This window comes from Thermobia domestica, chromosome 14 (genome assembly GCF_964235325.1).
Source record: "Thermobia domestica chromosome 14, izTheDome1.hap1.1, whole genome shotgun sequence".
NCBI lineage: Eukaryota > Metazoa > Arthropoda > Insecta > Zygentoma > Lepismatidae > Thermobia > Thermobia domestica.
Genome location: NC_137467.1, coordinates 146,605,197 through 146,893,554, shown reverse-complemented (window position 1 = coordinate 146,893,554; position 288,358 = coordinate 146,605,197). Strand labels below are relative to the sequence as shown.

General features: G+C 36.6%; 1 protein-coding gene across 2 annotated transcripts; it reads right to left on the bottom strand.

Moving 5' to 3' along the window:
- Window positions 1-48,161: 48,161 nt before the first annotated feature.
- On the bottom strand, window positions 48,162-278,291 carry LOC145670390 (protein O-mannosyl-transferase Tmtc3-like). 2 transcript variants are annotated; one of them, XM_081739012.1, is made up of 16 exons: window positions 278,111-278,291; window positions 141,420-141,609; window positions 136,044-136,180; window positions 130,995-131,076; window positions 125,274-125,373; window positions 118,189-118,304; window positions 115,879-116,051; window positions 107,277-107,532; window positions 104,525-104,673; window positions 100,494-100,712; window positions 97,664-97,757; window positions 94,436-94,653; window positions 87,927-87,999; window positions 79,061-79,528; window positions 70,174-70,732; window positions 48,162-62,822 (listed from the first exon to the last, which is right to left on the bottom strand). In XM_081739012.1, the coding sequence occupies exons 2-15, from the start codon at window positions 141,603-141,605 to the stop codon at window positions 70,250-70,252; spliced, it is 2,754 nt and encodes a 917-aa protein (XP_081595138.1). In that variant the 5' UTR covers window positions 141,606-141,609; window positions 278,111-278,291; the 3' UTR covers window positions 48,162-62,822; window positions 70,174-70,249. The 2 variants fall into 2 exon arrangements, with proteins under 2 accessions (XP_081595138.1, XP_081595137.1); XM_081739011.1 differs by lacking the exon at window positions 278,111-278,291 and adding an exon at window positions 277,386-278,081.
- Window positions 278,292-288,358: the final 10,067 nt, after the last annotated feature.

The window sequence follows — 288,358 nt, the reverse complement described above, 5'->3', positions numbered from 1 at the left end:
GCTTTAGTCTTGTAAGGGTGTTCAGCTTTTGTACAAATTCATAAGATAGATTTTGTGAATAATAATGACTTCAACTACTAGGACCTACATAAAAGGTTGTTTATCTTGATGTTCGTTAAAAAGGTTCAACCTATGGTAAATATATTTATTGGTATTTCACGTTATTAGAACAAGTTGTTACATAGTCGGATATTTGGTAGAATGTCTCCTGATGTTACTGATATAACAAAGGAATTTACAATAAAATAAAAATTATGCCAGTATTAGTGACACCCTATTCAATAAATGGCGTTGGACATTGTTTTTGTTTGTACTTATCAGTACATAAATAATAATAATAATAATAATAATAATAATAATAATAATAATAATAATAATAATAATAATAATAATAATAATAATAATAATGATAATAGTAAAAAACAATTTAATTGATACTCTCTTTTAAGTACTAAGTGTACATTATTAAGTATTTAAGTTATTTTTTCTTTTTGAAAAATAGGTTTAAAATACTATAATCACTGTAATAAAACGTATAATATATACTATGAATTGGGCAGAACCAAAAAGTTACATTAAATCTGGTAAAAATTTGGCATTGCCCCCACTGGTAGAGTTCTTGTGTTTAATTTTACTGTAACTATTACTTCTGAGTATTCTCAAATGCACTCTTACAAAATTTGGTTTCGTTCCCTCAACTGGTTACCTTTCTACAGTTTTCTAAACAGCAATAAAGTAATTATGATATTCCAGAGTGAATTGCATATGTAGAGACTACAGTGTTATATAATCGATATAATCTTTTATTATTATTATTATTCTCTTTGCGCTACAGTCAGACACATACTTTCGTACATGAGTGTGAACTTAGCAGTACCACTTTAAAAAAAAATATATATATATAAATATTTGCATATCGTTCGTCTGTAGGGCCTACTAACTTTGTACCAGATTGCACCGTAAAAATTTTCCTTTGTAGTTTACTCAGATTCGAAAAAATCGAAAATTAAAGTGGTACTTCTAGGTTCACGTGAATTTAGAAGGAACAGAGTACAAATTTCTACTAATTGGAAGATTTTCCTGTACGAATCGTTTGCACTGCGCACGCACCGGATTGTACCGTAAAAAGTTTCGTCTGTACCGCACTCAGATTCGAAAAGATCGACAAATAAAATGGTCCTGCTAACTCCGCGTGAATTTAGCAGGACGCGAATACAAATGTTAAAAAAAAAGAATATTTTTCTGAACGAATCGCTTATACTGCGTTTGTTCCTGATTGTACCGAAAAAAGTTTTGCTTGTACCGGTCTCAAATTCGAAAAGATGGAAAACTAAGTTTACGTAAACATAGCAGGTCCAGTGATGAATTTCTACAAACACGAAGATTTTGTGTAAACGAAAATTGTTACATTACAATCCGGTGCAAATTCAGTACAAAAGATTCGTACAGGAAAATGTTTAGGTTTGTAAAAATGTGTGTTCTGGTCCTGCTAATTTCTCGTGAACTTAGCAGGATCATTTTATTTTTCGATTTCTTCGAATTTGAGACCGCTACGAACGAAAATTTTTACGTTACTATCCGTAAGAATGCAGCACAGATGATTCGTACAGGAAAATCTTAAAATTCGTAGAAATCTATCAGTGGTAATGCTATGTTCACGTAAACTTAACAGAACAACTATATTTTTCAATTGTTTCGAATTTATGGCAGGTAAAAACGAAAACTTTTACAATACAGTCCGGTAATAACGTACTACAAAAGATTCGTACAGAAAAATCTTCAGATTTGAAGAAATTTTTATTCTGGTCCGGCTAAAATCACTGAACTTAGCAGGATCACTAAATTTTTCATTTTATTTTAATTTGAAACTGGAACAAACAATACTTTTTACGATAAAATCTCTTACAAACGCAGTAAAAACGATTCCTACAGAAAAATCTTAAAACGTGTAGAAATTTGTAAATGGTGCTGCTATGTTCTTTTGAACTTAGCAGGACTACATTATTATTGGATTTTTTGAATTTCAGACAAGTACAAGCGAATTTTTTTTACGGTACAATCCGGTACAGACGCAGTACAAACTATTCGTACAAAAAGATCTTAAAATATGTAGGAATTTATCTGTGGTCCTGCTTTGATCACGTGAACTTAGAAGGACCACTTAGTTTTTGATTTTTAAGAATTTGTGACCGGTACAAAGCAAAAATCTTACGGTAGAATGCAGTAAAAACGCAACACAGACGACTCGTGTAGAAAAATCTTCAAATTTGTAGAAATATAAAAGTGGTTCTGCTATTTTCACATGAACTTAAAAGGACTTCATTATTTTCGACTATTTCCAATTTGTGGCTAGTACAATCGAAGCTTTTTATGGTAAAATCTGGTACGAACACAGTAGAAACTATTTGTACAAAAAATCTCAAAATTTGTAAAAATATAAAAATGTTTCTACTATGTTCACATGAACTTAGAAGGACCACTTTATTTTTCGATTGTATCGAATTCGTTGCTGGTACAAACGATTTTTCTTTTATTGTGCATACCGGTACAAAAGGAGTACAAACGTATGGTACGCAAATATTTATAATTTTCAAAAGTGGTCCTACTAAATTAAGATTCGTCTTCAAAACGTAGTCTACACATTCTTAACAATGTCCGTCCTTCTAGGAAAGATATAAAAGTTAATATATTTAGCTTATTACAGCTGAATTCCAGTTTATAGTTACAGCAGTTGCTCCTAGGTGGCAGCGTAGTTTCTGTGATTGCAATACCAAATGTTTAGAAACATAGCTAAAGAACAACATCTTAAAAACTATATTCTTAGCTCTTTATTTTCCATAAATTAACTGCTCTCTTGTTATCTTTCAGTAACACAGTTTTCGATAAATATTGTTATTAATACTTTTCTTCTCACAAAACTTTCTTGTGCATTCTGGCATTAAAAAGGAATAACGCATTCTGTGGTATTAGGCATTGTAAGCCTTTGCCCATAAGGTAAAACGGATAGTATAGCAGAAGTGATCAGTATTTGTGATGGGCAAAATGATTCATTTCGGAGAATCGATTCATTTACTCTGATTCACTAAAATGATTCGATCATTTAATTCGTTCATATGAATTGGTTGTCAGCGCATACCCTTCGTGCAAGTGAATTAGTTGGGAATGATTCGCTCATTGAATCAGTTAGGTTTCCGCGCATGCATTTTGCGCAGGAGAATTATTCGATCATACGAATCGTTTGTCTGCTGCAACTCAAATGAATTGCTTGTGACGAAATACAATCTCTCTTTCTCTTGTCAACCACCTTTGCCATGTGACACGGGCAGCTTGCATTGGGTGGGGCCACAACAGCTCTGAAACGTGTTTCAAGCTTCATTGTCACTACGAAGTTAGCATATGCCCTTCCTCCCTCGCATTCTTAATTGTTTCAGAAACTAGTATTTGCGTCGGAGCGGTCAAAACTTGAAAGTGTTGCAATCTTCATTTTTTATTACCAAGTTTAATTTCCGAGAAAACATGCTTTGTTCAAAGTGATCCATCAGAAGCCCGTATACCGTAAATCATATTTAGCCCTTTAAACCAGAACGTTATACAGAAAAGTTAAATTGATGCAAAAACTAGAATTTTATTAGGTAGCGCATTTTATTCGTTTCTGCGTAAATGATCTGTTTCTTGCTGCAAGCACCAAACATCTCCCATTACCATTTTACTGATCGAAAAACTTCAAACTCAAGTGCCCTAGTATTGCACCATGACAAGCATGAAGTATACGTGGACCAGATATACTTCCATCGAGGTACGCATCGTTAACAGCGAACGTTAAAAAAAAAAAAAAAAAATGTAGAGTAGGCCAGGCCCGTATTCACGGGGGGCAATGGGCCGCCCCCCTAAATTTTTACTGCTCCTCCTAGGTTTTCACGGTAGGCTTGCAAATGAATTATAGTGATGAACTATCATATGATTTGATCGCCGCCCTAACTTCTAGCGGCCCCCCCCAAAAATTTTGAGCTAGCTACGAGCCTGGAGCAGGCACGTAATTAGGGAGGGCCACCAGCCAGGAGTCTTAATATTCCCTGTGGGCAACTGAAGCCCCCGCGATTACCTTGAACTTCACCTGAAACTTTTAGTTGTTTCTTTAAATAAATATGTCTTAAAAATAACCAGTCAAGAATAAAAGCGAAAAGGGTCAAGTGAATCGGGCTAGGTACAGGCCTAATTTATGGACTTTCTCCGATATAATTTTAGAACAACTGTCTTTCTATCTCTATCTTTTTTATATTGTATCATTATGGATAGAGATATAGAACCCTAAGGTGGATGTGTAACTTTCATGTTTTTACTTGTAAATACTAATAGCACTATACGATAGTGTGCTCATTTCTGGTATGTAGCTTCTCACATTTTCTTATCTCGAGTCTTACGATCTCTGTAAAGGATAAACCATGTTCATGAACACTAGCGCAAATCCTGGGGGGATGAGGGGGACATGTTCCCTCCAATCTTGGAACTGCAAGAGACTGTCCCCCAATAATCCGATTTGAAATGTAATTTTTAGGGAAATATGTGATGATTTGTGTCCGATTGCCACAAAGGAAAGTGAGATGAAATTGATGTCCCCCCAGAATAAGCCTCAAATTTGCACGCCTCCCAATGTTGAAGACAACTCTTCTCCTGATCCTCAGCAGGATTGTTTTTTAACTTCATAAATATTTTGAGCATCGCTTAACAACAACAACAAAAAAAAGTCTTACTTGTCCCCCCAATGTTCAAGTCAGATTTGCGCCACTGTTCATGAATATATATTTTCAGGAGGGATGGAGCCGTAATAATCGGCGATGTAAGTCGGGGATCCGGTCCCCGCTATTTGAAGTTCTTATTATTTATTAGGCCTACTGATTTGTTAAATTACCGTTATTAATTTTTCGCATGTGAGATTTGTACATATAAAATTTCAGATTAGAAGGAAATTTCTTTTCATGTTCTCCCATTTATAAAGTGCAAGTGATTTTCAAGAAGAAAAATTCATTTAATTAAAACGACTAAAATAGTTCGCAGTGTAAAATACACAATATCTTGCACATGGTCAGATTAGGCTGGGCGCTTGAATGAAGAATAGCAAATACAACGTAAGCCACTGAAGTGACCACGAAATCGATCAATATATAATTATGATAATTACTAAAATTTAAGGTCTAATACGTCTTTGTTGAAATCGAAATATCTAGAAGATGGTGTTACTCACGAGACTAGAAATTTTTCATCTCGTCTCAATTTTTGTCTACAAAACGAGAGGAGAAGTACTGTATATTTTCAAATTCAAGACGAGACGAGAAACATGACATCTCGATAAACAAAAACGAGACGAGAGGAGACATTTCTCAAGTATCGTCGACAATACTGTTTCACCCAAGTATAAGACCTCAAACACTGTTTTAATGTTACAGGATTCGTAATATAAAAACTATAAATTGATAAAGTGATTGCACGAATACAATGAAGAGTATTTATCAAAGAGGTAGATTTGGATTTGGAATGTAGATTCAGAAATTGCCTACACTGAAGAGATTTGGAAATGTAGATTCAGAAATTGCCTACACTGAAAGTGCACTTTTGGACACTCGATTTAAAAAGAACAGGCATTTAAATCTAAGCTTACTTTCCAGAGTACGTACAGAAGTGTATCAGAAAGAGCAAGCAAGGTGAAAATTTCGAACCAAGAAGATGAGCCCATTCGGAAAAGACCCGTACCACCTTCATTTTCAATATGGGCGGACTTCGATGAAGAAGTTTGACAGCTTTTGAACTCTGAAAATCCAACTGCAGCTGGAATTATTGAGCTCGACAAGTACCTAGATGAGCCATTAATTACAGATGATCCACTTGTGTGGTGGAAGAGAAAACAATTTGCATATCCTCGTCTTTTTCAAGTAATGAAGAGAAGATTAGCTATTCCGACAAGTTCTGTTCCATGTGAACGAGTATTTTCGAAAACTGGACAAATACTTAGACTACTGAAAGACGAAATAGGTTGTCTTCTCGGAAAGTATCCATGCTCGTGTTTCTTCACGTAAATATGTAAAATATGTGATGTACAGTGTAAATAGTGTTTTGTGTAAATATTTTAGTGCTGCTTAAATATACTGCTTAAATGCTGAATCTGTTTTAAGTTCAGCGTGGTGTTTCCAGTTATCATAGATATAAATGATAAGACCACTTCGTGTAGCAAGTGCACTTAAAAGTGATGAGAAATAAGCCTATTTTATATAGCGCACATTATCTTAATAATCGCTCAAGAGCATATTAAAACCAACAGTAAAATTACATTACACATGAGCGACCAACACTGTCACTACTTGCGGATCCTGAGATAGCGAACAGTACAGAGATCGTGGCAAGCAGCAGGTAAGTTTATTTTAAAATTACTTTGTTTCCAGTAACGCGACTTCCATCCTTTCAGTTTCCACGTCGTCTGCTTATGTACACCGCATAGGGGGAGGATGGATGTCTAGCCTGAGAATACCTTGTCCAATGACTATATTTGTTTATTTTGTGTGTGTATATGACTCTTCATTGTATTGTGCGAAGCGGACCCCTGTTAAGATAGTGCGGTAGCACACCTTTCCTTCGTTTCTCTCTCTCTTCTCCCACAACCCTTGTTTTGATGGCATCTGCAAAAGCAACACTACCAATTGGCTCACTGCAATTTGATTCATAATTCTTACATTTCGATCTCAGCGAACAATTCAGTGAAAAGTAGAAATGATTCCCTTGAAGAATCGATTCATTTCTGGAAAGAATCATAATTCATTTGATTCACAGCATGATTCGTTCATAATGATCGACTCGTTCATGATCGACACAACACTAATCAGTATCATTATATGTGTAAGATGCGTGTGTTACGGGACAACTTACGTTTTCCGTGTGCATAAACAATAGTGTGGTTATTATGACATATTAGCGCAGTGGAACGAACTTTAGTGGCTAGGAAAGTGCTAAAGTGTGAATGCTGTAGCTTGAAGTAGAAGTAGGAGTAGTTTAGCTGTAGCTATTACAAGGCACGCCACCCAACTTAGCCGTGCTAAACAGTTATTGTTCAGTTACTTGTACGTAGCGGAACTGAGCGATCCCAAATTACGAATCTGATTGGTCGGAGAGACGTAATTTCGCCGGCAACTCACAGGGCAGCATTGCCCAAGTGAAGCAATAGTTCCCCTGTGATCACCATGTCAGTTCAGGCAAACCAATTTCGTAAACGGGCCCCAAACCCAGTCAACGAGGTCACGAAAAAGTACAAGGAGAGCTTCACCCCTCTGGGACAAGCCCCTCGACGGAGACAAAGCCAGCAGATGACAGGAGCAAAGGCCCAGCTAATCAGCCAGGCTATCCAAGACGCAGTTACAGACACCCAAGAGAGCAACCCCTTCGCCCCCTTCCCAGTGCAGGCCTTCCCCGTCCTGGATCCACCAGTGAACTCACAGTGTCTGTCAGAAGAATCAAACTCTAACAAAATGGACATCGCAATAGCAGATACAAACAACACCACTGAGGACGATGTCCCGCCAGGGTTCGAATGCCCCAAGAAGACGGTGAAACCTCCCACCACAGGCTTGGTCCAAACATTAATAAAATACAGGAACCAGTTCGCCCCCATGGCTACACGGAAAAAACATCCCTCTCCTGAAGACGGAATGGAGCAAACAGCCTGCTACCAGATTCAGCAGCCGAAACTGACGACGACGAAGATGAAAACGAGATACCAAACCTCCCATCTCGAAAAGTTCCCCCAATTTACATCTATGACGTGGAAAAACCGTACACGTTAATTAAAACGTTGGCAGCGACATGCAAAGTCCCTCCCACTGCCCACCCGCGGCGAGAATTCCTGAAAATTCAATGCAAAAACATGGAGGACTTTGCAAAAATAGACGTGTATTGCAATCGATCATACTCCACAGAACTCCCACGCACCATGCGGCCGCTAAAAGTAGTAATTAGGAAATTGCCCATCGACACGGATATCAAAGACATAGAAACAGCCCTGAAGTCGGAGGGATTCATACCAGCAGCCATCTCCCAGATGAGAGGAAGAGCTGATGCGCAGGGAAATCGTCCCAACTTTCCCCTGTTCCTCACCAGTCTTCCGAAATGCACCACAAATACAAAGATCTATGAACTTCGCTACCTCGTGTGCGGTTGGATAGACGTCGAACCCTACTGACGGACAGAACTGTTCCAGTGTTACCGTTGCCAACGAACGGGACACTCCCAAACAACGTGCAACGCCACAGCCAGGTGTGTTAAGTGTAGTGGCCCGCACCACACTAAGGAATGTCCTAAGAAGACCAGGGATACGCCGGCAACATGTGCCAATTGTGGAGGAAAACATCCCGCCAATTACCTCGGATGTGAGTACTTAAAAGCCGCTAAAGCCCGAAAGAACACCCAGATGTCCCAACCAGCACGAGTTCCTAAGCAGACCCAATCAACAACAAGGACACAAGGAGCCAGCCACTCATTAGGAGCAGCTGCCCCACCGTCAAAGGAAACCAACGCAGGGAACCCACCATTAGCAGGAAATCCCACCAAGAACCAGAGTCCAGCCGCCACAGATGACCAGCTCCCGAAAACCAACTCCACAGAGCGCCAAGATGACACCAGACCACTACAACCAGCTAAAGCAGAAGAACAAACAACTAGTGAACCTTCCCTTGCCACAACCATCAAAGAGATCACGCAGCTGTTCCAGGGGCTTAACCTCAAGAACATTCTGACAAAACTAAGGACAGGACTTCGCAAAATCTCCACGGAGACTGACCCCATCGTCAAGATGACCTCCCTGCTAGAAATCTTTGCAGACTTCGTCGATGATGGCACGGCCTAATCATCAGATCTCCAGACATCTACGTGTGGCGTGCTGGAACGCCGAAGGAATCAAGGACAGCCAAATGGAGCTCACAGACTTCCTCACACGGGAGGCAGTTGATGTGATGTTACTCAGTGAAACCCACCTCCACCCACCCATACCCTTCAAGATCAGGAACTATGCAGTTTACAGAACAGACAGACAAGGCCGTAAGGGAGCACAGCCGTCCTAGTGAAACAACAACTACCCCATGACGAACTTCAGCTACCACCCCTGCAGTGTATTGAAGCTACCGGAGTAACTCTACACTCCCCGGACGGACCACTACATGTAGTTTCCGTCTACAAGAAACCAAACGCACCACTCCACGTACCTGATCTTCACCAGCTCCGCCAACTGGGACACCGAGTGCTACTGGGAGGAGATTTCAATTGCAAGCACCCTGCTTGGAACTCTAGAGTCTCCAACCAGAACGGCAGAGTGATGTACAGAGCCCTTCGACACTTGGACTTCCTAGCAACTGCACCACCAGACCCCACCCACTTCCCGAGGAATGGTGGAAACCTGGACGTTCTAGACATGGTTCTGTTCGTCAACACAGCAATAACAGATGGACCACACGCCTTGGTAGCGCTAGAATCGGATCACATCCCTGTGCTACTAACAATAGCAATACGGACACAAGTGACAGGAAGGCAACTCCCCACGCTCCACACCACCAACTGGGATGCATATACAACGAGCCTAGCAGCAATGGTAGATCCAAGGCTGCCGGTAGACACTCCCGAAGAACTAGACGAAATTGTGGCTTCACTTACTGCCTCGATTCAATCAGCATACCGCATGGCCACCATAACACAACAGAGACCCCCAGCACAGCGGACGCCAGAAGACCTTCGGACCACAGCTCTTATACATCTAAAGCGATGGACCAGGAAAAAGTGGCAGTCCACCCGCCATCCACAATATAAAACACTCTGGAATGCATTAACGGCTCGACTGAAGAAACGACTAACCAGGATCCGCCTTCAAAAATGGAACCAAAGACTCCAGGAACTCGACGCTCCATCCAAGGACTTCTGGCGACTTCTCCGCTCCTTAAAGCAAACCGCAGCACAACCGAAGACACAGCCACTACGAGGCCCACAAGGCCTAGTGTACACCCCGGATCAGCACGCCAGTCTTTTCGCCGATCACTTGGAAGAAGTTTTCACTGAAAAAAACACACCGGTTGCAGCAGGAATCCTAGCAGAGGTGCAAGGAAGCATTCACCACATCAATCAACCAGCAAATCCATCAGCTGAAGACCTGACCACTCCCAGAGCCATCAAAAAGATCATCCAGAAGCTCAACCCACACAAAGCAGCAGGGCCTGACAGGATGCCCTCATTGGCACTAAAACATGCCCCTCGAAAAGTTCTGGTACTCCTCTGCAGGATCACCAATGCAATATTTCGCCTAGGATACTTTCCTCCAGCGTGGAAAGAAGCCCGAGTGATCTTGATTCCGAAACCAAGCGCAGCACGGTCGGAACCCAAGAACTATCGACCTATCAGCTTGCTATCACACATCAGTAAAGTGGTAGAACGGGTCCTCCAATCCAAGCTGATGAAGAAGATCGAAGATGGCAACATTTTACCAGAACACCAATACGGATTCCGACCAGGTCACGGAACAACAATACAGCTAGTCAGAGTGACTGAACACATAACATATCAGTTTACTGAGCGCGGCCACACCTTGGGACTTTTCCTAGACATAGGAAAAGCCTTTGATAAGGTGTGGCATGATGGGTTGCTGCATAAACTACACAAAGCGCAGTTGCCACAGTATCAAGTCAAAACCCTGCAGAGCTACCTAACAAACCGAACATTTCGTGTCTACCATGCCAACCATCTCACGGAACCAAGAAGAATTAGAGCTGGAGTGCCACAGGGATAATGTATGTCTCCAATACTCTACAATATTTACACAGCAGACCTCCCAACAACGAGGACCACCATCACTGCTACATTCGCAGATGACACGGCAATCTTCGCCAGTCACCGAAACTTTCGATACGCTGAGCTGTACTTGAGAAGACACATTGAGCTCCTGGAAACATGGGCTAACAATTGGAAAACCAAGGTAAATGCCGACAAGACCGCCCTCGTGGACTTTATACATAACATCTCCGAGAGGGACTACAACTTCTCGCTCAATGGAGTCCATATTCCTCCACAACCAAAAGCCAAATACCTTGGAGTAACCTTGGACAGACGTCTCTCATTTGCGGACCATCTGAAGACTACAGCCCAGAGAGCTACAGTACGGTTCAAAGCCCTTTTACCCATCCTTCTAAGTCCTCAACTAACCTTAGAAACAAAACGGCATGTATATCAGATGTGCATCTTTCCCATCCTGATGTATGACCATCCCGCATGGCAACATACATTCCCAACACACCTTCGCCACCTTCAGGTGGTCCAAAACAAAGCAGCACGTGCCATCACTGGACATTCAAGGGATACACGTATCCTGCAAATCCATGAAGACCTCGAACTACCGCTACTCCAAGAACTACGAACTCGACATTCAGTCAAACTCTGGAGGAATGTCCGCCAATCAACCAATTCAACAATCAACACAATAGGAACAAGAAATCCACCGCGACAGATGTACCGAATGCCTAAGGACCCACAGTAGTGAAGCACCTCCCAAGACGATAACTCCAGGGATCGGCAACAGTCGCGATCCCAAATCTTACATACGCAAAAACAACAACAGCGAAGAAAAAAACCACAGATAGAAGGCATGGGCACTAGCCCGAAACTTCTCAAATCAAACACCCGTCAAGAAAATGCCTGCCTGCCTGTGGTATTAAAAAAGTGTAAAGCCTTAGTTTTGCACGGTTCACTTTTTGTTTCCACGGTTCTTCGTCGATACCAGCTCACGGAAACTGAATTTTGTAATGAACAAACTCAGTGTGCGGGGGTTTTCTAGGTTTACTTCCGTTTTCTGCTAGTGGTGGGAAAGATATTTTTCTGGGATTCGGTTCTTTTCATTCCATTCATCTGAAAGATTATTTAAAAGGAACGAATCTTTTATATGATTTCATTCCTGATCGACTTCTGTACTTTGCTTCCTTCGTTCACCCATCTCAATCTCATACACATTGCAATTCCATTCCGCGCATCGGTTTGTCTCGGAAATACTCGTGCTGTTCAACCATAAAACACACACACATAGTTTTCAATAAATTTTGTCTGTGAAAGGAAGAGACATTTGTATTTCTTGTCCGCAAACTCTAACATCCCCCTCCCCCTATTCTTTCTTAATTTTGGCTTCCCGCGAAACTAAGAAACGATGAGAAATAAAAATGTTCTACCTGTGTGAAGTTGGCCCCCCAAAAGTTTGGGCTACGCGAGATCTTTATTGGACCAGAAAGTACTTCATTTGGGCTGTTTGGGCTAGCAACTTTTAGCGTTTGGGCTACTCTGGAAACAAAGCTACAGCCCCACAAAGTTTGAGGGGCCAGCTTCACGTTAGCCCCCAAGTGTTTGGGCCAGACGAGATTTTTATTGGGCTGGGTAGTACTTCGTTTGGGCTGATTGGGTCAGCAACTTCTAGCGTTTGGGCTATTATAGTTTCCGAAATATGGGCTATTAAACTTTTTGAAAAATGATTTTCCTGCTTCTTTTGTCGGGGCCAACTTCACTAATATGATATTTCTGACAAACATGTTTATTGGAATTGACAGTACTTTGCGTCGACTAACAGTTTAGGAAGTTTCAAGATTTGGGCTGTATTGGAAACAGAATTAGAGCTTCACAAAGTTTAGGGGGCCAACTTCACATTAGCCCCCAAGTGATTGGGCCAGACGAGATTTTTATTGGGCTGGGTAGTACTTCGCTTGTGCTGATTGGGTCAGCAACTTTTAGCGTTTGGGCTATTACAGTTTCCGAAATATGGGCTATTATACTTTTTGAAAAGTGATTTTTCTGCTTCTTTTGTCGGGGCCAACTTCACTAATATGACATTTCTGACAAATACGTTTACTAGAATTGGCAACACTTTGTGTCGACCAGCAGTGTAGCAAAGTTCAAGATTTGGGCTGTAGTTGAAATAGTTGGACCTTCACGAAGTTTGGGGGGGCAAGCTCAAGCCCTTCCAAGTGACTGGACATGACGGATATTTTATTGGGCTGGATAGTATTTCGTTTGGGGTGATTGGGTCAGCAAGTTTTAGTGTTTTGGGCTATTAAGATTTGGCCTGTATTTGAAAGAGGGTTAGACCTTCAGATATTTTTCTGCCGGAAATAATAGGTTTTTATCTAATAGGTAGGGATTTTTCTTATCTTATAAACTGTTTGGACTATACATCGGTGAAACGCCAAATGGTGAAGAAAGATGTAATGTTCCAGACATCATGCAAGAGGTTTAGACACACAATTTCGTCATTATTAATTTCTACGATAGTACTAAATTTATATTTGGCAGAGGTTGGAAATGGTCACCCAAAACCATTAAAACGATTCCGTGCAATTTCGCACTGTGCAGTTTCACATAGTGCTCATTATCGAGCAATTTCGCACCGTCTTTCTTATCGGATTAGTCATTCTGCAGGCGTGGTTTATTCTCACACGGTCCAACTGTCAATCGTGTGATTCATCCTGAAACCGCTTTCACTAGAAAAAAAATATAGGGTGAGGGAGGAGAGAATAAATGTCAACTAAGTAAGAACAGAAACTGAGCAAAGATAAGTTAAAATAAATACGAACAATTGAATTAATTCTACCTCAATTGAGCCGATGGCTTGAGCAGGCTGGGTTGAAATGAGTCCATCGGCTGGATTTGACTGGGCTCAACTGAGCCCAGGCCCGTGCTGGCCCACCGGCACACCGGGACATGTCCCGGTGCGCCCTCCGAAAATATACACATTATATATAAAGGTACATTTTTAATAATAAATTCTTTGTATTATTGGTATTATTGGTAAAGAACCCATGATAAGTACAGTGCGATCTTTACATAAGACGCCCTTGCAAAAACACATCAAAGATAAACGGTTTCATTTATTCTTCTGTATGGCACAGTTCTGTACCATGAATACATACTGTTACTGTTGGTAAATAACTCATGAAGAGTACAATGCGCCCTTTGCAAAGGCGCCCTTGCGAAACCACATCAAAGAAAAAACGGTTTTATTTTTCTGTATGGCACAGTTCTGTACAATGAATACATACTGTTGGTGAAGAACCCGTGAAGTGTACAGTGCGCCCTTTATGTAAGGCGCCCTTGTCATGTGATTATTCCTGTGTGTTTTAGAGCAGTATTGGAATAATCAGTGCCTATTGTATTTCTAAAATATAGCTATACTGAATACTTAGTATATATTTAGCTTTATTTTGTGTGACAAAAAAAATCTTACAAGAACTAAAAAATGTTTCTCTAGTAAAGAAGTTTTCACAGTTTAGCTATTTACATTAATAAACAAACTTTGGGTTTTAATACATTAAATGGCGCCCGTATATATACAGAGTGTAACTTAATTAACATAAACTTCGGGAGGTGACTCCTGACATGGATATAAAACGAAAAGTATACACCAACCTGGGTGTAAAAATGCCTCCTTTTGGCGCCTTGATCACACGAAAATTTGTCGGGAAAATGTAAGAACAGCCATAACTCAAGAATAAAACATCGGATCGAAGTCGGGTAAAAGAGAATGTCCATTATTTTTAGTCGTAGATCCCATTAGTGTACAGTGGCGACGCAAGGGTGGCTCCCAAAGAAACTGGAGTATTCCGTCGACTATTTTATCAAACGTTGAATGAGGGCAATGAACAAGAATCAAGTACAAGATTACAGCAATCAAAAGTAATAGTACATCGTTCAAATTAGAACACTTAGAATTCGAAAGAAAGAGATATACACATGTGTGATTGATCTATTTCGTCTCAGCACAGAATAAACTCTCGGGAGAATAATATAAACGAAAAGAATTCTTTAACGTATGATGGTTATATCATCTAGGCTATTGATAATGGATGATAAATAAACGGCTTTCTGTCCAAGTTACGAGTGTGTGAAAATGGAAAAAATAACTTTGATCCAGATTAGGTTTAAAAAGATCGTGCATAGGACAGTCAGGCGGTATGTAAAGAAACATAACATGTAGTATTCAAAAATGCAAAGATCATATGTGATCAACGAGTGTACAAGGGATTTTCCAGGTACATATTGGGCGAAAGTAAGCTGCATTAAAGGATTGCCTCCTCGTACTATGTAATTCTGTGGAATATGATACTTCTGTGCACAAAAGCAACAAAAATGGACGAAACACGAGATGTTGTATAGGCCTATGTTGCATAATGATACAAAGAAATGCCGTGGAACAGTATACTTAATTTATCCGTTAGGTAAATCTTCTTCCAGGGATACTTTCGAGGGCTTTTCCCCTCTCTTGGAGTTGGAAAAACGCCCCTTAATCCTGACCTACGAAAAACTATATTCCTATTGTGAATATACCAAAATAGTGTCGTAGTGTAGCCCACTTATATTTTGATTTTGTCACTGGTGGAACAATGTTTTAGAAGAAAATTGTTTCTAGAAGAAAACACATGCAACAAATGGTGAAAAATATTTTTTCGACGTTCTCTATGTACTTTGGAGGTGGATGAAATACCAACACGGAGGAAAGAGAATGTGGCATTTTTGCTTAGACGTAGCTGCACTTACGGAATTATCTTTACTTGTATGCCACTTGCAAGTGGCTCGCGGAAGGCTGTATTGCAGTTTTGATGTGGATGGGATAAATTAGCGTGGCTGTGTTATAGTAGGCATCTGACGCAATTGTGAGTGATATAGAGAGTCCGATGCTCTGATGTTACGTGTGGAATTGCTGTATAACAGGATAGGAAGTGTTGCGTACGACGGTAGAGTGTAGTGTCCAGGTATTCACGTCGTGTAAAACTGTAGACGTTGGTGTTTAAGTAAAATTAATTTTGTTAATCTGTATGTGCCTGCGCAATGGCAGATTACCCTGTCCACGAGCTGGCAGATATGCACCCCATTTATGGAAAGATAAGGGAAAATATCCCAGAGGCAAGGCGTTTATATCGTAACCCTCGCCCTCATAGGAGAGTAACTTTTTTTTGTATTTTTTCCACGCCTCGATATTCGCCTTCGGGAGATAGGGTCTCTTCAAATTCTCCTACATGAAATCGGAGGAAATTGCACCGTGTGGACAGTTGAATTTGAACACAGCATACTGGGAATGATCAAAGACCGTCCTGAAACTAGCAGTAGCAATGTGTAGGACCTAAAAATCCACATGCAACTCTAGTGAACGATCAGGAGAGATTTAATGTGAGCGCGTGGTGCAGTATGGTGGATCATTTTGTGGTAGAACCTTATTTCTTACCGGCCTGCCTGTGTGGGAGTACGTATAATTTATTTTTACGTAATGTTCTCCCAAAATTGTTTAAACATGTGCCCTTGAACAAGACAGCAGATGCGATTACAGCATGACAGTGCACCTGCACATTTTGACAGATATATGCAGACCTACTTAATTGAAACATTCCCAGATAGTTGGATTGGGAGAGATTGACCGGTGTTATGACCACCTCTTTCACCCTAACTCACGCCCCTTGATTTCTTATTTGGGGCGTTATGAAACGCGTTTTGAATGCAACACTAGCCACGACAGCCGAAGAACTTGTTGCTCGAGTTAACATAGCTGCGGCAATCACTTCCGAAATTTCAGGTGTGTTTGACCGCACGCGGAAAAATTTGCTTCGGCAATGTCATCTTTGCAATGCGGTCAACGGTTGACAATAGACTGTGAACTGTTATTCTTCACAGCTGTTTCGTGTACACATACGTTTGATAAAATACTGCAAGGAATATTACTCCAGTTTCTTTGGGAATCACCCTTGCACCGCCACTGCACTACATCCGATTGTGCACTAATGGAATCTACGACTAAAAATAATGGACATTCCCTTTTACACGATTTCAATCCGACATTTTGTTCTCGAGTATGGCTGCTGTTGCATTTTCTCGAAAATTTTCGGTTGGTTATAGCTCAGAGGCATTCCTACACCCAGGTTGGTCTATACTTTTCGTTTTATCTCCGGTGTCAGGAATCACCTCCCGACGTTTAGTATATTACGTTACACTATATATATATATATATATATATATATATATATATATATATATATATATATATATATATATATATATATATATTCACGTTTGTATAGGCGCCCTTTTAGTAGACTTGTCCACCGCCCTCGTTAGTGACCCAGCACGGCCCTGACTGAGCCCATGGCTCGAGCAGGCTCGGTTGGATGGGTTGTAAGCTCGGCCAACTTCTCGGTTCGGCTCAATAGTGTGTCACCGACCTAAAGCTCATTTTCTGGATTTAAAAAGGACATTGAGAAAAATAGACTTAATTTTAAACTTTATTAACCAATCCTCGTATATTTCCAAACATTCTAGAAACTTTTCCCTCATCGCTTTGATATGCCTCTTCGTCTGTGTTGGTGAACCTCTGTCAGATTTTATGGCTAAATATGGACGTACGATGTGGAGACAATGACTCCCTTTGTGATCGCTCTCTTGAGCCCAGAAAACGGGACACTTGCAATCCCACCTACATGTTGTTATAGTTCTTCGATGGTTGGTTAATTCAAAGCATCCGCACCTCTTCAGCGAAAGAGCTTCGACTTAACATCATACGTCATAAGCGGGAGACTCCAGCCCCAGCTACTCATACGCAATAGCCAACTGAAAAGTGCTTCAGTGCTTCGGCACCCTCGTGAGGATCGCCTCCTTGTTGCTGTTTGCTCCTGTGATCATCGTACTTTCTCGAAAGCAGCGTTTATGCTGCCTACAATCATAGTGTTATTAAACATATTATTTAATACGTTAAATGTGGAAATAGAATTGATGAGGTCCTTGTATGTGTTGAAAAGGATAGTTCGTATATTATCACAGTAAACATTACGATTAGTGGAACTATGCCTCATGGACTAGGGATTATATTTGTGGCGCCAGCGTGGAATATTAATCACGGAAGCAGCATCTGGAACCCGACATCAGGACAATGATAGGATAACATTACTGGCTAGCCGAAGATTTACGTGAGTTCTTTAGTTCATATATCAAGCCACCTACTTCGTTAATATATTAAACAAAGGGTTGTTAACTCATTCATTTTCTTAGTTAATGTGCGTGTAATACGTGTGTTTATTGAATGATATTATACATTCATTATCTCAATCTTAGTTTTATCATTTGTTGCAAATCTAATGCATGATTTAATTACAAATAGTTCAGTATAATCTCTTTTACGTTGTCTGCATCCAAGCCTACTGCGCTCCCAGCCCCAGCATGACGAAGATGCAGACATGGGTATGGACCATGTTCGCCATGGAATAGCTTGGAAAAAGAAAGGAGAAAAGTAGAACACGAGGCTGAAAGTTATTCCGAACCACGACGTGCACGATGGTACCAAGTGAATGAGCTGTGACCCGAGCAGCTCAAGCCGTTGACAGCCCTAAATCCGGGCCGAGCAGTTTTGAACATGTTTGACCGATGCCCTATAACTTTTAACAATTTTTGGCTTGATCCCGCATACTTGGTTCTCCGGAACTCAAACTGAGAAGCTCGTAAATGGTGACATTGCCTCCTAGACTTGCCTTGGATTTCCTCTTTATATGCTGTGTTGTTGTTGTTGTTAATAATAATAATAATAATAATAATAATAATAATAATAATAATAATAATAATAATAATAATAATAATAATAATAATAATAATAAGTTCTAGCAGTAGTAATATCACTGATAATAATTATATTGTCTATGTAGGATACTCGAAGAAAGTACTTGAAATTACACACAGGATTTGGCTCGACTCGAAACAACCTGAATTCGGGTCGAGTTGGAGGAAATTATCCGAGCCGAGTTCTTGACTCAAACTTAAAGATGTCTGTTTCGAGTCGAATCGAGTTTCAAAAGAACTCGCTCGAACTTGCTTCTACCAATCTCCAAAAGCTAGAATAATGAACTATGAATTGTACAAAACGTATTGACGTTGTACAGAAGTATTAATGTTCCACTTCAGCGATGTGCTGTTCGCTCGGAAAATTTCAAGACGACAAGGTTCGTCTTCAAACTGCCTTAGAGTATGGAGCTAATGTTTTGTGTTTCACAAATAACATTTTTCTATGCTTTGGGGCGGGCACATTTTTTTCAACTTTTGAACTTCCTGACTGAATTCTCTGATGTGCTGCTTATTTTATTATTTATTTATTTTAATTTGTGATTGTTCTATTTCCTATTTCTAATGATTACAATTTTATGTTCCTTTTCTGTTCTTATTACTTATTTTCTTTTGCTATTCTTTTTTGTTTTAATCTTTTCAATTTGCGATAATTTTTGTTATTATTTTTCCTATTTATTTCAATTTCATATTGTTTGTTATTATTTTCTTTCCTTTCTTACTATAACTTTGGTTTGCTTATCTTTTCTTCTGTCTTGTTCTTAAGTCATTTTAATTTCCGGTTATTTTGATTATTCTTTTTGTGAAAGTGAAACATTTCCTAAGCTCTCCTCCTGTAGTATTAATTGTTCATATTTAACTTGTGTTTACTCTTTTTCTGTTCTTAGTTAGTTGACAGTTGTTCTATGTCCTCCCTCCTCCTATAGTGAAAGCGTTTTCAAGAGAATCATATGATTGACAGGTGGACCGTGTGAAAGTGCACGACACCTGCAGAATGATTAATCCGATAAACAGGACCGTGTGAAATTGCACCGTAAGAAACTGCAGGTCACCATTAAAATGTAGGTCATGTAATTACGACTACCATTTATTTACGACTGTACCTGCGGGCATCGTGATCGCCTTTGGACGGGGGCATCGTCCCGGTTGCCCCAGCCTTGTTACGCTCCTGGACCGAGGATGCATATGCAAGACCAAAACCAAGACTAAATGTGTAAGAATACCAAACAGTGCCAAGAATCCAGCAAAAACTTGACCCACCTGCGTTGATACTTTTATAAATAGGCAAAAAATATAGAAAAGCTTTATACTTCAAATTCATAATTTTGTATTTCATTTTTCAGTAAGGAGGAGCAGAAGGATTGAAGTACTTCCCTAGAAAAATGAAGTGCTCATCGTAATCTTTTAAAATAAACGAACTGAGAAAAAAAGATTGCTTTCTTATTGCTTTCCCTATATACAATATAATGTGGATGAATATTCGGCTTAAAAATTACAAAGAATTGATAATAATAATAATAATAATAATAATAATAATAATAATAATAATAATAATAATAATAATGAGACTAGTTATAATACTGTATGCTCCTTGAGACTTCATTGGGAATCAAACCTGGAGCTTTCTGCATCAAACACAGGTGTATATATTATCCACGTATTCACAAAAGGCTTACTTAAAAATTAAAGAAAGAATGGATATAAAAATTATTTGGACATAATTCTTCAAGGTTTGATGCAATTCAATTAGGTATGTAGTATATATAATTTTCACCAGTGTCTTATTCATAGGTTAGTTTGCCGTATATAACCATTCCAATTGTACAGTTATTACTTTTACAATTTATTAAGACAGTAATTGTTTTCCAGTAAAATAAATTTAGGGGATTAAAGCCGATAACTACTTACACAAAATTAGCGCTGTCAAAAATTGAGATTCACAAAATACGGATTTAGAATTTCAACTGGAACCAAAAGCCGGATTTCCGAATTAATGAAATGTCAGAAACCGAAATTAGAATTTCGGATAATGAAATGTCAAGAACCGAAACCGGACTTCGGATAATAAAATGACGAAAGCCGAAGAAATACTAAAATCTGGATATCTGCACAATGAGCAGCATTGTAAAAAAAAATGTTAAATGTTGCTGACCCAATCAGCCCAAACGGAAGTACTACCCAGCCCAATAAAAATCTCGTCTGGCAAAATCACTTGTTGGCTAATGTGAAGTTGGCCTCCCAAACTTTGTGAAGGTCTAATTCTGTTTCAAATACAGCCCAAATCTTGAAATTTCCTAAACTGCTAGTCGACACAAAGTACTGTTAATTCCAATAAACATGTTTGTCAGAAGTATCATATTAGTGAAGTAGGCCCCGACTAACGAAGCAGGAAAATCACTTTTCGAAAAATTTAATAGCCCATATTTCGGAAACTATAATAGCCCAAACGCTAAAAGTGGCTGACCCAATCAGCCCAAACGAAGTACTATCCAGCCCAATAAAAATTTCGTCTGGCCCAATCACTTCAGGGCTAATGTGAAGTTGGCCCCCCAAACTTTGTGAAGCTCTGTTTCAAATACAGCCCAAATCTTGAAACTTCGTAAACTGCTAGTCGACACAAAGTACTGTCAATTCCAATAAACATGTTTTTCAGAAGTATCATATTAGTGAAGTTGGCCCCGACAAAAGAAGCAGGAAAATCACTTTTCAAAAAGTTTAATAACCCATATTTCGGAAAATCTAATAGCCCAAACGCTAAAAGTTGCTGACCCAATCAGCCCAAACGAAGTACTACCCAGCCCAATAAAAATCTCGTCTGGCCCAATCACTTGGGGGCTAATATGAAGTTGCCCCCCCCCCCAAAATTTGTGAAGCTCTAATTATGTTTCAAATACAGCCCAAATCTTCAAACTTCCTAAACTGTTAGTCGACACAAAATACTGTCAATTCCAATAAACATGCTTGTCAGAAATATCATATTAGTGAAGTTGGCCCCGACAAAAGAAGCAGGAAAATCATTTTTCAAAAAGTTTAATAGCCCATATTTCGGAAACTATAATAGCTCAAACGCTAGAAGTTGCTGACCCAATCAGCCCAAACGAAGTACTACCCAGCCCAATAAAAATCTCGTCTGGCCCAATCAGTTGGGGGCTAATGTGAAGTTGCCCCCCCCCCAAATTTTGTGAAGCTCTAATTATGTTTCAAATACAGCCTAAATCTTGAAACTTCCTAAACTGCTAGTCGACACAAAGTACTGTCAATTCCAATAAACATATTTGTCAGAAATATCATATTAGTGAAGTTGGCCCCGACAAAAGAAGCAGGAAAATCATTTTTCAAAAAGTTTAATAGCCCATATTTCGGAAACTATAATAGCCCAAACGCTAGAAGTTGCTGACCCAATCAGCCCAAACGAAGTACTATCCAGCCCAATAAAAATTTCGTCTGGCCCAATCACTTCAGGGCTAATGTGAAGTTGGCCCCCCAAACTTTGTGAAGCTCTAATTCTGTTTCAAATACAGCCCAAATCTTGAAACTTCGTAAACTGCTAGTCGACACAAAGTACTGTCAATTCCAATAAACATGTTTTTCAGAAGTATCATATTAGTGAAGTTGGCCCCGACAAAAGAAGCAGGAAAATCACTTTTCAAAAAGTTTAATACCCCATATTTCGGAAAATCTAATAGCCCAAACGCTAAAAGTTGCTGACCCAATCAACGCAAATGAAGTACTACCCAGCCCAATAAAAATGTCGTCTGGCCCAAACACTTAGGGGGCTAACGTGAAGTTGGCCCCTCAAACTTTGTGGGGATGTAGCTTTGTTTCCAGGGTAGCCCAAACGCTAAAAGTTGCTAGCCCAAACAGCCCAAATGAAGTACTTTCTGGCCCAATAAAGGTCTCGTGTAGCGCAGACTTTTGGGGGGCCAACTTCACACAGGCAAATGTTCTTGATGTTTAAGAGATGAGAAGGAGACAATTTCGGGCTGAGCGGGGGGCACACAGTATAGGGCTACTCTACTCATGTTTCAGGTTCTTTCAGTAGGAAAACACGCACAAAGTTCTTTTTGTCATTCACCATTTTCCACTATCTGGATGCCCTTATGAGAATCGGTTCGCGTATCGCCTTCCACACAACCAATCTCGATCCAGCCAAATCAATCCAGTTCTTTTCTGAGGTCATTATCGAAGGAAACTGCTGTGCTATTTTTTTTCCTTAGGAATAAATGTAGCGGGATTTAGCCCTGAACTTCTCTTTTAAAACAAAAAAAGAAAAAAAAGAAAAATCTACTTTTTAACTTATCACAAATTTTACTAGTTGCACAGTGATAATGGCACAAATTTTGTCTTTATCAGGATTTTATTTATTTATTTATTTTTACTTGTTTATTACTAAACAACCAGATATAGCCTCAGGTCATTTTGCACTGGAGCGATCAGCAGGGATAACAATATTAAGATAGTAAGCAGAAAGATGACGAGCACCGGTATGTTAAGGTACCATACCCGGCATTTGCTTGGTGAAACTGACGAAAACCCTGGAAAATCTCAGTCAAGATGGCCGGCCTCCGGATTCGAACCCACGACCTCCTTATTACAAAGCAAGAACGCTAACTACTAGCCTAATTGGGAAAGAGTGTATTCACAACAATAGAAGAGAAGGTACACGTATTAATCCTAGCTGATATTTGTTTCTTTCTTACCATAATTACATCATACTGTAAATGCAACAGGAGAGTAGTAGAAAGTGGATCGATCTGGAACAGCGTTGGCCAACTCAGGAGCCCCTGGGAAATTGAGCACCTTACACTGTGAAGCCACGGCCTTTTATGACCTCCATTTTAGGGGTGAATTTATTCCCTTTTATGAGCATTTTTAGGGGGTGTACTCGTTCCCTTTTATGAGCACATTTTTAGGGGTGAACCCGTTCCCTTCTATGAGCATATTTTTCAACCCCTATTTGAACATAGCAGATAACACATAAGATTACGAACACAGAAGATAATACTTAAGACTACGTAACATAGCAAGGGTATACTCGTTCCCTTTTATGAGCATATTTTTCAACCCCTATTTTAACATAGCAGGTAATACATGGAGATTACGAACACATAGCAGAGCAGAGAATACATAAGATTACGAAACATAGCAAGGGTGAACTCGTTCCCTTTTATGATCACTTTTTCAACCCTTATTTTAGCATAGCAGAAATTACACTGAGACTATGAACACACAGCAGAGCATAAGACTATGTAACATAGCAGTTGGCTTATTTTCCAACCCCTATTTTAACATAGCAGAAATTACACTGAGACTACGAACACATAGCAGAGGGGTGAACTCGTTCTCTTTTATGAGCATATTTTCCAACCATTATTTTAACATAGCAGAAATTACGAACACACAGCAGATACATAAGACTCGTTCCACCCCTATTTGAACATAGCACAGCTAATAAAAGAGTATGGCTCATTTTCCAACCCTTATTTTTACATGAAACATAGCGAAGATTAAACATAGTCCATTTTAGGGGGTGAACTCGTTAAATTTTATGAGCATATTTTCCACCCTTAATTGAACATAGCATAGATTACATAAGACTACGTTTCAACCCCTATTTTAACATAGCAGAAATTACATAAAGAAGGGCTGTACTCATTCCAACCCCTATTTTAACATAACAGAAATAGCAGACAATGAGCAAAGATTACAATCGAACACCCACGGTAGGGTGTATTCATTCTCTTTGATGACCATTTTTTCCACCTCTAATTGAAATTACATAGCAGAGCAGATAATACATAAGATTCGTTTCCTTTTATGAGCATATTTTTAACCTCTATTTGAACATTTTAACATAGCAGAAATTTATGAACACATTCTCCACCCCTATTTTAACGTAGCGCTGATTTCGTTCCCAACCCCTAATTTAACATAGCAGAAATGACACAAGCATGTCCTCAAACTACTGACCATCGTGAACAAAGGTCAAACTCAAAAACGAAACAACATATCGAGGTGCTGTTTCCACATTTAGCAATTGGTCATCAACTAGTACATGTTAAAAAAGTACTGACCATCGAGGTCAAAGGTCAAATATTTAAACCCGATTAACTCTTAAACGGAGCAACGTATTGAGAGGCAGTTTCCATGTTTAGTAATAAATCATCAACCACTACATGTCTCAAAAGTAATGATCACCAAGGTCAAAGGTCAAATATTTAAATGCGAATAACTCGTAAACAGAGCTAAATATTGAGGTGCTGTTTCCACAGTAAATAATAGGTCATCAACTACTACAAGTTTCAAAAATAATGATCATCGACGTGAAAGGTCAAAGTACTTAAAACCTAATAACTCGAAAACGGATCGACATATTGAGGTTGTGTTTCCACATTTAGTAATTGGTCATCAACTGCTACAAGCTCCAAAAATAATTACCATCGAGGTCAAAGGTCAAAATACTTGAAACCTAATAACTCGAAAACGGAGCCAAATATTGAAGTGGTGTTTCCAAATCTAGTAATTGGTTATCAACTACTACAAGTTTCAAAATAATGATCATCGAGGTCAAAAGTCAAAATACTCCACATTTAGCAATTGGTCATCAGGTACCAGATGTCCCAAAACAATGACCATCGGGGTCAAAGGTCAAAATACTTTAAACCTAATAACTCAAAAACGGAGCCAAATATTGAAGTGGTGTTTCCACATTTAGTATTTGGTCATCAACTACTACAAGTTCCAAAAATAATGACTATCGAAGTCAAAGGTCAAAATACTTAAACCCGAATAACTCGAAAGCGGAGCCACATATTGAGTTGGTGTTTCCACATTTAGTAATAGGTCATCAACTACTATAAGTTTCAAAAATAAAGACCATCGAGGTCAAAGGTCAATCTCGTAAACGAAGTCACATATTGAGATGACGTTTCCTCATTTAGTAAATTTGTGTGATGTATTCAATTGTGTACCAAGCAGAAAAAAGTGAAGAAGGAACAAATTTGAGTGGCTTATTTACTTTTGTATTAATGAGAAAGGAATCAAAGAAACACAATTTTAACTAGCGCAAAATTTCTGTACCTTTTTGAGCTATTCAAATAAACGCAAAAATTATTTTGGATGGACTAACAAGAAAGAAAGCAAAGATATACCATATTAACTAGCTGAGAATTTTATATCATCTTGTATTATTTAAACGAAACGAAGGGCTAAATTGGAGAAAGCGAACATGGACCATTTTACTCAAATTTGGATGGAGTATTTAGCTTTGTATGAACCAGAAAAAAAGTGAAGAAGGTCCATTTTAACTAGTTCAATATTTCTGTACAATTTTTGGAACTTGTAGCAGTTGATGACCAATTACTAAATGTGGAAACACCACCTCAATATGTCGATTCGTTTTCGAGTTATTAGGTTTTAAGTACTTTCACCTTTGACCTCGATGGTCATTATTTTTGAAACTTGTAGTAGTTGATGACCTATTATTTAATGTGGAAACAGCACCTCAATATTTAGCTCTGTTTACGAGCACCTTAGTGATCATTACTTTTGAGACATGTAGTGGTTGATGATCTATTGCTAAACATGGAAACTGCCTCTCAATACGTTGCTCCGTTTAAGAGTTATTCGGGTTTAAATATTTGACCTTTGACCTCGATGGTCAGTACTTTTTAACATGTACTAGTTGATGACCAATTGCTAAATGTGGAAACAGCACCTCGATATGTTGTTTCGTTTTTGAGTTTGACCTTTGTTCACGATGGTCAGTAGTTTGAGGACATGCTTGTGTCATTTCTGCTATGTTAAATTAGGGGTTGGGAACGAAATCAGTGCTACGTTAAAATAGGGTTGGAGAATGTGTTCATAAATTTCTGCTATGTTAAAATGTTCAAATAGAGGTTGAAAAATATGCTCATAAAAGGAAACGAATCTTATGTATTATCTGCTCTGCTATGTAATTTCAATTAGGGGTGGAAAAAATGGTCATCAAAGAGAATGAATACACCCTACCGTGTGTGTTTGATTGTAATCTTTGCTCGTTGTCTGCAATTTCTGTTATGTTAAAATAGGGGTTGAAATTAGTACACCAGTAGTAGAAAATGGATCGATCTGGGCCACCTTTGCACAACATCGCTCAACTCACGAGCCCCTGGGAAATTGAGCACCGTACACCGTGAACCCACGGTCTTTTACGACCTCCATTTTAGGGGTGAATTCATTCCCTTCGATGAGCACTTTTTAGGGGGTGTATTCGTTTTCTTTCATGACCACATTTTAAGGGGTGAACTCATTCCCTTTTATGAGCATACGTTCCACCCCTACGAACACATAACTAGGGTATATCCGTTCTCCTTTATGAGCATATTTTTAAGGGTGAACTCGTTCCCTTTTACGAACACTTAAGACTATGAAACATGGCAAGGGTGAACTCGTTTTCAACCCCTTAGCATCAGACTACATAACACAACAGATCCAACATAGCGCATCAGATAGAGACTACGAAACATAGCAAGGGTGAACTGGTTTTCCATCTCCTATTTGAACATAGTAGAAATTACATAAGACTATGGGGGTGTATTCCACCCCTATTTGAACATAGCGCATCAGACAGAGACTACGAAACATAGTGAAGATTAAAGGGTGAGCTCGTTCCCTTTTATGAGCATATTTCCAACCCTTATTTTAATTACGAACATACAGCAGAGCAGGGCTCATTTTTCAACCCTTATTTTACCATAGCAGGGATCCACCCCTATTTGAACATAGCAGAGATTATTTTCTTTTACGGGGGTGGCAACACCCCCAACCCTCCTCCTTTCTCATCCACGGCTTGGGACCGGTAATGGCGAAGTTTAAAAAAATAACATCATTATACTCTCATAAATGAATAAAGCATAATATCATTAGCATCGATAGTAGTGAATGAGAATTTGTTTAAAACTGTCGACAACTGGTCCCCATTGCTCAAAATTCCGAATTTTTAGCAATTTCCAGGGTTAAAATTAGATTTTCCGGAAAACGGCATATCAATTATTGCTCTACTCGTTAATACGAATCGAATGATACCCATCTCGTCCCTGTCGACAACTGGTCCCCATTGCCGAAAATCCAGATTTTTTATTAATTTCCCGGGTTAAAATTAGATTTTCGGGAAAATGGCATATCAATTATTGAGCTACTCGATAATACGAATCGAATGATACCCATCTCGTCTCTGTCGACAACTGGACTCCATTGCCCAAAAACACGAATTTTTATTAATTTCCCGGGTTAAAATTAAATTTTTGGGAAAACGGCATATCACTTATTGATCTACTCGTTAATACGAATCGAATGATACCCATCTCGTCTCTGTCGACAACTGGTCTCCATTGCCCAAAATCACGACTTTTTATTAATTTCCCGAGTTAAAATTGGATTTTCGGGAAAATGGCATATCAATTATTGATCTACTCGTTAATACGAATCGAATGATACCCATCTTGTCCCTGTCGACAACAGGTCCCCATTTCCCAAAATCACGAATTTTTATTAATTTCCCGAGTTAAAATTGGATTTTCGGGGAAATGGCATATCAATTATTGATCTACTCGCTTATACGAATCGAATGATACCCATTTCGTTCCTGTCGACAACAGGTCCCCATTGCTCAAAATCCCGAATTTTTATTAATTTCCCGGGTAAAAATTGAATTTTCGGGAAAATGGCATATCATTTATTGATCTACTCGATAATACGAATCGAATGATATCCATCTAGTCCCCGTCGACAACTGGTCCCCATTGCTCAAAATCCCGAATTTTTATTAATTTCCCGGGTAAAAATTATATTTTCGAGAAAATGGCATATCAATTATTGATCTACTCGCTAATACGAATCGAATGATACCCATCTGGTCCCTGTCGACAACTGGTCCCCATTGCTCAAAATTCAGAATTTTTAGCAATTTCCCGGGTTAAAATTGGATTTTCCGAAAAAGGGCATATCACTTATTGATCTACTCGTTAATACGAATCGAATGATACCCATCTCGTCTCTGTCGACAACTGGTCCCCATTGCCCAAAATCACGAATTTTTATTAATTTCCCGAGTTAAAATTGAATTTTCGGGAAAATGGCATATCAATTATTGATCTACTCGTTAATACGAATCGAATGATACCCATCTTGTCCCTGTCGACAACAGGTCCCCATTGCCCAAAATCACGAATTTTTAATAATTTCCCGGGTTAAAAATATATTTTTTAGAAAATGGCATATCACTTATTGATCTTCTCGTTAATAGGAATCGAATGATACCCATCTCGTCCCTGTCGACAACAGGTCCCCATTGCCCAAAATCCAGAATTTTTATTAATTTCCCGGGTTAAAATTGGATCTTCGGGAAAATGGCATATCATTTATTGATCTACTCGTTAATACGAATCGAATGATACCCATCTTGTCCCCGATCACAACAGGTCCCCATTGCTCAAAATCCCGAATCTTTTTATTTTCTCGTGTTAAAATTGAATTTTCGGGAAAATGGCATATCAGTTATTGATCTACTCGTTAATACGAATCGAATGATACCCATCTCGTCTCTGTCGACAACAGGTCCCCATTGCCCAAAATCCAGAATTTTTATTAATTTCCCGGGTAAAATTGGATTTTCGGGAAAATGGCATATCAATTATTGATCTACTCGCTAATACGAATCGAATGATACCCATCTCGTCCCTGTCCACAACTGGTCCCCATTGCTCAAAATTCCGAATTTTTAGCAATTTCCCGGGTTAAAATTGGATTTTCGGGAAAATGGCATATCAATTATTGCTCTACTCGTTAATACGAATCGAATGATACCCATCTCGTCCCTGTCGACAACTGGTCCCCATTGCCCAAAATCCAGATTTTTTATTAATTTCCCGGGTTAAAATTAGATTTTCGGGAAAATGGCATATCAATTATTGAGCTACTCGATAATACGAATCGAATGATACCCATCTCGTCTCTGTCGACAACTGGTCCCCATTGCCCAAAATCACGATTTTTTATTAATTTCCCGGGTTAAAATTAGATTTTTGGGAAAATGGCATATCACTTATTGATCTACTCGTTAATACAAATCGAATGATACCCATCTCGTCCCTGTCGACAGCAGGTCCCCATTGCCCAAAATCACGAATTTTTATTAATTTCCCGAGTTAAAATTGGATTTCCGGGAAAATGGCATATCAATTATTGATCTACTCGCTAATACGAATCGAATGATACCCATCTCGTCCCTGTCGACAACTCGTCCCCATTGCTCAAAATTCCGAATTTTTAGCAATTTCCCGGGTTAAAATTGGATTTTTCGGAAAATGGCATATCAATTATTGATCTACTCGCTAATACGAATCGAATGATACCCATCTCGTCCCTGTCGACAACTGGTCCCCATTGCTCAAAATTCCGAATTTTTAGCAATTTCCCGGGTTAAAATTGCATTTTCGGGAAAATGGCATATCAATTATTGATCTACTCGTTAATACGAATCCAATGATACTCATCTCGTCCCTGTCGACAACAGGTCCCCATTGCCCAAAATCCAGAATTTTTATTAATTTCCCGGGTTAAAATTGGATCTTCGGGAAAATGGCATATCATTTATTGATCTACTCGATAATACGAATCGAATGATACCCATCCCGTCCCTGTCGACAACAGGTCCCCATTGCCCAAAATCACGAATTTTTATTAATTTCCCGAGTTAAATTTGGATTTTCGGGGAAATGGCATATCATTTATTGATCTACTCGATAATACGAATCGAATGATATCCATCTCGTCCCCGTCGACAACTGGTCCCCATTGCTCAAAATCCCGAATTTTTATTAATTACCCGGGTAAAAATTATATTTTCGGGAAAATGGCATATCAATTATTGATCTACTCGCTAATACGAATCGAATGATACCCATCTGGTCCCTTTCGACAACTGGTCCCCATTGCTCAAAATTCCGAATTTTTAGCAATTTCCCGGGTTAAAATTGGATTTTCCGAAAAATGGCATATCACTTATTGATCTACTCGTTAATACGAATCGAATGATACCCATCTCGTCTCTGTTGACAACTGGTCCCCATTGCCCAAAATCACGAATTTTTATTAATTTCCCGAGTTAAAATTGGATTTTCGGAAAAATGGCATATCAATTATTGATCTACTCGTTAATACAAATCGAATGATACCCATCTTGTCCCTGTCGACAACAGGTCCCCATTGCCCAAAATCACGAATTTTTAATAATTTCCCGGGTTAAAATTATATTTTTTAGAAAATGGCATATCACTTATTGATCTTCTCGTTAATAGGAATCGAATGATACCCATCTCGTCCCTGTCGACAACAGGTCCCCATTGCCCAAAATCACGAATTTTTATTAATATCCCGACTTAAAGTTGGATTTTCGGGAAAATGGCACATCAATTATTGATCTACTCGTTAATACGAATCGAATGATACCCATCTTGTCCCCGATCACAACAGGTCCCCATTGCTCAAAATCCCGAATCTTTTTATTTTCTCGTGTTAAAATTGAATTTTCGGGAAAATGGCATATCAGTTATTGATCTACTCGTTAATACGAATCGAATGATACCCATCTCGTCCCTGTCGACAACTGGTCCCCATTGCCCAAAATCCAGATTTTTTATTAATTTCCCGGGTTAAAATTAGATTTTCGGGAAAATGGCATATCAATTATTGCTCTACTCGTTAATACGAATCGAATGATACCCATCTCGTCCCTGTCGACAACTGGTCCCCATTGCCCAAAATCCAGATTTTTTATTAATTTCCCGGGTTAAAATTAGATTTTCGGGAAAATGGCATATCAATTATTGAGCTACTCGATAATACGAATCGAATGATACCCATCTCGTCTCTGTCGACAACTGGTCCCCATTGCCCAAAATCACGATTTTTTATTAATTTCCCGGGTTAAAATTAGATTTTTGGGAAAATCGCATATCACTTATTGATCTACTCGTTAATACAAATCGAATGATACCCATCTCGTCCCTGTCGACAGCAGGTCCCCATTGCCCAAAATCACGAATTTTTATTAATTTCCCGAGTTAAAATTGGATTTCCGGGAAAATGGCATATCAATTATTGATCTACTCGCTAATACGAATCGAATGATACCCATCTCGTCCCTGTCGACAACTCGTCCCCATTGCTCAAAATTCCGAATTTTTAGCAATTTCCCGGGTTAAAATTGGATTTTCCGGAAAATGGCATATCAATTATTGATCTACTCGCTAATACGAATCGAATGATACCCATCTCGTCCCTGTCGACAACTGGTCCCCATTGCTCAAAATTCCGAATTTTTAGCAATTTCCCGGGTTAAAATTGCATTTTCGGGAAAATGGCATATCAATTATTGATCTACTCGTTAATACGAATCCAATGATACCCATCTCGTCCCTGTCGACAACAGGTCCCCATTGCCCAAAATCCAGAATTTTTATTAATTTCCCGGGTTAAAATTGGATCTTCGGGAAAATGGCATATCATTTATTGATCTACTCGATAATACGAATCGAATGATACCCATCCCGTCCCTGTCGACAACTGGTCCCCATTGCTCAAAATTCCGAATTTTTAGCAATTTCCCGGGTTAAAATTGGATTTTCCGGAAAATGGCATATCAATTATTGCTCTACTCGTTAATACGAATCGAATGATATCCATCTTGTCCCTGTCGACAACAGGTCCCATTGCCCAAAATCACGAATTTTTATTAATTTCCCGAGTTAAAATTGGATTTTCGGGAAAATGGCACATCAATTATTGATCTACTCGTTAATAGGAATCGAATGATACCCATCTCGTCCCTGTCGACAACTGGTCCCCATTGCCCAAAATCCAGATTTTTTATTAATTTCCCGAGTTAAAATTAGATTTTCGGGAAAATGGCATATCAATTATTGAGCTACTCGATAATACGAATCGAATGATACCCATCTCGTCTCTGTCGACAACTGGTCCCCATTGCCCAAAATCACGAATTTTTATTAATTTCCCGGGTTAAAATCATATTTTTTAAAAAATGGTATATCACTTATTGATCTACTCGTTAATACGAATCCAATGATACCCATCTCGTCCCTGTCGACAACTGGTCCCCATTGCTCAAAATCCCGATTTTTTTTATTTTCTCGTGTTAAAATTGAATTTTCTGGAAAATGGCATATCAGTTATTGATCTACTCGCTAATACGAATCGAATGATACCCATCTCGTCCCTGTCGACAACTGGTCCCCATTGCTCAAAATTCCGAATTTTTAGCAATTTCCCGGGTTAAAATTGGATTTTCCGGAAAATGGCATATCAATTATTGCTCTACTCGTTAATACGAATCGAATGATATCCATCTCGTCCCTGTCGACAACTGGTCCCATTGCCCAAAATCCAGATTTTTTATTAATTTCCCGGGTTAAAATTGGATTTTCGGGAAAATGGCATATCAATTATTGAGCTACTCGATAATACGAATCGAATGATACCCATATCGTCTCTGTCGACAACTGGTCCCCATTGCCCAAAATCACGAATTTTTATTTATTTCAGGGTTAAAATTGGAAAAATGGCATATCACTTATTGATCTACTCGTTAATACAAATTGAATGATACCCATCTCGTCCCTTCGACAACAGGTTCCCATTGCCCAAAATCACGAATTTTTATTAATTTCCCGAGTTAAAATTGGATTTTCGGGAAAATGGCACATCAATTATTGATCTACTCGTTAATACGAATCGAATGATACCCATCTTGTCCCTGTCGACAACAGGTCCCCATTGCCCAAAATCACGAATTTTTATTAATTTCCCGAGTTAAAATTGGATTTTCGGGAAAATGACACATCAATTATTGATCTACTCGTTAATACGAATCGAATGATACCCATCTTGTCCCTGTCGACAACAGGTCCCCATTGCCCAAAATCACGAATTTTTATTAATTTCCCGAGTTAAAATTGGATTTTCGGGAAAATGGCACATCAATTATTGATCTACTCGTTAATAGGAATCGAATGATACCCATCTTGTCCCTGTCGACAACAGGTCCCTATTGCCCAAAATCCAGACTTTTTTTAATTTCCCGGGTTAAAAATGGATTTTCGGGAAAATGGCATATCAATTATTGAGCTACTCGATAATACGAATCGAATGATACCCATCTCGTCTCTGTCGACAACTGGTCCCCATTGCCCAAAATCACGAATTTTTATTAATTTCCCGGGTTAAAATTAAATTTTTTAAAAAATGGTATATCACTTATTGATCTACTCGTTAATACGAATCGAATGATACCCATCTCGTCCCTGTCGACAACTGGTCCCCATTGCTCAAACTCCCGAATTTATTTTATTTTCTCGTGTTAAAATTGAATTTTCGGGAAAATGGCACATCAGTTATTGATCTACTCGTTAATACGAATCGAATGATACCCATCTCGTCTCTGTCGACAACTGGTTCCCATTGCCCAAAATCCAGAATTTTTTTAATTTCCCGGGTTAAAATTGGATTTTCGGAAAAATGGCATATCAATTATTGATCTACTCGCTAATACGAATCGAATGATACCCATCTCGTCCCTGTCGACAACTGGTCCCCATTGCTCAAAAATTCCGAATTTTTAGCAATTTCCTGGGTTAAAATGGGATTTTCGGGAAAATGGCATTTCAATTATTGCTCTACTCGTTAATACGAATCGAATGATACCCATGTCGTCCCTGTCGACAACTGGTCCCCATTGCCCAAAATCCAGATTTTTTATTAATTTCCCGGGTTAAAATTGGATCTTCGGGAAAATGGCATATCAATTATTGAGCTACTCGATAATACGAATCGAATGATACCCATCTCGTCTCTGTCGACAACTGGTCCCCATTGCCCAAAATCACGAATTTTTATTAATTTCAGGGTTAAAATTAGATTTTTGGGAAAATGGCATATCACTTATTGATCTACTCGTTAATACAAATCGAATGATACCCATCTCGTCCCTGTCGACAACAGGTCCCCATTGCCCAAAATCACGAATTTTTATTATATTCCGGAGTTAAAATTGGATTTTCGGGAAAATGGCACATCAATTATTGATCTACTCGTTAATACGAATCGAATGATACCCATCTTGTCCCTGTCGACAACAGGTCCCCATTGCCCAAAATCCAGAATTTTTATTAATTTCCCGGGTTAAAATTGGATTTTAGGGAAAATGGCATATCAATTATTGCTCTACTCGCTAATACGAATCGAATGATACCCATCTCGTCTCTGTCGACAACTGGTCCCTATTGCCCAAAATCACGAATTTTTATTAATTTCCCGGGTTAAAATTGGATTTTCGGGAAAATGGCATATCAATTATTAATCTACTCGCTAATACGAATCGAATGACACCCATCTCGTTCCTGTCGACAACAGGTCCCCATTGCTCAAAATCCCGAATTTTTATTAATTTCCCGGGTAAAAATTGGATTTTCGGGAAAATGGCATATCATTTATTGATCTACTCGATAATACGAATCGAATGATACCCATCCCGTCCCTGTCGACAACTGGTCCCCATTGCTCAAAATTCCGAATTTTTAGCAATTTCCCGGGTTAAAATTGGATTTTCTGGAAAATGGCATATCAATTATTGCTCTACTCGTTAATACGAATCGAATGATACCCATCTCGTCCCTGTCGACAACTGGTCCCCATTGCCCAAAATCCAGATTTTTCATTAATTTCCCGGGTTAAAATTAGATTTTCGGGAAAATGGCATATCAATTATTGAGCTACTCGATAATACGAATCGAATGATACCCATCTCGTCTCTGTCGACAACTGGTCCCCATTGCCCAAAATCACGAATTTTTATTAATTTTTCGGGTTAAAATCATATTTTTTAAAAAATGGTATATCACTTATTGATCTACTCGTTAATACGAATCCAATGATACCCATCTCGTCCCTGTCGACAACTGGTCCCCATTGCCCAAAATCCAGATTTTTTTTTATTTTCTCGTGTTAAAATTGAATTTTCTGGAAAATGGCATATCAGTTATTGATCTACTCGCTAATACGAATCGAATGATACCCATCTCGTCCCTGTCGACAACTGGTCCCCATTGCTCAAAATTCCGAATTTTTAGCAATTTCCCGGGTTAAAATTGGATTTTCCGGAAAATGGCATATCAATTATTGCTCTACTCGTTAATACGAATCGAATGATATCCATCTCGTCCCTGTCGACAACTGGTCCCATTGCCCAAAATCCAGATTTTTTATTAATTTCCCGGGTTAAAATTGGATTTTCGGGAAAATGGCATATCAATTATTGAGCTACTCGATAATACGAATCGAATGATACCCATATCGTCTCTGTCGACAACTGGTCCCCATTGGCCAAAATCACGAATTTTTTTAATTTCAGGGTTAAAATTAGATTTTTGGAAAAATGGCATATCACTTATTGATCTACTCGTTAATACAAATTGAATGATACCCATCTCGTCCCTTCGACAACAGGTCCCCATTGCCCAAAATCACGAATTTTTATTAATTTCCCGAGTTAAAATTGGATTTTCGGGAAAATGGCACATCAATTATTGATCTACTCGTTAATACGAATCGAATGATACCCATCTTGTCCCTGTCGACAACAGGTCCCCATTGCCCAAAATCACGAATTTTTATTAATTTCCCGAGTTAAAATTGGATTTTCGGGAAAATGGCACATCAATTATTGATCTACTCGTTAATACGAATCCAATGATACCCATCTCGTCCCTGTGAACAACTGGTCCCTATTGCCCAAAATCCAGACTTTTTTTAATTTCCCGGGTTAAAAATGGATTTTCGGGAAAATGGCATATCAATTATTGAGCTACTCGATAATACGAATCGAATGATACCCATCTCGTCTCTGTCGACAACTGGTCCCCATTGCCCAAAATCACGAATTTTTATTAATTTCACGGGTTAAAATTAAATTTTTTAAAAAATGGTATATCACTTATTGATCTACTCGTAAATACGAATCGAATGATACCCATCTCGTCCCTGTCGACAACTGGTCCCCACTGCTCAAAATCCCGAATTTATTTTATTTTCTCGTGTTAAAATTTAATTTTCGGCAAAATGGCATATCAGTTATTGATCTACTCGTTAATACGAATCGAATGATACCCATCTCGTCTCTGTCGACAACTGGTTCCCATTGCCCAAAATCCAGAATTGTTTTTAATTTCCCGGGTTAAAATTGGATTTTCGGAAAAATGGCATATCAATTATTGATCTACTCGCTAATACGAATCGAATGATACCCATCTCGTCCCTGTCGACAACTGGTCTCCATTGCTCAAAAATTCCGAATTTTTAGCAATTTCCTGGGTTAAAATGGGATTTTCGGGAAAATGGCATTTCAATTATTGCTCTACTCGTTAATACGAATCGAATGATACCCATGTCGTCCCTGTCGACAACTGGTCCCCATTGCCCAAAATCCAGATTTTTTATTAATTTCCCGGGTTAAAATTGGATTTTCGGGAAAATGGCATATCAATTATTGAGCTACTCGATAATACGAATCGAATGATACCCATCTCGTCTCTGTCGACAACTGGTCCCCATTGCCCAAAATCACGAATTTTTATTAATTTCAGGGTTAAAATTAGATTTTTGGGAAAATGGCATATCACTTATTGATCTACTCGTTAATACAAATCGAATGATACCCATCTCGTCCCTGTCGACAACAGGTCCCCATTGCCCAAAATCACGAATTTTTATTATATTCCGGAGTTAAAATTGGATTTTCGGGAAAATGGCACATCAATTATTGATCTACTCGTTAATACGAATCGAATGATACCCATCTTGTCCCTGTCGACAACAGGTCCCCATTGCCCAAAATCACGAATTTTTATTAATTTCCCGAGTTAAAATTGGATTTTCGGGAAAACGGCATATCAATTATTGATCTACTCGCTAATACGAATCGAATGATACCCATGTCGTCCCTGTCCACAACTGGTCCCCATTGCTCAAAATCCCGAATTTTTTTATTTTCTCGTGTTAAAATTGAATTTTCGGGAAAATGGCATATCAGTTATTGATCTACTCGTTAACACGAATCGAATGATACCCATCTCGTCTCTGTCGACAACTGGTCCCCATTGCCCAAAATCCAGAATTTTAATTAATTTCCCGGGTTAAAATTGGATTTTCGGGAAAATGGCATATCAATTATTGATCTACTCGTTAATACGAATCGAATGATACCCATCTCGTCCCTGTCGACAACTGGTCCCTATTGCCCAAAATCCAGATTTTTTATTAATTTCCCGGGTTAAAATTGGATTTTCCGGAAAATGGCATATCACTTATTGATCTACTCGTTAATACGAATCGAATGATACCCATCTCGTCTCTGTCGACAACTGGTCTCCATTGCCCAAAATCACGAATTTTTATTAATTTCCCGAGTTAAAATTGGATTTTCGGGAAAATGGCATATCAATTATTGATCTACTCGTTAATACGAATCGAATGATACCCATCTTGTCCCTGTCGACAACAGGTCCCCATTTCCCAAAATCACGAATTTTTATTAATTTCCCGAGTTAAAATTGGATTTTCGGGAAAATGGCATATCACTTATTGATCTACTCGTTAATACGAATCGAATGATACCCATCTCGTCTCTGTCGACAACTGGTCCCCATTGCCCAAAATCACGAATTTTTATTAATTTCCCGAGTTAAAATTGGATTTTCGGGAAAATGGCATATCAATTATTGATCTACTCGTTAATACGAATCGAATGATACCCATCTTGTCCCTGTCGACAACAGGTCCCCATTGCCCAAAATCACGAATTTTTAATAATTTCCCGGGTTAAAATTATATTTTTTAGAAAATGGCATATCACTTATTGATCTTCTCGTTAATAGGAATCGAATGATACCCATCTCGTCCCTGTCGACAACAGGTCCCCATTGCCCAAAATCACGAATTTTTATTAATATCCCGACTTAAAGTTGGATTTTCGGGAAAATGGCACATCAATTATTGATCTTCTCGTTAATACGAATCGAATGATACCCATCTTGTCCCTGATCACAACAGGTCCCCATTGCTCAAAATCCCGAATCTTTTTATTTTCTCGTGTTAAAATTGAATTTTCGGGAAAATGGCATATCAGTTATTGATCTACTCGTTAATACGAATCGAATGATACCCATCTCGTCTCTGTCGACAACAGGTCCCCATTGCCCAAAATCCAGAATTTTTATTAATTTCCCGGGTAAAATTGGATTTTCGGGAAAATGGCATATCAATTATTGATCTACTCGCTAATACGAATCGAATGATACCCATCTCGTCCCTGTCCACAACTGGTCCCCATTGCTCAAAATTCCGAATTTTTAGCAATTTCCCGGGTTAAAATTGGATTTTCGGGAAAATGGCATATCAATTATTGCTCTACTCGTTAATACGAATCGAATGATACCCATCTCGTCCCTGTCGACAACTGGTCCCCATTGCCCAAAATCAAGATTTTTTATTAATTTCCCGGGTTAAAATTAGATTTTCGGGAAAATGGCATATCAATTATTGAGCTACTCGATAATACGAATCGAATGATACCCATCTCGTCTCTGTCGACAACTGGTCCCCATTGCTCAAAATCACGATTTTTTATTAATTTCCCGGGTTAAAATTAGATTTTTGGGAAAATGGCATATCACTTATTGATCTACTCGTTAATACAAATCGAATGATACCCATCTCGTCCCTGTCGACAGCAGGTCCCCATTGCCCAAAATCCAGATTTTTTATTAATTTCCAGGATTAAAATTGGATTTTCGGGAAAATGGCATATGAATTATTGAGCTACTCGATAATACGAATCGAATGATACCCATCTCGTCTCTGTCGACAACTGGTCCCCATTGCCCAAAATCACGAATTTTTATTAATTTCCCGGGTTAAAATTATATTTTTTAGAAAATGGAATATCACTTATTGATCTACTCGTTAATACGAATCGAATGATACCCATCTCGTCCCTGTCGACAACAGGTCCCCATTGCCCAAAATCACGAATTTTTATTAATATCCCGAGTTAAAATTGGATTTTCGGGAAAATGGCTCATCAATTATTGATCTACTCGTTAATACGAATCGAATGATACCCATCTTGTCCCTGTCGACAACTGGTCCGCATTGCTCAAAATCCAGATTTTTTTTATTTTCTCGTGTTAAAATTGAATTTTCGGGAAAATGGCATATCAGTTATTGATCTACTCGTTAATGCGAATCGAATGATACCCATCTCGTCTCTGTCGACAACTGGTCCCCATTGCCCAAAATCCAGAATTTTTATTAATTTCCCGGGTTAAAATTGGATTTTCGGGAAAATGGCATATCAATTATTGATCTACTCGTTAATACGAATCGAATGATACCCATCTCGTCCCTGTCGACAACTGGTCCCCATTGCTCAAAATTCCGAATTTTTAGCAATTTCCTGGGTTAAAATTGGATCTTCGGGAAAATTGCATATCAATTATTGAGCTACTCGATAATACGAATCGAATGATACCCATCTCGTCTCTGTCGACAACTGGTCCCCATTGCCCAAAATCACGAATTTTTAATTTCCCGGGTTAAAATTAGATTTTTGGGAAAATGGCATATCACTTATTGATCTACTCGTTAATACAAATCGAATGATACCCATCTCGTCCCTGTCGACAACAGGTCCCCATTGCCCAAAATCACGAATTTTTATTAATTTCCCGGGTTAAAATTGGATTTTCGGGAAAATGGCATATCAATTATTGAGCTACTCGATAATACGAATCGAATGATACCCATCTCGTCTCTGTCGACAACTGGTCCCCATTGCCCAAAATCACGAATTTTTATTAATTTCCCGGGTTAAAATTAGATTTTTGGGAAAATGGCATATCACTTATTGATCTACTCGTTAATACGAATCGAATGATACCCATCTCGTTCCCGTCGACGACTGGTCCCCATTGCTCAAAATCCCGAATTTTTATTAATTTCCCGGGTAAAAATTGAATTTTCGGGAAAATGGATATCATTTATTGATCTACTCGATAATACGAATCGAATGATGTCCATGTCGTCCTCGTCGACAACTGGTCCCCATTGCTCAAAATCCCGAATTTTTATTAATTTCCCGCGTAAAAATTGAATTTTCGGGAAAATGGCATATCAATTATTGCTCTACTCGTTAATACCAATCGAATGATATCCATCTCGTCTCTGTCGACAACTTGTCCCCATTGCCCAAAATCACGAATTTTTATTAATTTCCCGGGTTAAAATTAGATTTTTGGGAAAATGGCGTATCAATTATTGATCTACTCATTAATACGAATCGAATGATACCCATCTCGTCCCCGTCGACGAGTGGTCCCCATTGCTCAAAATCCCGAATTTTTATTAATTTCCCGGGTAAAAATTGAATTTTCTGGAAAATGGCATATCATTTATTGATCTACTCGTTAGTACGAATCGAATGATACCCATCTCGTCCCCGTCGACAACTGGTCCCCATTGCTCAAAATCCCGAATTTTTATTAATTTCTCTGGTAAAAATTGAATTTTCGGGAAAATGGCATATCAATTATTGATCTACTCGTTAATACGAATGGAATGATACCCATCTCGTCCCTGTCGACAACTGGTCCCCATTGCTCAAAATCCCGAATTTTTATTAATTTCCCGGTTAAAAATTTAATTTTCGGGAAAATGGCATATCAATTATTGATCTACTCGTTAGTGCGAATTGAATGATACCCATCTTGTCCCTGTCGACAACTGGTCCCCATTGCTCAAAATCCCGAATTTTTATTAATTTCCCGGGTAAAAATTGAATTTTTTGGGAAAATGGCATATCAGTTTTATATCTACTCGCTAATACGAATCGAATGATACCCATCTCGTCCCTGTCGACAACTGGTCCCCATTGCTCAAAATCCCGAATTTTTATTAATTTCCCGGTTAAAAATTGAATTTTCGGGAAAACGGCATATCAATTTTTGATCTACTCGTTAATACGAATCGAATGATACCCATCTTGTCCCTGTCGAGAACTGGTCCCCATTCCCCAAGTCGTCCCGCCACGAACCCTTAATTTGCCCACCGGAGCATTTCCGGTGATAACGTAAGGTAGTGCAAGAGTAAGAAGTATCCTCGTGCACGGGAGATGAGAAGTAGCTGTTTTTAACCATTACCCTCACTTGGCAGAGATAAAATTCAAAGGGATGACCAGGAGTAATTACAGTTCTTTTTCGATTTGCTTACAAACACGGCTTTCGAATGTATGGCATAAGAAGTGCAGAACAAAAAACACATACCAACCTATGTTAGGTGGCTACTAAAAAGCACAAGTAACCGAGTCAGAACAGGAAGTAGCTTCTGGGTTCAAGGGGAGCAGGCGCGTCAGCGATGGCGGGTATACGCGTAAGCGGTATAATGAAAAGAAGTGACTTTTGGCAAAGATAAGTTTCATTAGTACTTGTCATTTTTTAACACTAGTAACGCTCCACTTGTAAACATAAATTAATGCTTCTGTACACTGTACAGAAATACATCGCTTGTGGAAAATAAGATCTAATAGAGTCATCTTTCATATGCACTCACTTATTTTATCCATCGTAAATCACTTGTAATGATTTTACACACACACACAAACTCTACACGCTGTATTACTTTGTATGAAATTCTGTTACCTGGAGAAATGCGTTCCTTATAAATGTCTTTTCACACAAAGTATTCAATTTTACCTGTAAATCTTACAAAATCTGGTGCACCGAAACTACACCAGCACCCTAGGTTCACGAATTGGGAAATGTCATCTTGCACAGAAACGAACCAGCCAGTGTATGATACGACCCGTTCGAGAGAGTAATGGTCCCGGAAGTACGTTCTTTTCGCGCGCTACTGTAGCCAGCTGTTTTGTCACGAAATTTATATCATGGGGTCAAGGTGGAACAAAACGAGCCCTGAGGGGCTTCTAACCCATTCCTACTAGTACTACTACTTACTGCGCAAAAGTAAGTACACTTTTTTGAGTATTATTTTCATTTTATTATAATTTAAAGTGTTATGAAAATGCAAAAAAAATATTAAAAACTTTCCTTGGGTCGGGTTTGAACCCACGCCAAAAGGGATATTCGTTACTAGCACATAGCGCTAGTACCGGTACCCTTGCCCACGAGGGGCGACAGCAGCAAGCGTTTAATTTCTTCTATTGGAATGCAACGTGGCAAGAAATGGATAACACCAACCAATCAGAACTGTTTATTTCGTTCCTACTTCCGGGAACTTTACTTTCCCGAGCTAGTCCTGTGTATGATAGATTAAGTGAAATTGTGTACTTTTTGATCACTGAGTGTGTTGACTGATCTTTATGATAATGGTACGGTTACTTTAAATGACAGGCCTACCGTTTACCTTACAAAATTTACAACAAAACCTTACACTAGACATTTTTAAGCAGTCACCATAATTCTACAAAACTGTTAACTGAGTATTCACCAAGTAATAAATTGTCATATTAGTAATGTTTATTTTGTTGCTAAAACGCATTTGGAGTCTCAAAATTCAATGATTATTTTCTATGTAAATAGGGGATCATGAAAGTCTCAAAACCATTTCCTTCCAAGTACTTCGTAAAGATATTTCATTACACAAGGATTAATGGTCAAGTAGATTATCAACATCTCTATAAGATATTTAAAAATAATAAAAATATAAAAGCAAACGGAAAGGTTTTTTTTTTTTTTTTTAAACCAAGATCAGGGATTGGGTTATAAAAGACACTGTTAGAGGGTAGCAAGTCAATGAACAAAAAGCAACTACATTGAACTGCTGAATTTGATTGTAAGATATGATTAGAAAGTTGCAAACCATTTGTTGAACGCAAGCTACGTTTGCTATGACCTTCAATAGAATCCAAATTGACCTAATTAGCTCTGTAACACAGGAAATATTTAACAAGATAAGACATGCAATTTTCAGTTCTCCCTCTGTCACTGTATAACTTTTGGACATCGTTAGAGGTAGAAAAATAATTGCTGTGATTCTTAGATGTTACTGGAAATCGATCAGCCGCAGTGACTTATTGTCGAGCATGTGTAAGAGTAAAAAGGAAGTTTTTATCGTCCCACGAATGTCATTCAAGCTAAACAAGACAATGGTTATGAAGTAATTCATGGAATGATAATGTGGAAGAAAAGGGGAGAGCTCCGACAAAACCCATGAACATAATGCGCCTTATGCAGAATCGTTTTGACATATGATTAGCGTCACACTAAAGGCCTGACTAGTGCAGGAAACATGTTAGTCTAACTCTCTGGTATGGCACTAATCACGTGTCAGAACGACTCTGCATATGGCCCAATGTTTCCTATGTTAAACGCTTGCTAATATTACCTTGTGTTTGATAATGCCAAAAGATGTTACTATTCATGACCTGTTCCCCGATCGGAAACAGCACACACGCCACTGATTTTAGCACTACAAGCTAACAAACTTAACTAATACCTTAATATACAAGAGCTTCCGTTGGAAGTACAATCAATAATAATGGCGACTCTAAGCGATATAGTATAGCGCCGAAAATTAGATACAATGGATACACTACATGAAGAAATTGAAATGACGTGCAGAATAACCTTTATGGAACTGGTCACCTTTTTTTAATTAATTAATTTATTTATTGTTTTAGTTCGCTTAATTCAGAAGAGTCTAAATGTTAATGATGAGCTCTTTGACCACCTGAAGTAAGTATATTCATATACATGTCTCACAGTTATATAATGAGTGAAAAATGCACGACTGAAGGAATAACTGCATCCAGATCTTCATATAGCCGTGCCTATGCGTGGTAGTAATACCATTGAGTGAATATATTTACTCGACGGTACTACCAAAGCATTTAATCAGTCCTTGGTCCGGTGATAGTAATAGTGCCACAAGATGCGGAGTGAAATTCAAGATTATTCTCTGAAGGAACCATCTTCATTATCGACATGAATATCTGACCATTCAATAGCTCAAACCTAGCAACACAGATCTCTCTTCATCAATATCATAAGGAAATCATTGTAACAAAATGTACTGATTATATATGCTGCTATCGTCAAAAAATAAATAAATAAAAATAAATTTTATTGCTGGATTGCTCATTCCCGACGAGAAATCTGCACAAAGGAGGAACGCAATAAAGGATCTAAAGAATGTCAATCCATTTTCAAAATTTGGTAATGGAAAATGGCTTGACTTTTCCGTGTGAAAGCGATGAGAAATCTTATTTGAAAACAGCATGTCCGTCAGGGATATTTGTTGCCCAAATGAAAATGCCTGCCCCATAATCAGCGAAATAGACAGTGTGCATGCATATGATACATCAGATTGCAGATTTCCTCATGGCGTAGGGCAATAAATAGTACTATATTTGTAAAATAGTATACAGAAATTAAATTTACTAGTATACAAAAAATACTAAATAAAAAAATCCTTCCAGTTATACGTATTAGGTAATTTCAAACTTTTCTAGAATATTACACAAATGTGGATATTATTCCGCAGAATATCCATAAATCTGCATGGTATCATCATCATCATACGTATTCTGCCATTTTTGGCAGGTCACTTGTTGTAACTTAGAAGCTTTCGTGCTCCATGATCTGCTAACCTCTTCGTCCTAACGTGCGATTTGTTTTGATATCGTCCATTAATAGTAGTCTCCTTCGCCCCTTCCCTTTTCGTTCCTGCTCCTATACCCTCTAGCACGTCCCTCATGATACAGTTCCTTGTTAGTCAATGTCCCAACCAGTTTCTCTTCCTCTTCTTAATAATATTTAAAATTGTTCTTTTTTCATCCACCATTTCCAACACCTTCTCATTCGTTTTCCGCTCGACCCAGCTAATTCTTTCCATTCTTCTCCACACACACACACAGTCGAAAGCTTCCAGTCGTTTTTCATCATTTTTGCGCAGTCTCTATGTTTTTAACCCATACAACACAATATTCCACACGAAGCATTTTATAAGGCTCTTTCCTAAACTCTTTATTCAAGGTCCAACAAATACTTTTTTTTTTCTCTCCTAAAAGCTTTCACCATTTACATCCTTGCCTTTATTTCACGTTCTTACTTCATATCATTACTAATAATACTACCCAGGTATCGAAAACTAATCACCTGTTCTATTTTCTCCCCTCCTACTTCTATATTTGACACCGATCCTTTCGTCCCAATCACTATGGCTTTTTTCTTTCCAACATTTATTTTCATCTCACATTCTTCACAGCCCTTCCTCACGTTTTCTTACATCTTATTGATTTTCTCTTCTGCAACACATCATCTGTAAACGGTATGCACCTAATCATTCTACCTCCTACTGAAATGTCGTCTTCATTTTCTAGGCTCTTTTCCACTATCTCTTCTTGATATATATTAAATAATATAAACGAGAGACAGCATCCCTATCGAACACCACTTCCAACTGCACACTTCTCTGTCATTTCCTCCCCTATTCTAATACTTACTTGTTGGTTCGTAAATAAGTTTCTTATTAGTCTTCGATCTTTCCATTCCAAACCATCCTTCTTTAGAACTTGAAACAACAATTTCCAAGTCACGCGGTCAAAAGCCATTTCTAGATCAATAAATATCACATACACCTCTCCGTTTTTCTATTAACCTATCACCGATCACGCTTAATAATCCAATTACATCTCTTGTACCCTTGCCTCTCCTGAACCCGAACTGTTCCTCCTCAACTTTTTCATTCGTTCTTACATACAACCTTCTGTTCAAAATCCGAAACAAAATTTTTACTACATGAGATATGAGCCTAATTGTTCTATAATCCTCACATCTCTTTGGGTTCGATTTCTTAGCCTTCAGCATCATGATAGTCTTCAGGAATCTTTTGGGGTAAATTTTCTGCTTGAGTACGAAGGAAGCCTGTTGGAGACGGCTTGAACGTTGGAAGTATAAGACATGCAATCTGAACACTTGAAAATTACATTTGAGATGTTGGAAGAGTCATATCAAAGTGCTCTGTAGCAGCCAGTTCTGTCCTATATGTATAGTTTACGGAAATCGTTCCCATTTCCCTTAAAGTTTCAAAATAAATGGATGATTTGTTTGATTGTTCTGAGTGCATTTTAAGGAAACAAGCCGTGTTGAATTCGCCTTTACCATCCGAAACGCCTCATATGATATAATAAATCGAGGAAATAAAACGATTTCGTACATCAATGCCTCTCCTTTACTACCGGCCCTCATATCATAACAATAAATAGAGGAAATAAACGATTTCGTACATCAATGCCTCGCCTTTACTACCAGGAACGTCTCATATGATAATAAATCGAGGAAATAAACGATTACGTACAATCCCAATTCTTTTATAAGTGGGAATTTAATGATATACCTGAATAATTGGATACCCGATTTCAAGAATGATTGAATGTATGATTGTTCAGAGGACTGGCTGCGAAGTATAGTTAATCCATTGGCAAGGTAAGCCGAAGACACGAGTTCAATTCTTGGTCTAATCATGCATTGATTTATAACCTGTATATAGAGGAATTGAATTTGTGTGTTACAAGTCGATTACTTCATTTATCATGTATAGAGGAATTGCTGAAAAAATGAAAACATTCAACGGTTATGTCCTTTATTCTAAAGAGAGAGATGATTATTTGTGCTCTCCCACCACCGGAAATCAAACCCGGGACAAAGTGTACCAACGGAATATACGCTAGCCAATAGACCAGAGGAAAGAGCTATACTGAAATTGGTGTGGTACAAAACAGGTTATTTCCTCCCATTATCATGTATAGAGAAATTGGTGTGGTACAAAACAGGTTATTTCCTCCCATTATCATGTATAGAGGAATGGGTGTGGTACAAAACAGGTTATATCCTCCCATTATTACGTATAGAGGAATGGGTGTGGTACAAAACAGGTTATTTCCTTCCATTATCACGTATAGAGGAATTGGTGTGATACAAAACAAGTTCTTTCCTCCCATTATCATGTATATTGGAATTTGTGTGGTACAAAACAAGTTTTTTCCTCCCATTATCACGTATAGAGAAATTGGTGTACAAAACAGGTTATTTCCTCCCATTATCATGTATAAGAAATTGGTGTGGTACAAAGCAGGTTATTTCCTCCCATTATCATGTATATAGGAAGTGGTGTGGTACGAAACAGGTTATTTCCTCCCATTATCATGTATATAGGAAGTGGTGTGATACAAATTCGGTTATTTTCTCTACTTACCACGTATGTATAATATGACTTGTGAAGTTCTCTTGCAGAATATTTTTATGTTGAATTCTGAATATACTTTCGTGACTCTGCATATTAAAGAAAGGTGTGCATGATAATGGATGGTATCTTAAAGCAAACTAATAAACTTTTTGTTATTTGTTTAGAATTTTTAATATACCTTTCTATATGTATAATTTTATTTTATTTATTTTTATATTTTTTTACAAATACACAGCTTTATACCACCTCACTTTATTCATGCTTCCAAGGGCATGGGGTATTAACAACAAGATTTTTTTAAAAAAAGCTGCCAAAATTTGGTAGTTGTAAGTAAATTTCACTTAAGTTAATCTTGAAAAGCTATTAGTTGGTTACAAGAGATTGTCAGAGCTTTTCAGTACAATTTCAAATAGTTTCTGTTCCAAGCATCACTTAAAATAATAATAATAAAAAAATACTTATAATAATATAATATAAATGAAAACTAAAATTAATAATACTGACACGTTATTTTTCGATTGCTGTATTGTTTGGATAAGAATGTATTCATATAATTTATCTATTTTATAGGAAAATTACAAGACTTGTAAATTATCATATTAGAAAGCAAGCTTAGTATACTTTTCTGTCTGTAATGCACTTTTGTTGAAAATGTTTTACGGAAGAAGTCTGTGTTGAAATTTACAACGATTTTTTATTTCTTATAAAATACTAAAAACAAAATGTAACGTTTCTACGTATTGAAATAAGTTTTTTGTTGTTGCCATTGTAAAAGGTAAGTTTAGCCACCTAAAATAGGTACTTTCCGACCTTAATTTGGGCATTAAAAAGGAAAATATAAATAAATAAACTCCTAAAGTACCATAGAAGCACGTTCTTTTTCTCTCTTGCTTACAAATACGTCTTTCATAACGGTGTTCTATACTTTCAGCATTTTTGTTGTCTAACCCAAAAATGAACACATGATTGAATGACCATTACCATGTGTTCATTTTCGCTTAACATATTTTAAATCTTTGTAACCATTTTTTACCTATCCACATTTCCACCTCCCACGTTTTAATTCGTCTTCAAATTGTTTCTAGGATGAAGATGGAAACAGGGTTTTCCAAAAGCGCTAGTGACAAGAATGCTTTGTTTCCTTGCAGTGAGTACTAGCCTTTGATTTAGATTTCTTTCTAAACATTATCACCGCTCGCAATACTGTAACAGATAAACAGAGGAGGATTTTAACTTAAGTCTAAAGTATGCTTATTTCTTCAAAACCGAATTTCGGATTGTCTTGTTCGTACATTGTGCTTGACCATAAAAAAAAAATATATATATAAAAAAATCAGTTAACACTTTTTAAGGTCCTGTAACAATAAACAGGAAAAAAGGGACAATGGGAGTTTAGGAAGAGAACTTTTCGTTACAAAAGGAACTTGGTTCTATTCGAGGCCATTGTTAATATGAACACTTTCAAAGTGTAGAACAATTGCAGACAGTCCACTTTGCTACATTGTTTCAGTGTAAAATGGACATAGATCTATATCTGACATTTATAAATCAATAAATTACTTCAATATTATATGATAGTGTAAGTCAGTTCGACGCAGTCAACTCCCTTTCATTGAACTTTAAGTAGACGATAAATGATAACATCCTTTATTAGTTCCTTCCTTTATACGCACTTTTTACTTATAATATTTTTCTACTATTTCTGTCCTCCTTATAGTTAAATACTTTTCTTAGACACAATTTATTATTTATATTGTTTTATGATTACGTAATTCTGTTAACTTACAATAATACAGCTCGCTTATCCGCAGAACTTCAGTAGCAAGGGCACCACGGATAGCGAAAATCACGGATAATCCAGAAAAAAAACTAAAAATGAGGTGCAAACACGTACAGTATTTCAGCATAAAAACTATATTATATTGTTTTTATTGCTCGGGTCGTCGAAGTCAGTGATCAGAGAATATGAAATCCATGACCAAAACAAAAGAAAGAGCAAGAGCATGCCAGTCGTCCACAAATTCCAAGAAGGCCTATAGGACTACGATCCACAATAAACTTGTCGTAATTCACACTGCAGCGCCTATTGTATTTTCGTGCTTGAATTAAAATTGGGTTTTTTGAGGTTCCTAATTAACCCTCCGCGTTCGTCCGCGGAATCTCACTCCGCAGTGAATAATGATTCTAATTTACTACCACGCAAATCATTATTTCCATTTCCAGTTTTTTCATATCTTACTACAACAATCAGCATCTGCTTATCAGAGTAGAGTTGCACTTCGAAACGTGCATTATTGTTGGAAATTTTGATTTTTACAATTCAGTTTATTTTTGTTTTAGAACATGCAGTACTTATTTGCATGCGGAATGTCACAGTCCGCAACGACTTATGAAATATAATTGAGCGCGATGCAGCAGGGTTAAAAAAAAAAAAAAGATTTTTGCAGCACTCGTGGATGATAATCGAATCTTTATTGTATTTGAATGCTATTTATTTACACGCTTCAGATTATTCTGACTTTTCTATTTTTCTAGAATTTTCGCTTGTCTGTTTAACAGATCCCCCCTTAATAATATTGAAAAAAAAAGTAAAATATAAGGTTATTTCTTATTCTGCCTATCTGACAACAGTATAAATAGTTTACACTAAAAATGCAAGTCGCTGAGCAAGGCAACGTTTATTTTAAAAAATAATAAATATGTAACATTTTCGCCAACTAACTGAACATATTGGCACAGTGTGTGATGAAGCCAATAAGTTCAGTTTGTTGGCGAAACTGTTACACATTTATTACTTTTTAAAATGAATGTTGTTTTGCTCAGCGATTGGCGAAACTGTTACATATTTATTAGTTTTAAATAAACGTTGCTTTGCTCAGCGACTTGTATTTTTAGTGTAAGTTATTTAAGATTACAAAGCTAGTATGAACTGGTTAGTATAAATACATATTTAAGCTTTATATTATTATTATTTTCGAACTGGAAAATAAATAATAAAATTTAAGGGTAAAGAAAAAAGAATTTGTCTTTGACGTGAACTCAAAATTAATTATTATTCAAGACGTATCAATATTTTCAAATGTATATTAGTCCCTTCAGCCATTCTCGCTACGAACTGAGGAAAATAAACAGGAGAAAAGTGTATATTTAAGCTTGCTTTCTCTTCTCTTTTTAAATTGCATATGATAACTAACAAATTTTCTCTTAAATATAGCTATAATATGGAACTTTTAACAATCTTTAAATTTTACGTTTATATATTAAAAAAGAAAATGAAACTCTTTCAAACAATGTAAATAATAATACTATTCCGCTTCAATACTTTTAGAACTTACAGTATTAATACTCTTTCATTTATAATATATCTTGTAATAAATAAATATACTAAAAGAAAATTAAACTGAACAGTATAAACCTCGAAATACATGAACATAGTAATGTTGTTAAAATTATTTGAATATTCGAATACTTGCTTTTTCTAATCTCTGAATATGTAAACAATGAAAATTACTCAGAATTTTCAACAATACTAGTATGTACTATTTTATTTAACATAAACTCAGTTATTTGAATATCATCTTCAATATCAGTATTAAAGCCAGCATAAATTTTAGTTTCTACTGTCAAGAGTTAAATAACGTAATAATAATAAGGTAAAAATAGGCAATTATGTATAATATATATACTGGATGTATAAAATGCCCGGGGCCATAAGCCAACTTCATTATGAGTGAAAATACAAAAAAAAAAAAAAAGTTATTGGAATACAGTATACTCCCGAATATCTGGCCTAATATGGCGGAAGCACAGCTGGATAGGCCGAAGTTCTATATATACGTACGTTATGTAAGTTAAAGAATACGTACAGTATATGTAAATTGTTAATATTTTAACAGATTCTGTAATGCCTAACTTAAATGCAAGAAAAAAAAAACATTAACGTAAATCGTAGGCTTAACTTAAGAAAACTGACTCAAAGTGGTTTTACAGTACACAGATATGAAAAGGTGGCCCGGAAACTAGACCGGATACTCCGGAGTCTACTTTAGTTTTTAATCTAAAATGGTGGAATTTTTACAACCATACTATCAGTTTGGGCTCCACACTGGTAAGGCTAGTTTAGTAGGCTTTCCCCTCGGTTCTCCATCACACCAACAATACACCATTATTGGGAAACTGATAAGAAGTGTTTCAGGTTCTCTCACACAACAATGTGCATCCACCCTGTGCCATTTTTGGTTACCCTTACGTTTTGTTCGAGCAATCTGCTGTACTGGAAACGCTGTTTTTTTTTTTTTTTTTTTTAACATAGGGGACATTACCAGTGTGAACCCTAAACGGGCAGCGTGGTTAGAAAACTTCCACAATTTTAGATTAAAAATCAGCTATTTCCAACAAGTTTCCTCTCTTTCCACTTTCTTCATATCATTACTCAACGGAGTTAGCCTATGGCTTCCGATTTTTGATACATCCTGTACATATTTACTTTTAATTATATACATATAGATTCATCCCTATGTATGAACAGTGAAACTATAATGTATAAAACAAAGCTTACTGTTATTTCGGTCACTGTGGTCATCTTCAGGCAAAAAGACGAAATTAAAAATACACACAAAGAATATTTAAAGAAAAGGAACCGTATTTGGCGCATAAAACATATTTCTTTCTTTTGATAAGTCCAAAAATGGAATGCACCTTGTACACCCATATGGAGATATTGATTATTTCAATTTCATTAAGTAATTCCGATTCCGTTTTTGATGTCTTTCTTGATTCCTTACAGTATGCAACAGCACTCTAGCTATTGTTTGATGTCTCTTGTTTCCTTACACTGTGCAACAGCATTCTAGCTATTGTTTGATGTTCTTGTTTCCTTACAATGTACAGCAACATTCTAATTATTGCTAGATGTTTTTCTTGTTTCCTTACAGTGTGCAGCAGCATTCTAGCTATTGTTTGATGTCTCTTGTTTCCTTACACTGTGCAACAGCATTCTAGCTATTGTTTGATGTTCTTGTTTCCTTACAATGTACAGCAACATTCTAACTATTGCTTGATGTTTTTCTTGTTTCCTTACAGTATGCAACAGCATTCTAGCTATTGTTTGATGTCTCTTGTTTCCTTACACTGTGCAACAGCATTCTAGCTATTGTTTGATGTTGTTCTTGTTTCCTTACAATGTACAGCAACATTCTAACTATTGCTTGATGTTTTTAGTTTCTTTACAGTGTGCAACAGCGTTCTAGCTATTGTTTGATGTCTTTCTTGTTTCCTTACAGTGTGCAACAGCATTCTAGCTATTGTTTGATGTTTTTCTTGTTTTCTTACAGTGTGCAATAGCATTCTAACTATTGTTTGATGGTTTTCTTCTTTCCTTACAGTGTGCAACAGCGTTCTAGTTATTGTTTGATGTTTTTCTTGTTTCCTCACAGTGTGCAACAGCATTGTAGTTACGTACAGTTCAGTCACTCAGTACATGAAGTTTAGATACAATCGTTTTATTTCATAGTATGTATACTTTTCTCTGGACGCATAAAAGCTATCGACATTCCCACATGCGCATATGATTCTACATTTAATTAAACATTGTTAACTTGGTATATATATTTCTTCATAAATTTTAATTTTGTATTAAATAAATATCCATAGCCTGCAGTAAATTTCCCTTCCCTCCCTCAAAACTGAATGCAGAAAACGGAAGGGTCTTATTTGTCAGAAAATATGTAAGTTTAAAATTCAAATGTCGATTAATATTTGTCTCAATGCCTGACGATGACTCCTACGACCGAAAAATGTTCATTTAAAAGAACAAAGTTTCTACTAAAAAACATGAATTTCTGTGAAATTTTAAGTCTTATATTATACTTTCCATATTGGTATTTCTTTGAGTGAATGTATTTTTTAAATATATTTCGCTGAACGTGAGGGTTTATTAAGAGTGCAGACCATCGAACATTTGTGATGCATTTATGGACCAAATGATCAGTCAACACCTCCACCGACACCAACAATGTTCAGTATTTACATAGAGGCGCTATTTCATAGACACTTATAGTCTTAAATTATCATGATATATATATATATATATATTATTGTTATTAACAAAAAATCAAGTAAATGTGTCGCAATATCGTGGTAGTTCAGTAAAATGTGTCATTAGTTGAAAGAAAGAATTCGGAACTACTAGGTAAAAGTGTCATTGTTTCAATTGCAATAAATTCTTGTCAGATTGAAGAGTCACTAGCAAAACTAGTTATCTTTCTGCTAAATTTCTCTCATCAACAAATTGGAAATTAATTAGAAGAATTTAAGCATTGTTTTGTTTACAAGTACAGAAAAAAATAAAACAGTTTTCTTTCCACGCAATTCTGTTTAAACAACGAAAAACAATTTTCTTTTCACGTAATTCTGTTTATTTCACCAAAGAAAATTTACACGTAATTCTGTTTAACTCACCGAAAAAAAAAAAAAACTTCTAAAATAACTTAAAACCACTCACATATTTCAGTATGGTAGCAATGGTCCATACTAATCACTTACAAACGGTGTGCTCCAGCACACTGGTGTCCCGCTACGGAACAATTGATGTGCCGCGAAAATGTTAACGTTCTATAGAATGGTTTATTAATTATATCTTTAAAACGGTAACAATACCTATCCTTTCATTACTTGATAGTAAAGCAGCTTAAGTTCTCTACGTAATGTTTCTTTATGATCACAAGTATAAACTAACTAACTGTTAAATTTTTATAGTTATACCGCACAATTTTAAATTACACACTTAGTGTCCTAAAAACTTTAAAAATTTAGGAAACGCTAGTCTACATTCTTAACTGCACCCTCAAGGTTCAACGATTAAAATACTCTCCAAGTCTTTTTTCTTTTAAAAAAAAGTTACCGTAATATTTTTCATATTCATTTCGCTTTTGTTTCATTTCTTACTAAATAATAAAGGTATCTATAAGTATTAATATATTTAGATATATGTATATATGCTTTATCACATACAGTCTTCCACCATACATATACACATAGTATATAACCACTTCTCATGTGTTACTATACATACATAAGCTGCAGCTCAATCTTTCGAAGATAAAAAGAACAGTACATACACTTACTTACGTTAACAATCATTCTCCACATTTTTACATACAACACACTTCATATATAACAGATATCTTATTTTACTTCATTTTTAACAGAGATCAATACAAAAAAAGGAAATAGAAACGTTTCTTATTAGGGATTAGTTTGGTATGTGGTAATTCATTTTCGAAAGGTTTTATTATTACAGTAATATACTTCATATGCGATTGTTTCTCCATTTCAAGAAAATACATGTTCGACAAATTTAAATTGCTCCTAGCATTAGAATGAAGTACTGCCTACGTGTGTTAACCTTCAGTCTATGACAGAAAGTTCTGTATAAGAGCCGTTTAGCAGACTCTCTTAAACATTTGACTCTTCTTTTCCTTCGCGTAGTAAAGCTTTAGTGTCGAACGATGTATATTTACATCGCTAGTTTAAAAATTCTAAATAAAATTTCATGTTGTCAGTATCATGATTTTGCTACTTACTTTCAAACTTTGCCTTTTAAATAAAACGCATCTTAAAATGAAATGAAATCTTTGAGTTTTACCTCACACGTTTATGCTGTGTGGGCTAAAGAAGACTGTGTTGATGAGAAATGACTAAATTGGTGGAAAGAAGAAAGTGGGAGGAAATGGGAGAATCCCGAGAAGACCTACGCACGTAGTGGTTGTTCACCACAAAGTCCACTTGGAGCGAACTGGGATCGAACCAGGAACTTCACGCACCAGAAGTGAACGCTCTACCACTGAGCCATCCCGGCCCCAAAACGCATTTCAAGTACACGAAGAATATATAGCTCAAATTTATTTTTTTAATGATTGCGTAGATGTCTATTGTCCGGGGTTCTGTCTTTTAGGTTTTTCTTGTTAGAACATCCATGTGCAACAGCTAGTCCTCGAGCCGCCTCTGGTGCAATGAGCTTTTTAATCCGGGCTCGTTATTCGTTATTCAAAATTAATTTCTTACGTAAACTTTTAATTTGAGCTGAAAGTTTTTCTTGCGTATCTGATGTTCGCTTTGAAACTACCCTCCGCGTTGAAACATCCAATGTAGAGTGTACCACCAAATATTGGCGGACTGGCCAAGTGCTCAACTAAAATGGTAAATAAATAGATTTTTGCTTTAATAAGTAATATAATGCTTTGCTTTAATAAGTAAATATCTTGTTTACTGTTATAACAGTTTTTATTTTCCTGTGACATCATTGTACGATGAACGATTTTATAAATTGAATATGGCTCTTCAATTCTTTTGAAAATGTACATTGTCTTGTACGGGCTTCGACGCCAGTAACTCCTCCATGGTTGGTCCACTTTCTGTTCCAACTTGCACATGCCTGTTTTAGAATTTTCTCTTATTTTTAATGAACGCCCTCGATAACGAATTAAATTTTAAAAAGATTAAAAAATAATGACAAGATTATTTCACCTATTTCATAATAATGTACATAGACATATTTCTATTTTTGGATGAAAGTAATAAAATTTACGGCTAACAACAAAAAAAAATCTTTTTCATTATTTTTGTATTCTAAGATATACTCAATTATTTGAAAATAAAAAAAATACAATTCAACACACAATTCTACACTTTTTTTTTATTGATCGCTAAAGTGAGGTGTAATAAACGCTAAAGTTTTATTACGAAACATTAATACATCAAACCTAAGTAAATGTTTAAAATATAATTAAATATGGCCAGGACCTCAGGAACTTGATGCAAGTATGGCCAGGATTCAAAGTGTTAAGGATGGGATGATAAGACAAGTAATTACTGTATTAATAATACTTTAAAAAAAAAAAAAAAAAAAAAAGCGCTGGAACACCTGTTTCCCTTGAATATATTTTTCAAACTATTATTCAAAAACCATAAACTCACGTATCTAGCATTCTATACCAATCTTTAGTTGCTTATAAGTTCGGCGACATTTTCTGATCTGTATCAGATCAATTGAGAAAGAATGGATTGGAAATTGTATTCAATTTTTATCAGTATTGTTAGAAATCTACTATAATAAACTGAAATTGTACATAATTTTCTTATTATTTGTTAGTGTGTCACAGGAATCCTGGTTCGATCGCAACTCATGTTAAATAGACTTTGTGGTGGACAAACACTATGTGTGTAAGTTCTTTAGTTTTCTTCCACTTTATGTAACCATTTTTCATTCATTATCATCACCGTTTCCTCGGTACATAATCGTGGGGCGTTAAACTAAAATTTTCATTTCATTTATTGTATGGGACGTAAACTAAAAAAAAAAAAATCATTTTATTTATTGTATAAGATGTTAACCAAAAAAAAATCATTTCATTACGTTTCTTTTCTAGTATGGAACGTTAAACTAAAAAATACATTTCATTTCGTTTATTTTGTGGGACGTTTCACCAAAACTTTCATTTCATTTATTGTATTCGAGGTTAAACTAAAAAAATAGTTTCATTTCGTTTATTGTATGGGATGTTACACTACAAATTTCATTTCTTTTATTGTATAGGACGTTAAATTAAAAATTTCATTTATTGTATGTGACGTTAAACTAAAAAATTTAATTTCATTTGTTGTATGGAAAGTTAAACTAAAAATTTCATTTCATTTCGTTTCATTTATTGTATGTGACGTTAAACTAAAAATTTAATTTCATTTGTTGTATGGGAAGTTAAACTACAAATTTCATTTCATTTCGTTTCATTTATTGTATGGGACGTTAAACTAAAAAATTTCATTTCATTTATTGTATGGGACATTAGATTAAAAATTTCATTCTATTTCACTTAATGTATGGGATGTTAAACTACAAATTTCATTTCATTTCGTTTCATTTATTGCATGTTAATAAAACTGTTTCGGTATCCTAATTTTTATTCAAACTTTCTTTGTCTGTATTAAAAAAGGAATTATCTTCAATATGAGACAAGGATTATAGCTTTGTCAATAAGCAATAAAAATTATAATATGTCTGCTTTTATCACCATAGTTGATTACTTAGAATCAAAGCAGTGAGTGGAAAAGATAAACATTTCAGAACACATTATTTTTGGAAAACGAAAGGAAAAAAGAAAACTACGTACTGGAAATACCGCTGTTTCACACACAAAGAAAATATTGGATATTTATAGCATGTGTTAAGACCTTTCATTTCCCAAAATAAAATAAATAAATAAATAAATAAATAAAATAAAATAAAATATAAAACAAAAGTAATGAGATCGGATATCTACTTACAGAGAATATGCTATCTTGGAATATTCTCCTTTTTCCACTCCCTAATTCAAGTTTAAAGTTTACCAATTGTAACAGTTTGTATTCTGACACGAATAAAAAAAATAAATACAGGAAAGCGACAAGAGAATTATGCTGTAATAATACAAGTAATCACTGAACATAGAGTTGCAACAAAGAATGTACCTTTACAAGGTAGGAGATTTCGTTACCTATAAAAAGTCCATCCGGTTTGCCGTAAGGACCAGACTGTCACGTGATCAGGTCAAAAGTCACATTGTGTGTTAAATCGAGTTCTCAGATTTGAAATCCAGACGTGAGATATTTCAAGCACGTAACCTGCTTTATACACACCCTGGCTAAAATTCACAGAAGATCCATATTGATATTGGTTTTACTCAAACAACTTGACTTTTGACGATGTTCTATCCATATTTACCTTACGTGCTATACATCGTTTTTAAGCTCTTCATTATGTCTTCGCAATAAGTTTTCAATTGGCAATCTCCTCATTATGGGTTTTGAGATACGTGAGGACTTCATTTTTTCACTGATTTTTCATTGGCTTTACTATGTCCCATCCATTTTAATACGATTGCTTTAAAAATGTAAGATCTACATAGTCTTTTCTGTAATTAAACTGAATTTCAGCCACCTCCTTTTGGTTTTTGAGATTAGTGGAAGAATTAATTTGTTTTCCATTGATATTCCATTGACATTAATATTAATGTTTCGAGCTTTTTGACTATGTTCCATCCATTTTAGGACTATTTTCTTTTGGATTATAAAATCCACATAACCTCTTCTATATTTAAGCTGAATTTCAGTCACCTCCGTTTGGTTTTTGAGATAAGTGGAGGAATTATTTGTGTTTACATTGATTTTGCATTGATTTTTTTAAAACTATGTTCCATCCATATTAGGACAATTTTTTTTTTTTTTTTTTGGAATATACAATCTACATAGTCTCTTCTACATTTGAGCTGAATTTCAGCCATCTTCCCCAAAGTCTGTTCGCATCATTGCAACCGGATAGACCTTATGTAACTTCTAAAAATTTAATAGTACATCTTTCCTAATTTTTCTCATGGGAAGTTGACAGCTTAGAAATAGTTACCCATATATACGCAACAGAATACTCAATAGGTGAATTTATAATGCTTTATACATGTATTACTTATGTGCAACACCGTGATATTCAAATATTTTGTTCGATATTCGAATTTAAGCTCATACTTATTTCGTATTAAATTACTTGAAAATACTCGTTTTGTTTCGTATAATGAATTTCATTTTGGTTCAGTTCTTGATTTGAATATTATAAACATATCATCCCTGATATTTTCAATAAGCCCACAAGGGACCATTCCGATTTGATGAATTCAATTGCTGAATATGATTGCTAGCACTGGATTCAGCACCAAAAGAAACAGAGAAAAAGAGGGTCTGGCAGACCTCATACAGGGTGGTAGATAAGTGAGGGCAAAGTGCGAAGATAGAGTGTAGAAAATGTCTAGAAATATCATGTTAATTTTGAAACGAGTAGAGGGATAGAGATCAAATGTTGAATACGCGGAATGCGTATAAAGCTCCACTGAATAGGCATAATGTGAATAGTGTTTTAACTGTCAATTGTATGTAAATGGTTTTCAGAAGAGTCACCAGTGTTACAACCTGCACGTTTTGTTGGAGGGATCATTAATATATGAGAACTGAATTTGGCAGGTATCCTTGTGCAAAGTAGCACGCCAGCATTCATCCAGTAGAACTACTTCTCATTCTGTTACACGTTGCCAACATTCTTCTTGATGTTCCAAGATTTGATTCTATCTCTTTCTACCCCTTGTGCATACTACTTACTCATGGACCGTACTACAGGGTATCTAGTTCCTCATTCATATCACCTTTACGACAATATTGATACATTGCCATAGCATGGAACGCCTTTTGTTACAGAGGTCTCTAACCTTATTGACCACTATTGATTTCAATAGACGGTGTGCATCAAGAGCTATAAGTCACATAACCCCTTTCCCGTATATTCTTCTTGCGCTAAGTCCAACATGGCGGCTTTTCAGATGTCCCCTATTATTCACATTACGCCTATTCAGTGGAGCTCTACATACATTCCGTATGTCCAACATTTGACCTCAATCCCTCTACTCGTTTCAAAATTAACATGGCATTTCTGGAGATTTTCTCCGCACTTTCCCCTCATTTGTCTCCCACCCTGTACACGGTCTGTCAATAAAAACCCTCTTTTCCTCTGTTTCTTTTAGTGCTGAATCCAGTGATAGCAATTATTTTCAGTAACTCAATTCACCAAATTGGAATGGTCCCTTGTCAGACTGTCAAATTTCAAAAATGAATCAACACATACCAACTTTAACTTCCCTTTCTTTTTTTTTTAAAAAAAAAGAGTTCATTTTCTCAACAAAAAAATGTTATAATAAAAATAAACATTTGCCCTAGGAACAGAACACAACTCTGGCATGTTACAATATATTTCTTTCTTTTATATATATTTTATATATTTATTTATTTATTTATATATATCTTAATAATAATAATAATAATAATCATAATAATACAACTACAGAAAGCTCTCACTAATAAACACATCACTAGCCTCGCTCATATATACGGCACATTCTTTTCTTGATGTGCTCATAGCTCTATATATATATATATGTCTACAAATAAAAAACAAAGAGGCTACCATGCGGATACAAAACACATCAAATAACTACGATATACATATACGCCTTTATAGATATATAATTTCTTTTTGTTAATTTTTTTCTTTTCCTGAATAATTGTATAATGTTAGTCTATGAACATACTTGCTTTTCTTTTGTATAATATTACACACTTGTTTACTTTCTTTAATTATTTTATTTTATGATTACACAACATTTACTCTTTAACATATAAAAATATTTATATTTTACAAAACTCATTTTGCCTTATAAATTATTTTTTTATATATTTGTACAAGGCACCAATATACAAAAATTCAGAGAAGTGTGCTCTTTCAAGAATCACATTATGTAACGACTATAGTACTTTTTTTTTTTGTTTTAAATATTTTTTTTTAATTCATTACTTTCTTTCTTCAATAATTACGAGAGGGAGTCCGAAAATAAGATTCCTCAGGAAAGCGAACAGCAATGGGGAGAAAACAAGACTGCGAAAAAAAAATTAAAAAATTAAATCTTTGAGTTTTACGTCCCACGGTTATGCCGGTTAGGCTAAAGGAGACGGTGATGGTGAGAAATGCATGAAATGGTGGAATGAAGAAAGTGGGAGGAAACGGGAGAACCTCGAGAAAAACCACGCACACGGTGTTTGTCCATCACAAAGTTCACTTGGCGGGAGAAGGGTTTGACCCGGGACTCCAAGCACCAGAGGTGAACGCTCTACCACTGAGCCACCGCGGCCCTTAATAAGACTGCGGTTGCACGCGCAACACACCCAGACATAAGTGGGCATCGTTCGTCCGCGATACTGCAGATGGTGCCGTCGAAGCGCCTGCGCAAAGCGGAGAAGAGTCTCTGAATCTCAGCCTGGTAGCTATGGAGAGAAGGAACCGTCACTGCTGCGTGGTACTGTCACATCCTGTCGAAATTGAAGGAGGCGATTCGGAACAAGCCGCCCGGCTTTTTCACATGTGGTGTTCTATTGTTGGATAACAACGCGAGACCACATTCAGCGACAGCAACGCAAAACCGTATTGTAACTTCTGCCCATCCGCCATACAGTCCTGATCTCGCACCCAGTGACATTCAACTGTTTCCGGCTTTGAAGAAGACTCGGCGACAGGCGCTTTGGAAGCAATGCTGAAGTCACAGTTGTTCGAAGCTTCTTCCGTATGCAGAGCCCTCAACTTTTCCTGGAAGGGTTTTTGAAGCTTATAGACCGATATGACAAATGTCTCAATGTACGTGGTACTTAGGTGAAGAAACAAAGTCTGGTCTTTAATGTCACATGCATTCCCACCTCTGTCCATAGTCGCCTGGGAAAACTTATTTTCGGATTCTCCCTCGTATAATTAAAAAAAAAAAAAAAAAAATACAAAACATATTGTGCTACCATACAAACCTGTCAGATCTTTAATTTTTTTCTCTACTTTTCCCATCACATACATATTTTTTCTTAACCTGACACGTACCAACATGGAAGTATTTTTTTTGTATATTTTTTCTATCTTTTTTTTATAATTTTTAATATTTGTTTTTGCAATGGATACATCAGCTGCCACATAAGGTTTAAGAGCTAAAGATTGGGAAGCCTCAGATACAACATTAAAAACATTATTATTTACTTATTATTTTTTAGTTGTTGTTTTTTGGTAATAATAATTAGTACTACTTGATTATCAGCTAAACAATAACACAAATGCAGCACATTATCTTACCATCATTGTTTTTTTCTGTAAAAATTCTTCGCTAAGAAAGACCACACTACCAGTCTTTGGAAGGCATATCCTGTAAATGACAAAATACATATCGATTAATGTAGGAATTTGAATTGTATCAACATAGCGGTACGTTAAAATGGGTGCCAAGTGTTAGGTGCACGTTTCTTTCACTCTGCAAATGAGCCTGACTTACTCACTCCTCGTATTGGTATGAAGGCATCCTTCCTTCATCCATACACACCACCAAAAAAATTTGTAGCCTGATAATTATTATTTTAAAAAATATCTATACGAAAAGTTGTTTATTGTACAAGAAATTGCCACTACGATTTGAGAGAATCACCAATAATTGACACATCGTTACCCAGTAATTGACATCTCTTAATATCTTACTTCGAATGAACCATATAATTTTCTACCAACTTCCAATTTGATTTATAACAGTTTTTACAGTATTATTTTTGCATACAACGGATGTTAATACTAAAATACTACAAATATTCATAGCACAGTCCTGTTTCCAGTTGACATATGACAAGATAATTAAGTACTAATAATTATATAATTGAAAAGTAAATATTTCGTAACACTACTAGTGAAATATTATCTTATTTGAAATGTACTCGGTCCTAATGTAACAGCATCGCATAACACTATAATGAAAATGGCCTAATGATGCCGGAAAATATTTATGATAATTTCATTTGTCGGTATGAGGTTTTGATCTTGCGCATAACGACATTATACACAATGAAGGGACCATTGCCAATTAGAGTAATCGGTCCGTAAAATATGAATTTTATGTCCACCTTTTCATTATCTGTGACTTTTAGCCACACAAATTTGTTTTCCGTAAGCCCTGTTAACTCTGATATGAACTCTGTCCGTATCAATAGCAGTAATGCAACCGATATAAAATGTACATCATATTAAACAGCGTTGATTTGTGATGTAATGTGGTTGGAATGTTACTGTCCATTGCCAGACACTCGTCAGTAGAATCTTGGAACTTAATGTCTGAGTCTTCAGACGACGCACTCTGTTTACTTAGAGATTTACTACCTGTTCTCTTTCTCTTTTGAAATTTTTGTCGTTTCGTACTTTGATCCTCTTCAATTTTCTGTTTTCTCTTCTGCTCCTGGATCAATTTCCTTTCTTCTATACCTTTTGGCTTTGCAAGTTCTTGTTTCTGTTTCTTTTGGTAATATCTTTTCCAAATGTTTGATGTCACAACTGATTGTGCCTTTTCTGTTTTCTAATGCTTTCGCACTACAGGTGATCTTTCCGGCCAGAACAAAACCTTCTTAAAAAGTGATTCCACAGAAGAGTTGGTATTTTTACCACCTGACGCAATCTCAAGGGACGAATTTGATGGCACGGATGGTACTTCTAACACTTGTACCACTTCAGTTTTCTCGCGTTCCTCTGAGCTATCACCAATACGTAAGGAAGAATGTGCTCTCTCGCTTGTAGGTGATTGGTGGCTTTGCAGCTGCGTTCCATTCATATGATCACTAGCTGAAGATGCACTCTAAGTTGACATTAGAACTATTAGATGTGATTTAAGTTTGCTCCATATATGTGGTTTCACTTATAAAGAAGCAAAGTAGAAACTTTCCTTAGTTTCATCAGTTTAAAGCATTCACAATGTCCATAAATGCATGCCATTGCTTCTTCTTCTTCTTCTTTTTTTAACTAATCGGCTACTGTAGGCTACTCTACCCGTGGCTACGTGCCAAGTAAGAGTACTGCAGATTAAGGGAAGACACTTGCTAACAGTCACATAGAACGCTTAAAAAGACAAAGAAAAATAAGGAATAAGGAAAAAGGCCTAGGTTTACTTAACCCCGTGCCAAAGGGGGTTACCATTCCAAGAAAAAAATACTTAAAAAGGAAGGTCGGTTCTCTGTTAATCACAAAGGTGTCAACCCAGGACCTTTCGAGTGATAACAAATCACAGTAATAACGAAGGTGTGACTTGGTAAACTGTTTGTATAATTCTTCTACAGTAGCCTAATAATTGACACTCCTTGATCTAATAATTGACCCCGTGTCAACTACTGGGATTTTACAAGAATTAACGTTTTCAACTTTACCAGTCTAACTCCACTGAAATAAACGGTATGCAAATTTCTACTGATATTTATTGAACTTAGGCAAATCACCAGTAACTGACATGGGTGTCAATTACTGGTCATTGCAGGAAACCTGTGACCAATAATTGTAAACCCCCTGTTAACTTGGTTTAACTTTCAGGAGATTAAAATTTTTGTTTTAGTCTGATAAATTAGTCCTTCAATTACATCGAAAGCTCTTTAACTCGTCTGTTTTTGTTAGGATTTATGTTATATGCTCCGGAAACAAAAACAACTTATCTTAAGAGTAACCGTTACTAGAAGGTTGAAGAAACAGTAGACTTCTCACTGTCCATCGATCTTCTGCGTCCTTTGGAGTACTACCACCTAGTGACAAATATTAGCAGTGGTGTAGGATTGACAACACCACAAAGTAATAAAAGATAGCAACATTTGATGGTACTTAGTTCCGCAGTCTTGTTGTGGCGAAAAAAAGACGACAGTGTCAATTACTGGCACACTGTCAATTATTGGGACAGTTACTCTACATACTTATTTATTAAAATAAAAATAAAGCGTAACAATTTCAATAACTTAACGTTATTTAAATTATATGGCCGCATGAGAGGACGATTCAAATTAACGAAAAATTGGCTACTTACCAATGATAAATTTCGGTTTCTTCTTCAGTGGCAAGGTAGCAAGGACAAAAACGGATAAGAAATAAAAGGTGTAAAAACAAGGAATACATACCACTAAACAAATGTACGTAAAGAATGGATCCTGAAATGTTACGAGCAGAGTGAAGCGCAAAAAGAGTGAATTATATCGACGGAAGCGCGGTGTTTATGTCACTATTGCCAGATTCAAAATATGCGTCAAAGGTGGGTAACCAAATTCTATCAATGTGTCCAGACTTAAAGTAGGTTTATATTTATGAATAAAGAATGAGCTTCGCTCAGCTCGTGACATTTCTGGATCCATTCTTTTCGTTACATTTATTTAATGGTATGTATTCCTTGTTTTACACCTTTTATCTCCTATCCGTTTTTATCCTTGTTACCTTGTTAGTGAAGAACGAACGTGGCGTTCCAAAACGTATGAAAAATATTTAGGCTTCCCAAGGGAGGAGCCAATTTTTGGTTAATCTAACATTATCTTCATCAAACGTTACGTAACATTAAACTATTGATGTTATATAATTTTAATTGTTACATTTTATAATTTTAAATTTTAATATGAAACAATCAGGTATTGTTATAATCTACTGCGGCAGGGATTTATTGTCATAGAAAAAGTGATGTGGATTATGGTACAAGAAGAAACTTCATAACGAATATTGAGAGAAGAATAGAATAAATATATAGTAAAGAAGAAAGAAAAAAAGAAGGAAGAGAAGTTTCAAAGTCTACTACAGAACAATGGGTACAACAAAAAGGAGATAAAGAAAAGCAGAACAGAAGAGGAAAGAAGGTAAGAAGGAGAAAAGAGGAAAAGGAAGAGGAAGAGAAAATACGGAATAAAATGGCACGGAATAATGAGCATTAAAGAAAAGACAGAGATACTGAAGAACTTAAAGGCAGTGTGAAGCCATACGGAAAAGGAGAGTTCCGGAAGTGGTTAAGAAAATGAGACATAGGAGGAAAGACATGAATGGAGAAGGAGTAGTGTATAGAGTGAAGTGTAAGAATTGTAATATGATGTAGGTTGGAGAAACAGGGAAAAAAGCTTAAGGAAAGAGTAAAACAACATAGGGACGATGTGAGGCTTAAAAGAGAGAATAGCGCAATATACAAACATGTTAAAGAAACGGGGCATGATATAGATATGGAAGGGATCCAAGATTTGGAAAAAGAGAATAAAGCAATAATAAGAAAATGGAAAAAAATCTTGAAGGATTAAGAGAGAAACAAATGAAAGATTAATGAATTGGATAAATGGACTTCAAGCACATGAGTTATGCGATTAAAACGAAATGAAGGGTAAAAGTCAAGGATATGAGAAATTATTAAGAGAAGCAATAGAAATAAAGTTGTGATATAATATTGAATAGAGAGGACACTTTAAAATTAAATGATATTTGAAATAACTTACTAAAATAATAATAATAAAAGAATAAAGTGAAAATTATGAGTAAGAAAACAGTTATACTATAAACTAGCCTTCGGCTAGCTGGGCTCCATCCCCAGATCCCCCTGTTTGCTCGGCCTACGGCCTCGTACTTCTAAAATGCACAATTCTATGGAATTTCAAGTTATTTTTCCTGTTTCAATTATCTAAAAGATGAATTTTTCCCAAGAAAACGTCCATTTGAATAACTGGATTTCTTCACTACCCCCTTTAGACCCCTTAAAAACTATTCACTTTTGGCAATTTTGCTGTGAGTTGTCCTGAAAAGCTAGAATCATGGCAAATTTCATCATTCTAACCCTGCCGGAAGTGCCTCAACATTTTGGGGTGTAGAAGATGTCTCATATAAATAATATAGGAAAGATTTTGTAGTTCCCCATAAAACCACTCTAAGTTGTAAATTTTTATTTGTGGCGATTTACCTGGGTAACGCTAACGAAAACGTACAAGCATACAGAATTTCAAGTTTTTATTCCAATTCCAAGTATCTAAAATATGGAATTATAGGTCAAACAAAATCTATTTAAATAACGTGGAGAATTTGTTCATCCCGCTTTATACCCCCTAAAAATTAAAAAAATATTCACTTATGGCAATTTTTCTGTGGATTAGTTCCGAAAAGCTATAATCATGCCAAACTTAATCATTGTAGCCCTAGAGGAAGTGACCAATTGTTTTGGGGTGTTGATGTCCCATATAAATAACATGGGAAAGATTTTTTGGCTCCCCGTAAAACCACTCCAAAGTTGAAAATTTTTATTTTTGGTGATTTACTTGGGTAACGCTAACAAAAACATACAAGCATACCGAATTTCAAGTTGTTATTCCACTTTCAAGTACCTAAAATATAAGATTATAGGTTTAAAAAAAAAAAGCCCATTTAATTACATGGGGAATTTCTTCATCCCTCTTTAGTCCCCCTAAAACTTAAAAATATTAATTTTTGGCAATTTTTCTGTTGGTTAATCCCAAAAGGCTACAATCATGCCAAATTTCAATTTTCCACGTCAATTGGAAGTACCCCTTTATTTTGTGTCACTTCATGTAGTGTTATATATAGTTAGGATTAGGATTTAAAATGAAACAGTAAATTATAAAAGAATATCTGATTGTTTCGTATTAAAATTTAAAAATTATAAAATGCAACAATTAGAATTATATAACAATAATAATTTAATGTTATGAAGATATCTTCTCCAGGTAACGTCTGACGAAGATAACTTTCAGTTATTGAAAATGTTACGCCTTATTTTTATTTTAATACATAAGTGTATATTAATTATTTTAGAAGTAGTGCCAGAGTCGAGTTGGATGGAGTTACAGATGGTTTTGGTGTGATTTAGTAGCAAAATAGATAGATAAGTGTTAACTTTCGTAATGCCAGTACCGAATTGCACCACTGCAAGTGTTAGCGACAGTTGTACCGAACAGCGCCACCGCAATAGCTAGTGACAGTTGTAAGAAAGGTGGCCGGCTTCACAAGTTCTAATCGCGCTAGCTGTGTTTTGGTTTGAAAAATCGAAATTTGCGACAATTATGCAACAGAATTTTCGTATAGAGTATGGCAAAGATCCTTCCAGAAGGTTACTTTTACGAGTGGCATAAAAGTTTTACTGAAACGGGATGTTCAGTAAGATATAAGAAATTATGAGAGCATGTAAGCATGAGAGCCTGACGATGTCGTAGAGTAAGTGAGGCAAAGCTTTGTTAATAGTCCTAGAAAATCAACTCAGTGTGCTTCTAGCGAACTGAGTATCCCATGTGCGACTATTTGGCTGTCTTAAGAAAACGTTTGTATCTCAAACCATGCAGATTAATAATGGTGCAAGAACTAAAAGACACTAACAGGATTGTTTTATGCGGAAATATTACATCGATTGGATGAGGATGAGAGTTTCATTACAAAAATATTCTTCGATGATGAATCAACTTTCAGTTTAAATGGTAAAGAATCAACTGCTCTAAATGTGGTGCATCAGTTAAGTAGAGTGGTCTACACGGTCTGTCTTGTATAAGTAGCTCCGGAAGACATGTGAGGCATTCGAACGTGAACGACATTATCTGCAGAGCATTCACATCGGCGGAAGTTCCATCTGTTCGTGAACCTGTGGGGTGTAACAGATCTGATGGCAAAAGACCAGATGGCATGACGCTGGTACCAGGGAAGAGGGGAAGGATTCTTTTCTGGGATTTCACCTGTTCTGACCCTTTAGCGTCATCTAATCTCGCTCTTTCTTCATCTCGAGAAGGAGCTATTGCAGCCCGTAGAGAATGCGAGAAAAGAAGAAAATATAAAGATCTGCTCGATAGATACATATTCGTGTCCGTAGCCATTGAATCGAGCGGCATTTGGGGCCTCGAAGGGCTCAATTTCATCAAAGAAGTAGGCCAACGTATTGCATACCTTATTGGTGAAAAGCGGGCTACTACTTTTCTGATACAACGTAGCAGTTCTGATAGCAGTTCAGCGAGGAAATGTGGCTTCCATTTTAGGTACATTACCTCCTGGAAAATTATTAGAAGAAGTTTTCCTTTTATAACTAACTGTTTAGAATTTGCTGTTTATATTTCTGTAAAAAAAAAAAAAAAAAAAAAAAAAAAAATGTCAAATATGTTCCAATTTACAGATTGTTACTGTCCTTAACTAAACAATGGTTTATAGAAAAAAAAATTAAATAAAATTATCGTTGATAAAAAAAATGGTAAAGTGAATATACATAACTGTCAGATTTGGGGTGACGAAAATCCATGATAATCATTGGAACATGTTCATCATAGCCCAAAAATTAATCTCTTTTGTGCTTTAAACAAAAGCAAAGTTTAGCCCTTTCTTTAGGAAACTTTGACATGATAGAAATATACCGACCAAATAACACAAGATTAACGAAAGGTAAGGTACATGGAAATGAAAAATATGGGTCAGAATAGGAAAGAATAGCAAACTGTGCAATATATGTTTTCGTAGGAGATTTTGTTTATATATTATGTCATCATACTTGCAAGGACCTTGAACTGTAGAGAGAAAGATTCTTTCTCTGTAGCGGTTTTAAAGTTTGTAATATATATATATATATATATATATATATATATATATATATATATATATATATCCTTACAATTTATCTAACGTATCATAGAGAAGTTATAATTGTTTCGAACCCTTCTTTTTTGTTAACTTACAAATAGAAAACGAATAAAAGAAAATTAACTTACCTTCTTATGTAAACCTGCACATCACACACAAAAAAACACAAATTTATTTTCTTTTTATCTGTTTTTTTCACAAATGCTAAGATGAAGGCCTTGGATTTTGTGATGGTTTCTGAAGCACTTTATCTTTGTGAGGAGGAGGAGGCGCAGAATTACTATGACTTTGATCTATGGAAGTCTGATGCGTACCAGATTGAAAAATCGGTTGCTGTTCTTGTTGTGGGTTAACACTATTTGGATTGTCTTCAAAATGTTCTTCAGTAACGTCAGCACTGAAAGTATTGTCCTGATCTTCAAATTCTGTGAAGAGTGATTCAGGGAACTCGGAATGTTCAATGGAGTCGGAAGCTATAGGCTGTTTCTCTTTCAGTTTTAATTTGGCAATTCTTGCTTGCACTATCTTCAAATGGCGGAGAACATAATCTTCATTCGGAGCCAATTTGTGAGCTCTTGCTAAGCAGGCCTCAGCACGAAGCAAATTTCCTCGTTCTACGTACACAACACACAAGTTGTGAAGACCCTGAACGTTTTCCGGATCTAACTGGAGAATCCTCTTGTAGCACTGAAAATTTTCAAGAAGAAAAAGATGTTAATCTTTGAATTTTCAATACATATTACGATATACATACAGAAACAGCCTATAAGTAGACATCTTGCATTCATAATTGGATATGAGGTTTTGCTTTGGGATAACAGTAATTAAGCACACGATGTCCTAGTTTTGCAGAAGACAGTTGTTACGGTCATTGTTGGAACATATGATAAAGAACACTGTAAACCACTACTCATCAGACTTAAGGTAATGACAGTAGTTCATGTATATATTTATTAAGTGCTACTTTATACTAAGCAAAACCCTGCAAATATGACACTTAAGAGACGAAGTACATACACATAACACTAGATGGTGTAAGAAAATGGATGTATCCTTTAGTAGATTATCGAAGATTAAAAGTGGTTATTTAGTCTTAGGACCAAAGCTGTTTAATAAACTAATAACCTCCATACAGCAGCTGCCGTTTAAAGATTTATAAAAACAAGTTATATGATTGGTTAATAACGAATCCATTTTACTCGATTTAAGAGTTCAGTGAATGTGAAGAAACTATGTCGTAATCTGCAGAGTCGTTTCGTTTCATACATTATAAGGCTGTTTATTTCCTATCTATATCTATATATTATTTGGACGTTGTCTATTGCTTGTAAAGCTCAATGACAATAAAATATTTTATTTAAGAAAATTATTATCTTTCATGATAGTGTAATGATTAGAGCACGAATTTTTCTTAATGCATATGGGCACATGCAAATGCATATTTTGAAGGGTTAACTGCATATTCTAAGTCATTAGCACATTTCTGCATATATTTAAGGCCACGAATCAGTATTCTTAACGTCCTCAATTGGCAGTTTCGTACTTATTGGACATCCACTAAGAACCTATTTTTACTCTAGTCTTTTTTTTAGCGTCAAGATGTTAATTTCATTAAGTTCCATTTTCCGGTAATTGTAGAAACAATTAACCGTCTGGATACTCTATGTGAATCCCTCTACGAGTCACTAGAACATTTACAGAAAGCGACTTCTCAAAAATTTTGTCCTAGAAAAAATGTAAAAAGGAACCTTATAATACCTCCTCCTGAGGTCGCTGTGGACAAAGGAGTTCCCAATCCTGCCCTATCTCCGGAGGCTGCCGTGGGCAAAGGAGATATCCTAATTTACAACCTACTTCGAGAGGCTGCAGTAGGCAAGGGAAGTTCCTTATAAACCGTCTTCCGAGGTCGCTGTGGACAGAAGACTCCTTCAACAAACAAACCCCGGAGACTACAATGCGCAAAGGGGTTCCCGTACAAACCTAACTAATAATCTTCATCCGAAGTCACTTTTGTATCCTAAGGATACACTTGGAAACACATTTATTTTGTATTTACGAAGAAACTTTGTAAACTATTTATAAAAGACTAGCAGCGTTCACCCCGCTTCGCTGCGGTCACCCCGGAACACAATAAACTTTGTTACTTAGATAATTTTTACTTTTTCGCTTTCAAGTGATATGATAAAAACCATAGAAGATTGCAGTAAATGTTAACATTATATAGCCTGTCATTTATGTTAACCCGCCCCGCTTCGCTGCGGTCACCCCGGAACGCAATAAACTTTGTTACTTAGATAATTTTTACTTTTTCGCTTTCAAGTGATATGATAAAAACCATTATAACGCCTGTCATTTATGTTAACCCGCCGAGTGACACGGTCATGCGGGTTGCATATAAATACGTTTATTTTTATACCTATGATGAACTAACAAAGGATTTGTACGTAATGGACACCTGAATGGTCAATTATCTCAAGACACTGGTAATTGAAAATTAAAGTGATATGATAAAAACCATCTAGGGTCCAAATCCTAATAACCCCCCAAAAATAAAAGAAATTGGTTCAGCCGTATTAGCGTGATGAGCGGACAAAGGATTTGTACGTTCTCTTTTATATATATAGACTAGCAGCGTTCACCCCGCTTCGCTGCGGTCACCCCGGAACGCAATAAACTTTGTTACTTAGATAATTTTTACTTTTTCGCTTTCAAGTGATATGATAAAAACCATAGAAGATTGCAGTAAATGTTAACATTATATCGCCTGTCATTTATGTTAACCCGCCCCGCTTTGCTGCGGTCACCCCCGAACGCAATAAACTTTGTTACTTAGATAATTTTTACTTTTTCGCTTTCAAGTGATATGATAAAAACCATTATAACGCCTGTCATTTATGTTAACCCGCCGAGTGACACGGTCATGCGGGTTGCATATAAATACGTTTATTTTTATACCTATGATGAACTAACAAAGGATTTGTACGTAATGGACACCTGAATGGTCAATTATCTCAAGACACTGGTAATTGAAAATTAAAGTGATATGATAAAAACCATCTAGGGTCCAAATCCTAATAACCCCCCAAAAATAAAAGAAATTGGTTCAGCCGTATTAGCGTGATGAGCGGACAAAGGATTTGTACGTTCTCTTCTATATATATAGACTAGCAGCGTTCACCCCGCTTCGCTGCGGTCACCCCGGAACGCAATAAACTTTGTTACTTAGATAATTTTTACTTTTTCGCTTTCAAGTGATATGATAAAAACCATAGAAGATTGCAGTAAATGTTAACATTATATCGCCTGTCATTTATGTTAACCCGCCCCGCTTCGCTGCGGTCACCCCCGAACGCAATAAACTTTGTTACTTAGATAATTTTTACTTTTTCGCTTTCAAGTGATATGATAAAAACCATTATAACGCCTGTCATGTATGTTAACCCGCCGAGTGACACGGTCATGCGGGTTGCATATAAATACGTTTATTTTTATACCTATGATGAACTAACAAAGGATTTGTACGTAATGGACACCTGAATGGTCAATTATCTCAAGACACTGGTAATTGAAAATTAAAGTGATATGATAAAAACCATCTAGGGTCCAAATCCTAATAACCCCCCAAAAATAAAAGAAATTGGTTCAGCCGTATTAGCGTGATGAGCGGACAAAGGATTTGTACGTTCTCTTTTATATATATAGATGATTTTTATAATAAAATTGATGAAGAGCTTATCACAGACTATTTATTGACTCTACCGAGTAGATTTGCTCATTATTAAATAATATTTAACCAAAACTCAAATTTTTAATAATAATAATAATAATTCCTTAGTGATAATTATAACAAGTATCTAAACGATATAAACTGAAATTACTTCTTATACTAATATGTTAATCTAATGTGTTTTTTATAGTTACTATTACATATTCAATATTTTTCTCTTTAAGATATTTATGCCAATTATGTGAAGAAGAATTGTGAGAAACTATACGAAAGTATATTAGGGTTCTTGACAAAGTCCATGCACTATGCTTTTACAAGGATAAATACCTAAGTATCCACCTGATACATTTTTATTATCAGTACATGAAACAAACAAAATAATCCGAATAATTTTGGTAGCATAAATAGAACTACGCTGTCTCTACACCAAAGAAAACTATTCAAAATCGGCAAAAACTTGTATGTACACTTTTCCTGATGATTATACATATTACTATTGTAAGGGAAGTAACTAAACTCTTTAAATATCATGTACGGTCGCCAACAAAAGTCGAACCCTCTTTTCACTCGAGGGTTGTTACAAAAGTTTTCAACCGAACAAGAAATATCATAACTAGACGTGTGAAACTTTAAGGACATATTTAGTGGGTCTTCATGTGATGTGGTACAAATAAGGCACTGTTTAGTATACACACATTTTTTTTTTTTTTTTTTTTTTTGTTTAAAGTCTTTCATAGTCTTCTGCTTTAATAAGCTGGCTTGTTTTTGGCCGTTATATTGCGGAGACGTTGAAACATCATAATGTCAGCTGATGCCGTGTCGTCTTGCTGTTCAATGTAGAGCCATGCCGTCAAACTGATAATCAAGACGAGCAACAATTAAAGCTTGCTCGCTTAAGTGTGGCAACATTCAGCGAGTTCGTTATCTTTACGCGAGCTTTATTTTTGCTTTTTTGCTGAAACAAATGCCTGCAGACTGCTTGTCGTTGTAACCGAACTAGTTTCTAAATTTTTGTTTGTTTGGATTAAGCTCGGATAACACGGAACATCGGTTAATCGAAACTCGGATAATCGGGGCTCCACTGTACTTCTAAACTAAACTCAGATTTACTATTATTTCCGGTTTCAATATTGATTTTCATAGAGCAAAAATTGTAAAGGATGTCGACAAGCAGATTTTTGTAATCAATTTACCATCCCAAGAATAGACTCCATCTCCTCCAATAACTCTCTATTAACACTGGAAGGAGTAGAAATAAATCGTTTCCAATTTCAACGTTTATCGCCACAGAACAAAATGAAAATAGATAGCGAGAAGCTGTCTTTTGCAACAGATTCAGTGTCTCATAAGAACATGTCATTAGCACCCGCAATACTCTACCAAAACCGGAAATGGCTCAAATTTACTAGTACTTCCGGTCTGAAGACTGATTTTAATAGACCGAAAACGGAAAAAAAGGTATCTAGAAGAGATTTATTTGAAATAGATTCAGCGTCCAAAGAGCAGATTCCATCTCCTCTGTTAACCCTCTATTCAAACGAGAAGTGGTATAAATCAACAGTTTCTAGCTTTAACGTTGGTCACCATAGAACAGAAACACTAATAGATAGCGAAATGTTTTCTTGCAATCGATTTAGCGTCTCAAGGAAACATACCACAACTAGTCGCAAGCCTATCAAAACCGGAAGTGGTTGAAATGTACTAGTACTTCCAGTTTCAATCTTTAATTTCAAAAGGCAAAAACGGTAAAAGACATCGAAAAGCGTCTTTCTTACAAATATTCTAAAGACGAGTTTTGTCTGGACTTATATCTATCCATGCAAACCGAAAGTGGTGAGAGTGGATTACAACGCTGGTCGTGTAATGGATAAAATAGACAGCGCCAAGTAGTTTTTGATATGGATTCATTACTGCCAGAATATGCTTCACCTCTGATTTTATTCCTCTCGTGCAACCGGAAGTGATAGACAATTAGCATTTCCGGTTTCAATATTAATCTTCATAGTGCAAAAATAGTACGAGATAGCAAGTAATGGGTTTTTGATATGGATTCAGTGTTCGAGGAACTGGTTCTATCTTTGATCTTATTCCTCTATTCAAGTCATTTAGATGTAGTGCTTCCAGTTGAGTCCTGAATCTGCATAGTTTGGAAATTTACCGTAATTTCACTGTAAAATGAAACTAACTTCTTTAAAGGGTATCTAGATTCGACTTCCATTGAAAGCTTCTACACTGGCGGATCTAGAAGGTAACAGCTGGGGGGCTAGCCAGAACCCAGACCATGATAGGTATACCATCTGTTTCCTATTAACTTTTTAAAATTTGCAAATAATAGATTAACTTATTTTTGTCAGTCAAAACACTAAGGGGGGGGGGGGGATTCCGCTCCCCGACCCCGGCTAGATCCGCCACTGCAGAAGTACAAGCTAAGCTGTAAGTTCAAGTCTCACATTAGCCTTAGTTCTGAAATCAAAGTTAAATTACAACCAACCAAACAGTAACTCCAAAATAAATGGAAATTTTAAGAGTAAATGTTTCTTCTATGACTTGAAAAAGAACATGAAATTCTTTGGCTTAAATGAAAGCGTACTTTCAGTGCTCCTCACATTCTATTACGAGTTTTGACAAAATGATTTGCACTGAGTACATCAAATTTCATTGGCGGCTGTATATACTCATGGTCGCTCGCAGAATGCTTTTTCAGGGGGAGTAAAATTAAGAATTTAGCAAGAAATTAGATTTACTAATTATTTAATATCTAATACTTACTGCACAGTTTTCAGCGTTAAATAGAATGTACAATTTCATTCATATGGAAAAGAAGAATCAACATAAAACATGTACATAAAATAACTTTTTCAATGAATTCTACTAGAAAAAAAAGTTCTTATTTTTCATTACACAAAAACTACCTTCTAAAAAATGGAACTATTTTGTACGTACCAAAGGCAACATTTATTATTGAAAATCTTCCAACTTATTTTCAATTTGATCACGTTAACATGACAAAGACATGACTCTACAAAAATGTCAATCATAATTGCTTAAAACAAACAAACAAACAAAAATCTTAGGGTGCGTACGACCATTACTGACCCTGTTCCTGCAGACGCTCATGTGCCGAATCTGTGAATATATATATAGCGCATGCCCAAATGAAAGTAGGACTGATACATTTAAGCAAAGGTTTATTTAGTTTTAAAACATAGGTATCTTATAAATTGAAAAGTGTTACATAGCGGACAAAATCTGTGTAACAATATTTCTATACATAATCACCTAGGTGATTGAGACAGGTATCCCATTGGTCCATGAGACGATGGATACCGTCAGCGAAGAAAGTAGTGGGTTGCGTGCGGAATCATTCTTGAACTGTTTCTCGAACCTCATCAGTTCCCTTGCTCACAGACAGGCTGTCTGCAATCTCCTGGGTGGTTATTCGACGATTCTCCTTCACAAGGGAGTCCACTGCAGCAATTAATTCATCCGTGATGACCACATGTGCTTGGCCCGGTCCTGGCATGTCCGCTGTACTTACACGTCCATGACGAAACTCACTACACATCTGAACACTGCAGTACCTGACATACATTCAGTCCTATACAATTCTTCATTCGACGATAAATGTCAGTTCCACTAACACCTTCTGGCGACAAAAATTGGATTACTGTGTGCGTAGCCTGTTTGGAGGAATCCATGGCACGCTCGTTAGTTGTTATCTCGCTTCTGTTGCAGTCAACAATACACAGACCCTATCCACTGTATGACAAAATTTCTCCTCACATACACTGCCATTTACAAGTTCTACCACTGGGAATAATGGTGCTCCAATTTCAGTCCTACTTTCAGTTGGGCATGCCTTATATATATATAATTCTATACCCCTCAGGTTCTCGTCTGGAGACACGAATTGCACAATGTGGCAACGTCGCAGATAAAGAACCATAAAGTACATCTACCAATGCATCAAATGGTTACATTGATTTTTTCCAGTTGGCAGCACAACTTAATAGCGTGCTGTTTATTATTATCAATGTAACTGTTTGATGAATTCGCAGAGCAATGCTAACAGTTCCAAGTTAACATACGATGTTACCACGTAGTGAAACTTTTGATTTCCAGTAGCAGCTGAAGTAGGCCCTGGAGAGTATAATATTATACAGAATTTTCGTTTTATTTTGACCTGAAAAATAGCCCTTTGTTGCCTGTGGGCGCCATTTTTAGAATACCTGATATATATATATATTCAGCTTTTTCTGAGTAATTAAAACAAATGAGGTAATGAATCAATTACCATCTGTTTTTAAACTTCTTTCAGTAACTGCAACAATGTGTATTTAAACCAGTTAAATCAACATTTTAAAAAAGTCCATTATTTCAGACAAATTATATACTTATTTATATCTATAAATATTTTCAATTAATTAATACTAATTAATACGTAAGTAAGTTAGTAAATAAATCAATCTACCTATTCAACTTTCCAAAAAAGTCAATTAACTGAAATGAGTGCGTACTTTTATTAAATCTATTAATCCACAGTTAATAATTAGCGTATTTACTCGCCCTGTAAGCCGGTCTTTTCAGCCCTTTTTTTATTTCTTGATTCAAAAATGCCCCTCAGCTTAGAATCGGTATCGTTATCACGACCGGTAACGCAGACGATACACTTTACTAACGCTATTAGAAAAAGCTCCGAAAAATATCGCCAGAAGCAGTCGCAAGGTAAGTTTTTGTCAGAGTAAGTGGAAGATGTACGAGTAATGACAATCCATTATCCAACCAAGAATGAAATGGCCAACGAAAAAAGCTAAAACAGACGATCAGCCAATCAAGATATCTGAAACAATACTCAGTTACCCCTCAGAATGGCTGCTATGTCATTACTCATATAATTTCAGTTTACTACGGATTTTGCTATCATGTAGACTCAGTGTTGCCAAGTCAGTGGATTTTTTTCAAATTGTAGTGAATTTTAGTTTTTATCAAGAAAGAAATGCAAATTTTATATTGTTGATGTTTGCATTCATCAGATATTTTAAATATTCATAGATTGAAGAATGAACTTCTTTACATAAAAATATATCAATTCAGTAGAATTCATTAGCATTCAACGAAGAGTGTTTTCTCTTATGTTTTGTATAATTTCTGGGGATTCAGCTTACAATCAATGTTGGTTTGTAATAGAATAGCTTGGTAAATTTCGTAAATCAAGGAAATTGGTACTTAAATTAGTAAAATAATAAACAAATAAATAATAAAATTATAAGAACTTAGATGGTACTTACGCTTTCTGCGGCGTCTAAATCTTTGATGTTGTTAATATAAATATCTCCCAGCAAGATGAGGCCCTTGATGTGATCCGGATGGAATTTCACTAACTGGTTAAGGAATGGAGCTGCCTCCAGAGGCCGATGGTCATCAGCTAATAACAAGGCCAAATTAAACAGAGCGCTACGAAAGTCTTCTTTCAATTCCACTGCCTTTCTGAACCAATGCTCGGCTCCTTCCACGTCACGATCGTCCATGGCCAACATTCCCAAATTAAAATACACACGTTCATTTTGGTTGTCTTTATGCAACAATTTTAGCAGACGTTCTCGTGCCACTTTTCGTAATTCCACACGACCCAATTCTTGCAGCAAAATGGCTGAATTTAGCAGAGCTTGTTCGTGTTCGGGGTCAAATTCTAACGCCTTGTCTAAGTACGCCAGTGCCTGAGAAGCCTTGCCTTGTTCCAAAAATACAACGCCAAGCTGACAAACAAAGAAAGAAACAAATTATTAATATGTAAGGTTAAGTAATTAATGCATGATTATAATTATTAATTCTTCCGAGGTCATGGTGGCTCAGTGGTAAGAGTGCTCACTTTTGCTGTGAGGAGCCACGATTCGATTCTTAACTACGGAGCCTTATGCTGGACAATATTGTGTCCGTGGATTTTCTCCTAGCAGTTTCTTTCATTTTCATCATTTCACCATTTCGTTTATTATCATCACCACCACTGTCTTCTTTAGCCTCAGATCATAATCATTAAACGTTAAACTAGGGATCTGCACGGGCTCAGGTCAAGCTCGGGTGTATATATAGCCTAGATCACTTCGGGCTCGGCCCGGGCTGGAGCCGTAAATTTTTAAATATACAACCATATTTCTCGAACCTTTTCGGACCTAACATTGTAAATACACGTACAACGATATTTATTGGACTGTTCTTTTTGGATAACTTTTAAAGTACATCTAAATTTGTAACTTGAGACGCCCACACTAAAAATCTGATTATCATTGTGCAATTGAGAGAAAAGCTAACTGTGTAATGGAGAGAAAAAACTAGAAGTATCAGAAATACACATGCTTAGCTTATCTGTGAGTGAAAGTTGGAAGAGCCAGAGTGTGGATTCCAGTGTCCAGTGGAACCAGACTGTGTCGACAATGACTGCTTTGAGGACTATCTGAATGAGTTTGGTACACATCGATTTGCATAAGAATTTGAACACACTGATATCTTGTTTTAAATATTTGGAGTATTCATGTTTCCATTTGATGAGAATTTACATAAATGAAAAGAAATATTTAGTTTAACGTCCCACGATTCTGCACCGAGGCTACGGAAGACAGAATTTTTGTAAATGACTATGTTCTCTAGAGAATTCATATAGTTACTAAGTGTAAATGATAAGCTTTATTTCGTTATTCTCTTTGAATTATGTAAACTTTCAAACTGCAAAATTAAACCTCTTATTGTTGCAAATACAAATACAGAGTACAATTTTGCGTTAATTATTTTCTGAAATTCAGGCTTATTTGATTATCACACGAGCTCAGACCTAAAGGCTAAAACATATTTCGGGCTCGGGTTGGGCATCACATTATAAATTCACAGGTCGGGCTAAAAATTCTGGCCCGTGCAGACCTCCACGTTAAGGGGGGCAGACTACTAAATATTTTTGAAAAACTAATAATTTTTCTTTTGCCCGTTTCTCGTAAGTGGAAAGAGTTAATAAAATGTAACTTATCACAATAATAGATATTATTATTCTACACCAGAAAATACGAATCGGAAGAATTTTCAGTGTTGCCATCCATAGAAATTACAGTGTGACCAGAATTTGAATTACTCAAAAATCTAGGTAAAGGCAGCGACTAGAAAAATGAACTCAACGGTAATTGATGACTTATCATGCTGTCTATGTTCCTTATTTACTACTTTTTAAATAATATTTCTATTTATTTTATAAACCTTACATAAATTATTACAAAATAAATAAGTTATTACAAAATAAATAGAAACATTATTTAAAAAGTAGTAAACAAGAAACATAGACAGCATGATAAGTCATCAATTACCGTTGAGTTCATTTTTCTAGTCGCTGCCTTTACCTAGATTTTTGAGTAATTCAAATTCTGGTCACACTGTAATTTCTATGGATGGCAACACTGAAAATTCTTCCGATTCGTATTTTCTGGTGTAGAATAATATTATTTATTATTGTGATAAGTTACATTTTATTAACTCTTTCCACTTACGAAAAAGGGGCAAAAGAAAAAATATTAGTTTTTCAAAAATATTTAGTAGTCTGCAGCCTTAAACTAAAAATATATTGTAATTACTTTTTGTGTTCTAGTGATGACGATTCCATCTTATTGATTTCTCATTGACATTTCAGACATAATTCACGAATATTTCCAACGGAATAAATTCTAACCTAAATTGTGAAACGTTAAATTATTCACATTGTAGAATAAAATACTTCAATAGCAATAACCAAACACTAAGAATTGAAGTAGTCTAGTGTTTCACCAAATAACGAAATTACTCTGTTACGCGTTTTATGTATCTATTTCCTATATATTGTATATATTACTTAATGGTACACCACTTAAGTACATATATACTTTTATTTATCTTTATGGGTTTTCTCTACCCGACTTCTGGTCAGTCTTGAAAAATTTCTTAAAGTGCTATCTCTACAATGCGAATAGTTTAAATTTTCACAATTTAGCTTAGAAATATCTATATTAATGTTTGCTTAGTAATTGTTGAAACATTCGTTCAGTAAGTGTTAATCGGAACTTAATCTAAAATATTTGATATAATTTTAATTCTTAACTTTCAATTCTAAAGGAAATTACTCACATTCGTAAGACAAAGATTTACCATTTTTCTCTTGCGCGTACAAAGTTGTCATCACAGAGAACGTTGATATTGTAGAAAGCTAAAACTTTTTGAAATTATTCGCTATGGTTACATATTCATTTTTTTAAGTAACAATAGCTTATAATTTTTTGCTGTCATTTATTATAGATGTTTCCTTAGCAATATTTGCAATATTTACGTGAAAACAGTGGAAACAAAAATCGAGACAAGTTTATGGAACAAATTGTTAAATATTTTCATACAATACCAGTCAATATTAATTTTCTTTTAACAAGCATAAATCAAGAGCTTTTATATATCTTTTTAAAATTTCTACAACAAAACAATTTAAACATTTTTAAAAAAGTTTAATAATATATTTTTCAAACAGCTTGATGGCAGATTACAAAGTATACTGGACTTCAAAATTAAAAAAAAAAAAAAAAAAGTTATCCTACATAATCTTTACATTTGATCTTGTGTTTGTTATTTTCAATTTCAGTTACAAGAAGAATCCAGTGTTCGACCAAAAAATTTTCAACTCAAGACTTTATATCAGGAATCATTAATCAAAATAGCAGGACATAGGCAAACTGGGATGAGATAAGATCTGCGCCTTAAATCTAAACTCCTCGAAAGAGGATAAGAAAAAAAAAAAACAGTAGAAAAAAAGAGTGCGTGGAAAATGATGGAAGTGACAACAAATGTGTCTGTGTGAGTGTTTTTGATATTTTAAAAGGATTTTATAATGTTTAACTTATTTCTATCTTGATCAATGCTATCATTAACCTTTATCTGGGCAAGCGGGGCCTCCCAGGCCCAGTAGCTTCATATTTTTTATCGAATTTCTCAATAACTATAAATATTTCGATGACATAAAATTCTGACTTCTTCTATCTTTAGTCGAAGTTGAAGTCATTGACATATCGAGTTGGCAAGGTTAATAGAGTTGGTAAGGCCCCAGTTGCCCGTCTACGTTACAAAAATATCTTGCCCGGACAATGGTTAAATCAAAATTCAATGGAAGAACTATCAACAAAGTTAAAATGAATACTCTTTTTCTAATCTGCGGTCAATATGTGCTGAAAACAATAAGAGTCGAACTACCAGTTCTCACTGATATATTCTCATTCTTTTCAGTAAATACTAACAAGGGAAGGTCCCACAAAGATACACTTCTCACCAGCCATTACTCCTCGATACTATGCACTATCATGCTCTTCATCCTGTCCGTCCCCGCTATGCCTACTCCCCCCTTAGTCTCCTCTTCACTCTCTACTGCTATACGCTGCCACCTGATCATCCGGATTTACTCTTACTCGAAGACTATCAAATTCATGGCCATCTACCGCACGTATTTCCATCATTTTCTGCACAGTAAGACCTTCTGTCTCTAACAGGGCTCCCCACGTCTTCATCAGCCTAGAGCAGCCCCTAGGCAGAAGATAACCTCATTTGTCATACTAATTTCCCTTGTGTTTGTCCCGTGTATTGCACCTCATCCCATTATTCACCTTCATTCTCTTTTACTATAACTTATAATTGTCAGTAGTCAAATCTATCAGGATTTCTCAATCACCAAATCATATATATAATTGTGTTCGGAGTTTAAGTATTTATGCATTTTTTTTCTCCATATTAATTTCCTTATATGTTTATGATCACTTTCTTTATATTTTCACTCATTATACTTGTTATTTCACTATTTACTCATTCTATGTGTTTATAACAATGTGTAACGTCAATTTATAATTATATAATTAAGTAGTTTTCACCTCTCCTAAATTTATGATTATGATCGCAAAGGTCATAATGTCCAGATATTCTATGATAAATAAATAAATAAATAAATAAAATCACTTAGCCCATCTGCCTATTAATCCTCTATCCATTAATTCTTAATAACTCTCCCCCCTTAAAGAGGGTGTAGCCCTCTAATAGGGTGCTAGCCTCCGGCTAGCAAAAAAAAAAAAAAAAAAAAAAAAAAAAAAGTCCCACAAGTTGTCGCTCCCGTGGCTACAGAAGTGTAATGCAGATTGTTCACTTCTTTCCAATGCATTCCTTTATTACCATCTGTTGCCACATATCAGACTTCTCCATTGTATATTTTCAGCACACGTAGCTCCAACAGCGTGCAACACTGTACCACTACACTTCACTGTTATGTTTAATGATAATAGTGCATTTTAAATCTGGGCACGTTTGTATTTGGTGCTATTTTAAACAAAATACTTTTATGCTAAGTTGGCAACACTGCCTCATATATGGCAGCACTGTTTGTGGTTTTTGATATGGCATTTTGTTCTCATTATATTGTGCATCTTTCGGTTTGATTGCTTTAACGGTTTTCAAGATATTTCGCTTAAATGTACATAATTCCATGATATATATAATTTTTTGGATAAGTCCCGTAGCTCGTATCCTTCTGTTCCACAGCACCTTAAATTTTGTTCATTTTCATTTCTCATGATTCTCTATCAGATGTTCTATGTGGCAATCAAATTTGAGCGACAACTTGTGGGACCTTTCCTTGTAAGTTATTGACAATATTAATTCAGGGCAATTACGGCTTTGGGCTCATGCCAATTACATTTCAAAGGTCTAATATAAAACAATTTTAATTTGTGTAACGATATATAATATGCAACTATGAAGACTAAGGAGCAATCAACTCACTGCGTCATGAAAGCAAATGGCGGTGAAACAATTTAGAACTTCCAAATATAATAACAAGTTAAACATACTGGATTATTTTTGTAATTCAATTATTACAAGATTCATAATAATAATAATTAGTACGTCAATATAAATCAATTTTCAACTACTGTATTACGATAGGCAATTCAAGACTTATATCTGTGTTATTTTAAACCTAATTACAGTAGATTCCCTATTAACCGACGACTACGGGACCGAACCCGTTCAAATAATGAAACAGCCGGTTAAAACGGAAGTCATCCTATTTGATAGCTCCTAAATTATATAGTATCTCTACAATGATTAACCCGGTGGCACTGACGCCAAGTCTCACAGACCCGTGCCACCTTTTTTCTACATTTTTCAACAGGTATTTTACATAACTCTTCGATTTCTTCAAAGATACACTACAATGTAACATTTCTATTAAAATTCCTGATATACCTGTTTAGTATGCGTAATATAAAATAAAATTATCAACAAAACAATTTAAACGAAAATTATTAGATAAAGATTTAAAATTTAACAAATGCGTCTGTGAGACTAGACGTCAGTGCTCAAGTCACATTACCAGGCTCCAGTGCCGCCGGGTTAAAGGAAAGGCTTATGGTATTATAATTCAATAAATTTTTGGAATGGAACACATTGAGAACGAGGATTACACAGCAGACAAATACGTAGGACAAATATATGTAAGAATCTCGAGTGGACCTGTGTGTACACACATGAGACGTTCCAAATATTAAGGACGAACACAGCAAAGGATTGTTTCCTGAAGATGTACTCTGAACAATCAAAATAATCGTCCATTTATTTTGAAACTTAATTTTCTAAAGGAAAGAGGAATGACTTTAAAAAAACTATGCATGTAGAAGAACTGGCTGCTATAGCCTCCTGAGACTTGATCTGATGGTCGATATATCGAACACTAGAATTTCCCGTTCGAGAGAACTGAGGTATATAATAGCGATATGAGTGACGTAGTACAAATACCACAGAAAGATTTATACATATAGATGTACTACGTCATTCATTCATATTTAGGGGGGCGCGGTGGCTCAGTGGTAGAGCGTTCACCTCCGGTGCTTGGGGTCCCTGGTTCGATCCCAGCTCGCGCCGTGTGGGCTTTGTGGTGGACAAACACCGTGCTCGTGGGTTTTCTCGGGGTTCTCCCGTTTCCTCCCACTTTCTTCATTCCACCATTTCACTCATTTCTCATTATCACCGTCTCCTTTAGCCTAACCGGCATAACCGTGGGACGTTAAACTTAAAGATTTCATTTCATTTCATTCATATTTAGTTGCTTCAAGCGGGAAATTTTAGTGGTCGATATATCGACCATCAGTCCTGAAACCATGGAAATATTCGAGGTTGTACTACATTTAGGCTAATACTTTCCCTATATTAACAAATCGCTCCTGAAACCACGAAAACATTCGAGGTTGTATTATATTTAGGCTAATATGTTCCCTATATTAACGAATCACTCCTGAAACCACGGAAACATTCGAGGTTGTACTATATTTAGGCTAATATGTTCCCTATATTAACGAATCACTCCTGAAACCACGGAAACATTCGAGGTTGTACTATATTTAGGCTAATACGGTCACTACATTAACAAATCGCTCCTGAAACCAATGGGACATTCGAGGTCGTACTATATTCAGGCCAATATAGGGTCCTAATATTAATTAATCGATCCTGAGATCATGCTATATTGTAAGGATCTCCACATCACAACATGAGCACATGTTTATGGCTAACGTTTATAAACAAGCAGACGATACACTGAACAGGAAGACATGAAGATCAACACGATGGGCACCGAAGGAGGACGAGTCACCTGAAGAAGGCCTATAAAAGAGGAACCACAAAGGAAGGAGGTATCAGTTGACTACTGATCGCCTACCCACAACAGCTCTGGAGGTCGCACTGGACTAACGGGTTCTACCTATCCTAATATCCCTGGGGACTGCTCTGAAGCGAAGGGGATTCCTCAACATAAACCATACCTCACGAGGCTGCACAAGCCGAGGAGGTTTCCTAGGACCGTAATCTGAAGTCGCTATAAGACACCCCAGTGGCTGCCATGAGCGAAGAGGTTCCCGTATGAAACGTTGCTTCCTTCACCCTTGGTCAAAGGATATTAATTTTGGAAAACAGACTATTTTGTATTTTTATAAATAAATCGGTGTAGGGCTAGATTTCGGACCATTATTGACTACCTACACAAAATATTGCAATATTCAGACTAATACGTTCCCTGTATTAACAAATCGCTTCTGAAACCAAGCAGACATTCGAAGTTGTACTATTTAGGCTAATACGTTCCCTATATTAACAAATCGCTCCTGAAACTATAGAAACACTTGAGATTGTACTATATTTAGGCTGATACATTCCCTATAACAACAAATCATTCCTGAAACCAAGGGGACGTTCGAGGTCGTGCTATATTCAGGCTAATACGGTCGCTACATTAACAAATCGCTCCTGAAACCAATGGGACATTCGACGTCGTACTATATTCAGACTAATACAGGGTCCCTACATTAATTAATCATTCCTGAAAACAAGGAGGTATTCCTGGTTGTACTATATTCAAGTTAATTTGGTCCTATATTAACAAATAGCTCCAGAAACCAAGAAGACATTCGAGGTCGTATTATATTCAGGCTAATACGGTCTCTATATTAATAAATCTCTCCTGAAACCAAGGGGGTATTCGACGTTGTACTATATTCAAGTTAATTTGGTCCAATATTAACAAACCACTCCTGAAACTAACAAGAGGACATTTGAGATCGTACTATATTCAAGCTAATACGGAAAGAGAAACTTCCTTAGATGATTGTTTAAAACTCTTGTATGCTACAGACAGTAATTACAGAACCTACTATTCAATCAAACTGTCATCAGTGTGCAGAAAAGAGAAAACAAGGAAGATCAGAGAAAACAATATTAGGAAGAATCTGGTCGTATGTCACTGTTTGCCAATTAGCACGTTCAGTGCGCAAGGAAATCGATTTCAATTTTGATCATTTTGAAGCGAGGTGAAAGTCGAAATAGAGATTCAAAAGAGAGAAGGAAACACTAAAATGAGGAAGATATAGGAAGTAATTATACAGAAGTCTGTACAAATAACACTTCGAGGGGTACGAATAGAAAACATGGGCGGCGACTTTTCTTCCCTAGCAAATCAAAATTTGACAAGAACTTAAGCTTTATCGTTTAATGCACCGCGAAAGATATGTAGATATCTAGAACACAATCAAGAGGAAATTTTGTGAGAAAGTTATCATAATAAAATGTACTTACATTGTAATATATATCCGGATTGTTACTATCGTAGAAAAGTGCTCTTTCGTATACTTCTTGCGCTTCTTTCGTCCTACAATGTAAGAAAGGAAAAAAGAAATATTAATTTTATAATGAACACTGACAACATTAAAATAATCTTTTGAAAAGTAATACGAGAGTAATACGAGTATTGAATAATAATAATAATAATAAAAAGAGAGAATAAAACCCCGTGTCTCAGTAATTATCACTGAATTTCCATAAAACATTTTCCTGAGAAAATATGTGTACAAATACTTAGACATCTTCAAATATACCAGGTGTTTGTTATTTGCTGATGATGTCAAATTATTTAAAGAGATAAAAACACTCACTGACTGCAATGAGTTGAATTCTGATTTATCAAGGGCATACAAATGGAGTTTAGACAATAAGTTATATTTTAACTCAAATAAATGCTGTGTCACATCTTTTTCTAGAAAGAGAAAGGCATTATGTTACGATTATCAATTGTCTGGAAAAAGTTTAAAAAGATGTAATGTTGTAAAAGATCTTGGGGTCACATTGGATGATAAATTAAGCTTTGAATTTCATATTAACAAAATGTGTAATGAAGCTTTCAAATTACTTGGATTTATGTTTAGAAATACTCAGGTGATAAAGAATGCATTTGCTTTGACTAATTTATTTAATAGTCTTATAAGAAGTAAGTTAGAATATGCTAGCCTGATATGGTTTCCTTACACTAGAAAGAATATAGAGAAAATTGAACGTGTACAAAATAAGTTTCTACGATTTCTTTATTATAAAAAATACAATAAATCCTCGTATTTTGAAAGGATTTCTTATAAATCTTTACTCGAAGAATTTGCTGTAACTTCGTTATATACCAGAAGAGAAATAAGTCAACATATCTTTTTGTATAAAATTGTTAATGGTGTTATTAATAATCCCGACTTTCTGGGTTCACTTTGTTTTAATGTGAAGAAAGATGTATTGCGTATTAGGTTACCCTTTTATTATGGTATTTCACGCTCTAATTTTCACCAATTTTCACCTGTCATAAGGCTTAGTAAAAAACATAATGAACTGGTACAACGTAACTCAAATATTGATTTTTCTTTACCATTTAAAGTATATGTGTCAAAAATTAAAGAAGTAGTTTAAATTTTACTTGTTGTTAATATTGGATAAAGATTTTATTTTTATTTTTGACACATATCTAGGTAAATTTATTTAAAATTCGCTGGAGTGCAAATAAGAAGCTTTAGTTATAGAAGCAATGTTGAAATGAAATTTATAGTTGCTCATTTGTAATTATAAATTGTAAAAGCAGTATGTATTGTAGAAAAAATGTTTGTATAGTTGTGCATCTTGCAATATTCTTTTTGATTATTGTAGTTAATACTGTAATAGGTGCTTATATATGACGTCTTCTTTTTCTTTTCTGTTTTTTTTTTCTCTTGTAATAATATTTTGAAACATATACTTGTACACCTATTGTAATTGGGGGGAAACCCCTGTTATAGGTAATAATAAATAAATAAATAAATAAATAAATAAATAAATAAATAAATGTACGGTCTTACGGTATCCGTAACTCATTTTCAGCAAATATGGACTTTAACTTACTTCTCCATGACATCACAAAATTATGAGAATAAACTTACGTTTGTGTGCAAAACACACTGAATTTCGATAAATGGTGGATATAACTAATTTCATATCATGCCAATGATACACAAAGAATTTTAAAAATCAATGACTGGACCAAGATCCAAACTCAGGTCTCCGGCTTATTCTACCCAGTGTGCTCCCTGAACAGACATACATTTTATCACTCTTAACTTTGATGCTCAGCAACTTAAACCGTACAAAACATACGGCAACTCCTGTTGAACTTAGAAAACGCAGTGTCTACCTTACAGAACACCTGAGACAGTTGAATTACAGTTGTTATTACGTGATTCTGAAAGTGGTGATAATTGAGACTAAATCTAAAATTGGCCTGGTACACAGAAAATATATCACGCCAAAATTCATAGGTAAGAAGCACGATATCAGTGTAGAGACTGTGACAGCATTTGTATTTTGGCATTTTCCACAGACTTTCACACCAAAAATTGTATTATGCACAACAACGTCCCCACAAGATGATATTTCTCACGATGTTATATATTTTGTTGTATTTTTACATTCGCCAGATTGCATAAAAATACTGCAAAGCACAAAAAGAAAGTAAGTATGGACGTTTTATTAAGTTCCGCTCGATTTGAGAACATGATTTGTTTCAAACAGGAAATCGTATCAACATGAAATAACTTGTATTTGTAAGTTGCGTTATTACAAGAATAAAATCGTCCAATAACTACAAACCCAGCTTGGATGGCCCATACCTCAGGACCTAAAAGCTTGTATAGCATAATATTCCATACGCGTCAAAGTTTGCCACCATATCAAATTTGGTCCCGCTCAGATAACACGTTTTTAAGAGGGGCATTCGGAAAGGGTTTTTTTTTTTTTTTTTTTTTTTTTTTTTTTTTTTTTTTTTTTTTTTTTGGAGAAATTGTAAACCAACTAGGTAAACCAGACATCAGTTTAAATCTAATAGCCATCGATGCCTCACTTGGTGGTGTAGACCAAGATCCTACAAATGGCGCTATTGCAGTAGTAGCAGGAAGTTCGAATAAGCGGTTTATTCTGTGCCTGGCAAGTATGGAGAGAACACGTATTTGGAATTCGTGGTCAAAGGAGGAAGTGACAGCTGGCGAAGTTGTGCGGTATGAATGGAGTCGTGGGACGTCGGATGCTGAAATTCCTACCGCTCATGGAAGGTTATAGTTCACATGTCATGTCGAAGTAATTGATGTAGAAATTGTGGCAGCAATTCACAGAAGGATGCGACAGTCCGTATAGTCTGAATCTCGCGACCAACGACTTTCATCTCTTTTCCTGGCATTGAAGATGGCTCTCAGGAAGTGCAAGTAGAAGGCACTTTGAAAACAATGACAAAGTGGTGATAGCTGTAAAGGAGATTTAGCAGAACGTGCAATTTTTCCAAGGCGGGTTTCTAAATGTTGTAAAGCGGTATGACAAACGCATCAATGTTCTTGTTCTTATGTGAAAAAAATAAAGTAAATCTTGTCCTTTATTTTCCCATTATATTATTTGCCTTGCGTAAACATCTCTTTCCATAGCCGCCCGGAACAATTTACTTTTTCCGACTCGCCTTTTTTTTTTTTTTTTTTTAAGTACACCCAATTTGATGGCCCATAACTTGGGAATAATCAAAGAAATGTACTAATCTTGCCAAGGTCTGCCACTGCCAAGTTTGGTAAGATCGGATGATTTTCATCTACTTCAGTTTCTAGTAAACTTTGAATTAATGGTATTGTGCACTGCATACTTCATTGATGAGTTGTTTTTAGTAAACTTTGAATTGAATGGTACTTTGCATACTTTAATGATGAGTTCAGCTTATAGTAAAATTTCAATGAATGGTACTCTACATTGCATACTTCACATTGAGTTCAATTTATAGTAAAATTTGAATGAATGGTATTCTGCATTGCATAATTCATTGATGAGTTCAGTATCTAGTAAACTTTGAATTTAATCGTACTCTGCATACAGTACTGATGAGTTCAGCTTATAGTAATTTTTGAATGAATGGTATCTGCATTGTATACTTTACTAATGAGTTCAATTTATAGAAAAATTTGAATGAATGGTATTGTGCACTGCATACTTCATTGATGAGTTTAGTATCTAGTGAACTTTGAATTTAATCGTACTCTGTATATCTAACTACCTAACTAAATAACTCTGTGGCCTATGGAACCCGGAGGTTCAATGCGGCGTTCACAAAAGCTCTCCACTGACTTCTATCCTTAGCCAATTGGATCCAGTTTCTACTTTGTATTCCTATCTCTACGAGATCCATCTTAATATTGTCCTTCCATCTGCAGCTAGGTCTTCCTAATGGTTCTTTCCCGATTGGTCTTCCAGTCAAGACTTTGAAAGTGTTTCTACTTTCTTCCATTCTAGCTACATGACCTGCCCACCTTAGCCTCCTAGACTTGATGACCCTAACAATGTTGGGTAAACCGTATAAATTATGTAGTTCCTCGTTATGAAGTTTCCGCCATTCCCCATTCTCGTTCCTCTTGGGTCCGAATATTCGTCTCAGGATATTGTTCTCAAATACTTTCAGTCTATGTTCTTCCCTAAGAGTAAGAGACCATGTTTCGCAACCATACAGAACAACAGGCATAATTATCGTTTTATGTATTTTAAGCTTCAAATTCCTCGATGGAATTCGCGACGACAAGAGTTTTTGAACCAAATAGTAACACGAATTTCTTGCTTTTAATCGACGTTTAATTTCTTCGTGAATATGATTTTCGTCTCTTAATACTGATCCTAGATATTTGAAAGTATCCACTTTATCAAAAGTATTATTTAATATTTTAACCTATCCATAATTTGCTGTATTACGGTCCCGACGCACTTCCATGTATTTAGTTTTCTCTGCATTTACTTATAAACCTATGTCCCTGCAAGCGTTTAATAAGATTTCTGCATTTCATTATATTGTTCTCCTATCATCCCCTATTAAATTTACATCATTAGCATATGCCATAACCTGGTGACTACCGTTCAACTCTAGGCCATGGTTGCTATCTTTGATTTTCCTTATAGCGTATTCCAGAACAAAGCTGAATAGCAATGGCGACAACGCATCTCCTTGTTTCAGGCCATTTTCGACGAGAAAGCTCGTGGACAAAAATTTTCCTACCCGAACTTTACTTTGGGATTCATTTGAACGTATCTTAATTAATCTAATTAGCTTTCTCGGTATTCCAAGTTCTGTAAGAATGTTGTATAATGTTTCTCTCCTAACCAAGTCGTAGGCCTTCCTAAAATCAATAAATAGTTGATGTACCGGGGTATTGTATTCCCACTTCTTTTCGAGTATCTGTCGAATTGTAAATATTTGGTCGATAGTTGATCGATTTCGTCTAAATCCGCACTGATAATCTCCAATAATTTCATCTGCGTATGGGGACAATCTTGCTAATAGAATATTTGAAAGGATTTTATAGGATGTTGACAGAAGAGAAATGTCTCGATATGGAACAATGATTGATTCTTTTCACTCTTGTGACAATTCTTCCTCGTTCCAGATAAGGAGAATGAGTTTGTGTATCTTGTTCCACAATTTCTCGCCTCCAGCTAAAATTGACTCGGCCGGAATTTCGTCTACACCCGGAGATTTGTGTTTCTTTAATTTCTTTATAGCGGTTTCTACTTCTATTTGGTTGGGTTCTGGAATATAAGGCTTTGCGGTGTGTCTCCTTTTCTCCACGCACATTAGTTTTTGGCTGCGTGTTAAGCAAATCGTCAAAGAAATCTTTCCATCTATTTAAGATGCTATCCGTATCAGCAAGAACTGTTTCGTCACCTTTCTTTAATATATAAGCACGAGGTTGAAAGCCCTTCTTAAATTCGTTGATCCCCTTATACATGCCCGGAATGTTTTTATTTTTACTATTATCTACTGATGAATTCAGTTTATAGTAATTTTTGAATGACTGGTACTCTGCATTGCATACTTTAGTAATGAGTTCACTTTATAGTAAAATTTGAATGAATGGTATTGTGCACTGCACACTTCATTGATAGTTCAGTTTCTAGTAAAATTTGAATGAATGACATTCTGCATTGATGAGTTCAGTTAGTAATTAACTTACGTTCTCCTATTTATGAAAAATGTAATCATTAACACGTTTGTATTACTAGGCATCTATTTTAGACACTTCTGCAGTAACGCGCAATTACATGTATGATATTACAGTTTGCGAGTAAAAAGTACATATAAAAGAACTCGTTACTTTTAATAACAGTTAAGCAACGAAAAGCAACATAATTATTTACCAACTTTTCGAAAAGTATACCCGAGATAGTTACGAGCCTCTAGTAATTTATTATCGATTTTAACACTACATTAAGGTACCAATTTTATTCTTCGATCAATCTAGGGATGCTTTCCAACTTTATCCACGTAAATCAGGGGACTATGGTAGCCTTACACTACACATAACTGCATCACTTATCGGTGCATCACTTAAAAGAGAATATCGTATGGTTGAGCATTGGTACGAGGTCCAACTTGTACAATTGTAGCTGTCGTCAAAATTTTAAGAAAAAGCTTTACATGTTGATGTGAATCTCCATTTAAAAACCACAATGTTTTCGAATCCAGTGGGACTTTAAAACTAGCCTATACAAAAAAAAGTTTCAAACTGTCTAAAAATTCTAGATGTAACTTCGTTAAAAATATTAACAGGAAAATAATCAGAAGTGTTTGTTTAAAAAGTTACACAGACACGAGCAGAATCATTTTAATTAATTGTTTACTTCGTGGTATAATATAAATCTGAAGTTCAGCCAAATGAAAAGGCAGTCACATAAATTAAAAAAAAGCTGTCCAACGACACATTCATAAAGTAATATCGAATACGTACCTGTTAAGTTTAAGTAGAATGTCTCCTCGATTGATGTATGCCTGAGTATAATCCGCTCGCATGCTAATCGCTTGCCGATACAAAAGATCTGCTTCTTCCAGTCTTGTTTCGTTGCGGGCTATGAGGTTGGCCAGATTGAGAAAAACATTTAAGTGATTAGGAGCTATACGCGCCTGGTATGATTCTCCTGGTTTTGCCTTTGGAAGAAGTGATTTTGCCTAGAAAGGAGAAAACAATACAAACCACTTTGTTTATCATAATGTAAACCACTTGATGATCCATCTTATCAACACACTCAAAGGATAGTTATTTTGCATAATTAAGCAAACATTTTAAAAAACGTCAAATTTTCGTTGACATTTGTCACAATTGTCAAGACATATGTATGAAAAATTTTAAAGTCGCGATAGGTTGTATGAGAATTATGTATATTTAATAAACAAAATGAAACTGATCTTCTTTGTGATCGGATCAAGGGAAAACGGTTGACTAGTTTGAAAAGAATTTTGGAACAAACTAAATTATATTATCTGAAGTCTAAAATTAAATACCTTTAGACACAGGTACAAAATACCACGAAGACCCTGTCAATTCATGTACATCAGCTTGCTACTATCATAAACAGGGGCGGCGATTAGGGGAGGAGGTTGCCCCCCTTTCTTTTTAAAGTTATTCCTTAATGCATATAGTTTCATTTGGAAATATATAAAGTTTTTGTATGTGTTACAGGTTTATAGGAAAAAAAGATGCCATATAATATTTGCCGTTGAGTGAGTACGTATATTGGTTATCTGTCTTCCCGTGGAGTTAAGAAAGGTGCAGGAATTGTGTTTTAATTGCAAATCAAAGCAATTAATATTGCACTTGCGTGTTTCATTAAATGTCGCAGAATATGCTTGTAGTATTTACTGTCTTTCATTTTCTAAGAGTAATAACATACGTTTAATGACATGTCTGGAATTAAAAACATAAGTTGTTCATTAATATCCAGTTTCAATATAACTTCTACAAAACAAGCCTCATTATTCATTACTATGATTAATATTATCCTTTCTATTTATTTATTTTACAAATTTTTTATTAAATAATCTGATCACACAATTTTCCAGACAAAATTTTAAGATGTTCATGAGCAAGGAATCAAAACTCTTCTTACACTTTCGTTCTTTAAGAGTACAAAGGGCTAGTACCTGCTTGCGTTGCTCTTGTCAATTTACTTAATAAAATATGAAATACTATGTACGGTATTTTAACTGAAAAAGATAGTATCCTATTAGTTATACAACCTTTCGTCAACCAAAGTGTTAAAAAGAACCAGGAAAACTAACATTGATATAGAAATATTCATATCATGTCTTGCCCCCCTTCACTTTTAACGTCCAATCGCCACTGATCATAATCATGTTGAGAGTTGTCGAGAGTTGCCATAAATTACGTTAACTCTACATACCTTCTAGAACACGATCAATCTGCTTCATTAGATCATTCATACATCAGTATACGGTACAGACACCAAGGAGTAACTAAAATCGTCTCAATGAAAGCCGATCAACTTCTGTATTTTATTAATTTATTTATTATTATTAATATTATTATTGAAATAATACGAGAAAAATATGTTAAAACATTCTAAAATCTTAAGAATTATGTGTCTATGAATAGACTAATCTTTGAAACATTAGGAACGGAAGTTACCGAGATCCTATCCATGCTTTTCAAACTCGCCAATATTAGGAGTTTTACGTCACCAAAATTGACTAATATTGTTTTCAGGAACTCTCAGCTTGCGAGTTAACACAGGCATTTGAAAGAAGAACAAGAAGTAGTTATTTTTCTAATATTCTTAACTTCTCATATAAGTTTTATTTATAAAATCAAATTAATATACCTATTCTTACCATAAATACTGTCCTAAAGTTTTAAGTACTTTGACACAAAATGATGTTTTAATATCCTAATAACATGAGTTACATGGATGCATTATGAACCAAAATCACAAATAATTTTATTCAAAATGACCACCATTAGCATGCACACAATCCTTAAGGCTTTGTAGCCACTCATTAATTGCATTATGTAACACAACTGGAAACTCTCCAAGTGCCTTCTGAAGAGACCCCTATAAACTTTCAGTATTTGGATGTCTCTTCTTGCAAGCCATCTCCTGAAGTTTGGACCACAATTTGTAGTTCAAAGGATTTAGGTCCGGACTTGCAGAAGGCCAATCTGAAGTGGAAATGAAGTCTGGAATATTTGCCTCAAGCTACTGCTGGGTTGTCAATGTCTTGTGTACTGGGTCTGAGTCTCCTGGAAGGTCCAGTTCTGTCCATGGAAGAGGGTGTTGGTAAGATTCTTGGCTAGTCTCTGAAGCACTCTCAAGCTGATGTTTTAACCCCTTTTTCACAGAATTGGAGTTTCGTTGTGCCCTCCTAGCTCACCTCACTACACAATGACTGAGGCAGGATTCTGACCCCTCTGGATCCTTGGAGCCTTTTCACCAGCTTCTCTGGAGGACGTAGCATATATCCTGACATTCTGAGCATCAAAACTCTCCTCAACACTGAAAATCTTTTCATCAGTGAAAAGGATTCGACGGTGTCCACTTGCTGAGTAACGCATAAGTAAGCGCTTTGGTTTTAGGAGCCTCTGTCGCTTTAGTTCATTTGTCGGGAGATGTTCTTTGCATTGTTTGTAATTATGAGAGTCCCAGGTCATTGCTTAACGTGAGAGACAGACATTTTCGATATCTTTACATCACAAACAATAACTGACTGTTCCCTAACTGGGTTTCGTTGAACACACGTCCCCACTGCTTTGGCATGTTCCGTTGTTCGTACTGTGAGTGGTCTTAATTGCCGCGGACCATCTTTCACAGTTCCAGTTTCAACAACGCGCTGGATAGTGCGGTAAACGATTTTTTTTAAAACTAATTTGCAGATTCTGGAGGGTTTTCAAAATCTCGTCTAGTGATTTGCCTATTTTGTGCAACGTAATCACGGCCATACTATTTTCATGCTCGCCCCATTCCATCTTGAACACTTATAGCTGACACATTTACACTTCTTCAGCTCATCCAGCAATGACTCACGCTTCACGATACCGCTCTTGACGTTGCTTGCTTGTATGGGCCGAAGTACAGTCATCCTCAAAAGTTGGAACAGTATTAATGGAAAGACTACGTATAAATAACGCCAATTTTTAAGTGAACAAAAGAATGAAAATAATTACCTTAAGATATGCATCCTCAGCTTCTTTGTACATTTTTAAATTGTTAAATGTCCTTCCAACATTGATGTGGGCTCCAATATCATCATGTTGTACACTACAGAAAAAAGAATGTAGGTGATTTATCGCTTACATACAGGATGTAAATGAACTATACCGAAACAATTTACGAGATGATTTCTCACATCAAAATATGAAAAAAAAAAAAAAAAAAAAAAAAAAATATGTGAGGATGTTAGGAAAAATGTAAAGTTTCAGGTCCGTATGTAATTTACTATTATTAATTTTGGTGAAGAATCACCTTTTAATTAGTCAGTATAGTTCATTACCAACATGTCTAGGAGACTAATTCATTGATATTACTGTTTCATTTAAATTTGGTAGATTTTTGTTTTTAAAACAGCAGCACAATTTGAGGTAAGGTACTAAATACATCAGGGTTGGCAAAAACCATGGTTTTTATTGAAAAAACCAAAAAAACCGTTTTTTTTGTTTAAACCAGGTTTTTTTGGTTTAAACCAGGTTTATTTGGTTTAAATTGTTTCCTCTATATATTCATATCATATATGGACAGAAATAAGTTTGTTTCGCCTTGATGTTATTATGCAACAGCCGGGTTATGCTGGAAGGGGTCACATGAGCTTAAAGCGGAATAAAAACTGCTTCTCGAGTTACATCCGAGAGAAATTGTCCTTCATTTGAACTCGGAACCAGGACTAATTAGCCACAAATGCGATACGTCTGTCGACTCACTCACGAAGGAATCCTGATAAAAATACGTTGTACTGATCTTTACATGCTTCTTAATATAACTGTCAAGAGTCATTTCAGAAGGACAAAAATATAAACAGTTGCACAAGTGAAACCATTATACAGAATTACATATGGACAATTTCAAAGTACTACGGAGTACAGAAGAACTAATTTAGTTCAAGTTAGTTAACAACGACTTTTATTGGTCCAAATTAAAGAAATAAAAACGACTTAATTTGCATATCAGTAAGAAAAGTGAATAAAGATACGAATTATTTGAGTCCACTTTGGCTCAGACTCATTTATACATAAATAGATACCAAAGATACTTCTCATTTCACTAAATGCCTCTCGTGGGGTTTGTATGACCCCCCCACACACACACACAAAACGTACGGCATTTCGATGTATTTTATCAATAGTAAACACTGAAACGAAACAATATTTAGAATTTTTCTTTGATTGTAATTACACAACAATAATAACAAGTACAAAAAAAATCACAAAACAAACATTTATAACTTATATATAACAAACATTTATATATAACAAACTTATATAAAAAAAAAGTTGCTTTTGTAGTATAATCTTTTTGAGTAATGAATTGGGAATTTAGGTCTGAATATAATACGAATAATATAGGAGTGAAACGTGATAACCCACAAATGTGTGTTCATCAAGATTTACAAACATTCACACTTTTACAAACATTTGTCGTTTTTTGGTTTAAACCATGGTTTAAACCACCTTGGTTTAAACCAGCCAACCCTGAAATACATGGTGCAAAAGCCAGCAAAGGTGGATACCTTACTGGACATATGCTTTCGTCAATAACTTTGTAATTACCTGATCAATTTGAACATAGTTTTATTGTATATAGAAATAACTTAAGTCCCTATGCACTGCTATATTCAAGTAACCAGTTCTAATGGGATATAAGGTTTCAATTTAGTGTGCTGAGTGGCGCTGCAAATAATGTAATGATGTTGAGCACCTATTGATATTGACTTCCGCGGATACATCTGTGTGAATATCTTAGGGAACATTTACTTCCTTGTTTATGTGAATATCTTACGGAACATCTACTTTGTTTTCAGGTATTTAATGATGATGGAAAAATTGTGCCGTTCATTCTCTTTCTATGCAAACGTTTGACGTAGAATTGTATTTGTTCTCTGTGAGTTTGAAGTTCAGTAATTCTAAAAGCCATACTCAGCAAGTTATATTGTATCACTTTACAGTGCAGCAAACAAGGCAATGCTACTTCGAAAACCAGACGAAGCCAGTTCCGGAATGAATAAAGAACTCAACTACTGTGTGCTGTTAGGTATAGTTTTCCTAATCGCAAAACTTACTACATGAAATCGAAATTGGAACTGAATACAGAATTAATATAATCAACAAGAATTTTAAGAAAATGATCTAAAAATGAATCAAAAGATTGCGATCTTGACCAATAATTAGTTTTTGGATCAGGAGCCACAAAATTTTTGAACGGCCCCTAAATCGAGTTTTCGTATTTTCTACGGAATAAGCACATCATACTTAGTTAACTGATAGTTTGGGTTTGGCTACACTATACCATATAGTTCTCCAGATAGTTCTCCAGATATAAGGCATACAAAAAAAGTTTTGATTGAACTAAATATATTTGATCTTCGATCAGGGGCTACAAAAATTTTTGAACGGCCTCTAAATCGAGTTTTCGTATTTTCTACGGAATAAGCCCATCACACTGAGTTAAGTAATAGTTTGGGTTTGGCTACACTATATGTAGTTCTCCAGATATAAGGCCTATAAAGAAACTTTTTGATTGAAATATATTGGATCTTTTGATCCAAAAATGATCCTAAAAAATTTAATTTTCATCTCCTAGAAAGGCGGCCTTTTATAAGAACTTCACCCCAAAACTTATGGTTTATAATATGAATATAATTTTCCTGCAAAGTATTATATTTAATGATCTTAAATAGTTACAAGAAGAAAAAAAAAAGACAAAATTTAATTTAGGTTCGATTCTACATTAACCTTTCCTGAAGCAAAAATAAATAAACAAGTTAAATAAGGATTGTTTCCTTACCCAACTGCTTTTTGAAAATATTCAAGAGCTTCTGAAAACCTTCCTTGACTTTCAAGTGCATGGCCTACATTGTTGAATAGTTTAGCATTTCTTTGGTTCACTTTCAATCCAGCCATAAAAATGGTGTATTCAGACTCCCAGTCCCAGTTTCGAATGTAAGTTTTAGTGCCATGGATTATCAGGAGGAAGCTCACAGACAACCACGCACACTTCTTGAACCTAGAACAGAAACAGGAACGTCACTACAATACATAATAGTGTAAAATAAATATCCATCATTTTCTCTGTTCACTATCACAGTAACATTTAAGACACAGTAACATTATACAGGGCAACTTCTAAATAACGGACACCGATGAGACCTGATTATCTGTCAGTAAATAAGAGGTGTTTTGTTACAGAAAGGTTACACAAAGTAAGATTATTTACAACTCATGCGTCCACTACATGCAGTATTTAGCAAATGAAATGAAAATCAAATTTTTAAGTTTTACGTCCCACGGTTATGCCGACTAGGATAAAGGAGACGGTCATGATGTGAAATGAAGGAAATGGGGGAATAAAGAAAGTGAAAGGAAACTGGAGAAACTCAAGAAAACCGACGCACACGGTATTTGTCCACCACAAAGTTCAGTTGCCGCGAGCTGGGATCGAACCAAGGACCTTATGTACCAGAGATGAGACCTCTACCACTGAGCCACCGCGGCCCCTATTCAGCAAAGACTTCTGTCGTAAATATAAATATAGGCTAATATCGAAATACTGTACTCAGTGTTGGAATTACTGCTGGATGAGGCAGGAGAAACACCATCTGTAAAGAAACAGAAATATTGCTGCAGGATATATTTACTTTTGCGTTTACCGTAAAATATATCGAGTGTGTAGTAATTTTCTTGTCAAGTACATGTCATCCTCCCGTACAAATAATTTAAATCGAATGCTGATTGTACTAAAGCAGAAAGAATATGCAACAACGGTAAAGCTAGATAAAACTCATCAATCATGACTGTTTGTGAATTCCTTGGGAAAAGTCTGCAATGCTTGTAGTGTACGTGTCAAATTTATCTTCTACAGGACCGAACAGGGGCGGACCAGGACCGGGAAAGCCGGGCGACTGCCTGGAGCCACATTCAACAGGGCGCCAAAACAAGCATCAAAAAGTAAATTTTATAACGTGTTTTCTACTGAGTTTTTTGTTTATATCCTTGCTAAGTAGCGTCAATTTTATCGTCTTTTTCCATCCCACTATGGAAAAAGAAAGTTTCACAGTACTGGAGGGGGGATGTATCGACATACGGAGAGACATGAAGTGTAGCAGAAAGAGTGAAGGGGAGTTGGTATTGTTTATAGCGGATCATGTTCTTTGTGAACTTTTCCCAGGCAATGAATGTTATTGGGTTACTCTTTTAAAGTGGTAGTGGAGGGCGAACAGTATATACAGAACTTACTTTTGATTTTTTAGAAACGACACCGCCGCGACAGACTGTCAGCCTTTATTGAAAGTAATGTCTAGGAGATGTTACTGTTTCGCTATGTACAGTTCTTGTCAAATCATTCATAATAATAATAAAAATATAGAAGAATCTTACTACATTAGATTCGTAATGGTTTTCCGTTTTGGAGATATTGTTACTGTTTTCAAATAAGTCGAGTTAAGAGCAAAATAACTTGAACACTATAGATATTAATGAAAGAGGAAACAACTGATTTTTTTAACACACCATATCCTCTATAGATGGGAATTCAATAACGTACAAAGAGTGAAAAAAGTGACTGACTGGACCGGGACCTCCGACATACCGTGCCGATCCCTTAACCACTACGCCACCAAGTCCGCTTCCCAGATTAGCCATTTACTCTCTCACTCTCGAAGTTGGTGCTCTTTACTCGGGCCACGTTGGTTGTACCACAGTCCCTTGCTAATATTGGACATTCCCTGTGTCCATACATTGAGCACTTTATGATGGTTGTGATTTCATATAGATATTAATGAAAGATGAAACAACAGTCATAGGTGCTCCGTAAATGGACACAGGGATTGTCCAAGCACAGCAGTGGTCTGTGGTACAACCCACGTAGTCCCAGTGGAGAGAACTAACTTCGAGAGTTAGAGAGTGAATGGCTGTTCTGGAAACCAGGCTTGATGGCGTAGTTAATCCATCGACACGGCATACCGGAGGTTCCGGGTTCGAGTCACGGTCCAGTCAGTCACTTTTTTCACTCTTTGTACGTTATTGAATTCCCATCTATAGAGGATATGGTGTGTTAAAAAAAATCAGTTGTTTCCTCTTTCATTAATATCTATAGTGTTCAAGTTATTTTGCTCTTAACTCGACTTATTTGAAAACAGTAACAATATCTCCAAACTGGAAAACCATCACGAATCCAATGTAGTAAGATTCTTCTATATTATTATTATTATTATTATTATTATTATTATTATTATTATTATTATTTTGATCAATCTTTTTATTTATTAAAACTTTTTGTGTTTCCTTCTCTGTACTCTGAACTTAAGACAAGGTGTCTACTGAATGTTTACTTTCAAATTTAGAGATTTTTACAGGTATTTTCTTTTTGACGTTTACTTTTCAAGAAATAGGGCGTTGTATTAGATAAACATCCATTTTCTTAAGATAAATCTTATTTTTATTATAATAAAGAGGTTGTCCCAACATAAATGTGAAAACCTGTATTGACGTTTAACGGCACTCTCTATAACCTTGAAACTTCTGCAATATGTAAGTTTAGATCGATTATTTCTATAGTTATACGAATAGAGGACAGATGCTTATGGCGTGTATTCCAAGTGTTAAGTGAATTGGAGTGAGCATTGTTTTCTGTACCCTACAAGTATTCGTAATTTACTTTTCCAGGATGAAAACGACGTGAAAAAAGAGCAAGTACGAAATTAAGTTTTATTATCTATTTCAGAATTACACAAGTCTTTTGCAGGAAGTTTAGTACGAAGGATCTCTGTGAAAATCAACAATATATAGGGGATTCAAAGAGTTTATGGACGGTTTGAATTCCATACTCTCATCTTGCACAAAAAAAGACCTGCAATGACTGTAACGAATTATACGGAACGATAAACATTAAACAATTACAGAACGATAGAACAGTGCTGCAGACATTGATGAAACATATGACACAATAACAATCAGACATGAAAAACAGTTGGGCGTTGCACCATGATAACGCCAGACCACATAGGCTCATCAATTATTTCTTACAGGGAGGAAATGTTACTGTATGCCACAACATTCATATAGTACAGATTTGTCACCATGTGACTTCTGGCTATTTCCAAATTTTAAAAAGCAGTTACGTGGATCAACAACTAATAAGATCTTGGCAAGGATTCTTAGATAACATTCCGCAAAAAGAATTCCAAAAGACGTTTGAAAAATGGCAGAAACGCTCGGACGCTTGCTTTCTATTTAATGGACAGTAATTCGATAAATGTTATCATTTCTTTGATGATCAAGGCACGTATCTTTCTTCTTTCAACACTTTCTAGTTGTTTTGGGACACCCTTTGTACACATTACAAGGCAAAATTATTGATTTTTTTTCTTCTTCTTTCTCACAAACAAGCAATAAAATTCATTAAGAGATTCCATCACGACGAACTTAAAATACCGATAATTTTACAGTAATTATGTGATATCTTCAAATAGAGAAAATATAATCGAAAAGTGGAACAAGAGCTCGCTAGACAATATTATTTTACATGAAATACTGTTATCACGACTCACTTATCTGCTTTCGATTTCCAGCCATTTAGAAAATCGGCATTTATTTTCGCGTTTCCAAATGGCTGCAAACGGAAAGCTACTAGGTGACTCGTGATAACGGTACCTCATGTAAAATAATATTGTCTAGTGCGCTCTTGTTTCACATTTCGATTATCTTTTATCTATTTGAAGATATCACATAACTACTGTAAAATTAGCGGTATTTTAATTTCGCAGTGATTAGGCCTCTTAAGAACTTTTCAAACCCCCTACTACTGTGTCATTCACTTACCTTTTCTGAGCCAACAGACTCCAGCCGTAGCCAACGAGCATACAAAACCCCATTGAAGGTATATACAAGATTCTTTCAGCGACCACAAAGCCAACTGGGAAGAACAAATTGGAGGCTGGCAAAAATGGCAGTATCAAAAATGCCAGACTCTGAAATAACACAAGAAAAATACACATTAAATAAGAACTTCAAAATGAGTGGTCAAAACGCGGACCAGTGCGTGATAATTGTTACATCTTTATGTATTATAAATGTAATTTTTAATATTTTTATTATTACAACGTCATATTTAACACGCAAATCTAATATAACAATAATTATTATTTACCTTTTTTTAAGTATGAAACAAGGAGTCATTTAATGAAAGGTCAATGGAAGACTTTTTCACAAGATTCAACTCTCTGATGCTATTTCTACTATATAACATTGAGGATATAACATGAATAAAGAGTTGAGAAAAAGACTCATAAAATACTTCGTATGGAGTGTTATACTGTATGGGGCGGAAGCGTGGACATTACGTAAAAGTGATGAAAAATGACTGGAAGCCTTCGAAATGTGGGTACGGAGAAGAATGGAAAGAATTAGTTGGGTCGAGCGGAAAACGAATGAGTGGGTATTAGAAATGGTGGGGGAGAAAAGAACACTTTTAGATATTGTTAAGAAGAGGAAGAGAAACTGGTTGGGACATTGCCTAAAAAGAAATTGTATCATGAGGGACGTCCTAGATGGTATGGTGGCGGGAAAAGAGGGAGGGGCGAAGGAGACTACAATTAATGGATGATATAAAAACGGAAAGAGCATACGTGAAGACGGAGATTAGCGGAGGACCGTGGAGTATAGAAGCTTCTCAGCTGCTGCAAGTGACCTGCCAGTAAGGGCAGAATATGTATGATGATGATGACATTGAGGAAGCATTGTGGCTCAATGGTAGAGTGCTTACCTCTGGTGCGTGTAGCTCCTGGTTCGATCCCCGGCCCAGGTTCGCGATACTTGAATACAAGCCTGCGAGATAATATTGTACGAATCGTTCGAAATATTTCTCCGCAGTGGATTACGGCAACAAAGAGATACGTGGAAACACTTCACTACAGTACGCATTAAAAATGGTTTCGTTCAGCTTGAAGACACAGGTCAATTTCCTTACACTATTTGCTAACATTCGAAATAGTTCGTTGATCGAAGTAAGCTGCCTGAAGGGCAAACATTGCAATTGAGTAAGGTACTGTATTGCGGTAGGAAGCAAAAGTATTTGGAAACTGTTCAATGAACAACTCTTTCACACACCACTGTTAAGCTGATAATGGAAATAGTAATTTCCGGAAGTACTTCTTATATGACCATTTGTCTGCGGTGAGTACTACGCTTTTTATTTATAGTTGTTTCTAAATACAATCACCACTTGCAATATATAGTGATATATAAATCCCACGATACTAATGGAAATGCGAAAGTTCGAAAAAGACAGACTCAAACTACAAAATTTCTCTTTGGACTTAATATTTCGAACTGCTAAGCTGAGGATGGAAATAATAATTTCTGAAAGTATTTCTTCGATGAAAAGTTGGTCTATGGTGAGTATTAAGCTCTTTATTTATAGTTGTAACTGTTTCATATGTTCCGTATACTTGTCACAAGCACGAAACACCTGTTCAACCAAAAACACTTTTGCTTCATTGTTAACATTATAACATACACTTGAAGGGTACAGGGGAAAAACACGCTAAGTCACATTTCGTAAATTTTTCAGGAGAGCGGTTGTAAAGCATGGACAAAGCAGGTTCTTCCTTATATGAGATTTCTTTAATCGTTTAGAAAATGGGATCAAGCTGTTACTTTCGCAATGTCGTTATACTATTGGTAAGATGCCACCTTTAGCTGTCTGAAGAGACAAATATCCCAGTATCATGTAATTTGGACTTAGTGTGTTTTTCCCTTGTGTCCCTCAATTTTATCACACAATACTAAACAGAATTCTAACCGGCCTTTGAGCTCAATTGGCTACAAAAAAACGCACTGTCTTTATTGAGCAGTATACATCTCTATTGAGTTGAATGTTAAAGTCTAGTCTCGTTCATGTCTTTATCGGACATTTGCATAACATAACATAGACATGGACAAGTAGAAAAGGGTATGTTTTAATAGCAAGGTTTCCTTTTAATGGCCAGGATGAATTCCCTTACTTTTCCAGGTTTTGCAAGCCACAATTTACAAGTTTCTGGTCTATATATTAATGTAGAAGAAAGCAACTATATCTTTTTTCCACCCAGGAGGTTCATCATCTGCTATGCAAGTACATGTATATGCTGTGTGTTTGTAGATAGGAAAGGTTTACAAAACAAACTAACTCATTTTATGAAATATCCCCTACTTCGTACCTGGGCAAGGTAAAAAGATAAATGTGTTCTGAGAAGTAAAAATCCGTATTTAAAATTCCGTGACTTTTCCAGGTATTTTCAGCTTTGCATGAAGTTTCCTGATTTTTTTCAGGACTTTTGAAGAATAAGCCGAATTCCCTGACTTTCAGGTTTCCCAGAACTTCCAGGTCAGTTGGAACACTATATAGGTTTCTCAAAATAGCAAATACCTACATCCACTGTCGAAATACTTTCTGAACGACTGTACAACCTGCACATATTAAATTACATTTTGATGCAAAGAAACTTTCCTTGTCCCCCAACCCCACCTTGTTCCCTCCCAACCAAGTTTAAGTTCTGACTACTCTGTTGGTTGAAAAAGTATAACAACTCACCATAATAATAACAACAGACTGATGTCTATTTTCTGACGATATTCCTGTGTATGTTAGTTGAAACAGTGCTGCGTACGACGTAAGGGTAGCGAGATTTCGAGGGTCAAAAAACGAATCAACTAGAGGTATCGTTCCCATTGTCCAATCACAGCACAAGTCACATGGGAAGAGTAAAAGCCAGAGGTTTACACTACACAAATAATTGTAGGATAACTGGCGGGTTGGCGTAGGGGCTACGGAGGCAGGATTGTCGAATCTGAAAAAGGAATACAACAAGAAATTAACGCACAGTGAACACACTATCAGATACCGTTCTAATACTTTGTTTGACACACTTAATATCATGAATCAGCTTGCAAAAGACATATTATTATCCGACAATAGAGTAATAAAATACCAAAATCCAAAACAAGTTTTAAAACCTGGAACAAGCAGGGCAGCTTTCGCTTTCTTTCCTAGAACTATCCTTGTAATGCTCTTTCGGACACAGTCATAATAAAGCTAATAGAAAACACAAAGAACGTAGTTTTATCCATGGCCTACATATATGCTTCTTCTTCGCTTCTTGAAAATATTAGTTTTATGGAGTCGCTGATGTGTTTATGTGTGTTATCGGGTGCAGACGTGTTGAACAGTAAGAAGTGGTTTTCTGCCTTCTTTACAGGCCAGTATACACAACAACTAATTGAACGTATAGAACACATTATAAATTTACCACAATACTCATCTTGTAGTGATGATGAGTAATATCTATTCTTGAATTTCTCATCAGGGGGCCACAGTGGCTCAGTGGTAGAAAGCTTATCTCTGGTGTGTGCTGGGTCCCTGGTTCGATCCCCGCCAAGTAAGTTTGTGGTGGATAACATCGTGTCCGTGGGGTACTCCCATTTTCCCCCACTTTCTCACTCCAACAGTTATTCCATTATCAGTCATCGTCTCTCTTAGCCTAAAGGGCATAATCGTGGGACGTTAAACTCAAATATTTATTTCATTTTTTTGAACTTCCCATCAATATTTCAGACGTAAAACTTAAACGCCTTCCATGGGGATGTTTTAAACTTAATTCTAACGGTGTTGGTTATTGACGTTTTATATATAGCACTTCAGTAGCATTCATTAATTTTAAATTGAATCTATCACAGGTTTTCAAACGGTCCCTCATGAAAACTTTTGAGAAAACAGGCAATGTACAGTGCCTGTTTTTGCATGTTTTGCTCATGTGCTACAGGTGTTACGTGTAAAGTAAATGGTTTGGAACAGAAACAGGCACTTATCCGCGAAATAACACCTGTTTTTGAATGTAATAACTCTTGTCCTGATATGAAATCACATGTGTGCACTGTACATTGACTGATCAGTACCTGTGCGACGCGCATGTACATGCAATGTTTAGAAGAAAATGTTGCGGGCTGCAGACATGTGCAGATCAGCGAATGTAAGTTCATGTGTAACACGTGGTATTTAGTGAAAACGTGTCTGCATATGTAACGGTACCAACATATACACTGTACTCCACCGATATTGTAAACATGTACATTTGCGTTCCAGGCCAGCCGGTATTTTAAATGTTGAACGAAAATTTTCTGCACATTACATATGTGTTCCGTTTTTTAACGTGATTTTCAGCTATGCTGAATTTCAAAAGAAATCTGCTGTGAACATGAGCTGTTTTTTCCCTGTATTCGAATGTTCATGCAGGTTCCAGAGAATTGTTCATCTAGCAGGAGTTTGTCGTTTACATGTCTGGTACATGGTATGTTTTTAATACGGAAAATAGGATTTCCAGGTGGTTTGTTTTAGCAGAAAAGGGTTGTATAAACATGAACTGTACATGGTATGTAGTGACAGCATGTATTTGCAGGTTACAGAGAAACAGTACACTGTTTGAAATATACAAGAAACATGCCCGGTAGACAGAATGTTTTAAACCCGAGAAAAGGCCATTTTCAGATGGGTTTCTCATAAAAAAAAAAAAAAAGGAAGCTGTTTCGTTATTAGGTGTATGTTGCTTGTATCAACATCATGTACATGCAGTGTCCAGCTACATGTTGCTTTCGAATGAATTCTTGAATTTCCAGGAAAACAGACTAATCTCGACAATATTGGAAGGCTCACTGTGTGGGTAGAAATTTGCAGGTGGGAATTTATATTTTCCTGGACCAGCAGCAGATACTGGTATGTTTAGAAACACTGTGTTGCTGGAAATTCAGTCTTGATTCTTATTCCTTCAGCAAAATTTCGAACTCAAGTTTCATTCAACAGTGTACACATTTTATAATTACCACAAAATGGAAAATAGCTAATAGTGTTCGTATCGTCTGAACCGCCTATTTCAAGTTCCCCTTTCACTGCATGTTTGCGATCCCTGTACATTGTAAGTTCAGTGCTCTCGAACAATATTAGAATAGCACTGGTCTTCCTTTTACATGCAATGTTCAGCGGATGATCAGCCTGCTGTTGAAGAGAAAACACGTTAAAATCAGTTGCAAAACATGCAGTCTACAAATGTTGCGTTCGGTTATAGATACAAAACATGTGTTTTCCAGGTACAAACCAGGTGTTCACTTCTTCCTTGTTTACCTGTGTTTTTCCGTTTCCAGGGACTGAACACGCAATGTTTTTAAAAAACAAGAGCACATGATCAGGCGTAAAACAGTGTTCCAATTTCAAGGGTTTTCCAGGCGCATGTTGTACATGCGCATGTACGGTACGTGTTTTTTTCTGCTTAACAAGACAATTTATGGTAATATAATGTATCAGAATTTTTATGGTAATACTGGCACTGCAAGATTACACTACATTTTAAATGCATACAAGTTTCTGGGTGTTCATGGTTGAATAAGAGGACACGTATTTCAACGAATTTTCGACTGACTCCTACAGCTGGGTATTGTTAAACTGAAATGTACAGTTTTAATTTCATATTGTTTTTTTAAATGCACTTTGGGTCATATATGATATATAGGAAATAGATATATTGCATTGTATGCTGCTGAATTGCTTATATAAAATGTGAATAACCAACAATGTTAGAATTTATCTTCAAATATCCCGATGAAAGGCGTTCAAAATTTACGGCTGAAATATTGATGAGAGCTTGAAGAGTAGATGTTGCCCACCATCACTGCTAAAACACGTATGATTATTATTGTGTTAATATACAGCATACTGTTCGTTTCTCGATTTCTTCTGATATTCTATACAGTTATTGAAGTTATTGTTGTGATTTGAAAAGAAAAGTGGAAACGCCAGAAAAAATACCACACAAAATAATTCGGTCCGAGACTATAAAAAAAATATATAAAGTATTCAGATTCTGTGCACAAGACAACCTTATACCTTAGAGCAGGGATTCTCAACCTCTTCCACCAACGTACCACCAAAGCATAATACTGATCAATATTACAATAAGTCGTACGTACCACTAACAGTGACTGGCCACTAATTGAGAACTCCTACCTTAGAGTATTAATGTGAATACTTTTTAAATATAATTTAAACTTTAAATATCCTTCCCTTTTCAATGTTTGATTCCATGTTAGAGTTTTACATATTTAACACAATACGACTTAACCTTTTTAATTTTTTTTTAAGGTAAATTATAAATTTTCAATCAAGCGGCTACATCATCATCCGTATTTATCTTAGGATCATGGTTTATACCTCCTTTTTTCACAATAGAGCAACCTTTCATATGGTACTATTCACATTTCCCTATCCTGTCCCTGAGGCGGGAAATTCTGAGAGAAATAGGGATTTTTTTCCGATCTTTTTTTTTTTTAAATTTGAGCCCCTCTTGACCCCCTGTACTAACGTAGAGACCTGAAAATCAACTGAAAAATACTAAGGGGTGTACTAACTGTGTGTACAAAATTTCAAGCTTCTATCTTGAATAGTAAGGGCGGAAAAAATATTTACAATAATCCCCACAATGCCCCAGATTACCACAAAAGACCCTGATCTCAGGTAAAAAAAAAAAAAAAAAAATCCTGAGACATCACTATTTATGTAGGATCATAGTTCGCCCACCATTCTCTTCAGAATAGAAATGTCTTTCAAACAGTACCATTCACATGTCTCCATCATATATCTGAGGCGGGAAAATCCCAAAAAGCGGGATATTTTAATTAAAATATCCCTTAAAACTTTTTTCCCTCTAAATCCCCTTGTGTTAACGCAGGGATCTGAAAAAAATCTGATAAACACTACTCGGTGGATTGAATGTTTGTGCAAATTTCAATCTTCTAGGTGCAAAAGTAAGCCCACCAATATATATATATATATCCACAATACTTTAGATTACCGTATAAAACAGGATCTTGGGTAAAAATTTCCTGAGACATCCCTAATTACCCTAGGATCATGGTTCGCCCATCATCCTCTTCAGAATAGAACTGGGTTTCAAGTGGTGTCATTCACATACTCATCATGTATCTGAGGCGAGGCGGGAAAATCGCAAAAAATGTTGTTTTTTTTTCTGTTAAAAAACATTATCCCTTTTTTTTTTTACGTTTTTGCTCCTCTGGACCCCCTCTGTGCTAACGCAGAGATCTGAAAAAAATGTGATAATTACTACTCTGTGGACTGAATGTTTGCGCAAAATTTCAATCTTCTAGGTGCAAAAGTAAGCCCGCCAAAATATAACGAAGTTAGACCTAACAAAAATTTTTTTAAAGTTGTGACGTCATCACCTCCTATGTCTCGACGCAGGAAGGCGTGAAACCATACGTAACGTGTTCTACAATGCATCTAGACTTGAGGAAAACAAAACGAAGTAAAAAGCTTTATTGCTTCCTTTTCAATTGAATGATGAAAACACTACTTTAGTACCTAAAAATAGGTACTAGAACCCCAAAGGGTTAAAGTATGTACACGACTGCTTTCGTAGAAATTTGGTTAGATTCAACTCGTACAGTACAAGAAGTTTCACGTAACACTGCTATACTCTGATTACTTGAAAACAACGAAATGGGTTCGCAACCTTGCCGTATTCACAAATATATCATGCGTGTTGATACGATTTGCTTACAAATATAAGCGCAAACCAGCGAAAGGATGGTGGAAAGCGCCAGTTTCATCACACTATGTGGACTGGTTTCTTAATCTATATAAATAAAAATGAATGTAATAGTGTTTGATGGTTAACTCCTCCTAGGCCGCTGCACAAAATTTCATCTTTCATCAGGTGATTATTGGTACATGAGTGGAATCTGCCTAGCTCAGGTATTTAGCACATTTTAGGCAAGAGAGAGGAGTGCGGAGGTAACATGTAAAAATAATCGGAAATGACCGTTATTAGTGTCCAATCCATTATTTTTAGGGTTGCTGAGATGAATAGTAACACTCTGGATATCCTTTCAGTCCAAATTCACACCTCATTGGCAGGGAGTGAAGGTAGGAAGCGTGTCTACTGAGTTTCATTTTCAAAATTCCAGTATATTTCCAGTATATTTAGTATAACTATCAGCAAAATTCCTGTACCTAATACAATAATCTTTAAAAATTCTTTAGGAATAATCACACTCCAGATGATTTCGGGTTTGTAATTGTTTTACCATCAAAAAAAAAAAATTATTTTTAATAAATTTAGTTAACCTTAATTTTTTAAAATACAAATGACTTTTTAACATTTTTAAAGGGCCTCCCAACTCCCCTCACAGCCCTCTACTCCACCCATTGCTTTAAATGTCTAATTACAAAATGTATACAACTTTTGCTTTGGAAAAATTTACAATCTCAATGGATACGAAATTGTTTCTAAGAGTATTAAAACAATTACAAAAAAGTATTGTTGACAAATTACCAGTTTCATGATTTTTTTCAGTATGTGGATCAAAATCAGTAGCGTCTTCTCTGGGTGTGCAAGTCGTGTGTTAACGCCCAACGAAAAATTAAGAAAAGAGTGTTTTAATTTAATTAAACAGATTACCAGAACATGGGATTTTCTGATTTTCAACGAGACAGAATCAACTGTTGAAGTGCAAAAGAACAGAGAAGTGCTGTGTTGTCTCCGTCATGTTTTGAGGAGGCAACTCTGCGTGTAAGTCGTTGGCAACACTTTGGCTGAAGTTTCACTGTTTTAGAAGACTCCTATTGTACATCCGCTTCGTGTTCTTCACCTCATGTTTGTGTGATCCAAGGCGTTGGTTAAGAAATCAACGTCTTGAGTTTTCTGCTTCTCTCAAGCGTTGCCAACTCTGTAGATTTATTTGTGGATGTACAGATATTTTTAGCAATACGGAAAACATTTTTTTTGGGGGGGGAGGGGTATGATTTACGCACTTTTTAATTGCTAAACATATCATTTAATTCAAAAGTTAATGGTGCAATCGAGTTCTTCCTAAGGAGTACGGTGAAATGAAACATCACTTTTTCTCGATCCAAGTTGTGTTAAAAGTGGCACTTGATGAAAAAAACTAGACGTTAAGCTACAGAACGGTTTTCCATTCAGCCTTTCTATTTCCCTAATTTTCATTTACTTTGTCGTTAGTGGGTCACCCTCAAGACTTACGGTTTCGGGCCCCTATTCTTACCGTTTCTAAAGCAGTAATCCAGAGGTTTCTACGCAAAGAAAAACGACTTGAGCTGAAATTCACGTAATTGTAAGTAAATAATTGCTTTTTTTTATTTTCAGTTTTATATTTTGAGGGTATATTTACGTATACTATAATTATTATAATTAAATGTATTCCTTACATAATAACATCCTCCTTGATTGCTCTTTATAATTTACAGACTAAATTGTTAGAAGTAAATTGCTATTTATAGGTTGGCGTAAATAGGACATTATGCAGTGACGATCATGGTTCCTTACTTTCGAAAATTGCGAGAACTTCCAGGTACAGAGTATATTCAGGAAATCGATGGGTGGCCAAAGTATAGTCACTATTAAATACTCGTACGCTGAATGCGAATGCCACTAAAATAGTTATGCGTAAATTGAGGTAAATTTATCACAATATTTTTGATCAGTAAAACAATGTGGGTGGGCCCATCTTTGCTTCTGGGAAGAGGGGGTTCCCCCTCTAGTATCGTCTATGGTTGTGAGGTATTTCCAGTATCAAAATTAAATTCCAGTATAATTCAAGTATTTCCAGTATTTTCAGTATCAGTAGACACTCTGTAGACATGTAAAAATAATCGAAAACGATTATTATTACTGTCAAATTCATAGCTTTTGGGGTTGCTGAGATTATTAGTGATACTGCCGAGCCGTTAAAGTTTAAATTCATACCTCACTGGCATAGGGGCTGAAGATAGGAAGGGATAGACATGCAAAAATAATCGAAAACTATTATTATTATTGTCAAATCCATAGCTTTTGGGGTTGCTGAGATTATAAGTGACACTGCCGATGCCGTTAAAGTTCAAATTCATACCTCATTGGCATGGAGGTTGAAGATAGGAAGCGATAGACATGCAAAAATAATCGAAAATTATTATTGTCAAATCCATAGCTTTTGGGGTTGCTGAGATTATAAGTGACACTGCCGATGCCGTTAAAGTTTAAATTCATACCTCACTGGCATAGGGGCTGAAGATAGGAAGGGATAGACATGCAAAAATAATCGAAAACTATTATTATTATTGTCAAATCCATAGCTTTTGGGGTTGCTGAGATTATAAGTGACACTGCCGATGCCGTTAAAGTTCAAATTCATACCTCATTGGCATGGAGGTTGAAGATAGGAAGCGATAGACATGCAAAAATAATCGAAAATTATTATTATTATTATTATTGTCAAATCCATAGCTTTTGGGGTTGCTGAGATTATAAGTGACACTGCCGATGCCGTTAAAGTCCAAATTCATACCTCATTGGCATGGGGGTTAAAGATCGGAAGCGATAGACATGCAAAAATAATCGAAAACTATTATTATTCTTGTCAAATCCATAGCTTTTGGGGTTGCTGAGATTATAAGTGACACTGCCGATGCCGTTAAAGTCCAAATTCATACCTCATTGGCATGGGGGTTAAAGATAGGAAGCGACAGACATGCAAAAATAATCGAAAACTATTACTATTACGTCAAATCCATAATTTTTGGCATAGCTGAGATGAATATTGATACTCCAAATCCCATTTAAGTTCAAATTCATCCCTCATCTGCATGAAAAATGGAGTTGGAAGGGGCTGACGTGTAAAAGTAATAGAAAACGACCAATATTAGTGTCCAAACCATAGATTTCGAGGTCGTTGAAATGAAAAGTGACACACTCTCGATGCCGTTTAAGCCTAAGTTCATCCCCTTCGGTATGGGGGTGAGGAATGGAGATGGAAAAGGCTGACGTAAAACTAATCGAAAGTAACCGATATTAATGTCAAATACATAGTTTTCAAGGTCACAATATAAATAGTAACAGTCTCGATGCAGTTGACGTCAAAATCTATCCCCATGCGTATCCTAAGGGGGAGAAGGGTTCAAATACTTCATAAAAATCCATTCTGTTCGTGCGACGGAAGAGCATTTCACCTAGAACTCCATTCAACAAATTCAAAATCATTATAATCAACCCTCGTAGGTTGCCTTGGTTTGAAAATAACCCTCCCACATAGTCAGAATAATTTATGTATCATACAATAATATAGAATTTACAAACCTAGTAAAAACAGGAAGGCGAGCACCCATTATCTGGAGCCGTATAAGAAGAAGGCAAGCTGTTGTGGCAGCTAACACTCCTAATCTTTTGGTCACATCTGTCGTCCACGATGGTGTTGCTCCTTTACCGCTAAGCATCGATTTTACAAGGTATTGTAAATCTCCTAAGTGGAGCTGAAAAAGAAACGACAAAAAATGTAACGTTAGTATTTTAAAAAGCCACACTCTTGCCTAAGGATAACCTCCCGATGGCAGAACTTTCCTTGTCTTTCTGCGATGAGCTTTTGTAAGTCAAAAATTTTCTGCAGAAGAAACACTTGTGATCGTTAAAAATATGCTTTACGCGACGTAAAAATCAGTTCAAACTGTATTTATGCGAGTCGTCCGTGCATTTAAGATATCTACACATGGCAGGCATGTTTTTACTTTTCTGTTGGCTATATTTTCTTTCAATTCTTTCTGGCAATATTTCTGCGCAGGCGTGGCAAATGTTCTGCTATGGGGGATAACCTCATACAAAATATTCATTAACAGGTACAATCCGAGTCATGAATTTAGTATTGGCATTGCCCCCCTTCCCCCCCCCCCAAAAAAAATAAAGCAACATCTCTTTGACCTATCCTTATAACATTAGAACAAACAGAGCACATATTCTTCAATAATTCAAAGCACTTTCTAGAAGTTTACGTAACAAAATACACTAAATCGGTTTATTTAAGAATTATCCTATCGTAGCACTCCTCTTTCCTGTCGCCTACTCCATGACTTCCATGTCCTGGTCGCACTTTACTGAATTTACTGGATTTTCTGTTACTGGATTTCTTCTAACGCCTTAACACTATTAGCAGAGCTGCTAACGATAATCTGTTTTACATTATACTGTTAGTATTTCGCCTATTAGAATACCATGCAATAGTGTAACGTGGACACCACGTGGAGAAGTGGTTTGTATGGCATGATATTTTCCCAATTAACATTGAAACCGGAATTTACCGATGAAACCGTAAACTGAAACCGGATGCTTAATTGATTGCTGAAAACCGCTTCTCACTATATATTACCGTTTTTAGCGTTAGCAATTAACACTAAAACTGGAGCTCCCTCATGGATAACGTGCCTTTGGCTTGGAAGACATGGTTAGATTTCCGATGGGAACTCATGTGGTCCGAATCCCAAGAAACGCTAAACTGAAAATCTAATTTAACCCAATCTAACATTAAAACTGAAAGTGTTAAAATATTTCCATATTATAGAAATTTCAAAGTTTATTATTTGCTAGTTTTCAGGCCTTAATCACTGGCTTCCCTTTTCTAGAATAGTATATTGCAATTGCTTAATTGGAATTTAAAGTAACTGAGTGGTAAGTTAAAACATTGTGTAACATTATAAGTTAATGATTACAAGAACAATCTTACAAGTGCCTTTTCAATATTCACCACAATTTTACAAGTACTTGTGAACTGCATTTGTTGTCACAAAAGATCTAATGCAAAGTGTTTATAGTAGCAAGAAGAGAAAAAATGAAATGAAGTCTTTGAGTTTTACGTCCCACGATTATACTGACTAGGCTAAAGGAGACGGCGATGATGAAGAATGAAGTAGTGGAATGAAGAAAGTGGAAGGAAACGCCAAGAACCCAGAGAAACCTATGCACACGGTGTTTTTCCACTACAAAGTTCACTTGGCATGAGCGGAACTCGAATCAGGGACCCCACGAACCAGAAGTGAACGCTCTATCACTGAGCTACCGCGGCTGGAAGAGAAAAATAAAATCGTTCAAAAGAATTGTTAGAGTAAAATAATTTGTATTAACAAGAATTTTGACCTCATTATTATTCAACGGGTACGCATAATCAGCGTAAGATATCATTCCGAGAAAGGACAAGATACGTATGATGAGACATCCCTCGTGGCTACACGGTTAGCGTATGCGCCTTTGGACCACAGGTTCGATTCCTGGCGAGAGCTCATGTGACTCGGATCCCTCGTTAAGCTGTAAGTCCACGTCTCATATAGCCTTGTTGCTGAAAGGGACGCTTATTGAGTCAAATTACATATGATGAGTTATCGATGTAAGTGATAGCGTTTGCCAAAGCAGTATAGTACCCTTACAGCACAATTTAGACGCAGTTATTATTATTATTATTATTATTATTATTATTATTATTATTATTATTATTATTATTATTATTATTATTACAAATTCCTCTAACGTATATTCAAACACTCCTTAAATATGTAACTGGGAGAAAAAGAAAGAACGAAGCACAAATGGATACCTACGAAAATAACCCTAATTGTTAGAACATACCTTCTGAGCTACGAAGAGTTCATAAACAGCACAAACTCCTGTTATGGTAATTCCTTGTTCTTTGCACAGCATGGCTATGGCTACACACGCTATGCAAAGCATAAGGTGTTTCCAACCTGCAAAACAAATATTAAAGCATTCAAGTTAACGGCAAACTTGTACAAATCACAGTTTTTAGAGATACATTAGTATTTACATTTTTGTAATTGTTAAATAACTTTACAACAATATTACTACTGGCCTAGTATTCCTAATGTCATTCTACGGAAGATATTCGACGAAAAACTAAAGCTTCTGACATCGAGACAGAAATGCTGAAGAAAAGATTGATGGAAGCATACGTAGGGAGTGTGGTATTGTATGAATGTGAGCCATAGGCTCTAGGAGGAAGCGAAAACGGAGAACAGAGAACTTTAAAACGTGGCGCTACAGAAGAAAATCAGGATGTTGAAAATTAGATGAATATGTAAGGTACCAAATCGTCCTGATACTGCAACATGTCATGTCAGAAGAAATTGTCTTTGTACTGCAATATACCATTAAAAAAAGAAAGAAAGAAAGAAAAAGAAAAAAAGTTCTGTCCAGTTTTCCACCATTTTGTAGTCAAAATTACTCTAAGAAACCTCCTAAAAGACGTCGCACTAACAGCAAAAGAATTATTTCCACATTAACAATGCAGTCAATGTCAAGGGACCTCAGAGTTAGTTGCAACAATGGCTGCTCTTAACGGAAGTCATAATGATCAAAATTAAACTCTTTTGAGTTTAACGTCCCACGTTTATGCATCGAAGCTAAAGACGACGGTGATAATAAGATGGATTGTAAGGATAGAATGATAGAAGTGTGAGGAAACGGGACAACCCCGTGAAAACTCACGCATACGGTGTTTGTCCACCACAAAGCCCACTTGCGGGGAGCTGGGATCCAACTATGGACACCACGCACCAGAGATGATTGCTCTACCACTAAGCTAACGCGGCTCCAATAAAACTTTTATCGTTTCAAACTACGGAAAGGAAACATACAATTTTCTAACTCTTGTATACAATAGTTAACACATTAGGTAAGATTTCTTCCCTTACTTTGAAGCTTTGACATTTTCATTGATTTTACTTTCATCAAGACCTGCCACTGTGTTACACATAGTGTTGTGAAGGCCTGTAAAAAAACCGGAAATTTTGGCTTAAAAAAAAACAGTTTTTTTCAGAGCCTGGAAAAAAACGGAAATTTTGGGAAAAATTGAAATTTTCGAATATTTTACTACATTATGCTTTTAAAATGAAAACTATTTTATATTTACTAGTATACAGTCAAGATCACTGAGTACTTATGTTTCTTGTATTAGCATAGGGAAAATTTGTAACGACAAATATATGTACACCACTCTTTTAAAGTTAGCATCGTGATAGAATGGAGTTATGGCTACAAAAGATGCTAAAATATAATCCTAGCTAGATTAATTAGTATAGACGCATTTAAATTATCTTAAGCAATCTTATGAAGTTCCCGCTTTATGCCAGGGAAGTGTTACAATAACGGAGCCAGAATCATTTTAGTTAATACCGCTACGTTAAAATCAAATATATATATTTTATAGAGATACCTATCTTCCTTGTGCTGTGTAAAACTTCCGGAAATTTTTAACCCATTAGAAGAAATCTTTTGTTCGGAAATATTGGCAAAAACCAAAAAATATAATTTGAAAACTATTTTTTCGCCTGATGCTAATCTGATTTGTTGTAAGGTGTCTGCAGTATATACACAATGCATTTCATCAACAGAAAAAATACTTAAAGCAACAGGTTTTATTTTTACTTTTTAGTTTTCTGATTTCTGGTAAAAATCCCTTTTTATTATTTTCCGAACAATCCAAAAAGTGAGTTGATCTTATTTACATATATACACATGCACAGCCCAAGTGCGTAAATTCGAGCAGCGAGAAATATATTAAAGAATTTAACATGTGAAACTTTCGTTCGATATTATTAAAAGCTAGCAGAATACCCGTTCTTCGTACGGGAAGAATACGTTTCATTTTGGACATAAAGGGCACCAAAACTGTCACCAATGAACTTAGGGACCCCAAAAACTATGAATTCGACACAAGTATCGGTTATTTTCAATTAGTTTTACATATCACCATTCTCCTATAGGAGTACTAATAGGGGCTGAATTTGAATTTAAACGGCTTCGGAAGTGTCACTATTTATCTCAACGACCCCGCAAACTATGGATTCGACATTAATATCGGCCATTTTCAGTCATTTTTATATATATATCTTCGTACCCAAGTTGTGGACCTGAATTGGGATTTAAATAGTATCGGAAGTGTTACTGTTCATCACAGTGATTCCGAAAACTATGAATTCGAAACTCATATCGATCATTGTCGATCATTTTAATATATCTAATCTCTCCCCTTCCCCAAGTTACGGGTCTGAATTTGGATTTAAACGGCACAGGAAGTGTTACTCTTCATCTCAGCGACCCAAAAATTATGGATTCTACACTAATATCGGTAATTTTCAATGTATGTTCCCCCTTCCTTCCTCCAAGTTGCACCTTCAAAGTGAAATGATAGAAACTATCCCAGGCCCAAACCTCATCAATGTTGAAAACTTTATCGGTATTGGTCTGGAGGTTCAAGAGTTGTTAAGCTACAAATAAAGTTACTTTCATTATTAAGTATATAGATAATTCGTCGGACTAAAAAACAGGTATTTTCTTACATATAAAATTTTGTACATAAAGTTTATATAAATTATTAAATAATAGTAATTATATATTTAGTGCAAGAGTATTAGTGAAATTTGCCTACTGCTCTCTCTTTTAAGAAATAATTTGCTTAAAATTATCAAAATTTCACCAGATCAAAGATCACATTAAGAACTCAGTTTCATTCAAATTTTATTAGTTGCAACATAAACGCTTCATTGTGGTAGATGTGTATGCAACTGTAAAAGTTCTGTAATTAATGCACAACCACGAATAAATGACCAAAAAGCACATAAAGGAAATGAGTGCAGACTATTAATTTCCAAGAATAATTACAACAGTTTTATTTTCGAATCTTTCTTTTTTAAATATTCCCAATATTGAAATTTCTCAACGTACATTTTTACGCGTTCAAAAAAAGAAAAAAAACTTTTCTATTACTAGTAAAATTAACCTAATACTAATTTTTTGTTATTTTCCCAATTTTTCTGGAAAGAAACAGGAAAAAAAACTGTTTTTTTTACCAACAGGTTCAAAAGTTCCGGAAATTTTACAACACTAGTTACACAACACATTTTTGTGCTCTCCTGAAAACTTGACCCACGATATATTGTAGTATCAACGATTAAATAAAAAAGTATTGTAAATGGAAGGAGTTAAAAGAAATGGAGACGAAGAATAATTCACAAAGAAGAAACAGAATGGTTGGATACATGAGACACGGAAGAATCACGTTATTATGTCTCGGTAAAATGATAGAAAAAATATATTTTTGAAATATATACATCAAATAATACAAGATGTAGGAAAGAATAAAGTAAAGGGAAATGAAAAAGTCTGGTTCAGGAGAGGAAGGAGTGGAAAGCTATGTTAAAGCAATTAAAAGACTGCTGACCGAAAGGCGGAAGACAATTTTAATTGCTGGAATGCTATCTTCAACGGAGTTTTGGTGAGGTTTCTAAAAGTTAAGCAATAGATGAAAACGTCCTACTTACATACAGCAAATGTATCTTACAAAGTTTGAACTGCTGGGAGAAATACTAAGTGTAGTTGGCAAAAATCACCATAAAATTATGTAAATACAGTAGACTCCCGAGTATCCGGCTCGAGACTATCTGCCCTCTATACTATCCGGCCTAGTTTTTTTTTTTATGGTAATTAAATGAGGAATGCAAGGCGTTCCATTGGCAACATTGCGAAGGCATTGGAATCGGGCGTCTGCTACGATCCTCCTACGTGTCCTGTGCAAAATACAAGTTGTAACAGGAAAAGAGCAGCGTTCTGCTCCTTGTTCATTGTTTCGTTAGTGCGTAACGGACTTCAATACAGCACGCTTGCCACTATTCCTGATTATAACTGTACAGTACTGTATTCGTAAATTGTTTTTGGAATATGCTTAATGTTCATAAAGAAATGAGTTCATAGAACTCCGGCCTATCCGGCTTTTCTGTTATCCGGCTTCCCCTGTCCACCACATTAAGCCGGGTACTCGTGTATCTATGTACTGGTCGTTTGCGGTTAACAGGTTAAATAGTTTGTGAAAACAAGACTGTATCGACGAGAATAGAGCACGCGAGAAGGACGGAAGATGGCATGTTAGTATATAGGAGTGTGTGTTTAGGCGCTTGGTTTTTGAAATCAGGGTGTCTACTAAACTTCCAAAATAAAATTTCGTGACTTTTTCGTGACCTTTTCTTTACCAAATTATAAAATTTCCTAATATTTCCTAATAATTTGGGTGCAAATTAGGCCGAATTTTCATCCATGCGTTAGAAAAGTACTTTGCTTGGGATTTGGTAGCGTCTAAAGCCGACCATAGACATTTTTGGTAATGAACTTTGACGTTTTATAGAACAACATTTTCCAATCTGTACTTACATTTGAACAGTTTTAAAATATCGTAACCCAAAAGCTAAATTTCGTGACTTTCATAACTTTCGTGACCGATATACACCCTGTGAAATCTTATACAAATGCTTTATAGTTCTTTATCTCTCTTTTGATGAAACATGCATATAAATTCAATCAATTGTGGAATATATTCAGGTTTACAGTGAACAGTTACAAATCTACATTTAATCTACTAAAATAAGATTCCTTGATAAATAACTGACGTTCACTCATTATCATAACTATACGTGAATAATTTACGATTTATATACTAATCAATTGAATTTACTCTATTCAAAGACTCTCTATAATTTCAGGCAATTCGACATTTTGTTCGTGCCAATAATAAAAACAAAAAATAAAATACCAAAGGAATGTATTACGTACATTACAGAAATAGTTTTCAATAGCTGAACTTTTCATGTAAATGGTGGAGGTTAATACATTAAATATCACAGCAAGAAAATACAATACATAAAATCAATTATAGATCATAGCAACTTTACAATTAAGAACAATTAACAATAATAGTATTTCATTACTGTTGCCATGCAAATCTTTCAATTTTCATAATATATTGTCAAACAATTTAAACGGGGACGTTAAGAGGAAGCTATTCTACAAACTATCTGGGAGCTTTGCTCTCCTTTTTTTATTCATGTTTTATATTTAAACAATTTTTACTTTAGTAATTTTCCATTTTATTACAATCTTTACTGTGTTACAAACATTTTTACTATCTTTGGGGCCACTCTTCTTCCATCTATACATAATATAAGTTTAAAAAAATCAACTGTTGACCGGCTAATCGTCCATATTGGATGGGCCATTTTGTGATACATTTTTATTTTAAAACAATAATCAGTGATATAGTCGACCTTGGCTTGATTAAGCTGCGATTCTAAAACTTTATTCCTCAAAGTAGGATTAAGACAAAACAACAATTTAAACAATATATATATATATATATATATATATATATATATATATATATATATATATATATATATATATATAACATTCGTATTTAATTCGCATTTTTAGCATACTGGAACGTGACGTATGGTGTATCTATGTGTAACACCGTTAATGGTGAATAAATGAAGAGAATTATACATGTCGCACGGACATAGATGAAACATGAATTCTTTTAGTTTTACGTCTCACGTTTTTCCCTGCTAAGGTAAAGGAGACCATGATGATGAGAAATGAGTGCAATGGTGGAAATTAATAAAGTGGGAGGAAACGGGAGAACATCGAGGTTAGGTTAGGATTTAGATTTCTGGGCTTCCAGCATCTAAGGCCATTTAGCCCTTCACGTTTTGAGGGATGACGTCCCTCGGCGAGCACACAATCCGGAGAAAGGGAAGGAAGAAAGGATGGGGCAAGGAAGCAAGCGACCTGGGACCTATAAGTTAGGTACCACCCCGGCATTTGCCTGGTGTGAATGAGGAAAACCCAGAAAAACCTCATTCAGGGTGGCTGGCCTGAAAAAGTGTTTTACATTTTTTCGACCGAGTGCCCCCCGCGGAAATCGAACCCGGGAACGCTCGCACCGAAGGCGAGAGCGTTAGCGACTATGCTACGCGGTGCCACGGGGAGAACTTCGAGAAAACCCACGCACATAGTGTTTGTCCATCACAAAGTCCACTTGGCGCGAGCTGGGATGTCCACAGAGCACCAGAGGTGATGTCCACTGAACCACCCGGACATAGAAGAATATGAACCAAGATTTATATGCGAATAGATAATATTTATATATAATATTTCAGAAAAATGTGGAATTCAAATTAGAATCTGAAGAGAAGAAGTTTATATAGTTTATAGATTAGTGAACTCATATGTTCAGATTACGTAAGTAGGACAATTTCGGATAGTACAAGATACTAATATATAGCATCTTAAGACTAGCGATCTTAAGTTTTCAATCAACATGAGTCATATACAAAATATTTACCAGCACCAGAAATGAGCTGCTTATTACTGAACGGTATGTAAGTATTTTGTGAACCACTTATATTTTTGAGGAATAAATGTGTATGTAGGCACCCCTTTACTACTATTATATGTCAGCAGAACTTTCTTTTTAACTTTTAAAAACCTCATCGAATTCCGCACAAGATAAAACAATGAAGCCATTGAAATCACGGAATGAAAAATAGATAAATAAATAAATCCATAAAACTTCAAATTTAAGAATACTAGACCGTCAGCGTCAGTCTCAATATTATAGATTCAACTCGTGCTTTACGTACACTACATAATTGCAAAACAACTTGTTTATAATCTAGATCTGATAAAAAGTGAAATCCACTAAATATAGTTAGTTTACTGAGATTTCTGAACCAAGTCTACTAAAAATAAATAAATCAATAAATAAAAATAATAAAAGTCAGTTTTGAGGCACAAATACAGGATATTAAAATATTAACTCGAGTTAACATTAACTTTTAATACAATGCACATATTATGTAGCCTACCTGTGACTCTTCTTTTTCTGGTGGATTTTGTGTAAAACATAAAGGCCGCCAGGAAGAACACCGAAGATAGTGTTTCGGCCCTCCCAACCACGCCAGTTACCTGAAATAATGAAATAATTGCACATCAATAATAGGGATACGTATCTCACAAATTGTACTAGTTATCCATATAATTTCTTTTAAACCTCCTCCCCACACTCAAATTCCAATATTGTATTATGATCTCGATATGCAGCAACCTACTCCTTTATATATACAGAATGGTAAGAAACTATGTAAACAAACTTCGGGAGCTGATTCCTGACACCAAAACCAGCAACAAAAAAAAAAAAAAAAAAAAAAAAAGTCCTGTGGAACTCTGGTCAGTGAGGAATAGTTTCGGCGATATAAAGTGCCGAAAGCGCAGGAAAAATGAACTTCAGACGGCTGTAATTAAAAAACAATGCAACATGGAAAGTGCAGTTTAGAACATGACACTCGAAGTCATACCTGCTCGATTAAAAAATGTATGTTTCAAACCTTCGCAAACTTCCGGAATCCATAAGTTCCTTTGGGAAATCCCTCGCACACATCTTGCGGGGGTTTGAAACATACAATTTTCAATCGAGCAGATATGACTTCGAGTGTCAAGTTCTAAACTGCACCCTCTACGTTGGATTCTTTTGAATTGCAGCCCTCTTAAGTTCATTTTCCCCACGCTTTCGGCCCCTTATATCGCCGAAACTATCCCTCTCTAACCAAAGTTCCAGAGGACTTTTTTGCTGGTTTCGGTGTCGGGAATCAGCTCCCGAAGTTTGTTCAAATAGTTTCTTACCATCCTGTATATATATATATATAACTAATACAGTCTTCTGCAATATTTCTGTATACTTTGAAGTTCGTAATTTCAAGTTACGATATTAATGATTGATAAAAGGTGTATTTCTCTGACGTAATCACTACTATGAAAGTTTTGATTGATTAATATGCAACTAGATGGATTCTTGAACTATGTATTAAAATATCTTTATAGCTCAAATATTTTTCACAATATAAAGTGTTTGTGTCTTCAGAAGCCGATTATTTTCTTAAAGATGTAAATAGGAACTTATAAGAAACAATAAAATGAACTGGAATGAAAAAAAAAAAAAAAAAAATATCATATACCGTAATTATACGTAAGTAAACATGTCTTTTTCCCCCTTCTTATTTATTTTCGTTCCTTATATAATTTCCCATTCACATTTACATTAAAAAACTTTTTCACTCCCAAGTATTGTACGACCGATGTGTGTACGAAAGAAAGGAAGACAAAAAATAAATAAATAAATAAATAAATAAATAAATAAATAAAGAGAGAGAGAGAGAGAGAGAGATAGAGAGAGAATTACAGTACGTAGTAAATCAATGTAGTCTCCGACTACAGCCACACATTTTTGTCAGCCAACGGTAATTTACGAAGAAAACGTCTACAGTCTTCGATGCGAACAAGTCTACAATTGCAAGTTGCACCGCCTGGTCATCAGGGAATATCTCCCTGTCAAGCATTGGTGAAATGTGGAACAAGTGGTAGTTAGTGAGAGAGATGTCAAAAGAATACAGTGAGTGAGGAAGGATTTCATACTGTAATTCATAGACAGCCTGCACAGTCCTCTGAGTGGGTACTTGCAATGCGATGCAATATTATGACACCATGTCTATTGACTATTGCTGGAAGCGTGCGGTGGAGGACAAGCATGCGATGCATATCATGAAGATCAACACTCTAAGGTTCCGTAATGATGATTTCTTGCCAACGAAGAAAGAAATAATGGATCATCTGCACCATAGACCACCATACCAGCAATATCTTCTGCGGATTTTGGAAACTGTCCTGGACGTTGATCACAATGTAACCACTTTCCTGATCGATTACAATTGTCGTAGCAGCTTTTATTTATTATTTATTTATTTATTTATTTGTTTTATTAGAAGTGACGGTTCGATGCAGAAAACCTTCCCACTAACTCCCAAGACGGTGATCCATGTTGGCCAGTGCTGTCAAATCGTGTAACACTTATGAATCCAACTTTTTCACATTAACGACTGCGCAGAGCCCCCGAAACAACAATAGAATGGGTTTCCTATCTCGTCTGCAATTGCACGAACACTTTTCCGAGGATCCCTTTCCACTTTCCTGAGGGGCTCATAAGAACACATAGCTGGACTTTGTCCGCGTGACTTAATTTTCAATATTACGTTACCTATACGAAATGAACGGCGTTAAGGTGCGTTCATTCACCACTACTGGTCCCAATATACTGTTGATGTCTTTCACAACTAGATGTCGCAATCTGAACTCGTAAAGAAAAATCAGTTGCAACTGTGTATTTTCCATGGTGCATTTTCGTACAACTCCGTTCAACAACAAACTTCGTCCTGACTAGACATCTCAGTCTGTTTTCTAAACATGTACTGAGCTTGTGACGTCATACACATAATCTCAGACTATCCATTAGCTATATTACAGAGTGAGGTTTCTCACCAGATGTAAAATCGGACACTTCATTCACATCAATCTAATACAAACAGTTCACTTTGCGAAAATATTTGAGCTATTTTAATATTTCATTTAGTTCTAAGAGAATTCGAAGTAGTTATTATAATCTGTATTGACTCTTTACGGAAAGCATGGTGCACTCATGGATTGTTTCATGGAATGTAAGCATACTTATCACTAACGGAAAGCCGTACGCAGATAAATGTATCAGCATTGTACTAAAGAGTTACTTGTGGAGAAAACTGTTACTTGTTTATATGCGAATAGCATAGGAGGATTTACTCAGAGAGAGAGAGAGAGAGAGAGAGAGAAAAAACTGAGATAACAAAATATAACAATGTTAAAATGCACGACTGAATCTCAAATCAAACCCGGTTCTGCAGCTTATCGCGCCGATGCGACAACTACTACACCATCCAGTCTGCCAAACATTCTACAAGTGGTGAAATCAGTGTTCATTCACTCAGGCCAGATGGCCTGTACCACAATTCTTGTTGTGGCTGGACAATAATCCGGTGTCCAAGCTGGACACTGATTCAAAATTGATAGAATGTACGGCTCTTCAGGAAGTGGACTGGATAGTGAATTGCTTCACGCATCGCGACGAAAAAATTTGAGACCTGGGTTTGGGCATCGGTCCAGTCGTGTACTTTTCCATTCTTTCTACATAATTGAAATGAAATGACATTTTTAAGTTTTACGTCCCACGATTATGCCGGCTAGGCTAAAGGAGACGCTGATGATGAGCAATGAATGAAATGGTAGAATGAAGAAAGTGGGAGGAAACGGGAGAACCCCAAGGAAACCCACGCACACGGTGTTTATCAATCACAAATTTCACTTGATGGGAGCAGGGTTTGAACCCGCGACCTGATGCACCAGAGGTGAACGCTCTACCACTGAACCACCGCAGCTCTTCTACATAATTGATTTCGCATCTGCACAAGAATAGGTGTGATATGAAATCAGTTACCTCATCCATTTATGGTATGTAGTAAAGTGAGATGCTAGTTATGAGTTATATATTATCCCTAATTCTTGAATAGTGCCCGCGTGCAAAAGTAATCATGTGCCATCACTAAAATGAGAAGTTAGTTAAAACTTTCCTAAAGGTGTTGCGAAGTTAATGTATGAAGACTATCAGGCAACTGGGAACCAAATAAAACAACTGTTAATATATATATATATATGTACACCAGTATATATATGTGTGTGTTAACGTATGTATGTATGTGTGCAATCAAACGTGATAAACATGGGACTCATAATTGGGAAAAAATATTGTGCGGTAAGACACTAAAAAAGGTGGGAAGGGAGTTATGTTTAACAAACAGCACTTGAAAGATTAGGAAACACTTCATCCTAAGAAATGACACTTCCACAACTTGGGCGTGGGAGAAACGGATTAGATTTTAAGCGGAAGCTCATGTGGTTCGGTTCCTACGTTAAACTGTAGGTTCATATAGCCTTGCTGCTGACAGGGGGTGCTAAACTGAAAGTTAAATAAAATTAAACATTTTTCAAGTTGGTAACTTGATAACATAAACAGAACATAGTGCAACGATCAGCAATATGTTTCATTGTAGAAAAACGAATTTTAATTGAAGATGTAGTAATAAACGATTTTCTAATTTCTTATCTTACTTTGGTAGTTGAAGTTGAGTAAGGAAAGAAAAAAATAGAGAATAAGGAAACATGTAGCAAAGCTGTATTTAACTCTTTTTTCCCCCCACCTCTTCTTCGGGAAAGAACTTTCAAAAATTCATGCTACTGAAAATATACATTCGAATTCTGTAACTAAGAAGTTTGTATTGGGAAACAAGAAATTGATCTTGACTTTTCTCCAAGGAATAAAAAAAAGTAAGTTGCAGATTTTAACTTCAAGTTAAATTTTGGAATTCTGTGTATTTATTCTGTAATTCCTAAATTATGTTTAAATTTTACACGTGTTTTCCATACCGATATCTTCAAGTGTTGTAATTAATGCTATAAAAACCATAACGGTATAACCAGTAATATATTCTTGAATAACTATTGTATAACGGAAAATGATATTATTTCTGAAAGGAATATAGAGGCTATGCATATTATAATTGTACAAACCTCAATCTATTTATGTATGAATTTGAATTCCTTAAGACGGAACTCTTGAACACGGTGTATAATAAAATGAAATTGTATTTACGTTATTAGTGCGTTATCATTCGCGTGCGTGCACACTGCTAAGGTAAATACGAAATGCGTTTAAGTTATAATACCTGCAATTTTTTTCTCAGGACTAGTAACAGTTAGAAACGTGCTGTTCGTTTTAAAATACGCGAGCACTAATTGTCAATGTGCGACAAAGATGGCGACACCGTACGGCATACAGAACTCTAGCGGCAACGTGAGAGTGACGACCGTTTTTGATAAGAAGCTCTTCGTTTTCTCTATTTGATAATCTGAGCCTCGCACAAACCGGTCTGACGACATGATCGAACGAGTGGAGAAAGTTGTTTTGGAGGATTGCCGAATGAGTATACAATACGTCGCCTCCAAAGTTGGCATTTATCTGAGATTTGTCACACTGTTGTGAGACCGGCTTGTGCGAGGCCGAGATTGTCTTGCTTTGTTATTACACGACGTTCTGCCTTCTTTGAACTGTCGCACCCACGAACGCACATTTGACATATTCATAACACCATTATCACACGTCACACTCAACTGGTGATGAATTTCAAGCGGTGTCACACCATGCAAATGGAGAAAACGAATGATTACACGCTGTTCTTAAATGAAAACATCACCATTTTACGGGTATCGTTAAGTATCAAAAACACTCGATCACTCTCACCGCTGCTGCTAGAGTTATATGTGCTGTACAGTGTTACCATCTATGTCACGCATTGACAATGAGTGCTCGCGTATTTTAAAATAAACAACACATTTCTATCTGTTTCCAGTCCTGAGAAAAAATTGGAAGTGTTATAACTAGAATGCACCTCGTACAATTTACACTAATATACGAGTGCGTACAAGCAATATGAAAACTTAACATATTATCTTGAACATAGTAATTATTTCATTTTTTTTTTTTTTTTTTTTTCACCATTTGCATTATAAATCATGAAAATCTTATCTATCTTTTTATATTACAACTACAATCAAGATGAAAGAAATATTATTACTAAAAGAAAGAAAGAACTAATAATGATATAACTTACGGCTTCGGTGTGTATAGGGTGGACGGCGAAAAGCATTGCAGAAACAAAACTTGAAATTTCTGGTAAGAACATAGAACACATACTGAAAAGAAGACAATAAAGTAGGTTGTTAATACATACATTTAACACATGAAGCAATAATAAAAATACAAAAGAAAGTAATAAGTTGATCAGTATTACACTAATGTACGCGTGTTTATGTATTGGATTATATTTTAAGATAAAAAATTCATTAGTATTAATTAGTCCTTAGAAACGTAAATTAAGATTCTGGTTTTTAATTATTAACTAATTTATTATTTACTACAATATTCTTGTAAATAATTGTTAAATGTTTTGGAAATTTACATATTACTCATTGGGTTTATTGATGCTAATATTTTCTTTGTTCACTTTTAGAAGTTCAAATAGAAACAACAGTGTACCTAAACTATAGCTTGCATAGTAATGCGACGTTATATTTCGTTAACTTCATACATTATGAGATAAATCCTAGCAAATATCTTAGGACAAATGTAACATATCTCGTAGGAAATCGTACCCTTTTGTGTCGTACACGTGAACAATTTTCCTATCTGACCGAATGACGTTGCGGGATGTTGATCCATAGTGCATTGCGGCAAAAAAATGGCGCCTTCAATTGAACAAGCAATTGGTAGTGTGAAATAGTGTTAACAATACTATGAATTGTCAGCGAAAAGAAAACAACAAAACTTTTCTCCGGCTAGCGGGAAGAACACAAATCTGTTTCACTTTCTCTCACCGGATGCCGCTTAAATCAAAAATCTTACGAATTTTCTTTCCGAAATAGAGCGGTCTCTAAACAACAGAATATCATAGAATCGTTCAGAACTTAGGAAATCACATGCGATCTGATGCCATACACGTTGAGATTTCGACTCTAGGAAAAGTTACGTAAGAGATTTCCTAGGATCTATCCTATACAGTATAGCAGGCCTTACAAGTCACGTAATGAAGTTAATCATGGTGACCGTACTGAGGAGCTTGGTAAAGGATTGGATAATAATATTCAAAATGAAATCTTACGTTGTAAACTTTCGTGAACAATATGCAATACAGGAATCAGATATATTTCGAATAATCTTCACATACCAATCTTCAGACAAAAGCAACATTTTATACATGTGTAAGTTATACAAGATACAAACAAGGGACGAACGTAAACTTAGATACTTAAACTAGCAACTTAATGCAGTGTTAATACAAATGAATTATGCACTGTATGTTTCAGTTATCACTCCTGATATAACTACTGAAGGAACTTAAACTGACGTATACTTGAACTTCTGAATTAACCTTAGGAATACATCTAAAGTTTTATTAATGCCTAAATTTTCAATGAGAATACCGATAGGCTTATTTATTTACATAAGATGTGCTCTGGTGTTTGACTCACATCTCATGACTTTCAATTTATAATGAAAAATTATTTTAAGTAAAGTTAGGTTTACCCTGCAAGTTTAAGTTTAAGTTTAAGTTTAGTAACATCTTGAAAACAAAATATGTGAACATGAAGGTGAGGCTTCCCATTGAAAATTTCGGCATCAGTTGCGTTCACTAGGGAATTTTTCAAGATTTATGGAAAAATAAAGATTTACTATATGAAAAAAAAGAGGGAGCGTTCACCTCATGAAAAAGGGGTAGAAATATGAAATTTTACATCAAAGCAGACGAATGTAGTGAAATATTAGTTACTTTAAAGTCTTATGACGATGTCGACGTTTGTACTACTTGCAGAAAACTCCATTAAATTAGTATTAGATCGCAGGGGAACATGTGGCTCTGTATATCACAAAACCAAATAAAGTTCAGAAGGAAAAGGATAACCATTGAAAGGGTCTCCCCAACTGGCATCACCATGCATCCACCACTGGCTCCAGGTTCATATCTCATATAGCCTGGGTGCTAAAAGGGACGCTTAACACCAAATCAAGCAAGTAGAAATGTCATTTCAGCGAAAACAGGCAACATTTGAAATATTATGTTTTCCACAGTACTAAAGTAAGTAATCATTTTCTTCTCACTAAACCTTCATTCCTTTTGACATTATTATTATTATTATTATTATTATTATTATTATTATTATTATTATTATTATTATTGTTGTTGTTAAGTATTCTACATGTTGGCACGTCCTGGGACATTTGGGGATTTCTTTTTTATTTTAGATCTGGGCCTGGAAATTTTTCTTCCACGTTTCTCGATCTTCAGCTTCCTCTTTTAACTCCCATATTTTATTTTATTTTTCAAATCATCTATCAGCTGTGTTCTTCTTCTTCCTATTCCTCGCTTCCTTTCCATCCTTCCTTCTCTGACGGTGTGAAGAAGACAATTTCTTTGCAAGATGTGTCCAATGCAATTAGCCTTCCTACAAAAGATGCTGGATAGAAGTGTCCTCTTCTCTCCTATCCGTTTTAAAACATCTTCGTGTGTTGTTCTCTCTGTCCATTTTATCTTCTCCATTTTCCTCCAATACTATATTTCGAAGCTCTCTGAATATTTCTTCTCTAACTTCCGTAATGTCCAAGTTTTTGAACCATACATTTGACGACATATAAGAATTAATTTAATAAATAAGTAAAAGCACTATTTGTGATGTTCAAACTTCCCTTCTAGGAGGATTATTTATGTGTTTACGCCCTCGAATAAGAGTAGTTAGCTGCATTAATGAAGCTTGCAGGATCTATTGTATGTTATCTTAGGATTTCTGGGCATGTATTTGTGTTTACAGTTTTAAACGCCCAGCCTCTATGTGACAGCGAAAACATATTGATATACCATAGAGTTTGAATCTGTTTACTTTTTCAGGACATCTTATGTATCTTACGAAGGGGAAGGTAAAGAGGATCACCAAAGTTTGAGATTCCTAACAACATACTTTAAAAAAATTAAATTAAATGAATTTTTTCAGATTAACGTCCCATGTCATACCCTTTAGGCTAAGGGAGAGGATGATTAAGGCAAGTGAATAATAATGGACAAATTGGTAGAATGAAAATGTGATACCACGAGAAAGCGCATGAACATAAGCTTGTCCACCACAAACTTGTTTCGCCGGAGATCGAATCAGGGATCCCATGCATCAGAGGTAAGCGCTCTACCACTGAGCTATGTGGGAATGTAACCCGTCCACCAGCACCAAGGCATCTTTTGAATAGGGTGTCAATCTAAATATTTTCCCCGTAAATCTACAACCTGTGAAGAGTACGAAGAAGTATAGCAAAGACATCGGCTCCGACGGGGGATAAAAGGAAAGAAAAGAGGATGGGTCTCCTTAGTAGAAGTTCAAGAAAGAAAGAGTAATTATTATAATTACACAAAGAAGTGACCACGGGAAGAAAACTGTTCGTTTCACTCTCTCTTAGAACATATGGCCGCGTTCTTTACAAAATGGTTGTGATCAGGAAACAACTCTAATCCAGATCAAGATGGTTTTCGAGAATTCTAAAAATAAAATAATTGTTCGAAATTTAGATAATGACTCGTTATTTTAGTAATATTTAAGAAAAAAGAAATAAAGTCCGAGTAACAAGAGGATATCTTCTGTCTGGCAATAATGCAAAATTTTAATTATTAAGATACGCCGCTGAAGAATTGTATTCCACCTACATACTAAAAAGGATAATATTCCACCTACATACTGAAAGGAATAATACTCCACCTACATAATGAAAAAGTTACTTCTGCGAAGCTGGAGGTAAGAAATATTCACTTACACCGTTTCTCGAGGTTTGTTTGCATAGTGTTCGACAAATTTTGAGTGTATTTCCGTTGCAATCCAAAACAATTACTTTGAAATTAATTTGTATAATTAAGGTAGAGAATTTACTTGTTCGTAAATCACAGCTTGAATTGCCAACGGAAGTCTGCTTGCGCCCCCTCCCCCAACTACATCCTTCCGCAATGACGTAGCCCGATCAGACAGATCAGATAACTTTCTATTAGACGAGGACTTACTTAATTAAAAATGTACCAGTGTTTAAATCCTTCATAAAATCTCATTTCACAACGTATTATCCACGAATATCATCGGGGGCGCGTTGACTCAGTGGTAGAGCGTTCATTTCCGGTGCCTGGGGTTCCTGGTTTGATCCCAGCTCGCGCCGTGTGGACTTTCTGGTGGACAAACACCGTGCTCGTGGGTTTTCTCGGGGTTCTCCCGTTTCCTTCCACTTTCTTCCTTCCACCATTTTCATTCATTTCTCATAATCACCATCTCCTTTAGCCTAACCGGCATAAACGTGAGACGTAAAACTTAAAGATTTCATTTCATTTTTCATTTCACGAATATCATCATAACATACTGTTTACATGAATCAGCTACTACCACTCTAGTCAATGAAAAATGAATAACTGTTGGTGTCAAGCGATTAATGACTCACGCTGAACAGAAGATATCAAGGTAAAACTATATAGGATAGGAAATACTACTCGTAGCATCCATTACCCGCTAACCCCAGGTTAAAATAAAAAATGTAAATGCACAACTCCTTATCTCATGTTTTTGGTACCCGTAAAATATGCTGTTTGTGCTTTTAGTAGTATGCATTTACACGGCAGTGGAAGTACCACTGTGATCCCGAAAACCATGGATTCGACACTAATATTGGTCATTTTTGATCATTTTTATGTATCTCCCTCTTCCCTCTGCCCCAAGTTGTGGGACTGAATTTGGATTTAAACGGGATCGAAAGTCTGACTGTTCAACTCAAAGACCCCCCAAAACTACAAATTCGACAGTAATATAGTTCATTTTTAATTATTTTTAAATATCTCTCCCTTCCCCTCCCCTTAGTTGCACAGTTAATGTGATATGTTAAAAACCATCCCAGGCCCGAACTTCATCTATGTTGAAAATTTGATCGAGATCGGTCGGGTGATCCAAGAGATTAGGAGTCACAAACTTAGTCCCTTTCAATTTTATCATATAGATTATCTGCAGAATCAATGATAGATTATATATCCATCTGTATTCATTAATGACATATTCTATAGAAACATTTTTTTAACGAGAGAATTTAGACTTACCGGAAATACATAAGACATACAACACCATGTAGTAACATATTAACTAAATGATAGCCCATTGGTTCCAGCTGATGAAGGAAGTAATTCCATCGGAATGTAAGAACACAAAGGGGCCGATAAGATTTGTGGCTTTGTTCCTGAAACACAAAACAAAGAATTTTAGTTGTAAAACTTTTGTTTATTGCTGTACCATATAATAACTTAATTATTCTTGTTATTACAAATTGCTAATAACAACAATTTTAGTTGTAAAAGTTTTGTTTATTGCTGTTCCAAATAATTACTTAATTACTATTTCTTATTCTTAAAAATTGCTAACAACAACATTTAACCTTTGGATACTCAAGGGGGGTGGTACACATGTACCCCATGCATATGTTTTACTGTATATGTTACAGATACCCTAGGTTGACTAGGGTTCTTTACATTGTGGGCCGGAATGTAAGGAAACCTATTTTCTCAATTGTAAGGTGGTCTGCTTACGTGTGTGTCCAAAACTACATTTGTACCCCTCTTGGGTATCTATGTTACCATATTTGTTTCATGTATTTTATTGTTTGATTTTTGTTCAACGAAATATAGCATAAAGAACAGGTAATATTAGAGTCTACTGCAATATATCGTTGCAATATTGCATTCATCATCCAATATTGCAACCTTCCCTGCCACAAAAATATTATTAAATTAATACAGTTCTATAGCATATAAACAAATTTCCGTTTCGCTAACCTAGCCTACATAAACTTAACCTAAACTAACCTACACTAACAAAACCAACATAACCTAACAAAGCACAACCCAATATAAACTAACATACCAAAATTATCGATGTCACAAATAAGGATGTTTATAATTGAAAAAAAAAAAAAAAAAAAAAAAAAAAAGAAGTATTGGAATACACTTGTACCACTGTTAGGAATCCGGAGTTAAAAAAAAAAATATCATGAGTATTCAAGGCTTAAGAAAGTAGCTTAGAAATTATAGAAGTATTTACAAATGAAAGAAACTTGCACATTAACATTTTTTACAAGTATCTTCTGTCTGGCAATAATGCAAAATTTTAATTATTAAGATACGCCGCTGAAGAATTGTATTACTGTAAAAATTGTTTGGTATAACAGCAAGAAACCCACTAATACATATTTTATATATACGAGGGAAAGTCGAACAGAACCCTACAATTTAAAAACAGGTTGTTATTTCTTCGAAAATCTGCAACTATGATAAGTAAAGTTTGAAGGGGTGGTAGGACCAAGCTGAACTGCTACATGAGGACGAATTGTAGCACCAATCGCTACATGCTTCAAAGAGAAAGAATCTGTCACAGAACTGATGCAGATTCGAACCTTCTCAACACATTAACGTGTAAGACTCCACATATTTCTTAATCCATATTAAATGCACAAAAAATTATTACAAAATCATCACAAAAAAGTTGATGTTCTGTAGTGCTTGCTGGATTGTGCTCTCTAATTAGTGTATGATATTGTCTAATTTTATAATAATTCTCTGTGTATTTGACATCGACTGAGAAGTGTGTGTGTGTTCTCAAACGTTAGTTTTCAACATGCATCGTGACCGATTAAAAAAATAAATAAATAAATAAATAAATAAATAAAATATAAAATTAATTTTACTTACTGTTTTAAATAAACAAACACTTAAAGGTTAGATCTACTTGTAAGTAACAAAAGGACACTTCCTCCATGCGTTGTATTTTAACGCATTGGGGACCGCTGTTCCATTATTGGAACACGGTTTTGGAACAATATATCAAAGTGAGTTATTTGTGCTGGCGCGGTTGGGCTTTTCGAGACAAGTGATCTGACAACAGTCAATCATCTTTCGTGGGAGTATATAGGTATTGTGGTATGTTCAAGGATAACTTAAGACATACGTATGCATCGATTCTGATTGTGCTTTTTGTTTGAAAGAGCACACTTCCCAGGAAGTCTTAAATAAATTTCAACAGAATGTAATGGAACTCCTCAACAGATGATAGGGTAAAATCTCCAATGACAAATCTCCCCTCTGGTACACTCGGATGCGTAAGGGGAGAATGAAAGTAGAAGAGATTGCAGCTGAGTATAGGATAACCGTAGCCAACCAACCCAGTCATGTTCCTACCTCCTCTAACAGAGAAGCAGCAAAAGGGAATAATGATTTAATTCTGGTAAATGAACCAGCCTTCGACGTGGCACTTACCTGGCCAGTTCAAGACATTATCATGTATAGCAACTGCAATGCGGTCACTTTCGAAATGACGACTGCGAGAAACGAGCTTTACAGGAACAAGCTATAGTTTGTCCTCATATAGCATTCCAATTTGGTACTACCACCTCTTCCAACTTTACCTATCGTGTTGCAAAAAGGACTTAAGCCATTTTGATTCCCTGAGAATTAGTGTCCGAGTGTTTCACTTGAAAAATTGAAGGAAAAATTGATGAGGAACATTACCATGTTAGTGATTTTGAGGTATTGCAATGTGTTCCATACGCTCGATACGTAATTTCTACCTTTTCTTTTCTAATGTGAATGACGAAAACAAACGCACTCACTGTTCCATGAACTTCTACAAGGTGGATCTCTTTGTGTTTTGAAAAGATTTTGAACTTTTATCGGCAGAACAAACATGAGTTAAAATATACGTTATAATGTAAAACACGAAGTTTAAAAAGCCACCATAATCCACCTATTAGTATCTATTTACAGCTGACTACTCCTTTATGGACAGCAACATCTGGTTTTGAAACAAACATTCCGTTATTTAACAGGGTTCTTTTATTCCCCCTGTTTCTCATCAACTAACTTGCATAATAATTGCCAATGTTTACGTGTACTTATAACGGTCCATTTACTCCAAAAATTTTGAGAAACTGTATTGACGAGAATCCACCCTTGTTTGCGACCATGGCACTATTCAATTATGATCTTGTTGTTATATATACGAATATCCATGTTTAAATTTCTTCTTAGATGTATCAAACTATCAACTTCTACCTTCAAAGGAATTGTCTTTATAGAGGCTTTGAATGGGAATCAACTATGAAAATTTTCTATTATGTTTACACTAGATTCTCATAGGTAAAAATTGTACAAATCTACTTCGTCATCAACCTCTTTTCAAAAATATTTATATCATTTAAATTATACGCCAAACGTTTTGTTACCTTCATCCAATTTGCAAATCTTGGCCTCATCATTTACTTACACTTAAAAATTTACGGCAAACACTACAGTATGGATATAAATAATATTTGGTTCGATGCATGTGCATATTTAATAAATACTAATGCTATAATTAAATTGCAAAAATTAAGAAGACACTGCAAAAACACAACATCAAAGTTTCAGAAGTTCCTCTTCAATCCATAGAAAAATACATAACAAATTTTAAAGCGATCCTCAACAAAGTAGTGGCGTTTATAGGGTTAAATGTCAGTGTGATGAAGTATTTATATTATATATATATATATAGGTTAAACAGAAAGGAATATTTGTACTTAAATAACTAAGCACATTCACACATCGTAATCTCGTAGCTTGCAACAGTCATCTTGATTTGCAGCCCATTTTAAAGACCATTGCATAGCATTGCGGATTCATGTTTGATAGAAAAAGCGAAAACAACGACTGGGCGTAAAATTAAAGAATCCTATTACATTCATAAAGAGAAACCTACACTCAATTTTAATAAAGGTTAAATTGATTTGAAGCAGTCTTTTTACTACATACTTCTGCCGTTTGGAAAATAGGAAAAAAAAAAAAAAAAAAAAAAATGAGAAATGAATGACCATTTGCATGTGTTCACTTTTGACAGAAGACTTGTGCTTCACACTTTTTCTATCCTTTTAACCATTTTTTTACTTATCCATATTTCTGTCCCACGTTTTAAATCCTTTTCGAATTGAATTCAAGTTAAAGAAGGAAATATGATCTTCCGAAAGCGCTACAGAAGTAATTGCGTAGACTGAGGACACTTTTGGCCCCTGGATACCTGCTCCAGGACTCATGGTCCCTTGGTCCAAGGTCAATGACCTAGGGGTACCTAGGATCACCCCTCTACATTTTGGCAGGAGTACCTTGGTCCACCCCTAAATTTTGGCAGGAGTACAAAGGACCATTCTCCACTAAATTTTCGAAATTGCCAAATCTAAAAATTTGGTATGGTAACCTAGAATCAGGGTATGTACCTGTATAAGTATTGGGGGTTCATTTCGTTCCCTGTCATGGGTAAAAAAAATTGCCAAAAATTTAAATTTTTGAGGTTTTTGACCTAATTTATCCCCTTTGATGAGGACTTATTGCCTTTTATGGGGTGGTCCTATGTATCCCTGCCAAAATTTAGAAGGTGGGCCAAGGTACTCCTGCCAAAATGTAGAGGGAGTGGTCCTAGGTCATTGACCCCGAGCCAGGGACCATGATTCCTGGACCAGGGACCCACGAACCAAAAGTGTCCTCAGTCGACGCAATTACTACTGTAGGGCTTTCGGAATATCATTCTTCCTTCTTCAGCTTAAATCCAATTCGAGAAGGATTTAAAACGTGGGACAGAAATATGGACGCAATTACTACTGCTACTTAGACTTAGAAAATACTCTGTTTTTGTAGTGAGTACTAGCCTTTTACGTGTACTTCCTCTTCTTTCTAAACATTATCACCGCTCGCACTACTGTGATACTAATGCTACAGCTTTGCCTTTCCACCCCAATACTGTAGTGTTTATTCTATGTATATTTATACAACTGATTTCCCTTCTCAATATGAATGACGAGACTGTTGGATAACTTTGCCATTTAAGATCAAAACACATGGCAGTGTGAAGAAATGTTAAAAGAAGAAAGTAATTAAGTAGGTTGCTATTAGTTTATTGATTTGTATGTTTGTTTAGGAATATTTGGTAACCGATATGTAACTGCTTGTGTGGTTCCTGTTAGGATATGTAATGGTCGGGAAATGTTATGAGTTGTAGAATTCAGGTAAATAAAGTTTGAGTGTACAAGTTCATTAAAGTATATATATATAAATACATGGCGGTATATTAATATTAGTGATTGTAAGCCACATTAGATTAAGCTTAAGTTTTAAAAGCTATCAGAGACCTAAATAACCGAATGGATAAAAAAAAGCTATTAATTAATAGAGAAGTCTGGACAGAGAACTTAAGTCAGAATATATATAAACTTTTCGTAACACCATCCTGAATATGCACTAAGACGAGAAAAAAGTAAGAATGGCGGAAAAATTGCCTTTAGCGTTAAAAAGACAGAATCTTTAGCCTTAAAAGAATCCATAATATTTCATGGTTACACAATTTTTATAACAAACTTCATCGGACAGTTCACACAGTGTAAAATAAATATTATGTATACTTACTTTTTGCATAGGTGTTCCCCAGAAGTCATTGTAAAAAAGGTTTCTTAGTGGCGTATGCGGTCTAAGATCTCTGTTATCTTTGATGGCGCTGATGTCGTCGAAGACAAAACCACAATAACAGCTGTTGTAGTAACAAATAATGCACGTCACAAATATAACCGTGGACAAGGCATGTCGCAGGGCCATCTTTCTGTAAAACACAGAAAAAGAATTGTGTAAATAAACAAACTATTGGAATTTCTTCGTATATATTAAGCTATTATGTTCGAATGTACTTAAAACATTATACACTCAAATTTCCTTACGCAAGATTGACACAATTTCAAAAGTTTTTCCGATTCGGGACAATTTCGTTGTGTTTTGTAGAGCTTATCGAAATTAATAAAATGCTTGTTTGTATGTATGAGATTCTACATCCAAGGCAAGAGGGAAAATGTGTGAAGAGACATTCGATTTTATTTTTCAATCAAAATCTTAACAATATATGGGTGTTGGTATGTTAGATATATAAATGCATAAACGTTATATGGAAAAGAGCGCAAATTGTTCCAGAAAAGCGTACTGAACTTTGCTCATTTCTTATAGAGATGTCTCCCGATGACAGAGTTGTTAATTGTGACGATGTGATCGTAAAATAAATATTATGGGTAGAAAAAAAATGAAATCTTTAAGTTTAACGTCCCACGGTTATGCCGGTTAGGCTAAAGGAGACGGTGATAATGAGAAATGAGTGCAATGGTGGAATGAAGAAAGTGGGAGGAAACGGGAGAACCACGAGAAAACCCACGAGCACGGTGTTTGTCCACCACAAAGTCCACACGGCGAGAGCTGGGATCGAACCAGGGACCCCAAGCACCGGAGGTAAACGCTCTACCACTGAGCCACCGTATGTTTTCGTATGTCATAGAGTATCAATATGTTTGAGCATCTTGTATAGTAGTACAACTACGAGGGTCGTTCAACTCAATCCGGGACTTTTTTTTTCTTTCTAGGTTTAAATGGACGCCTAGGCTGGAGGTTTTGTATGCAGGAGAAACTGGCACCTGTGTCTTGTTACTGGTAGACGGCGCTCATTTCCCGCGCTTCTGGATAGACAGTTATTCAAGATAGCGGACAACAGTGTGAACGTCTACGTGGAACAGCGTGTTATGATTAAGTTTTTAGTGAACTAGGGCATAAAACCTACTGAAATTTACAGAAGACTTCAGGCTCAGTGCGGTAACAAGACACTCAGTCGCAGTAAGACTTTTGAATGGTGTAAGCGCTTGGGGGAAAATATTTCAACACTAGTGATGAAGTGAAGAATGATGTCCTACAATGGTTCCGTCGTAATACTAAGTCTCTTTATGCGTCGTAATACTAAATCTTTTTAAGCATTCCAGACGCTAGTTAAAACGCTAGGATAAGTGTATAACTGCAGCTACAGGTTATGTGGAAAAATAAATCCACTTTCCACACTTTGAAATTTGTTCTTTTTTAAAAATGTCCCGGATTGACTTGAACGACCTTAGTATTTGTAACAAAGATATCCAGAATAACATATAGGAATTGAGTTGCTCTGCAAATTCATGAAATGTTAAAAGTTATTATATCTGAGAAAGCTTATACTGTCTATGTTATCTATCTCAAAGGGAAATTTTAAGTGAAATAGAGGCACCTGGTTGAAGATGTCATTAGACTTAATTATAGTAGAAAGATTCTAAGAATAGAGCAGAAGTCTTCATTTAATTTCCGTAATATTCTTAGTGTTTAACGAAAAAAAAAAATAAAATGAGACATATGCCAATTTATAAATCTCATTGACCTGAAGAGAATGATATAGGTGACTGAATCCTCATGCGTAGTAGTCAAGAAACTCAAGAAAAGCCTTTTTGTTTTTTGTAAAACTAAAAAACATCACGATGTCTTATAAACTAAAACTGATACACTAATCATTTTTTTAAATTAAGATGAAACTGATACTGAAGTATATATTAATGAATTTTTTAAGATGAAGCTGATATGAAGTATACATTAATCATTTTTTAACATGGAACTAATACTGAAGTATGCATTAATCAATTATTTAAAGATTAAACTAGCACTGAGGTAATTTTATACTAAGATGAAACTGATACTAAAATATACAATAATCAAACTTTATTTTAAGATGAGACTGATACTGAAGTATACATAATCAATTTTTTAAATATGAAACTGTTACTGAAGTATACATTAATCAACTATTTTAAAGATGAAACTGATACTGAAGTAACTTTATACTAAAGTATACATTAATCAAACTTTTTATTAAGGTGAAACTCATACTCAAGTATACATTAACCAATTTTTTATTAAGGTGAAGCATATACTGAAGTATACACTAACCAAGTTTTTTATTAATATGAAACTGACGCTGAAGTATACGTTAATCAAATTTTTATTAAGATAAAACTGATACCGAAGTATAAACTAATCAAACTTTACGAATTAAGATGAAACTGGTACTGAAGGATACATTAATCAATAATTTTTAAAGATGAAACTGATATTGAGGTAACGTTATACTAAAGTATACATTAATCAAACATTTTATTGAGATGAAACTGATACTGAAGCATACATTAATCAAGCTTTCCTTATCACAGTAGCAAGACGACAGTATATACACTATGGTTGATGAAATATAGCTCAAAATGATGATTAATTCTTGAACGTTGATTTTTGTTTAATTATAATATTGTCCAAAGACGAGATATAGCCATCAATCAATGGATTACATTGAATTCAACCCAATGACATGCCAAAGGTAAGTTTTGATGCGTAGTATTCGAGAAAAATGAACTTTTACTGTGTTCGAAAACACGTCGTTTGGTTTAACCCTAATACTAAAAATAATAATAAATTAATCACTAACAATGGAAAAAGAAACTCGAACGTGAAATCTATTAATGTGATCTTTCATAATATTTTAGAACAAATTATAATTTGATTTATTGTCCTTTATGAGAGTAACCTGTGCCTTATTTTTTGGATATAATGTGAGAAAGATGATCCATATACAAAATTCTTTCATCTATTCCATATAATCTTCCCGGAGACGTTTATAGTTCAATAAATAAGGCTTTTTGATCTTCCATTCATGTTTATTTTATTTGACTAACGTTTCAAACACATTGACTGTGTATATCTTCAGAATTATACTAATTTGGGGAGATGTTACACAATTATTGTGGTATAATTTTAGTTTTTACATTGTTACAATTTTATAGTTCCATAATTAACAATTAACTATTGTTACAAATTACAGTTTGATTCTAATTTATATTAACCATTTTTAAATATTGTTATTCCTTTTCTATGATAAGATTTTCCAAATTTCACTTGATTTCAAACCTTCTTCTCTATTTAATGTATTATCGTGTAATTTTATTTCTATCGCTTTTCTTAACAATTTTTTATATCCATGAATGGATCTACATATTACCGATACATTTTAAAACAAAATTTATGCTTTTTTTTTATTGCACGTTGCACTATTGTTGACTTCTCTGGTTGATTTAATTTCATATACGAGGACTGGGACAAAAGTCATTGCAACTATTTTGTTTCTTGCAGATAGCAGCCCGGTTGGAAAATGCGACATATACATATGAAAGGACGAAGTGGAAATTACATGTGTGGACATGGAATAATACGCGAATATTGTGCTTTACATATTTATTACGTTCATGTATAGGACAATACTGGTTTAATGGTGCAAAATACGAAGCACTGTATTTAGTAAGTATAGCACAGCACACGTATCTGTTCTACAGTTGACACGATAAACCTTCAAACTAGTTCCTGCAACGTTTACCACACGCTGTCAATGATGTGGGAGGCACTGAATACAATCTGAATTATCATTTTCCATACCATGTGTGAAACGGGTCATCTGTTGTCGCACGACATTGGCAATGATCTCTCGTGATATATTTCTCGATGCCATTTGCTCTAACTCCAGTAGCGTCTATCGTCTGACTTCTTCCAGGAGCTTCTCGATGATGGCACATGCCACGTCGGTCCGTACGCTGACAGGTCATCCTGAGCGTAGCAGATCACCGTTTGCTGCAAGTCTTTGCTGAAACTTTTCTACTTACCATGCTACTGTACAGTACGCGAAAGCATGGTTCCCAATGGCCTCCATCACCTCACTCTGACATTCTCTTGCATTTCTCTCTCGGAGAATGTCTATCTTGATGTAAGCGCGCTGCTCAACATGGGTACTTTCCATCTCGCATGACGCTCGCCACACAACTAACTGATTTCACAGCGCTCTCTGTGCTACTGCCAGGAATCACAGAGCCATTTGTTTTTGTGAATACACACTATGCCTATATGGCATCCACGCGACACATAGCTTGTGATCCGCTCACACATCTGCAAGCAAAAACCTAGTTGCAATGACTTTTGCCCTAACACATGTAACTTTAAGTGTACATCTCGATTGATCAATGTATCCAAAGGGATGTTAAACTCCAAACATCCAACTACTAAAATAAATAAATAAATAAAATATACACCAAATTCAGATTGCACTATGTCTTTTACCGATTGCTGCATATCTGGGTAATAATCCTTGTTCACTGGTTTATTCTGCTATTGCAACCAACCATTACTACATGGGTTTACTAAGTTTCTCTGAGTATATACAGGGTGAACCTAAAAGGATTGCACAATCTCTGGGAGATAATTCGCAACATCAAAAGAAGACAAAAAGTCCTTTTACATATTGTCGAATTCCGCATTATGTAAGAGTGACAGGTGTGCAAATTTGGAATCGAAAATCGGATCTTGACAATTGGAGTGGTACAGAAAGATGTGCACAGCGTACACAACGTGGAATTCGGCCACATGCAAGAGGACATTTTTGTCTTCTTTTGATGTTACGAATCACCTCACGAAGTATGTGCACATCTTTCTGTTCCGTTCCAATTGTCATAATTGAATTTTCGATTCCAAGTTAGCACCCTCTGTCACTCTTACACGACTCGGAATTCGACAATATGTAAGAGAACCTCTTTTTTTTTTTTAATCACAAATCAACTCCCGGAGTTTGCGCACATCTTTCAGGTTTACTCTGTATACTTCAAAAAGTGTAGATATTTCTATGCCGTCCAATAATACTGCAAGCGTTTGGTAAAATTAAAACTACTATATCACTATGTCACTTTGATTTATTACATTCACATACTTCTGTTGTTAAATGTGAGTACACTGTAATATGTCCAACGTGAATGAAAAAAAGAAGAAAATATTTCTTCACAATGTCAAAAATAAGTTTTATTTTAATTTATTGGTATTCCTTTGCTTTTTTTTTTTTCTAAAAAGTAAAAACTGTTTTTCAGGGATATAAATTGAAACAGAATTTGTCACGTTTGTTACTACATTCTATAAATCTAAGGACGTTGCCATCATTATTTTGTTTTTTAAAAAAAGTTTGAATACGTTTATCTTCACTTCAAATTCAAAATCGATACTTACCTTTGATAATAATGTTAGTGCATTTTTCTTTTGAAACTGAAGTTTTACAGCCTTCCATGATTTTTAGCACATGCACAAGGACTTCAACTTTGTCAATTTGAGAATCAATATAAGAAAAAGCTTTTTTCTTTTCCTATACTTGTGACATTTTTATGTTACACGTAAGTCTTTCCCAAACGCCACACGAATGTGTGTGTGTCGATGTCTATTTCAAGATTTCTTTACCGCTTTAGTCTTTTTGAGACAAAGAAAAAAATATTACCTGATGAAAATATCTCATTTAAACCACATTTTCTAGTACTTTTGTAATAAGGTTGCCAACTGGCCAGTATTTCACCAGCCTGATCGGAAATATTGGTGTTATTTTGATTAAAGCTGCTGACCAGTACAAATTTCTTACCAGTCCCTTTATGACCGGTATTTTGAAATCTGTAATAAAGAATAAAACATCGGACATCCAAATTCTTTAACAGTACCCTTATAAATACAAATTTCCATTGTATTATACCTAGGTATATTAATTGATTTCTTTTTTTAAATCCATGGCAGTACTTTTTATTTAGCATAAGAAAGTTTGACAACAATTAGATTTTATTGTGAAACATTGTTTTCAGCAATACAGATATAAGTATATTAATTTGTCATAATTGTGCGCCATAAATATAACGATAAATTCTAATTGTCCATTGATTGTTGCCAAATAACTCTTAGGCATTTCGTTTGCACTGTTTTAGTTTCACATCTCAAGCTGCTGCATGTGACATCTTTCCTTAAACTTCCAACTTCCTTCCTTAAAGCAATTTTTTGTAGTTGAAGTAGAAGTATAAGGTTGGTGTAAAGGGACAATTTTTGCCAATAGATGTCACTACAGTCTTCGTATCTCTCTCATGTATTTTTTACTTTTCACGAAAATTTACAATTTCTCTTACAAATTTTAACGTACAGACTTCAAATTTTTGGAGAAGGAACTTCATAAACTATAGAAGGCAACAATCCGTGACGATTTCGTATTTAGAATTTTCTTCATTGTTGAAACAGTTATATTGTTAAAGGTTTTTGATATCCCTTTCAATAAACAAGCCATTTTAACAATGAAGAAAGTTCTAAATAAAAAAATCGGCACGGATTGTTGTCTTCGATAGGTTATGAAGTTCCTTCTCAAACTTTGAAATCCCTAGGTTGAAATTTGTAAGAGAAATCGTGAATTTTCGTGAAAGGTAAAAAAATACATGAGAGATGCGAAGACAGTAGTGACATCTATCGGCAAAACTTGTCCCTTTAAACTAATCTTAAAAGTGTAAACTTCATTTTGTAAATCCAAAATTGTCACGTAAGGCTTAATATACTTTTGTTTATCTGTTTCGATAATTTTCAAGAAGTAGCAGTTACTGATAAATACAATAAAATGATTAATACCGACTTCAGTTTCTCATTATTAGCACAAGGTATCTATTAAGCTTATTAGTGAATGTACTAAGGCTATGCAGAATATAGGCACTAATGCACTTTTGTCCACGATAGTACATTTCCTTGTCATGGATGTGTCCAAACAGAGACACAGTATTTCGCACTTACTCCTATATCATAGGAAATTTTGAGACGGTGCCGGTAATTTTATTTTCCAGAATTGGCAACCCTAATTTGTAATACAATATTGTCAGCTGTTTTCCTACTTGTGTTTTACTGTAAGATTTGGAGCGAAATATTAGCCAGACTATAAAATAATTCTATGAGGGCGTTAACATTATTACATTTCACTAAAAATAAAAATTATTTCCACTATATATCAATCACGAGTCTTGTATATACTTTTTTTTTAGGTTTTGAGAATAATATTAACGCAACTCTTTAAAAGACAAAAGTTATTCAGAATTTGCATTTATATACCATATTTTTTAATAAGTATAGAATTATAAATATCTTTTTCCGAATCTACAATAAAAATGGGGATTTTGTATGTGCCACCTATCTACTTTTGGTGTACCGCTATTTTTAGAACCCGCAAAAAATGCTAGATCTATCGACAGTTGTAAATTGAAAGCAGATAGATGAGTTGTGCTAACAGTAACACATGCAAATATTATCTAGTGCACTACGTCTTTGCTTCTCGGATATTTTTATTTATTTCGAAGATATTACTGTAAAAGTCTAAAATTAGCTGTGGGTTTAATTTCGCTGTAGTGAAGACCCTTGCGGACGAAGGTAATTGATAAGGGGTTTGGTTTACCAAAACGCCCTTAATATAGGATGACTTAGCTTGAGATGGCAAAATATCGGAGAAATAAGCATCGGACTAATATTCGAAATAAAATGTTAATATTTTTTCAGGAGGAAATTATCCTGTGATAAAATTAGGCCTCCTTCACCTCCCCCCTAAACTTTAAACACTTGAATGTAGCCCACCATTTTTTAAAAAAAATGAAAATTTGGATTCTACGACGAAAAATGGCAAAATCGCACCTCGAGCAGAACATTCATAGGAACCTATTATGAACCTAACCTAACCTAACCGAATAAATACTTATTACGTAAAAATAACAGTGGTTCTATTTCTCCAATGCGACATTCTGTAACAAAATCACTTATTCTGCTCAAAATGCACTCTTACCGCAAAAAAATAAGTAAGTTTTATTCGAAACATTTTTTCTCAATTCGTGATAGATGGCGCTGTAATCAGTGAAAGCTAATTTCACAGAGGTTTCTTCAATTGGGAGCTTCCAGATTTTATTCCAGAACAAATCTGCAATAAACAGTATCAATGTTTTGTCTTAAACGTTTACATGACTCTCGTTGAAGGTGGAGTGAAAGATGCCACTGCATTCGGGTAATTCAGATAATTCAAATGTGGGAGTGAAATTACATGGAGGCTGTGGGAGTAAAATTAGATGGAGGCTGCGGTAGTAATCGTAGTTGGCTGTCAACCATTTCATCGGGTGCACCTCTCCGCAGTCATGGAACTAGGCTAAACTAGTTCAAAAACAAATGAACCCAGTTCAAAACAAATGGAGCACCTCAACGAATCTGGTGTTAATAGTACCCAAAATGTGAAATAAGTAATGCAAAATAATGAAAAATAAAAGAAAGAAGCAACTGATGAACAAACTTCTTGAACGATTAGATAACCATCTTTCTCAATTAAAGAAGTGAGTGTTAAATATAAGGAAATATCGGATAGCTTCTAAGGTATCATAGGCGTGGACCACGGAGAGAAGCAGCCGATAAATGCTTGATAGCCAACTCCAATTACCACCAAAGATGAACCTCATTAACGCCAAATGCAGAGCAATCTTTCGATCTACCAATGACGAGTCAATAAAACATTTAAGACAAAAAGATCGATACTCTTTACCGGAGATTTATTCTGGAACAAAATGTCGCAGCTTCCAAATTAAGGAAGTTAGTGAAACTGGTTTTCGCTCTTTACAGCGCCACGGGAACACGTGGCTAAGTGGTAGAGCGCTTACCTCTAATGTGTGGGGTCCCTGGTTCCATATCCCCGAGCAAATAAATCTATGGTAATCATCATCGTGCCCGTGGGTTTTCTCGAGGTACTTCCGTTTCCTTCCATCTTCTCATTCCATCAATTCTTCCATCATCTTTCACATGTTTTAATCATTATCTACCTTAGCTTCAAAGTCCATAATCGTAGGATGTTAAACCAAAATATTTCATTTCATTTCATTTTTCGTTTTACAGCGCCATCTGTAACAAACAGTTACAAATAAAATTTAATTATTTTTTTCCGTAGAATCTAAATTTGCAATGAAAGATGAAGGTGTCCTTTAAAATTTCAAGGATGTCACCACTTCATTCTCAGGGGAACGAGAATTTTCCTCATCCAAATTATTAGTTTTATTTTATTTCGAACATTTTTTTTCGTCCGATGTTTACTTCTTCAGATATTTTGCAGTCTCAAGTTAGAAACTACACCCTGTATATTCACCCTGTCCATGTTTCCGTCCGTCCGTCCGTCCGTCCGTACGGGACGACAAAAACAAATCACAAATACTAGTTGATGAATCGTTCTTAAACGTGGTCAGAGCGCAGAATGTCAATGGTTACAAATGAAGTTGGTTGATGAAAAAAAATTCAAACAGGAACTGGTAGAAATCAACCATTTTGTTTTTTTTTATATTGATCACTATAGAGCAAAAACGGTAACAGATAGCGAGAAGTAGTTGTGTGTGAAGCATTAAGGTTAGTGTAAAGGGACAAGTTTTGCCGATAGATGTCACTACAGTCTTCGTATCTCTCCCATGTATTTTTTATCTTTCACGAAAATTTACAATTTCTTTTATAAATTTCAACCTAGAGACTTCAAATTTTGAGAGAAGGAACTTTATAACATATTAAAGGGAACAATCCGTACCGATTTTTTATTTAGAATCTTCTTCATTGTTGAAACAATTCCATTGTTAAAGGTTTGGAATCCATTTCAACAATCAAGCCACTTCAACAATGAAGAAAATTCTAAATAAAAAATCGGCACGGATTATTGCCATCGATAGATTATGAAGTTCCTTTTCTAAAAATATGAAATCTGTAGGTTGAAATTTATAAGAGAAATCGTGAATTTTCGTGAAAGATAAAAAATACACGGAAGAGATACGAAGACTGTAGTGCTCTATCGGCAAAACTTGTCCCTTTAAACTAACCTTAAGCATCCCAAGAATATATTCCACCTCCACTCTAATCTACCTACTAACACCACATGTGGTAGAAATCTACTACCTCTTCTGGTCTCAAAATTAACTGAAAAAAATATCACGTCATACAAACCAAACTCCTTTGCGTGGTGTACACGTGATATTGCTACTTATTATTTTGAGTGATTAGTTCGAGTGTAACGTGTCCTCTCAGCGCCGAGGATATATGAAATGGAACCTACTGGTTATAAAGTGAGATTCGAACCACTACTAGACTTTGTACCCGGTCCAACCACCTCAATTGGGATTCGAACCTAGGAACACTTGTACAGAAAGCATGCGTGTTAAGCACTCCAAGTTGAGTCTGCAGTACTTTCAGCAAAAAATATCTCCAGGGATATTATATATATATATATATATATATATATATATATATATATATATATATATATATATATATATATATATATATATATATATATATATATATATATATATATATATATATATATATATATGTAAAAACAATAAGTGCGAGGCTAGTTTTCAGTTTTAGAACCTGTGCATCTAAAGAGCAAGATGTTTCATAAAGTAATAAGATCTTTATGCAGTGGCGTATCCAGAATTTTATCAAGGGGTCCGTTAAGCTTTCAAGTTTATGTCGTTTAGGATTTCTGTATACATATTCTAATATGATAAATGTTTATTTTTCGTAATATTTTGTTCAAGGGAGGAGTTAAAACCCTGAAACCCCCTTTTACGTATGTTACTATCTTCACGTGAGTGATTTTATCTATCTTGAAACAGGACAGCAGTCCGTATACGACAAAATGAGAACTTTGATCATCTTTATTTAAATTACTATGTATAGTCAGAAGTAAAGGTTGCAACGATAATACGTTTATCTATACTTACTTATGGGGCAACTAGAACAATAATCGGGTACTTTATGATAACAAATCTTGTGGCCAAGCTTGTTTAAACATATTTTATTTATGCTGTTAAAGGTATAATAAATGAGGAGGCCATACGTGATTCAAGTGTATTTTTAATTTCTGCAAAATGAATATAAGTAAGGAAACACAAAGTTTAAAAGTAACAAAAATAGTATAATTTATTGAAATAACTATCGTGATAAGTTTTGGTAATTATTAAAGTAATTTTAACCGAACTGAGACCACAATATTTAATTATGTATGCGTGTTAAAAGGTGAGTATACATACTTTATCGAACGAACGTATAAATGTTGCTTTTCTTTGGTGCATAAGAAACATAATCTTCTGTACTGAAACAAAAATCCAATTGGAGAATTTGTTCGTAAGAAACTGGAAAAAGAATATACAAAGGATGGGGCACAAAAGGTGCGTAGACAACATTTTTGGTAATGACCGTACCCTCCAGTACAAAATTAACTTTCTTGATCTTTTCCACGTGTAAGGTTTTCAGTTCCCGAAAACACTCAAGGTATACACCAAGTTTTAACTCTTCATTCCTTCCCAGTAGTGGGACACCTAAGGCAGTTCTTAGTTAAGAGTTTACAAACATTCTACAGCTAATGAGACCTGACCTAGAAGCCGTGGTATAAGACAAGAATTTCTTACATTGGAAGGGTCATTTTTTTTTCTTTCTTTCTTAAAATAGCTTTTAGAATGTACAGTATACAGAATACGTATACAAAAGATTATTATATTTTCTATGCATACAACCTTGTATGGCTCTAACGAAACGTGCCTGAGTGACGCATTTGATGTTAGAAATTAATTATATACTGGAAAGAACATTATTTAGGTAAATAGTTAATTAACTCAACATTCTTAGTTTAAAATCACGACTTCAAGATTGAATTGCCTACTCCCGATTTTGTTCTTTTCGTCCGAAGTATATCAAATCGAGAGATCTACGTACATACATAAATACATATCCATTGATGATCTTCACGCTATGGAACAAAAGAATCCCGAAGTAAGCAGAGAAAAACAAAACTACTTATTGGAAAATAGTAAAAAAAGAAAAAAAAAATCACAAAATACAAACAATACTATACGCACTTTCGTCAAACGCTTCATCAAATACTGAGGCCGAAAAAAAAAACCCTCAAAAGTTGACTATGAAACATCCAGTTGGGTGTCATATTGAAGTATGGCGCCAAACTGCAGTTTATATGTTTTTGTTATCCTGTTTCCTTTTTTACTTTTTCGTTTGTTTGTTTGTTTTTTTTTTTTCCTTAGATTTCTTTTGCACAAGTAATTATATGTACTTCACATTCTTTTGTGTAATACTTCTTTGCGAAGTTTCTGGTAAGTGATTTGTCATACATATAAATACAAAGGTGGATTTAAGCTATAGGGATGCAATCTCCCTCCCCTCGGGATCTAATTTTTATATTGAATAAAATGATACTTATGACACTTTATCGTCTTTTACAATGGAGGACAAAATGAAAACAGACATGTACAAACTCTCTTCACCAAATCGTGGATCTGCGTCTATGTGTATAACTATCGGATGTGTGTTTGTGTATAATTATTGGATCTCCGTCTGTGTGTATAACTATTGGATCTCCGTCTGTGTGTGTAACTATTGGATTTATATATATATCATTTACATATTTCAGAATTGAATACAATACAAATGAATCAACTTAGAAATAAATAGTTCGTTTAGTCGAAAGAAGTACTAGAGAAGATTGCAATCTAATGAATATTTTCTTTATATTGAAAATGATTTCTTTACTCGTAAGGTGAATTTAGAAGCACTCTCATCAAATTCGAAGGACCCAATAATAATAATAAATGAAAGAAATATACCTCTCTATATAAAATTGTCTCCTCCTTGGTTTCCCACAACCATTTTTCTTTTACTTTCAGGCTTTATGAAATGTTTTCTCAGAATTTTATCAGACGAGGAAAAACATTAACTTTACATGTGAACAAACTTAATTTCTACTCCTTCACATATCGCCATTAATTTATCTTATTGATATTTTAAAATAACATTTTTGAAGAAATCATTTATCTTAATTTGTAAATAAATTTCTTTCACACTATTTAATGTTTAAGACTTCTATTGTCTGTCAGGAGTGACAAATTAATAGTGCAGATCATTATTTATAATATATAATTTTTTGTTTATTTTTTATTTGATTAGACATTCATTATCTTATGCAGTTAATTAATTTTATAGATTCATGTCACCAATTCAACAGACTAAATAATATACCAACTTCTATCGACCAATTCATTCTACAAACGAAATATCAGTAATAGACTTCCAAACTATGCTATGCATAAGGATAGAAAGTCTTAAAGGGCGGTTATGTTCGTCTGCCTGTTGAGAGTTCGGTCCGAGATAGCAAGAAACAATTTTTCAGATTTGATTCAGCGTCTCAAGAATAAGGTCTACGGGGGTGATTCGGAAAGTAATGCCTTCAAGGTGATACCTTTATTTGTGTTTCACAGATAGCAGTTATACAGGTATCAGTGGAAAGCTTGCAATGCCAGCTACAAATGGTGGCATCATTTTACAACATAGTCCCCACTACGGGCAACACACGTGCGCCAACGCAAAACAAGGTTTTTCATGCCGTCGGCACATTGCCGAACTGCTTCTTCCTCCTCCGTGTCGTAACTGTAGCGTTGGCCCTAAAGGTGATCCTTAAGTTTGGGGAAGAGCCAAAAGTCGCAGGGCGCAAGATCCGGACTTAGGCTGGATGAGGCAGAATGTCAACAAAACTTCGCTAGCAGATGGGACAGTTTTGAATTTTTTTGGCGGAGAAGACATGTGGCATTACTCCATAGACTGACGCTTCGTTTTCGGGTAGTAATGGCGTATCCACAACTGGTCGCCGGCGATGAATGCTCGTGGGATCACAACCTTCCGCAATCAGAAATTCAATGACAGCCCGCTGTTTCAACCGAACATCACCACTGGATGCCGTAGATTGCTCTATTACTCTGGAACGAGAGAAGATACGAAGGTGAAACAAGTGATACTGTATAGCTTAAACATCAGTGCATTAATGATAAACAGTTCAAATGTTTGCAGTACTATTGGCCAAGTAGTGGGCTTGGAGACATTACTTTTTGAATCACCTTCGTATCTCCCCCAATGACTTTTAACACAAACCGGAAGTGGTAGAAATAAATAATTTTCGATTTCAATGTTGATCGCCATATGACAGTCACGGTAAGAGATAGAGGAAAACTGTTTTTCGAATAGATTTAGCACTCCAGGAATAGGTTCTATCTCTTGATCTTAGTACTCTACTGCAACCGGAAGTGGAATAATTCTACTGCAAGCGGAAGTGGAATAATTCTACTACAACCGGAAGTGGGATAATTCTACTGCAACCGGAAGTGGGATAATTCTACTGCAACCGGAAGTGGGATAATTCTACTGCAACCGGAAGTGGGATAATTCTACTGCAACCGGAAGTGGGATAATTCTACTGCAACCGGAAGTGGGATAATTCTACTAGTATTTTTGGTTTTATTATTCATCCCTGTAGAGTAAAAACGGTCAAGGATAGCGACTAGGTACATTTTACTATGAATGCAACGTTCCAAGGATAAGTATTATCTTCACATTTATCAAATTCATTTACACCGAAGGTGGTATATATATATATGTATCGCATCGAGATTTGCTACTCAAAATCCTAAAAATGCGATGCATCTACGATCATAATTTATTACCAAAGTTAGCTATTTTTGTAACAGAAAACATTTTATTATTATCTTTCCTTTATGACAGAACGGTTTTCTTTCGATCTTACATACAGTTAAAACTCAGTAATTAGTCTTCTTGGAAACTCGATGTTTATCTTTAGGCGTCTGTTGGCTCTCGAGAACGCAATCTACTACTGACTACGCACCAAATTATTAGAAACAGATCCTACAACTGATGACAGAGACCATATTCTCTTCAACACTTTATTATCTCTGTAAAGAAAGTGGCTCGATCGACTCTACAATCCAAGACTCGAGCTTACTTTTCAAAAACGAGATTACTACCTAAAACACAGGATCTTAGCAGTACTCTTTTCTGCCCTCCTACTTTTTTCATATTTGTTTCATAGTATTGGTCGAGAAATATTTATCTTGTTCCCTATGCTCGCTTATTTTACATTGAAGTTACGGGAAAAAATTTCAGTTCAGTTTAAAATGTTTGAAACATGGAAAACGAATTGGATCCGAGCAGCAGTTGGCAACAATTAGAAACTGGACTTTGTGTGAAATAAGTTATTGTTTTATCGTTAAAAAAAAAAAAAAAATGAAGACTTTGAGGTGCTTATTTCCAATTACGTTTTTCTTCAAGTAATTACGGATTCAAAAATTAATTTTAAAAAAAGAACTTTATATGGACATCGGACTTCATAAACTTAAATAATCTGTTGAATATCAAAGTTAATTTTTTTAAAAAATATAATTCCTGTTACTTTTCCTTCCTTTGCTTTTCATTATCATACTTGAGCTCCTCCGTGGCTAAGCGGCTAGCGTACGCGCCTTTGGCGCGGGAGACCCGGGTTCGATTCCCGGCGGGAGCTCATGTGGTTCGGATTCCACGTTAATCAGTAGGTCCACGTCTCATATAGCCTCGCTGCTGAACGGGACGTTAAACTCAAAATCAACTCAACTCATTATCATACTTGTTTGTGATGCATAGAAAATATTCACTATTTCACTGTATGATATAATAATAATAATAATAATAATAATAATAATAATAATAATAATAATAATAATAATAATAATAATAATAATAATAATAATAATAATAATAATAATAATAATAATAATAATAATAATTTTTCTTGGCTGCCGACAGTGCGATAGAAACTTACAAATTGCGATGAAAATTTAAATTTGTTTCGCATTTTGCTACGCAAAAGTCAAAATCTAAAACAAACGCTCGCATATATGCGTGTACAGTCCGCAGCAAAAAACCTGCGACATGAGCATGTAAATTTATTGTGAAACGACAAAGTCTTTTGCTCCAAAATAAGTGTGCAGGGGAGGATGCCGAGGTTTCTCCTGGAGTGTTTCATGCCACTTAGATGCTTTTTTGATTCCCTGCGCTGTTAGGCGTAGTTTCACAATAAACTTACATGGTCATGTTGCACGCTTCTTGCTGCAGACTTTACATATCGAGTATTCTAAAAGTAGCACCCACGAACAAGGCTATTCTTCGTATGAAAAAAAAAAAAAAGAAGGGAAAATTCTATATAATAGCATATCTTCCATGGCTTCCTTCAGTTGCTATAAGGAATCAAAATTTCACTATGGGGGAACGTCGCAGACTAACTTGGAACCATTAGCTGAGTTGAGTTGATTTTGAGTTTAACGTCCCTTTCAGCAGCGAGGCTATATGAGACGAGACCTACTAATTAACGTGGAATTCGAACCACATGAGCCCCCTCCGGGAATCGAACCCGGGTCTCTCACGCCAAAGGCGCGTACGCTAATCGCTTAGGTACGAAGGAGCTCTTGGAACCATTAGCATTGCTCTACGAATCCGTCAAGCACTTACATCGATTGTTATACTAATAAGCGGTGCTAGTATTAATGTATATCGACTTTAACTTCCAGCTGGAAAGAATGAATGTAACTGATATATTTGTAGACCTTCTCTGTAATTCTTTATCTGCGACGTCGCCACATGCATAATAGAGTAATACAATTAAATTTGCAATATTCCCGTTTACATAGCTGTGTTTAACTACTCCTACGCATTGACTGGGACAGCAACATAATCAGTGATACTGCAACTGCGCGAACTCAACAGAAGTCTAGTGTTGACAGATCTGGAGATTAGAAAGAAGTAAACTAGTATTGAACATGTTCATTTTGCTAAAACTATTGTTCACTCTGGACAGAACAAACTCAACTTTTTTGTATTATACAAAACTAAGAATTTGTAATTTCATATACGGAAATATGAAAGTAGCACACTCTTAAGAGTTGTACCCTGCAGGTAATTAAAAGTTGCCCAAAAAGTAGCGTGTCACCCGAATTGAGATTTTGGTAGCGAGGACACTTAAAAACTCGTCCAATACGCTACGTGTAGCCCAATCTGACAACACTGATTAAAACCAGTAATTAGAAACTCTAAGCGTGGACACTTTTTACTAGTAGCATGGTCGTTAATTCTTTTAAGACTTAATAACTGAAAGTAGGCAACCCTTGATACAAAAGTTGGTTGTATAGCCTTTTAAGTAGAATTACCATTTGCCCAAGATACCAGTGAACTTGCTAAGCTACGTATGAATAAGCATTACGTCAGGCATTTTGTCCGATTTGGAAAAAAGTCCCATTATTACAACCATAACTGTTAATGTTTCGGGTTCTTTTCTTTATATCATGCACATTGAGTTTTTATCTTGCTTTATTGTACTTTTTCCATTCGAAGTCATTATTATTATTATTATTATTATTATTATTATTTTCCTTCACTTTCTTAAGTTAAACTTACATATTTTTGTATTTCCCTTTCCTTTAAACATTTTCATTCTTTTTTTCTTTCCTTCTTAAAGATTATAATATTATTTTAAATTCTGAAAATTTTCGGGTTCGCTGGGTAGAACCACAAGTTAAACTCAGTTTCTAAACAATTCTTATTTATGTATAACTGAGGCAATGGATACAGCATTATAAATAACAACATAAAACGAATTAATATAGATTGTTAGAATTATGATTATCCCCAACAATTACTATTATGTATAGATTATTAATGTATGTTTGTAAATCCATGCTCATGTAGAACTAGCGTCAAGTACCCGCTTCGTTAGGTTAAAATAAGAAAAAAAAAATATTAATATGTTCCGTTACTTAGTCATTTTTTACTACTACTGACAGACGATTTTTTTTTTTTTTTTTTTGTCTTGTCGGTCATTTTTGATCATTTTTATATATATCTCCCTCTCTTCCAGCCAGAAGTTGCGGGGCTGAATTTGGATTTAAACGGCATCAGAACCGTGACTGTTCAACTCAGCCAGTCCGAAAACTATGGATTCGACACCAATATCGGCACTTTTTAAAATCATTTTTAAATATCTCCCCCTCCCCTTCCCTACGTTGCGCCGTCAAAGGAAAATGATAAAAACCACCCCAGGTCCAAACCTCATCTATGTTGAAAATTTGATCAACATCAGTCTGATACTTCAAGAGTTATTAGGTCACAAAAATAGTCACTTTCATTTCTTTATATGAAATGGTGGAATGAAGTAAGTGGGAAGAAATGTGAGAACCCGAAGCAAACCTACGCGCACGGTGTTTCTTTACCACAAAACCCATTTGGCTCGAGCTGGGATCGAAACAGGAACCCCACATACCAAAGGTGAATGCTCTACTACTGAGTTACCACGACCCGCCTTACAAAAACCGAAAGTTGTAGAAATGTACTATCATTTCCGCTTTGAAAATTGATTCTCATAGAGAGAGAAAACGGTGACAGCAGACGGCAATCGATTTCTGCTTGTGAATGCGGGATCCCACAAATAGATTCCATCTAAGTTCTTATTCTACTATTGAAGCCGGAAGTAGTAAAACCAGAACAAGAACTTCCGGTCTCAACATTGGTTCCACCATAACAGATAGCGAGAAAATATTTTTTTGATATGGATTCAGCGTCCCAAAAGCAGGTCCCATTTCTGACCATATCCTCTAAAACCAACAGGAAGTGATAGAATATCGAGCTCCTGTAGTTCGGAAGTCTACTGTATTTCCACAATGTAAAACGAAAACTCACTTGTTTGAGATTAAGAATGGAAAATAGAACCAGTTCTGCCCATGCGTCGTGCTCCCTGGCTCTGGCGACATTGGTCCAGGAAAAATGTTTTCTCTCTCATTCAGATACGAGAGAAAAAAGGAATGAAAAAAAAAAACTTTTAATATTATGGATAAATTTGACATGTCTGAGTAGGTGTTATTGACATGATTTGTTCAACACGAAGAATTTGAAAAGAATGAAAAAAGAGAATAAAAAAGGGAAAAAAAAGAAAGTTGCCAATTCATTTTACACATTTAAATGTCACACGGGGGAAAATATATCTACCAAAAGTGATAGTTGTAAAGAAGAAAAGAAAAAGAAGAATAAAAGTGAGTGGGTAACGGAACGAGACGGAAACTACTTTTGCAAGGAGCAACAGAGTTGTTTGACGTCGCTGCCACCCCAAAGGTTTCTCAAAACTCGAGGAACAACTCGACAAAAGAAAACGTTTCATAAAATTGTTTGGAAGTTTTCGATTCTTTTTATCTGAAGTACAGAGGGAGAGGCACAGCAATCTTATTATCCTGGGTACAATCGAAAGTAACACGCTTTTTATTACATAGTTATTGTTATTACTATTGAGAAACGTGATATTTTTTAATGCTATTTTTGGCCGCCCTTGCGTGTTTTGTCTTGGTATCTATATTTGATTCTTTGGTTCTTTATTTTTTAAAAAATTATATATATATATGGATGTTGGTAACTTTGGCATTATGGTACCATCTGTTCAGATATTGTCAGACAGATTTCTTAATGTGTTTCTTCTCCTCTCCCCCCCCCCCAAAAAAAAAAGAACTTCCTAACTCAACGCAGATTTGTACAATTTCTCAATAAAACTATACTTGTTTAACAAAAAAAAAAAAAAAGATTTAGGTAGCATGAAAATTTGATCTTACACTTCATCTGTACTCTTTCTCCTTAAAATTAAAAAAAAAAAAAAAAGATCAATCTAGTTCTATCATTTAGTTCTGAAAATATAGGTGGAAGTATTCCACAATTTCTGGGTGAGGGCTTGCAACCCTATCATCATAAGTATATCCACTAAACTAGAGCATGGTACACACCCGATGGCGTATGGGCTAGACCAATGAAACGAAGACTATGGCGCGACGTTGCCACGTCTAAACAGACGAACTACAGCGTGCGAAGATGAGCAGATAGTTGACAGATATCGCACTCCCGGTGGAAGAGGGTTACAACTCAAAAATTGAAAATTTTGAATTATCATAGCTCAAAAGAGATTAGAGAGAGAGAGAAGCGAGCTCTATCTGGTGGTATTTTCGCATAAACGTAACTAAACAAATGAACCCCTAGAAGGCAGAAATACCAGTGTTCCAGGGAGCGATTGAAGTTGTTCTTTTGACTTGTAACAGTGTTGTACCGGGTGTGCGATATATATAACAAATATGTACTAAGACGTGGCAACACCGAAGCCTTCTCATTTGATAACAAACGTTTAAAGGAAACTCAGAGTGCTGTTTTCGAAACATCCTAAACGCTGGCTCATAGCATAATCCAACCAACAGGACGAACCGGATTCGATTCACCCCAGCCTTTTAAAGTGAGTACCTGACGCAGCCTGAGAAGTAAAGGGGGCCGGATTATGCTGTTGAGCTAACTACATCTCCATGACTGCGGAACTCAAGAAAGTGTAGACTCTTTAGATACAGTACTTGGGCATTAATGTTTTATCCCCGAAAGAGAAGCCACTTTTTTCCCCTAAGAAAAGCATGTTGAATATATGAGCAAACTGTTCGATAATAAAGACATAGCAGAAGGCATATTTTGTTCTTGATATGCCTCTTCTGATTTTTTCCCCTGAGGTAACCTAGAAGTGTAACCTCAAAATACTGAAATTCGATTTTATGCTAACACTGAGGTTGAATTATGTGTATATACGAGAGTTTGTCCAGAAGTTTGTCCTAACAATGAAATATCGTGCCACTGGTTATTAGCCGATCATGGAATATGGAGCCATCTATGAAAGAAATAATGTAACAGTTTCAAGTATCTCGCTGCGTCAGTTTATCTTCGTCAATAATTTGAATCACTTGCTATGCGTTGATCTCGGATGCTGTATGATAATGCTCCAGTCCACACGATAGTTTGTGCCAGAGCTCTAGTGTTAAATCTGGGCTATAAAGTGGATGCTGAACCTCCTCGAAGCCACAGTGTTTCACTGTACCCATGACAACAACTATCGTAAGGAGTGAAACATCGCCATGCAGTATGCCAGCTCAGATTTAAATGCCTGCCTCCAACGAATTGATACAGCTTGATAGCTGAAACTATTACATTATTTCTTCCATAGATGGCACTACATGTCATGAACGACTTATTACCAGTAGCATGATATTATAGTGTCAGGTCAGAAACTTCTGGAAATACCCTCGTACCAAAAATAATGTGATATTTGGAAAAATGATCCATCTTTTCTGCCAAAAAGTGCGGTACCTAAAAAAAATGAAAATGAAACCTTTCAGTATTTTCGCCCCACGGTTATGCCCTGTAGATTAAAAGAGACGGATGATTAATTAAAGTAAATGCTTATGAAAGAATTGGTGGAGAAAATGTAGAGGAAAAACGGAAGCCCGAAAAAACCCATGGACACGATGTTCTGCACATCAAACTCTCATGACTTGTGATACAACCAAGCTTCATTCGCACCAGAGGCGGAAGCGCTATCGCTGAGCTGCTATAGACATCTTATGGTTAACCCTTTTGCGATTTCCACTTTTTGAAGTGACTTAAACTCAACCAGCTACTGCTTCCTTACTATTTATCGTAGGATCATGGTTCATACTTCTTTTATTTATTTATTTATTTTTTTTACAATAGAGTATCCTTTCCAATAGTACTACTCGCTTGTCCTTATACGCCAGAAACGGGAAAATCGAAAAAACCGGGAAATTTTCGAAAAAAAATCATAATTTTTTCGCCCCTCTGGCCCGGGCCTGGGTTCACGTAGATATCGGAAAATCTCTTGAAAAATACATAGTTATGTACACAATGCATGTGCAAAATTTTAATCTCGATTCTTAAAAACAAAGGGCGGATTTTTTTTTAATTGTCTTAAGAGAAAGAAGTCACGCCCCTCTGCCACCACTTGGTAACGCCAAGTTCACCAGCCGGTTCAGAAACGCGTCTAGGGTGTTCTTTCGTCCATGCTGACTTGATCAATGAAAACATCCGGGTTCAATACGTGTTATATGAGCTTAATAAATGTTTAAACGCAACACTACTGCATCGTACAGAAATCCGAAAAGGGTTAATATTGCCCACGAGACCAGAATTATTTATTTAAATATGAGACGAGACAAGACGAGAAACATGGATAGTCTCGCCTCGTTTGCGAGACAAGACGACAAATTTTAGAAGTCTTGTAAGCAACATTTTAGGCTTGAAACGCTGTTTTACTGTTACACGATTCACAGTATAACTACCGTACTAACTCACTAACTTTATGGCTTATGGAACCCAGAGGTTCAATGTCGCGTTCACAAAAGCTCTCCACTGACTTCTATCCTTAGCTAACTGGATCCAGTTTCTACTTTGTATTACTATTTCTTCGAAATTCATCTTCATATTGTCCTCTCATCTGCTCCTAGGTCTTCCTCATGTTTTTCCGATTGGTCTTCCAGTCAACTCTTTGAAAGCGTTTCTACTTTCTTCCATCCTAGCTACATGACCTGCCCACCTATGGCTCCTAGACTTGATGACCCTTACAATGTTTGGTAAACCGTATAAATTATGTAGTTCGTCGTTATGAAGTTTCCGCCATTCCCCATTCCCGTTCCTCTTGGGTCCGAATATTCGTGTCAGGATCTTGTTCTCAAATACTTTCAGTCTATGTTCTTCCCTCAGAGTAAGCGACCATGTTTCGCAACCATACAGAACAAGAGGCATGATTATCGTTTTATATATTTTAAGTTTCAAATTTCTCGATAGAATTCGCGACGACAAGAGATTTTGAACTGAATAATAACATGAATTCCCTGCTTTTAGTTGACACTTAATTTCATCGTAAGTATAAAAACTATAAATTGATACAGTGATTGTAAATACAATAAAATAATTTGTCAACGTTTAAAGGTACGCAAAGTATTTCATAATATATTCCAATACTAAAAATGGTTTAAATGTTATATCACACCCTTCATGAAGCTTTCGTCACGCGGAAGGATTCTGCTACTTTCTAGATGGAATTTAGAAGAAAAAAATCACAGCATAAATTTGATCCATAAATTTATAAAATAAGACGGGAAGGATGGAGACACTTAGGATTACAATATTAGGAATTGGATTGGAACTGACCTTTCGGTATCTGTAGCCATGTTAGCCCGTCACGTATGAGGGATGACATTCCTCGGCGATCAGACTACCCGGAGAACTGGGTAAGAAGAAAGGAATGGGGAAGGAAGGAAACGGCCAGGGACCATTATCTTAGGTATCATCCCGGCATCATTTGCCTAGTGTGAGTGAGAAAAACTCAGGATGGCTAACTTGAGAAAGATTTTACACTTTCACGACTGAGTGTCTCCACGAGGAATCAAATCTGGGATACCTCGCACCACACGCGAGAGCATTGGCAACTACACTACACAGGGTTACCAGGATGGAGCCAAGAGTTTCTCAAAATTATGAGACGAGATGAAAAATAAGATCCCGTGTCATGGACATGTCAACTAATGTTGTCAACGGTCGAGCGGTTCGGCTTACGGCTCAGTCACTACCGAGCCAAACCGAGAAGTGAGCCGAGCCAACAGTTCACCCAACCGAGCCGGCTCGAGCCCTTGGCTCAGTTGGGCCGAACCGAGCCGAGTTGATGGCTCATCCTAACCAAGCTGATTCGAGTCGATAGCTCATTCCAACCGAACCGTCTCGAACCAATGGCTTGCCTGAGTCGAGCCGAGCAGGTTGACATCACTATCTCGGTGAGCTTGCTTGCCTCGATTTCAACAAACGGTATCAGGAAATTTATTACTTCCTTAAGTTGGTTTTCAGTATGCTCAGAAAACTCTTAAGGTTAAGGATACGATTTAAAGTACTAGGGTCATAACCAAAGGGGGGGGGGGGGGGAGGGCAAGAAAATTATGGCCCTACTCACCTGAACCGATGAAAACTAGTAACCACTATTAAAATAAATTAACTCTTCAAGATAGCTATATAGCAAGTTTATCGACTTGGAAATTTACACCTGACTTTACAACAACTTTGTTTCGTAACAGTCCTCTTCACAGCCGAACCAAGATACAAGAAGACCCACTAAGCCAGACATACAGTCACTTCCTTAAAAGCGACATCTGATCTAAATTCTAGCGACCAAACTCGATCCACTTGAAAGTGTTGAATGAAACATGCTGACTCTAATGGTGCAATTGATTTAAATGGGTCGACTCACGGCTTGTTCACCACAGAGACAAGCTTAGGAAGACGCTCATATATCGTCTACCGAGCCCACGGCGCATTTCAACCGAGCCGGCTCGAGAGGATGGTTCATCTGAGTAGAGCCGAACCGAGTGAACAGCTTATCTCAACGAGCCGGCTGGAGCCGATGGCTCAACTGAGTCGAGCCGAGCCGAGCTGTTTAACATCACTGAAGTCAACTAGTAATGGTCAGCAAACTTAAGCAGCCTCACGTTATCAACTGTGAACATAAAGGGAAAAAGAAACTTTGAAGTTCTGGAGAATTCCCACAAACGCTTGTTTTTTCTCCAGTAAAAACTTTAACGTTATATAACGTAAGTGTAGAACTCAATGCGGTTACCAACAAAGAAAGCCAGTTGGGGGTGCAACAAAGTATACCAAAAAAAGAAAAGAAGAGTCGCAAAATCTCTCTCTAAAGAAGTGAAAGAACTAATTTTATGGTCAGACTCCCACAGCGTTGATCAATATTTTTGAAAACGTAATCTGTTTTTCAAGATGAATAGTTCCTGTTTTCTATCCTTCTTCCTTCCTCTTCATTTTAAACCAAAGAATCCTTCAATGGTTTCTGAGCTTGTTGATGTTACAAATGGCGCCGACAGAAGCCAACAAAAATTCTTTTAAGAAAGTTAATCAGTAACCAATCCTCACTTCCTTCAACTTCTCTTCTCTTACTTAAAAAATAATAAAAATTCGAAGAATATCATCTTACAATTTTATGTTTAGTTATCTCTTGCAAAACATACTAATTATAATCTTACAATAAACCTATTATAAACTTGAATCATCTTTTACATTTATATTACAAGCGGTACTTAATTCATTTTTCCTTTGCCTGGGTTCGATTCCCGGCGGAAGTTCATGTGGTTCGGATTCCGCGTTAATCAGTAGGTTCACGTCTCATATGGCTTCGCTACTGAACGGGACGTTAAATTCAATCAATTCAATCAAGTCACTGTTAGCGTTATACAGAGTGTTCATAAAGTCTGGGTACATGGGGAAAAGCACATTTTAATCAATTGTTAATGAATAGTATTTTCAACATGATTTCCATTTTGTTCAATGCATAATTTGATACGCTTTACAAGATTAAGGTGAACTCGATGGAATAGGTCTGAATTGCCGTGGTTTAAATTTCCAATCTTCATCGAGTGAACTTTCTTTTTCAGCATACCCCAGAAAAAGAAATCAATGAAAAAAGATCTGGCGAACGAGGGGACCACTCCACATGACCTCTTTTCCCAATCCAGTGAGGAAAACTGGCATTCAACCAGCAAAATGGGCAGGGGTTTCAGCCTGCTGAAACTAGTCTGGAAGTTCTCACCCAAACGCTCAATTTGAGGCATCAATTTCTCTCTCAGAATGTTCAGATAAGTCTCATTCGTTACATGTTCATCAAAGAAGAAAGGTCCTAGCACATGAGCTTTCCAGAAACCACACCACACCATCACTTTTTGCCAGCCCTGCTGCTTGGATGGACCCATCCATTGTGGATTGCCTTGAAAGTTTGAGACCAGTATCGAAGATTTTGTCTGTTCACTTATCATTGACAAAACACAGCTTCATCACTGAACAACACACAGTCTTAGTAAAATTGATATTTTCATCCAATTTATCTGCAAACAATTCACACATCTGCATCCGTCTATCGTGGTAATCTTCATTTAAGAGATGTGATATCCGTAAGACGCCTCTGTCGTTCCCTCTGAAGTCTTTGGGAGTCCGGAACGAGGTTTGTCCAACACATTGTTTCTTTAAACTTGGTAATTCATTTCCCGACGGCAGTAAAACAAATAAGTTGACGATGAGTGTGTCGAAGATTAAATTCTTTCCCAATTTTGTGATACGACCATCTTTTTCGTCCACTTAAAGAGTACCAACTTGACCCGTTCTTCTTTAGACACAGCCATCATTAAATCTGGGAAAACAAAAACCAATTATAGAATCCCCTAGTACCCAGACTTATGGACACACTGTACATACTTATCAATTTAACGGAAACACGTAAGACGTTTGAGTTTGCAACGGCCAGGCGGCGACCGCAACGCCGGGCTGTTGTGATCGCGTGTTAGAACAAACTGAGTACTACGTGATAAGCTGTAGAACGTCAGTGTGCACTGAACAGAACAGATGATGGTAGTGTAAAATGAGCTATCTCTCTGATTTACAAAGAGTGCAAATTATTAGTATTCGGTTATGTGAATGTGAGTATGACGAAAGTGGAAAGTATGTTGAGTCTGCCGCGAAGGACAGTATCCAAGGTAATGATCGCCTGCAAAACTCACAGCAAAACCATCTCGGCGAAGAGCAACAGTGATTGTAAGAAAGCTCTCAGCGACAGTGGTGCACGTAACGGAGAAACGCAAGCAACAAATCCCACAGCCTGTGTCGACAATCACAGTTCGCCGCTGGGTATGGACGGTGTCGGACATAGATTGCATGGACGAAACCGGTGATAAGGAACCTTAAAGTTTTAGCACGATGTCAGTGGTGTTGCAAACATGCAACATGGGCAGTTGACGACTGAGAACGTATGACAGGCTCGGGTAAGTCATCGTTAACCTTACTTCAAACCACAGGCCGTTGTTATATGTAACGGATGCCCAAAGAAGCGCACAATCAACAGTGTCTTCGCCAAACGTGAAACATGGCTGCTCTGTGACGCTTTAGGCCTCAATATACTTGTTTTCAGTGCGTCCTGTGCTAACGCTTACCAGTCGGATCACTATCCGTAATAAATGTCACCATTTCGCGAAATTATGGTTCAGATGTCGCTTCCGAGCAATGACACCATATTTCAGGATGATAATGACTCATTCACACAGCTGGAGTTGTTGCCGCGTAGTTTGATGTACATCAGGATAAAGCTGAACACCTTCTCTGGCCCGCTCAAATGCCGGATTTGAACTTAATTCAGCATTTGAAGTCCGCTTTACAGATAGGAATTCGGCGCAGCCGCCATTCTCTATCACGGCAAGGAACTGAGTGATGCACTGTACGTTAAATGCTGTAATACTTTACCTTCTACCTTTCTGGCTCACAGAATTGAGTGATAGTGCACGCAGAATGCTGTAATATTTCACTCACTACCTTTATCGATCACGGAATTCAGTGACGCACTGCACACTGAATAATGTAGTATTTCCCCTGCTACATTTCTCGATCACGGAGTAGAATCATGCACTGCACGCAGAATGTTGTAATATTTCGCCTGCTATCTTTCCCAATCACAGAATTGAGTGATGTACTGCACGTGGAATGATGTAATATTTCACCTGCTACATTTTCCATCATGGAGTTGTGTGATGTAGTGCACGCAGAATACTGTAAGATTTCACCTGCTAGCTTTTTCAATCACGGAGTTGTGTGATGTAGTTCACGCGGAATGCTGTAATATTTCACCTGCTACATTTTATCCACCACAGAGTTGTGTGATGTAGTGCACGCGGAATGCTGTAATATTTCACCTGCTACCTTTTATCCACCACGGAGTTATGTGATGTAGTGCACGCGGAATGCTGTAATATTTCACCTACTACATTTTTCCATCACGGAGTTGTGTGATGTAGTGCACGCGGAATACTGTAAGATTTCACCTGCTACCTTTATCGATGTTTTTAACTCCATTCCACGTTGCATCAGAGATGTCTAAATGCTGAAGGGTACTCCAACGCCACATCAAAATAGTTTATTATTATTATTCATATATACTGACATACATTATATAACACTAATAATATTTCAAAAAATGAACGGTGAGACAATATCAACTGATAGATCTCATTAAGCTGAACAAAATTACGTACGCTAGTGTAAATCCTCACGAACCGATTTGAGATCAGTCCTGTTTGCGACTAAAGTTATTATCGTCCGTGTAGTGATCAACTTTGATTCCCAGGTTGATAAGAGTTACAAGCTACAAATAAACAATTCAGTTTGCGAACGAAACGTCTCGAAAAGTTAACTCACTGAATCAGTATTGATTTATCTTTTAATTTCCTTTATATGTTGTTACACCAAATACAGAGAAAGATGAATAAAAACTTACTTGCCTCTACATATGGTGAAATTACTTATTACTATCGCTAATTATATTATTCCTATAGTTGCTGTGGTGTGAAATATAGAAGTAGGAGGGGAGAAAATAGAACAAGTGACTAGTTTTCGATAGCTGGGTAGTATTATTAGTGATGATATAAAGTGTGAACGTGAAATAAAACCAAGGACAGGAATGGCGAAAGAAGACTTTAGTGGGAAGAAAATATTATTTTGTGGAACGTTGAATAAAGAGTTGAGAAAAAGACTCATAAAGTGGTTTGTGTAGAGTATTGTAGTGTATGGATCAGATGCATGGACATTACGCAAAAATAATTAAAAACGACTGGAAGCTTTCGAAATGTGGGTGTGAAGAAAAATGGAGAGAATTAACTAGGTCGAGCGGAAAACGAATGAAAGGGTGTTAGAAATAATGCGGGAGGAAAGAACAACTTTAGATAGGATTAAGAGAGGAAGAGAAACTGGTTGGGACATTGGCGGAGAAGGAATTGTATCATGAGGAACGTGCTAGAGGGTATGGTGGCGGGAAGGAGAGGGAGGGGGCGAAGAAGACTACAATTAATGGATTATATCAAAACAGAAATCGTACGTGAAAACGAAGAAGTAAGCGCAAGACCGTGAAGCATGGAAGTCTCTCAGTTGCAGCAAGTGACCTGCCAATAATGGCAGAATACCTATGATGATGGTTGTTGTAATGTTTAATACCATTTTTGAAAAAAAAAAAAAAATCCTTACGTTCTCGAAAAATATGCATGTGAATTTACATTCACCTATATCATTCTGTTCATTTCAATAATATACTATATCGACTGGTATGTGTTCCATATTTTTTTTTCATTACACGCTTTTACCATTGAAGAAAATTACATCGTACATCTTGTGGCATTCCAATTTCAATATGTCACACGATGCTCTACTATTATTACACATATAAATATTGTATTGTTTAATAGCTGTTGATATAACCCTTGGTGGAGTGTTTGTTTAGCATAATTATGAATATTTGTCATTGTGCCAACAGCACACGCCAAGTCTTCAACTTCATTTTCATGCGTGTCTCTCTCGTTCTTTATTTTCTTTTACTTGAAGAGGACTAAGAGGGGGAAAAAACAACAAATATGGCTAATTTATTCTGTATTTATTTTTTTCTATTCTTTACATAATCAGGTGGTTTTATGTGCTCACCAAAAAATCGATAGGCGAATAGTAAGTTCTATTTTCCCTCAACATATCATTCATGTCATGTTACATGATTTTACGAGATTTCTTTTTTTTTATTTTTATTTTTTTATTTTAGGTGACAGCAACTCAATGTCAATTGCTTCACGTACAAATGTCGCGTTAAGATCGGAAATTTTTATTTTTTTGTCTGTGTTTTTGATATAATCACTAGGGTTGCCAGGTTCTACAAGCTAAATGTTCTGAACACAACTGAGGAGTTTCCTTTCTAAAGGGTGTTAAAACTTCAATGTTATGTTTGATTGTACCTGCTTTTCTTTTTTTCTTTTTCTTTCTTTCTTTTCTGTTTTTTTTTTTTTCCTTTTTGTAAGAGAAGCAGGAATAAGTTATAAGAATTGGGACCTTCCGGTCAGTGTTCGAAGGGGGAAAAAAAAGCAGAGGCGGTATGTTTATTACGATTTTGACTCGACATACCGTCTACCTAAATGTTGAAATACAGTGAGGGTACGTTGCCTAAAAGGTTGCATTTCTATTTACATAATGACTGAAAACCATTGGAGAGCTTCTCTGTAGTAACGGGATGAAGGATATGGAGAGACTTTGATCCCCCGACAACTTTTTGAAAAAGAATATCCCCTTATGTTGTATTATAGAGAATTACACACGAAAATGCTCAAAACCGAATGAGGATATTAACAATTTCCTGCAGGAAAACTCCCGGTCTCCCACTCATCTGTGGGGTATTCCAAACACCCGGAAGATCCACCCCCACATCCTACCCCGAAGACAATCTCTAAATTCGCCCATGCTCAAAACACGGTGGCAAGAAAAGACACACATACATAACAAAGAAACAATTCAATATGGCACATCAAAATATAAAGTAGGTGAACTTCTTTGAAGACATTTGATTTTAAAAACAAAAGGTACGAAAAAGATTACAAAAATATGGATGTTGTCAACTTAGACATTATTTCTACATAAGAAATAAAATCTTTTTACGTGAAATGCTATTCGTAAATTACTGTGTATAAAAATGGATTTATTAAATGTATTTAGCATCTACTTTCCAGTGATGGCACGTCTTAATCATTGAAAAACCAGAGACGGTATGCCTTCATCACTGAAAAACAGAGGCGGTACGGCATACCACCGCATACCGTCTCACTTCGACCACTACTTCCGGTGAGTGAAAATGCAACGCTAAACCATTGAATAACTAGTCTTCATTGCGAAAACGAGAGTGCCACTTGTCACACTGCGACGGCAACAATTGATCTTTTGCGAGAAAAATTTAGGAACAGCATAATTTCAACCTGGGGGCGTACCTCAACTGACCGCCTGGGTCCTATGTCCTAACCAGAAATTGCGTGGATCAATGAAAACTTGATCCATGACTCACTGACACACTACCCAGCGTGATCCACGATCCAGTGATCCAATCTGACCCACTCCGATCCACCACCCACCATGACCCACCACTCACCAAAACCAATCGTCATCAGCTCTGTCCCATGATCCTCTCCATTGACTAAAGAGTTTACATTTGTAATAAAACAAGGCTGTGAGATTATCACTACTCTATTACAACACCAGTGGATCCGACCTTCACGATATAAAATGGTAAAGTGTTTGTCATGGACCTTATTAAGAATTTCGATTTAATTATCATATATAATTATTTTTCTGTTGAATTAGATACTTTTCTGTGGAAAATAGGATGAAATTTGAAAGTCTCAAATCAATGTAAAGTAAGCTAACATAAAGGGAAAAAGTGTAAAATTTGACTGTCTCGAAAGCCAAGTAGTAAGTCCTATTGCTACTATTAAAATTACAAATATCCAAAGGTGCCCAACTTTTTTTCCGATTAGATATACTCATCTCAGGTAAATAAATGGAAACAAAAAAAATAGTAAAAAAAAAAGAGGCCTTGAAAGTAAATAGTAAACAAATTAATAAGTGTTCAACAGATGCTGCCTACAATGCACTGAGATGGGTGGGCTGGTGAGGTCGTAGTAGGTCAGTGAATCAGAGTGGGTCGCAATGGGTCACGTCCTGTAGAGCTACGACCCACTTAAATCTTGATCCACTTGATCCACGACCCACTAACCCCCTCTATCTCTGGGGGGGCGCGGTGGCTCAGTGGTAGAGCGTTCACCTCTGGTGCTTGGGGTCCCGGGTTCGATCCCAGCCCCCGCCAAGTGAACTTTGTGGTGGACAAACACCGTGCTCGTGGGTTTTCTCGGGGTTCTCCCGTTTCCTCCCACTTTCTTCATTCCACCATTTCACTCATCATCACCGTCTCCTTTAGCCTAACCGGCATAACCGTGGGACGTAAAACTCAAAGATTTCATTTCATTTTCCCCTCTATCTCTGAACCTAACGCCTTTAACATTTTCTGCTAGGTTATTTGAAATAACAAGTGTATTCTAACAACCCCATAAACAATCTGGGATCTTAAGAACAACGACGTTATTGCTGCTACCGCAGGAACTGACATGCATTTAAGCGCAAAAGTCATTGAATTTTTTTTTTTATTTTTTTTTTTAACAAAAGATTGCTTGTTTACCGCACTTCCAGAGGGGATCTCTTGCCTATCACCATTTTCGTTTGATTGTTTCCTGACAATCCCTTACATGATGCTATATAATCCTAAGAGTGAGCCACATATTTCTAACCTTTATCAAGAGTTATGAACATGCAATTGCGTAATTTACAACACTGTAATTGGGCTATAGCCTGTTGTGTTGTCAATAAATAAATAAATAACACTAACATCAGTATTTCTATCAGCGATGCACATACTACACGAAATATATTGAAACGAATCACCTTTACAAGATATACTCGTATGGCGTTCTCCTAACACTAACATGAGTATTTCTAACAGCGATGCACATACTACACGAAATATGTTGAAACGAATCACCTTTACAAGGTATACTCGTATGGCGATTCTTTCTCTTGTTAGACTTCCAAACTATGCTGCTATACATGTCAGAAGCCTTACAGAACGGCTTTGTCCGTTCGTTCGTGTGTTGGCAGGTATCAGAGCGAAAACGGTACGAGATATCAAGATGCGGTTTTCTGCGATCGATTCAGCGTCCCAATGACAGGTTCCATCTCCTTCTGTTAACTTTCTATTCAAACCGGAAGTGGTTCAATTTACTCGTCTCCGGTTTCAGAGTTTATCCCACAAAATGAAAACGGTAACAGATAGCGAGAAGCGGTTTTTTGCAAACGATTTAGCATTCCAAGGCAATGTATCATGACTATCCCAAACAATGCCAAAGCTGGAAGTGTTTCGAATTTAATATTACTTCCGGTTTCAATACTGATCTCCACAGAACAAAAACGGTAAAAGATATCGAGATGCGTTTTCTGCAATTGGTTCCGCGTCCCGAGTATAGGTTCCATCTTCTCCGTTAACCCTCTACTTGAACCGGAAATGGACTAAAATTATTCATTTCCGGTATCAACGTTTATCGTCGTACAACAAAAACGGTAATACACTGCGACAACCGCTTTTTTTTTTAATCAATTCACGTCTCGAGAGAACATATCATCACCACCCTCTACCGAAACCAGAACTGCTTGAACATTACTACCACCTCCGTTTTCAACACTGATTTCGATAATTATTCACTTCCAGTAATAATCCTTCTCTTCTGTAGCCTATAGGTCAGCGTTTCCCAACCTTTTTCAACTTGCGGCACACTACGGGTGTAACTTGAATTCTCACGGCACACCCATAGATATTATTATTATTATTATTATTATTATTTGCAAATATAAAATACCATGGTAATTTTTTTCTGTGATTACTGATCTCCTTCTCACAGAGATGAAAGCTCGATCACTGGTTTTCCCCTATGCTAATTCATTATGCATATTTTTTATTCTAATTTTAAAATAGAAAAAAACTGCAGTGAAATATAGGAGTCAGATTTTTAAAAATACGCTTTCTTTTTCGAAGCTGTATCCAATCTTTCATTAAGAACGAAGATCACTAAATAATGAACGAACAAACAAATGTCTTGTACTTTTAACTTTGCTGTTTTAACCAAAACCGGTGCATATTATTGCAATCACACAGCTTGCGATGCGTCGAAATCCAAACACATCTGTTGAACAAAGTGTTGTTCTGCCAGTCACTTGCGAATGAGTGTTCTACGAACGTTCACTTGACGCGTACCGTAGAAGCGCTTCCGATTCTGTGTTAGTATGACTCTCAATTGAAGCGTAACATAGTGACTAAACGTAGAAATGTGTACGAGCCGAAATACTGTCTGCTACACAGTAATAGATGTAGAATAATATATTACAATTACAGTAATTTTTTCCATGGTAGAAATTCATAGTAATGTGAAATACAAAAATATACAATTTTTTATGTCTTGCAATTTGGTTGCTATAGAATTAATCATTTTGTTTCGATTTCCTCGCGGCACACCGGTTGGGAAACGCTGCTATAGGTCATTCGTAGAAGTTAAACTAGAAATTTCGTATTATTTTCCTTTTTCTGTGAGAAAACTCATTTTCAAGCTGGAGGAAGGGAAGAGACAAGGAATTATTCTTCACCACTTTTAAGAAATGGGATGAATACTTAGTGTTCCAGGGTACAAAAACGCAATTCAGCTACGTATAGACTTCGTGAAGAGTCATTTTAGGGCTGTACCTGGGAAAGCATTTTAATAAAATTAGTTTTAACATTTCCATTAACACTTTTTAATCCTCAGGGAGGATTTCAATATAATAAATAATGCAAACGAACGAAACCTGAGTCTAACTTGATAATATTGTAGCAACTCTATCCAACAATAAGAATAAACTTTGTATCTACCTTAAAATATAATATTTAAAGATTTATTTGTTACTAAGTGTTAGCACTTGTCACTGTCAGGTTTTCATTCAAAGCCTAGAATTCTTAAACATATAAGTGACATGCTTATCTCTTTTCTACTTTGTGATGCACATGTTTTAAAAATGCACTAAATTCACAGGGAGCTGGAATTTTGCTATACAAGCCCAAAAGCGAAGGTGTTAAATTGGATTAAACTAGCGTTTTTGGGTCTGAGAGAGCGGCTTTTTAACTGCAAATATCTTTCATCAATCTTATCTGTATCCTGTGTGTTCTAAAGTGAAGAATGGAAATTTTCAATTTAGTTATGATAAAACAGTATATCTTGCAACCCTGACAATCACAAAATACATGACAATTTACTGCGTGCGTTACCAATAAATCTAAACATACACACGCACACTAATGCTACGTTCCACAAAAGGGCTTTTTTTTTTATTTCCTAATAGATATACGTGTATTAAACGAAACACAATAACGCGTGTCCACACAGCTAAGAACTTGAGACAAAGCGCTTTGATGACCTGTCTTAACAAAAATTATATAAAAAAGCATCGTTGTCCATAAAGTGAACCGACGTTTTAAACATTGATTCAATCAATATAAAATATAACGTTAACCGACACTGCACACGCAAACCTGTCACGAGCGTTTGCACATAAACCGATGGCCTGTCGCCCACACAGAAGAAAAAATATGACTTTAAAACATACGTAATATTTTAAAATGCTAACTGTATCTTCGACTGTACGTAGTACTAAGTCACCTCACAGGGAGTTCACAAACCTCACTCATTTATTTATTGTGCACATAGACATGACCTATGACTATTGTCCTGTAAAAGCTACATTCGTGTTGATCAGTAGTTATTAATATGGTAATATTAGGGTTACGAAACTTCCCGGTTCCGAATCGAACTCAACGAAATTAGGGGTTCCAAATTTACTTAGCACATCAAAAAACCTCATTGAACTGATTTTGAGTTTAACGTCCCGTTCAGCAACGAGGCCATATGAGACGTGGACCTACTGATTAACGTGGAATCTGAAAATCACATGAGCTCCCGCCGGGAATCGAACCCAGGTGTCGATAGGTACAGGCCAAAGGCGTGTACGCTAAGCTCTTAGCCACGAAGGAGCTCCTTCGAACTAAAGAAAATGGCAGACGTGACAAAATCTTATGTGTAGTTTTCGAGAAAAGGTACAAAAAATAAGATTTATGGTGCTAAAATATGTTATTAATTAGTGTATGGCGAGCAAGAATAGGCTCAATAACATTGCACCTATTAAAGCGAAAATGATATTAAGAAAAGTCATTAAGCCTTTCATTATGACACTAGCAGAAGTTCAGTGCACGCTACAATAATCTATATTATTAACTCTTATGCTTTAATTTTAATAGAATATAGTGCAATTTCAGATTTTAATTTTAGTACTGTGTTCCCTTTAATTGGGATCGTATAAGTCTGACCGCTCGGACAAGGCACTGATAACAACTATAGCAAATATGCAAAACTGGTCTTTCGGGACAAGAATCAAGTATGACTAACTGGTTACAGGATGATATGGTCATTGGTGTGGAACGATCACCAGTGAAGGAGCAGATCTTCGGATGGAATTGACGATAAGAGATCACTAAAGAAGTAATAAACACTTCTGACCAGAGTATATAGACTTGTTTATTAAAAACTAAATTCCAGTGTAACAGTTTCAACAACGTAACGTTGTCTTCATCAGACACTAACACATCAGAGTTAGTGTCTGATGAAGACAACGTTACGTTGTTGAAACTGTTACACTGGAATTTAGTTTTTAATAAACAAGTCTATATACTCTGGTCAGAAGTGTTTATTATTACGATAAGAGATGTGTATCCCTGAAATGGGATTTATCTGAAATCTAGAGCATTTCGTTATACGTCGAAAAACACGTAAATATGTTCAAAAATGGTTTTGAAGACATATTCTACAAAAATAATTCAGTTTAACATCTCACAATTATGCCCGTTAGGCTAAGGAAGACTATGATTAAGGCAAGTGAATGATCTTAGAATAATTGGTGGAATGAAAAATTGGGATGGAAAAGTAGTACCTCGACAAAAAACATGCACACTATGTTGTCTACCGAAAACTTACTTATGGGGTCCCGGGTTCAAACCCTGCTCCAGCCAAGTGAACTTTGTGATGGACAAACACCGTGTGCGTGGGTTTCCTCGGGGTTCTCCCGTTTCCTCCCACTTTCTTCAATTCACCATTTCATTCATTTCTCATAATCACAGTCTCCTTTAGCCTAACCGGCATAACCGTGGGACGTAAAACTCACAAATTTCATTTCATTTCATTTCACAAACTTACTTGGAAGGATCGAACCACGAAGCTCACGTACTAGAGGTAAGCGCTCTACCACTAAACTATCATGTTCCCCGACGTATTTTGTAATACAGTGAACCCTCTCTACGTTGACCACCACCGGTTCCATTGAAAAGTGACCACCTTAAAGAAAACAAGTGTATTTTCACGCAAATACTGGTTAAGATTGTAATACAGCGAAACCTCTGAATAATGGACACCGATGTGACATGATTATTGGTCTATGTCCGTAACTGAGTGAGTACAGTGAGAAGAAAGTCTAGGAATTAAGGGGAAAACTTGGATAATACGCTTTCTGGAGGGAATATCATGCCAAGACTGGAGGGCAACCTCCCCGATGGTAGGTACTATTGTTAAGTATTCAGCCTTTTGGCAAACCCTGGGACATTTTTTTTTTTTTTTCAATTTTAATTTCGACTTAGAAATGTTTCTTCCACGTTTCTCGATCTTCCGTTTTTTTTAATTCTCAATATTTTCTATTTTTAAAATTATCGATCAGTTGTTCTGTTTCTTTCCCTTCCTCGTTTTCCTTGCATCTTTCCTTCTATGGCGGTAGGAAGAAGACTATTTCTTCGCAAGACGTGTCCAATTCAATTCGCCTTCGTACGAAGGAACGAGAAGCGTTCTCTTCTCTCCTATCCGTTTCAAAACATTACTTGTTACTCTCTCTGTCCATTTTATCTTCTCCATTTTCCTCCAGCACTACATTGCAAAGCACTCTAAATATTTCTTCTCTAACTTCCATAAAGTCCAATATTCCATATATAGCACTTTCTTCCTTAGTCAAATATTAAGCCTGCTAGTTAAGAGTAATCTTTCCTAGTTGAATGCTTCTTTCGCTACGGCAATTCTTACCTGATCTCTTTGATGCAGTAAGCATCTCTCGTGAAAATATTTTCCAGACACTTGAAGTTCTCTTTATTCCACTCTGATCCTTAAGGGCACGTTTCCATGGCATATTCTCATGACTTTGGAAGTTAAAATAGCAACCGTTCGAACGGTATTGACCTACTAGAACCAGGTCTTGCGTAGCGTAGTCGCTAGCGCTCTCGCCTTCGGTGCGAGCGGTCCCGGGTTCGATTCCCGGTGGAAAACGCGTAAAAGCTTTATCAGGCCAGCCATCCTGAGTGAGGTTTTCCTGGGTTTTCCTCATTCATGCCAGGTAAATACCGGGATGGTAACTAACATAGAAATCCCAGGCCGCTTCCTTCCTTCCCTTTCCTCAGATATTGTGCTCGCCGAGGGACGTCATCCTTCACACGTGATGGGTTAAATAACCATAGATGCCGAAAGCCCAGAAATCTAAAATCCGAATCCTAATCCAATGAAACAAACATCCGTACTTACGATGACACCGCACGTTCGCATATACAAGGTGCTTGTGTTGCCCACGAGAGAAGCAAGGCTTCATCGTCTCGTCTCGTAAATTTTGTATAAGTCCCGTTACGTTTCGATTTTTGTGTTGTATCGATTCTCGAAAAGCTTTTCTTGTCTCGTTTTAAAAATATACAAAATTTATGCCCTGATTTATTTCCTATTTCCATATAGAAAATATTAGTATCCTTCTGCGTCACATGACAGGTCGCCGAAAGGTATTATACATAACATTTAAACGAAATTTATAATTGAGGTTATTCTGCAATGATTTCCGTATTTTTATATGTAGATAAATGCTTTTCATTGTGATCGAACAATCACTTCTTTCAATTTACAGCTTTTATTCCATGTATCATGCAACCTAACGCTGTGTTTGAAATCTAAGACTTCAATGAATTAATGCTGCTGATGAGACTCGTGAAATTCTCGCTTCGTCTCAAATTTAAAACAGTACTTCCCGTCTCGTTTCCGAGGCGAAACAAGAAATTTCCTCGTCCCATGCAAATGATAGTAAAAACAAAGAATGTCGATAACTGGAAGAAAGTAGGCAATAATAGTAGGAAAAAAGAATGTAGATGATTGTAAGAAAGTAGGCAATGATAGTAGGAACAAAGAATGTAGATGGTTAAGAAAGTAGGCAATAATAGTAGGAACAAAGCATGCCGGTAACTGGAAGAAAGTAGGCAATGATAGTAGGAACAAAGAATGTCGATAACTGGAAGAAAATAGGCAATAATAGTAGGATAAAAGAATGTAGATGATTGTAAGAAAGTAGGCAATGATAGTAGGAACAAAGAATGTAGATGATTGTAAGAAAGTAGGCAATGATAGTAGGAACAAAGAATGTAGATGGTTAAGAAAGTAGGCAGTGATAGTAGGAACAAAGAATGTCGTTAACTGGAAGAAAGTTGGCAATGATAGTAGGAACAAAGCATGATGATAACTGGAAGAAAGTAGGCAATGATAAGGAACAGAAAATGTCGATAACTGGAAGAAAGTAAGTAGGAACAAAGAATGTCGATAACTGGAAGAAAGTAGTCAATGATAGGAACAAAGAATGTAGAAAATTGGAAGAAAGTAGGCAATGATAGTAGGAACAAAGAATGTAGAAAATTGGAAGAAAGTAGGCAATGATAAGGAACAAAGAATGTCGATAACTGGAAGAAAGTAAGAACAAAGAATGTCGATAACTGCAAGCAAGTAGGAACAAAGAATGTCGATAACTGGAAGAAAGTAGGAACAGTGAATGTCGATAACTGGAAGAAAGTAAGAACAAAGAATGTCGATAACTGGAAGAAAGTAGGAACAAAGAATGTCGATAACTGGAAAAAAGTAGGTAATGATAGTAAGAACAAAGAATGTCAATAACTGGAAGAAAGTAGGCAATGATAGTAGGAACAAAGAATGTCAATAACTGGGAAAAAGTAGGTAATGATAGTAGGGGCAAAGAATGTCGATAACTGGAAGAAAGTTGGCAATGATAGTAGGAATAAAGAATGCCGATAACTGGAAGAAAGTAGGCAATGATATTAGGAACAAAGAATGTCAATAACTGAAAAAGTAGATAATGATAGTAGGGACAAAGAATGTTGATAACTGGAAGAAAGTAGGCAATGATAGTAGGAACGGAGAATGTCAATAACTGGAAGAAAGTAATGGTGCAATGATTCACATTTTTCTTCATCTTCAACGGTTAAGTTAGGTTTGTGTATGACACGCTATGTTCACCCTTCACGCGTTTTCACTACTTACTAATAGATCCGTATCTATACTACACCAGAATGCGCACTACATCATCACGAAACTCACGTAGCAACAAGATCGTACCACTATTCGAAATTCAGTGTTTAGTCGGTGTGTATGAACCCTTAATTACATATACAAACCCGAAATAAGATATTATCTAACTCAAATCCTTATGTAATTAAAATCGTCCTCAAAAATAGGTTCACAGCAACATCACTGACAGAAGACATGAAACTGAATGAAAACGGTCGAGTAGTGCTGCTGATTCCTAAGGTGAAGTAGGGCTAGGTGATATCCTGATCTAAACATGGAAAACATCGAAATGTGACCAATATACGGAAATATCAAAAACAAAACCGTAATATGAAACTACATTTAAATATCAAAGGTACTAAGATTCGGACGATATATCTAATAAAGTGTCGAAAAATATTGAAATAGGAATACTGGAATGTTGGATGTGGAAGTACCAAAAAATATTGCATAATTAAATATCAAAAATACTGAAATGTTTAATACGAAAAGATTCAAAAGTACAGAAATTTCGAATAATACGTATCGAAATATCAGATATCGAAATAATGATATATCACTCACTAAGTGATTCATATTGGCATGATATTTGAAAGTGTCGGTCGATATATTGAAATATCGTTAAGATGTAATGCTGAGGTACATTTTCCGTTAGCTCTTTTCATTAAGGTACAACAGAAGCCCGCAAAACACATATACGATGGTATCACTTGACAAGTCATTGCCTTGAAAACGGAGGGTGTCATTCCGAATGTAAGATAGCTTGTCAATATTGGCTTTCCTTTTTGAGATAAAGGTGTTAGCGGATGTATTGGATTAGTGTGGTTGACATGTCCAATTTTATATCTGGTGGAAAATCACTGCCTAAAACGCAACCAATAAAGAGAAAAACGCCATGCGTATGATATCATTAGAAAACAGCCAGTCAGAAGGTAGTATGCTGTTGAACTGGACTTTCCGCACATCAAAAAATATCAACTAGCATTTAGGCTAAGGCTGATGAATGAGCGCACCATATGTAGTTGGTTTGTCAAATTTCGTGCCGGTGAAAAAAAAAAAATCCCGAAGCCACCGCCCAAATGTGTTTTGATAAACTCAGAAACATCGTGGATGAGGAACCCGGAACAGTGTTCGTGCAAATGCAAATAGGCTAGCCATACCCCATTGCAAACAAGTGAGCCATATCTCACTGCAAACGAGTCAGCCTGCAAACGAGTCAGCCATATCTCACTGCAAATGAGTCAGCCATATCTCACTGCAAATGAGTCAGCCATATCTCACTGCAAATGAGTCAGCCATATCTCACTGCAAATGAGTCAGCCACATCCCATTACAAACGCGTCAGTCATATCTCATTGCAAACGAGTCAGCCATATTCCATTGCAAACGAGTCAGCTATATCCCACTAAAAATCGAGTCAGCCATATCTCACTGCAAACAAGTCAGCCATATCCCACAACAAATGAGTCAGCCATATCTCATTGCAAACGAGTCGGCCATATTACTGTTTTTCGGCAGTTCCGCACAATCGGGAAGGTGAAAAATTGCACTCATGAGTGTCACTTGAGTTGATACGAAAAAAAATCACCCTGGAATTCTCTGAGTGTACGAAGTAAGCAGCAGTGCGGGAAGGAAGTTTAGCTGCATCAGGTTGTCCCTTCTGACGATCAATGGATCTGTTGCGACAATTATAAAGGATCAGGACAGTGGTTGAGTCATTATTATTGTCGAAGACGATTTCCAAAACCATTTCTCCACTCGCAGAAGCTGTTGTTGTTAGCATGGTGGCCTAGGTGAGGTGGTCAATTATATCTTTCTTCGTCGACTAGAAACCATCACTGAAAATCGTTATAGTGCTGAACTTCATCAAATGACCGTAAACGTGTCCGCCAAGTATTCAGCAATTGTCAAAAGATATGGTATTCTTATATTGGACGACAAATCATCCGAAATGTTGCGCGCAAAGGACGGTAGGGCATCTCCATAGGTTAAAGACTAAAGGTCTTCATCATCCACCGTATTATCTCGATATCTCTCCTACTGACTACCACATCTTCCGTTACCTTGATCACTTCTTAGGAAGGAAGACTGATAATTGGGCGGTACAACATGCAGTTGAGTATTTCTCCGAATCACTAACTTCAGAAATATTTTTCCATAGAAACCAATCGGCTAAGCGATGATTAAAAAATGTGTGGTTGCAGCCAGAAAGTACTTGTAAACCCAGGTATTCTAGTTTCTATTTCTTTGACCTTTGAAAGCGACAGTCAGTTGGCATTTCACTCTTACAAAGCATGGAAGTTCCTTTATCCCTTATGCAGCCACCAAGAAAGCTGCTTCAAACGTCACATGCATCCGAGTATTATTACTCAAACATTATTCCGCAAGGATGCAAGAAAATAAGAGCATTTCTTTACTTTATTTTGGGTACGTGTCTGTGTGTGTTTATTTATCGATTGTGTACTCCGCGAGTGCTTATTATCCCGTTACAACGAGAAAGTGCTGCGTCAGCACAATGTTTCGCACGCAAAGTGTTTATAAAAAGAAAACACTTAGTAATGCTATGTTGTATCTAATTAATGTCACTAATTAACTGTAGAAAAATTTCATTAGCTTTGTATGCAACCTAACATTTAGAAGAAAAAAAACGAGAAAATGAAGCAAAATAGTGACCAGTTCAGAAATTTAAAAAAAAAAAAGTTATTTTTATTCTGTGTTAAACGTTACTGCAATAATCATGTTTTAATTTTTACGTTTTAATGTGCAATAATATAAATTTTCACGTTTCTGAAAACGCTGTAACGTTAGTTACTTTCGTTATATTATTATATTGCACATAATTCCATTTTAACCGAAGAAAATCCTACACATTCATTATTATTATTATTATTATTATTATTATTATTATTATTAATAATAATAATAATAATAATAATAATAATAATAATAATAATAATAATAATAATAATAATAATAGAGCATTATTCTGCTTCGACCCCAACCCCTGCTTGGTCCCCAATTTGATCTCCAGTCACACCAGTGCGCGGTGAACAACAGCGTATACGTGGGTTGTTCCGATTCTTAACTCAAAGTCTTATTCCACCAAACATTTCACTTTCTTTCACTTAAAAAAACATCTACTTAAGCCTAAAATGCATAACAGTGGAACATAACACTAGTACTGCCATTGTACTGTGTTTCTAGTACTTGAAACTAAATTTTAAACTTAAGATTTTTATCATATTCTCCAAGAAAGGGTTCGAATTTTCTTCCTAACTAAAACTAACTCTATGGCTTATGGAACCAGGAGGTTCAATGCCGCGTTCACAAAAGCTCTCCACTGACTTTTATCCTTAGCTAACTGCATCCAGTTTCTACTTTGTATTCCAATCTCTGCGAGATCCATCTTAATATTGTCCTCCCATCTACGTCTAGATCAGTAGCGTCTCCTGACGTGGATGTTAGGGCGTTAGCAAGAAAGGAAAAATATATTAACCCTCACAACCATAGGCGATACTAGAGGGGGGAACCCCCTCTTCCCAGGAGCAAAGATGGGCCCATTCACACTTTTTTACTGATCAAAAATATTGTGATAAATTTACCTTAATTATGCATGACTATGTTAGTGGCATTCGCATTCAGCATACGAGTATTTAATAGTGACTATACTTTTCCCACCCATCGATTTCCTGAATATAGTCTGTACCTGGAAGTTCTCGTAATTTTCGAAAGTAAGGAAGTATGATCGTCACTGCATAATGTCCTATTTACGCCCACCTATAAATAGCAATTTACTTCTAACAGTTTAATCGGGAAATTATAAAGAGCAATCAAGGAGGATGTTATTACGTAAGGAATACATTTAATTATAATAATTATAGTATAAGTAAATATACCCTCAAAATATGAAACTGAAAATCAAAAACAAGAAATTATTTACTTACAATTACGTGAATTTCAGCTCAAGTCGTCTTTCTTTGCGTAGAAACCACTGGATTACTGCTTTAGAAACAGTAATAGGGGCCCGAGACCGTAAGTCTTGAGGATGACCCACTAACTTCAAAGTAAAGGAAAATTAGGGAAATAAAAGGGCAGAGTGAAAAACCGTTCTGTAACTTAACGTCAGTTTTTTTCTTTCTTGCATCAACTGACACTTCCAACACAACTTGGATCGAGAAAAAAAATGTTTCTTTTCACCGTACTCCTTACACTTTTTTTTTTTTTTTTTTAAAGGAAGAAGTCGATTCCACCATTAACTTTGAATTGAATGATGTGTTTAGCAATAAAAAAGTGCGTAGATCATACCCCCTCTCCCCCAAAAAATGTTTTCCGTATTGCTATAAAATATCTGTACACCCACAAATAAATCTACAGACCTGGCAACGATTGAGAGAAGCAGAAAACTCAAGACGTTGATTTTCTAACCAACGCCTTGGATCATAATAGCACGAGGTGAGAAACGCGAATCGCATGCACAATAGGAGTTTTCTAAAGCAGTGAAAATTCAGCCAAAGCGTTGCCAACGACTTACTCGCTGAGTTGCCTCCTCAAAACATGACGGAGACCGCACAGCACTTCTCTGTTCTTTTGCACGTTGAAAATTAAAGAAAATCCCAAGTTCTAACGATCCGTATAATTAAATTAAAATACTCTTTTCTTCATTTTTCGTTGGGCGTTAACACACGACTTGCACACCTAGAGAAGACGCTACTGGTCTAGATGTTCCTAATGACAGTTTTCCGATTGGTCTTCCTGTAAAAACATTGAAAGCGTTCCTACCTTCTTTCATCCTGTCTACATGACCTGCCCATCTGAGCCTCCTCGACTTAAGGAGCCTAACAATGTTTGGTAAACGGCATAAATTATGCGGTTCCTCGTTATGAAGTTTCCACCATTCCCCCGTTCCCGTTCATCTTGCATCAGAATATTTGTATCAGGATCTTCTTCTCAAATACTTTCAGTCTGCGTTCTTCCCTGAGAGTAAGCGACCATGTTTCGCAACCATACAGAACAACAGGCATGATTATCGTTTTATATATTTTAGGCTTCAAAGTCCTCGACAGAAATCGCGACAACAAGAGATTTTGAACTGAAAAATAACACCAATTCACTGCTTTTGGTCGACATTTAATTTCTTTGTAAATATGGTTTTGGCCTGTTAATATTGAACCTAAATATTTGAAAGTATCCACTTTGTCGAAAGTATTATTTGATGTTTTAAGGCACTGCATTTTCTTCCTACCATCAAAAATTGTGTAGTGAAGGTGAAAATGAAAATTTGCTTTCTCAAAAACGCCCCTAATCATTTTATTTGTTTTGTTAATAATTCCTAATATAAGTCGTGTGTTTATGAAATATCCGAAAGTAGTTTACACTTGGCGGTGAGTTCCTTTTGGACGACTTCTTTATAAACGACTGAGTCGATTTTATCCATATTTCACATATAGAAGTTTCATTAACGACCCAACAAAACAGAGATGGGTCATTTCTTATGTAAGCAATAATGTTGTAGAACTAACATCATTTCGGCTGCTTCCGGATAACTGTGTCCGACCGTGAGTGTGAAACGATACCCTAACCCAAGTGACCAGGTTAAAAATCATGACTTGTGCCTTTTGGTGTCGTCCTACTTGCGACAGTGCTATGTACGACAGGAACTGTTAACTGTCCTATAAGCGATCGACTCCATCTGTTAACCTGCTTATAAGTCACCGATTCGTTCATACAATGATAATGGAAGATAAGGTTCCCTCTTCTTTAACTTGTTTCACGGTAGCGTGATTTAGAACCTAACAAAATGTACTATGAAAAATTCACGTTCCTAGACGCCTCATTTCTTCCAGCCGTTTCACAATTACAAGGAACATACACCCTTAACATTGTTCTTGCTTAATTATAAATTTTTGATGTAACCTTATCCTTACATTCAGAAGTATAAAGCGTTCTTTAATAAGCATTGCATGCAGGTATTAATAACAAACTATTAAAGAATATGATGTATATTTTTTCTTAACTACACATCATATTTTATCTACGCTTGGGACTGGCAATATTTTTCTCGTGTTATTCATAGTCTTAGGAAGTCTAAAAAATAGATATGTGGCGAAACTGTTACACGTTTAAGTTTTCCAAAATAAAATATGTTGTTTTACTTAGTGAGTAATTAGATTTGAATTAAATTAAGTACAGAAAGCAGAGCTTTTGAAGAAAGGAGATATTACAATAGGAATTTCAATAATTAATTACATAGGAATATATACTTTTCATGGAAATATCCCTGCTATCTCGTTACGTTATTTGATATGTTTTATGTCTAATCTAACTGGAATTTAAGATAATTTTTATTTCCATTCACAGCAGAGGCAAAATATATTTGAGGAACAGTAATTTTCATAGCAAGGTTGTTCGGAAGCTAATAACGTCAGAGGCAAACATATTTTACGAGAGAATCATATCATCTTCCATCATCTCAATGTAAATGAATCGATAGCTCATACGACAGATAACAGTTCCTGTCGCTAATAGGATTGTCGCTTCTGGGACTAATTCGTGCCTTTTCTGGTATATAGTTCTTTAGTAACGATGTGTGAAACGGACCTTTCGACATACCAAAAAAGAAGTGGAAGGTTGATACAAAGCAGATTGAAGCTGTGGTTCACGGACAACAAATAGCTTCCAACACATCTTTTATATTGAACACTAGTCTCAGAAAGAAAAAAAAAAAAAAAAAAAGAAAGAAAATTGACGCGAATAGTATGTTACACACTATAATTGAACTTTCAACCACACTGTTACTGGACATCTTTTCTTTTTTTTTCTTTTTTTTCTTTTTTTTTTTTGAGACCTAATGATGATCTGTAAGATTCCTTAAGAAAATAATAATAATAATAATAATAATAATAATAATAATAATAATAATAATGATAAAATAGACCAGATATCGTGTTCTAACAACAAAACACTAAACAAAACTCTCATAAAACTCCGGAGGCTGTCTCTTTTGAGGGTACAAACAACTGCTTCAATTTTAATTTTCTAAGTTTAGTATTTTTTTTTTTTTTAAGCTTACAATCTATATGAGACGTGATCTACAGTCTAAAGTGGAATCTAAACCACTGTAATGACTTCAATGTTCCCCACCAAGAATCGATCCGACTAGCACTTGCAACATAGGCGCACTCACTAGCCAACAGGCTATTGTTTTTTAATAGCAATCTTCAAAAACGGCCCTTCTTCCGCCTGATTCTGTTGGTCAACTATGCACTTATTAGTACTGTCACTAACGGACAATTTCTTTTTTAACTTCTTCCTATATTCATCTACTTCCACCTTCTTCTGTTGTTATCCCTTGTCAGCACCATTTTATCTAACATTTTCTCTTCTTCACCATTGTTTGCTTTTTCTTCTTTGACTTTATTCGTTTTCTTCAATGCTTTAGATGCCAACAAAACTTGTCCTATCCGTGTAAGTGATGCCCTTTTTGTAAGTGAAGACTGTTTGTCTGAGAGCTTTTGAGTAATATTTTCTTCCAATACAGCTATCTTTGGTGCTCTTGCCTTTCTTTGACTCTCTTCCGGTACACTCACTGAAAAGTTAAATCTTCTGCTTTCATGTTTAAGTCTGAATTTCGGATTAAAGGTTTTCGAATAGCATACCCTCGCATAATGTCTAAAAATAGGCACCTGAAACATCTGTTCTTCCTTGCAGGACAAACATTTTTAATGTGGTTTCTTTGACATCCCTCACATGTGTTTATTGCTGTTTCTGTATAGTTACTTTCCCGTCCAAACACTTTTTCTGGAGATTTCGTTTGCTGAGAACGCCTTAGTCCATCGATTTCTTGTTTCAGTAGAGCAATTTGTTTGTCTTTTTGTGTTAACTCTGATAATAACCACGTCTTTACATTTGTACCTTATACTGTATATATATATACCTGCTCATGCCAATCAAGAAGTTTTTGTAATCTTGCCGACTGCGCCATTATTGCAAATTAGAGCATGTCAAATAATAAACACTACTTTGATAAATACTTTCTTTCAATATTTATAATTAGAAAATCCTTACATTCGTTACAATTACCAAAAAACTTAATTATTTATGTTCTTTGTCCTATTGGTACCCTTCATACATATCTTGTCTTCTTCACCAACTAACGGTGTTTTTTAATATAAGCATCAGCATTATTAGCCAAGTATGTTAAAAATGTATGTAAATTGAAATGTTTTTATTATTATTGTAACTATTATTGCAAATGGCGTGAGCCGCCATTTGCATTTTTTCTGGTCGACTTTCAAGTCGTATTTCCTGTTACATATAGTATTAAATATGTTTTAAAGTATTAATTGTTCGTCAAGTATGATAAGGTAAGTAAAGCAATAATATGTCAAATTCAGGTAATAATTATAATGTCTTAGTTAGGTATTAATGTAGTCAAAATCGGGAAGGAGTTCCAGTGGGAAGAAGAGGGCCAGTTACCCAGTTGATCGGGGTGAAAATATTGAATAAAGTGAAATATAGATGAAATGAATGCGTGTAAAGTAATTGTAAATGTGTATAAGTGTTTTCGTGTTTAAATGTGATGAGTGTAGATGATGTATGATGAATATTTTTCACTTTATCCACTTCCTCTTCAGCAGCTCACTATCTGAGATGTTCACACTTTCACTATCTCCACGGAACTCCATACATATCTTTAGTCTAATCTTGTTTATTTCGGAATTCCACAGACTAACTTCTGATAAACACATTTAGCATAGGTATGTGCACTTTTAACATACACTTTCTGCCCAACACTATCCTTACCCAATTGGCTCCAGTTTCTACTTTGTATTACTATTTTAGCGAGTTTCATCTTAATATTGTCCTCCCACCTGGGCCTAGGCCTTCCTACTTTCTTACAATTCTCGCTACATGATCTGCCCCTGAACCTCGTATATTTGATGGCTCTAACAATGTTTGGTAAAGGGTATAAATTATGCAATTCCTCGTTATGAAGTTTCCGCCATTGCCCATTCCCGTTCCCATTCCTTTTGGGTCTGATTATTCGTCTCACAAGTAAACCTTACGTTTGGGTGAATCGAGTTGCTGACTGAGACACATATGAGAAAGTAGTACTAAATATGGTCAGTATTTCAGTGAAGTTTTAGGTGCGAAGCTCCAGGGGTTTAGGAGATACAGCTACCAGAACATCACATGGAAGTACAGAATAGTCTTCATTCAGTTGGAGGTAAACGCTCTGTAAGACCTCTAATAACGACAAAAGATGAATAACAAATATATGGGTACATATTAGGACTAGGGAGAAGTCAAATAGTAAGGGTATACCTGACGGCGGCCATCTTGAAATCCGCCATTTTGAATTAAGGTTAAGTTTTTAAAATAGGAATAGGGTCATGTGATACATGATTTAAGGCGCAAATTTAATCAGAAGAACAATGGTGACGTTAATTTTGATTTACGCGCAATTGGTAAAAAGTTACAGGGAAATTAAATATTGTTGCTGCATATGTATTAGTCCTTTACCTCACCTTGTAAATTTCGTGTTAATGATAATAATTAAATAAAAAGCAGATGGATAAATTTTAGGTCTATGGTAAGAGTTGCCTTGATGGCGGCCCTGTTCAAATCCGCCATTTTGAATCAGACAAAAGTTTTAAACAAAACGCATAACAGTGACAGCTTATTAATAGCAATTTTTACCATAAATCCAACGGTATAATCATTTTTGCTTTATCATTAACCAGCACTTGTTATCGCATAAACAAGTTGTTAATTTAAGGAAAAATGACCAAAGTGGAATTGAGTCATAATTGAACTTGGATCTTTCTTCCAGAAAAGTCCTCAACTAGTACAATCAATATGTAGTTCAGAAAAGAGTGCATGACTTGCACAAATGCTCTGCTCACAGTGAGCACACCTGACAAAGGCAATCGAGTTACACTTGATACATTTGTCGTTAACAATTCCGTCAAAGCAGTAGTCGTAAGGAGCGATCCATTTAATTTTGTGCTGGTTAATGATAAAGCAAAAATGGTTGTACCGTTGGAGTTATGGTAAAATTTGCTATTAATAAGGTGTCACTGTTATGCGTTTTGTTTAATACTTTGTCTGATTCAAAATGGCGAATTTGAACATGGCCGCCATCAAGGCAACTCTTACCATAGACCTAATATTTATCCATCTGCTTTTTATTTAATTATTATCATTAACACAAAATTTACAAGGTGGGGTAAAGGACTAATACATATGCTGCAACAATATTTAATTTCCCTGTAACTTTTTACCAATTGCGCGTAAATCAAAATTAACGTCACCATTGTTTTTCTGATTAAATTTGCGCGTTAAATCATATATCACATGACCCTATTCCTATTTTAAAAACTTAACCTTAATTCAAAATGGCGGATTTCAAGATGGCCATCGTCAGGTATACCCTTACTATATGACTTCCCCCTAGTCCTAATATGTATCCATATATTTGTTATTCATCTTTTGTCGTTAGAAGAGGTCTTACAGAGCTTTTACCTCCAACTGTATGAAGACTATTCTGCACTTCCATGTGATGTTCTGGTAGCTGTATCTCCTAAACCCCTGGAGCTTCGCACCTAAAACTTCACTGAAATACTAAACACATTTAGTACTACTTTTTCATATGTGTCTCAGTCAGCAACTCGATTCACCCAAACGTAAGGTTTACTTGTCAGGATTTTATTCTCAATTACTTTCTGTCTGCATTCTTCCCTTAAAATAAGTGACCATGTTTCGCAACCATATAGAACAACAGGCATGATTATCATTTTATATATCTGAAGCTTCAAACTCCTCGTCAGAATTTGCGACGACAAAAGATTTTGAACTGAATATTCACACGAATTCCCTGCTTTCAGTTGACATTTAATTTCTTCGTGGATATGATTTTAATCCTAGATACTTCAAAGTGTCCACTTTATCGAAAGTATTATTTGATACTTTGACGCATTCATAATTTGCAGTATTAGGATCCCAGCGAACTTCCATGTATTTAGTTTTTTTTTTTTTCTGTATTTACTTCTATAAATCTGCAAGCGTTTAATAAGGCCTCTGCATTTCATTCTATTGTTCTTATATCAGATTTATATCAGCATACGCCATAACCTGGTGAATACCATTTAGCTCTAGGCCCTCATTGCTATCTTTGATTTTCGTTATAGCATACTCCAGAATAAAGTTGAATAATAATGTGTTTGAATGTGTGTTCTTCCATCTGGTGAGGTATATGTGTATTTATGAATATCGCGATGTCGGAATTTTGTACTCTTCACGATAAGATTTTGGATGTTGAGAAGGTCTCGATTCTAACGCCGTTATCATTACTTTCGTTATGCAGAATTTCTTTTCCTTTCGCATTGAAATCCACTAATAGAATTTTCATGTGGCATCGCGAGAGTTGGGCCAATACCCGTTCTGCTACTTCTTCGTAAACACTGTCTTTTATATCGTCATCCTTATTTTCTGATGAGGCATGTACATTTAAAACAATAATATCACACCACAGACCCTTAAGAGTAATACAAGAATCTTATTATTACCAAATTCAACCTGTTTAATTGCTGGTATTAAACGAATCGAAACTAAATGCTATTTGTGTGATCATATACAGAATAAACTTACAAAACATTACAATTATTACTAGAAATTAATGCTGTTACCTATTTCGAATATTTTAAAAGCACATAGTTTCTAATGTATTGAAATTCCATTTTTTATCGATAGTATGGAAACGTTGTAAACAGATGTAAATTTTCATAATTGTTCTCCGAGTGGATTTGTATACAACCAAAGGATCTTGCATCGTTTGGCCTAATCCTCGTTTCGCCTAACCAATTATCTGACACTTTTATGACAGATAAAAGATAAGTTTTATGTCCGCCATTTTAGGCGAAATAAGGATACTTGTTTGGCCTAATCCTCGTTTTGCCTAAAATGGTGGACTATAAAAAAATCGCGGAGATAAAACTGGAGGGAAATTTTCCGGGAAAAAGATTCCCTACTATGTGAAGAACTGAGAAATACAAATTAGTTTTCCCATAACTAATTTGTAATAGGACTATTTGCTTTCGGAAAAGTGTTTCGACAATTGTACAGTTATTTTTCCGTTCCATTTTGAGAGTATTAATGCCCTCACAGAGAAAAACAACAAGTTACACCTGTTATAAATTTTGTTTAAAGGTGAGTGCTGTTCAAAATTAACTTTTAGTTTGAAGTTTGTTTCCAAATATCTGATATTGTCAAGGAAATATAGTTTGTGTTTTTCTTCTTATGTAGGTGCAAAAGTTATTTTATTGTAGGTTTTGCTGATCTTTCAGAGGATTTCACTCCAGTTTCACGCAGTTTCAGGATTTAACGCTTTTTTTAAAAAAACTCTTAATGCATTACAAGGGATCCTATTGTGATTTTATTGTAATTACAATTCGTATGAAATTTGTAACTATTTCGAGCTAGATCTGACAAAATATCCCTAAATTTGCTCATAACTTAACAATGGACAACTGTGATCGAAATGAGTGATTTGTGACAAATCGCTCTGCTGACAAATTGCTCTTTGGATAATTCCACAATTCAAACATCTCAATGTGTTACTGACAAAGAAAGAAGAAAAATATATTTCATTTCTTTATTATTACTTTTGAAATTACAACTTTTGAGTCGAATTTCCACTCGTTTCACATACTACCGGGAATGTCCATAGCATAAGTCTCTGAGATGCACAATGAGATTGAAATCCGGGCTTCTCGGTGGTTGTTTCAGCAGGAAGAAGTTGAATGCTCCTCCAAACAGATGGTGGCCAACCGGAATCTGTTACGAGGGTGGTTGTCCTGCTGGTACACTCCATTTCCACTTGTATGACAGAAATAAAGATATAGTTGACTCTACTTCGATACAATACGGGTCAGGGGCGGACTGGCAACCATAGGGCCCACCCTGCTAAACTGAAATGAGGGCCCACTGTATAAAAATGTAAAAAAAATGTACTTGGCATTCCACTTACTTCAGTCGGGAGTCTGCTCGCGAATGTGCCACAATCTCTCTCTGTACCTGTCTTTTTGACGAGAAGAAAATGTAATCCACATACACAAACTCGTCTAAATATTCCTGTATAATCTCGAGGAAGTACGCCCCGCTCTTAGCAGACAACTCCCCCCCCCCCTTTCAAAGCATGTCAGGTGAGACAACAGACATGGCGTTAGTGTTGGAAACTTGAAAAAGCTGTAACTTTGTGGTCTCAATGCGATTGAAGGTAAATTTGCGATAGATTTCGAAACGCAAGATTTTCCTTGACATAAGTAAGTCATAATATCATATCTTCATGTCCCAGAAAGATTAGATATAGTCTATCGTCTAGTGTAGTCCGCCCATTCCTCGGCTGACCCCAACTTCTCTTTTCATATGAATACCTACTTTGCACATCACAAATAATTTTTACATTTTACTACACTTTTATTTTAAATTCACTTTAAATAACTAAAGGGATTTACACGATATACACACTGATTTGACTGACAGCATAAGTGTTCAACACTTTTAGAAGTTACACCAACGCTTACTGAGCTCAGTGCCGGCAGCTAGTGCTCGCAAACGGGTCAGGTCAGGCTTCATCGGGTCAGGGCTCGAGTCGAACCTTCTTGGGTCACAGGTCGGGTCAGGGCTGCTCTAGCCACGGGTCTGCTCGGGTCAACAATCTTATGCGTCGTTTCGGCTAAAATCTATTCGGGTCATGAGTCGGGTCGGGTCGAAGTTCCACTTGACCCGATAAGGATTTAGCAGCGGCTCATAAGAAAGTTGACCCGAACCGATCCGTGGCTAGAGCAGCCCTGACCCTAGCGTAGGTGACCTGACCCGACCCGTCTCAAGCAGGCTTGACTCGACCCCTAACCCATGAAAGCCTGATCTGACCCGTTTGAAAGCACTACGCGGCAGCAAACAGTTCGGTTAATTTCGTGTTCGCCTGTTAAAGTTGTGTAATTTCAAGTAAAAATAACCATAAAAGATAAGCTACAATTGACTGAAATCATCCAAAGACGTGGTGTATACATTATAATTTATAAACAACTTTGACAGAAAAACAAAAACAAAAAAAAAAAAAAAAACCTGGCAACTGTCCTGCAGTACCCGAATGAGTCACATCACGCTCATTTGTTTCTTGAGGCTTCACAGATTCAAATAGCCTATGTTGTTTTGGGTCAGATGCAGCTTTTTGTAAATCACATCTTCGTTTGTGTTCTCGCTTTTTAGCACCACTTTACAGTAACCTTACAATCACTCCTACCATCCATACTGACACAACTACATCTGTCTTCCACGACAAACTACACGTAACTGGTGTTCCAATAATTGAATTGCTGCTATCGGATTTGCTCTTCGATGTAATATACAAATAAAACACGAGCCGATGGCAGCAACTTCATAGTAATTGTTTGAGGTTTGTATAAAACAATCGTTGATAGTGGCGACTAATTTCTTTTTGCTTTACCGCACTGGGAAAAACACCGAAGCCTGATTTCTTTCTTCGAAGCTTGGTCTGAGGACAATGCAGTTCAAAAGCGTTCCGGCTCCACCTCCACTTTCCACAATAACAATATTTACGAAACTATAGTTTCTTTAAAACATCGCCACTCGCCGGCTTGTAAAAGGACCGGAGTAGGCAATGGTATCCAAATCCAATAACAGCCTGAAATCTACTGTGTTTCTTATATTTAAAAAAGTACTAGTTAACGTGCTCGTTTTTAACAGCTGCTGTATCCCAAACCCCGCAATGTTTCAGGGCCTGATTGTCTTATAGACGGAACCTTTTCAAGTCGATAAACGTGAAGAAGAATAAGGTCTGTTCATGAAAGTTTAACTTTATGTCTTTTTTATGCAAAACACAAGTTTGCGAGAGTTACCCTGCCATATTTTTGATGCTAGTAGGTTTAACCTATCTTTTTAAAATCGGTGGAGGGGGCCCACCTGTTTGGGGGGCCCACCCTGCATTTGCAGGGTAGCAGGGTGGGCCAGTCCGCCCCTGATACGGGTGAATAGTAGGTACCAAAGATCCAAAACATTGCTTACAGAAAAACACTATAAATCAACATGGTCTCCGTTATCTTGTACAATTCCAACCTGACATGATTTCGTTGGGCAGAATCAAACCCGGTTAATTCCATATTTCAAACAATTTGAGGTTTCGTATTGTATAGGATTAGTATAGTAATCTGAATATTTATTGCAACTCTTCGTAAATCATTCGGAATTTTATTTGGCAGAATTTTGGAGTGTGTGCTTTCATTTTTTTTATTTTTGGACTGAAAATTGAAAAAAATGAAAATGAAATCTTTAGTTTTACGTCCCATGCCGGTTAGGCTAAAGGAGACGGTGATGATGAGAAATGAATGAAATGGAGGAATGAAGAAAGTGGGAGGAAACGGGGGAACCCCGAGAAAACCCACGAGCACGGTGTTTGTCCACCACAAAGTTCACACAGCGCGAGCTGGGATCGAACCAGGGACCCCAAACACCGGAGATGAACGCTCTACTACTGAGTCACCGCGCACCCTGGGTTGAAAATGGAGACACTATATGTCTTAACCTAACTGTTCGTGAAACTTTTCTGTGCTTATTTGCTTTTCTTTAATAATTACTAGACAAATGCACGCAAAATCGAAAGAAATGAATACTCTAGGCAGCGATGATCATAATTTTGTTATCAGACAACACCAAAATTGTCTAGAAAACGTACAGGACACATGAAAAACTGGAAACGAAATGTAGCCAAAAAGACAAGGTGAGTGGACTATCCTATGCTTAAAAGTCGTTTGTTTTGTATTTCAGGGTAACTCTTTACTTTGAACAGAACACTGTTGGATTACGTTCTTCTCTAAACAGTCTCTTCAGCTTCAGCAGAACCTCTTTCTTAAAATGTCTCGGGTCAATTATCATTCAAAATTATAACATGCCTCTAGTACAACATGTTTTAAAAAATTTGCCACTTATTTACCATTTCTGATTCTCTTTCTGCCACTGTTTTGATCAAACTCAACATTTGCACATTTTGTTTTGCTATATTTCAAATTCATATATTGGGATAATTGGCAAATTAATATTCACCCTATGTTAGTCCATAAAAGGTTACAAACTCTTTCAAAATATAGTCATTCAGTTTAGAAATGTATACGGATAGGTATAATTAACTCCGCTTGTAGTTACGAAGGGTTTGACGATTGAAAGCAGCTCAAAGCTCACGTTTTACAAAGAGGTTTTTGAGGACCGAGAAAATGGTGATGCACCAGAGGACGACGACCATATGGATTTCCATTTAGTAGATGATGAAGGAGAGGAGGTTACATAACTCAATTTTTTGCAGATTTGGATCCATTGTTTTCAATTTAGAACAAAATTAATGTAGCATTTATGTATCCATATTCATTTGTGCCAATCTTGTGCAATGTATAGTTGATAATACATTCCCCCCCTTCCCCAATATTTTAGTAGGCATAATACTGATTTCTGACTCCCTTTCTTTTTGTTAGGTTTTGTATCTTCAGCCTCAACAAAAATGGCCGCTCGTCCAGATGCAAAAGCTGTTATTTCCATTTACATACGCAAAACCTGTTAAATCCAAACTATTTTCTTCAATAACGCAATTCACAGACTAGTGTGATTATACAGCTTTCGACAGACCAACACTCACATTATTCTTAATTCTTTAATGTTCTCTAGTTTCTAATGTTATTTTACAATTATGACGTGTTTAAACAGTTTTTCTCGATTTGTCACGCATTTTAAAATGTGAATTTAACGGGTTTTGCTATTCGCTTACTCATATATATTCGTATATATCCATGGTCCTAGTAAATACATAAAGGAGTTTTGGTAATCCTAACTCCTCGAAAATAGTCAATATAATATTAATCTATATATTTTGCATTTCTTAATTCTTTATATACTAGGGAATTTTCTCTTATATAATTTCCCTCTAATTGAATTTCCACGGTTTTTTCTTATTGTCCGCCATTTTAGGCGTAACGAGGATTAGGCCAAACAAGGATCCTTTTTCGCCTAAAATGGCGGACACAAATCTTATCATTCATCTGTCATAAAAGTGTCAGATAATTGGTTAGGCGAAACGAGGATTAGGCCAAACGTGGCAACACGCAACCAAAGGTAGTTTTGAGAAGTTTTAGTCCAAGGAAACCTCTTGAAAATATAAAATAAGAAAAACCTCTTGAAAACATGAACTTGTATTGTTTGTAAAAGGATACATCATGATCGTTTTAGAATGTTGCAATAGTCTGTCCAAGTAGGTTAATAAAACTCCAGCATAGCATAACAAAAGCTTTTTCTCTTATATTCAAATAATAATAATAATGGAATGTGGCAAAATTTGGTATGGTGAGTGTAGGGGCCGCCGAATTCTACTTCGCCCCGGGCGCCGAAATCTCTAGCTACGACTCTGCTGAGATTGGTGTTCGAATGCGCAGTTTTCGGGTCGAAAAAACGACTGACCCGTTTGAAATAACTTTTGGAACATAGTTATTATGCTGGCAAAATGTCTTGAGCCGTGGCAAAAATGCGAACTAACGCTCGCACCCTCACACACCTACGCGTTGAGCCAACAAGGGTTCAGCTGTTGCTAAGCGAGAGAAAGCGAGTGGAATTCCTTCAGCCGATAGCAGCGCTTGCAACGGAAGACTAGGGATCAAGTCAATGTAGCATATCTATATTAACTACTTGAAGCTTTTTTTCATTATATTAATTTGATTACAAGCGCATTCTGTGAGGATACAGTGTTTCAATATTTATGCCAAAAGTAGAATATTTTCTGTACTTTTACCATCACACTTACATTGAAATAAATATGCTAAGAGGGAAGGAGATCCGAATATTTCGCTATTCGCTACTATGAAATGCTTGGAGTAATTTTAACCAAATTTGTACGCATATTACTTGTGTGAAAAACAGTACTGTGGGGGTAAAATCCCCTTCGACACCTAGGGGGAGTGTCATATAAAGATAATCGAAAACCATCGACATTAGTGTCGAATCCATAGTTTCTGTAGCGATGAACGTAGTGATAAAGCCAAAGGGGGCAAAGGGGACAAGCGTCACCTGGTAGCTATATATGATCCCAATTATAATTATCGTACATCAAGTGAAATAAAATTATCCTCTTCGGTATATGAGCATTTAGCTGCCACCCAAAAATTCTGTGCTCTTCAGTTTGGTTGCTTCCTCCAAGAAAATGAAGTTGGCGTCATCAATGATCCTAAATAGTTAGTACGTGGCTCAGTCAGAAAATTAGTTGCACTCCTTCATAAATATTTTCGGTCAAAGACTATTCTGATCAAACTGTGTGGCAACACTGCAGACATGTAGCTGGATCATGTTACGTAGCGGCTTTCAAGTGGGGGTGTTCTGATAATCAGTCGTAAACATGTCTCGACAGCTGCAGGTGGCGTCTAAATTGGAAATGTGTGCAGTAAGCGGAAAGGTGGGCGAAAAGATGTAAGTACACTGAAGTTTATCGGCACTTGCATGAAGTGTATGGTGAAAAACGCAATATAACGTCAAGCTAGCGCGAAGTGGTGCAACATGTTTGAGAACGGACGTACAGATATTGACGATGCTGAGCGCGAGGAAAGACCATCAACTGCAACAAATCCGGAAATTGCCGTGTGACTTCTATGTGTTTACGTAGAGTGATTATTATTGTGTGTTTATAGTATTCGCGCCGAGTCGTGATGTTTGACCTAGATCTACCGATTTCACCACCCAATAGAATGCGAGGGTGTGTTCCGATCGTCAACCCCCACCCATCACATTTTGTCAGTGTCGTCTCTCGCGTCTCGGAAAACACCTCCCGAGAGTACAGTGTTGTCGGATTGGCGCCAAGTTCCGCTTTTGTTGTTTTTTTGCTGCATTATATTCCTATTGTTACAATTCTTATATTTGTTACCGTTTTAGAATAATTGTTACTATGGTTATTGTTGTGCAGTGTTATTATTGGTAATTTTTAAATGTTTTATTGAATACTCCTTTACACTGTTTTCAAAGTTTGGCAACATTGTTGGCGAATTTCAGCTGTTTGATGTTTCCCCAAGTGCGCGCTCGGGAAGCGGCTCCACAAATTATACCGAAGTTTTCCGATGTATCAGAGCTCAAGCAACGATTGGTTTAGAGCCCAAATTTCACGACTCGGCGCGAGTACTATGGTACCATGAAAGACGAACTTTCAAAGCAACGGTACAACTCGGATGACGAGGTGAAAGTTGCAGTCCAAGAATGGTTATCGGGCATTGGACGGTATTTCGTTGCAGAAGGCATAGAAAAAATTGTACCATGCCTCGATAAATGATTAAATAACGGACGTTATTACGTTCAAAAGTAGATTGTGAATGGAACTTTACGATACAAATAAAGTTGTAAAATTTCTATCCTATCTTATTTTCTGAAACAGTGCAACTAACTTATTGACTGACCCTCGTATATACACAAGTGAACTGACACTTTTCACAAACAGCATAAACACCATTGATTGAACTTTGAGGCCGGCTTTTCCCTTTTGTAACCATTCAGTGTGAAACATGATATTTTTATCAATTTATGATGTTGAGCTGTTGATCGCATTTCTATGAATTATGAGAGATTTATTTTAACCCACGCAAATTACAGTAAAAGGATGATCAATAAAAGCAGTGTGAAATTGATGATGAATATCAAATTGCGTGAACATTTTAATACATAATTTTACAAAATAATTACTTTTCACAGAACCTAATGCAAACAAGCGCTTTAGTAAATAACGTTCACTGCTCTTTTTGTTTTTTTATATGGGTTTTCCTAAATGAGTATTTCCAACAAACAACCAAACAACTATGCCTTTCAACGTCAGATCACAGGATTAAACAAGTTAAACGAATCATTTGTGAAGAGATTATGCGTATCGGAACTTTATTAAGTAATTACATTAGTCAGACGTCACTGAACATTCAGTTTTGCACTCCAACTTGATTTCTTTCTAATGTTTTTTTGTTTTGTTTTGTATGCCTGTAGCATTTGTTATTAGGTACGTGTTATGAACTAAATTGATTCAAACTTTCACTAAAAAAAAAAAAAATGAAAAATATGCCTATGCAAAATATTAACAACAAATATAGCAGGTTTTTACAATAGCAGACATGTTTTACAAAAACTATTTTGCTCATGACGCAAATGCATAGTGCGGCAATGAAGAAACAAGACTTTTCTTTTTGCTGGAATTCAGTTTTGGCACAAAAGTATTTCATAGTGGCGAATCTTGCATGTCACTTGGGGAGCACGGACGGAAGTTTCCAGCTCGGTCGGTCGCCAGTTTGATTCTGTGAGCGCTCAGCGGAAAACTCGAACGGAAACATTAAGATATATGTAGGCCTATGTATCTATATGTGTGCCAGCATATCTTTGGAACGCTTGGAGTAATTGTAACCAAATTTCTACACATACTACTTGCAGTATGGGAAACAGTACTGTGGGGTTAAGGTCCCCTTGCACACTTAGGGGAGTGGGAGTGGTGTCATATAAAAATAATCGAAAACCACTAATATTAGTGTCCAATCCCACATTTTTTAAATGTTTTATTTTATTTCATTTTATTGCTTTATTTTATTTTGTATATCTGCAACTTGCAACATCTGTTATTACGTGTTATGAACTAAATTGATTCAAACCTGCCAAGGCACCACCTGATTAAACTTTTGAGAGAAGCATACGCTGTTTTTAAACTTTAATATCTTCTTTCAAGATTTCATTTTACTTTTCCCTGTATTTCGAGCACATGTTCCTTATATGCCATTGAATCCACTTCTTAGGAATTTGTCAGGTTGACTGCCAAACGAAGATTACGCTTAAAAATTAATATTTACAATAAGGTGAACTTTAAAATACTAGAGTTAAAGAATGCGTTAGCAAAGCATGTTAGATTTTCGGTATTATAAGATCGCTTTATAAGACACAATCTCGTGTGTCTGATAAAGACGCTATCATAAAGCCGAATTTTATTATTATTATTACAGTGAAACCTCTCAATAACGGACACCAATGGGACATGAATTTTTGTCCGTTACTGAGAGGTGTCCGTTACAGAGAGGTTACAGTAATTTAATTTCTCGCAACGGTAATTGTATGGAGTAATATACAGTAGATGTATTATGTATGAGCGTAAATACGTAAAATTCAATATGAAAATACTCTTTTTAGTACTGGAAGGGATGAAGGAGAAATTAATTTATGTTAAATAGTATTATTGCTGGGGAATGTGTTAATATATTCGTATATTGCAAAAAATAATGCATGTATGATCATTTTCTTCCTACATGGGAGGAGAAAGCGGGAGGGAAAGAGTTTTTCATTTATTTCAAATTTTCAGGACCTTCTCAAAAGATGCGTTAGGAACCAACTAACCGGCTAAACTCATTAGCTAGTGTCCACTGAGAATCCTCAGTACGGTTGCGGAAAAAATATCTGTGTGTGTGTGTGTTTGTGCACTGGCGGAATGGATGAAAAGGCAAGTTATTGGGAGTGCATATGTTTGTTGACTCAGCCCCAAACGCAAAGAATATCATCTTAGAGAAAGTTGTTTTACTAAGAATTAGTGTTGCCACGAGACGAGACATTTCTCGTGTCTCGTCTCGTCTCGTCTCGTAAACGAGACGAGACACGAGACGGGACAGAACCCTTTTAGACGAGACACGAGACGAGACAGACTACTTGTCCCGTCTCGAAAACGAGACGAGACACGAGACGAGACGGGACGTCTCGTGAAATGTCTCGTCTCGTCTCGTGTCTCGAAAATGAAAACGCTGGTTGGAATGGCCAAGATTGAAATTGCCAGTGGTCATATAGATTGCAAAAGGAAAATCCCCTTTGTGAGAAAACATGTTGAAAAGCCTTCATAGAAAAGTGTTCTCTGTCTATTGAATGAAACAATCGTGGTACATGAGCTTCCAGGAATATCATCCTTAATGTCTTGTCCCCAATTTCCCTTGCTGTAAACTGAGGGATTCTCATTTTTTATTTGTGGCTGGAATGATGATAAACAAAATCAAAGACAGGGAAGATTTTTACAAGGTCAAGAAACCGAACTACCACCACCATCTATTCAATTTGAAAACTGGGTAAGGTCTACACTCATTACATGCTGTAGTTGAAAGTTCTGGCTGAGATGGCGGAAGAGAACAGAACAGACTACACTTGTCTTAATTCTCTGTTGGCGGAATTCTTTTTGCTATATGAACCGAAAATGGCAATTGAAGTATGTCATCTTGCAACTAAAATTTTGTCTTCTCTCTCTCTCTCTCTCTCTCACACACACACACACACACACACACACACACACACACACACACACACACACACATACACATAAAAATACACTTTTACCATTTTACCAATCGCTCGCTTATTATACAGCAGTCATGTTGAAAAATTCACCTCTTCGTTTCGAAGGCGGGCGAAGGACAAAGAAAGCAAATATATTATCGACGAACCCTTCAAATTGTTTGCTTTCAGCAAATTTATGATACTAATAATAACACTTTAAGTGAAGAGGTTTTACAGGGGGACCTTCGTTTTGTCACGCGGAAATGTTTGATCTGACCAGAGTGCGAAATTGTCCTCTGCTTCAATGTTGAGAGGAGGGGAATACATCCCTTTCCTAGTGAATAATATTCATTAGGACCTGAATTATCTTCAGAAATTGTTTCTTACAGGCATATAAAACCTCTCGAACTTGATAAGTTTAAAGAACATTTGCTATAATATTCATGGAACTCCGTTGAAAGCAGGAAATATCATGAGAATGATCAAAATTCGAACATTGAAGAACATAATTAACAGAAAAGAAATAGGATACCCATAATTTTAAACCTGCTATAAAATGTATATCCTATATTTTTACTAATTCCTTACTCCTATGAAAGTTTCCTGGGGAGGATATTCTCTCCAATTTTTTCAGACTGAAATCCTTTTATCCCGTACGATTTCCCCGACACAATACGAAAAAACAAATGTTAAAATCCATACACATGACCCTTCCAGGGCTCAACCCGGGGCCTTCAAGCCATGGTCTATCACCGCAGACCGCTCGGCTTGGTATGAAGATGAACGTTGTATGATTGCGAATATATCACGACAATATAAGAAACTTTAATCCAAAATGGCCAACCAACATTTTTTTTTTTTAGCCACTAGTTAATCTGGGTGTACTGTCATGAGTTTGTTACACAAACGGGGCAACCACCATATAGTAGCACACACCCCGTGGTTATGGGAACAGATTTGAACCATGGAGGTGAAGACTGGCACCAAGCATTCTTTCGTACGATGTGTCGTTCAGCTCCCATTACTATGGCACTTTGAGTAGAGCTTACTGTGTAGTAACATATAAAATTTCAATCAAATACCTTCCATTACTCAATAAAATTATTTGATTCCGAGCTTATTTTTTTAAAAAAATAATAGCAACAAATCTAAACATGCTAAAATGGAAAGTAGTGTTTGGATTGGTGTGGGTTAACACTGTGAAACCTAAAGGCTGGAATATATGAAATCAAAATGTACACACATATCTATCTCTCTATTTATCTATATATCTTTCCATCTCTCTCTCTCTCTCATATATATACTATAAAGCAAGTGGGCTGATAGCATACGATAGTGTCGGGGGGGATGGTGACACCTTTACATCGAACTTTGCTTGTCGTGTAAACATTATTTGACATTAGTGTCTTCATCTTCGACGTACCTATGAGCAATTTGCTGTATATTCGTGTATTGAAACTGGTGAAACAAATTTCAATGTTTCAGAATGTAATAAATAAATAAATAAATAAATAAATAAATAAATAAAATAAAATAAAATAAAAAAAATAAAAGCCAGGGTGGAGAAGCCTCAGACAATTAACAGCAGAGATATATTATCTTGTAAACTATTTGTCCTTGCCTTGTGAGCTTATTTGAATTTATTTTTAAGATCTTTAGGCAACTTTGGTCGAATGGATGATGATGGGAAAATTAGTGGAATGAAGAAAGTGGTAGGATACTAGACAACTTCGCACACATTCGAAAAAATGAAATGAAATGAAATGAAATCTTTGAGTTTTACGTCCCACGGTTATGCCGGTTAGGATAAAGGAGACAGTGATGATGAGTAACGAATGAAATGGTAGAATGAAAAAGTGGGAAGAAGATGGAGAACCCCGAGAAAACCCACGCACACGGTGTTTGTCCACCACAAAGTTCACTTGGCGGGGTCTGCGATCGAACCCGAGACCCCAAGTACCAGAGGTGAACGCTCTACCACTGAGCCACCGCGGTCCCTACACACATTCAATGTTTGTCCACCACAAAGCTCACATGGCACTAACCGAGATCGAACCGAGTGCCACATACACCAGAGGTGAAGGCTTCACGGTGTCGCTACCGTGACATTTCTTGTCTTGTGTGTTCTGGGTAATACTTGTAACTTAGTTGTATCTTGATTAGAATGGTGCAGCCTGCTATATTTTACTTTCGTTCCCATAGTATGCTGCTATATTTTTTACGAGACAAACGAGACGAGACGAGACGGGACGGGACAGAGCCTCTCGAGACGAGACGCGAGACGGGACGAACACATTTTTTCGAGACGAGACACGAGACGAGACATGCTTTGCACGAGACGAGACGAGACAGCCTGAAGTCTCGTCTCGTCTCGTCTCGTGGCAACACTACTAAGAATGTAAGAGAGGAAACATTGTTCGTTGAAAATGTTATTGTAAAACAAACAACGTTTGTTTTGTTATCTATGGAATTGTCGGAAAGATGCAAGGTCCAGAGGAAAAAGGACTAAATTTGTTAGGGAAGGGAAGATCTTTCGTATAGAATTCTTGGCCATATGACTGACCCTGCATGAGTGTTATAGCTTATTGAAGGTTTTCTAGAATTTCCCCCAGAAAGCAATTTATTGAGGGCAGAATAAAAGAATTTGAAGTTCAGCTTGAAGGTGTTCTGTTTGATGGTTCACCGGTCTAGACTCAGATACACTTGTGGGGAAAATACTTTTGTCTCCTGTAATATATCGCAGAATCGAGAAAAATTCCTGTCCGTTATGAAGAGGTTATTGAAACGTTTGGGGGAAAAAAGGACTGTCCGCGTCCGTATCTGAGAGTGTCCGTAAAAGGGAGGGTTTTGTTCCATAAGAGAACATGTATTTTTGCCGGGACTAAAAAATCTGTCCGTATTATAGAGGTGTCCGTTAAGGGAGGTTTCACTGTATTATTATTATTATTATTATTATTATTATTTGATGAAGGTTTTCGTCCCTCATGAGTACCAAAGTTACAAAAGTGAACTCACGGTTTAAGGTAGAACTCTGATCATCTTAATGCTGTCAGTGCTCCTTACAGGGGCGGATCTAGGGGAGGGGGCAATCGCCCCCCAGAAAAGGAAACTTTCTTATTTTATATATAAATAAAACCCATCCCAGTGTTTGGAGCTCTTTCTAAAAGTAGCTCTAAGTAGCAGTATTACAACCCACCTCCTCACCCAGAAGTCCGTCCTGGATCAACCCCTGGCTCCACCACATAGAAATGAACTCGGACTGACAAGGTTTAAGCCGTTAGCGCTAGCCAGTACATCAGCGGAACGATCTGCTGCCAAAATTTAGCACAGTTTGCTAACATATTTTTCAACTGTAGTATTTCGATGTTTTATTTATCTTAAAAATTATACAGGGTGTTTCAAAATGTATATCGAGGTTTTAAGGCTTTGTACTATTTATTACATTTAACGCACGATTATAAATAAAACATCCACTGAAAGAGCAACTCAAACAGTTTTTGCTACAAGTGTTCAATGTAAGCACCATTCGTCACACGACACACATCGAGTCGATAAGCGAGAAAGGCCATACATTTACCGTCGAGATATAGCACAAAACACATTCAATTTAGGGGAGTCTCGTTGCTACTGTATCATCTCTTGGGGACTTGCTGACCCCAGATGCGATCATTATGAGTGTTCAGATCGCCACTTAGGTGAAATGTCGATTCATTACTGACGACGACAAGATTCAGAAAATCTTCATCGTCATGCAGCAACATTTCATTTGGAAATTTGGCACGTAAGCCGCAGTCTCTAGGCTTTAGAGCTTGTAGCAACTGCAGACGATAGGACGTAGTTATGAGCGTCTCCTTAAAATTCTCCACACAAATGGCTGCACTATAACCACAGAGTCAATCTTTGAAAGCAAAATGTAAAAGACAAATAGCTCTCTGCTCCTAAGTTGCCGTCGTTGCTACTAGCACTTTCTAACGGCAGGTAGAGGAAACAGTGCATACGCACGCGTGCCTACAAAACTGAGTTTCTCTTTCATTTTATATATATTTATAATTGTAATAAATACTACACAGCCCTAAACCCACGACATTAATTTTGAAATACCTTGTATTTTGAGGCAACGTTTAAAAATATGCTAATTACTACACAATAGTCTTCAATAATAAATCTGGTTTAAATGTTATATCATACCGTTTGTAAACCTCTTGTGACGGGCACGCATTCTGACAACTTTTACATAAAATTAGAAAAACAGATCTGGGCATAAATTTTGTACATAAAATTATAACATAAAACGAGAGGAAGTTTTTTTTTTTTTTTTTTTTTTTTTCTAGAATCGAATTGACTACGAAATTTACAAAACGAGACGTGAAAACCTTATATCTAGGGTTGAGCACGAGTCGAAATAACTCGACTCGAATTCGAGCCGAGTCGAGTTACTGTTTTTGAGGTCGAGTTTCGAGTCGAGTCGAGTTTGATAAATGGCTCGCTCGGTTTGAAATCATAGTCTGATTAGACTGCAAAGCAAAAGCCATGAGAAATGTAAGCTGTAATGTGAAATACTTTTAATATTGCTCACGAATGGCTCAATTGAGCCGATGACTGAAGCCAGCTCGGTTGAAGTGACCCATCGGCTTAGTTCTGCTCGCCCGCGCCGAGTAATTTTAAACATGTTTGGCCGGTACCCTATAACTTCTAATAATTTTTGGCTCGAGCCTGAATACCTGCTCCTTCAGAATTCAAAACCAGAACCTCGTGAACGATGTCCTTGTCTCCTAAAGACTTCTCGACGACCGAGGTCAGCAGTCAACTAGTTTCTAGTATTCAGATACAAACCGCCTATCATTCATGTTTATACACGGTGTTTTGTTATAATAATAATAATAATACGTCTAATAATAGTAAGTTGAAGTACTAGTAATATCATTGATAATAATTATATTGTCTATGTAGGATACTTGAGCAGAGTATTTGAAACTATACTACTTGAGAGTATAGGATTTGGCTAGTTTGGGCTCGACTGGACTCGAAACTCGAGTCGAGTTAGAGGAAATTTTTCGAGCCGAGTTTCAAAGAAAACTCGCTCGTGCCCATTCCTACTTATTTCTCGTCTCGTCTCGTTTCCCGGGTCACACTAAAGGTAATAATGTAGAATTTCCAATTAATACATAATCATCCCTATAAGTTAGTAGTAGTGTTCTATATCTACTCAGTATGCAAATACTCGCTAACCAACTCAATCTCTACTCCTTTTGTAAAACAAATGACAAGACTGCACTTTCAAAAGAAAGAAAGAAAGAAAGAAACATTATTTTTGGCCTCGTTCTTAAAGAATAATATTTAAAAAAATTAAAAGCATATCTCTCTGGAATTTACTCAAGAATTTTCTCGACTGCATTATGTTGAGCTAGGCGAAGGGAAAGACATTATCTTTTTATAACGATGGTTGGCGTACTCCCTTTTTGCACGCTCTGTTTCATCAAGAATGATATATGTTGCTTTTCTAGTTTTTTTTCTTTCTTTCTTTCCGCGTCTCGTTGCATCAACATCCGCCACACAACACTACTGCAGCTGAATTCTCAACATCCGTGCCAATATGTGAGACTTTATGATTTTATTTACGCGTGTTATTGAAAAACAATGCTCTTTCGAGGCGCAATAACATTTTCTTCTACACCATTTTATTCAACTTGGCTTTTTCAAAATGAGACAATTCTTATATTCACTTTTCACCATCTCGCTACTCTTTATTCGATTGTGTGCACGTTTATCTCGGCCAATAATACGAATACTTAATCAATTTCAATCCTCTGCTATGTTAATGTTGTCCACTTTGTGACCATGAGATATGCGATCCACTACTCAAATGATATTATTAGAGACCGATTTTTTAATAGTTTCAAAGCACGCCAAGATACCGTGACATGGGAATACTTTGATCAAATTTCATCTGTAAAAGTCAATATCTCCGTGTCTTTCTACATTAGAAAGAAAAATCACGACAAATCGGTCTTGATGTATCCACATATTCTGTAATTGTAAAGTCCAATTGTTTTGCCCTTGCCGAGAAAAGAAAGGAAGTGTGCGCGGTCAAAGTTATACTTCGTGTGGGGGATACTTTGATCATTCTTGATTTTGTCATACAATATCTAAGAAAACTCATCGTAAAAGTTAGAAAAAGGAAAGGAAATATCCGTTAGCATATCGTAAGTTCATACGTTCCTTACGATGGAGGTAGTAAATAACCAAAGTAGATGACATTGCAAATATGTATGAACTGTTTATAGTGAGAATGTAGCTACAATGTGACACATTGGATAATTCGAGAGCTAGAAACATATAACGATATTAAACAGTGGAACATGTGAAATAAAACGTTGTGAGATGTCCACATAGCTTGTAGTTCCATCCACTGATTTGGCTCCTCACTCAAAGTGCAAAACATAAAAATGGAAAACATAAGAAAACGCCACAAGTGAAAAAAAAAAATTAACTTCAATCACTTGGACATTCATAGGAAAGACATAATATATGTTCCCATTGCAGTCTACATTAGGGGAAGGATTCGAAAAGATCTAAACTATATCGTCTGGTTGGATGACGCAGACATCACCAGCAAAAACTTGAACTCTCTTTTATAGTACTTGTGCCAATAGTACTCTTATATAGTACTCTTCTATAGTACTTTGAGGCCTACGACGATTATTTCGGGTTCAGTTTCTGCTATTTGACATAAATATTTTTAATTTCTTTTTTCCCTCGTTGGGAAGCAAACTCTGCTACAATATACTGACCAACTTCGTAAACCTGTGGCTGCTGGGAGACAAGTGTTGAGTGTGAGTCATCTCAGGACAATGGATGTTCCTCTATCCCAGCCAAATCAATGGGGTCGTCGCTGTCAGTGTCTCCTTCTGGTGTAGTTACAGCCATGGATATACTGCATCCAATCCTTTCTTCTTTCTGGGTAGTTTGCTTGACGTACCGGTACCGAATCGCTGTTCTTAGAGCAGAGTGGTTAAAGCATTTACGAAACCATGGATGGGATCTTTTGCAGCATGTTCTGTGGGCAATTTATTAAACACTTATTCACGATCAATGATATATCCCACACCTTCGGAATCAATTGATCAAATTTCTCTTGATTATTGATGTCATGGTGCAGCTGTGATCATGAGTATGTGTGGTACGTAGATACTACTACTGCGTCGATGATCTTCAGAGTTTTCGTCAATAGAGTAGAGAACATATTCTTTGGAATTGTGTTCAATTTTGAATTTGAGATTTAAAAATCAGTGAGACATGCGCGCCAGGCTTTCTTCATGGGTCTGGAAAACGCAAAATCCAGCGGCTGGAAAATATGTGTCGTGTTAGGAACCAAGCAAATAAAATCAATGGAATTTTCACCGCACAATGGCAACACCTCAGCGATGACAAATTATCACCGATTAGCATCTTTCGACCTTCTAAATGTTTTGCGTGTGGTAGAAAGATGGTTTTGAAACAGTCACAGAATATAGCTCTATCCATCCATTCCATCGCTTGATCAATGTTGTGGGCGTGGGAGACCCGGGTTCAATTCCCGGCGGGAGCTCATGTGCTTCGGATTCCACGTTAATCAGTAGGTCCACGTCTCATATAGCCTCGCTGCTGAACGGGACGTTAAACTCAAAATCAACTCAACTCATTGATCAATGTTGGCCCTTCAACTTTAATCTTTTCTAGAACATACATTTTGCATTCATGTTTTTTCCTACACTCCCACAGCTACCAAACACAAACTATACTCAGTTCAATTGGTATATATTTTAAACTTCCCTTCGTAGGTGGAAAGTTTTGCAGACGTTAATTACGCTTACAAATGTATATGTATTTTCACTCCAAATAAAGCACTTCCTCGTGGGAACACGCGCGAACTGGTCCACAGCTGTGCCGTAAGTGACGTGATTCTCAGGGCTTCCACATTCGCAGAAATAACTACGATATATTTTTTATTGGTGCCACTAGATGTCACTCTATTCACTTTGGAAGTTTTGATCAACGTATCTCCAGAATTTAAAGTATCCCCATGTCACAGTATCCTCTCACTAGAGACCTGCACGGGCCGGGCTCGGCCCGAAACCCGGCCCGGCCCGCGGGCCGACACTGATTTCTCTTCAGGTCGGCCCGGGCTGGGGCCGATTAATTGCAATAATTATTGACTTTCATTAAATGATAATTAGAATAAAGGCAAACGTTGAAGAAGTGTGCCCGTGAAAAATGTTACAAAATGAAACTTTTAAAATTTATCGGGCCCGGGCCGGGCTTGGGCCAAGAATTTTAGAAAACCTATGGGGCCGGGCCGGGCTCAGGCCGAAAATCTCCAAAACTTTTCGGGCCCGGGCTGGGCCGGGCCTAGGCACATTCGGGCTGGATTGGACTCGGGCCGAAAAATTCGGCCCGTGCAGGTCTCTACCTCTCACTACAGTACAATTAACAGAAGTTGTTGGCGTAGTCCTATCCAGTTCTATTGTGTGTGGGAGCAGGGATAATGTGGTGAAAAACGACGTATACCAGCAGGGTGCGAATTACCGGGGGAATGAGGGGGATTTCCCCTTCAATCTCATTTTGTTCCCCCCCAAAGAAGTCAGCTGAAGTATCCCCACCGGGGATGCTCGCTTCCTCCCCCCCCCCCAGCTATGCTCAGTATAACTCCAAATTTCACTGATTTTGGTCATTTCTTGTAAATTTAATCTTCTAACTGTATTTCGAAATGATCTATGTAAACTATTCAGTTTTGAACATTTCTATTTAAATACTTACCACCTAATTACCCGTTAATTTCAACGTTGTTCAGTTGAACTATATTACAGTGAAACCTGTCAACTTGGCCACCTCTCTAAGTTGGCCACCTGCTTATCTTGGCCTAGTTCGTCTTGAACCTGCATTTTCCCATAAGACATTCGTTACTTACTACTCTATAAGTTGGCCACCTGTCTATCTTGGAAGTTGGCCACACTGAAGCAATGTTTATCCTATGATGATAATGATAAATTTACCTGTGTATCTTGGCCACGCAAAATACAGTTTTGTTATTTTTCTTAACTCTTTCGAATTCCCATATGGGAAGCAGATGTTTTGTATTTGTGACTGGACACAAAGAAGCACGATTTGTTCTTGGAGGTCAATGGCCAGAACACTACCCTCTTGTTCTTGGAGGTCAATGGCCAGAACACTACCCTCATAAAGGGGTGGTGAAGGAAGGTGTGAATAAGAAAAAGCACGTACAGGAATTCAGGAAATGGTTGTACTATTTGTTTACCCTGTCTGTTTTGGTAAAATCATATGTATCAACTCCTCTCATCAGTGGGGAGGTTTAGTAATTCTGGAAAATTCTCAAGGTTAAAACTAACCATCTCAATTGTCAACTATTGGCACCTGTCGGCTTGTCAAAAGACAGCGGAGTTTTTGAGGTATGAATTCCCTGAAGATTTTCTCAAAACATCTTTTGCTCCGAGGGAAACACTTCTAGCTCATTAACAAGAGGTAGTTAACTACAATATTAGAATGTGCATATCTGCCAAAAAGAATAAAACAAATACGTCTAGAATGAACCACCATTCAGTAACAACTGAAAAGAAGTCATATAAATTCCATATGAATTTCTCAATTTATAACTTAGCTTTTCTTGGTTTCAATCTGAATAGCTCGGTGTGTTATAATATCAACTTCAATAAACTGCGTACATACGCTTCTATTTCATGTTTTTTTTTTTTTTTTTTTTTTTTTTGTGTGTGTGTGTGTGTGTGTGTGTGTGTGTGTGTGTGTGTGTGTGTGTGTGTGTGTGTGTGTGTGTGTGTGTGTGTGTGTGTGTGTGTGTGTGTGTGTGTGTGTGTGTGTGTGTGTGTGTGTGTGTGTGTGTGTGTGTGTGTGTGTGTGTGTGTGTGTGTGTGTGTGTTTGTTTTATTGTGTTTTCAATGAGAATAATCCAATGTACCAGAGTAGTTTTCAGGAAGAGAAAGGTATGCACATATATTAAACATACTATAGTAATATTTTCTAGTACTGTATATTTTTATGATTACTCTATATACATTATTTATAAGTAGCTGTCGTGCCACTGATTACTAAAATTTTACAATCAAGTAATACTAGAAATCCTATTCTAAAAATACATAAATCACACTTATTTTCTGTAAGTTGGCCACCTGTCTAAGTTGGCCACTTTTCGATGAAACCGATGGTGGCCAACATAGACAGGTTTCACTGTATTATGACTACGGTTGTTACTTGCAACTCTACCTTCGTAGCCTTCAGTTCGTCATCGTTTGTGAATTTGAATGTACTAATTGCGTATAACAAAGCCACATATGGATTTATAAATGTTTTTTGGCGGTTGGCCAAGAAGAAGTAAACAAATAGCTTCTTTCACCATACTTGGCGACGGACATGTCATATTCATCCTCTACATTTGTATCTATTATCATCTTACTTTAATTTTTGTTATAACATGTTATTTCATTTTCCAGTGTACTCTTTGTTAGCACATGGTCTTCATTCCCTAGTAGGTTGTGTGTATGCAACTTAAGAGTTGCATTTAATTTGTGATAATTAGCATAGTAATCACTGCCTTTTACAATTTACTGAAACGATCTTTTGAAACTGTAAAACTTACTCAAAATCTGAGATATAGGTGTTCTCTCGTAACTATATGTGAACGTACACGCTGGGGATACGCTCCTAGAGAGTAGACATGTTAGTAGAGATGCAAGGGCTCGGAAAAAAACCGGCTTTTTTGGAAAAAAACTCGGTTTTTTCTGCTTCGCTTTTTTGCTTGGGAAATTTTGGGCTTTTTTGAAAATTCTGCTTTAAATTGATAAACCAGATTTTGTTTCGCTTCTCTACAACACAAAAAGTCATTTAATTAGTGGTTGATGCCGATAATAATATAAAACCTCGAAAATAAACCATGAATTTCGAAAAGATATTTCAAACAGTTTTACTTCTCAACATATTTACATTATGAATTCAAAGGATTAACCAATGTATATAATAAGATTTTTTTTAACCTCCTACATACAAAAGTAAGCAGGGTTGCCAAGAGCCATGGTTGTTTTTGAAAATGCCAAAAACCCGTTTTTTGGGGGGAGTTTAAACTAGGCTTTTTTGGTTTAAACCAGGTTTTTTTGGGTTTAGAGATTTTGCTTTATGTATTTATATTACATATTGACAGAAATAAGTTTGTTTCGCCTTGGTGTTATTATGCAACAACGGGGTTATGCTGGAAGAGGTCACATAAGCTTAAAGAAGTCCGGTCAGTAAATTTCTTAAATTGAGAAACTCCCGCCCTAGCCATTGGGAAAATCCCGTCATTACTCTAAATGTAAAACAATAACGGAAAAAATCCTGTTATTGCTTTGCATGTAAAATTTAAAGGTCAACGTATCATAATCAGTACGCTAAAACTGAGGTATTAAATTACAAATTTAGTGCGTACATATCATTGAAAGTACAATCCAAGCTAATGTTGGAAGCTACGTAGGCAATCGATAAATTTTGTCAATTTATATCAGTATATTTAAGCAACCTTGGCTTCTTTATAACACAACAGGCATTCAGGCATGCAGAAATATACAATTTAGTTTCGTTTCGTATGTTCAGGCTTAACATCCTTACGTAATACCGAGGTTATCAAGGAGAAGACTTTCGCTTAAAGTGACATCCGAACCGCTACTTTGTTTACACATGAAAGAAGGGTTGTGGTTCGACCGAGAATTGAACATGGGACACCTTGATTAAAAGGTGAAAAGGAAATAAAACTAATGCAGATGGTTTGATGTATGGAAAGGTCACCATGAAGTTCACACGATTCGCATTTTTCGTACCTTTTATTTTTTTTTCGGTTTAAACCAGTTGTTTATTTAAAAAAAAGGAAAAACAGCTGGTGTAAACCAGCCAACCCTAAAAGTAAATACTTCTTTTAAAAAAATACTCAAATAAGTAGCAAAATTCTATGTACGTAGTATTTTTACTTCAAAATATTCCATACCCTCTTCTTGGAACAAAATAAAATTAAAATAAAACAAGAAAAATACTTAGATTTATATGATACACTTAAAGGCTGCACACCTAGAGCTTTTGGTTTTGTATATTCTTGAAATTCTACAGTTTTATATAAGCACCAACACGGTTTATTCAGTCCTCAAGTTTTCTGTATTTTTAACAAGAGGGATTGAACATGAAGGGTGTGAGATAAGAACATGGTAACCCATGATTTTACTATTTTAAGAAATTAGAAATTTTCTGCTGCACAATCCATTTTGAAAGTCGGAAAGCTGATTTTTCACATAAGTCTATACATGAGGCATTAAACGAAGCGGTATGCGTTGCTGCCTATCTGATGCTGCGTAACTCAGCAATTGAAAATTTGTTAGTTACCATGTTCTTGGCTCACACCCTTCATATCATTATGGAACTCTCCCCACCCCACCAACACACACACACACAAAAAAAAGGATACGGAATATATTTAAGTTAAGATAAATACAACTGCACAACAAACATGATTGACTGGAGCTTTTGCGCTTCTATCGAGAAGTCCGGAATTTAACTCAGCATTCGACCATTCTGACAAAACTTTTCTTCATTCCATCTATGAAGTAGAAATAGTGCGTGTGCTGTGAGTTCGCTGACTTCATTTCTTATTGTTTTTAAATCTTTATTATTACTAATTACTTACAGTGACGGTTTTGCGAGTGTTAGAGTATTTGCACACGTCCCCGGCAATGCCGGATCCGGCACCGACAATGCCGGAACCGGAACCGGGGCTGCTTTGCACACGCAGCCGGCAAAACCGGAGCCGGATCCGGCAATGTCGGTGCCGGCGCTGCTTTGCACACACATCCCGGTAATGCCGGTGCCGAAAGGTAGTTTGAGTTTGAACGTGAAGGAGAGAACATGAGTCCGTTTTATACATTATATGAAAAGCTGCGTACATATGATTCGAAATTTTTTTATTAATTACTTTCGCATGTCTAAACAAACGTTCGATTTCTTAGTACAACGAATTAGTAATCATATTCAGCGCTGTTCAGATATTTTTTTTTTTTTTTTTTGCAAGAGCCGTGTAATATTACAGACTGACTTGAATAAATGGAAGGGTCGTTCAATATCTGAGAAATAGCTCAATGCAAAGAACAAGGTTAATTGTATTACGTCAATCAAGTGACGTAGGAGCATTAACGTCTAAATCCCCAAATATCTTTTCTTTAGTACACAAAGGTATATTTGCTCTTTGTGTGTGTGGATGTGTGCACACGAGGTATATGGCCTTCTTTTGGTTTCTTTCTCTTTTTTTCACTTTTGTTGCCATAATTTTAACATTATTTAAATTTCTCAAAATTGAAACATGCTGAGATCAAGCTATTTAAAATAATAATAATAATAATAATAATAATAATAATAATAATAATAATAATAATAATAATAATAATAAGCTATACAAAGGCAACATTGCGGCTGCCTATTCACTCAGTATACAATCGTTCTATGGAACAAATACCAGACAAGACAGAGTACATATTTTTATTACGATCTATAAGGTAAAACAGTATGCAACCACAAGAATAGAAATTTTCTTGTTCTGTTTGTGCATTTTCAGTTCTTTCTGTAGCTGTGTTGTAGTTTTTATTTACTTTAATTTTATTTACAACCTTTGTTATGCTTGAAAATGCCTACTTCTACGATTATGATGGATATTTATACCGTACATACTGGGTTGCATAATTAACAGGATAAGCACTGGACAACTATCCTAGATTCATAATTTCTTCGTATCTCCATTTTGTTCATTTCCGCCAAGTTGATTTTTTAAAAATTATGACTTCATATATGCTAAGACATATTCTCTATCAAAACGAATCCAACGACCCCTTTGTTTAAATCGTTTAAGTAAGTTTCAGCTGTAGAAGATAAATTAATATACATACATACATGTGTGTAACTCACTTTACGCGTTGCCGTAGTTGGATAATTCAAACAAGATCCGAATTTCCCTTGCTGAGATTTTATGTAAATAGCAAGCCGCTATATCTGTGGTACCTCACAGCCATTTTTATTATTTCATTCTTCATTATATATTCATATGATGTGAAAAAAAGAAAATAACAAAAAACCTGAAGTAAACAAAAAATCCAAATACAGGAAAAGAAACAAGAATTCACAACGCCTTGCCACTCACTCACTGTAGCTAGATTGAAGAAACCTATCAACAAGCCGGCTCCGTCTTTGCCGGCTGCGTGTGCATCTACGCATAATAAAACATTGCCGCCGACAAAACCGGAGCCGGAGCCGGCACCGACATGTCGGCGGCTAGTCCGGCTGCATTTGCCGGAGCCGGGAGTTCCACCGGCTTTTTTGCCGGGTCGGAAAGCGTGTGCCAGCTACCATTTGATTACATTGCCGCCGACTCCATCGCCGGCATTGTCGGAACCGGATCCGGCATTGCCGGGGACGTGTGCAAACGCTGTTAGGGGAGGTCTTTCGGACTGAAACCTGTTCCCCAAAATTACGGAATGTCTAAAACAAACGAAATATCTATTAGTTATGCCTTTACTCATAAACTTTAAGCTGTCGTCAAATAAAAATTACGAATGTTTAGAAAAACTAAACATTAGTAAGAAAAAAAACCCTCCCAAAATACTTTTCTAAATCCGCCACTGATTCTCAGTATAAAATGATCTTCAAGGTTGTATCCGGAAGATTATCGCTAAATATATAAACGAAACGAAATACAGTATTAGTTATGCCTGTACTCATAAACTTCAAGCTCCTCCCAAATAAAATTAGGAGATTTTAGAAAATGAAACAATCAGAGAAACACGTCCCAAAGTACGTTTCTAAATCCGCTACTGATTATTTGTATAAATTAGTATTCAAGGTTGTATCCGGAAAATTATTGCTAAATCGTTGCACAGCTACAGTATAACAGAAATGTGGAAGTACGGTTAGACGGATATATTGAAAAACGTACGCTTTGACGGATATATAGAAAAACGTAAGTTTAACTTCTGCGTTAGAAGCTAGAGTACTAAGCTCTTAGAAATGAAACAGACGACAAACTGAAATGATATCGAGAAGAAAAAAATCGATAACTCAAAAGTGAAAATAAAGTTAAATAGCCTCTAAAATTGCCCTCAAATACTACATTCTTCATGTTAGCTTTAATTCGTAAAACATGTGCTCCATCCATCTTGATGGTGATTTTTAGACCGAAATATGGCATTTAGGTCATGTAATTCTTATCTAAGTATAGAATATACTATAAGAAAGCTATTTAGATAGAAAAATCATGAAAATGAAAAAAGCCAAAATTTCCAAAATTCTCGTTTTTTTTTCAAAAAAGCCGGCTTTTTATGTGAAAAAAACCATCGATTCAAAAAAGCCGGCTTTTTTGCATCTCTACATGTTAGTGAAGATGATTTTTAGGTGAATAAGCGCATAATTGAAGATTTCTTTCAGCATTTGGTAATACGACTGGTTCTCCGTGTCATTGTCCGTGTCTGTATAAGCATTTCAACTGGAGCGGGTTTTTTAAAGTTAACCCTTCATTTTTCCATCTTTCTTTTCGCTGCACAGTTTGCTGTCCACGCTAATAATGTTGTCTAAAAAACTTCAATGTAATGTTTCACTTTATTTGAATAACGTAGCCCATAGTGAATCAACTCATCTGTAATCTAATAGTAAAGTAAGTGTTGACTTCCTGAGCCTCATCACAGAATCGATATTTCGAGAAAAAAGTCATGAAGAGCGCAGCTTTAGCGGGGAGTAGAAGCACAAACTCGAAATTTAAATCGAGATATTTTAAGTATTTGGCCTTTGATTTGACCTTGATGTCAGAAATCGAGATCAGCAACAATCCATTTCTTGTTTGATAGGCTAATATCTAGAAAAAAAAAAAAGTATATTCGGTTTAACTGATAATTTTAGTCGTTTTCATAATTGACTGAAGTAGTGTTTTTTTTTTTTTTTTTTTTTTTTTTTTTTTTTTTTTTTTACCTGTATGTAATAACGCAAAGTGGAAGATTCAATATGAGTGGAAAAATTAACATATGCTTGTGATCATGGCTATCGCTCGGGCTGAATTATTAACTAAATAAACCTTAAAGAGCTACGGGGACAAGAGTGAGTACAATATTTAAACACGTTCAGAAAGGTTCGGTGGGGTGTGTATGTCAGACAATATAACGTATATAGATGGTTATTGTAGGTATTTATTAAATTAATAAATCTCTTATTTTATAATTCGCACATTGTACACCAGTGTAGCCAGATTGGGCTACAAGTAGCGGATTGGGCGATTTTTTAAAAAAGTACGTTCACTACCAATATTTCAAATTGAGTGACACGCTACTTTTTGGGCTAATTTTAATTAACTACAGGTCGTAACTCTTGAGAATGGACTACTTTCTCATTTTAATATTGGTCTTGAATAATGCAATAAAAGTTTTGTTTGTTGAGTATTCTATTCACAATGAACAATAGCTTTATTAGTTCGATAATAGTTTAATTCTTTTTTTTTAGTACATTTTTAATTTTCAGATCTGTTACACTAGACGTTTGATGAGCTTGAGCTGTTGTAGCAGTGTTGCCATAGTCCTATCTCTGGAGTGGGCTGAAAAATAGTATTAAATTGAAACAAAAAGGGCTTAATTTATTATTTTTTTTACCAGCGTAATACATGGCTCTATAACACGAAAATAAAAGAGGTGAAGTTCTAGAATATTCCCACCCCCATCTTCCAAGAGTGCAAACCAAGAAAGTACTCTTTTTAAAAATTACTTTTTAAAAAACATCCAAATAGGAGTAACTCGAACAACCGTGGAAGTAGATAAAACTTTTATCGCACGTAAGAATTTAACAGAGGACGCAAATTAAAAGGGAAAACAGTTATCATTTTCGGTATGTATTGTAAGGAAATCAAACGCGCCTTTATTTCAAAGTGACCAATAAACCAAAAAAGTATTATGGCCATATACAGAGAAAAATCAATTCTCTGGACAGCGTTGTATTGTACAAATATACGGAATCCTCTTGCTTACTATAGAAATCAGTATGGAGCACGCGTTATCCATATGCTACATACGCACTGCCCTTAGAAGTTACATCATGCCGTTGCAGGATGCCTGACATATAACAATTTTCCGTATGCACATGTTACATTCCTCAGCTATATGGTATATACGTCCACTTGTATGTGAGATCCTTGCCGCCTATATTGTTTCATATGGAATGTACGTATAGATGGAACATTTATACGGAAAGTATTATAAAACGTACGTTTTCAGTTACACGTCTGTTGTACGCTAAGTCCAAAAACTACAGGAATTATGTACGTAACCTAGCTTTTTAATTACGCCACCTACAATTTTTTCTCGATATATGAAAAAATATAAAACTAGAAACAAATCAATGATCAAGTTTATGTGTAAATACTACGTTATAATAAAGTATTAAAATATAAATTATTGCTCCTTATTCGTGCTCATTTCACAACCGAAGGAGAATAATAGAATGTAAGAAGAATATAAGGTAAGTAAACTGACATTTGTAAAAAAAAAAAAAAAAAAAAAAAAAATTAAAACCGGTCCAGGTACGACGGATGGGAATTCCAAGCTGGTTACCCACCGTCACTAACGGGTGTCCGCGGTCCGTCATACAGGGTCCTAGAACCTTTGCTGAAAGACATCAAAAGAAAGAGATATAGGGAAAGTCTTACCGACACTTTTGAAAATGTGACAAGTATTTGTCAAATGGTGCTGAATTGGGTAGAATAGTACCAACTTTTTCACAAAAGGGGCTGAAAATGCCAGCATGGTACCAACGGGCCGATGAATAACAGAAAGGGCTGAATTTGGTACAATTGTACCAAGTGGGGCAACAGTGTGTTGTAGTATCACTAACCGTGTTGCTGTCTCTAATGCGTAGATTTGATAGTTTGTATAGAGCTGTGTAAACATGGACATCGGAAATTTAATTGTTACTGTATTATCCATATTAAGATAATGTATAAGTGGAATTACAATAAAAACTTACAAAATCCATGGCTCCGAGATCAAGAATTTAGTAAATGAATTAAAGAAGTGACAAATAACAGTGAAAGAGCATACTGTAAACGTTGTAAAGTGTATTTCAGAGCTCACAAAACTAATTTACGCAAATGTCTCCCCTTAGAAATCAGAAAGGTCGTCAATTTTACACTATCACCGTTTGCCTAGTTCACTGTGCACTGCAGCTCTACATCCTGACGTGGTATGGAATTTGATCTAATACACCACCGAAAACAGAAAGTACAATCGCCGCCTGACCCTTACCAACCCAAATATTTTATGTATTTCCAACTACAAACGTTTCCATCAAATTAGTAAGAATAGGTATATATAATTTCATTTTTGTGTTTGGGTTACAAATAGTTCAAGTCCGCTACTTTTCGAGCACGACTTTGATACTTTTTAATCTTGAGATCTGACAACACTGACCTATATTGTGGGGTAAATGTCTGCGAGGACATAAAATATCGTATCCGCATAGATGAGAAAACAAATGGTTCCAACGTTTTTGTTCTACACCAATTAACTAACTAACTAACTCTATGGCTTATGGAACCCGGAGGTTCAATGCCGCGTTCACAAAAGCTCTCCACTGACTTTTATCCTTAGCTAACTGCATCCAGTTTCTACTTTGTATTCCAATCTCTGCGAGATCCATCTTAATATTGTCCTCCCATCTGCGCCTAGGTCTTCCTAATGGTCGTTTTCCGATTGGTCTTCCTGTCAAGACTTTGAAAGCGTTTCTACTTTCTTCCATTCTAGCTACATGACCCGCCCACCTAAGCCTCCTAGACTTCACGACCCTAACAATGTTGGGTAAACCATATAAATTATGTAGTTCCTCGTTATGAAGTTTCCGCCATTCCCCATTCCCGTTCCTCTTGGGTCCGAATATTCGTCTCAGGATCTTGTGCTCAAACACTTTCAGTCTATGTTCTTCCCTCAGAGTAAGTGACCATGTTTCGCAGCCATACAAAACAACAGGCATGATTACCGTTTTGTATATTTTAAGCTTCAAATTTCTCGACCAATTACGATTTCAAAAACGGCGCCCGTGGACAGAACACAAATCGTCGTTTAAATAATGATCTTTTCAAATTCGAAGCTAGAGAGAGTTCTTGAGATTACTGTTTAACCTCACTCTTCCTCGAAATCAACGCGTGAGGTTGAGAGGTTTGAGGTGGAGTGAGATTCAAATGCTACCGAGGTGCCACGAAGGTGAAAGTGAGTGGCACTGAGAGGTGGTGAGGACTATGACGTTGAGAGCGAATGAGGTTGAGAAGTACTAGGAGGGCGCGAGGGTGAAGGCGAGTGAGGTTGAAATTGAGGGAGGTTTGGAGAAAATGCTCACACATGTTTGTCAGTTTCGAATCTTCTTTTTCCATTAGTAGGTAAGCATTACCATGCTGGACTAAAAAATTACAAGTCGCATTCGGACTCTAATCACATACCAGCCTTCGAAAATATATATGATGTTACAAAACAACTCCGATAACATTCGGGAGGTGATTCATGATACCAATATAAGACAAAAAGTAGAGATCAACCTGGGTGCAGAAATCCGTCACCTCCCAAACGTTGTCGGTGTTTTTTTTTTTAAACATTCTGTATATAACTTATGCCTGTTATCGCAAACTAAAACGTAGATTTTGCGTTGCGTTGATGTAAACCGTTACGGAACAAGAATCATAGTACCGCTGCTGAGAGGAAGGCTAAAATCTAATCTATCTATAAAAAGTTCCAAGCTTATAACTGAAATTGTGGAACAATAAAGGTGCTATTTTTATAGACATAGCTTAATTAAGAAGTAGCACTAAATTTACAGCACACTGCTGAAAAAAAAAAAATATATCTTCAATAACTTCCCTCCATTCAGTAATTGAATAGCGCCGTTAGCTAGAATGTTTAATGTTTTTATGGCGAAAGAGTAGCAAGTGTCAGGAATGAGGCTAGGAATTTCTGAGAAACTTGGGTGATCCCTCTTCCCCATTGATCTACATTGCTCCCATCCCACTACGTAAAAGATGGTGTAGAAAGAAAGAAAAAAAAACAGCACAGGAACCACCACGTAACATCGGAATGCTAAAACTATAAATTTATACCTGATGTAATGACATTCAAACAGCCGAAAGCTGTTGATAAACATACAAATCTTTGCATAAATATTAGTCTTTGCTATATGCTGTATTAGTTCAGTATGATAAATTAATACTCTAGTTTATCTTTGGTTCAAATATTGATACACATGTGTTAGATTGACTGTTAACACATAATTTCACATGAGAGAGTATTCAAAGACTTCTTCATACAAGCCAGCAAGTTATCGGCATTTTGAAAAGGGGGCAAAATAAGCATTAAAAATGGTTAAACATGCATTGTAAACATATGTATACAAACACTGTGATATTAAACAAACACAACATCAACCCTAATTACATATTAAATTGCGTATGGAATAATTTCCTCGAAGCAGTAAAAGCAAATGACTCAACCAACCATAAAAGGGTTTGTTGGCTTTGCTCGACTATTCCAAAATCCGACGAAGCACAAATACAGAAAGTAACAAATATCTTGTTTGAACGTGGGTTGGCTGGAGGAAAAAAAAAAAGCAAATACACAATTTTACCCAAATGTCACAACTAAATAGTTTGTTACTTCTCGTTTTTACTTTAGAGCTCCTTGCGTGGCTATAAAAATAGCGCATGCGCTTTTCGCCGTGGCACATCCGGGTTCGACTCCTTGCATAAGCTCATGTGAAATATGAAATGAAATATTTCAGTTTAACGTCCCACAATTATTTCTTTCGGCTAAAGGAGGCGATGACTAAAACAAGGAAATGATGATGCACGAATTGGCACAATGAAAAGCGGGAGGAAACGAAAGTACCCCGAGAAAACCCACGGACACGATGTTGTCCACCACAAACTTACCTGATCGGTGATCGAACCAGTGACCCCATGTACCAGAGACAAGCGCTCTCCCACTGAGCCACCCTGCCATCGAGAGGGAAGCTCATGTGGCTTGGACGTTCAACTTAACTCAAATTCAAATCATTCTTACCTTTTCTCTTAACGACAGACATGAAAAGTGAAGTCTTCTCAACATTGTAATTTCCCCCTCCTTTCATTACATTCCCAAATTTGCTTCCAATCATCACATTTTATCTAGTTTTACCTGTGAGTACTGCTTCATGTGAGAGAGGCTTCAGTAGTCTCAACAGAGTCCAGACTGACACACTGTACGATTTGCTGACAATTTGCTTAAGTATTTTGATCCAAAAACTGCAATCGACAACTCGTGCTTTACTGGAGAAAAAGAAAGCGTTGCACGAACGTGAAGTCTTACGGTAAGATATTTTTCAATATGGATATGAATTGTCCAATTCAAAACTGATTATCCTGAATCTAATTGTCTGGTTTTCAAATTTTATGCACTGATATAATCTCTTTCTTTGTCAAACCAAAGGCTGTGGGGTAGGGACCTCTCATAATTTGTACGTGAGAGAGACTTGCGACCATTATTTTTGAATTGGCGAGTGCATCTGACTTTGAAAAATTACGCCCTGAGACAATAGATTAAAAACTAGTAGAAGCTTTCGAAATGCTGGTGTGAAGAAGAATGGAGAAAATAAGCTCAGTCGAGGGAGAACGAATAAGGAAGTGTTAGGAATAGTAGGGCAGAAAATAACAATTGAGGACGTCGGGGCAAGAAGGGGACAGCTCCATTTTTACATTTGGTTCAGGGTTGAAACAAAATATTATTATAAACCTATTTACTCTAGCCTCCAACTTTTTGCAAAGAAGTGTTTTACCCCTATACCAGCACATTTCTTTACAAAATGTTTGGAGGCTAAATAAAAATAAATTGCATTTTAACAATTTTTATTTTCAATTGTGAATCAAATACGCAATTGCAGCTATCCCCTTCTTGCACCAGGATGTAATTCAAAGACGAAGATAAACTGCTTGAGACAGAAGACATAGAATAAATTGTGATATCACACGGGGCAAGCTAGAATGTATAGTAGCAGGAAAAAGAGGAACGGGGAGAAAGAGGCTCCACATGTGAAGACAGAGATTGGCTGAATACCGTGGTGCATGAAAGCTTTCCACTTACACTAAGTGACTGCTAACAAGGGTGCTGCCAGGGGAGGGAGATCCACTGGGTCCGCACTTCCCCCCTCCCGAAAAACTTCCAACCTCAATATACATCTGTGCACTTTCTCAATAAAACTATTCTTGTTTAAGGTGGATCACTACCCGGAAGTCAGTACATGTTTTAGCTTATTCCCTTAATTACTGCGCAATGAAACGTTACATATTAAAAATATTGTACTTTAAGATGGAGTAATGTTTTAGCTACAGCACAAGACACTGATTCATTTGGTTCTGTCTCCTGATATCGAAAAATGAAACAAATAAAAGAAAATATTTGATTCGTTTTACAATGAGCACATAAGATGGCATTTACTGTTAGATCTTACTAGAAGTGCTCCGTTTTATGAAATGTTTATTTGTATGTGTAAAGTATTTTAAAGTAACGATCTTATTACGAAATAGATATATTGTTTGATCGTTTCTCATGTTATGTTTCACATTTTATTAAAATATTAATTTACATTTAAGGAAATAGATTTTGAGACGAAACTCGCGCAGAACGCCATAATGCGTTGTTGCCAAATTTGTACGTTTACTTTAGTAGTCACAATAAGAAAATTCCTGGATTCTAGCGTTGCAGTTCGAGAAGCGAGATCACGGTAAGGGTCGAAAACTAATTTCTCTAGTAAGTATCCAAGCAGAATTCCATGATTACTCCCTTTATTATCTGGCATCAGTAAATACTCGACACTATCTGGTAATGCTGCACCATTCGAGCAGCGTTTAGCATAGCACCGAGAACACCTAGTGATCCACCTTAACAGGAAATGATTAATGTAGCATAAACATTTAATCTTACACTTCTTTCTCTTATAAAAATAATGTACTTTTATCATTTTTTCTGAAAATAGGTGGAAGTCTTTTATAATTACTTATCCTCTTTTCGAGACAGAATGATACCAGTTCAATATTACATAGACGTAGTGGCTTGTAGTATTGGGCCACAGGCCCACCAAAAATGACTGCTAGAGCTTTTCTATTTCAACTGCGCCCCTTCTGGCCCAACTGTCGATGTGTTTTCCTGTTTACCTCCCTCGAAAGAGGAGGAACAAGTTGCTGCGACCGACATCTTTCAATTGTTTGATGCGGAAGCGTTACCACAATGAATTATTTCACGGACTTTGCTGTGCTCTGTCTTGTTAGCCATTCTAAGTAGCCTACGATCTTCACTCACTGAGACCGAACGATTGACTGGCAAATTGACAACACAGCTTAGGTCATTCACTTCTTTTCCCTAAGCAAAGAGAGGGTTTCTTCCGTCAGAGGGTGACGGGGGTGGGGCCGAATTATAGTTGGCATATTTTCTGAGGGCACACCTGAGATACACAGGCTCTAATAATGACAGAATCCCTATGATAGTGATGACGATAATATAAGGATTGTGAGGAAGATTAAAACTATTTTTGGGACTCTGAATACACGTCAAACAACTCATTTTCGCTGCTCTTTTTGTTATTGCTTCGATATCTTTCGACAAACGAAGTCGTTTTCTAAGATTTCTCATGCTTAGACATAGCAGTTTACTAGTCTAAAATAAAATTTGAAATTTCCCAGAACGTTCTCGGGATCCCTAATCTTGGAAATTGAAAGTAACAGACTTCAACAACTTATTAACCCTATAAAGACGGGCATAGCATATAGAGACACAGCCCGTCATTCCGTTGCGAATAAGTATGATACATAAACATAGTATTTAGACGAGGTGGATGGGTGTAGATTGTAAGCCTCATTTGCATTTAATTTGTCAAACAATTCATTAAACATTAAATTCTATGTTTGGAAGGCTTTTAGGGATTCTTTTTTTTCTTTCTTTCTTTCTTTGCGTATACGAAGAAAGACTTGGTAGCCGCCTCTAAAGGATCCAGAGATGAATGTGATATATAAACATAAAGCAGGTCGTTCCGTTGGGGATACATGTGGTTTATAAACACAAAACCAAAACGGAGAGAACAGGTGTGGTTTGTAAGTCTCATTTGTGTTTAATTTGTCAGTAAGTTATTCTAGGTATTGCAATATAATAAAACTTTGGTTTGAAGTTTTTTTTCTTTCACCTCTGAAAAAGAAAATATTTATTTAAAATAATCGTCTCTAAAGGGTTAATATGGAACACGCTAGCATTCGATTTTGTGCTCCGCTACTGTTTGAAGGCACAATCTTCCTGATGATGTCTTCTAGTAACCTTTATGTTTCACGCTGAATTAATCATGCCGCATAATGTGCATGTTACACACATAGAATGGCACAAATGAAGCAGCACAGTAGCTATAGTCTGGCAATTGTGTGTTAAATGACAACATGGAATTCAATGATTTTGTAATTGGACTCTCTCTAGCTTCAAATTTCAAAAGATTATTGATTAGATGACGATCTGTGTTCTGTCTACGAGTGCCTCATTAACTGAATGACTAGGTGAATGGTAGCGTTCTAACTCACATTCAGGTTTACCCAAGTTTGACTTCCATGGCCCACTATCTTTATTGAGAGTTTTCCCCCCAATTAGATTAACTGCTAGTACGAATATATTTAATTTAAATCCTACGTATGCGTACCCGAGACTAGTGACGCGGCTCCGTAATCCTGCTGTCTTAGACGAGAAGTAATGTGTCTGATGGGTAATGTCCTATAGTACAAATTAGCCTTGCACGATATTCTGTTCACCCGGCAATTGCATCCGATTCAAGGTCAGTTAGAGCTCATGTTAACAGTAAATTCAGTTCTTCTTACCTCCGTGTTAGATAAAGTCCAAATACAAATAAGTAAATCCAGTTCTTCTTACCTCTGTGTTAGATAAAGACAAAACACAAAACAGTAAATCCAGTTCTTCTTACTTCTGTGTTAGATAAAACACAGAACAGTAAATCCAGTTCTTCTTACCTCTGTGTTAGATAAAGACAAAACACAAAACAGTAAATCCAATTCTTCTCACTATGGTGTTGGATAAAGATAAAACACAAAAACTCAAAACTTAATCCGTGTCACTTGGTTAAAATGTTTGTTACGTAAAGTATACATTCTGTTTAATGAAATGTTCAATTGGTTAAATAATTGAATTAGCGGCGTACACAGAATTTTATGAAAGTGAACAAGGTCCAATTACTCAATCTCAAATACTTTTATGACATAAATAATTTTTGTATATACAGGGTGTATTAAAAGTTCGGGGATATTGGCCAAATCCCTTATGAGTAAAGATACGTAAATGAAATAGAAAATTGTTGAACATAGGCAGTTTTCAATCTAAAATGGTGAAATCTTCCAATCACACCAGCCATTCGAGTTCCACAGGAGTAAGGTGCTCTATGTTAAATGGAAAATGGTTTCCAGTCCTGCAGGCTGTTCCAGGGGAAAATACGGACACGTAAAAATAACACATCGAACATCACATTGTTGTGCAACGGGACTTGCAAACACATTGAATCAGTTTCTCAACAATGCCGTATTGTTGATAGTGAGGGCACAGAAACCAACCCGATCAACTGGCAAGGCTTATTATTATTATTATTATTATTATTATTATTATTATTATTATTATTATTATTATTATTATTATTATTATTATTATTATTATTATTATTATTATTATTATTTAACGTAGAGCCCAAATGCCTGGTGGGATTGAAGAAATTCAACTTTGAGATTGAAAACAACCAACTCATAATGGAGCTGGCCTACGGTTCCGAACTCTTGATACACCTTGTACATCTTAATAAAATACACGTTCATTTTTCAATAATATCTTGCTCAAAGGGGTGGGGGTTAAACTAGAAACGTCTCTTTGCGTACGCCACTGAGTTCAGTTTATATTATTACTATTATTATTAAATTTGCACACCGCCCACAAACTAACTGAATCATGAAATGTGCTGGGAACCTGAAGAAATGAAAAAAAGTTGAAGCCCAGAAGCCGTGTGGTAAACCAACCGTTGTCGCTCGCTTGTATGACTTTTCTCCCGCCCGCTGAACCATCCACAAACGGCTGCTTCCCCTTTAATGTCTATCGGGTAGGTTGTGGAGAATGATAACGCCAGTCCACATTCCTGCTGGTAATAGCTACACCATTCTAGCAATGACTAGTTCACTGATGCAATACCGACAGCAAGATCAATTTCGTGCACCATTCAGCCATGCTGTCTGTGAATTTTAACTCGTCTTTCCCCTGTTCTCCTCCCCACTTTTTTTTTTTTTTATATATATATTCCTTTCGCGTGATCATTTCAACTTAAGATGGGAAAGTCATCCATCACTGAATTTTATTTATTTAAAAGCATCTGTGTGTAGATGTATTCCGACTAATGCCCACTCATAGTCCACATACAAGAATTTCACAAGGAAACCGTTGCCTTTTTCGTTTAAAACAGAATACATTACTTAACAATGAACCAGTGTTTCTTCCAAGCATAGTTTCGGGGCATAATTTTTAAGAATTCCAAATTATGGTATGCATACGTGGAAGTCTTACACACCGGCTACGTCGGTCTGTCTATCGACAGTTATCAGCACGATAAAAGTGTGAAGGTCAGCGACCACTGGTTCTGTGGAATCGATTCAGAGCCCCAAGAGTAGGTTCCAACCCCTTAACTCTCCATTCAAACTACCAACAAGTTTGTATGTCAACGTTGAGCACCACAGGGCAATACCGGTAATATTTTACATAACGAGAAACATTTTTCTGGAATAATTCAGCGTCCCAAGAACTGATATGAAATCATTCAGTTCCCCAAGAACTGTTATGCAATCATTCAGCGACGAAAGAACTGTTATGGAATCATTCAGCGTCCCAAAAAATGATATGGAAACATTCAGCGTTCCAAGAACTTATATGACATCATTCAGCGCCCCAATAACTGTTATGGAATTATTCAGCGCCGCAAGAACTGTTATGGAATCATTCAGCGTCCCAGGAAGTGATATGAAATCATTCAGCGTCCCAGGAAGTGATATGAAATCATTCAGCGTCCCAAGAAGTGATACGGAAACATTCAGCGTCCCAAGAACTGATATGGAATCATTCAGCGTCCCAAAGAACTGATTCTATCTCTACTTTTCTCCCTCTACTAAACCCGGAAGTGGCAGAAATATACTCTACTTACGGTTTATCGATTAAAGGCAATAGGAGATTAAGACGAGGAATTAGATTTCTGAGGTTTTGGTATTTATGGCCATGTTAGCCTATCGCGTATGAGGAATCATATCCCTCGGCAATCAAACTATACGGGGATCTGGGAAGAAACAAGCGGCTTGGAACCTGTACGGTAGGTATCAAAGGCATTTGCCTGTTGTGAATGAGGAAGACTCAGCAAAACCTCACTCAGAATGCCTGAAAAAGCTTTTACACTTCTGCGACCGAGTGTCCCCACCAAAACTCGATCCGGGACTATTCGGAAGACAATAACAAATAGTGAGATTTTAACAACAACAACAAAAAAAAAAAAAAGCATAGCTTCAGCGTACCAAGAAGGTTCGTTTTAACATTTACCTCTATATTCAGATTGGTAGTAGAGAAAATATTCGATTCGAGTTATCACCACTGATAGCCATAGTGGAAAACGGCAATAGGTAGCGACAAGTATGTTTTTACATGGATTCAGCACTGCAAAAATACGTTCCATGATTTTATTCTTTTATTGTAACGAAGGTGACAAAAATCTACCAATTCCTGTTTCAATACAAATTTCCAAAGATCGAAAAAGGTAGTGGGAGGACACAAACGATTCTCTGATACATATATAGATTCCAGATCCTACGATAGAATTTCAACCTTAGCTTGTATTCTGTTACTGAAACCAGAACTACTAAAAATTAGAGAAGCTTTCGGTTTCAATATAGATTCCTATGTTTAATAGTAATAAAATAATGTATCTGTGTCTGTCAAGTGGAAGCATCAAATTTTGTATACACACACACATCTTCACCAGATTTAATCGCGCACAAAGCCGTCCTCTCGATTTTTCGGCTCGGATAGATTCGGCACGAGGGTCATATGCATGTATTTTTCAGGTTAAAAATTTATGAATTTAACATGTTCTGGAATGCCTAGCCTCTATACAACCAGCATGACATTCTCGATGTGTGAGGCTACATAACGTAGCAGGATAACTGGAAGATGCTGGATTTTCAGTTTAGCGCCCCTTTCAGCATCGAGGGTATATGAAACATGGACCTATAGCGTAATGTGGAATCTGAACTACATGAGTTCCCGCCGCGAATCGAACCCGGGTTTCCCACGCCAAGGATACTTGGAAGAGACAGCGACAAATTGTTTAATAAGGATTCAGTGTCCAAAAAACAGGTTTCATCTCTGGCCTCATCCATCTATTGCAACCACCGTATGGCAGATTTGGATTCGATTCCCGGCGGGAGCTCATGTGGTTCGGATGTGTAGATCTACGTCTCATATAGCCTCCCAAATGAAAGAAACGCTAAACTCAAAATTACATAAAATCAAGCAATCATCATAGTTTCACACCATTTAATTGCATCTCGGTGAGGAAACTGAAGTTATGGAACTGACTTTTTTGTGTGCTGTGACGCTGTCCGTTTGTCTAGTGGCTAGCGCGCGAGCATTTGATGCACACAGTCCCGGGTTCGATTCTCAATTAGACATTCTTTAACGCATAACTATGATTTGGATTCTAATTAAACCAGTAGGTCCACGTCTCACATAGCCTCAGTGCTGAAAACGAACACTTTAAAAAATAAATAATTATTGCAGTGAATAAGGCGTACTTTTTGAGTTATTGAACTGTTTTTTATCTATCAAAAGAATCACACTACAGAGTTCAGATTCGCGAATTTTCAATAGTATTTCAAAAATTACAAATTACGTACAATTCATCTCAGTAGACCCTATATCTCCATCACATTTTGACTTTTAACCCATGGACATAATTTTCCGGGGGGAAAGGTTTGAATAATCCGTCCCTTTATTCGCGTAAAGCTATGCTTCTTAAACTGTGGCCCGCGGACTACAAGCTTATCCCCTTAGGCTGAAAATTAGCCAAAAAAAATGCGTATCGCATTCTATAATAATCTGAAACAGCAGTCATGGATGCAAAGAAGTCTGTGAGTGCGTTCCACAAGTCTCTTTCATTTGCGAACTATCTCCCACGGAGGTGGATGTGAAGGGAATGAAACAAGTGATAATCTGTTCGTACAAGATCCGGTGAATATGGTACATGACAGTATCTCCCAGAGAAGCTGCTGAATGGTTTCCCGGGTCCTCTCTGCCACATGTGGCTTGGCACGTGCAACAACAGCACACTCTTGCGATTCACCAATGCCGGCTCCTTCTTCCGCAATGCAGGGTGCACCCGTTACAATTGGTGAGCCATGATGGTCTCACCAGGTGGAAGGAGCTGGTGCTACACCACTTGCTGACAATTCCACCATAGAGAGAGCATAACCTTTCGTGCGTGCAGAGAAATTTTGAGGTGTGAGGAACAGGGTCACGTGGCGATAACCAACGTGTAGTACGCTTGGGAGTGTCAGAGTGGGCCCACTTTTCATCACCTTTTCATCACCTATAGAGTGAAAATAATAATAGATCGCGAAAAAACGAAATGAAATTATATCTTTCAGTTTAACGTCCCACGATTATGCCTGTTGAGCTAAGGGAGACGGACGATTAAGGCAAGTGAATGATAATGAAAGAACTGATCAAATGAAAATGTGGGAGGAAACGGGAACACCTCACGAAAACCCAGGACACAATGTCCATCACAAACTTACTTGGCCGGAGATCGAACCAACGACCCCATGCACAAGAGGTACGATTAAGCGTTCCAAAAATATATCTATTCCACCTCCATTCTAAAACCAGAAAGAGCTCCTCCGTGGCTAAGCGGTTAGCGTACGCGCCTTTGTCGTGGGAGACCCGGGTTCGATTCCCGGTGGGAGCTCATGTGGTTCGGATTCCACATTAATCAGTAGGTCCACGTCTCATATAGCTTCGCTGTTGAACGGAACGTTAAACCCAAATCAAATTTAAAACCAGAAAAAGTAGAAATCTATCACTTCCGGTTTCAGTATTGAAAAAATACCACTCCATACAAACCAAACTCCCTGACGTGGTGTACATGTGAGACTTCTATTTGTTCAAAAATAATTGCTTTTGTAGGCAATGAGTAAAATGCTTCGTAGAACATTCGGACTATTAAAAAAGGTCCCCAATTAAAAAAAAACTGTGAGAAACACTGGTCTAAAGCAGGTTAGATTTTTTCTTCCGAATTCAGCCGGCTGTGGATTGCATGGAATCTAAGACTTTCTGATCAATGTTTATTTTATATTTTCCTAGAAACTATTCATTCTTTCGCTTCTGACCTTTCACTGCTTCTCTGACCTTGCCGCTTTGAAAACATGAGACGAAATGAAATCTTTGAGTTTAACGTCCCACGATTATGTCCTTTAGCATAAGGGAGACGGATGATTAAGGCAACTGAATGATAATGGAAGAATTGGTAGAATGAGCAAGTGGGAGGAAACAAGAGTACCCCGAGAAAAACCACGGGCATGATGTTGTAAAGCACAAATCTGCTTGCGCGAGATTCGGAGTAGAAATCCCATGCACCTGAGGTACGCTTACCTGTATCACTGAGTCTCCGTGCCTCCCACCCTTTGTCGCCTCTGTAAACCCTTCAAAGTATAATTGCTCTTGTACAGTCCGCAGCAAAAAAAACTGCAACATGAGCATGTAAGTTTATTGTGAAAGTACGCCTAACAGTGCAGGGAATCACTATAACGTCTAAGTGGCACAAATCACGCCAGGAGAAACCTCGGCGTCCTCCCCTGCACACTTATTTTGGAACCAAAGACTTCGTCGTTTCACAATAAACTTACATGCTCATGTTGCAGGTTTTTTGCTACGGACTGTACATTCATGTCCAAAATTATTATCGCATGTCTATAAATATGTTGTTGTAGGAAAATAATTTGATAAAAAATTCGCCCGATGTTAGTATGTGTATAATCGATAAAGACATGTATGGGGCAATTTCATGTGAAAAGAGCAGTAAATAAGAACAATAAAACGAAAATAAAACTTTTTTTTGTCCATTTAGCAACATTTTGTTTTACTCATTCTAATTTTCGTATTTATAGTTCTTTTCCTATGAAATTTACCACAAATATTCATTTCCAGATTATACACCTAGTAACAAACAGTATTAGAAGTACCCTGCAAAATCATTATCAAATTATATTCTTAAAAGAAAACAGTTATAGATATGCGACAATCATTTTGGACATGAGTGTACATATGTCTATTATGAGATTAGTTCCAGGTTTGATTTCAGATATAAATACTTTGTATATTATGTATCTATCTATTTTACTCTAGAAGACTTTCCTTCTTCTCTACGGGTGGGGGGTCACTGGACTAAAGAATGTGAAGGTGGAAAGAACGTCAGAATAAGTGGTTTTAAAAGTCTGTCACGCCTTCTGATGATCACGTATCAAGTAGGATTACGTATAACGTGTGATTATTAGAAAACGGAATCACGAAAGGACCGCGTGAAACATGATTTACGAGTATAGCAAAAAGAAACTTTACAACTTGACTCGCTATCTCTTTTCTACGCATTACCTTATTTGTCCATATCCAAGATTCCGTTTTATAAAAACTTTACTGTGCCAGAACTCCTTTAAATGTTTACCCTCTCTGTTAGTCAGTCAGGGAGACCAAAAAAAAAAAAACTTGAAAACTACTAGAAGGATCAACTTTGGCCAGGATGTAAAGGATCAGAAGTTACGAACTGAGTTGGTTAGTGGAGTTTATCCTTCCGGAATACGGACAAAACCTTGTGGGCTAAAACCTCGCCTGGCCAAAACCTCCCGGGACAAACTCTAGCCTTGTCAAAACATCGCCGTGACCAAAACCTCACCGCCGAAAATTTCGTCTGGATAAAACTTCGCCTGTACTTATACATCCCAGATCCGAACCTTATTTATGTTGAAAATTTCATCGAGATCTGTCGGATGGTCAAGAGGTATGATGACACAAAGTCATTTTCATTTTTATACAGGCTTGATTTTCAAACCACGCGTTATTTTTTTTCTTCTCATTATTTTGATACAATTATGTTTGTATTGTATTGTATTGTTTTAATTATTTTATTACCATTATAATCAAAATACATAAACATTTGAATTAGTGTAAAAAAAAAAACAATTGAAATTATATAAATGAAAATGCTAACTAACGGCTGAGGAAGATATAAGATTTGCTGTCATCTGTCTTTTCTCAATGTCTGATGAAGAGGACGTTAGGTCCTTGAAACTGTAACAAAAATCGTATAATTATTAAATAATTCATTTTATTATGTTTTATTACAAAATATATACATTTTGCAATATATAAAGCATTCTACACCGACATTTTTTCCCAGGCGAGATTACGTTCCGCGTAGTTTAGACCAGGCGAGATTCTGTGTCCCGAGATTAGGACCGCGAAGTTTTGGCACATGAGCTTTCGGCCCGGCGAGGTTTTGCACCGAAACCTATCCATCCATCCATCTAAAGTGGCTAATATCAACCATTTTCGGTTTTAATGTTGACAACTACATATATAATCTGATAAAAAAAAAAAAATCTAACAGCAAGAACTGGTTTCCTGGTGTTCAAAATTGAAACCGAAAATGATTTATTTTACCACTTCCGGTTTGAATACAACGTTAATGAAGGAGATAGAACTTACTCTTGGGAACTTGAAAAGATTTAACAGAAAAAACTACTCCTCGTCATTTCTTATTATTTTGACTCGATGTAGAGGTAAAATTGGATCTGAGAAGGTAGGGGGACGCCTGACGTTATGCCAACCTCTGTTCCTATCTTTGCCGATTGTAATTTTTCTAGAAACTGGAGGGACACCATAGATATTTTTGGAACTAGGTGGATGACGTCCCACGCGTTCTCTTTCATTTCTTCCCCTGGTTTTATGGCGACCACTTCCGGTTTGAGTAGAGGAAACTGAACCTACCTGGGGGTCACTGAAAAAATGTGAAAACACCGCTTTTTGCTATCCTTTACCGTTTTTGCCTTATCGGGATAATATTGAAACTGGAAGTAGATATAACATTAAATTTCTGGCACTTCCGGTTTTAGTACAGAGATGTGGACGGAGCGGAATTATTACTCTTGTGATGAGGCTATTCCAGAGAAAACTTCTTATCGCTATCTATTGCCATTTATATTATGTAGTGATCACCGCTGAAACCAGAAATGGTTTATGTCTGGGATTTCCGGTTTGAATAGACGGTTAATTGAGGAGATAAGACCTATTCCTGGGAAGCTGAATATTCCGAATAATCAGTTTCTCGCTATCGGCATCCGTTTTTGCCTGCCTACAAACAGACGCGCGGACAGAAGAAAATGTTCTACAGGACTTCCTCTCTCAAATTTATGATTAACATAGTTTAAAAGTCTAAAAGAAGGAAAGAAAATATAATACTTCAGACAATTACAAAAGAAACCAGTTGAGAGTGTTGTAAACGCATTGCCAGAACGAACTTAAAAAGAATTAAATTTTCTTATTAACTTCTACAGGCTTTATACCAATTGCTCTATGTACTTTATTATTATACTCATTTAAAAAATTCTTGTATTACATCTATCTATTTATAAAATCCTTGAGTACTAAACTTTTTCCACATGTTTGTTTACGAGTTCTGTTAAAACATTCTACGATATGTTGTCTTACGAAGACACATGCTCAAAATTGAAAAAAAATATCAAAACATCATCTCTCTATGACTTACGATTCCTGAGATATGGCTCCTTAAATCTTCCGAAATCCGAACTTGTTTGGCCAATATCTCGGGAACGGTAAGAGTGACGCGAAAAATTCCATCACTTCTTTTAGATAGTTTATGATGCTCTATCAAATGGAGGGCTCAAAATTGAAAAATTCGCAAATAAGACACATACACACCGAGAAAAATAGAGAACTGAATAACGAAATCTAAATTCGTTGAAAAAAAAAAAATAATATGGGGTTTTCATAAAGTATGGACGGATTTAATTCGCTTATAATTTACATAAAAATGCTCATATTGAAATCAAATAAAGTGCAAACGGTAGCGGAAGGATTAAATTTTTACCTGTAATCTGCACCAGCTCAGTTCATTCACCGCCACACCTCCAACTGGGCGCCATTTACGTCCCTTCCCTTACCCTGCTCACTGTTGCAGGCGATGTTGGTGGCCTCCCACTTCGAGGACGGTCCAGGACGCTTCCTGTCTCCAAGAACTTAGCATGCCACTTTCGGATTGCACTCTCAGTCGGTGCCGGCTTTTTGAACTCTTTGGTGAACTTTCGACACACCAGAATTGGTGATTTTAGCTCTGCGTACCACAGAACACATTGCGCTTTCTCTTTCACCGACGCCATCTTTGATAGGTAAAAAAAAATAGTCTTCTCAGAAGAGTTTTTCATTTATTTATTTCTTTAAAAGACACACACACCAATACAGCTTACAACTTACTTTTAACAGTCAACATTGAAACAATAATGGATGGAATTTGGTAAGAAACTGACCCTTGCCCTCCCTCTCCCTCTCTCAACGTGTTCAGAGTTGCCGCTTATCTAACAGTGTTGCCAACTAAAAATTTAATCCTTCCGCTACTTATTGCACTTTATTTGATTTTATTATGAGCATTTTTATGAAAATTATAAGCAAATTAAATCCGTCCAGACTTTATGAAAACCCTGTAAACTGTCTGAAAAGAAATGTATTCTGAAAGACATGAAAGAATAATGAAAACGTAAGAAAACTTTCATTCATACATAATATTAAAGAACACAGTCCGCACTTAAGGTCAAAACAAAAAATATTACCGGAAATAAGTAATCCTACCACAGAGAGTGACCTGCAGAACGAAAAATCACGACCTCTTTAACATTTCGTTGGAAAACAGACATTAAAAGTGGATGTTTGCTATTAAAATTCATCCATAAACCACAATTATGTGAAATGCCTGTCATAGCTTAATGACCTAGGTCACTCTCAACTAATGAGACCAAACTTATATTTTGTATAATTACTCAGCGAATAAAAAAAAAAAAAAAACTTTTACTAAAAGCTTTTGATTGGAATTCTGGGTAATAACATCCATCACTGACGTTTGACATGCCCTTTCATTAATGACATTTACCATCTCTTGTTACAAGAAGAAAGAAAAAAGACCAGGTAATCAGGAATGAATTGATTGAGATTCTTGAAAAGAGAACATTAAAAAAAGATATAGGCTTTAAAAAAAAGATCATTCTATATTTGCCACATAGGAATACAAACAATTTAATTGTATCAGAAATCTGCAGTGAACAATATTGATGAGAATTAACAAAAAGAAAAGAACTTGTATTTGCATGCCTTAACAAAAAAAAAAAAAAAAAAAAAAATGAGAGAGAGAGAGAGAGAAAAGTAAAAATGGACATGTTAATATGTCGTTATTTACCAGACTCATTCTTGCAGAAAGTGTTAAATAGAAGCAGCTGGTTACACACAGGAAGAGGCCAATTATTAATGTGTGGGCATAATGTATAAGATCCGTCAGCTTGAGTTTTGAATGTTTTAAGCATCTGTGGACACAAGACGCATAATTTCACGCTTATTTCTGCCGGAAAGGACAATAAATAAAACACCTGGCAAGGAACACAATCACAGGCGGAGATATGGGATAAGAACCTAGGAACCATTTCTTCATAGATTTATACAACATCGAAAAAGGTACTGTACGACGGGGGTTACTTTGCACAAAATATTTAAAAGAGTTGCACAGTCCTCTGTCATTAAAAACCATGAACTGTAAAGAGAAAGTTTTAATTGCCACCGTAAGATAGAACATCTAACTGTATTTTGGCTATAATGTTGGTAGTGTTAACATCAGTTCTAATTCCCTGGAGAGTTTGTTGTTGTTAGAGGTATGAAAAGTAGTCACTGTAAGTACCCGGCTATTTGAGGCGATCGCAAAGCGTATTTATTGCTCATGCGTACTCTTGGAATACGCTGACCATGTATTTAAATGTTGATGGCTAAAAGCAATAAAATCGCTGAGAAAACGTCAGCTCAAGCGTATTTGGTGCGGGTCGGAACAATAGACCGCCTGCTGTTTAAAAGATTTCAAAAGGAAGGAAAAAAACGAAAGACATGTTGCCAGGCAAAGGGACTGTAGCAAGAAACAGCTGCTTGGAAGATGGTCTGTGCAGAGTATTGGAACTCGGCTATTACACACCTGGACCTGGCAAAAAGATCTGGAAACCCTGACTGGCTCACAGTATGATTTACACATCTGGTGAAAGTAAAATTACTGAATAGCCACTTTGGCCGCGTTCGCTACAGGGGGTAACGCTTTCTCAAATAGCCTAAGACTAAAGGCCGACAAAATTTGAAAGATGTCACCTACAAGAATTTCCTTCACAGTTAAGTCAGTCTCGTAGAATACAACTGTGTATAATGGGACTTTGAAGCAATAGTTAAAATTGAGGTGTGCAACGTTTTAAAGTCATAATAAATAAATAAATAAATAAATAAAACTTGGAGAAGGCAGTTTCAGGCTCTCCGGTCCAAAATAACCCCTTAGAGAGGAAATTATTACTACCAGTACCTCCTGCATTTTAATTTTAAGTAAATTTCCTATTTAGGTAGATGCTGGAATGGATTTCTTGTTGGACAATAAATTACTAACAGTAGAAGATCCAGAAGATATTTCGAGAGGGGCTTCGCTCAGAAAGGCTTCTTTTTTAGTAATCACTAGACTTTTGGGGGATTTGAAGCTTATATATGCATAGGAATGACTAGCATTACATTTTTTAAAAATCCTGAAATTTGGTGGGCTTCAGTCTGAAAGCCCCAAACTTCATAAATCCTCCACTGATTATGACTGGGATGATGTTCTTGTACATAGAAACGAACCAAGGCAGATCAGTTCACGAAAAAAAAAAAAAAAAACTTTCTGAGTTGGCATTTTTGTGGGATATGTGCTAAACTATCAGAATGTGTTTCCTGTGTTGGTAGCAGAGAATACAATGACGGTAATTTATACTAAGTACCGATACCAGTACCATTATTCTAACATCAATATTTGTAGACTGCATGCAGTTTAGTGTAGGAAGTGAAATATATAAATCTGGAGGGAAAACAATGCATAGAAACATTATGTTCGTATGTTGAACGTACTGTTTTGTATGTTGTACACCGAAGTTTATATTTCAATAGCCATGGTCACACTGAATATTTACTAATGTACTTGCACGAATGTTTCCCTTATATATATATCTAGCTATTATATGTTTAAAATACTGTGTTCTAAATCATTACGTTTGTAAATTATATGTAATTTTCTTTAAAATTCCTCATATCTGGTGCAAAATAACTTCGTTTTACGGTATTTCTTTGTTAACGAGTTCCGTTTGCCAAAACTTCTTTATACATTTATCCCGTCTATGTGTCTGTTTGTACGAAAGACAAAAAATAATCTCACGAGCTATTTTATTTGATGGATCACTATTAATTTCGGCGAAGGTATTGGACAAAAAGTAACAATCGGGTTCCTTGATGGAGATGATATTCAAACCGGAAGTGGCAATCAAACATTTCCGGTTTTTATGTTGATCGGTTTGGAGCTATATAGCAAAATGCGGTTCCCTCCAATCGATTAAGCATCCCGAGTATACATCTTATCTCTCTCTGTAACTTTCTATTAAATCCGAAAGTGGTAAAAATTCATTGCAATGTATACTGCAATGTTATATATATATATTGCAATGTCCAAAATATTTATGGTTGAAAAACAATGTTGTGGAGGATCAGGGGAGCAGAATTGTCTTCAACATTTGGGAGCGAGCAGATTTGAGGCTTATTCTGTGTGTGGGGGGGGGACATCATTTTCATCTCACGTTCCTTTGTGGCACTCGGACAAAAATCATCAAATTTCTCCCCAAAAACACATTTCAAATCGCATTGTTGGGGGGGGGACAGTCCTCCTCAGTTCCAAGATTAGAGGGGACATGTCCCCCTCATTCCTCCCCCCTTTCCGGGATTTGCGCTAGTGACAGCGAGAAGTGTTCATTTGTAGTGAGGGGAATCGATTTACCGTTCGAAGAATAGGTACCATCTCTCTCTAAGATCGCGTTTCCATTTTACATGAATTTTGTAGCTGCCATAAAAAGAATCTTGCAACCCGATCTTTCTATTTAGTGTTTACACATTACAACTTTCTGAAAGCAGGAAATATATCTCCACCAGTGCAGCACTGCACTCTAGTGGACAAATAGTGAACCTCCTCATTAAAAATGTGATTTTGGCGCGCTTTTCCTCCCTGTCCAAAAGATTACGTTGTTTCCGAAGCTGCGAAATTTGTTTTTTCTTTATGTCAGCGGGGGGGGGGGGGGGCGATAGCAGGTAGCAAGCAAGACGACCCAGAAGTATGTCCCTTTCAAGACAATGTTTACATCTAAAAATATTATAGAGTTTCAATTTTTTTTTTTTTTCTTATGACGGCTACAAGATTGATGTAAAACAGAAACGCGTTCTAACTCACTGTTCAAACCAGAAGTGGAAGAAATCAATCACTTTAGGTTTCAACGTTGACAGTGTAGAATAAAATCGCTACTAGATAGCGAGAAGCAATGTTCTGCCAAGGAAAAAAATACGTGTCACACATTGAGAACATTGTACAAAACTACTGTCAAAAATTTACCAAGTTCTCTTTTAACTTTTTGGATCAAAAGACCCATCAAAAATTTTCTTGTACGCCTTACATCTGGAGAACTACATATAATGTAACCAAACCCAAACTATTACTTTACTCAGCATGATTTGCTTATTCGGTACAAAATGCGAAAACGCGATTTAGGGGCCGATCGAAAATTTTGTGGCCCTGATCCAAAAATTAATTATTGGCCAAGATCACAATCTTTTGATCCATTTTTTATCATTCCTAAATGAAAATTAAATGGAATCTTTGAGCTTTACTTCACATGCTTATGCTATCTAGGCTAAAGGAGATAGTGATGATGAAAAATACATGAAATGGTGGAATGAATAGTGGAAGGAACCGGAAGAATCGCGAGAAAACCCACGCACAAAGTGTTTTTTCACCACCAAATCCACTTGGCGCAGGCTGGGAACAAACCACGGACCCTATGCACCAGAGGTGAACGCTATACCACTGAGCCATCGCGACCTTTTGATCATTCCAAAAATTCTTGTTCAGAAATATTGTATAAAATAAAAATGGTATTCCATATTACCCATTTTTTTTCTCTATAACAGTAGCACGGGGTTATGTGCAAATATCGTGTGCAGTTTCCACTTCTTGATTATTATTTTGTTATTTTTGTAGAAAAAATTCCTTAGTATTTTATTTTTGTACAATTTTACAATTTTGTAAAATTGAGGAGTCTAGATCCAATTTGGCTATCTTTAGCTGTATCGGTACTTATGAATTTATAGCAAAGGACACTCCAACGATGCTTCAAGACTATTGATAATTTGATTACATTATAATTAGGTGTGTTTAATGCTAATGTCATTACTAGAAACTGGCCCGAGTAATTTTAATAAACGGACATCTTTCCTTTTCTTATAAGCTTAAATAATGTCCTCTTACCTGTTTTTATTATTATTATACTTACGGTTGACTAAACAAGCAGCACCACATCGTTGCTATAATAAACCTTAGGTCGCACCAACTTCCCTTCCACGCAACTTTAATGCATCAAAATGACCTCTGCAGCACTATGAGAAATTTCTGTTTTCAAGCCGTTCATTTTGTAGCACACAAAACACTAGTTTATCAAACTAATTCATCATAATTCATCAAATTTAAATCTCCCTTCCGCCGCCGCTCTTACACATTTTTTATGCTTCACGCCCCTACTTTTTTTTATTTTTTCCTTCGCGGTAATCCGTGAGGCGAGGGACACAGTTCTTGTCGTATGGAATTACACGCCGACCACAAAACGCGTCTTTCAACTAGAGAATGTACGATTTCTCACCATTCGTTAACCACATACGGAACTTAAATTGTCAGCACTAATATTGATTTGTAAATTGCCTGACTCTTACAAGAATTATCTATTATAATAAATTGTCTACAGACAGCTACAGTAATTTGTTTTTGGCTTTTTCTATTAATACTTAATAGTAGGAACGAATAAATGAAGCTATGCATCTTGGATTCTAAACATACAGGACATTCAGCGACTTCTATACTCTATAAAATAAAGATATACGACGTATATCTTCTTTTTTATTTTATTTTATTTATTTTAACATAGGACTGCGGTGACTCAGTGGTAGAGCACTGAACAATCCCTCTTTCCCCTGAACTTATTTTTACCCGCTGGGGAACTTCGAATCAGTGCACGGCTATACAATGTGTCTACAACGCGTTTTTATGGTTCGCTGACCATGTGTTTAAATGTGAATGGCAAACGCGCAGAAGACGTCGACTCGAGCGCATTTCGTGCGTTTCGGAACAACAGACAGCCTACTGTTTCGGAATCAGTAAAAACTGCCTAAAGGAAGGAAAAGAGGAAAGACCTGTTGCCAGGCAAGGGTATTTTAGCAAGAAGTAACTGCTTGGAAGTGTTGGAGTTCTAGTATTCTAAAGTACGTGCGTGTGTAACAAAAGAAAATTCACAAAAATACAAGGAAATTCCGAAAAATTACCTAATCACAGAAAAATCTATGTAGCACAATAGGGTTATTTCTCATGATTTGCATGAATGAGAATAAGGGTGTGGCAGTAAGGCCTGGAAACCCTGATTGTTTCACAGTATGATTTGTAACTCTGGCGAAAGTAAAATTGCTGATTAGCCACCTAGGTCGCGCTCGCTGCGGGGGATACGCACTGGAAATGCATTCTTGAATAGCCACAGTCTAAGACTGCACTGGCGAACATTTTGACGAACTGGAAAGTGTAGTACAAGGTTTGACTTTTCTGATATAAAGTCACTCAGCAAACCAAAGACGCTTTCAATTGTCAAGACGTTAAGATTAATCTGATAATGATAAACTTATTTTAAGATCTTGTCAACATCAATTCAGAAACTAGAAACGCGAGAGATCCTGCTCAGTGAATGTTTAGCTCTAGTTGATAAAGTGTTCAGCACTAGCTCCATTGAGTTCTTGATGAATTTTGGCACTCTGTGGAAAAGAAATTGACAATTACTCTTGAGAGGAACTCCGACTATAAAATAATTGAAGCCACGGGAAAATACCTTCAAGGTTTATATTCTAACTTGCCAGAAAATATAGATACTATACTTGCTCCTCTCTATAAATATTGTCCGGTATCATCTTTTTGATGTTGAGACTAGGGATGGCCACAGAGTTCCGGTTCCGGCGGAACCGGTTCTCGGAGATCCGGTTTTCAGAACCGTTTCTGGAGCCGGTTCCAGACCTGGATCCAAAAACCCGGTTCCAGAACCGGATCTTAGGAATCGGTTCCAGATCTGGATCTGAAAACCCGGTTTCAGAACCGGATCTTAGGAACCGGTTCCAGATATGGATCTGAAAACCCGGTTCCAGAACCGGATCATAGGAACCGGTTCCAGATATGGATCTGAAAACCCGCTTCCGGAACCGGATCTTAGGAACCGGTTCGAGATTTCGATCCGAAAGCCCCCAGACCCATAAAGGAGGCACAAAGTTCACCTTCAAAAAAAAATGCAAAGAGGACCATGCGCTTGTGCCTTCCCCGCCCAGACCCGCTTGTGCCCCCAGAAAAAAAATTGGTCCGCCAGTGGGTGTTTAACCAAATGAGTTGGCCAGTTTGCCTGTTTAGCCAGTTTGCCAGTTACCCAGTTTATTTAGCCAAATGAGACAAGCTGCCGCCGCCTGGGCGCCTGCGTGTCGCTTCCATTTCATCTAGCATACTGTTCACAGCCTGCCAGCAGCTCGGGTTTAGCGTAGGGATGGTCACAAAGTTTCGGTTCCAGCGGAACCGGTTCTTGGAGATCCGGTTTTCATAACCGGTTCCAGACCTGGATCCGAAGAACCGGTTCCAGACTTGGATCCGAAAAACCGGTTCCGGAACCGGATCTTCTAGAACCGGATCCGTTCAGACCCGAAAACCGGTTCCGGCCATCCCTAGTTGAGACGTCATTTTCTGTGTGCGAACTTATTTTAACGGACAAACGACGGTGAAACTATAGAGAAGCATGTCGTGGCATACTGTAAGACTAACTATGAGAAGGAATAAACACTTAAAAACATTCTTTTATAGTGAAAACATACAAAAGTGAGACTCGTATTACTTTCTGTAAAGTAAATGCATTCTAAAATATAACTATAAAGAAAACCTAGAGATTGCGTTCTTATATAATTTGTTCATTTTAATTTCATAATCTGTGCGTGTTTCTTACAGATAAAAAAGTTGAGAATGCTCCAAGAGCATTGCCAGAATGAACTTATAAAGAAATAATTTTTCTTATTAACTTCTACAGGCTTTATACCAATTGCTCTATGTACTTTATTATTATACTCACTACACAATCCCTGTAATATATATATTCATTTATAATTTCCCTGAGTACTTAATTTTTTCCATATGTTTTGTTTAAGAGTTCTGTTAAAATATTTTACGATATGTAATTTTACGAAGACACATGCTCGAAACGGAGGGATCAAAATTGAAACATTCGCAAAATCTCTCTCTATGATTTACGGTTCCCAAGATATGGCTTCTAAATCTCCCAAAATCCGAACTTTGGGGCCAATATCTGGGGAACGGTGGTGTTGGCTAGTGGTCACCGTTTACCATTTGCTACCAAAATGTTCACGTCCTCTTAGGTATTCATCAACACTAATATGATCTCTCTATGGCTTACGGTTCCCGAGAATGGCTCCTTATATTTCCCGAAGATGATGATGAGAGATGAGTGAAATGAAGAAAGTGGAAGGAAACGGGAGAACCCCGAGAAAACCCACGAGCACGGTGTTTGTCTTCCACAAAGTCCACACGTCGCGAGCTGGGATCGAACCAGGGAGCCCAAGCACCGGAGGTGAACGCTCTACCACTGAGCCACCGCGCCCCCCACATACAGAAATAGAGAATTTAGTAACGAATTTTTTAAAGTTCGTTGATTAGGAATATATAAGTTCTAAGTATCACAACAATAAATTATGTAGAGGGGTCCCTGAAAGGCTAAGTACACTTTCGGTGTTATATTTCACCTACAAATCTCCTGTTTCAACTTTGCTACACCTTTGAAAGTGCTCTCTTTTGATTTTTGTTAGTGCATCCATGGCATATTTTAACACATTAAACAGCCTAGTTGTATGCATATTTCATGAATTTTAATTGCATAAAAATCCAATGTCCAAATATTACATAGCAACAATAGTGACTATTACAATAAGGATGCGAAATCCTGGGAGGATGTGGGGGAACTTCCTCATTTCCATTTTTTTTTTTTTAAATAAAATCTCTCTGCCCTTAATAAGTTGCTGAGACATGGTTAAACCAACACACTGTTGCCAGAATAATGTAAATTTATTACACTACCGGTAATTCATATGTACTTAACAGTATTTCATGTGTTCATATTTTTCTGTAACACACACCACCTTCTACACGTTAGCACTATCCCTAATTCCATATAGTTGAATAATTATGGGTGTTGAAATATGTGAACTATGTTTAAACGTTCCAGTGCGTTTTTTTAAATTACTTTTATAATTCTGTCTCACCTCCCCCACTCCTACCCACAAACTTCGGTTATGATGATTTCGCACCCAAATTACAACTAATAAGTATAACGATTGTGATAACTAACTTTTCGTTTCTTTGCTACTGTTGAAAACAAGACGAGACGATAGGAGCCGTAAGATTTTCTTGTGTCGTAAATTTTGTAAAATCTCGTCTCGTCTCGCTTCGGTTCTCAAAAAGATTTTCCCGTCTCGTCTCGTTTCGTCTTGTAAATTTATGTACAAAATTTATACCCTCATCATTTTTTCTTAATTTGACCTAAAAAGTTATCGCAATCCTTCCACATCACAAGAGGTCCACGAAAGGTGTAATATAACATGTAAATCATATTTACGAGGCGCATCCAGAAAGTAAGTTTCCCATGTGTCCCACAACTAGGAAACCGTATGTTGCGCGAAGCGACTGCGTGTACGTGAGAGAGTGAGGTCCTAACATGGCAAATGCGGCAGCGGAACTTCCCTAGTTTTCTCAGTAGCGTCGTGGCAGTGGTTGAAAATGGACGTTCCTATTCCAGTTGTCGCCGCGTGTGAAGTGCGAGTAGGGATAAAGTTTTTGAATGCACAGGGCATAGCACCAATCGAAATCCATCGTCAGTTGTGCCAAGTCCATGGGCCTAACGGCATGAGCAAGCAGTTCCTGCAGATTTCCCGCTCCTTATTACACACCACTATCACGGAGAGCCTGTTGATCAATAAGTTTTGTGTTGAAGCAACTAACCCTAGAGCACAAAGCAACGCGCACAGGGTCGGCATTGACATTTTTGCAACGATACAGCTGATGATGGATTTCAATCGGTGCTATGCCCTGTACAGTCAAAAACTTTATCACTGCTCGCACTTCACACGCGGCGGGAGCTGGAATAGGAACGCCAATCTTCAATCACTGCCACGACACTACTGAGAGAATTAGGGAAGTTCTGCTGGCGCATGCGCCATGTTAGGGCCTTACTCTCTCACGTGCATGCAGTCGCTTCGCGCAACATACGATTCCCTAGCTATGGGACGCGTGGGAAACTTACTTTCTGGATGCTCCTCGTATTATTAAGGCATATTGTGTAATGACTTGATTATCTTTAAACATTGATAAATGCTTCTCACTATGTTCCTACTACCTCTTTATCTATTTATAGTTTTTATATTATACATCACGTCGTGAAATTTTGGGTCTTGTCTCGATTCTAGTCTCGAAAATGATGCGAGAATTGACTTATTAAACAACGGATACGACAAGAGATGGGAATTTCTCGTCTGGTTCGAAACACTATAAATAAAGTAGTAGTATCCACCTACAATCTTTCCTACACTTCAAACCCTAACCGTGAATATATTTAGCATATGCTCCTTCTGCGTGGGAGAAGCTGAATCGATTCCTTGAGGGAGTTCATGTTCGGATGCCACGTTAAGTTGTAGGTTAACACATCATAATCTTGGCACTAAGAAGAACATTTAATTTTTTTTTTTAAAGTAATGAATATCTAGAAGTCGCTTAGTGGTAAAGTGCCTACCTCTAATGTGAAAGGTCCTTCGTTTAATTCAAATCATGCTTAGTTTCTGTTGAACAACACTGCAAATGTTACTTCGTGTTCTTTCAACGTTTCCTTTGTTTAAAGGCAAATCGTGAAGAATAGCTGAAGATTTCACTATGAGTAATAAACACCTAATACACTTATTATAATGCATCAGAATAACGAATTTTTATTTAATAAACTCTTTTGTGATCAAGAAAATCTAACTTTCAGGCTTCTTTGCAAAAAAAAAAAAAAAAAAGTTTCATGTGGAGTATTGTACTGCATGGATTAGAAACATAAGCATTACACAAAAATGATGAAAAACAACTGGAAGCTTTCGAAATGTAGATGGAGAAGAAGGGACAGAATTCGATGGGTCGAGGGGAAAAGGAACGAGAAGCTCTTACAAATGGGGGGGGGGAAGGAACAATTTTAGACATTATTAAGAGGAAGAGAAACTGGCTGGGACATTGGCTAAGAAAGAACTGTATCATGAGGGATGTGCTAGTGGGTATGGTGGCAGGAAAGAGAGGAAGGGGACGAAGGAGGTTACAATTAATGGATAACACTAGGACAGGGAAATTGTACATGAAGACGAAGAGATTAGGGGATGACCGTGGAGCATGGAAGCTTCTCAGTTGTAGCACGTAACATGCCAATAATGGCAGAATACCTATGATGATGATAAAAAAAAAAAGTTCTTTTGTTGAAATTCTAGATTTTTGAAACGTCTACTTAAGTACTTTTCTTACCCACTTATAGGATAAGGTCTCACCAACTTCCCTCCACAATAATTTATCCTGATTTTTTTTACATGTTATTTTGCAATGCTTCATGATTTCGACTAGTGATGGGCAAAACCGGTTTTTATAAAAACCGAAAACCGGTTTCTATAAAAACCGAAACCCGAAAAACCGACATTTCGGTTTTCTTCAAAACCGGTTCGGTTTTCTCCAAAACCGGTTGTGGTTTTCCCAAAAACCGGTTCGGTTTTCACCGAAACTGGTTTCGGTGAAAACTTTTCGAAAACACATAAAACTTTCTGTGGAAATGAATTCGGTTTCCTGAGAACAACGAAACACCATTCTGGTCAGAAATTGAACAAATTTTGGGAAAAAAAACTGGAATCGGTTTTGAAGAAAACCGAAACCGGACCAGGTAAAAAACCGAACCGGTTTTGGAGAAAACCGATAACCGGTTTCGGTGAAAAACCGAACCGGTTTTGAAGAAAACCGAAAAACCGGTTTTTGTGCCCACCACTAATTTCGACACATCACTTTGTAAAGAGTATTACGTAGCGATATCTTTTATCGCTTGATACACGAATAGATTGTATCCACCGACCATTTTTCCTTGCATTATGCCGGGTGCACTGCCACTTTGGTAGTCTCTATTTCAATAATAATGTCCGCCAGTGGTGTTATTTCTTTGCGGGCGCTTCTTTGCTTACATCTCCGCTTCAGATCTTTAGAAATATCGACATTTACTTTTTAAGATCACACTGTTTCTTCCGAATGCACTCCAGTCTACCACACTGAGCTGTTATTTCTTCTTTAATTGCTTTAATATATACATAATTAATAATTATATATATACCACTCGCTTTCCCTCTCATGTAGTATTCTAATGAATGAATAATCCATGAGCACGAGCACATCTTCTGAAGGGAGGATGAGTAAATAATTAATGTCGGTCTGTTTCCCCATTTAGAATTAGTTCATCTAAAATAACATTGGTATTTACAGGATGTCAGAAATTATTTTTCGGTCAATAAAGGCAACAACATTGGCGATAGAACTCGCACTGCGCTGACAACACATCCTCCTTCCCAATTCTAAATCGCTGATGATTGGAGTTCTCTGCACCTTTGTGCCAGGAAATTTAATTCAGTTTAGACACTACCTTAATCCGAACACAAGAGACGGGAGGCCGTATTCAGAAACGATTTTACGCGTGATTCAAGTTGCATTGATTTTGCTAACGCCTGATTACAAGTTCCATATTCAAAAGATTGTTTATGATAATATCCACGACTTTTATTGGGAAATGCAAGCTCTTAATTTTGTCCAAATACTTTATGACAAAAACAACTAAGCCAGAAAGGTGTTCAATATCCTCTTGTTTTCTGTGGGAGCGCGGTGGCTCAGTGGGGACTTCGTTACAGACGGTTGAACGGAGCGGACGTGTGGAAGTACAGCTCCGCATACCTGTGTTACTAAGTTTGTTTAAGCAAGTGAATTTGTTTTTCTTACATTTAGTGTGTGCACTCTAATTCAGTGATTTTTGTTTTGTGTTTGAGAAGTACTGTAATCAAGTTCGATACCAGCAATGCAAGAACATAGGAAAAACTCAGTCAAATTTGTTTTTGACAAAACCACGCGCAGTAAACGACCTTCGCCAGCCGATTTATATTCCTGGTTATGTATACATTTCGAGAATATATTCCAGGATCTTCAAGCTTTACAATTGCATAATGAGGACTACAGCATGTACATTCAATTCAAAACTAGTGCCTTACATAAACAATTTCTCGACCACGCACCGGAAAAACTGTCTTTTACCCATTTCGATCAGACCACCAGTGATGTTTACATTCTGGATGCACAAGTACATGTTACCCGTGTAAAGATCATGGACCTCCCTTTCGATTATCCCGATGAGAAAGTGTCTCAAGTGTTAAGTGACTATGGTGACATACTCAAAATTGAGCATGAAGTATGGAATACTATTTTTCCTACACGTATCTATAATGGCAATCGAGTGTTTTCTATGACCTTGAAAAAACACATTCCTACCGGACTCATTATTGATACTGTGAAATGCTGTGTATCTTACGGAGGTCAACTTCAAACTTGTCATTTTTGTGGTTCCTTGCAACATCTTATCTCTTTCTGCCCAAAGCGCCGGCGTCCAGCTCGTCTAATGAACCCAGACATCGAACCAGCAGTGCTGACGGATCTTCGGAAAGTGTCCACGTTACATGAAACAAATTCGGGACCTGTCCGAAATCCCATTTCCCTAGTTCCCAGTGTGGATGATACGCGGGACTCCGTCCCAGAACCTCCCGCTCTTACGGCCACAGAATTTCCACCGCTAATGTTGACATCGCAAACTATGGCTAGTGTACTAAAACCTCGAACCATATTCAAGGAAGTTAACGACGAAAAGAACCAGAATATGCAAAATACCAACAACGACGATCGCATCCATGACCTTCGTGATAGAAGCCTATCTCCTACTCCTAACGTGCTTCCAGAACAGACGACCGTGGCACTAACGGATGAGCATGACGTTAACACGGATATGTCGGCTCGTTCTCTCTCCCCTCCACCTTCTAGTGACGCGAGTAGTGCCGTACATAGTGTTTCTCCAATATTATCCGTAAAACATGTTAAAAAACGAAAAACAAAAGAACGTGAGTTTCAAGGTGACCTTCAGGATGTTAACTGTGAGTCTATGGTGTACGGAAGTTGTGTCTAGATAAGCGCTCTACACAACAAGAAGGAATCCAAGGTGTTTGTGATAACGTGCTTCTGTTTCTTGTCGCACTGTGGCAGTGTTTTTATTCTTATTATTATTGGGGTTAGTGTTATGATTGTTCCATGGTCCACAGCCTGTACTCCCGAGCAATATTTCTTGCCTTGTTCACACACATAAACAGGTGAGTTACGATTGTGTTCTGTTTACTATTAATCGCCTCCAGTTACGGCGGTTGGACGTTTTGGTGCTATGTCTATACAAGGGTCACTGCTTTGGATAGGCGTTTTAAAACATGTTTTTGTTTATATCTTATGTGTTTATAAGATGATAGCCAGTGTTAACGGACGTTCATATATGACTTTGAACATTAATTCTCTTAGTAGCATGGCCAATAAACAGGTTTTAGCCCAGTTTTTACTCGAGCAAGATTGTGACATATATTGCCTTCAAGAACTGACCTTTAGTGATCTATCATTTGTTTACAATTATACAGCAATAACGAATGTGGCTCCCAACGTGTTAGGTACAGCAATTTTATTAAAACGAGGACTAGTAGCTTCACACATACAACTCTCCTCGTCTTGTAGAGCGATTAGTTGTGTCGTAGACAAGTTGTGTATCCTCTGTGTTTACGGGCCTTCTGGAACAGCTCAACGTGTGGCCCGCGAGCGCTTTTATGCGGAAGAGGTTGTATCACTGTTACCCACCACACGTTACCCACTCCTTCTTCTCGGGGACACAAACTGTATTATGTCCCCCCAGGACACAACTGGTATTTTTAATCCATGTTTAGCTTTCCAAAAGTTCGTCACTCAACTAGGTCTCGCTGATATTTGGTTACATACTCATCATAATCACCAAGCCACATATAAGTCGGCGCGAGTTCAGTCTCGCTTAGATATGTGTTTTATGTCAAAAGAATATCTTTCTAGCGTGTTTGACATTCAAAATTTACCTTTGAGCTTTTCGGATCACTCATCATTAAAGCTCATATTGCGATTTCCTCAGAACATTCCCCGGTTGTATGGTCGTCCTTTTTGGAAATTAAATAGTCAGCTCTTAACTGATGACGTAATACAACAACTCTTTGCTGATAGATGGGAACAGTGGACACGTACCCAGACAGTTTATCCGAATATAAATATGTGGTGGTGTCATTTTGTCAAACCCCAAATTCGTTTGTTTTTTCAAGGAATGGGCAAACAAAAACGTCAGAGATATAGAGAAACTTTTGAATTCTTATATGCCACTTTATGCGATCTCTGGAAACAACCAAGCAGTATTTCAAATATGGCCGCCATCATGCGAGTGAAACATCACTTAAAACAGCTACAGTTGGAACATTCTCTCAGTGTCTGCGTTCACGAAGGGACACCAGGCAGAATGGTTGCGGAACCTATCTCCTTATACCATTACATACATAGGTTACGACGCCAAAATTTACAATGTATCACAGAGGTGACGTCCACGACTGGCACAACCTTTACAACAGCTGATGGACTCTATGCCCATTTTCAGGAATTTCATACCCAACTGTACTCACTTCAGCAATGCGATACCTCGTTGTCAGATCCCTTTGTTGCCAGCATTCCACACAGCCTTTCCGATGAAGAACGACAACAACTTATCACACCTGTCACGGTTCAAGAAATACAGGACGTTCTCCGCACGGTCAAGCGACGCACGGCGCCTGGAAGAGATGGATTGATCTACCAGCTTTATGTGTCATTTTTTCCTTTACTAGGTCCGACCCTATGCAATATATATAACTTTTTGTTGCAAGGTGGTCCAATGTATCAGCACGAAGGAATCATTATTTTAATACCCAAAGGAGGAAACCAAACTGGAGTTGCTGACTATCGACCTATCACTCTGCTCAATACAGACTATAAAATCTCATGACTTCACTGCTATCATGACTCAACGTATCAAGAAGATTGTCCAACCTTACATCAGTTCAGCTCAAACGGCGCTTCATTCTGAACGGAACATCCATACAGCTCTTGCAACCATTCGAGATATTCTAGCCTATTTCAAATTTAAACGACTCCCAGTAGGTTTATTAGCTTGCGATTTCCACAAAGCTTTCGACACCGTGTCACACGACTATTTATACAGGGTCTTGCAAGGATACAACTTTCCTGCCCAAATTATATCTGTAATACGTCACCTATACGCAGGAGCGACCTCGCAGCTACAAATAAATGGGCATCTTCTTCCACCGTTTGAACTCCTTCGAGGAGTTCGTCAAGGATGTTCGCTTTCAGGTCTTCTGTTTTGTCTTGCCCTTGAGCCTTTATTCCATCGATTGTCGACGCTTAATGCGGGCGACACTCATCCCTTTCGGCAATTAACAGCCATTGCCTTCATGGATGATCTAACTATTTCTTGCTCAACCTCTCAACAACTCATGTGTGCGTCACAGCAAGTGGAGCTGTTCTCGCGCGCAAGCGGCCTTCATCTCAACATGCGGAAAACAACAATCCTTTCTGTAAACAACTTTCATACTTTGTTACCAGAACATTTGTTACAAGCATTTGATCACACAACTAATAAGACTATTTTAGGTGTTCCTTTCACAGCTGACCTGACTCCTTCCTATGATCACGTATGGAGCCCATTAATTCGAACTTTGCGTATGCATCTGGCAGACACTCGCCTGCGCTCTCTCACGCTTGCACAGAAAATTCAATATTTTAATGTGTATGTCAGCTCAAAGTTATGGTTCACTGCCCGACTTTTTCCATTGCCAGAAAAATATGCGCGCCAAATTGATTCACTCTATGGATGGTTCATTTGGAAAACTTACATGTTTCGTGTGAAAAGGCAGGTGCTCTATCTTCAACGTAATCAAGGAGGTTTTGATCTTTTTAGTGTCCGACACAAATGCCTAGCATTATATATGGCCACAGCCAAGATGCATATGGACAATGAACTATTGGCACCACAGACAGCGCAGTGGCTTCATTGTTGGGTGCCTCATCTCTGGCCTAACAACAATTCCGCATATGTTCGCTTTCCAAATGTGTGTCCTTCGTATATTTTACAGTTAGCACTCGCATGGTCCACAGTGCCTTTTGAGGATATGCCGGAACATTGGACCCCAAAACTCCTCTATACTGTGTTACTTGCGTCGACTATTCAAAGTGTCATACCCCTATGCCAGCAACGAACACCAGAGCGTAATTGGATGATTATTTGGAAAACAATTCATGCACCATACCTCATGGGACGAGCCACGGACGTTTGGTATGGCATTGTGAATAATCTCGTAGTTACCAACGTACGACTTGCTGAAATAGGCCGCAGTACATCCGAACTTTGTGACTTGTGTTCGCACATAGATACTCTGGAGCACCGCTATACTTCTTGTGTTGACACTCAACTTGTGTGGCAGAGGCTATGCGGCTTTCTCGGACTAATTTGCCGCTGTCCAGCGTCCGCCTTTACATCTACTATTCTCTTCTTCCCTGACTTTCAGTGGTATCCTCCTATGAAACAGCAGGCAGTAGTTTGGTTAATTGGTACTACTATTCTTTTTATAGACCAATACAGACCTTATGTGATCCTCGCCTATATGTAGAGTATCTCAACAGGGTAAGAAAAAAGACTTTCACTCAATCTCAAGAACAACAACTCTTCGCTCGCTTTTTACAGGTAATATTTGACAATTGATTTTTTCTTTGTTATTGTACCATTCAATTTCTTTGTAAATTAGCATTGTTCAGTGACAATATCACGTCTACCAAGCATCAATGTGATATGCTAAATAGCTTGGTCATGTAACATGTTTTCCGGAAATAAAAAAAAAAAAAAAAAAAAAAAGTGGTAGAGTGTTCACCTCCGGTGCTTGGGGTCCCTGGTTCGATCCCAGCTCTTAAGTGGTGTGGCACGAGCCGGGCGTGTTTTGTAGGTGCTCCGCTTCTGTGCCTGTGTAAGTGATTATAGATTCGAAACTTGTTATATTGGCGCAACTCCTTCAGTTTATATTTAAATCATAATATCAACTTTTTGGCTTTAACGATGTTGAAGATATAAGTGAAAAATATAATTTAATTAAACAAGCCATTTTCGGAATTACGCTCATAATATTGGCGAAATAGTGAAGTCGAGTGACTGGTGATAGTGTTTAGAATCTGGATATTTATTACTCTGGTTCAGCTAATTTATAAACTTCAATATCAGCGCCTTCTTTATAAGGATGGACTAGATATTAATGGATATTGGCAAAAGCGCCGATTTCTCTGTAAATTTGAGGGGTGAGCATCCAGATGCAAAAGGCATATATGAGAGTTTTAAGGCAACTGAATTCAAATTATACCAAATGCTGTATATTCATAAATACTATCCGAGGGGGCCCACATGAGATTTGGGGTTGCCCGGACCCCCTCGTCCCCCCTCCCCAGGATCGGTGCCCTTGAATATTGGCACGAAATAATTTCAAACGAAAGCTGCCATCTTGATCGTAACTGGAATAGAGACAAGGCTTGGCGTGACAAAATAATAAAAATGTGATTAGTGTAACGGCTGTTGGAAAATTATCTTCTTTTAGATATAACTTTTGTTAATGGATTTAGTGACATATACTAAAGTGATTAATGTTAAAAGTGTTGGATGATTAAGATCAGGCCCGTATCTAGGGGGCCGTTCCCCCTAAATTTTTGCTGGGCCCCATATAATTTTCACGCTAGGCTTGCAAATGAACTATAATATGGTTGGATCGGGCCCCCTCTAACTTCAGCCGCTCCCCTCCCTACATTTTTGGGCTCGCTACCGGCCTGATTAAGATACGCACGGATTTCGAATAAGAAAATAATGAATAATGGCGAAGCACGTTTCTGCTATATATACTATAAATGATAGTGTATACTAATATCGATACAAATTGTTACCTAATGTTCCCTTCCATAGGTGAAATATATTGCTATTCATACCCAATTAATTATAACTATTTAATAAGCATTATTGGGACCGGATATGACTGATAATTCTCGATTTTTTAAAGATCTACGTGAATCCATGTTTGTAATGGCAGTCCTTCTTCTTCGATACTTCGATGTGAAAGGCATGATGGGTGGATGACGCTCCAGCGATGAAACCAAGATATGGAACTATTTTATGTTAATTCGACGTAAGTTCACATTCATGGGTATGAAACAAGAGCGGATTTTGGATGACATAGAGTGTTATACAAAATGTATACGGTGGTGTAGGAAAATAAGTTGTAGCTGCTTCAATTTGAAGCTAGTGGATCAGTGGCGTATTTACGATTTTGTTTCGGGGAAGGCTTTACTAACATTCGGAGGGGGGAGGCTTTGCCTGAAAATGTGAAAATTCTGCAAGATATTTGATATACTTTACTATAGTAAGTAAGATTTCGGGGGGCTTAAGCCCGGAAGCCCCCCTAAATACGCCACTGTAGTGGACACTTAAAGGTACGGAACGTGCTTCGAATTTGAATTAGATTGAAGACAGTATTAATTGTGTAAATCTAACGGTGTGTGATTAACGCTACTTTAAGCTGAAACCGATGGGTAATTAAGGATATGAGACAAGACTAATATCTGGATTGAAAGAAGAATAAAACAGAGGAACAGATTTGAAGATCGTACCAACAATAAGTTATTTTTTTTTTTAACAATGGGTACATTACTGTGAGTGGTACGTAATAATGTAACTAGTTGTATAATTGATTTTGTTGTTGTTTTTGGTTAATTTATCGGTAACTAAAGTATTAGGTTAATTCATCGGTATTAAATTGTGACTTACACGTTACTAAACAATTGGATTAAAGCGGAAAAGTTGAGCTTATTACGTGGTGATTTGCATGTTACTAAATAGTTGTTAGTTTTTACAACTCACAAAGGCAACTTATCATTTCTTATTTGAGACTAGCATATAACCTATTACCCGCTTTGCTGGGTTGAAAAAAAATAATTTAAATGCACATCTTTGTATGTTGTATTGCTGAATTTGGATCTATGCTGCATCGTAAGTATCAATGTTCATCTTACTGACCCCGAAACTTATGGGTTCAACATTGATATTGCTCATTTTCGATCATTTTTAATGTATACCACCTCTCCTCATCCCCCAAGCATCAGAAGTGTCGACCGCAAGAACTATAGATTCAACACTAATATCGGTCATTTTTACCATTTATATATATTTCCACCTCCCCATGAGGCGGGAAAAGGCATCAGAAGTGTCACCATTCATCTCAGCGATCCCGAAAAATATGGATTCAACACTAATATCGGTCATTTTCAATGAATTTTAAATATCTCTTCCTCTCCTCCCCTCCCCCAACTTGGGGGATCGCCAATCCAAAAATGATCGCCAGTATTTCTCAGGTACAAATTACGAGAGGTCCCCCCACCCACGGAGACATACCATTTCGATTGAGGGTGGGAAAGGAGCTGCGAATTACAACGTTGTAAAGACTTCACTTTCCATGTCCGTTGTGAAGGCTTCACATTCTGCGTGACAATTCTCTCTCTCAGTGACAATTATTTTCGTGCGGAACAGAAACTGCATGCCCTGTGAGTTTAGGTAGAAACCATTCCTACTAAACACTGGTCGCCAGCTCTAATTTCTAGTCGCCAATGGCGACCGGAAAGTTTGCGCCCTGATCTAAGGGACCCAGAAAACTATAAATTCGACACTGATGGTGGCCATTTTCGATCATTTTTATAAATCTCTTTCTCCCCCTCTCCCAAGTGGCCAAGTGGCGGGGCTGATTTTGGATTTAAACCGGACCAGAAATGTCACTGTTCATCTGAATGACCCCAAAAACTATGGGTTAGACACTAATATTTGTCATTTTCGATCATTATTATATATAGATCCCCTCCCGCTCCTCCGTGCTACGGCACACGGCATCAGAATTGTCGCTGTTAATCTCAGCTAGAATCCATAGTCACACCTAAAACTATGGATTCAACACTAATATTAGTAATTTTCGATAATTTTTAAATGTTTATCCCTTCCTCTATGTTGTACTCTCCCCTCCCCAACTATCATTACTGAACTTGGATTGAAACAGCATCAGAAGTGTCACTATTTCTCTCATTGACCCCGAAAACTATGGATTCAACACTAATATCGGCCATTTTTGATCATTTATAAATTTCTCTCCTCCCCCTCTTCCTCCCCTACGTTACATCGTCAAAGTGAATAGCCTAAAGTAATGCCTGCCCACAAAACTCACATATATTGAAAATTTGATTGAGATCGGTCGGGTGGTTCAAGAGTGATGAAGTCACAAAGGCAGTCGTTTTTATTTTATTTTATTAATTTTTTTTTTTGCATATATCTCCCTCCTCCCCCTCCCCTACGTTGGCTCGTCAAAGTGAAACGATAAGAAACACCCGCGTCCCGACCCTCATATATGTTGAAAATTTGATCGAGACTGGTTGGGTGGTTGAAAAGTTATTAGGTTTTATTAGTTTTTATTTATACGTTACCCTCCCCTCCCCCTTCCCTTGGATCTACCGTTAAAGTGAAATTACAAAAACGTTTCCAGATCCGAACCTCATGTATCTTGAAAATTTTATTGAGATCGGTCGGATAGTTCACGAGTTATTAAGTTACAAAAATAGTCACTTTTCGCCTTATGCAGAGTCGTTTTGACGTTTGATTAGCGTCATACTAAAGGCATGACTACTGCAGGAAACATATGTTAGTCAAACCCTTTAATATGGTACTAATCACGCGTCAAAACGACTCTGCATAAGGCCCTTTCAATCCTATATAAATTGATTTTTATATCTCCCCTCCTTCTCCTACCCTACGTTGCTTTGTCAAATTTAAATCATAAAAACGATCCCAGGCCTGGACCTCATCTATGTTGACAATTTGATCAAGATCGGTCGAATGGTTCAGGAGTTATTAAGTTTTATTTATTTTTATACCCCCTCCCCTCAGTTTTACCAACAAAGTGAATAGCCTTAAACCAGCCTAGCCTCGAACCTCTTCCATGTTACAAATTTCATCGAGATCGGTCGAGTGGTTCAGGAGATTTAGAGTCACAAACATAGTGATTTTCAATTTTATATATATAGATTCGTTTTAGTTAATCAGTTTCTGTAATGATAAATCATAAAATTGCGTTATCTTGAGACAGCACAATGAAGTAATACACTTACACATTACGGGCCTTATACAGAGTCGTTTTGACACGTGTTTAGTGCCATACTAAAGAGTTCGACTAACATATGTTTCATGCAGTAGTCAGAGCCTTAGTATGACGCTAATCATATGTCAAAACGACTCTGCATAAGGCCCTACATTATTTGTCTTTTAATCATTATATAAAAATTATAAAATTAGGCACAGGTTAAGACTCGTACCACATAGTTAAAATCGATCATAATTAATATTTTTTATTATCATTAACGGCCTTTTAAAACGCTATGCCTAAGACTCGTTGCCTCTGCTTTGATACTATATTGTAAAAATTGTTATTTTGTTTAAAAGATTACATCTCATAAATCTATATCTTAGATTTCAGAATTCAATAGTTTTATGACCAATAATAGCATTTTAATTAAAGAGGTCTAAGTTTTGCTTTCTTGTTTCATAATTACAGAGACAAATTTTTTATCACGTTTATAAAATAATATCTCATATCAAACTTAATATTTCTCAAATTATCTTTAGAATTCATTTATTTTTTGCCATTAGTAAACTCTGTGGTGGACAAACACCGTTCTCGTGGTTCTCCTGTTTCCTCCCACTTTCTTCATTCCATCATTTCATTCACTTCTCATCATCACCGTCTCCTTTAGCCTAACCAGCATAAACGTGGGACGTAAAACTGATAGATTTCATTTTGTTTTCTGCTAATGTTTGGACAGTCCTGTGAAGAGGTTGAGGATTGCCTTTGCCGATATAGGCATCACTCGTAGATAACATGATCAAAATGTTACTCAATACGAATAATCACGTGTTACTCTCATCCTTAGTACAATGCTAATCACACGCAAAATCGTTCTGAATATGGCCCATTGAATTTTAAAAAAGAGAGAAAATGTGTGACTGGGCAGAAGAAAAAACTAGGTCTGCGTCTTACGATGGCCTACCAGAGGTGGAGTGGGTCGTGGGTCAAGTAAACGTGACCCACTGCGATCCACTACCCACCATGACCTAGCGACCTACTTTGACGTACTCTGACTTACCGACCCATTACAACCCAGTACACTGTGCTGCTCAGTCCACTGTAGACTGCATCTTCTGAATACTGGTACAATCTGTGTACGTCTTACTTTCAAGGCCTCCATTTTCTTCGTTTTTCATTTTTTTTTTCCTATTTACTTACGAGATGAGTACATCTAAGTGGAAAAAGAACTGCAGGCACTTTTGGATATTGATGTCTGTAATTGTAATGATAGAAATAGAACTTAATACTTGACTTTCGAGACACCCCGTGCGTTTTTTGAGGATCTAACTACTGGAAAAAATATACTTTTGAATCGCCTCTAATATACGAATTATTATATAAAAAATGTAGGTATGCACGAGATCATCACGGCCAAATTAAATGACGTGGTGTACAGTTAGGGCCCGATCCCAACTGGGATGTTATCATATCGCTTTCATTATAATACATATCCTAAGGGGAGAGTAGAGGTCTGATTTTTTTTTTTTTTTTTTTTGCGAGAAATTGAGTATCTCACGAGTGGGTCACAGTGGGTCATGGTGTGTGGTAGGTCAGTGAGTCGTGAGTCAAGTTTTCATTGACCCACGCCATCTCTGGTCCATACGTTAACTACCTTGTTACCCACTCTTTGTTAGATTAGTTACCAAGGTTGGCTGGTTTAAACAAACAAACAAAAAAAAAAAAGAAAAAAGAAAAAAGAAAAATGTTTGTAAAAGTGTAAATGATCGTAAAATTTTGATAAACACACATTTGTGGGTTATGTTTCACTCCCGTATATTATTAGTATTATATTCAGACCTAAATTCCCCATTCGTAACTCAGAGATTATACTACAAAAGCAACTTTTTTTCAATAAGTTTATGAATGTTTCGTTTGTGATTTTTTTTATAGCTTGTTATTACTGTTATGCAATTGCAATCAACGAAAAATTCTAAATATTGTTTCGTTTCAATAATGTTTACTATTGACAAAATACATCGAAATGCATAATTTGGGGGACGGGTTATACAAACCCTACGAGAGGCATTTATTGAAATCAGAAGTATCTTTGGTATCTATGTATGAATAGGCCAGAGCCAAAGTGGACTCAAATAATTCGTATCTTTATTCACTTTTCTTACTGATATGCAAATTAAGTGTTTGTATTTGTTTAACTTGGACTAATAAAAGTCGTAGTGAACTAACTTGGACTAAATTAGTTCTCCTGCACTCTGCAGGATTTTAAAATTGTTCATATGTAATTCTGTATAATGGTTTCACTTGTGCAACTGTTTATCTTTTTGTCCTTCTGAAATGACTCTTGACAATTATATTAACACGTATATAAAGATCAGTACAACATATATTTTTTTTTAACAGGAGTCCTTCGTGAGTGAGTCGGCAGAAGTATCGCATTTGTGGCTACTGACTCCCAGTTTCGAGTTCAAATAGAGGACAATTTCTCTCGGATGTAAGCCGAGAAGCGGTTAGGGTTCCGCTTTAAGCTTATGTGACTCCTTCCAGCATAACCTGGTTATTGTATAATAACAGCAAGCCAAAACAAACTTATTTCTGTCCATATGTGATATGAATATATAGAGTAAATTATTTAAACAAAAAAAAAATGGTTTAAACCAGATAAAACAGATTTAAAAAAAAAAAATACAAACCATGGTTTTTGCCAACCCCGTTAGTTACACATTTCTTGATCAATCACATGGGCCTACAGCCACATAAAAAAAATGAAAACGATGTTTAAGGAGGAAAAAAACCGAAAAGTCTGTCTTTTTCTTTTCTTTGCCTTTCAACATCTTTAGTCAACTACCGACATTAATTTTCTCCAATACATTCTACAATTATCAAAGACTTCATAAAATAAAGTAATGTAAGAGACCTGTGTTTAATCTGATACAGACTGGGTTGATCGGTCTTCAAAGTACTATTATCCCGTTCATGTCCAATCTAAAGGTCGAAATCCATCTTTTCTTTAGTATTTTTGCGTTGCTCAGGAACCATTTGTTAGCCACAAAATTATATTGAATATTTTGTCCTAAGCGGTTAGCGTACGCGCCCCTGGCGTGCGAGACCCGGGTTCGATTCTCGGCAGGAGCTCGTGTGGTTCAGATTCCAAGTTAATCAGTACCCCACGTTTCATATGGCTGAAAGGGACGTGAAACTCAAAATCAAAATTGAATATTATATATATATATATATATATATATATATATATATATATATATTTCTGTATATCTGGAATTTCCGATGTGCTTTTGTAATTGGTGCTACGTAAGCTGTAATTTTTTTTTTTTTTTTAAGCTCTAAACAAGTCTTCGGTTTGGAAACACTAATATGACTTCAATCTTCAATTATGTAATAATGTTTTTTTAAAAAAATGTTTTTAACAACGCAGCACAGTACCTAGGTAGTAAAATAAACTTTAGTTAGAAATAAAGAAACGACAGAATCTACTTTTACTTTGTTGTCTATGAAATGGACCCTATTTTCTCTTTTCCTTATTTTATTTTTACTTTTCTTCCATAGCCCTTTTTTTTTTTCGTGCTGTAATGCGGAAATAATAATAAGAATACTATTAACTAACTCTATGGCCTATGGAATCCGGAGGTTCAATGTCGCGTTCACAAAAGCTCTCTATTGCTTTCTATTCTATCCTTAGCCAACTGGATCCCGTTTCTACTTCGTATTTCTGATTCTGCGAGATTCAACTTAATATTGTCCTGTTCAGCGCCTAGGTCTTCCTAATGGTCGTTTTCCGATTGGATTTCAAGTTAAAACTTTGAAAGTTCTTACTTTCTTCCATTCTTCTGGTTACATGACCTGTCTATCTGAGCCTCCTAGACTTGATCCTAGCAGTATTTGGTAAATTGTATAAGTTATGTAGTTCCTCGTTATGAACTTTCCGCTATTCCCCATTCCCGTTCCTGTTAGATTCGAAAATTGTTCTCAGGTTTTTACTCCCAAATACTTTCAGTTTGAGTTATTCCTTCAGAGTAAGCGACAGGCATGATTATCGTTTTATATATTTTAAGCTTCAAATTCCCCAACATAATTCGCGACCACAAAAGATTTTGAACTGAATAATACCACGAATACTCTGCTTTCAGCCGACGTTTAATTTCTTCATGAATATGGTTTCGGTCTATTAATATTGATCCTATATATTTGAAAGTATTCGCTTTGTCGAAAGTATTATTTGATAATTTGACGCATGTATAATTGCAATATTACGATCCCGGCGAACTTCCATGTACAGGTATTTAACTTTCTCTGCATTCACTTCTAAACCAATGTTGCTGCAAACGTTTAGTAAGACCTTTGCATTGCTTTGTATTGGTCTCCCATTATATTTAATCATTAGCATACGCCATAACATGGTGAATGTCATTCAACTCTAGGGCCTGCTTGCTGTCCCTGAATAAACTACTATTTCCTTATTTAAATTGAAATATTAAAAAAAAGGACACCGAAGAAAACAGTTCTTCTTTTACAAGAAAGCTTTTATTTAGCTACCAGCACATCACAATTAAAATCTGCTTTACTTGAAGTAACTCACAAATAATTTTCAACGAACATCACGAAATGAAATGTCCTTTACGCTATGAAGACAAAAAATTAATAGAAGTGAACGATTCTGAACAAGTAGTGAAATGAGAATTGGGAAGAAATAAGAGAAACCCGAGATAATCTACAGGCAGGATGTTGTACACCACAAACTCAACTTGGCATGAGATCAAACTAAGGACCCTTGCACCAGAGCTGGAAACATGACCATCACAACACATGAAATGAAAGCAGCTCCAATCTTTGTTTAAACTATCTGTACTAGGGTTGAAATTATATGGAAATTAAAACAGAAAAAGATGTGTCACTAGTTTTGGGACCAAATTCAAATAGCTATTCATCTATTAATACATTGAAACTTAGGCGTTAGAAAAAGAAATGAATGTTACGTTCACTTTTCGCAAATGTAGTTTACATAAATACATTTTAACCATTAAGATGTCCAAGTGATCCAAATTATATTAAATTGTAATTTTTCAACCCACGATTATGCCCTTAAGGATAAACGAGACGAATTAATGAAAGTGATAGGTTATAAAGTAATCGGTGGAATGAGAAGAGGGAGGAAAGGGAGAATACAGAGAAAAACTCACGAACACGATGTTGTCCACCACAAACTCACATAGACTGAGGGCGATCACGTGATCCAAGACATAGAGAATTAGTCTCAAGAAAAAAATGAATGGTTTGTCTGTAAAGACTCAGGATCGATCCCCAACCCAGTCGCGTATTTTTTTTCATTCTTTTAAATTCCCTGTTATCTCACTTACAATAAACTTTAGGTGTTCAAAACACACATCGGCTATTTTTCACTTTCGTAAACTACATTGAAGCTGCTCCTTCCATAGATATCTCATAACGTTGAGTGAACAATGACGACTCTGCACTACAACGAATCAAACTCAAGACTATGTGCACCAAACACTTGGGCTCAAATTCTGTTGCAGGTTAAATCAGTAATATACAGAGACTCACTTTAATATTCGGCCACCACATTGTATTGGAGTTTTATCTTATATTATGAACTACAGTAAAGTAGAGTGATAATTTTGTTTATGCTATGTTATACCTCTATATTTGTGCAACTTTTTACAAAAAATAAACCATAACATTACAACTCTAACGTACAAAAATCAGAATATTTCTTCTCAAACACAAAAATTATAATCACTTTAATATTCGGCCACCACATAATGTGGAACTTTCTTGTCGCCTTCTTCAATGCAAGAAAAATGTTTTAATACTTAGTTGGATACCCTTTATTGCGTATCACTCTCTTCAAGTGATTTTGCATATTTCCAGTTATTTTTGCGGTATATTCAGGAGCAATCTTGGCCCATTTTCCTGTTAACCTTCTCTCAAGTTCCTCGTTTGATGTTACCGCCACTTTCCGAACTCTAGCGTCGAGTTCATCCCACAAATTTTCAATGAGATTAAGGGCCGGACTTTGTGCTGGAGTTTCGATACCTTTAGAGCAGTTATACAGAAGACACTCACGTACAACATACGACTTATGTTTTGGGTCGTTGTCGTGATAAAATTTAAAAGTCTCTAGGATTCCAAATTTGTCCTCACTTTTGTGTAAAATCTCTTTAAGAATGCTCAGGAATTGTTCTTTTGTCATTTTAGCATTTATAAACCTGAGTTCATCCACACCGACAGCAGATATGCACCCCAAACCATTATGTTACCACCACCATATTTGACTGTTACTAGTAAATTCAGTCTCCTTAGTTCTTCATTAGCCTTTCGACACACTAGAACCCTGCTATCTGACTTTAAAATGCTGAGTTTGCTTTCCTCAGCAAAAATAACATCTCCCAATCATCCTGGTTCCTTTTGCACGTAGATTTTAGCGAACTGAAGCCGTTTCTTTCTGCTCACTTTGTTGACAATGGTTTCTTTCTAGGCACCTTTCCGTGGTATCCTTCGTTTCTCAGTACTTTCCGAACAATCTCTGGGTGTACCCTTTCTATATCCTTGCAACAATTCCGCTACAATCTTCGGTGCATTTAATTTTGAGTTTTTCTTAACTTGTTTTATACTCACACGTTTTCCTCATTCATTTAGCTTGCTAGGGCAACCCTTCTGCTTCACGGATTTTATCCTGTCTTCGTTCTTATAATGTCGCAAGATATCACCGACTGTACTTCGTGGTATATTCAAGATTACAAGCAATATACATATTGGAATCCCCCTTTTATGATGAAAAAAAAAAAAAAAAAAAAAACAGCTGGTGCTGCTCAAACGTTGCCTTACAACTTTTTAGCCCCATTGGAAATGTTATTCTGCAAAGCCAATACCCACTCACACTTTCTAACACGAAGACGAGACATGAGTTATACATACGACGTTCCTTCCCCCAGTCATATTGTTCTGAAAACTGGAGATACAGCAGTAAGATCATCAAGTCACTTTAGTGGCCGAATATTAAAGTGGCATGATATGAAGGCAGTTTGTAGAAACATAGCAGTTAGTTAGGCATAGTTTGAATTTACAACGTTTACACATTACAAAATAGTACACGAAACATGATAGTTGTTCCCTGTCATCGCTTACAAATTCCTATGTATTTACATTAATGCGTTCTTTGACATAAATGACAATAATATGGGGTGGCCGAATATTAAAGCGAGTCTCTGTACATACAAAACACTCTAAAACATCTATTCTACTCTGTAGTAAGCACTTAGCAAATTTTCTTGTTGATTGTTGAATCAACAAACTTTTTATGCTGTCTTACCAAACTATTTAACAGCGCATAGAATGAATAAATTGTTACATACGAAGGACAACACTATATATAGATTATGTAAACGAAACTCTTCAGTTTTACTTTATCACAGTATTCTAGTATTTGTGAACAGAATGGTTATGAAGTCAGTCGAGTATTGTTAATGACAGCAATAATTCATTCTATTCTTATTAGATGTTACTAATCGAAACATAACAATATTACAAAACAGGGCGGAAATTTGTGGGGGGCAACTGCCCCCTCCCAGAGAAGCTCCCGCCATTCGAGGGGGGCATTTTAAGACAAAATTTTCTTGCTCCATATACGATACGAACGTGAAATTATAAATGAAGCATCAAACAGGTTCACTATATTACATAAACAAAACAGCACACAAGAGGTAAATAAAACAAAATGAGTCGTGGGCCCATTTCAGTAAAAAAATGTCTACTATTAGGGGCCCCAGAAATAATATCTATTCGTATGGCTTTGAGATTTGTCAATATTCTCCCCTTAATTAATTTGTCATGTATGGAACGACCCAGAGGCGTAACTAACGGCCCCACACATCTTGCCGTGCGGGAGGGCCCAGGCCCCAGGAAGCCCATAAAGAGTAAGAGAAAGATGGAAAGAGGGGGCCTAAGAATTAGAAAAACAACTTTCTTCTAGAGTGCCTAAATAAGGTATTAATGCTTGCTCCACCAGAAAAAAAAATCTAAGTTACGGCGCTGTTACTAAAGGAATATATGTAATGTTGTAGCAGCAGACAGGTGGATTCGTGTTCATCCTTCACGTGGTGTACCAAGAAGTTCGCCAAGGGAAGGATTCTTCAAGCTTCTAAGTTCATGTAATTTCAAGTGTACATATCTTAATATCGTAAATGTTTAATTTTGTATAATGTCTTGCTCAAGGGGAGGCGAAATTAAACCCCGAAACCACTATAAGAACTAATATTTTAATGTAACTTCTTAACAAAATCAAAGTAGACCTGCAAGCAAAATACTAAGAAAGGGGGGGCTGAAATCATTTTGGGGGGAGGAACTAACTTGAGTTCACCTTACATTCATAAATATATATGAAAAACAACTTAAGTGGTTGCAAGGGGAGCTCAGAATAGAGACCTGCACGAGCCGGGCTTGTGCGGGCAGACTCTGTTATTTGTTCGAGCCGGGCCGGGCTTGGCGGGCCGAAACTGATTTTTCTTCAGGTCGGACCGGGCTGGGGCCGATTAATTGCAATTCTTTAATAATCATTGACTTTCCTTAAACGATAATTGGAATAAAGCCAAACGTTAAAGAAGTGTGCCCGTGAAAAAAGTTACAAAGAATGCAATAGCTATTTACAGTTTGTGTTATTTAGCGGCTCCACTTTCACTACAGAGGATTGCAGACATTGCGCGGTAAACTGAGCTCTGACCTTGACCTTCACTGAACCCAAAATATGACAAGAATGGGTGGGAAAGTTCTGCCTGTCGCTAAACAATATTGTCATTTTCACTTTATGCTAAAAATCAACTAAGTTAGATTTTTGTTACAGGAAATGGAGTTTTTGTTCTCTCGATGACAGGCAAAGTTCTAGGAGGCAATGGTACCATTCGGGAGGCAAGCGTCAGGTTGTAAACCAGAGTTTAGAAAATGTTTCTGAAGGTTAGGTCAAGTTTAATACTAACTTTGAGAAAGATTGGGGTTCGGGCCATTTTTTTTTAAAAAAAATATCGGGCCGGGCCAAAAGCTTTTAAAATTTATCGCGGCAAGAATTTTAAAAAACTTATCGGGCCGGGCCGGGCCCGGGCTGGATTAGGCTCGGCCCGTGCAGGTCTCCAGCTCCGAAACATCTGTCCACCCCTTAGCCACTTTGTCAATAACTGGAGGTTAACTTATTAAGGGACTCAACAACTCATGGCGTTTGTTTTGTGATGTTCGTCTAAGTAGCAAAAATGACTTCTCTTGCGTCCCCCTTTCCTCAGGGGTACCTGTGCCTTTATGCGTTTGTGTATGTGTGCTGTTCAATTTCTTCTTAAAACACGAAAATAATACATACGTATACGCATAGCGTCACCCACAACATTGAAATATTTTTCCAGTAACGTCAAAGTAAAAACAAGAAAGTAAAGAATTTTAAGGCTGCAATGCAGTAACGACGCCACGGGCCAAGCGACCCCCAGTGGCTAAGCCTGTCCCCCATCCCCCCACTATGTAAGTCAAAGAACATAATTAACTACCCTTTTCGGTATACCAAAACAAAACAAAAAAAATAAAAATAGCCACTGCCCCAAAAGTATTTGTCCTTCTGCTTGCCCCCAAGCAATTACTGCTGGCGTCGCCAGTTATCATATGACAACTAGTGTGTGCTGCACCATTTTTTTTCTAGTTTGTTTTTGCTTAGCAATATAACTATAGTAACATTTAAACAAATGATCTAGGCAGATGTGCAATAATATAAATATCAGAGAACAATTTTCCATTTTTCTTTCTTTCTGTTCTTAAAAAATAAGGATTCACTTATTCCCATGAACAAGAGTAAAACTGGATGTGGAAAGGTAGGGGGAACCATGACGTCACGACGTCCCATGTCTTATCTTTGCCCATTGTAATTTTTGGGACGACGCCATAGACGTCATCCCCATAGGAAGTGGGGTGACGCCATAGGTATTTTTTGGACGGAGGTAACGGCCTTCCCCCGCGTTTCCCTTCAGTTTTACCTCTGCCCCTGACCAACAAGCAGGCGCGTGCCCAGACATTTATGTTCGGGGGGTCTAATACTAGAAGCCACTACGTCTATGTAGGATTGAACAGGTATTATTCTGTATCCGAAAAGACGATAAGTAATTGTAAAATACTTCCACCTATATTTTCAGGGGAAAAAAAATATGGATCTAGATTGTTTTTATAAGAGAAAGGGTACAGATGAAGTGTAAGATGAAAATTTCATGCTACATAAATAATTTCCCTGTTGAAGAAGTATAGTTTTATTAATAAAGTGTTGAAATGTATATTGGGTTAGGAAGTTTTAGGGGGGATGTGGTCAGAACCTGGTAAATCTTCCTCGTGGGTGCGTCCCTACCAACAAGTACAGATCATGGTTCACGAAATACTAAATTATTTCGGAAATCCCCTAACATATACACAGGGTTATTCAAAAAGAAAGACCAGATTTCAAACATTTATTTCTTCCAAACTACAAAAGATAGAAACATGATTCGAACGTTACTTGATTAAGAAAAGTTTACAATTTAAACAGCCCGGATAGAAGTTCCAATCACGGCCGCATTGGCGCTGTTGTTTGACTGTAGTGAAATGGCGGCGTCACCACAGGAGAAGTCTTTTTGTGTGCTACAATGGGCAAAACTTGAGTCCATTGTTGCAGTTCAGCGAGCATTTCGCCGTCAATTTAATAAACAATCGCCACATTATAAGCAAATTTACGACTGGCATCGAAAATTCGTAGAAGATAGTAAAATCTGCAAAGGGAAAAGCACGGGACGTCCACGCACATTGAACGAGAATGTCGAGCGTATTCGTACACTTTACGAAAGGAGCCCAAAGAAATCCACATCACGAGCAATCAAAGAACTTAACATTCCTCAAACAACGGTGTGGCGAGTTCTAAAACATTGTCTGCACATGAAGCCATACAAACTGCAGTTATTGCAAGCATTGCATCCTGACGACCACAACAAAAGGTACGTATTTTGCATTAGCATGTTAGATGATATGGAAGAAGACAATTTTGCTCAACGATTATTTTTTTCCAATGAATCCACTTTTCATCTTTCTGGTAAAGTTAATCGCCATAACGTTAGAATTTGGGCAAGTGAAAATCCTGCGGCAGGTATTCAACATGAAAGAGATTCACCAAAGATGAAAGTCTTCTGTGCGATATCTGTAACCAAAGTTGATGGGCCTTTCTTCTTCATGGAGAAAACTGTGACAGGATTAACCTATCTAGACATGCTTCAAAACTCGTTATTTCCCCAACTTGAAGATGATTCAGATGACTTCATGCAAGATGGTGCGCCGCCTCATTTCTCTAACCACGTTCGACGTTACTTGAATGACACCATTCCAGGACGTTGGATTGGAAGAGGAGGAGCAGAAGATCAACTTTATCGCCGGTGGCCTCCCAGGTCTCCAGATCTCACTCCGTGTGATTTTTATCTATGGGATTACGTAAAAGACCTGTTTTTATCCCTCCTATGCCTGACACTCTTGAAGGTCTACGACATCGAATTGTTGAAGCTGTGAATTCAATAACTAGAGACCAGTTGATTCGTGTGTGGCAAGAAATGAGCCACCGCTTTGACATTTGCCGTGCAACACACGGTGCTCATATTGAATGCACACCATAATTACTAACAACCCATTGTAAACTGTAAACTTTCTTAACCAAATAATGTTCGAATCATGTTTCTATCTTTTGTAGTTTGGAAGAAATAAATGTTTGAAATCTGTTCTTTCTTTTTGAATAACCCTGTATACGTACATGATTATAGGTCTAAGCGGATGCAAATGTCCGCAGAAGCTGCATCATTATAGCTTTTGGCGAATATAGTTTTTATTTTCCGTGATGATAAAAATGCCGATATTCGTGAAGAAGAAATGTTGGCAATCGTTCTACTCAAGACTATTAATTATTTACATCTTATAAGAGTGTGATTACCCTTTCGAAACGAATAACCGCCAGAACAAAATTGAAGTTTCGTTAAATATTTTCTTTTTCTTTCCCCTGCTTTAAAACTTTATAATAAATATGAAGTGTTAATCTGATTTAATGGCAGTTTGTGTGACGTGGCTTATTATTCTTTCTGGAGGCCATTTTCCTTTTCTTTGTGAGCAACGTCACCTATAAGTTAGAACAAAAGAAAAGAAAATGGATTTATTCTAAAATTAATTGACAGGTTAATTGGCACTATCAAAATTTTCTTGTCAGAAATCTGCATTTAAGGTGTTTTCAAGTAACTAGGTATGTTTTTCATTAATTTCGTATTTGTTTACATTAATGTTATCATATTTTACTTATCGTAGTTGTCTTACAATTGGAAGATATAGTATGGATAATTTTGAGTTTTGTTGATATTATATCATCATTATCATCATAGGTATTCTGTCTTATTGGCAGGTCACTTGTCGCAACTAAGAATCTTCTATACTCCACGGTCTTCCGTTAACGTCTTCGCCTTCACGTTTTTTTTTTTTCTGATTTGATATCGTCCATTAATTGTCTCCTGCGCCCTCTCCCTCTCTTTCCTGCTACCATGCCCTCTAGCACGTCACTAACGATATAGTTCATTTTCAGCCAATGCCTCAACTAATTTCTCTTCCTCTTCTGAAGGGACCTCATCCCGGCGAAATTAAAATACCGCTAATTTTTCAGTAATTATGTGATATCTTCAAATAGATAAAAGATAATTGAAATGTGGAACAAGAGCGCCCTAGACAATATTATTTTGCGTGAGGTACCATTATCACAAGTCACCTAGTGGCTTTATGTTTTCAGCTGTTTAGAAACGCGAAAATAAATGCCGATTTTCAAAATGGCTCGAAATCGAAAGCAGATAAGTAGTCGTGATAACGGTATCCCATATAAAATAATATTGTCTAGGGCGCTGTTGTCCCACATTTCGATTATCTTTTATCAATTTGAAGATATCACATAATTACTGTAAAATTAGCGGTATTTTAATTTCGCCGGGAAGAGGCCTCTTAATAATATCTAAAAGTATTCTTTTCACCCCACCATTTTTAACACCCTTTCATTCCTTCCCGCTTGACCCAGTTAATACTCTCAATTCTTCTTCACACCCACATTTCGAAAGCTTCCAGTCCTTTTGAACCATTTTTGCGTGATATCCCTGTTTCTATCTCATACAGCACAACACTCCACACGAAGCATTTTATGAGTACTTTTCTCAACTCTTTATTCAACGTCCCACAAAATGCACTTTCCTTCCTCCTAAAGGCTTCTTTCGTCATTCATATCAATGTTTTTATACGATTCAGGAAACTATAAGGGATGTATTTTCAAATCGTAATTGTCATAGAACACGCAAGATTTAAACAATAATTTGTTATCTCATTATCCGTGAATGTGAGTGCGGATAGATATTGCGGCTGCGTTTAGGATACATTTCTTTATATCTGCACAGACCCATAATTTACTTTGACATACTGATAATCCTGTATATGTAAGAAAATTTTATACAAAGTATGAGCATACAAACCAGTAAAATAGAACCAAATAAGCAAAGGAAGTACTTTGATGTACAAAAACACATTAATTTAAATCTAATATAGGATCAATGCACCATAATGTATTAAATGATATAGTAATATGCATTACAATAGAGTTGACACATCAAAGTGTATCAGTTCATACAATCAAATGTGTCATTTGACACAAGTAGACCTATTTTGGTCATAAAATTGACATGCATCGGAAATACATAATTTGTTTCAATAATGTGTTTCTTTGTGTCATTATTATATCACGACTTTTATTTACTTATTTTGATCATAACTGACATATCTCTGAGGAACGAAATGATTTAATGATTCACTTTCTTCCCAGAACTTCACAACTGACAGCTGTTCCGTCGTTTTCAGGTGCAAGTATCATTTTTTTTATTAATACAATCCTACTAATGAATTGCAAAATAAACACTATTGTGCACAAACTATGATGCTCTAATAGCACTGAGTTACTTATAATATCTAATAAGTACAGTAGACTTCCGACTATTTGTCGTAGTTAAAAAAAAAAAAGAAAAGAAAAGAAACTCTTTAATAAAATTAGAAATACTTTTTTGAGCGATCTACTCGACTTGTAACATCCTAACTTATATATATATATATATATATATATATATATATATATATATATATATATATATATATATATATATATGAAACTACATGAATTGACATAAAATAACGGGTACTTCCGGTTGACATGGATTGTTGAAATATAGCAACGGTTGTAGGTTTTCAGGACTAACCAACAGAAAAATCTCCAAAAGTGAAATTTTTCATTTTTATGGAATCTAAAGTGGGGAGGGGTGATGAAGAAATTTCCCATGTTATTTATATGGGCCTTTTTAAAAACCATAACCTCATATTTTAGGTACTTGGAATAAAAAGTTGCAATTCAGTATGCTTGTATGCTTTCGTCAGCGTTACCGGTACCTAAGTAAATCACCAAAAATGGAAAATGTCCAACTTTAGAGTACTTCTATGGCGAAATGAAAAATCTTTCTCATGTTATTTATATGGGGCATCTTCTACACCCCAAAATGTTTAGGCGCTTCTGACACGATTAGAATGATGAAATTTGGCATAATTGTAGCCTTCCGGGACTCTCACATAAAAATTGCCAAAAGTGAATATTTTTAGTTTTTAAGGGATCTAAAGGGGTACGAAGAAATTCACATGTTTTTTTTTTAAAAAATGGACGTTTTGTTGGGATACAAAATATTATCTTATAGACAGTTCAAATACGAAAAAAAAAACTTGAAATTAGGCAGAATTGTGGGTTCAAGACGTGCGAGGCCGTAGGTCGAGCGAAAGCGGGGGTCTGGAGGCAGAGCTCCCAGCAAGCCAAAGGCTAGTTTTCATATAAAAGGTGACTCTGCCCAGGAGAAACAGCCATCTATCACGGAATTCTCGAAAACTAAAAACTTTAAGTTTTGCACTTTTAAGTCTGCCTTTCCTCACCTGTGTAATCATTTATCAAAGAACAACAAACCAAGTTTAAATCATCTTTTACGAATACGTTTTGCGTGAAAATTGTTTACGGTCACTTTAAAATTGTATATGTGTCGAGTACATTTTCTGTTTAAGGTGGACATTATAATTATTATATTAACATGTAATGCATTTAATCTTGGACTTGCTTTTTCCGTAATGCAGTACAATACGAAACCAACTCTTATAAAATACTGATCTGTACTAATAGATTATAAAACATTAATACGAATGGGTTTTAATATAAATAGTTTGTTTTTAATGGCATGGGTGGGGCAAAAGTGGGTAATTATAGAACTCCAGCCTAGCCGGCTTTTTTGTTATCCGGTCTGCCCCACTCGCCACATTAGGCCGGGTAATCGTGAGTCTACTGTAAAATACATATCAAAATTAATTTTACTGTGTTAGGAATTGAAGAAGAGTTTGTGGGGGAAAGGGTTACTAATTGCTCTTTCACACAATTTTCAGGTGTACATTTTATGTAAAATTGAAGTTTTACAGTGCCTGGATGTCAGATATAGTTTGTTGTTTGTAATGTCAAAGTACTGTCACATAAATTTTCACCGTACACACCACAATTTAAAAAAAAAAGTCCGAAAATGGGTTAACTTTACAATGCCCGCTCCGGTTCGTATTCTTACGGAGACGAGAAATTACACTCTATTAATTTTAACAAAATGGGTCCAAACTTCCGTAATAATAAGCTAACCCGATCCTGCCCTACGCTACTTATCTCTACCTTACTCTACTCTACTATACCCCTTTAAATCGGCCCTACTTATCGACGCGCAGCTGGACCGTGTATTGTAAAGTTTACCCGAAAAAGCACCAGAACATATCAATATTAGGATTTCAAAACTGGACAACAATCTATTGGTTTCTTCAATATTCAAATTCCCGTTAAATCAGTCGCGCCGACTTCTAAATAACACTCACGGGCAACGGGGGGGGGGGAGAGTAAAAGCTATTATATTCAAATTCTGGGGTCCGAAAGCAAATTTTAGGGGCCCGTAGGCGTGCATGCGCGAAAGCAAATATTCGTGTCACGTTTTTTGATTTAATATATCCGTACTGTTAACATGTGGCCAAAAAAATTAGAAATGTTTAATAAAAAAGATATTTTATATTCATTAAAAAAATATAATTCATTACAGGTATTTGTATCCTGTATCCAAAGTACCAGGATACAAATAAGGTAAGACCCATTGTATGTGATATAAATAACGTACAAATCAGACCAAACACCGGCTAACATAATGCATTTCCTTTGTTATTTTGAAAAATGTGGCGAAAAGGAACCTACTTTTTAAAAATGTATGTATTAATTTACGGTTTACGTGACTGTCTGGTAATACAGTGCTAAGTTGCTGAGCACGAAATCGCCATCACACATTCTAGCCCAACTGAACTAAAGATTCGGTTCTTTTACGGGGAAAAAAAAACGCAAAACTCTTGCACAAAATTTGTGTAGTACGCTATTGATGCGCTTTTATCATAATACTTACGTCTGCATTCATCCCCTTTAAAATGTCAAAGCTGCACTTCACCTGCCTCCAGCAAATGGTTTACAAACTCATCCTTTCTTGCAAATTCTCACAGCTGTCTCGTAAAACACATTAGTAAACATTATGACCAAAAAATCCCATAGTATGGTGTAAAATCGTAATTTTCCAGCCACTATCGACGATTCGCCCGCCCAATGAAACTCAAAATATGCACATGGAACGCAAATCTTGTAGTATTTCACATACCAAGATTTCTCAATCACTTAGATCATATCAACGTACATAATTCATCACAATACATGATTCAAGAATCATTCGCAAAATTTGACATTTGCCTGGATTCACGTACGCACATTCGGCACTCCCTCAAACCACCAGGGCACCTTATAACACCGTACAAGTATGGATCTGAGCACTCACACACCTTAGAATGGAATACATATATATTTTCTCTGTTGCAACGCAATTACTTGTGTGGCTGCGAGAGGCTTTATATATTCCTTGACCGATCAATTCTTCCGACACAACACTTTACACTATGCTCTTTCCTCCCTGAGATTTGCTGTATGCGAATACATTAGCTCCCTCTCTGTATAGAGATACATACATCTGCACGCATACATTCTCTCTCTCACACACACACATACATACAAAAACATACACACACACACACATCAGAAAATAAATTGACAGAATTCACTTGCAGAAAACCTCCTGGTACCAACCTTTTTCTTTCTTGTGATGTTACCACGTTTTGGGGTCAAGCAGGAACAGGCAATACGTCTCACTCATGTCTTCTGTTTGAGTAATAAACAGCGTTATTAACCCCCCTTTTCACCTATTCCACTACCCCTTTTCAAGTAACGTATCGCACTAAAAGACCCATCTCGACCTGTACATCCACCATACTGCAACTCGGGTCACGTGACTATCCCCGACACCGCCGGCAACGCTCTCTAGGAGCGGAAAGAGTAACTAACAAAAGCGATGTTTTCTGTGAGAATGAAAAAGGAGTAGGAAAGTGGAGAATGCATTAGAAATAACATTTTTTATGTGTAAATCGATAACACTTTATTAGAGGGAGGGAAAAAAAGAAGCAAAAGGGGGCGTTATATTCTTAAGAACGAAAGAAAAGTCGAAACGTAAATATTACGTACTAAGCTGTTTTAAGCAATAATGTTTGCACCCGTCTTCAGTCCGAAATCGATATTCGAGATAATTGTGGATTTGCATACGGTTAGAATTAAAAGAAGGTAATAAAAGATTTTTTTTTCTAATCCTAAAAGACAAAGTTGTTTCTTCAAACTTACAGCTTAACTTGAAAAAGCAAAAGCTCTTTGTTCAAACAGAGATTCATATCGTTATATATATATTATGATCAGCGACGTACGCAGAATTTCAAGAATGTTGAAGTTCCGAAGCGTAGAGCCGTCACTAGGCATTCGGGGACGGGGGCATGGGAGCCGGGCCTCCCTAAATTTATGGTGATGAACTATAATATAGTTGCATCAGGGCCCCCTAAGTTCTACCAGGCCGCTGTACATTTTTGGGTTGGCTACGGGCCTGGCTGTCACACCTGATTTTTGTAAGTTTATCTTAGTACAGTAAATGTATATTAGAATCACGCTAAGTATCTTAGTATGGTAAATGTATATTAGAATCACGCTAAGTATCTTAGTACGGCAACTGTATATTAGCACGGTAATTGTATATTAGAATCACACTAAGTATCTTAGTACGGTAAATGTATATTAGTACGATAAATATATATTAGAATCACGCAGGGCCGGCGCTAGTTTTGCCGCCCTAGGCGGTTCTTTTACATGCCGCCCTTTTATTGTTTTCTTTCTCAAATTTTGCCGCCCCTGTATTCTTTTCTTTTTTCAATTTTTTCCGCCCATCAGACTTGCCGCCCTGGGCGGTGGCACGGCTCGACCCCCCTCGCGCCGGCCCTGGAATCACGCTAAGTGGGGCTTACAAGATTATATACTCCATACGTCCAGGGACGTCCAGGGATCCAGGGGAGTCCAGCAGGTCCGAACCCCCGAAAGAAAATTTTCTAACTCAACATACATTTGTATACTTTCTCAATAAAACTATACTTGTTTAACAGGGAAATGATTGATATAGAATGAAAATTTGATCTTACACTTCATCTGTACTCTCTCTTATAAAAACAATTTAGTTCTATCATTTTTTTTCTGAAAATATAGTTTGAAGTATTTTACAGTTGCTTATCGTCTTTTAGGGTGCATAATAATACACGTTCAATACTACATAAATGTACTGGCTTCTACTATTGGAACCTCCCTTCCAAAATCTTCGACCACTCCCAACAAAAATTTCTGGGTGAGCGTCTGCATCCGTCCGTCCGTTACTCCACAGGATAACTTCAATGAAACCAAATGTTTATTTATTTATTTTTGCAGTAGATGGAATAATAATTTCGGCCGATTTGTTAATCGAGTCAGTTATTAACATCTTAATGGGTAGTGGTAACCAACTTTTGCTATACATATCTCATTTTACTAATATTGAAAAAAAAGGTGTATAATTGTGAAATGTAGGGGGGGCGATGGTTAGTGGTACAGCGTTCACCTTTGGTGCATGGGGTCCTTGGTTCAAACCCAGCTCGCGCCAAGTGAACTTCGTGATAGACAAGCACCGTGTGCGTGGGTTTCCTCGGAGTTCTCCCGTTTTCTCTCACTTTCTTCATTCTACCATTTCATTCATTTGTTATCATCATCGTCTCCTTAGCCTAGCGTAAAACTCAAAGATTTCATTTGTTTTTTCATTCCAATTGTGAAATTCTAGAACTTAGACATCTCGCTGTTAGATGGCAGCACACATCGTCCGGCTGCTAACGACATCTATCGAACGAAATTATTACTTTCAGGCGCAATACTCTCTGGTGTCTTCAGGAGAGTTTTCCATAATAGACTTGAGTTACCTTGAACCGAATTTCATGGGACCGGCGTTGCTTTGGTTGAGCGAAAATTCGGTTAAACCGGAATAAAGTATATATATATATATATATATATATATATGTAATACCTTTGTGGATAAAAAAGGATTACACGGTTTGTCGTGCAAAAGTAGCGCAGGCAGACACGCACGTTATTCAAGTGTAAATGATATAATATTACGAGCATTAATATCAGCAGGAGTCCAAGCAGTGAGGGAGCCGATTGGATGGATGCAGCCGATCTGACGGAAAAAGACCCGATGGTATGACATTAGTACCTTGGAAGACAGGAAAGGCATTGATTTGGGACTTTACATGTTCAGACACCTATGCCCCCTCCAACCTACAATATGCCTCAGTACAAGATGGACTCGTAGCTGCTCGAAGAGCGAAAAAAAAAAGAATAAATATAGCAATCTACTCGATAACTATTGCTTTGTCACAATAGCAACTGAGTTTAGCGGTTCTTGGGAAGAAGGAGGCCTCAAATTTATAAAAGAAATCGGCCACCGTCTATCAATTAAATCAGGAGATAATCGAGCAAAAAGTTTCCTGATTCAACGCATAAGCATAGCCATTCAACGTGGGAACGTGTCGGCTATAATGGGAACGTTACCCACTAGTAAAGAGCTAGAAGAAGTCTTTCTTCTGTAATTGCGGAGAAGGGAGGTTAGGAGAAAAAACAAACATCATTGGCGCATCAAGTTATGTAGCAACCGAGCAAGGAGTATGGAGAGACAGCTCACAGTCCATAAGTTTATATGAAAAATTACGGCATGAATGCTGTACCGTACGTCAAGACAGTGACATAACATGACAGTTTGGAGCCTTTGAAAGCAGAAGATTTAATACTACCTGCCGAACATTATGGAAACAAAGTACCGAAGAATAGATAATTACTGTTTCATTTTAAATTTTCATTATATATACAGAGAGAGAGAAAGAGAGAGTACTGTGTATTTTGATATATTTTGATATATTTTCAGCGTGAAAACATTGTTGGCACCATATAATGTCTTCAAAAGTGAACATTGTTAAACTCAAGTCGTATGACTAATGAACTTCAGCTTATGAAGAAAAATTATATTTTATTTTCCTTAGGCGCGCATCCAGAATTTTTAGTTGGGAGGGGTTAAATTTCTGTATGTTGAGTTAAGTTAAGAAGTTTTAGGGGGCTCTGGATCTGGTACGCCACCGTGGGTGTGCCCCTGATTTTGCTCAAGATTAGATAAACGCTTTTTTAATCAACTCATTTAATTCGGAAATTTCGGGATCGGAGTTAAAAGGAACTGTAACGTATCTTGTTTAAGCGGAAAGGCCTAAAATCTGGAAACACTTCCGTTACACATCCCACTGATTGTGAAAGTAAGAAAATACAATTGAGTTTTGGTTAACTATGCTGAAGCAAGTACAAGGAAGTTACACACACACACACACACACACACACACACACATATATATATATATATATATATATATATATATATATATATATATATATATATATATATATATATATATATATATATATATATAGTATTCGACTCAGCATTCATTTTGAGTGTCTGTCTGTCCATCTGTGTTAGTGTCTGTGTTCGTAACTTTCGTAACATGTGTGTGAATACGCTTAGTATATGTATCCAATTATACTGAATCTTAGCATTATCTTCTTTGCATCAGGCTCATAAAATATGGATATTGTTTGGCGTTCCAATTCCTAAAGAATAAGTGGGTAGAAAGTGGCAAAATGCGTTCCAGGTTGGAAGTTTTCGTGTATAGCTACGTAAATATGTTTTAAACAAGTAGCATATAGGCACGTGTATATCACGTGAAGAAGTTTGGTTTGTATGACTTGATATTTTCTCAATTAATATTGAAATCCAAAGTGGTAAAAAAAAAAGGGGGACAGCGTAGCCTAGTGATTAAAGCGTTGGACTCATGCCCGCATGGTCCCGGGTTCTATTCCCGGTCGGTGCTTTCCAATTTTAGGCATCCATCCACCATCGTGAGTCAAACTGGAGACTCACGTGGATAAAAGAAAGCTCCTGATATACGCCTGAGACAGAGCAACGAGGCACGTTGACCACGTGTTTGTCGTTAGGCTCGACTTAGTTCAATTGGTTGCTAACAGATGGCGTCAGAGCAGCTCAGCGCCATAGGGGTTGTCACGCCACTGGTTAGTATATAGTTTTAGAAGATATCTAACATTTCCCACTTTAGTAGAGAAATTAGAGTGGAGATAGAATATGCTTTTGGGACGCCAAGTTGATTGCAAAAAAAAGAAAAAGAAAAAAGAAAGAAAGAAAAAGAAAAGAAAAAGAAAAGAAAAAACTACTTCTCGCTATTTACTACCACTTTTATTCTATGGTGATCAATGTTAAAATCGGAACTTTTTACCACTTTTATTTGAAAAAATGAAATGAAATCTTTGAGTTTTACGTCCCACGGTTATGCCGATGAGACTAAAGGAGACGGTGATGATGAGTAATGAATGAAATGATGGAATAAAGAGAGTGAGAGAAAACGGGAGAACCCCGAGAAAACCCACGCATATGGTGTTTGTCCATCACAAAGTTCACTTGCCGGGGGCTGGGATCGAACCCGGGATCCCAAGCACCAGAGGTGAACGCTCTACCACTAAGCCACCGCGGCCCCCAATTTTATTTGAGTATAACCTACATCAACGACCGCGATTCCTAACTACTTCTCCCCTATACCTGACCAAAATTTATGATGATCCATTAATAGCTTTTGAGGATTTTTTTTTTTTTTTTTTTTTTGCCTTCTGGGTGGACACACGAACATATTTTTTTCCTTCCGGATGAAGGACAGACGGACATGATAAATAGAAAAATATATGACGAAGTTTTTGTAAACCTAAACTTTAAAAAAAAGAAATCCACGATAATTTTCGATTTTTGTCTTTCATTTTTTAAAAATAATTTTACGTTTCACACCGAGACTAAAGAGATGGTGATAATGAGGTAGATCATAATGGTGGTATGAAGAAATTGGGAGGAAGCGGAAGAACCCGAGAAAACCCACATACACGGTGTGCGTCCATCACAAACTCCGCTTGGCGCGACTTGATTCGAACCAGTGACTTGATGCACGAAAAGTAAGTGCTCCTACCACTGATCCATCACGGCTAATAAATTTTGGTGTATTGTAATAGGTGTTACTTTGTCTGAGGCTATCCAATCATCGATCAATATGTTTACGAAAATGAAAATGAAATCTTTCAGTTTTACGTCCCACGCATATGCCGTTTAGGCTAAAGAAGACAGTAATGATGATAAATGAATGAAAATGGTGGAATGAAGAAAGTGGGACGAAACGGGAATACCCCGATAAAACCCACACAGATAGTGTTTGTCCACCCCAAAACCCAGTTGTAGTGAGCTGGTATCAAACCAGGAACACCACGCACCAGAAATAAACGTACTACCACTAAACTACCGTGGTTTCTTTGATACGTTTACTTGTTAAAACTGATCTACATGGAGTATCTACTATCCATTTCATAAAGATAGGCCCCTGACTTCGTGGTGCTGCCGTGACGTTCAGTCAAAACTTATATTGCATTGTCGTACCTCGTTGGAATTGCTGAAATGTCTTTTCCATACTTAAGACATAAAAATTTTCTCTGTACTATGTAGTGAGAAAAAAATAAAAATTAATGAAAAAGTGCGTATTTTTTCGTACTTTTTTGGTAGATCAATGTTTAGAGGACTATATCTCAGAAAAGAGATCACGTGAAATAATTTCCTGTGCACAATATGTAGATGCATCCATTAACTGTAAGTTGTGAAAAGTTCAATTTTCATCACTTGATACTTTTTGTGTAATTAAAACAAATGTACGACGCTCTGATCTCCTTTACCATGGTAGTTAGAGAAACGTACAAAACACTGTTCGAAAATTTGGAAGTCTAGTGTTCCAAATATTTGAAACTATTAACATAAAAAGGTTTAGTTGATAGAGTATTTATTTTTTTAATTTTTTTTTTACTTCAACATGTTCTCTGCGTTAAGCGGTGAGCCATGTTGCAGCCCAATCTTTAAATTCCCCGCGCTTATATGAAGAAACAGCATACAGTAAGTGGAAGTGCGGCAACGCTGTCGTGCAGTGTTGTCGCGTTCAGGAAGTTTGTAGCGCGAAGCTTACTTCATAAGAATGTAATAGGAAAAAGTATTTATTATAACCTTTCACAACATCATAAAAATAATAATAATGCATTACACATCTCAATTTAATCGAAATAAAACGTTGAAGTAAAACATCCGAAAACTCATCTATTTACTTCATTCACTTTCGTAATGGGTTTGTTGACTTATCGCTGCTCCTGTTATCTTCCTGTATACTTATTAACAATGGCTCCATTTCTACCTCAAGATCCTGTATCAGTATACACACTTTCCAGCTTACGAACATGTTAAAGGTTAAAAAGAAATGTATCCTTGGCAATCACGTGTTCACCTAAGTTCTGCGATCAATTCCCCTGCCGAATGTACAATAACACAGAATGGGTCCTTTGTTTTCTTTCAACGAAAAAAAAACAAAGCAATGAGTAGGTGACGAGGGCTGTATTTGGGTCTAATCACGTTGCACTGATTACGTCTTCAACACTTCCCTTCGGTTCGTAGGCGTCAAAAACTTAGACATGCACTCACACCATATGGGTTCATTGCAATGAGACGGACGAATAGGCATTCATATTTTCCTTAGTATATGTCGTGGCTTTTGATTATATATATATATATATATATATATATATATATATATATTATATATATGGATATTCCTTTACGAGCGGTGGTATTACAAAAAGAAGAGACAAAATTTTTAGGGATAATGAAATTGCAGAACTGATGAATGACTCCGACTCAGACGGTTATGAGTTGGTAATGAATAGTAATGACATTGATTATTCTGTGCTCAGTGGCGTATTCGGGAGTGAACAAGATAGTAACTCTGTTTCAAGTGAACCTGAGGCTGCGCCGGGAAAGAGAGAAAAAAAGTGTCGTTCCTATTCAAAGACAGATTCTGATGTAGCTTGGAGCGATAAAATTCAAGTAAATGCATACCCCTGTTTAGTGGTATCCCGGAAATTGATCAAAATGCTGGGCTATCTACAGAGTATTCCGCATATAAAGTGTTTCAGCTGTTTTTACCGATGAAGTTTTATAGTAAAAAAAAAGTTGAATTGATTTTGAGTTGAACGTCTTGTTCAGCAGTGAGGCTATATGAGACGTCGACCTACTGATTAACGTGGAATCCAAACTACATGCGCTTCTCCCAGGAATAGTAGTAAAAGTTATGAATCAATACGCAAAACAGCAGATTGAGAAAAAGAAAAAAATACTAAAACAAAAATCTTTGTTTTCTAAATGAAAGCGTGTTACTTTAATTAAAAACAAGGAAATTTTTACACTAATTATTCACATAAGCCTTGTACGGAAGCCAGCTTTACGCGGTTTTACAAATCAACTACGCAAGAGCTATTAGTATGTCTGTCAAGTGGTGGAACAGATTTTCTGTGAAGTGTAAACTCAATATTACATATCAACTAAGGTTGTATCATATAATAAAGTTTATGCTTGTATTTGTTTCTGTGCAAGTGTATTTTGTACTGCGTGCAGTAAGTGAAAAACTGATAAAAAGCAACAAATTTTCGAAGACCATCACATGCAAATCCAAACAAAATAAGAGTTCGCTTTTCTAATTTTGAACATTTGGCACATTTTCTGTATATCCTGTTAATTTCTAAGAAATTGGTTTAAAATCTGTGGAGATAAAATTTTAAAAATATCTCTAAAAAGTGCCGGACAGTGTGCGTGACAAGTTTAAATACCCGTCCGTCTGAGAGTGTATACGCGCCAGGAAAATGTGGCAACGTAGCACTCCGTATAAACTGCGATAGCGAAGGGCGCAAAGCTGAGAAAATCATAATGTCATATTTGTGATTATTTATCTTTTAAAACAAGTCAAAACAGTTTGGTTGAAAAAGCTACTTTAAGATCTTTCTAAAAGTTTTTTAAGATTGTTAATACACCGCAGCAATTCAGAGATAATGATGTCTCACTTTTTACTGAATAACAAGAAAATTACTATTTGTTGAGTGATGAAATTTTCAGAACTTACAGGTAACATATGCATCTACATATGGTGCACAGCAAATTATTTCATGTTATCTCCTTTCCGAGATATAGTCCTATAAACATTGATTTACCAAAATAGTACGAAAAAATACGCACTTTTTCATTAATTTCTATTTTTTTCTCACTACACAGTACAAAGAAAATTTGTATGTCTTAAGTACTGAAAAGACAACATTCCAACAATTCCAACGAGGTACGACAATGTAATATAAGTTTTGACTGGACGTCACGGCAGCACCGCCAAGTCAGGGGCCTATCTTTATGAAATGGATAGTAGTACCGGTACTTCTTTCTTGACGAAGTTGCTAACGCGTGTTTTCTGTTAGACGCCAGAAAACCAGACATGGACTGAGTCAGTGTGTCGTGGGTCAAGTGGGTCAAGGTTTGTGAGTCAATGGGTCTTGGGTCAACAGGACGTGACTATTGCCACTCACCACCTACCGTGACTCACTTTGATCCACCGACCTACTACGACCCACTTTGCTCAGTGCATTGTATACAGCACTTCAAAACACTGAAGAGTTTGTCTACGTTTTATTTTCAAGGTCTCCATTTTTTTCTTTTTCATTTCCTCCTGTTTACTTACCTGAGATGAGTATATCTAAGCGAAAAATGAACTTCAGGCACTTTGGATATTGAAATCTGTAATAGCAATAGAACTTTCTACTTGGCTTTCGAGACACAATCGAATTTTACATTTTTTTTTCTTTATGTTGGCCTACTTTAGCTTGATTTCAGACATTCAAATTCCATCCTATTTTCGACTGAAAAGTATTTGTAATTAAACAAGGAAATAATTATAAATGACAAACTGAAATTCATCGTAATGTGCCCTATGACAAACACTTTACCATTTTATATCGTGAAGGTCAAATCAACCGGTATTGTAACAGACATAGGCGGAACTAGAGGGGCGCAAGGGAGAACCGGCCCTCCCCAGAAGCAAAGCTGGCCCCCCTAGAATTCTTACTGGACGAAAATAACGTTATTAATTTATCTCAATTTACACATAACAATTTTAGTGCTGCTTGCATTCGACATATTTAATAGTGTCTATACTCGTCCGCCAATCGATTTTTTAAAAATATGATCTGGTGTATGCATGTAATAAAATCCCAGGACCAATGTGACGGTGGGCAGTATAGCGGCCTCTCGACTTGTGCTGTATGCGATATTTTCATTATTTGATAGCTTCATTAATGTAAATTATTTTTGTATTGTTTCAAGTAATTAACATTATTGACGTAGTAAGTTTTTCTTGTTTATAAATGTATGATAAGACCAGTCTTATTGTTATTATTTTATTTATAGCATAGTAATGAAATGAAATCTTTGAGTTTTACGTCCCACGCTTATGCCGGCTAGGCTAAAGGAGACGGAAATGATGAGAAATGAATGAAATGGAGGAATGAAGAAAGTGAGAGAAAACGGGAGAACCCGAGGAAACCCACGCACACGGTGTTTGTCTACCACAAAGTTTACTTGGGAGGATGGGATCGAACCCAGGACCCCACGCACCAGAGTTGAACGCTCTGCGACTGAGTCACCGCGGCCCCTATAGCATAGTAATTTATTTATTTATTTATTTCTAGACACAACAGGCTACATAACCCAATTACAGTGTCCGTCACATGTATTAAGCAACTATAACACATTCATATTACAATACACTTATAATGTGGTTGCAATATCATTAATGTTCTTTCATCTACAATTATTTCTTATTACATTACAAAGAACTTCCTTGAACTGACTTACCCTGTTAATATCCAATCTATTGTGTATTTTGTTAACCTATTGTAGATTGTACTCAATCTCCATACTGGTGATATCTTGTTTGTGTTGGT

Coding starts and splice junctions, on each gene's coding strand:
- LOC145670390 (XM_081739011.1), bottom strand. Junction 131,077..136,043: donor GTATGTCTTATGTATTTCCG/GTAAGTCTAAAT, acceptor TCTTCTTTTCAG/TATGTGTTCTATGTTCTTAC. Junction 125,374..130,994: donor ACCCTATACACACCGAAGCC/GTAAGTTATATC, acceptor TCATTATTTCAG/GTAACTGGCGTGGTTGGGAG.